Raw genomic sequence first — 288358 nt, 5'->3', positions numbered from 1 at the left:
TCAAGCACATTTGTACATTTGTTGTCATTTCCAAAACATTTTCTTTCTATTTGAGTCCTTGGTATCAGCTCCTCATTTTCCCCTCCCTCCCTCACGAACCTTTGATAACTTATAAATTGTTATTATTTTTTCATTTCTTGTACTGACCAATGTCTCCATCCACCCACTTTTTCTGTTGTCAGTCCTCCTGGAGGGGGTTATATGTAGATTATTGTGATCGGTTCCCCCTTTCTCTCCCCACCTTCCTCTTACCCTCCTGGTATAAGCACTCTCATTATTGGTCCTGAGGGGCTTATCTGTTCTGGATTCCCGGTGTTTCCAGCTCTTATTTGTGCCCATATACATGCTCTGGTCTAGCCGGATTTGCAAGGTAGATTTGGGATCATGGTTGTGGGGGCGAGGAAACATTAAAGAACTAGAGGGAAGTTGCATGTTTCATTTGTGCCATACTGCACCTTGCCTGGCTTGTCTCTTCCTTGGGATCCTTCTTTCAGGGGATGTCCAGTTGTCTACAGATGGACTTTGAGTCTCTACTCTGTCCTCCTCTGGGTCTTTTATATTAGATACCTGATCCTATCAACACCTCATGATCACACAGGTTGGTGTGCTTCTTCCATGTGGACTTGGTTGCTTCTCAGCTACATGGCCACTTATCTTCAAGCCTTTAAGACCTCAGACACTACATTTTTTGATAGCTGGGCACCATCAGCTTTCTTCACCACATTTGCTTATGCACCCATTTTGTCTTCAGCAATCATGTCAGAAAGGTGAGCATCAAATATGTGTGTGTGTGTATATATATATATATATATATATATATATATATATATATATATATATGCCATAGTGAATGAAGGGGGAAGTGCAGAGTGGAGACCCAAGGCCCATTTGTCGGCCACTGGAGGTCCCCACATAGAGGGGTTTAGAAGAGGAGATGGGTCAGTCAGGGTGTGATATAGTACCGATGAAGAACACAGCTTTCCCCCAGATCCTGGATGCTTCCTCCCCCCAACTACCATGATCCGAATTCTACCTTGCAGGGCTGGATAGGGCAGAGGTTGTACACTGGTACATATGGGGGCTGCAGGCACAGGGAATCCAGGGTGGATGATACCTTCAGGCGCAGGGGTGTGAGGGGTGATGCTGGGAGAGTAGAGGGTGAGTGGGTTGGAAAGGGGGAACCGATTATAAGGATCCACATGTGACCTCCTCCCTGGGAGATGGACAGCAGAGAAGGAGGGGAAGGGAGACTCCGGATAGGGCAAGATATGACAAAATAACAATCTATAAAACATCAAGGGCTCGTGAGGGAGGGGTGAGTGGGGAGGGAGGGGAAAAAAAGAAAAAAAAAAGAGGACCGGATGCAAAGGGCTTAAGTGGAGAGCAAATGCTTTGAAAATGATTAGGGCAAAAGAAGGTACGGATATGCTTTATACAATTGATGTATGTATATGTATGGATTGTGGTAAGAGTTGTATGAGCCCCTAATAAAATGTAAAAAAAAAAAAAGAAAGAATCTGGGGCCTGAAGTTCCACTTTGAATCCTTATTCAATTACCTTGCAATCAACAGCACAGGGTCGTTTGTCTACAGACCATGGTTACAAGTCTGTCTTCAACTCTCAGTAGATGCATGACTTGGATTTGAGCTAATTACTTAACTACTCCGACTCTTACTCTTTAATTTGGTTAAAATGATCATATCATTTTAGGGTCTTATGGGAATGACATAAAATATTATAGTTTAAGCACCTGACACACAGTTGATGCTATAAATTATGCATATTATATGCTTATAAACTGAATGCAATTTAACCTGTAGGAAAATGCATATGGTTTAATATTAAAGGGAGAGACTAAATATAAAGTTGATCTAAAGAATATAATGGTATAATCTATGCATATAAATCAAGGCAAGGAGGATGGTTGAGAGATAGGAAAATAGATTTGATGTGATTTTCTATTTCTGTTTTCCTACAAGGTCTTGCAGCACCATGCCGCGGGAGAAGAGTCGGCCAGGATTCCTGTGTGCTCCTGCATTCTTTTTCTTTTCTTCGTCTGTGCTCCGAAGCAGCAGTAAGGTCATATGATCCTTCAAGAGCTAAGGGCAACGGTATCCAGAAATTGGAACTAGAGGAAAGGAGAGGTTCAGGGTGAGGAGAGAAGAGGGGTGGAGGGTTGGTCCAGGAAGTGAAAGCGAGGTGAAGGAAGAAGTCAGATTCAAGTAAATGCCTGGCAATGTGAGATAGGCTACAATAGGAATGGAGCAAATATCCAATGGGGTCCTTCACTGGACGATAAGAATGTTTCAAGTGGCTAGATCCAGTGAGGGTTACTTAGCAGAACTCTCAAGGTTTAGGCCTCTGGCTTGTGTGTCCTTGGCCTTGGCTTTGATAGTTGTCGAGTTATAGCAATTACCTGAAGAGTCTCCATTCCTCACTGTAAAATAAGGGTAATGAATGTTTGCTTTTTTAAGATCACTGGCACTAAAATCACATGAGACTCTAATTAGTTGAGATGATGGCATGAAGTTAAAGAGAATCAGGAAAGAAAAACATAAAGTAAATACAAATGCGGCCACAGATATGTCATATATGTGTAGTATGATCACGATAATATGTGTGTATAAGCATGTTATATCTCATAGACCTGGAGAGCTGTTTCTGTCCGATGCAAACTCTCCAAAGTGCTGTGGACAGTCCTGCTCTGCGCAGGGCATCTCTATGGGTTGGAATCCATTCTAGAATATATATTTTTTTATATAGTCATGGGATATTATTGATGTCTTTAAGGGGAAAGTGTTAAAGTCTTTTTTTGTTTCCATTTATTTATTTTTTCCTTATTTTTTTTATTAGGGGCTCATACAACTCTTAACACAATCCATACTTATACATACATCAATTGTATAAAGCACATCTGTACATTATTTTCCCTAATCATTTTCAAAGCATTTGCTGTCCACTTAAGCCCTTTGCATCAGGTCCTCTTCTTTTCCCTCCCTCCCCACTCCCCCCTCCCTCATGAGCCCTTGATAATTTATAAATTATTATTTTTGTCATATCTTGCCCTATCCGGTGTCTCCCTTCACCCCCTTTTCTGTTGTCTGTCCCCCAGGGAGGAGGTCACATGTAGATCCTTGTAATCGGTTCCCCCTTTCCAACCCACTCACCTTCTACTCTCCCAGTATCGCCCCTCACGCCCCTGCTCCTGAAGGTATCATCCACCCTGGATTCCCTGTGCCTCCTGCTCCTATCTGCACCAGTGTACATCCTCTGCTCTATCCAGACTTGCAAGGTAGAATTTGGATCATGGTAGTTGGGGGTGGGCAGGGGGGAGGGGGAGAGGAAGCATTCAGGATCTGGAGGAAAGCTGTATTCTCCATCAGTGCTACTTCGCACCCTGACTGACTCATCTCCTCCCCTAGAACCCTCTGTGAGGGGATCTCCAGTGACCGACAAATGGGCTTTGGGTCTCCACTTTGCACTTCCCCCTTCATTCACTATGGTATTTTTTTTTGGATGATGCCTTATACCTGATCCCTTTGGCATCTCGTGATCGCACAGGCTGGTGTGATTCTTCCATGTGGGCTTTGTTGCTTCTGAGCTAGATGGCCGCTTGTTCACCTTCAAGCCTTTAAGACCCCAGACACTATCTCTTTTTATATCCGGCCACCATCAGCTTTCTTCGCCACATTTGCTTATGCACCCGTTTGTCCTCAGCGATCGTATCATGGAGGTGTGCAGCCAATGATATGATTTTTTATTCTTTGATGCCTGAATAACTGATCCCTTCAGGACCACGTGATCACACAGGCTGGTGTGTTCTTCCATGTGGGCTTTGTTGCTTCTGAGCTAGATGGCTGCTTGTTTATCTTCAAGCCTTTAAGACCCCAGACACTATCTCTTTTGATAGCCGGGCAGCAACAGCTTTCTTCACCACATTTACTTGTTCACCCGCTTTGGCTTCAGCAGTTGTGTCAGGAGGGTGAGCATCATAGAATGCCAATTTAATAGAAGAAAGTATTCATGCATTGAGGGAGTGCTTGAGTAGAGGCTCAAGGTCCTTCCACCACCTTAATACTAAACCTATAAATGTAGACACATAGATCTATTTCCCCATCCTCATATATATATTTGCATGTACATGTCTTTGTGTAGACCTCTATAAATGCCCTTTGCCTCCTAGCTCTTTGCTCTATTTCCCTTTACTTTCCTCCTGCCCCACTATCATGCTCCGTCCCCACCTGGGTTACAGCTATACCTCTTCTTTACGTAACCTTACCCTTGATCATTCCCTACCAGGCCTGCCACTCCCCCCTCACCACCAATTTGGATCCCATGTTGTTCCCTTGTCCCTAGGTTTGTTAACACCACTTCCTTACCCTCCCCCCGCCTCCCCCTAAGTGTTAAAGTCTTTATAGTGATAATTTCTCTGTGATCATTTTGATACTTTTAGTAGTATAAACCCAGCACCCCACACGTTCAAGCCCAAACCTGCCAGTCTTTCACCCTTCCCACACCATTTAAGTTGTTCTTTAAATAAACTTAACAATGGGGCAATCACACTTTTCTTAAAATAATCCCTCTCTGATTTTTTTTTTTTAAGACTTAGCAGGAATAAGGGAGCTCTGGTGGTGGAGTGGATTAAACCTTGGGTCACTAACAGGGTTAGTCCAAAACCACCAGCAGCCCCAAAGGAAAATAATGGGGCTTTCTACTCCCTTAACGAGCTATATTCTCAGAAATCCACAGAGCCAATTATGCTCTGTCCCACCGGGTAACTCTGAGTTGGTATAGACTCAAAGGTGCTGAGTGACACAGGGGCAGACACTTGGAGGTACACCAGTGAAGCATTCAGCTGGCAGCACAAACCCAGCCAGTGCCTTGGCTAGGGAGAGGGCAGCCAGTAAGGCTTGACGATCTGTGTCTCTGAAGTATAAAATCTAGAAAACACCATGGACAGGTCCACTCGGCCACATGGGGTCGCCATGGGCTGCACTCAATTCCGTGGCACACAGCAACATAAAGGGATGCAGCTAGCTTCTTATGTAAAAACCCAGGTTATTAGTGAAAAATAAAAATATGAAGAAATAGATGATATTGCTTAACACGATGTGTTGCCTTCTAGTTATGGGAGGCTTGTCAAGGTAACTTTTGAAGAATGAAAAAGTTAATATTCTGATTTTTAAAATATAGAACATTAATAGAATAGGTTGCATTCCCATTTGTTTCCCCTAACAGGGAAGAACTCTTAGGAGATTTTTCTTTCCTTAAAGAAAACATCAAAATTTGGATAAAAATAAATTAACAAGAATACAGTCATCTTTGCATACGTTCTATCCAATAGCATGCCTATGTTTTATTTCTTAGAGAGTTATTTGTATTCTCCCCAAGGAAAACAGTAGCAGCACTACCAACAAAAAGGTCACACATTTGAAGTCTATTGTTGAGAGCTTAAATCCCGGTCACTAGGCTTATAGAAGATTATGGATGGCAGTGAGAGGCCAAAGTCCATTTTCGGATTTCAAATGTGGATTACGCCTCCACTGAGTTCCCTCTTACCATTAACTAGGCATATGGACAGTCTGGCCCTCAGGCAGAGGACATTAGCAAGTGGATTATTCCTTCCCAACCATATCGCTGAAGACAAAATGGGTGTATAAGCAAGTGTGGTAAAGAAAGCAGATGGTGCCCAGCTATCAAAAGATGTAATATCTGGGGTCTTAAAGGCTTGAAATTAAACAAGCAGCCATATAGCAGGGAAGCAAATAACCCCACATGGAAGAAGCACACCAGCCTGTGTGATCACGAGGTTCCCACAGGATCAGGTATCAGGTATCAAAAGATCCAAAACAAACAATTATATCGATGTGAAAGAGGGGGTTGAAGTGGAGACCCAAAGCACCTCTGTAGATGATTGGACATTCCCCCACAAGGAAGGGGTGATCCATTCAGGGTACAGTGTAGCACTGAGGAAGCACACATCATCCCTCTAGGCAGGGGTCCTCTAACTTTTTTAACGGAGCCACTGTTCACACTGTCCACAGTTCACTGTCCCTCAGACCCATTGGAGGGCCAGACTATAGTTTTAAAAAAACTATGAACAACTTCCTATGCACACTGCACATATCTTATTTTGAAATAAAAAAAACAGGGCAAAAACACCTGGTGGGCCGGATGAATGTCCTCGGTGGGCTGTAGTTTGAGGACGCCTGCCCTAGTGCCTGAGTGCTTTGTGTGTCCCCACCCCCCACTACCATGGCCCAGTTCTGCCTTACAAATCTGGCTAGACTGGAGTACACACATTGGGACAGATAAGAGCTCTCAACACGCCCAGCTTTCAAAAGGCATAGCATCTATCAAAAGACATGGCCATCTAGCTCAGAAGCAACAAAGCCCACATGGAAGAAGCAAACCAGCCTGCATGATCACGAGGTGCCAAAGGGATCATTATCAGGCATCAAAGAACAAAAAATCATCATTGTGTGCTCACCTCCCTGATGCGATCACTGAAAACAAATGGGTGCATAAGCAAATGTGGCAAAGAAAGCTGATGGTGCCCAGCTATCAAAGATAAGTATGGGGTCTTAAAGGCTTGAAGGCAAACAAGCAGCCATCGAGCTCAGAAGGAACAAAGCTCACATTGAAGAAGTACACCAGCCCGTGTGATCACAAGGTGTTCAAGGGATCAGGTATCAGGCATCATCAGAACAAAAATCATATTGTGAATGAGGGGGAGTGGAGATCCAAAGCCCATCTGTAGGCAATTGGACATTCACTTATGGAAGGGTTGCAGGGACCAGACAAGCCAATCAGGGTGCAATGTAGCAACAATGAACAATACAACTTTCCTCTAGTTCCTAAATGATTCCCCACCCTCTACCCCACTATCATGATCCGAATTCTACCTTGCAAGTCTGGCTAGACCAGAGGATGTACACTGGTACAGATAGGAACTGGAAACACAGGGAATCCAGGGTGGATGATCCTTTCAGGACCAATGGTGCGAGTGGCGATACCGGGAGGGTAGGTTGGAACTGATTACAAGGATCTACATATAACCTCCCTGGGGGATGGACAACAGAAAAGTAGGTGAAGGGAGACATTGGACAGTGCAAGATATGATAAAATAATTTATAAATTATCAAGGCCTTCATGAGGGAGGGGGGAGCAGGGAGGGAGGGGAAAAATGAGCTGATTCCAGGGGCTTACGTGGAGAGCAAATGGTTTGAGAATGATGAGGGCAATGAATGTACAAATGTGTTTTACACAATTGATGTATGTGTGGATTGTGGTAAGAGTTGTATGAGCCACTAGTAAAAGGATTAAAAAAAAAAGAGCTCTTGACGCATGGAATCAGGACAGATAAAACCCTCAGGAACAGTAGTGGGAATAGCAATATCATGAAGATGGGGTGGGGGTGGTGGGAGCGGAGTTAGGAGGGGAGGGGGAGGAAGGGGAAACCCATCACAAGGTTGGATATATAGCACCACCACCCCACCCAGGGGGATGAATAACAGAAATGTGAGTGAACTGAGACAACAGACAGTGTAAGACATGAAGTAACAACAATAATATATAATTGATCAAGGATTCAAAAGGGTGGGATGGTGGGAGATGGAGGGGAGAAAAAGAGCAACTGATACCAAGGGCTCAAGTAGAAAGAAGTTGTTTTGGAAATTTGATGGCAACTTATGTACAAGTGTGCATAATACTACTGAATGATGGACTGTTGTAAGATATGGATACAGCAAGAAGCCAAATCTTCAGAGTCAGAACATCAAGCAGGATTGAAACGAACACTTGGAAGGACTCCATGATAGTCTGTACCGAAGACCTGCCAAAACAGCACCCTGATGTCGAGAGGAACAGAGGACACCTTGAGGATCCACAGCCCCGCTCTTCTATCCACATGGGTTACTACAACATGTGCACTGCACCACCAGACCATGATTACAATTGTAGAAGTCTTGATCAACAGAGTAACCCCAGACAATCCCAAAGCGTATCCTCTGTGAACATGGATGAGAACTACAAGAATTCTTTACCACAGGCCCCAGCTGGACCCAAAAGAGAGAAGGCTGGGAGACAGCGTTTTATGTTCACCCCGAAACAGCAGGCTATGTTTGAACAGAACAGTGCTCCAAATAAAGAGGCCTGGGGGGAAATGGCTTTGTAACTTAATGTGAAGGCTGAAAAAGAAGGTTTGGTTCAGGAACACGTGCTTTAAAATGAAGCAGATGTCATCACAGTCAAGGTCACCACAGCAGCCACAGTTGCTGGTGCCACGGCAGCCACAGTTGCTCCCACTACCACCACCATCACCATGACAGAAACCATTGAGTATTTGCTCCAAGAAGAATGTGCCTACTTCACCAAGGGCATCCCCAAGTCCTTCCTTTCCTGTGACTTCAGCTTTCCAGAACATTTTTCTATCTCAACCATTTCTCTCCCCACTGAGTAATTCGAACTGGGCTCAGGACTCTGACTTTACTTGTAATGGTGCAGGTAATGTGCAAATGCATGATCCACAGTTACTGCTTTGTACTCTATTGACATAGCTCAATTCCTAGAACTGTATAGTTTTTCTGACGAGGATCCACTATCTAGTTCTTCTTTCAACTGTCTGTATCAGTATCTTGGACCAATAAGCCCTGGCAAGGATAAGGTCCTGCTCTCAACATCTTTGCTGGTACAACCCTAGTTTTATCTCTTGGGGATATCTGGTCTTGTACCACAAAGGCTTTGTATCTGACTGTCTAAGAGCCCTCTGGCCTGGTGAATGCTAAATATCTGTGATTTAAGAACTAATCAATACCAGATTGTATTTTTTAAAGTATGTTCCTTTACTTGCACATGCCACTTTGCTTTCTCTGCTTGTTTGCCCAAGTATCAGGGTCAGTTCACTTGTGTTTCCATGGAAATATTATGAAATCCAAAGCGCTTTCCAAGTACAGCTTGGCAGCAAACAAAAAGCCTCCAACAGCTCTTTCTGCAGAGAAGCATTGGAGAAATGTTTCTCTTCCATCAGACGAATCAGTTAAAAATATATGGCACATTAAAAAAAGATATGTAAGAGCCACCCAATAAAATGACTAATTTAATTAAAATTTTTAAAAATGAAAGTGGATTATTACCATCACCCCTAACCAGCCCAGGGAGGGGCAGTCTCCCTTAGGACTTGACTGTGTATGTCCTTGCATAGTCATCAGTCATACCCCAACTGCCTTGGTTAGAAGGCCTTGAACCAATCCTGCAAGCGCTTCTGTCTACCACAAGGTGTGTCTCCCAAACACTTTCCTGATTCCACTTCTGAAGTCACACCTACCACTGTGATGGATTGTTCTGCCAGCAACCGTGCTTTTGTGAGTGATTCCTTTGCTCTCCCACACCCCTTTTAAGTCTTTGAATCTCTGCAAACCTTGGCTGCCATTACGGTCTCCTGCTAGTTGTCTTTCTCCTCCACATGTTATGTCTTTGTCTTTATCTTGTCTTTTGTTGTTTAATGCTTAACAATATGCTCCTTAAATTATACTTGAGATTTTGGGGTCTCTTTTATACCCCGACAAGAGAACCCACCAAATGCTTTGTAAGAAAAAGAATTACTAGAAGTCAAAATCAATATACTCAGCAATAAGAGTAGAAAAGACCATGATGCAAATCCCAAGAATTCTACAGCTAAGTGTATAGAAGAAACTGTCACACAAACATATGACGAAATGCTACGGATCATCTGCCATCAGAGATTTGCAAATCAAACCAACAATGAGACGTCACCTCCCCCAGCATCAATAGCAAAGTTAACAATCTATATAACAGCACAAACATCGAAAGCATAAATGCTAGTGAAGGTGATGGGGAGACTGGAGCCCCATTGCACTGCTGATGGGACTGAAATGGCACAGCCACATAAAATTTTGGAAGTAGAAACGCCATCTGAAACCGCAAGCTCACAGCTGGGCACGTAGCCAAGAGGAGTGCAGTGCCATCTTAACAACCAATTTGCCAAGCTGAACAAAAGCACTAAGCATCAGTTCTTCCAAAGTGGTGTGAACCTACTGAATCCTACCACTGCCCTCAATGGAATGTTATTCAATGTTAAAGAATAAGGTGATAGTTTTAAAAAAAGTTATTCACACTGAAAGAAGCAATATTTGCTGGTTACCGGGGTGGGCAGGGCAGTGAGGACAAATCATTAATGCTAAAGTGGACACAAGTGGACTAGGTGGAAGTCAGCAAAAAATGGTGGATACTGGGGTACAGAGGAAGATACTGGGGGAGGACGAGAGCTGAAAGCACGGAGGCAAATTATAAGATCCCTACGATTCTACAGTATCAATATGCAGTAGACACCGGCAGTGCTGTGCTCGGATCCTCTCGGGCTTCACCATTTCAGTAAACCTCTAACTGCCAGTAGGTGCAACCTTACCAAAGTGGAGACATTTTTCGGGTGCTGAGACCTGCTCTGCTGCCACACACTGCAGGTGGGAAGGGTGGGGAATCAGTGCCCTCTGGCACGGCCCTGTAGCCACTCACACAACAGGAATTGTCAGGTGGGAGAACTCTGAAGTGAATTTTCTCCCTGGCTCCCAGAACTCTCTGCTGTGGGCGGTGTAATTTTTCCACAGCATACCTTTTGTTGCCCGTCGTTCCTTTCCTGGCTCAGGTACCAAGTTCCCTCATGGTATTTGGTGGCTCGCCTCCAACACAAACCACTTGACTCAGAATCCGTATCTCAGGGTGTGCTCCAGAGGAAACAAAATCTATGATTCTACTTGTATATGACCCAAATCATAAGTAGAACGTCAATATATTATTTAAAGTGGATATGTCACCTCAGCATAGGCATGGGGTAGCCATTAGCATGCTCAGAGGGGCGAATTCCCACCAAGAAGGAGCGCCACACCTAGATTGGCCCATCTGGGCCAGGTGAATTCAATTCAGTCAATGGTGTCCACCAGGATCGCTGACCACGCCTCCCAATAGGACCCTGAAAAGCCAGAGGTTTTGCTCTGGGCGTTCCCTCTCTCCCCCCTCCTCTCTCCCCCCTCTCTCCTCCTCTCTCCTCCTCCTCTCTCCCCCCTCTCTCCTCCTCTCTCCTCCTCCTCTCTCCCCCCTCTCTCCTCCTCTCTCCTCCTCTCTCTTCCTCTGTCCTCCTCCTCTCTCCTCCTCTCTCCCTCCTCCTACTCTCTCCTCTCCCTCCTCCTCTCTCCCTCCTCTCACCTCATCTCTCCCCTCTTTCTCTCCTCCTCTGTCCCCTCTCTCCTCCTCTTTCCCTCCTCCTCTCTCTCCTCCTCTCTCCCTCCTCTATCTCCTCCTCTCTCCTCCTCTTTCCCTCCTCTCTCCCTCCTCCTCTCTCTCCTCCTCTCTCCCTCCTCTATCTCCTCCTCTCTCCTCCTCCTCTCTCTCCTCCTCTCTCCCTCCTCTATCTCCTCCTCTCTCCTCCTCTCCTCCTCTCTCCCTCCTCCTCTCTCCCCTTTCTCTCCTCCTTTCTCCCCTCTCTCCCCTCCTCTCTCTCCTCATTTCTCCCCTCTCTCCTCCTCTCTCCCCTCTCTCTCCTCCTCTCTCTTCTCCTCTCTCCCTCCTCCTCTCCTCCTCTCTCCCCTCTCTCCTCCTCTCTCCTTCTCTCTCCCTTCTCTCCTCCTCTCTCCCCTCTCCTCCTCTCTCCCCTCTCTCTTCCTCTGTCCTCCTCCTCTCTCTCCTCCTCCTCTCTCCTCCTACTTTCTCTCTCCTCTCCCTCCTCCTCTCTCCCTCCTCTCACCTCATCTCTCCCCTCTTTCTCTCCTCCTCTGTCCCCTCTCTCTCTTCCTCTCTCCTCCTCCCCCCCAGTGGCTCTGACAGACACAATGTAGCGCAGCAGGTGTGGTCCCCAGTGGTGTCTGGCTTGTGTGCCATTTACTGTAGGACCTGAAACTGCTTCTATTCTCTATAAACACACGTGGATCCCAAGTGAATTCTCCCCGATGAGAGATCTAGCAGCTACATAGCTTAATGGTTAGGGACACAGCAGCTACACAGAGAGGGGCTGCCCGGTTTGAAACCAGGCTCTACAGATTCCTAGCCGCATGACTTTAAGCAAGTTGTTGAATTGAGGCCATCGTAAACTAAGTCAATGTTTAGAACACCGCGGTTCATTGCCCTTCACTTTACTGTGCTTCCCACATACCATGACAGAGCTTACAACAACAACAAAGTGTGGCAATGCTGTGTCAAACAATTGTATTGCTGCTATTTTAACAACCGCACCTGCTCACTCTGTCTCTGTGGCATTTTAGTGACGCCTACAACATTCAAAAAGCTACCACACACTAAATAGTCGACAGGGTACTGTTGGCATAACTTTTTACATGCACTGCAAAACAAATGAAAACCTGTAACCTGCTAAATTGGGATGACTGCCTTGTTGCATCTGCATGGAAGGGAATCCCCAATCCGTCCTCGGTGTGCCTGAGTGTTGGAATCAGACTAGCTGGCTCGGAGAAGGTGAGCTAGGCTAGTGCATACATTTGCAATAAAGTTCTCAAGGAACCACTGTAACCAACATTTTGAAAAAGTGGCTACCTCTGGGGTGAGGGGCGTTTGATAGGCTCAGGGAGATGCAGATGAGAGCCTCCAGTATATTGGTCATATTCGATTCCTCAAGATGAGAACTGGATACAAGTGTGTTTTGGTATCATACTTTTAACTTGCTCTTTTATAGATGTCAAATACTGCTTACTTTTAAAATTTAGATCTTTACTCGCCTGAGCAACAGAAGAAGAAGAGCCAAGCCTGAGAGGAGGATAAGAAATGTTTAATTGCCTTCACGAACAAGTGTCTCCTTTGCTACCAGGTTGGAAGAAGTGTATGCTATTCTGCGACCATTACGAAAAATTTTGATCCAAGCTTCTATCACAGAATCCGAATCAAAGGCATGAAATTGAAGACAGAATTTCAATTGTCCTGGACTCCAGATTTTTCGGAGCCATGGAAGGTGGGTGTATCCCTACAATTACTCCTTGGTCATAATCTTTAAACCTAAAACCAAAAATATCCTCTGAAGTCTTCTTCAAAAGCAAACGATAGTTTTAGCTTAACTAGTACAAGGGTTCTGCCTGACACAATTCCGTTCAAGCGCTCTGATAGGATCAAATTGACAAGAGTGACTTGAAAGATTAGCTAGCTTGAAGCTTCCTTGGGCAGTGGATTTATGGTAATGGAGGAGAAACTAATCAGAAAAGGCAGGTGAGAACAGATGCATAAACTGGAAGAATGAAATCAATGTCACCAAATTAGATATGTAGGAACTATTAAAAATACTTTACGACCAAACATTGCTGTATAACGCAATAACACCAAGTGTTTCAACTTTAAAGGTCTGAGAAGCGGGGAAGTTGGTTTGATGAGTAAGGTGCACCTGATCCACGCTGCAGTCTTTTTGGTCGCCTCACATGCGCGTGAAAGTGGAACACTGAGTAAGGAAGACCAAAGAGGAATCAATGCATTTGAATGATTCACTGAAGAAGAATGTTGAAAGAACCTTGGGTGGCCAAAAGAGTAAGCAAATCTATTTAGGAAGAAGTACAGCCAGAATGTTCCTTGGAGGTAAGAATGACGAGACTTCATCTCATGTACTCGGACATGTTGTCAGGGAGAAACCAGTCCCTGGAGAAGGATATTATGCTTGGTAGAGTAGAGCGGTAGCAAAAAGAAGGGGCCCTCACCAAGATGGATTGACGCATGGCTGCATCAGACAGCCCAAATATAAGAACAATTGTGAGGAAGGCACTGCGAGAAGCGGGCACTCACTCCTCCTGCTGTCCCCAGGGTCGCCATGATCGGAAGTGCCTCTACAGCACCTACCGCCACCAACGCCACCTACTCCCACCCCACCCCCCACCAAGTGATGTATCTTGTACTTAATATACTCAAGACATCTTCAATTCTGTATTTTTTAAATTAGAGTCGTTTTAGGAATAAATAGAAGAGATTTAACTGCCACAAGGTCAAGAAAAGGAAGGAATATTTTTCTATCCACATTAATAAAGATATTCTCCTATACTGGCTTCTAAAGATATTGAAACATTGCTTTCCACTCTTAGACCTTTGGTCCATCCCAATTAAATGTTTGTGCTTGAGGGATCTTCGATGGAAAATAACAATTCATAAACATACATACATAAAATTAATTCAAGATTTTTATATTGCAGAAAACGGTTCCAGAAATATTCATAATAAGCTTTCTATCGAGTCCCAGCACTGCATGTGCTGCCATTTAATACCTTCCACTTTCAGCCTTGATACACACCATCAACATTGATTGAGAAAGGAGAGCTGGACAATGTCATTTCATCTCCCACAAGCTTTAAACCAGTGAACCTTTTCTGAAATTCATTCTTCAACTCCTCAGTTTTATCAATTTCATCTCCAGGAACCAACTTCAGTGTAAGAAAATGGGACACATTATTCTTCACCAGATTAATGGGCCAAATCATATATTCATGCAACTCTTGCCAGTGCCCCTGCAGAGCAGTAGGTTGGATTAACTGGCACTTCAGCCCCAAGTGCCAGTGCTGTGATTCATTATTTACTGGTGAACTGAAGCGAGGGGTTTCTCTGGGATGACATGAACAATCTGCTTCCTTTAATTTCAATCAATGAGACAAACTAATTTGCATTTTATTCTGTTTGGTGTTCCCCCCAAAAAGGTAACGTGTGATGGCTAATTGTGTTGTAAATCATCTTAAAATGGTGTTGACTTCCACATGGGTTGATTTCATTAACAGTTTATGGCTGATAGAATTCCGTTTTTTGCAAATGTTTCCCGCTTCTTTTTAATATATTCAGCTATTGATTCCAGATGGACAAAACTTCAAGCTGCCCAGCAAGTTTATAAACCAGGTGTTTCAATCTATGTAATTTTTCTGTGACTGTCCCTTACTCCCTGCTTCCATGCAGTCTCCAGACACTGTCTGAGAAACAGGCCTTGGTGGCCCAAGGGCTAAGGGTCTGGCTGCCAATGGAGAGGTTGGCAGTGCTACCTTCCCAGACGCTCCACAGAAGAAAGAGCTGGCAACATGCTCCCATGAAGACTGCAGCCTAGAAATCCCCATGGGGTGATGTTACTCTGTCACATGGTTTGCTGTAAGCTGGAAAGCTACTCCATGGTACCTAATGACAACCAACTGTAACTCAGTGTTGTTTAATGCGTGGAGGAAATGTGGTAATGTGATAAACAAGTGAACCAGCTAAATTCAAAATGCTTGTTAGCAACCAGCTCACTATTGATCTCTCCCCCATTCAAGTGAGGAGTGAAGAAAATCAAAGACTCAAGGAAACAATTAGCCCAGAGGACTAACAAAACTTGAAATGATGCCTGCACTCCAAAGAGACCAGAAGAACTAGACGGTGCCCGCGACCGCCACTGACTGCCTGAACAGGAAGGGACACAGAAGGTACTGTGCAGTCATAAAAACCACCAGACTTAGTGGACTGACAGAGAAGAGTGGTATCCTTGATACTGTGGCTGGTAGATATCCCTCAAACCTGGAACTGAATCTACCTGAGGGGGTTATCTTTCAGGCAAACAGTAAAAAGGCCTAAAAATGAAAAATAATATGAGTAACATATCCCACAAACCAATGAGCCACGTAAGACCAAAAGGGCAGCATTTGCCCCAGAACAAAACTCATAGGCAGAGTAGGGGCAGGAAAGAAGAATGAACAGATCCTACAGAGCACCAGAGAGAAAGCAGGAATCACGGCTTTATATTATATTATATTGGGGAAATTGCACCGAATGTAATAAAGCATGTGTCCATTAAAAAAATCTATGTATTTTTAAGTTTTTATTTTGCTCAAATCTTTACCATCAAAACGGCACCACATGATCTTGTTCACTGCTGGGCAGCATATTTGGCAGGCCTAAATAGCAAGCATTCCTGTGAACCTGGACTTGCTGCTGTAGTCCTTGTGACTCTTTATAATGCCTCTTCTAGAAAGGAGAACGTTTTCAAGAACAATGCCAAATGCACTTCTGAAAGCCAACAAAAGTAAATGAAATTTAATCTTATGCTTTTACATAGATTTATTAAAGATGTTTCTGAAACTATCACAAATAAAGTTCACTTTCTCCCTCAGGGTAAACTAAGATGATTGTTTTTCTCTTGCTGTATTGGACTATTTTCTTTACAGTATAGTTTTTCAATAAAATGTGTAGTTTGATTATTGATTCTATATAATGAGGACAGCCAATAAATAATCTGGGTCCATATGAAAACAATATAGATTGCATCAAGCAGTAAAGAGATTAGTTGCCCTTTATATTTGTGATCCCACTTATCTGTGGGATTACCATACTGTGGTGGCTTGCATGCTGCTATGTTGCTGGAAGCCGTCCTACAGGCTTTTCAAATACCAGCAGGATCATCCATGGTGAGCAGGTTTCAGTCTTCCAGACTAAAACAGGCTAGAAAGAAAGACCTGATAGTCTACTTCTGAAAATTAGCTACTGAAAACATCATGGATCACAACAGAATATTGTCCAGTGTAATTCAAGATCACCTCCTCAGTGAGAAGACACTACACACTTGTATTAGGCTAGGTTGACCAAGTCCAGAGGCATTTATATATGTGTCAGAGAGAGCCTTATATCAAGAAGTAATTATATATCAAGGACACATCCCAGCCCAGTCCAAATCAAGTCCATAAGTCTGATATTAGCCCATAAGTCTAATACTAGTCCATAAAGCCCTTTTTAGACTCACACAGCCACATGCAATGATGCAGAATGCAGGAACATCACAGGCTGGTGGTTGTAAAGTCTTGTGGATCCAATGGTGGTGGAAGCATCATAGGTAGGTACAAGTCTCCACCTGGCTGCCATCAGGAAGGTGAAGCAGAGAGAGAAGGAAGGTTCCCGGAGTCCTCCTTATGAGAAGGCCACACCCACAAGGAGACATCATCAGGTTGTGACCCGAATGAGAGGCTAGACTCTACCCTTACATTCATCTCTTCATTTGACAGGACATTATGTAACTATCACAACCATAGCCACAGCAATGTGTTCGAGCTCAATCAGGAAGCTGGTGTAGGAGAGGCAAGGCGTCATGTTGATGTATTTGGCCACAGTTGGAGCTGACTTGACGGGCACCTGCAGCTCACATTTGTCGATTCTAGATATATAAGAGAAGTTAGTCAGTTTAGAGAAACAGACTAAAAATGAAATAAGATTTGGTGCTTAAGTTTGGAGCAAATGAGTGATCATATAATGTGGTCTCCAAGACAATATGGGATGCCTATTTGTCATAATCATAACGGTCCCTCTTGTTATACATTTTTAAACTAGGTCCTCAGAGGGGTCTGGCCTTAGTTGAGTCATCCGCTGTGTGTGTGTGTGTGTGTGTGTGTGTGTGTGTGTGTGTGCGTGCGCGCTCAGGAGATGAAATGGCCCCTGCAGTCTGGCTTTGGTCTACAGTTATCCTAATCCGAAGCACAGCATGGAAGACTCTCTTATGAAGGTAATCATGAAATTGTCGAGTCACATTCATGATTCGAGGAGAGAGAATATTTGAGGTCATCCCAAATAATGTTAATACATTTTAGTTTAACCAAATTGGCTGACACAGGTTTCGCTTGAACTCCATTTTTCTATCTATGAAAAAGTGACTCACAAATTTTGGTGCGTGAACCAGGGAAGGGCATTGTGGTAGTTACATAATTTCATGTCAACTTGAAGGTAGTTAAAAGTTCAGGGATGGTATTCAACCTGTCAAACAGGTTACAGCCTCATGATCCTCATAAGGGGGATCCTGGGAGCCTCCCTCTCTCCCTCTGCCTTCACCTTCCTATTGGCCAGTGGCCGCTCTGAGCTCTGTCAGAGGCCTGGTGGTGCAGCCTCCACCACTCGACCACATGAGTGTGCGCCCACCGGCAGCCTGTGATCTTCCTGCATTCTGCATCATTGCATGTAGCCGTGTGAGTCTAATGAGGGACTGACGGACTAGTACCAGACTTACTGACTCGATATGGAGTGGGCTGGGATGTTTTCTTGACATCCAATTACTCCCTGATAGAAAGCTCTTTCTTACACATATAGGAGTGTCACTGAATGTGTTTCTCTAATCAACCTGGCCTGACACAGGCCACAATCACGACTTTATGAAGAAGGTGCTTTTATTTTCCACGTTTTATAATTAGCAACATGGCCTCGATCCCTTTACACGTTGTATGGTTTCATGCTGACGGTTCCTCTCTTCTGGATGATTTATTTTTGTCTGGCCTTTGTCTTTTTTAAAGATGTAATAAAGAGGTCATTATAAAGTAAAAAATGAATTAAAAAATTAAAAACGATTGGCAACACACAGATGAAAACACATGATTCGAAGCATGACTGCAATCTAATGGGAGTAGATTAGAAAGTTTAACAATAAATTAGCATAGTGTTTTAACCTTGTAGGCCTATTGATACCTATGTCAAGCTGGGTTTATGGGAAAAATGGTTATAACTAACTTCAGAGATGTTTTTATTAAAAATAATACATTTCTGCTGAAAAAATACATTAAAATGTTGTAGACATTTTGGTGTGACCCTCTCTGATGATGTCATGGGTGAGATCCGCACCCCCCAATCCCTACTGCCAACACTGAGACTGCTTAGGAAATCAGAATGCTTCTCAGATTTGAAAATCCTGGTGCCGCATATTGGGCCAGCACATTAAGATTGTTCTATTTCCGTCTGCTACTAAATTGTTTTCCGAATGTCAGAGAAGAGTTTTCATTATAATTGGCACCCCAGGGTTTCATAACTTTATGGACGACTGGTGGTGCCAAGCACTGCACTTTTAGTTTTAGAATTGTTCTAAATTGGTTGGAAATGCACATTTAAGCTGCGAAATGAACTGCACACCCTCCACTGCTTTTGTGTCACAAAACGTGTGAGCAACTCTGGGAAATCAGTGACAATAATAAATATGTGTAGCACATTCAACACCTGATAAATGATCAAAGGAAATGCAGCTATAAAGTATATGGAAAGAGCATTGTTTAACTGTAAATAAAGCCTTAATTCAATTGTGAGTCATTTCTGCAAAACCACCTTACAGGTACAGCCATTCTTCTGGTGATTTATTAAGCCCTGATAGTCTGCTGGAAATCAATTTTCTTATATTACACCATCTGTGCTAAGAAGAATCTTTCCCCTTGTAGATTAATGATCATTCAAATAAAGGGTTAAAATGCTATAAAGCATATAGTTTATACCTCTTTCATCTACCCTAAGCTCCCTCCTGGGCTCTAAGCAGTGCACTGACTTTAGCAAGCTATTTCTTTCTGAAATATGTGCATACTTTTTGATCCTACTGGCTCAGAAGACCCCATTATAAATTTTCAGGCATTCTATGAATTGGTTGCAACATAGCCATTAATAAATATTAAAGTACAAAATTGTTAAAGTAAATTAAAAACAAAGGCAATATGTGCTCAAAGTTTATTACCTCCTAATTATTTTACTAAATTTTATTATTACTTTTGGTCTTGAAGTTGACCTATTGTATCTCTCTGGAGGAAATAACATATAATAGTCTTTTACTGCAAAATCAGAGAGTCCCAATGCCTTATTCTATGATATCAAAATAGATATTTTAAATCAGTCACAGTGACTGTATATATATTGAAAATATCGTGTGTGTGTGTGTGTGTGTGTGTGTGTGTGTGTGTGTGTGTAGAAGACAGGACCAGAGGACATGAGTAAAGAGCAGCTTACCTAACCTACAGAGTAAATACTGAGAAAGTTGACCAGATATATGAGAATTTTGAAAATCTGTACACTCCATTTGAATCCAACTGTAGTCTGACCTAGAAACAGGATTTTGCTGAAAAGATAATTCAATCTTTTTGTCAACTTTTAACTGAAAACAAAGAAGGAAAGAGTCAGAATTTCTGGCTTAAGTGTGAAAAGGATCTGTTCAGAATGTTTCCTTGGCTTGGTTAGAAAGAATGCCTTGTCAGCAGTTTTCTCATGGAGGCTGGGAAGCAGGGTTGGAATGAATAATGGCAAGTTGCAGACTGTAGATATTTCTACATATGTATTTGTATGTGCTGCAAATTTACCCAAGGGTATTGTAGAGCTGACAGGGAATAAGTTGTGAAAACTCCTTAGCCATAAACAACGGCACTCAGGGGACAGTGAGGTTAATTGACCATAGTATCGTCCCCAAGGATAATGTCCTCAATCTTTCTTTGGTGAGTAGCAACTGGGGTCTTCAGTGTTTGATTGCCCATCTGAGGTCTTCATTCTCTGAAGAAAACCCAAGAGTCAAAATACCACAGCCTCCACTACCTGGAGATGAGCACTAGCTGGTACTTGCCGACAACTACTAACCCTCCAGAGGGGCACCACAGCTGACAGTGCCACACAATGAGGGAGAGACATGCATAGAACAAACTGTAAACGCACACAGCAGATTAGCTTCAAGACTACATAAGAATAAAATAATGCATAATGTCGTTGTTTTCAATTTAGCTCATTTTTTAAACTTTATATTTTATTAATGACTGTGTTGCAACTAACTGATAAAATTCCTGATGGTGATTGGTAAGGAACCTGAGATTAAGGCTCTTAGGTAGCCTTCAACCTTGGACACAAATCCATGTCCAGGGATCAACTTTCAGCCAGACAACAGACAGGCCTACAGAGTGCACAATGACACCAGGGAGGAATGCATCCCTCATTAGTCAAACACATAAACCAAAGGGCAACGTCTGCCCCCAAAACAAAGCTCACCAGGCAGGAAGTAGAAAGGAAGACCCAATGGAAATGGGGAGCCCAAGGAAGACGCGAGAAGAGTGCTGTTTAGATGGAGGGGATTGCAAACTAGGCCACAAAACAAATGCATATAAAATTGTTGGAGGGAAAAATAATTTCCTTTGTAAACTTCCACCTGAATCCTAACTTAAAAAAAGAAGAATCTGGTGAAGAAAGCTGATGGTGCCCGGCTATCAAAAGATATAGCATCTGGGGGTCTTAAAGGCTTGAAGGTAAACAAGCAGCCACCTAGCTCAGAAGCAATAGAGCCCGCATGGAAGAAGCACACCAGCCTGTGCGATCACAGGGTGCTAAAAGGATCAGTTATCAGGCATCATCAGAACAAAAAAATCTTAACATAGTGAATGAGTGGGGGGGGGGCTGCAGAGTGGAGGCCCAGAGCCCATTTGTAGGCCACTGGACACCCCCTTACAGAAGGATCTCGGGGAGGAGATGAGCCAGACAGGGTGCGATGTAGCAACGATGAAACATACAACTTTCCTCTAGTTCCTAAATGCTTCCTCTCCCCTGTCCCCCCACTATCATGATCCGAATTCTACCTTGCAAGTCTGGCTAGACCAGAGGATGTACACTGGTACAGATAGGAACTGGAACCACAGGGAATCCAGGGCGGATGATACCTTCAGGACCAGTGGTGAGAGTGGCAATACTGGGAGGGTAGAGGGAGGGTAGGTTAGAAAGGGGGAACCGATTACAAGGATCTGCATGTGACCTCCTCCCTGGGGGATGGACAATGGAAAAATGGGTGAAGGGAGACGTCAGGGAAAGATATGACAAAATACTAATTTATAAATTATCAAGGATTCATGATGGAGGGGGGAGTGGGGAGGGAAGGGAAAAAATGAGGACTGGATGCCAGGGGCTTAAGTGGAGAGCAAATGTTTTGAGAATGATAAGGGCAATGAATATACAAATGTGCTGTACACAGTTGATGTATGTATGGACTGTGATAAGAGTTGTATGAGCCCCTAATTAAAAAATTAAATAAATTTTTAAAATCATGTAAACTATCTCATCATTCCATAACCAAGATAGGAAAATGTCCCTGCTGGTGATGATGTTGGGTTAGCGTTGAACTGTTAACCAAATGTTGGCGCTCCACGGGAGAAAGTTGAAGGTATCTGCTCCCATGACGACTTACAGCATCAGAAAGACTATGTGGTCACTAGGAGTTAGAATTGAACTTTGGGTCAATAGGAGTTGGAATTGACTTGATAGCAGTGAAATTGTTTTTTGGATTATTCCAATAAAATGATTTCTACTGAGATATTTTTCACTGTTTCTGCTAGCTTTTTTTAACTAAGGTAAAGGCTGAGCTTCTGAAGATAAGGAATCAGACTTTTTGTAACAGAACATTAGTCTGTGGTGTAATGTTTTGATAAACTATTCTCAGGATGTAACAATGTAACAGAAGAGCCTATGGATGTTAGGAAAATATTTAAGTTTGTTATTTATCAAACCCTTTGTAACTGCTAATGCTTTCCCTCCGTACATAACCTAAACCACAATTTTTTTGTTTACTCAAAAACCAACCAAACTCACTGTCACTGAGTTGATACCAACTCATAGATAAGGACCCTCAGGGGCAGAGTAGAACTGCCCCTGTGCTTTCAGAGACTGTAACTCTTCACATGAGGAGAAAACCCCACACTGCTCACTCTGCACCTGGGACAACTGCAGTCTCGTGTATGGATGTCTGTTAATATTGCCCCTTTGAGAAATGTTTCATGCGTCTCAGAAAATGCTTTATTTTTTAACTCTAGCAGAGAGTAAGGCTAAAGTTCTGTGATAGCTAGTCTCATATTGTAGACTCAGACTGGCAGAGACAGAGACAAGGGTCCTGAGGCTCTCACACCTATCCATGCCCAGCTCACCCTCCAAACCAACTGCTCCAGCATCATTGACAAGGTACACAGCCATGGTGGAAAGTGATGTGGTGTTACCTCAATCCCCTTGCTGGCAGACACCCTAGAGAAGAAGACCCATAATATCAACAGGCGGGTGTGCGCTACTCCTTCCTCATTGCAGCGCTGTTCCCAAGCAAGAGCTTGCAAGGAGCCCACTTGTCCGCCAGCAGAAGAAATGGATAATACAAGTTTGGTACAGCCATACAATGGGACACTATACATTGCCAAAAAATGATGATGAAACCAGGAAACACCTCATGGATGGACCTGAAGAACATTTTGCTGAGTGAAGTTAGTCCCTCACCACATTACAAGTTACAAACATTTCATGAGACCTTGAGTATAAGTGACAGGGATAGAACAAGGACTTCTGCCTGCCAAGAAGACAATAGATCCTGAGATGGGGTTTTATAAACATTGTGACCTTGAGACCAGGCTCGGAAAACGTCCTGAATCATCCTTACCCAGAGCTGTAGTCTGCCAGAAGTTTGAAAGAAAATATGCAGGAGACCCAAGGACATACTGAGAGGTCTAATCAGAAAGCCCCAGGACCAACTGCAGAGCTGCAGTCTCTGCCCCCGGACTCATGCCTTTGAAAACAAGAGCTGGCCCCCTACGTGCGGGGTTGTCTTCCACTCGGGAGGGGGACTCACTTCTCTTTTTGAAGTGTGTCTGCTCTAGGCTTAAATAAAACTTGTGCTTACGTCTTTGAGAGAGAGAGAGAGTCCCCTCCCCACTCCACCCAGCAGGAAGAGCAGACTCACATACCAAAGGGAGCAAACTTTGGAGGTTCTCCAGGGAGGGGAGGGCAGAAGTGGGAAGAGCACCAACAGACTAGAAGGTTAACAGGCCTTGATTCGGGGGTCGGGAGATGTAGGCTTATACAAGAGAGAAGAGAAATCAGGGGAGGGGTGGTGGGATAGAATAGAGGGGTATGTGTATTAGTGAGTGGCTTCAACTGTTGATTGTACAGTTAATGGTCTGAAATGTAACCCTCCTCACCTAATTCAAAAATTTAAAAACTCATTAAAAAAAGCAACAAAACCCCCTAAAAGCCATTTTTGGCTGTGGAACTCAGGCTTCGGGGTTTGTTTTAAAGCTATTCACGCGGCTCCATTGTGCAGCCAAGGAAAGTTTACTTTTCTTTTTTTAATCATTTTATTAGAGGCTCATACAATTCATCACAATCCATACATACATCAATAGTGTAAAGCACATTTGTACATTCATTGCCCTCAAACATTTGCTCAAAACGTTTGCTCTCCACTTGTAAAGTTTACTTTTCATTAAGACACACATTTTCGTCAGCTGCTGGGCAAGGCGATATCCAGCTCGCTCAGTGGATGTTGAATGACTTGTCAGCCGGAACCTACATTCTGGTCCTCTTGACGCCCGATGCAACGCACTGCCGCTGCCAGTGGGGTTTTGCTTTGTATTATTTTCTGCCTTGCTTAGTTTCCATCTAGAGGCTTATACTATCTTAAACTCGTGAGATATTTTATATCCTCACAATGATCTCTACTGACCCAGTACATTAGTATACTGGGTTTTGTATAATAAGCCCAATGGATTTAAGTCAACACCATTAAAAAGATACACTTTTAATTCCTTCTTTTTCTTTCTAATCTCTAAGGCAGTGGTTCTTCTGCTTTGTTTTTAAAAGACACTAATTCTCCTTTATTTAAAATTCAAAAACAAAAAAAAAACACCCTTCATAACCTGGATGAACTTGGCAGACATTAAAGCAAGAAAACAAACTCACTGCCATCGAGTCAATTCTGGCTTATAAAGGAGTGAAGCAAGATGACCACAAAAAGACAAAAATGGTATGAGGCCACGGTGATAAAAAGCCAAGGAGAGGCTTTCACATCAAAGGAATCCCTCTCTGGTGGTTAGCAGGTGGGAAGGGAAGAGTGGGCAGCGCGTCTTAACTTGGGTGAAGAGAGGCAAGAGAAGGAAGGAAGTCAGTGACTCAAAGTGAGGTTTCAGGGGGGTGTGTGTGTCAAAGTGTTGCCTGAGCCCTAACGCAGGCCTACCAATCAGAACCTCCGGGGGTGGGCCTCTGTATGATAAGGGAGCTTCAAAAGCATGTGGAAAAATGGGGGTCCAAGATAATGGAAGTTCTCCATGAACGGCCTGGTGGATGTTTTAACCAGGCCTCCAGATCTGATGCCCATAACATTCGGGAACCTCTGCTCTAAAGATAGTAACTCACCTCCAAACCCAGTCCACTCCGTCAGGTCCCTGCCGACTCCTGGCAACCCTGTAAAACTGTTCCTTTGGGTTTCTGAGGCTGTGGATCTTTGAAAGAGAAGAAAGCCCCACTGAGTTCTCTGGAGCAACAAAACCAGGACGTTTATGATTATATGTAAGAGGATAGATTTATACAGCACGGAGGGATATCACAGCTAATTAGTCCACACAGCAGTACAGAGGGCTCAGTTAACTCACTTCCATGGAACAGATAATATACTGGAAGTCCTTCAACTCTTGAGAGCTGCTGGGTCCAAGGTCAAGGAAGCAGACAGCTGAGTCTTCCCTCCGTAATGCAGGCAGCCCGCCCACAGGCAGCAAACAGCACGGTGGATCACCAACAGTCAGCAGCTCAGGAGCTTAATGAAGCAGGCCTGGATGGGATATCGAACTCAGGCTATCAAGACAACAGGATCCACCAGCTTCAAGCTCAAGCCATGTGCACAACAGCAGCGTGGCAAAGCAGGTCCAGAAGGAACCTCAAGTGCTAGTGACACGATCCAAGGATTGGTCATCCCACAGGTAGTGTAGTTCACAAGTTGAGGCAAAGAACTCGCCAAAGCAGTCACATGCTGCTCTGATAACCAGAAAGCAAGAGAGCAATGGGCAGGCCTTGCTGAGCTGTTTATCTCGTTGCCCTCCAATCACACTTTGACTTGATTAATCCCACATGTTCTTATTGGCCAGGTTGGCACAAAAAAACCTACTTATCACACTCATCTTTCTCCCTTAAAAATGAATAAAATTAACTACTTATTAAAAGGAAAGATCGAAGTTGTCAAGGATTTTGTTTTTCTTGGATCGACAATGAATGCTAACGGAAGCAGCAGTCAAAAGCTCAAGGGACTTATTGCACTAGGTGAATCTGGGCATGAGCCCTCCCTAGAGGATTGAAGAGAAGGATGTTAATTTGAGGATTAAGGTGCACCTGACCCAAGCCATGCTATTTTCCTTGGCCTCATATGCATGTGAGAGTTGGACATTGGATAAGGAAGAACAAAGACGAATGGATGCATTTGAATCGTGGTGCTGGAGAAGAATATTGAAGGTAACATGGACTGCTAAAAGGGCGAACTGATGTGTGGTGGAAGAAGTAAGGCCAGAGTTCTTCTGAAAGGCAAGAAGGCAAGACTTCATCTCACATACTTTGGACACGTTGTCAGGAGAGATTAGTTCCTGGAGAAGGCCAGCATGCGTGGTAAAGTGTGTCAGAGTAGAACTGTGCTTCCTAGGGCTTTTAAAGCGGGACACCAGCGGGACACCACTGATAAAACCCATATCCTGGTGTAATAGCCACATGGCAGCTGAAAACCGTATATCCTAGCTTGTCGTGCATTCTTTCAAAAAAAATCGGGACTTTTAAAAAATGCCGCGGGACACAGGACAAATTGTTAAATCGGTACTGTCCTGCCAAAAGTGGATGTCTGGTCACCTTAAAAAGCTAACTTTTCAGAATCACCAAACTTTTCTTCTGAGTTGCTTCTGGAAGGACTAGAACCTCCAACTTTAAGTATTTGAATGTTTTATTTGTTTCACTCAGGGACCCAGTGAGGCTAGGAATTCCATTATTCTGTTAAATTGAATTTGAGTTTGTTCATTTTGTTTTGTTTTCTTCCACTACAGGGGGACCCAATACTTGTTTACATTCTTTGATCCTACTCACAATTATGTGTGTGTGGGGGGGGTGGATGTTATTAGGGAAGTAACTTCCAGGCTACCAGGTAACCAGGTCACCACAAGCCAAGATCTGAAACCATTAAGGACATTGTCCTTTGTCCAGAGCAATGTGGCTCCTCAGCATGCAGACAGGTCACTCTGTTCCTCAGTGTCTCAGTCTCATAGTCCCTTGAGAGTTAAGGTTTACTGTGCCAACCTGGCTGATAAACACATAGGATTTATTGAAGGGCAGAGAGATAAATGGCTCGGTGAGCCTCGCCTTTGTAGTTCTCAGGTCTCTTGCTTTGTGATGGTCGGACCAGGGTGCAGCTACCTTGGCCAGTTCATCTGGCAAAGCTCACTTCCTGAGGAGAAGCCACGTGGACCTACCCCGTTACAGCCCTGGGTGCAGGAGCAGCTGCGTGCAGACCCCTGACAGCACTGAGATGCTTACATGCTCACTAATTTGGCTTTCCTCCTGCAGTTGGCATCATTGTGTCGTTTGTGAGATGGAGGAGGACTTATGGTCTTTACACTTATGGTCTTTACACTGTTCCTTGGCTCTGTGTCCCAGCCTCTGGTCCTGTTGTAGCATGCCATCTGCTGCCTCTACCACTTAAGGCAGGGATTTTGAACTTGCTCTGCTGATGGTTCTTCCTTGATGATCCTGGGAATTCTCTCTTGTGACTTCTGGGATGCCACTTTTTTTGTTTTGTTTGCAATGAAAACACTTCAAATCCAATGACAACTTAAAACTATATATATAACAATCATATTCAAATTCACAATTATATATAGATATTTACTTAACCAATGGCTCAAAATTATTATAAAAAGAATATTAGAGCACAAGATAAGAAGTGCTTAGATTAATATTTGACAAATTAACATAACTCAATGTCAGAAAAAGACAAATATACTTATCTTTTTGATGAGCAGAGATGCCTCTTTTTTTTTTTTTACAGACAGGAGAATGGAAAAACTGACCAATCTCCTCTATTAGTGCTTCCCACACCCTTTCTGCATTGTCCAGTGGTTCTCAACCTGTGGGTCCAGAGCCCTTGGGGTCAAACAACCCTATAACAGGGGTCGCCCAATTCCGAATAGTAGAAAAATGACAGTGATGAAGTAGCAACAAAAATAATTGTATGGTTGAGGATCACCACCACCTGAGGAACTGTATGAAAGGGTCGCGGCGTGAAGAGGGTTGAGAACCACCGGCAGAGGCCTAGCCATCATTTGGTGGGAGTTACAGAGACATGAGTACAAGGGCCATCCATCGTAAGACGTTTCACTTGACCACAATGTAGGCGATTATTTCTCAACACAGCCTCCAAGTAGGCCTGTACACTTAAGGCAGCATTTCATCTCTCCAGTCCTCCCCGGAAGAATTCTGCAGTCCTTGCTTTACACCACCTGAAACTGCAATTTCGGCACCTTTCAGGGACTCGCATTGTATTCCTTTTTAATGTTCTTTGAGTTTTGGGAACAGAAAGAAGTCTGAAGAGACATGATTGGAACTGTAGGGTGAATGAAGTAAGGTTTCTTAGAGAAATTCTTGACAAATAAGTAGTTGGTGCATTATCACAATGGGGGGTAAAATCTCAGCACAGCATTTCTGGTCTTTTTCTCACTAATGTAGTTTTCAATGTTCTTAAAACCTCTTCACCATATGCTTCCGTGATCATCCTGTGCCCTTTGAGAGAAGCTATCGACATGGCCCCTCAGGAATCTCAGAAAAGCCGAGTCACCCTAACATTTGAGCAGACTTGCTGCCTTGAATCACTGCATTGATGGGATCTTCAAGACCTCCTTAGTGTTTCCCAGAGTGGGAGATACTGCCCCTAGGGCTTGCCAGAATGGTCCAAAGCCAGACCTAACTCACTGCCACCAAGTCAGTGCTGACTCACAGCTACTAGGGTGGGCTTCCCAGACTGGGGTTCGTTATGGGAGCTGCTGGCAGTTCCTATGTGAACCGAATGCCAAGCGGGCAGAAGCCCAACAACTCATGACCATGATGCCACCACTCCTAGGGAACAACCCATGGGGGCTGCAAAAGCAAATGATTGCTCAAATCTCACTGCCATCAAGTTGATGGTGACACATAGTGACCCTGTAGGACAGTGTAGAACAGCCTGTTAGTTTCCTAGGCTGTACCTCTACCAGAGTAGAAAATTCCATCTTTCTCTTTTGTACTCTGGGATAAAATACAAAAAATTCAATTGCTAGGAGTGAGCTGAGAAATCCCTCCCCACCCCACCCCCTGTGAAGGGCATTGTAGACCAATCAAGTTTAGGAACCTGTGTCCTAAAGAAACTAAGGAAAGCACATGACTGAGAGAACTTGCCTGCAGCCACCCACTGGCCACAGTGACTGGTTTCCTTTCAGATAAACCTTGTGAACATGAACGAGAATGCCAGCAGCATTGCTATTTGACTTACCTTTGCACCTCAATAGGAAGAAAGAGGGGCTTTCTACCCCCTAAATCCTTACAATCCTTACAATCTTGAAAACTCACAAGGGCAGTCCTATCCTGTCCTATAAGGTCTTTTTCTTTTAGATCATTTTATTAGGGACTCATACAACTCTTATCACAATCCATACATACATCAATGGTGTAAAGCACATTTGTACATTCATTGCCCTCATCATTTTCAAAACATTTGCTTGCCACTTAAGCCCCTGGCATCAGCTCATTTTCCCCCTCCCTCCCCACTCCTACTCCCTCATGAACCCTTGATAATTTATAAATTACTATTTTTTCATATCTTACCCTGTCCTACGTCTCCCTTCACCCACTTCCTGTTGTCCATCCCCAGGAAGGAGGTTATATGTAGATACTTGTAATTGGTTCCCCCTTTCCACCCCACCCTCCCACCTATAGGATTTTACAGGACAACCCAATGGCGGTGAGTTTGGTTTAGTTTGTAGTTCAACAAAGTGCTTTTCTTAAAAAACAAAACAACAACTCTTTTGGCACTATAAGTATCAATGACAACTGAGTTATGATATATTTTTTATAGTTGTAGGAGTAAAACCATATATATCCTTAAAGTTACTCTCTCCTGCTGTTTTTAAATTTTACTGATAAGGTTGTCCAGAAAAAAATATAAGCTCATGAAGAATTTAAAATTCTCATGGAATTTAGACTTTCTGGAATCATTAAGGCTGGATAAACACCGAAAATGATTGCCCTGAAATATTCTTTAAACCTTAAACCAAAAATAGCCCCTGAAGTCTTCTTTAAGCCACATGGTTTAGGGTAATCCGACTGTCCACCTGGAGCACTGGCTTCTTCAAGGATGATCTTTGAGATGAAATTAATCATAGCCACTTGAAAGATTAAACAGGCAACTTTGAGGACAGTAAGTTGATGTTGATGTGGGGGAACAATTTGGGCAAGGAAGATGAGACTGGATCCCCAGCATGAAGAGTCACCATGTCACTGAATTGGACACGGACCCAGAACTGATCAGGTGTCTGCTCTGCTGTGTACAGTCCAAACAAATGAACAAGTAAATAAAAAGCAGCTGGGGTTTGGAATTGAAGAGCTTATTCCTGTTGAGACAATTCCAAGTCTTGTGGAACAGAACTGACTCCTAGGGCTTCCCAGGCAATAGACATGCACAGAACCACCGTCCCAGCTCCCCCTGTGAAGCCACTAGGTGGCTCCATCACCAGCCTTTCTCTTGGCAGCCAAGAGCTGGGGCGTCAGGGTTCGTCAGCCGTTGCCAAGTAGATCAAACTGAAGGCTTTAGGATAATTACATGGGAAATTTTCATTATTGATAAACACTTTTTTATTAATATCACCATTTCTCTTTTTAGGTGACAAGTTTCTTTAGCTATTGATACAGGAAGAATTGATGCATCTGAATCCTAGTGTTAGTGAAGGACACTGAGCCAAACACAGACTTCCAGGAGAACCTCAAATCTGTCTCCAAGGAAGTACGGCCGACGGCGCCTAGAAGAGAGGGCTGGTGAGACTTTGTCTCGTGGACTTTGGATATGGCATCAGGAGGGACTGGGACTGCTTTCTGGGAAAGGACCTCATGCTTGGTAATGCGGGAGGTCCGGAAAAAGAGGGAGTCCCTTGCTGGACAAGATGGATTGCCACCATGGTTGCGACGACAGACTCAACATCACAGTCATTTGGAGGAGGATGCAAGGTTGAGCAGGGTTTCCTCCTGTCACACAGAGGGTCATTGAGTTGGACCTAACACAAATAACTCCAACACGACTCTAGAAGTTGAGATCATATATAATTTCAAGTAAGATGATTTAGGAAAACCAGGTTTTATAATACATTTTTCTATCACTAATTTTCTCCAGGTCATTTGGATTCATGCATCATTGGAGCGCAGGTGCAACCATTGTGTTTGAAAACACACGCTTTAAGGCACCCCACTGTCTCAAGATCATGCCACTAAGTTGTAATAGTTTTAGCTGCTGCCAGATCCTGAAGACATTGTTCTAGATAGCTCATCGTTTCTCTGTGAAAGGAGATGAAAACATAGAAAGGTTTTAGCAAAGAGTGAGTGCGTCTTGACTTTTACATGGAAAGAACCACGGACACTGTCTGAGAGGTAGAGTGTGAGAGAAGCAGGAAGGCCATGTTCCTGTCAAGATTCTGGAGTAAATGCTCTGGGATGACATGATGGCACTGGGCCAAGTGCAGCTCGCCACCAGGAAAATTCTAGATCCACCGAGAACTATCTTCTCAGCAGCACATACAACGACCCTAATCACAAACTCACTCCCACTGGGTCAATTCCGACTCATCATGACACCGTAGGACAAAGGAGAACTGCCCCTGTGGGCTTCTGAGGCTGCACGTCTGTACAGCAACAGAAAGTCTCCTCTTTCCCCTATGGAGCAGTGGGTGGGGTGGACGGTTCGCAGCCTAATGCGTAACTCCTGTGCCTCCAGGGAAATCTAAGACCAGAAATCTGTTAAATACGACGCTATGAGGCAAGAGATTGCTCCTTAAAATGTTCTCAGAAGAAAAGTGTGGTCCTGCTTGGACCACACAGACAAACCGCAACACCTGCGGTGGCCATGAGCCGGAATTGGTTTGGTGGTGACTGGCTGCTGGGCTGTATTGTGATCCAGGCACTGGAAAGAACATGGCAAAATATGAAGGGGTACCGACAAAACCTGGAATTTTCTTTCTTCTTCGCCCCCCTTCAAAGCTATTTACTTACCTTTTTTTTTTTAAACAAACAACCTAACACCTTCAAAGTACTCTCCATCACATTTCATACATTTTTTCAAATCTGCTATTCCACTTTCGGAAACATTTTTCAAACTCATCTCTTTGGATGGCTGACAGCACCTCGCCTCCCTTGTTCTTTTCTTCGCCTCTTCTACATCGTCAAATCATTGTCCTTTCACATCTGTCTTCTGCCGCAGTCCAGCTGCAGCGGGTTTGGGTCCCCCGCTAGGTGGGTAAGGCTTCGACGAGTGGGAGACAGAAATCACACAACTCAAAAGTTGCGGTGACTGTTCCAATTTTATTCATGCAAAGCTTCAACTTATATATTCTTTTTCTTGGCTTAAAGCTTGTGGCCTGAGATCATACATTAGGAAATTCTCAGGCCACAAGACCATAACAAGTTACATAATCACATCATGATTCTTGGTTAAAAATTAGTACATCTTGAAACTAAAACATTCTCATACAAGGGTGATAAACATAAACCTTCTAGCAATAACTGAGCACACTTCATCCAACTAGGGTGCATTGTTCTAACTATGAAATCAATAAAGCATTAATACATTTCATTATCAAAAATTACTTGACAGGCTTTGGCTGTTCTTTCTTAGGCTGTTCCGCTAAGGCTTTCATTTCTTGTTCTTCCTTTTCCACTAAGTTCTCATAAATTAAACTCCCAAAAGTCTTTCTGTACTAAGGTATGAGTTGTCTCACAATAGGTAGCGCTTTGCTTCAGTGGACTTCAAACATCACGGAGGCCCTCTTCTTGCTAACCGTTCCATAAAACTTAAACTACTAAAAGGAACTTGCACACCTTTCTTTGTTAACTATTCTTATGCCATTTTCATTGTAAGCCCTTGTATAAGGTAAATCAGGGCCAGGAAATCTATTTCTCTTTGGGTTATTTTCTGGAGGGGGATGCTGTATTCTGCCCCCTATGTGGTAGCCAAGATAAGGAAAGGGAAAAACTGGATGATAAACTTTTTTAGAATCTTGCACAAAAGCACTCCAAATAATTATGGCAAGGCCAATCAAACAAGTCCAAATCCATATCAAAAGCGGGTTTGGGCAGCCAACTCCCACCGTCCAGCTTCTCTGTAGCTGGGCCAGGCGTCATCCGACTCTGTCTTCGACGTCACGCGGCAGGACTGGTCCCCTCAGTCTTCATTCGAGGACACAAACAGAAGCCGCATGGAGCGACCGCAGGTGAGTAAGGCGCGTGGGGCAAGAGAGACGTGCTGTGTTTTGGCAACAGCTGGCACACTGAGAGGCTGTGCGAGCAGGTGCATTGTCGTGATGCCAAACCAGCCCCATCTGCCTCAAATCAGGCCTTTTTTGTTCACACATGGTTACACAATCTTTTCAGAACCTCTCCATAGAAAGCTGATCTGGTGGACATTTTCTTCCATTTGGGAAGTTGACAGACGTCAAGAAGGAGGTTTGTCATCAATCGACATTTCACCTTTATTGAAATGAAAAACCCACGGGTACACTTGAGTTTTTCCCATAACCCTGTCCTTGTGAGCTGTGTTCAACATCACAACCATTTCTGGAAAGAAAATTTCAGAGCCGCCTGCTGTCCTCTTAAATTGGCCATCACAAAAAACAAGGTTTGAGGGAAAGAAACTGCTTTTACAAAAAAATTCACTGTGATCAGAGAGAACCTTCTCAGGTGACACCACTGGTGCACTAACTCAGAGCGAGTTGCATGATGCTTGCCTATCAGGAAGAATGCCTACTATGCCATTTTTTGGGGGGGGGGTACCCCTGAGTTCATCAAAGGGCTACCCGCCCTGTGTATTGAGAAGAGAGCATGTTGAGTTAAACAACTATTTCCCCCATACCATCAGCCCTCCCACCACTCTACGTCGTAGTCCTGGGGCCTGGGTGGTCCCGTGAGGCTGTGATATGCTACTATGCCACTGCTATTTTAAATACCAAGAGAATCACCCACGGGGAACCCCAAGATTTCAGCAGAGTTTCCAGATGAAGGCAAAACCAAAAGCTGGAAGAAGTGGTTCTCTCCAGGAAGATTAGCCACTGAGAACCTTGTGAGGAGCAGCAAGTGTTTTCTGAGCCGGTGCCAGAAGATGCGCCCTCGCATCGGTAGCACTTAAAGTGTGACTGGGCAAGGCTGCCTCCTCAGACTAGATGAACCTTCACGGCAGCGACGGAGCGAAACTTCCGGGCCTTCTCTGCTGCTGCGGCTGACTAAAAAGGCCACACCCACTGATAAAGGGAACCTGGACGGTTCGTGTACGCCACAGCTGCAGTGGCGTGCACAAGGACCGACACTGCAGGCATTCCTAAGGAGAAATGGAACGGCGCTGGGCATTTTAATTTAAAAAAATCATGTGGTTTACTTTTCTGGAAATGACAAACTGAAGAGGAAATCATTAAAAAGAACATTTCAAGATCAGTCCTGCAGTACAACATGATCTGTGATAAGGCAGCATCCATCAGCCCACAAGGAAGACCAGTTACTGTGACTATCATTCAGACTTCTGCAGCTACTCTGTACACAGGGCGGCGATGCGTCAGAGTGAATGCAGTGGGGCGGAGGGGCGGGGGATCATTTACTGGACATCCCTTGATCAAAAAGGAGTCCTGGTTAGTGTAGTGGGTGACTCTTTGGGCTCCTAACGGCAAGGTTAACGGTTTGAAAATATCAGCCACTCTGCAGGAGAAAGATGGGGCTTTTTAATCCTGTAAATAGTCATATTCTTAGAAACTCACAGGGACGGTTCTACCCTGTCTCATAGGGTCACTGTGAGTCGGAACCAACTTGATGGCAGTATTTTGTTTTGTTTATTTATCAAAGGCTAACCACCCATGCACTGCCATCCAGCTAATTTCTACACACAGTCATCAATCTTTTTTTAAAAATCATTTTATTGGAGACTCGTACAGCTCTTATCACCATCCATCCATTGTATCAAGCACATTTGTACATTTGTTGCCATCCTCATTCTCAAAACATTTGCTTTCTGCTTCAGCCCTTGGCATCAGTTCAGCCATCAATCTTTACGGGAGCAGATAGACCCCACTTTCTCTGAGGGGTGACATGTGGGTTTTAACTACTCAGTTTGAGGTTTAACAATTCAATGCTTACTGGATGGCGCTACCAGGACTCCTAACTCCTGACTCGAAGGGTCAGCTAGACTGCAGTACTCACTCTTAGCCAGAAGATGTCTCCCTAACACAGCCGGCACTTACAGGAGTCGTATTCAGAACTGCTCCTCCAAGAAATTATTTTATATTCCACCACCAAAGACTCATTTACTAGGAGCCTTGGTGGATCGCATGGAGCTACGCATTGAGCTGTTAACCTCAAGGTCAGAGGTTCGAACCTATCATAGAGGAGGCTGTCTCCTGTAAAGTTTTAAAGTTTCAGAAACCCAAAAGTGTAGATTTACTCTGCCCCTATAGGGTCTCCAAGGAGCCTAGGTGGCATAGTGGTTAGGTGTTGGGCTGCACACCCACAAGGCACCCACGGGCCAGCAGTTCAAAAACACCATCTGCTCAGCAAGGGAAAGCTGGAGCTTTCTACTCTCACTACGAGTTACAGTCTTGGAAACCCACAGGGGCAGTTCTACTCGGTCCTATGAGGTAGCCTTGAGGCCTAGTCGACTTGATAGCAGCCAGCTCACTTGAATTGTTCCCAGGAGAAGTTTGGTTGGGCTTTTAAGTTACTTTTTCAGTCTAGGGGGGTAGTTTTAAAATTATTTTACAGTTAGGTATTTAAAAATTCTCAGTACAGGTATATTTTGGTGATCTTATGGGTTAGATTCCAGAATCCCAAAATAAAGTAAACAAACCGAGTCAAACAACATTCTTGTTTCCCAGTGCACATGTTATGCTGACACTATATGCACACTTGAGGCATTGTGAGAATTACCAAGACATGAGATATGCCCAACTGGTTGGGGAAATGGTGTCACCAATACTCAGGTTTGCTGAACACAGGATTGCCACCAACCATCAGTTTGTTTAAAAATTGTATGTATGCACATGCACACATAACATACACACACACACAGAAGGAGCCCTGGTAGTGGACTGGCCACGCATCCAGCTGTGATCCGCGTGGCTGGCAGTTTGAAACCACTAACAGCTCCACAGGAGAAAGGCTGCACTTTCTTTTTTTTCTTTAATCACTTTATTGGGGGCTCGCTCATACAGCTCTTATCACAATCCATCCATCCATCCATTGTGTCAAGCACATTTGTACATCTATTGCCATAATCATTCTCAAAATATTTGCTTTCTACTTGAGCCCTTGGTATCAGCTCCTCATTTTCCACCCTCCCTCCCCACTACCCCTCCCTCATGAGCCCTTGATAATTTATAAATTATTATTTTGTCATATCTTACGTGGTCCAACATCTCCCTTCACCCACTTTTCTGTTGTCCGTCCCCCAGGAAGGAAGTTATATGTAGATCCTTGTAATCAATTTCCCCTTTCCACCCCACCCTCCCTCTCCCCTCCAGGTATCGCCACTCACACCCCTGGTCCTGAAGGGATCATCTGCCCTGGATTCCCTGTGTTTCTAGTTCCCAGCTGTACCAGTGTACGTCCTCCTGTCCAGCCGGATTTGTAAGGCTGGGCTTTCTACTCCTGTAAACAGTCCTGGGAATCCACACAGAGATGCTGTTAATTAGCATTTAAAAAACCCAAAACAACAACATCAAACCCTAACTCACTGTCACCTTGTCCATGCGGACTCAGGGTGGGTGCCCCTATAGGGCAGGGTAGAGCTGCTCCCTGTGAGTTTCCGAGATGGTAACTCTTTACAGAAGCATTGAGTCTGTCTTTCTCCAACGAGCCATTTTGAATCATGGTTGTGAAGTGCTAACCTTGTAGTTGGAAGATCAATGTGTAACCAGTACACACACACACACACACACACACACCACCACCACCACCACCACCCCTTGCAGGCTCTGCTAAGCACAATAAAACAAGGTGTGCTTGGAGGTTCTAGGCATGTTCCCAGAGATAGGGAAGTTGTTTGTTTTTTTTTTCCCAGAATAAAGTCCTTGTGTGGCCAGAGTGAATCTGCTGGAATTCTGGGGGTGGGAGGGGAGGGGTGGGGGGGGATCAAAAGCTTGTCTTTTAAAAAAATTAATCATTTTATGGGGGCTCTTACAAACTTTATGACAATCATCATTCAATTGTATTAAGCCCACTTATACATATGTTGCCATCAACATTTCTCCCAAATTTTCTTTCTACTTGAGTCCTTGGTTTCAGCTCATGAATCCTTGATCAATTATATATTGTTATTTTGTATCTTACACTGTCTGTTTTCTCCTTTCACCAAAATGTCTGATATTTGTCCCCCTGGGGGTGGGCTATCTATTCAACCTTGTGATGGGTTCCCCCTTCCTCCCCCTTCCCCTTCCCTGTGCCCACTATCTTCCTACCTTTATGAAATCGCTACTCCCACTACTGTTCCTGAGAGTTTTATCTGTACTGAGTCCCATGTGTCAGGATCTCTTACTTGTATCAGTGTGTGTGCTCTGGTCTAGCTGGATTTGTAAGGTAGAACTAGGTCATGGTAGCGGGGGATGGGAGGAAGCATTCAGGAACTAGAGGAGTGATGTGTGCTTTGTCCATGCTATGCTGCACCCTAGTTGAATTGTCCCTTCTTTGTGACCCTTCTGTCTGTGTGTGTGTGTGTGTGGAGGGGGGACAGTTGTCCAGGCACTTGGGCAGGGGTCGGACCCAACTCAGGGATGCTTTGGCAACCAACAGAAAAAGAGGGGGAAAGAGAAAAACACGAGGGTGATGGGGAACAGGGCACCAGTACACCCACAGCGAAGGTATTGTTTACATCTCCACAGGAAAGGGAGAGAGGGAGCAAGACCCGTTCCGAAGTGGAGGTGCGGAGATCCCACATTCCCTCACTAACCGGTAGCGCTATGGGGACAGTACTGGAGACACTGGGAGGAAAGTGTGCCTGGTCTGCCCCACGCACAGCGGGGTAAAACTCAAAGAGAGTGCAACAGGGCAGCCAGGGAGCACAGTAACCAAGTCCCAGAGGAATCCTGAAAATAGATTTCTGACTTGGGGGCCAGGGGTTAGCAGCTCATTAGACCCAATTTGGAAAACATTCATAAGGGTCAGCAGACGGACCTGGAACTATTCATTGTGGCTTTTTGTTTTCTTTTGCCCTATGTCTTATCTATATAAGAAGGCAGGACAAACAATCCCGAGGAGAAAACAACAGGACTTGCAGTCCAGGGGGACATGGGAGAGGCCCGGGCGGGGATGGGGAGTGGGAGCCAACAAACTCAGGGATGAGGGAACAACAAGAGGTCTGAAAATGATGGTGAGGAGCCCTGGTAGGGTTTGATCAAGTGCAATGTATCCAAGAGGAATTACTCAGAGTCAAGTGGAGAGTGGCATGGTAGTGGGACAGGAGGAAGGTGATAGGAAATAGAAGAAAGCAGTAGGAAGCAAAGCAATTTATAGAGGCATAGCCATAGGCATGTATATATGTAACGATATGAATTTATAATGAAAGGGATAGAGGCGAATGCACATATATGTTAAAGGATTAAGATAGCAGATGGACTTTGGGCCTCTAATCAAGGCCTCCCTAAACACAAGAACACTTTGTTCTAATAACCTGGCACTCTTTGATACCTTGTCAACATGATCACTGAAGATAAAATGTGTGCATAAGCAAATGTGGTGAAGAAAGCGGATGGTGCCTGGGTATCAAAGGATATAGCATCTGGGGTCTTAAAGGCTTGAAGATAAACAAGTGGCCATCTAGCTCAGAAGCAACAAAGCCCACATGGAAGAAGCACACCAGCCTGTGCAATCACAAGGATTCCACGGGATCAGGCATTGACAAACAATTATATCGATGTGAATGAGGGGGGTTGGAGTGGAAACCCAAAGCCCACCTGTAGACAATAAAACTTGCCTTTTAAAGAGAATGTTTCCAAAACTGTAACCATATACCTCGGAAAAGCTTTATCAAGAGGTCTGAGAGGTGAATGCATTAGTGCTTGAGAAAAAAACAACTAGAAAAAGGAAGCTCACTGCCATCAGCCCACTCACTGGGACGCTATAGGACAGTGTAGAACTGCACTGTGAGCCAGGACTGTAACTGTTCAGGAGGATGGAAAGCCTGTCTTTTTCCATCAGAACAGCTGGTGATTTTTAACTTCTGGCCTTGCACTTAGCAGCCCAACAGCATCACCCTACGCCACCAGGGATGGGCAGGAAATATGTTCTAAGTCACATTTGCCTTTGCCTTGATATGTTTCTTGGGGAATTATTTTGTCTTGTATTGTTTTCTTTCCCTGGGGAAAATGGGTTACAGTGAATGGCTTTCATAGACTCTGTATGGGAAGAGAGCACACTTCTGAATTCAGCCATCTCGGTGTGCTTTGGACAAAGAATAATTTATTTTTTATTAAAAAAATTGGGGGGTATTTTTCTTCTTCATTTATTCTATTTTCTTCTTTTTTAAAAATCATTTTATTAGGGGTAAGAATGGTGAGCATTGCCTGGTACATAAATGAGGTCATGTATATGTATGTGTGTGACTGTGTGTGTTTTCAGTTTGCATAGCAAATTAGTTTCCCCTTAACAATTTTTATGCAAATTGTCCCAAGTCATGAATGACCATTTTTCCAGTGTATTGGCATGCTCATTATTCCCACTGTTGGTTCTGTTTCCGTTCAGCTAGCTTCCCTTCCCTGCTTGCCTTCTCTTCTTTTAACCATTTGGTCCCATAGATTTAATTTTTTAAGGGGCACATTACTCACAGGTAGCATTATGTATTTCATAAACTGATGTATTTTTTGGCCGAAAGCTAATCCACAGGAATTGCTTCAATTCTGAATTTGAAGACTATCTTAGGGCAATTGCCCGGGGAATTAATTCCTCCAGTTTTGAGTCAGTCCAGTAGGTCTGGCCTTTTGAAATGGATTTGAGAGCAGTTCTACATTTTTTTTCTCCCATCCTACCTGGGACCTTGTACCATGTCTGAGGTCAGAACAGTCAGCAGTGATGGCAAGGAATCATCTTGTTCTAAACCCGATAGAAGAGGCTGTGATCTGTGGGGTATCTTAGTCTGATGAACTAGGTTGGTTTTTTTCTCCGCCCTTTGAGTCTGATTTTCTCCTCTCTCTCTCTCTCTCTCTCTCTCTCTCTCTCTCTCTCTCTCTCTCTCTCTCTCTCGCTCGCTCTCGCTCTCGCTCTCGCTCTCGCTCTCGCTCTCGCTCTCTTTCCATACAAGTAGAGGTCAATACTTTTATCTTTGATGGCTCCTCAGACTCCTGATTTACTAAATTAGACTTACTACATTAGGATGTGGAACAGCATCTTTGTGAACATGCTATGCCAGTTGGCTAAATTGTCCCCTTTCTCTCATGTCTGCTTCGGTGAAGCCATCCAGCCAGTTGTTTGACTATGTCTAGGAAGTTCCTTCCTCGTGCACTTTTTGTTCCCATCATTGTGCTCTGTTCACAGAGAAGCTTTGAAGTAAAACCCAGAACTTCAGGCACTAAGTTTAACTCTGCTGCTTCCAGCAGCTGAACGTGCCTTGCCAAGAATCTGGATCCTCCCTAGTTTAGGATATAGTCAATGAAGCCAATGCTGTGCTTATGATGAAGTGGCCAAAAGTTAATGGAGAAATTGTTATTATCCTTTAATTCTAGTTTTTTAAAATGAGCTTTTTGAAGCTCCTTCAATGATAGTATAAAAGAAAATCATTCTAATTAAGAGTAGAGAATAATTCTATCTTTAAAAAAATACTACAACTATGACAACAATTCAGCAGTGAGTACAATCATTCCTGTTTCAGAGGAGAACAGCAAAAAATCCTAAGTTGTCTATGATTCTGCCCTGTGTGTTTGTAAGCTTAGTGATAAACATTTTAGAAAGTCAGTTCTCTAACTTTGAAAGGGAATTGATCATCTGACTTCTGAAAACATATCAAGTTTGAGTTGAAATATTGTAGGGAGGATTTTATTATTTTATTGGACAAGAGTTAATATTAAGAAGGCAAAGTAACAGCTTTCACCTGATTGAAATGACACTATCCTTGTAATGACTCCAAAACACCTAAAAATGAACAAAATCTGTAACTTTACTGGGAAAAAAAAATGACGTTTAGCTAGTAGACTAGAGGCATTTTAGAAATTATAGAAAACATGAAGCAGAAGGGTTTGGAATGACTAAACCAGCTGATTAAGATCAAACTACTCATGTTTCAGTGCATATAAGAGAGTTCTAAAATCCTTTGAGTTCTAAATGGCAGGGCCGAGCTCATTCACACAGGGCGGTCAGTAGGGCAGCAACTGGCTGCAGAATTTATCATCAGGGTTCACTCACTGGGAACAATCCCAGTGACTGCCATCGAGTCTATTCTGACTGACAGTGACCCCATAGGACAGGGTAGAACGACCCGCTGTGGATTTCTCAGACTGTAATACTTTGTGGGAGTAGAAAGCCTCATCTTTCTCTGAAGAATGGCTGGTTGGTTTTGAACTGCTGACCTTGAGGTTAGCAGCCCAATGTGCAACCTCTTTGCCATCAGGGTTCCCTACTGGGAACAATACACGGAGTGAAAAAAAGCTTTGCTACCCACATCCAGGCTCACTGGAGGTGCCCTTGTCATCCTACGTAAGACATTCTAGGGGAGACAACAGGTTAACCTTGTCTGCCCAACCACTTCTTTCAGAAAGAACCTCGGCTTGAGAATTATTGAGGCTCCTCCCACCCACAGGAACACAAACACAAGCTCACTGCCATCAGTTAATTCCGACTCATGGCAACCCTATGGGCAGAGCAAACTGGCCCCGTGGCTTTTCAAGGTTGTACATCTTGACGAGAGCAGAAATCCTCCTCTTTCTCCCACAGAACAGCTGACAGAGTCCAACGTCAGACTTCGTGGAGAGCAGCCCAAACGTAGCCCACCACCAGGGCTCCTTGGAATGAGCAAAGACCCACATAACCATGGGATTCTGCCCCACCCCTGGCTGTTATCGCTTATCAGTGTAGATGCTTGATCTGTACACAAATCACCGCATCAGCCCACTAATGCCTAGGATATCTATTTTTTGAGTGTGTTCCATTTTATTTTTGACCACTTCCAATGTTCCTAGATTCATGCTTCTTACATTCCATATCCCAATTATTAATGAATTTGTGCAGTTGTTCCCTCTCCTTTTGGCCATGCCCTATCAGCAAAGGAAGATCCCATACGCTTTCCTTCATCCATGTCATCATGGTCAATGCTGCTTTGAGGAGCCTCTGCTTTGTGAGTGCCTTCCAACGGAGGGGCACATCTTCTGGTACTATATCATCAGACAGTGCTCTGCTGATACGCACTGGATTTTCAGTGGACAACCTATTCTTTTATAATCTGTTCTTAGTTTGGAAGCTCTCCTCAAAATTTCTTCCTGATAGTGTTTGAAATACTGGTGACACAGCTTCCATGACCAGGGCAACACACAAGCTACCACAAAGGACTGACAGGCAATGGTAGAGGGCCCATCTAGATAACATTTTAAAGTATGGATTCTGGTCAACAACATATGAAGATATATTCTCATTCATTATCAATAAGAGAAAAAAAATTAAAACGATGACATACCACCTCACACTGACAGCAGAATTCAATAAAAACAACAGGAAATAATAAATGTGGGAAAATATGAAGAGATCAGAATGCTTCTACATTGTTCGTGGGATTGTAGAATTACACAACCATTATGGAAATCAACACGGCGCTTCCTTTAACGAATGCAAATACAAGTACCTTAAGATCCAGCAGTCTCTCTGCTAGATATAAACCGTTGAGAAATATAGAACCCTACACAAACACATATACACACCTATGTGTATTGCAGCAATTTCCATAACAGGGAAAACATGGAAACAACCTAAAGCTCCAATTATAGAGGAACAGAGAAAGAAGCTGTGGTACATTCATACGATGGAATATTCGGACTCACTAAAAACAATGACAATTCCCTCAAAAACCACAAGGCAGGGAAAAACTAGACAGAATTATGCTCAGCAAACCTAGTTAATCTTACAAAGTTAAATATTTAACAACGCCATTATGAGAAGGAAAAACAAAGAAAAAGAAATGTAGTTTTTATAGCAAATGATAAGACTTTGATGACCACAAGGAAGCCAGGGATTGGTGTGGAAGACAGGGGAAGGGAGATACAGGATGTTGAAGAAGGGAAGGAGTTTGGGAGTGAGAGAATGAGAACCACATTTAAGGGAGATTTAATGGGATATTGTTGCTGATTTCATTTGTTGAGATGGGCTGTTTAACTAGATATAGTATGCTTCCTTAAAGAAAACAAAAAAAAAAGAGGAAAAAATATCCCTCCCAATTCCTTACCCCTCAAACCTAAATATCCGTTTGAGTGGCTAAAAAAAATGACTAGGAGTCTGTGGCAGTTACATAATCTGTCAACTTGCGAAGGGGTGGAATCTAGCCTGTCAATCAGGTCACAGCAAATGAGGCCTCTGCGTGGACATAGCCTTCTCCTGAGGACTCTGGGAACTCCGGTCTTCCTCCCTGAAGGGGAGACACCCACTTGCTGCGAGACATTCCTGATGACAAGCCAGATGGGACTACACTGATGGAGTCAGAGCCCTGGAACTGGAGGAGCCACGTGGAGACCTATCCCGGTGCCGATGTTTCCACCGCCACTGGAGCCACAAGACTTCCCACCCTCTGGCCTGTGATCTTCCAGCATTCGGTGTATTGCATGTGTTACATGAGTCTGAAGAGGAATTTATAGACTGGTATCAGACATATGGGCTAATATTGGACTTATGGACTTGATCTGGACTGGGCTGAGATGTTTTCTTAATATACATTACTCTATTAAAGCTCTTTCTAGACACATTATGATGCCTTGGGAGTGGGATACTAGAGAAACAAATTGAAGAGATGGACAGCGGTGCTTGTTTGACTTCTGCCTCTTGGTAGTTTTTCTTCTTTGGCACAGTTTACTTGATTGTTTTCTGGCAAAAACATGGGAAGTTAAATGTTTTGATTATTTTCCTTGGTTGTTGTCTTTGGTTATTCCTGCTTGAGATTATGAAAATGAATGTTGTTAACGTATATTTTGAGCTCGGGGGTTGAAAACGCCTCTTGAATTTCTCAGAGACCATGTTGTTTAGTGAAAATTGCTGACAGAAGGTCAAAATAGCTGACAAAAAGCCTGGCTTGGGCTTGATTCAGTCAGAGGTTTAAGGTCATATTTTGTATCAATAAAATAGTTTAGATAAAGACTGTGAAAAGATAAAGATTGAACTCGACTGTTTTAAGAATTGAGTTTAGGATCTGGCTGTTTTCTTCTGCTCATTGCTATTGATATAATAATTGATAGAAAAGATTATTGGGGAATATGAAAATAGAGAGCTTGTAGGCCAACTTGTCTTCTGCTATTAATTTGAATATTTAAATGGGTTAGGACACCCCTGAAAAGAAAGCTCTGATAAGCTAAGCACTGGCCAGTGTCTTCAGTGCTCAGGGCATTCGAAGGTGAGGAGACTTGCCTATGGGACTGCTGACAAGACTCTAGAAAGAGGAACTCTTTGGCTTTTTAAATTTTTAAATAGTGGTTTGTGCCCAAAGCTGGACACACATTTTTAAGTAAGCGAATGAATCTAATCACATGGTTCACAACTCATTCTCTAGGTTGGCAGTTAGATGGGCCCTTCCTTGAGTTCTTGGTATAACAGAATCTCTTGTACTTCAAGTCCACCTTGTGTCTTGGTTGCCAAAGAGTTGCAATAGCTGTAGACTTTGGTCAGAAGGAAATTGCTCTTGTTTTATCTCTGAGTAAAAATCCAAACAATAAAACCCTTTTCATTCATGGTGGGCCCCATTAGAGACACTGAGATGATCCCACAGGTCTTTTAGAAACTGATGGGCAGTTTTAGAAATGATTCACCTTTCATTGTGGCACACGCGATGAATTAGAAAAGGAGGAAAGAAAAAGATGCCTCCAGGTAGATGGAGTTTGTCTTTGCTCAAGTAGGGGTTAGTAGCCTAGGAAGAGGCAATCATTTCATCATTCAAATCCATGACCTTCCTTGTGCTTTCCATTGAAGCTGGAGCAGTTGCAACCACTGCCTTGGGGTACAGTTTCGGGATCAGTATCACAGTTAGAGCAGGGCTTTGCATCACAGTTAGAGCAGGACTTTGTATCACAGTTAGAGCAGGGCTTTGCATCACAGTTAGAGCAGGGCTTTGTATCACAGTTAGAGCAGGGCTTTGCATCACAGTTAGAGCAGGGCTTTGTATCACAGTTAGAGCAGGGCTTTGCATCACAGTTAGAGCAGGGCTTTGTATCACAGTTAGAGCAGGGCTTTGTATCACAGTTAGAGCAGGGCTTTGCATCACAGTTAGAGCAGGGCTTTGTATCAAAGTTAGAGCAGGGCTTTGCATCACAGTTAGAGCAGGGCTTTGCATCACAGTTAGAGCAGGGCTTTGCATCACAGTTAGAGCAGGGCTTTGCATCTCAGTTAGAGCAGGGCTTTGTATCACAGTTAGAGCAGGGCTTTGTATCACAGTTAGAGCAGGGATTTGTATCACAGTTAGAGCAGGGCTTTGCATCACAGTTAGAGCAGGGCTTTGCATCACAGTTAGAGCAGGGCTTTGCATCACAGTTAGAGCAGGGCTTTGTATCACAGTTAGAGCAGGGCTTTGTATCACAGTTAGAGCAGGGCTTTGTATCACAGTTAGAGCAGGGCTTTGTATCACAGAGCAGGGCTTTGCATCACAGTTAGAGCAAGGCTTTGTATCACAGTTAGAGCAGGGCTTTGTATCACAGTTAGAGCAGGGCTTTGCATCACAGCTAGAGCAGGGCTTTGCATCACAGCTAGAGCAGGGCTTTGTATCACAGTTAGAGCAGGGCTTTGTATCACAGTTAGAGCAGGGCTTTGTATCACAGTTAGAGCAGGGCTTTGTATCACAGTTAGAGCAGGGATTTGTATCACAGTTAGAGCAGGGCTTTGCATCACAGTTAGAGCAGGGCTTTGCATCACAGTTAGAGCAGGGCTTTGTATCACAGTTAGAGCAGGGCTTTGCATCACAGTTAGAGCAGGGCTTTGCATCACAGTTAGAGCAGGGCGTTGCATCACAGTTAGAGCAGGGCGTTGCATCACAGTTAGAGCAGGGCTTTGCATCACAGTTAGAGCAGGACTTTGTATCACAGTTAGAGCAGGGCTTTGCATCACAGTTAGAGCAGGGCTTTGCATCACAGTTAGAGCAGGGCGTTGCATCACAGTTAGAGCAGGGCTTTGCATCACAGTTAGAGCAGGACTTTGTATCACAGTTAGAGCAGGGCTTTGTATCACAGTTAGAGCAGGGCTTTGTATCACAGTTAGAGCAGGGCTTTGTATCACAGTTAGAGCAGGGCTTTGCATCACAGTTAGAGCAGGGCTTTGTATCACAGTTAGAGCAAGGCTTTGTATCACAGTTAGAGCAGGGCTTTGTATCACAGTTAGAGCAGGGCTTTGTATCACAGTTAGAGCAGGGCTTTGTATCACAGTTAGAGCAGGGCTTTGCATCACAGTTAGAGCAGGGCTTTGCATCACAGTTAGAGCAGGGCTTTGTATCACAGTTAGAGCAGGGCTTTGCATCACAGCTAGAGCAGGGCTTTGTATCACAGTTAGAGCAGGGCTTTGTATCACAGTTTAGAACAGGGTTTTGTATCACAGTTAGAACAGGGCTTTGTATCACAGTTTAGAGCAGGGCTTTGCATCACAGTTAGAGCAGGGTTTTGTATCACAGTTAGAGCAGGGCTTTGCATCACAGTTTAAAGCAGGGCTTTGCATCACAGTTTAGAGCAGGGCTTTGTATCACAGTTAGAGCAGGGCTTTGTATCACAGTTTAGAACAGGGTTTTGTATCACAGTTAGAACAGGGCTTTGTATCACAGAGCAGGGCTTTGTATAACAGTTTAGAGCAGGGCTTTGGGAGTAGACCAAATGCACAGTGATTCTAACTCTGATGGGTGGTTTTAAGCAAGTTCTTCACTTCCCTAAGCTTGTACATTAAGCATCCTCATTTATCCTGTTTAGGACTGTTGAGAGGATTAGCAGTGTAAGGCACAAAGAAGCTGCTATCTCATTGGTGTTACCACTTTCCAGTATTAATCACTAGTAGCTACTTTGTCTTAAGATAACACGGGATGTGCCAGTACCCAGGAGGCAGATAGCTGAGTCATGCAGTCTATCTTTTATCACCTATGTTTTACCTTGTCAGGAACCCTGGGAAGAGGTGAACTGGCAGGTATTGAGATCTAGTGGAGGGAAGGTTAGCTGTAGTGAGGACATGGTCACAGTAGCATGTATGGAGGACTAGAGCCATCTCAGCTATGTCTCTGCAAGTTCCAAAACAAACCCAAGGTCTTTTGTGGAGCTTACAATGACAGTCTCATGTTTGGACTACCCCCCAGACCTTGCTTGATGTATCTCTACTTGCATCCTTTTTTAGTTTTAATAAATGGGTGTGAGTCTAGATAGTTCATGAATTTGTGCTCTGTCCCAAAGAATTAACAGAAGAGGCATGAAAGTCAGCGGTGCGGATATCAGTTGGCCTACCTGACTGTGAACAGGACCGTGCCCCTTTCCTTTTCCCTGTGTTCTGATTTGGCTCAAGGTGGCCAGGGTTTCCATAGAGTATCTTTTGGAGCAGATAAGGAAAGAGATATAAATGTAAGGTGAAGATCAGATACACTTTCAGGTGGGATGTGGATGAATGATTCTTATCACACAATTAGCAATAAAGTTGAAACTGGCCTACTTGGCCCATTTATTAGTGTAATGTGTCATCAAGGAAAGACAGTCACTAAAGATGGGGCATGATGTTTGGTAGAAGATGGTTGAAAGCCAGGGAAACAATCATCAATGAGATGGTCTGACACAATAGCCACACGAACGGACTCAAACAAATCAAACCAATGACTGTGAAGTTGGCACAGCACCCAACATTCCTTAGTTTTAGTAAACATAAGGTCCCTGAGAGTCAGGGGAAACACAACAACAACTAACAACATTTTGTGTGAAGTGGTATGTCATTGTGGTTTCACTTGCATTTCCAAAAAACAAACAAATGAAAAACAACAATTAATGCTGTTGAGCATTTTTTTTCATGTGCTTATTGGCCATATATATGTCTTCCTGGAGAAATACATATTCAATTCCTTTATCTATCTTTAAAAAAATCTTTTTTCTTTATCTATCTTTTATTGAATTGTTCTTTTAATGTCGAATTATAGGAATTCTTTACATTTTATGGAAGTTAAGCCCTTACCAAATACATGATTTGCAAATATTTTCTCCATTCTTTAAGAGTTCGTTTTATTTTCTTGATATGTTCCTTTAATATACCAAAAATTTTAAATTTCAATGATGTCCAATTTATGTATTTAAAATTTTTTTCTCATTTACACTTTTTGGCATCACATCTAAGAATCTATTGGTACCTTTATAATGAAATCTCAAGAAAATCGTCCTTCTCTATCATCTATGCCACTAGTTTAGCAATACAATGAGATTCCCTAGTGCATTGTTAGGTCACCGTAGGCTGTTAAGTGAAAGGTCAGCAATCCCTCTTTCTAGGGAGAGAATTGAGCGGTTTGCACCCATAAAGATTTTTAAAATTGTACATATTATCATTTATTTCACAAAGGTGTACAATACCATCACAATGTGTATATGAAAAACTGTTTTTGGGGTATAGGAAAATCCATTTCAAGAGGAACCCAAGCTGTTTTATTTTCATGCCTGGCTTTTGTTTTAACTTTAATATTGGTGTTGTGAACCATACGAATACTTATTTTTATGGTACCCAAAATGACTTATTCTGGTCTGGTCTTATGCATTGTTCAACATACCATTAATGATGTGTAGCTTTGTTTTATTTATTACCCATTTGTGCCCATAAAGATTTACAGCCTCAGAAACCCAAAGAGGCTGTTCAACCATCTCCTCAATGTCTGGAATAAACTCAATGGCAGTGAGTTTCCTTCTTTTGGAAGAAAGTAGGAGACACTCAGCACTCAGATGGTAACTGTAAGACTAGCAATGTGAACCCACTTCTGTCAAGATGATTCTATGGAAGAACAATGTGACAGTCTTCTGGACCCAATAAGGTCAGTATGTGCTGAAATCAACTTGTTGGCAGTGGGTTTGGTTTGTTTTATGGAGAATTGTAAATCTGAGAAAACTTCAGACAGTGAAATTTTTATTGTATTCCAATTAAATTAGAGATAATCACAATATTAACATTAGAAAGTGCATATTTATTCTTTTGGGGTGTCAATTTCTTTTAAAAACAGTTTTAGAAAGTTACCAAAACTTCCCTTTCATTTAAAATATTTATCCTTTGGGCTTTGGATATTATTGAACTTTGACAGTTTCTAACAAGATCAATGTGAAGTGTTTGAGTTGGAATTAACTCAGTCCAAGTAAGTCACCTTTGATTTTTAAAAATAATTGTTTGAGAGAATAACTCAAATTTAACATATCAACTGCTGCTAATATAATATGTCACAGATGTCTTCAGATATCCTATAGAAACTTACTTGAATACTATGGCCACTTTTAGGGGCAGATGAATAGGTTTACTGGTGAGAGTTGAGTAGTCAAGGAAGACCCTCTACTTCTAAAAGACACTACCTGTTCAAGTACTATCTGAAATTAAAATTAAAATGTAACTTGTCTTACAGATAATATTTTCTAGGAAGCTCCTTTTAACCCAAGTTCCTTTTGAGGGTTACACAACATTGAGTTGCTGCTGTTCTTTACTGTTTTAGTCTTCTTCGCTTTGTTTGTTAGTTATACTATTGATAAACAGCATCCATAACATTAGCTTCCAACAAAAAACAAACCCAGTTGATTCTGACTCATAGTGACCCTATAGAGCCGGAGTAGAGCTGCCCCTGTGAGTTTCTGAGACTGTAACTCATTAAGGGAGTAGAAAGCCTCCTCTTCCTCCCATGGAGCTACTGATGGTTTTGAACTGCTATGAGTCCAAGATAGCAAAAGGGAAGTTAGGACCAGGCAAAACTGTAGAACATAAGCACGATCCCCCCACCTCCACATTCTATTAGGCATCACTAGAACTTAGAGGGAAAAGAAGGAGGGAATATATATATACACACACCTTTTATCTCGCACTGGTTTTTTTCTTTTCTTTCTTTTACTTTCTGTGTTGTCTTTTTGCTCCTCTTTCTTCCCCTTTTTCATTATTGCTAGTACTTCTCTTCTGCCCCTTTTCTATAGGTTTTCCTTCTATCTCTTTTTATCTCCTCCTTCCACTTCTACTATTATCACTTCTTCTCTCTCCTCTTTTATAGCTTCTCTTTCTTCCTCTCTCTCCTTTTTATTTCTGCCCCAAATTTTGTTAAAATTATTTTTTAATTTTTAACCTTTTAAATTCGTTTTTTATTACTAAACAAAAAAAAGGGCTGCTAAGGGTACCCTGACAAACCAGGTCAAAGCAGCCTGAAGGCACTCACTAAGGCTCCAGCCCCCACTCCAATTGCTGAAACATCTCACCACCGTGAGTCACTAAGCTGTCGTGGGAACTCTGCCTACACAGCAATCTGACCCATCATTATAGTAGATCATAGGCAGTCGCCTGAAATAATTCTTAATAGGAACACAGATAAGGTTACCCTGGACTCCCAGAAGCATGGAGCCTATGAAAGGATCAAGGAAAAATCAACAGACCACATCACTCCCAACAAAAAACAAACAGAGATGAAACATAGTAGCAGAGCTAACGTCTCTCATAGAAGAAACAGATACAGATCTGTCACAGAAGGAAATCTCCAGAAGTATGCTCGCAGCTATACAGGAGCTCAGGGAAGCAACCCAGAAAAAGGATGCAATGATAGAGGACATGAAGTCCACAATAGAGGGGATGAATTCCACAATAGAGGGGATGAAATCCACCCAACAAAGGGAACTGCAGGAGCTAACAGAGTAGGTACCAGAAGCCACACACAAGGTCACAGAATTTACTATTAGACTTGAGGAGTCAGAGAACTGTATCAGTGATCTTGAGGACACTCAAACAGACTTAAGCAAGCAAGAAAGACAGTCAGATAGGAAAATTAAAGAAACAGAAGACATCAATGACAGATGCTATGAAGAGGAATAATATTCAAATAATTGGTCTACTGGAGCACAACACAACACACAAGTTGACAGCCAAGATAGCAAAGGAATTTCTGGAAGAAAATTTTCCCATCCTAACAAGGGAGAACCAGACACTCATACAGGAAGCAGAAAGGACGCCAGCTAAACTAAATCCCCAAGAAGAACATGCCAAGACATATAATAGTAAAACTATCCAACTTAGAGGAAAAAGAGAAAATTTTACGAGCAGCAAGAGAAAGGAAGACAGTCACATACAAAGGAGCACAGGTAAGAATATGCTCAACCTATCAGCAGATACCATGAAGAGAAGGAGAGAATTGAGCAACATCTTCCAAAAGTTGAAAGAAAAAAATGCCTCCCCCAGGATTCTGTGCCCTGCCAAGTTATGCATTAAGATAGATGGTGAGATAAGGGTCTTCCAGTACAAGGAAAGACTCAAAGAATATGCTGCAAGTCACCTGACCCTGTGGAACATACTGGCTGACTCACTATGGCAAGAGGATCAACCAAGAACAAACGGGAGACCACCATATAGGCCATCTCCATCTAGAAGGCAACATGCCAGCAACAATTACCAGGCAACAGGATCTCAGATGGAAGAGGACAAGATAGAAACTCTCCACTCAAACACAGCACACTGATATGAAGTGAGATAGGTAAAGACCCAAAACACAAAACAGGGTATGACAACTATGAATACACAGATAGTGATAATAACTCTGAATTTCAATGGACTCAATTCGTACTTTAAAAGAAAGAGGCTTGAGGAGTGGCTCAGAAAACATAATCCATCAAACTGTTCCCTGCAAGATACACATCTTAAGCGCACAGACAAGAATATGCTAAGAATAAAGGGTTGGCAGAAAGTTTACCAATCCAATGGTAACTCCAAAAAGGCAGGGGTGGCTATCTTAACCTCTGATAAAATGGACCTCAAGATCCAAACCATAAAAAGAGACAAAGAGGAACACTACATAATGCTCAAAGGTTCAGTAAACCAGGAAGCACTTAGCATATTGAATATTTACGATCCTTATAATGGTGTGGCGAATTTCGTCAAACAAACTATTAAAAAGATGAAACAAGAAATCACGAAATCAACAATCATAGTAGGTGACTTTAACACGCCACTATCAGAGAAAGATCACTGGGAAAGAAGCTCAGCAAAGAGGCCAGAGAGTTAAACAATATAATTAAGCAACAGGGCCTGATAGACATCTATAGAGCTTTCCATCCAAAAGCAAAAGGTTTCACATTCTTTTCAAATCCACATGGATCTTTTTCAAGAATAGACCACATGCTTGGACACGAGTCCAGCCTGAGTAAATTCAAACACATAGATATTATCCAGACATATTTCTCAGATCACCATGCCATAAAGCTGGAGATTAATAAGAGGATGTCCAGAAAAGCAAGGGCAACCAATCGGAGAATGAACCACGATCTCTTGCGACATGAATGGGTACAGGCCCAGATCATAGAGGATATTAGGAAGTTTCTAGAAACTAACAAGAACAAGCATACAACGTATCAAAACTTATGGGACACTGCAAAGGCAGTTATCAGAGGTAGCTTGTTATCATTAAATGCATACGTGAAAAAAGAAGAAAGGTGTATAACAGATATGTTAACACAAAACCTCAGCAGAACAACCCCTCCAATAGCAAGAGAAAAGAAATAATAAAACTCAGGATGGAGTTAAACCAGTGGGAAGACGAGAACAATGCAAAAGATAAATGCAGCTAAAAGCTGGTTCGATGAAAGAATTAACAAAATTGAGAATCCTCTGGCAAAGCTTACCAAAGATAGAAAGGAGCAAACATCAATAGCCAGGATGAGGGATGAATCAGGGGCAACAACAACAGACCGCAATGGGATTAAAAGGATAATCACAAAGTACTATGAAGATTTGTATTCTAATGAATTCAGAAACCTAGAAGGCGTGGATAAGTATTTGGAAAAGCAGTCTCTCCCTAGATTTTCTCAGACAGAGATCAATAACCTCAACAAACCCATAGCGAAAGAAGAAATAGAGAGGGTCATCAAAAACCTACCAAGAAAAAAAGGCCCCAGGGCCAGATGGTTTCACAGCAGAATTCTACAAAGCATTCAGCAAAGAGTTGACACCAATCCTCCACAAAGTATTCCATAGCATAGAGGAGGATGACAAACTTGCAAACTCATTTTACGAAGCCAGCATTACTTTGACACCCAAACAGTGCAAAGACCCCACAGGTATAGAGAATTACAGACCAGTATCTCTAATGAACATAGATGCAAAAATCCTTAACAAAATATTGGCGAATAGAATACCAAAAGTATATAAAACATATCACCCACCACGACCAGGTAGGATTCATCCCAGGGATGCAGGGATGGTTTAACACCCGAAAATCCATCAATATCATACATCACATCGAGAAGAAAAAGAGTAAAATCCATATGATAATATCCATAGATGCAGAAAAAGCATTTGACAACATCCAACACCCATTCCTATTCAAGACACTCATGAAGATAGGATTGGAAGGTAAATTCCTCAAGCTGATACAAGCTATCTATGAAAGACCAATGGCCAACAACATAGTCAATGGAGACAAGACAAGAAGAATCCCACTGAAAAAGGGTACAAGACAAGGATGCTCCCTGTCCACCCTTCTATTCAATATTGTTTTGGAGGTTCTGACTAACAACATAAGACAGTGGAAGGACATCAAAAGGATCCAAATGGGCAAGGAGGAGGTGAAATTATCGCTATTTGCAGACGACATGATCCTGTACATTGAAAACCCACAGCTGGAGTAATTACAGCAATAGAGGAATATGGAAGAGTAGCAGGATACAATATAAATAAACAGAAGTTGGTAGGTTTTCTATACACATCAGACAGGGCCACGGAAGAGAGGATTAAGAATGAAGTACCCAAAAATAAAAAATATATAAAAAAGAAGGAAGTACCCTTTGCAGTAGCTAAGAACAAACTGAAATACCTAGGAATATCTTTAACAAAAAAATACTAAAGACTTATATAAGGAAAACTATAAAACCCTACTACTGGAAACCAAAAGCCACCTCCACAAATGGAAGAACATCCCCTGTTCATGGACTGGAAGGCTCAACATAGTAAAGATGACAGTCCTACCTGAAGCACTATACTAATTCAAATACCATTAACTTTCTTCAAAGAATTGGAAAAATTGACCACTAATTTCATATAGAGAGGGAAGAAACCCAGAATTAGCAGAGAACTCCTCAAGAAGAAGGACACAGTGGGAGGACTCGCCTTACCTGATTTTAATACCTATTACACAGTTACAATGGCAAAAACAGCATGGTACTGGCACAATGACAGACACTAAGATCAGTGGAAAAGAATAGAAAGCCCAAGAGTAAAATCATCAGCATATAGACAACTGATCTTCGACAAGGGTCCCAAAACCATCACGTGGGAAGCGGATGCCCTTTTTAACAAGTGGTGCTGGAAACAATGGATATCCACATGTAGAAAGATGAAATAAGATGTTTACCTCACCCCATGCACAAGAATAAACTCAGCCATGAGATCACAGACCTAGAAGTTAAAGCCCAAACCATCAGGACCATCAAGGAGGGAATTAGGACTAACCTCAGAGCACTGGCCCAGGGAACTCATAGGCTCACTGCAATAGGGAAGGGTACACACACAGGTGAACTGGAAATCGACAAATGGGATCTAATAAGAATAAAGCACCTGTGCACCTTGAAAGACTTCACCAAGAGGGTGACAAGACAACCCACAGCCTGGGAGAGGATTTTTAGTAATGACACATCGGACAAAGGTCTCATTACTAAAATCTACAACACCATCGTGACCTGCAAAAAGAGGAAAACAGTTAACCTCCTAAGGAAGTGGGCAAAAGAACTGAAAAGAACTTTCACTAGGGAGAAGACCCATATGGCCAATAAGCATATTAGAAAGTGTCCCAGGTCATTAGCCATAAGAGAAATGCAAATCAAAACAACCATGAGATACCACCTAACACCCCTGAGGCTAGCCCAAATCAGCAAATCAGAGAGCAACAAGTGTTGGAGGGGTTCTGGTGAAGTAGGAACCCTCTTCCACTGCTGATGGCCGTGTAGATTTGTACAGCCTCTGTGGAAAGCAATCTGGCGATACTTAGAGAAAATGGAAATTGATCTAACTTATGACCCAGTCATCTCTCTACTGGACATATGCCTGGTGGAAGCAGCAAATAAAACACTACCAGTCATATGCACTCCAATGTTTATTGCAGCACAATTCACAAATGCAAAGACTTAGAAGCAGCCTAAGTTTCCATCGATAGATGAGTGCATTAGTAAACTTTGGCACATACACACAATGGAGTACTATGCAGCACTGAAAAGCACGGACGATCACATGAAACACGTTGTTTCGTGGGAAGAGCTGGAAAGGGTTATGTTAAGCTAGGTAAGCCAAACTCAAAAAGGTAAGCCAAACTAAAAAGGACAGGTATAACATGAGTCCCCTGAGATAAGTACAATCAGCATGCCAGGAATAGAAAAATAAACATCTATCTGGCAATAAATGGGGGGAAGCATAGATCGTTGGAGGGAGGGCAGGCCACACCTAGGGAGGTACATGAGAGTCCAACATAAAGAAGGGGAAGTAGGGCAGGGGGAGGGAGAAGCGGGGTGGGGAGAAACCGAGTAGATGGCATGGGAGGAACAGGGTGCTAACCCACCCGGGGGAGAGTATTGGTTGTGTCCCCACAGAACTGGAAGATGCATACGGACCCCACCATGACATGCCAAACCATGAGAGCAACGTAAAGTGCGGAGGAATACCCAGAGACTGGACCATACGCCAGCCCCAACCAGAATTAGTCCAACCCCCATAATCTAAGGGAGTACCACAGAAAATGAAAATAGAACGTCTGGTATGGGAAAGGAACTGATCTACCACACCACACTCAGAAGGAAGCTGAACCAAAGGAAGGAGGAAGAATGGAGGGGCGCACACCTGGGCCCACCAAGCTCAGAGGACGATAGCCCAGCTCGAAGGGCCCAATATACAGAGAGGATCATATAGCTAGCCCGACGGCGAGATGCGACATCCTGCACTGACCCATGGCCCTACACGGGACAGCACCTGAGACACAGTGGGGGATGTGCCACTGAGCTGACCCCACCACACTGAGCCAAACACTGGGGACGTGCAATGGAGCAGTGGGGGAAGCAGAGCAAGGAGATCCTGAGGGAGTATAAAGGATGGACTTTGGGGCCAGGACGTGGCACCCCACCAGACTCACCCAGAAAACACTCCTAAAGGCCAACAAACAGACCTCGAATTACTAACAGAATATTTTTTTTTGCTGTCTTTTTGTTTTGTTTTGTTTTTCTCTTGTAAATTTTGTATGTCAGTGACTTTTTTGTCTGTAAGCATGTCAGTGTTGCTGCTGTCGATACCATGTTCTAATGTGCCACTTGGGCGCTGCCAAAGCCATCCGCATTTTTATGGACATATTACTGTATCTGCAGGTCCACCTAGATAAGATAGGCTGGACAAACAATGTGAGAAGAAAATAATGGGACCAACGTTCCCGGAGGGACATGAGAGTGTGGGAGGTAGGGAAAGGGAGGAGGTGTTGGCTAATCCAAGGACAAGGGAACAATGAGTAGTTCAAAATAGGGGAAGGGAGGAGGTGTTGGCTAACCCAGGGACAAGGGAACAACGAGTACTTCAAAACCAGAGGAGGGAGGGGAGGGGAGGACTGGTAGGGAGTGACCAAGGGCAAGGTAACTGAGAGGAACTACTGAAACCAGAATGAAGGCTGAACATGGTAGTGGGACAGGAGGAAAGTGTACGGAAACAGAGGAAAGGAATAGGAGGCAAAGGGCATACATAGACACTTAAATACAGACATGTACATATGTAAATATATTTATGATTATGGGGGAAATAGACCTATGTGCATATATTTATAGGTTCAGTAGTAGGGTAGCAGGTGGACATTGGGCCTCCTCCCGTGCACTCCCTCAATACAATAGCACCTTGCTCAGCTAAATGGTCATTCCATGATACCCATCTTCCCGACATGATCGCTGAAGACAGATGTGTGCATAAGCAAACGTAGTGATGAAAGCTGATGGTGCCCGGCTATCAAAAAGATATAGCATCTGGGGTCTTAAGGGCTTGAAGGCAAACAAGCGGTCATCTAGCTTGGAAGCAACAAAGCCCAGAGAGAAGAAGCACACAATCCTAAGTGAACACGAGGTGTTGAAGGGATCAGGTAACAGACACCAAAGAACAAAAATCATCATTGTGTGATCACCTTCCCCACATAAAATGCTGAAGACGAATGTGTGCATAAGAAAGTGTGTTGAAGAAGGCTGATGGTGCCTGGCTATTGAGAGATATAGCTTGTGGGGACTTAAAGGCTTGAAAGTAAACAAGCAGCAATCTAGCCAAGAAGCAACAAAGCCCACATGAAAGCAGCACACCAACATGTGTGATCATGAAGGGCCGAGGAGACCAGATTTCAAGCAACAAAGGCGGGGAAAAAAAATCATATCGTGAATGAGGGGAGTGCATGATGGGGACCCAATGCTCATCTGTAAACAACTGGGCATCCCTTGCAGAGGGGTAGTGGGGAGGAGATGAGTCACTCAGGGTTCAGTATAGCAATAATGAAACTCACAACCTTCCTCTAGTTATTAAACGCTTCCTCCCTTCCATCTATCATGATCCCAATTCTACCTTGCACACCTGGTTAGACCAGAGGATACACAGCAGTACCGTTGGGATCTGGAAACACAGGGAATCTAGGACAGATGAGCCCCTCAGGACCAACGGTGAGAGTAGTGACACCGGGAGGGAAGGGGGCATAGAAAGGAGGAACCGATCTCGGGATCTACATATAACCTCCTCTCTGGGGGATGGGCAACAGGAAAGTGGGTGAAGGAAGATACCGGACAGTGTAAGATAAAATAATAATTTATAAATTATTAAGGGTTCATGAGAGAGGGGGGAGCAGGAAGGCAGGGGGAGGGAAAAAAGGAAAACTAGCTGATTCCAGGAACCTAAGGGGAAGGCGAATTTTGAGAATGATGAGGGCCAATGAATGTATAAGGGTGCTTTACTCAATTAATGTATGTATGGATTGTGATAAGTTGTATGAGCCCCAATAAAATGATTTAAAAAAATCTGAATACACACACATATATTACAATTGTACTGATTTGTTTTTGGGGGGTATTTTATATTTTACAGTTATTTTTTAGTATTTTCCACATTTTTTATAAACGAAACCATTGGCTAGATGAATGTCACTATCAATGGAATTACCTTATGCCCTGAGGAATGATTGATAACATTCTGTAACATAAAATGACAGTGATGGGTCTAAGTGAAGCAGAGTCATATATAGACCAAAGATACATGGATGGATTTGGGACTCACACTTAACTAATCCCAATCTAAGAACAATTAGTTCTTAGGGTACGGCCCTGCTCAGTGCTCAACCTCAAGAAGTGATCACTGAATATATGGGTGCTGTAGCAAAGTGTGGTGCTCAGCTATTAGAAAGAATAGCGTCTGAGTTCTTAAAAGGTTGTCTTCAAATAAGCAGCCATCTAGGTAGGGCACCAACTAAGAAGAACACCAGTCTATGATCCAAAGATCATAAAAAATAAATCTAAATCTGAAGGAGGGAATGCTATCACAGCTTAAATTGTGCACACCTGGTTTGCAAAAGGCAATGGATGACAGTGGAAGCCCAAGATCCATTTGCAGTGTCCACACATGGATTAAGCTTCCAGTGAATTTCCTTTGACAATGTCCAGGGATGTAAACAGCCTGGCTACTGTGCAGAGTAGAGTAGAAGGTGGTTTATTGAAGATTCAATTAAATTAAAAACTAGTAGTTTTTAGTATTTTTTGCTTTCTTGTTGATTAAGGTTTTTCTGGTCTGTTTTGGTGTTGTAGTTGGGTTTTTGTTTTTTTGGGTATGTTTTTCTGTATATGAATTCTGGGACAGGTAACGCTGCAGAGAGAGTGACTGCATTGATGGTTTCTTGGCAAATATGGCAGGGGAGATGGGGGGAAGCAGGTAGGAGAGGACAAAGAGCACAAGAAGGAAGATGTTTTAAGACTGATTGTAGTAGATGATTGTGCAACTCTTTTGGAGGTGATTGAACTATTGAATTGCATGACATGTGAATTATATGCCAATGAAACTTTACAAATATTTTTTAGTTTGCCTTCAACTAAGCTCTAGAAATTAATCTTCCATCTTATGCTCTTTCAAGTAACATAATATAAATATACTTAAATAACAATAAAGCTAAACTTGTAAAGTTTATTTAAGAATTTATGATCTCAATTATATTTGGATTGACTAAAAAATATAAAAATAAAAAATCCCTAAACATTATATACTATATTCTGTTAATGATAGGCTAGGTTGTTCATAAAACACACTTTTAATGAAAAATTTTAAAACTGTTTGCCAAATATAAAAACATTCCCTTAAAAACAAAGAAGTGTCTAGCCAGACAAGGTGAATTTTTTCTAAAGCCTTGCACAGTTGTGAAGGCAAGAAAGCAAAGGCTGTTTCTGCATACAGTAGAACGTCTAGGGTAATCTTTTTCCACATTCGGGGATCCAAAGCTCCTTGCTCGTGGAAAGTTCAAGTGCGGAATTAATTCAACCCTCGGATAGATTTGCAGTCCAGATTTTCACCACTTGACTGCTCCAAGAAATCTGAAGTAGTGAAGTTAAAGAGACACCAAGGCAGCAGAAATCCAAGGCACCCAAGAGAAGAGAAGACACATAAACTTGGGATGGAGGAAGTTATTTTCACATGATTTCATATTTATCTGAGAAATAATTATTAAAAACATTTTTTGAGAATTAGGTGGGAGTTTACATCTCAGTTCATCATTTTTTTGTGGTCAGCAATTTAAAGCATTTATCAAATCTCTCAATAGTTTGTCCTATACTCACCTTTTCTTTCTCTTCTCCTCTTCAGTTCACCTTAGTTAACACCTGTTTACCCTCTAGCCCAGTGGTCCTCAACCTTTCTACAGCCGCCACCCTTTAATATAGTTCCTCATGTGTTGGTGACCCTCCAACCATAACATTATTTTTGTTGCGACTTCATCACTGTAATTTTGCTATTGTGATGAATTGGGCGACCCCTGTGAAAGGGTCGTTCGATTCCCAGAGGCTGAGAAACGCTGCTCTAGCCTAGTGCTTCATTTTCCTGGCTCTGCCCTCCTACCCCTTATGACAATCTGCTTCCTTTTTTGTACACACAACCTTTATCATGATTTTTTCTTACATAACAATGGTCTTGTATAATATTTGCTATTTTCTGATTAACTTCACTCAGGACAATGTCTTTCAAATCTATATCAGAAAGTGTGTTGAAGTTTTTTTTAATTCTTTGTTTTATTGGGATCTCTTACGGACGTCATAACATCCCACAATTCAAATAGTTCAAGCACAGTTGTTCAGTCGCTACTGCAAAGTTTCAGAACATTTTCTTTTTTCTTAAACTCTTTGATATCAGCTCCTCTTTATCCCCTCCCTCCCCATCCTTGCCCCTAGATAGCCTTGTTGTTATTGTTACATATTATTATTAGTATTCTATTATATATTTATATTTTTTATGTACAATTCTGTTATTTATTTTCCTTGAATGGAATTATACAGTCTTCCTTGCTCTCAGTTCCCCCTTCCTCCCTTTCCCCCCTATCTTCCTGTATCCTCAGGGAATCATTACTCCTGTTGTGCTGTTTCTGGAGGGTCATCTATCCTGGCATTCCTGCAATGAATAATCTTATACACCTGAACATAAATAGGTCTATTAATGAGGTAAAACATAAGCCTTAATAGTAAGGGGAGGAAATATTAAAGAACCAGAGGATAGTTATGAGTTTCATTAGTGCTATACTGCAGCCTGAATTCCTCATCAACCCCACACAGTCCCTTGGTGAGGGCCTGTCCAATTGTCTTGTAGGTGGGATTTGGGTCTCCACTTTGTCCATGCTCCTTCACATCCTTTTGCTTACTTGCTTTTGAACTTCTGATACCTGTTCTCGTCGACACCCCTGATCACACACGCTTGTGTGCATCTTCCATGTGGGTTTTATTGCTTCCATGCTCAATGGCTGCTTGTTTGAGTATAAGCCTTTAAGACCTCAGATGCTATACTTTTTAATAGCCGGGCACCATCAGCTTTCTTCACTACATTTGCTTATGTACCCATTTCTTCAGCAATTGTGTTGGGATTGTGAGTTTCATAAAGTGCCACATTATTAGAACAAACCATTCTTGTACTTAGGTAAGATTTTAGTAGACTCAAAGTCCAACTGCTTCCTTATTGAATTTACATATATGTACATGTGTATACAAATACACCTATATTTATATAAATATAAATTTATATTTATACCTATATATACATTTTTGCTTTCCTCTTCCTCCCTCTTTTTCTTTTTTCTTTCCTCCTGCCCCACTATTATGCTTAGCCATTGTTCACTTCTCAGTAATTCCTCTCAGACATTTTTGATTAACCCAATCAGGAACGCTGCACCATTTTCACTGTCAATTTTATAACTCATTATTCCCATGTCCCTGTCATTATTGGCTCACCACTCAACTCCCCCTCCCTCCTCCCCTCCTGTGCCTATTCCCCCTCCCACCATAGGCCCTGCCACTGTCTCCATTGGGTTGCTACACACACACACACACACACACACACACACACACACACACCATATAAATAGTTCTAAGTCTAACTGATGTCCTGACCCAAATTTGATGATGATCTTTTTGCTACATAGTGGGAAGGACCTGCTATAATACCTCAGCCTAATCCCCTTTTCTTTCAGTATTCCATATCCCAGGACCTGCTTACCTAACATCGCTTACACCCTTTCAGTCCTCAGCCTTCGAGCCTGATAGGCACACACCCTGTAAGTCCCTATTGCTTTTCCTGAAGTCAGGGATGGAGTGATCTAGGGTCTCCACCCTCAGCTCATTACACCTTTAGACTTTCAGTGTGACCCCCTAGTGAGTAATCCCCCAAAAGTTCAGGTGAGGTGCCAAGAGATTCCCCCAGAGTTAGAAGACCTCAGACACTTCGAAGCTTTGCTCGTATCGCTGGTATGTTGCATTCTCTTCTTGGTTTGCCTCCATGTGTGTCCCTAAACTGTGTCATCTTCCATAGTGCTAAACGATACCCTCCCCTTGGATACATTAGTTCCCTGTTCCCTCATTGCTATCTTTTTTCTCCTGCACCCCTCTGTATGCCTTAAAGGCATATGAGAGGGGTGGAGAAGATGCCTTTCAGCAAAGATGCTATTTGCATCTATCTATCTATCTATCTATCTATCTATCTATCTATCTATCTATCTATCTATGTTTATTTGTTTGTTTGATGACATATGTATCATTAGGATTGGCCTGGCTCTTCTTGTCCTCAGCCCAGGAATTGTGTGTTGAGTATACTTTCCCTAGGCCTGTTCAGTTGTTCGGAATTACCTCAGTGGGCTCAGGTTATACTTGACCCTTTGGACTTGGATAACTTGACTCCGCATAATATTTTGCAACTCTTTCCATGAGATGAGGTATTTCATCATTTCATGACTGTTTTTTAGGTATTCCAACGGATGTATGTACCAGAGTTTTAATTCATCTGCTGATGGAAATTAGGCTGTTTGCAGTTTTTGTTTGTTTTGCGATGGTGAACTGCACAGTGATGAACATTGGAGCACAGATGGCTGGTCATGGTCTGTTTCTTACTTCTTCTGGGTCTCTGCCCAGTAGTGAAACTGCTGGGTTGTAAGGTATCTCAATTTCTGTTTCAGATCTCACCAAATCACTTTCCACAGTGGCTGTATGTATCTACAAGACCACCAGCAGTGAATGAGGGTTCCTATATTATCACACCCCTACATAATTTCTTGCTGTTTGTTTTTTTTTTAATTGGGTTACATTTGTGGGTGTTAGGTGGTATCTCCTAGTTGTTTTAATTACCTGGATGGCTAATGATAGGGAACATTTTCTCATATGTGTGTTGGCCATTTGGGTTTCCTCCTTTGTGAATCTTCGGTTCAAGTCTTTTGCCCACCTCCTCAGTTGGCTTCATCACTATTATTTAGTGATACTTTGTTCTATTGTATGTATGTGCCAAAGTGTGTTTATCCATTCCCTCACTCATGGGCATTTTGGTTGTTTCCATCTTCTTGCTATTGTGAATAGTGCTGTGATGAACATGAGTGTGCACACAGCTCTCTGTGCTGTGGCTCCTATTTCTCTAGAGTATATACTGAGTAAAGGGATTGCTGGTCTGTGTGGCATTTCGATTCCCGGTTGTCTGAGGGGGCGTTGTATGGCGTTCACAGTAGGTAGACAGCTTTACAGTACTGCCAGAAGTATCTGAGGGTTCTAATCTCTTCGCATCCTTTCCAGCATTTGTTAGCTCTCCTAGAAGTAATTTTAATGATAATAGTGGCCCAAAATGAAAACAAATAAATAATTCAACAAAGAAGTGATTTAGCATGAAGGAAAACAAGAAAATTCATAGACCTCAGATACTGAAATTAGAAACCAATGCTATCTTTCATCAAGAAATTACAGAAGGAATCTAAACATATCTATAAGAAACAGTAAAGTTTAAGAAGTGGTCCAGAAGAACTGAAAATGGAACAAATGATATTTTAAATTTTCAATGATTTCAATTAACAAGCCAATGAATGTGTTTAGCGGTATCTAAAACACTAAGAATATCAGTGAACTGGAAAACAGAGCAGAGGAAATTATGCAGAAGGTGAATTAGAAAGAAATTAAAAACAGAGGACAGAAGAAGAGACATAGGAAATAAAAAAGGAGGTATAGTATAAGTTTAACCGAAGTCTCAGAAAAATGAAAGAGAGAGAGAATGGTACAGAAGTAACCTTGAAAAGATAATGGCCGTTACCTTTCCAGAAGTTGAGAATAAACAGTGATCCTAATTTAAGAATGAATCTCAAGAAAGATGCATAAAAATAAACTTTTAAAACTTTAATTAATAAAAAACCCAAAAAACCCTACAGAACACGCAGGAGACTGTTTTTGCTACTTTTGTAATTCCTTGTGGTTTTTATATTCTAATGATAAACAATCCAATTCCATTTTAATTTACATAAATTGATAGCTTAGTTTATAAAGCAATAACAGAATAAAAATCTCTTATGCTCTGATGTTCTCTAGTGAATACTGGCCAACATTTAAGGCGCAAGTGTTATCTTACTCAAATTCTTCAAGAAAATGGAAAAAGAGTACACACCATCAGCTAGCATAGCCCTGAAACCAAAATCCTATGAGAACATTAGTAGAAATTAAAACTGTAGGATGATTTTAATCATGAATATAAACAGAAAAAGTGAGAAACAAAGCAGACCAATGCTTACAATATATAAAACAGATATCATGACTCATATCCGAGCATCATACTTTATTAACTAGTTTCCATCGTTTTCCTCCCACCTTCACCCCAAAGCTTTGAGAAAGGATCTTTGGCTTTCATCCTGATAACAACTTCTTACACTTGCCACCAATCATGTCTGAGCCAAGGAAGATAGATGTTCAACTGATCACTGCATTGCAGATCACTGTGGTAACGACATAATCTGGTGTCAGTTTGGGACTTGAGAGGATGAAGAGTGAAGGTATGGAGTCCAGTAGTCAATTGGGTCACAGCCAATGAAGCCTCTGTGTGGGCATGGTTTTCTCATGAGAATTCTGGGAACTCCTGGATTTCCTTGTTGGAGGCAGGACACCCATCTCTCTCTCTCTCTCTCTCTCTCTCTCTCTCTGCTCACTCCCTTGGAGGCTCTCAACTTACAAGACTCACTCCCAGAGAGACTCAACAGCTAACAAGACACATGGAGCTATGCTGATGGCAGCGAGAACCATAAACCTGGAAAGTTACCTGGAGACCCCTGTCAGCGTTGAGATACTTACAACACCACTGAACCCACAAGACTTTCCACTGGCTTGTGATCTTCCTATACTTGGGGTCATTTCATGTGTTTCATGAGTCTGAAGAGGACTTTATAGATTGGTATCGGACATATGGGCTAATATCAGACTTATAGACTTGATCTGAACTGGGCTGGGATGTTTTCTCAATGTTCAACCGCTTTTTGTGTTAGTCTGGGTGGACTAGAAAAACAAATTCATAGACACACACATGTAAATAAGGATGAGGTTTATATACGAGAGTAATTGTACATTAAGAAAACATCCCAACCCAGTCCAGTCCAAGGCCATAAGTCTGATATTAGCCCATATGTCCAATATCAATCTATAAAGTCCTCTTCAGACTCATGAAACACATGCAATGAAGCCAAATGCAAGATGATCACAAGCCAGGGGATAGAAAGTCTTTGGGTCCCGTTGTGTTATAAGCATCTCAGCACTGGCCGGGGTCTCTCTGTGGCTTCTCCGGCTTCCGAGGTCTGGTTGAGTCTATGAGGCTTGTCTTCTGCAAATGTCTCCCAGGGAGGAGCAGAGAGAGAGGTGTCTTCGCCTCCAAGGAGGAAGTACCAGATTTCCCAGAATTCTCAGGAGAAGGCCATGCCCACACAGAAGTCTCATTGGCTACCTCCAGATTGACAGCCTAGACTCCACGCCTACACTCCCAATCCTTACACTGACACCAGATTAGGTGACTACCACACTCTTGTATATAAACCTCTTTCTTTTTTAAAAAAACATTTTATTAGGGGCTCATACAACTCTTATCACAATCCATACATATATATACACATCAATTGTATAAATCACAGCTGTACATTCTTTGCCCTAATCATTTTCAAAGCATTTGCTCTCCACTTTGCATCAGGTCCTCGTTTTTTCCCCTCCCTCCCCGCTCCCCCTCCCTCATGAGCCCTTGATAATTTATAGACTATTATTTTGTCATATCTTGCCCTATCTGGCGTCTCCATTCACCCCCTTTTCTGTTGTCCGTCCCCCAGGGAGGAGGTCACATGTAGATCCTTGTAATCGGTTCCCCCTTTCCAGCCCACTCACCCTCTACTCTTCCAGTATCGCCCCTCACACCCCTGGTCCTGAAGGTATCATCCACCCTGGATTCCCTGTGCCTCCAGCTCCTATATGCACAAGTGTACAACCTCTGCTCTATCCAGTCTTGCAAGGTAGAATTCGGATCATGGTAGTTGGGGGGGAGGAAGCATCCAGGATCTGGAGGAAAGCTGTATTCTTCATCTGTGCTACTTCGCACCCTGACTGACTCATCTCCTCCCCTAGAACCCTCTGTGAGGGAATCTCCAGTGACCGACAAATGGGCTTTGGGTCTCCACTCTGCACTTCCCACTTCATTCACTATGGTATTTTTTTGATGATGCCTTATACCTGATCCCTTTGGCATCTTGTGATCACACAGGCTGGTGTGCTTCTTCCATGTGGGCTTTGTTTCTTCTGAGCTAGATGGCCGTTTGTTCACCTTCAAGCCTTTAAGACCCCAGACACTATCTCTTTTGATAGCCGGGCACCATCAGCTTTCTTCACCACATTTGCTTATGCACCCATTTGTCTTCAGCGATCCTATCATGGAGGTGTGCAGCCAATGCTATGATTTTTTGTTCTTTGATGCCTGATAACTGATCCCTTCGGGACCACGTGATCACACAGGCTGGTGTGTTTCTTCCATGTGGGCTTTGTTGCTTCTGAGCTAGATGGCCGCTTGTTTATCTTCATGCCTTTAAGACCCCAGACACTATCTCTTTTGATAGCTGGGCACCATCAGTTTTCTTCACCACATTTACTTGTTCACCTGCTTTGGCTTCAGCAGTTGTGTCAGGAAAACCTCTTTCTTATACACATGAGTGCCCATGAATTTCTTTCTCAAGTCTAACACAATTGAACTAACACAATTACACAAAGCAAACTTGGGAAAATTATGAATTTCAAAATCCTGTAGAAGATGAAGAAATAAGTCAACTGTTGGGATTGATAAGAAGGAGAGGAAGGTTGAAGAAACAATTATGAGAGTTTACACAATGTAAGAAAGAGAGGAAGGTTGAAGAAACAATTATGAGAGTTTACACACAGATTGAAAAGGTAATATTTAATTTTCATCTTATTTGTCTTTCAAGTTTTAGATTTTGTACAACCAATAGTTCACTATTTAATTGTATTTTTATTATATATATATCAATCACAAAATTTGTTATTTGTTATATGTAATTCCGCCAGGATTCTCAGTGGTGTAGCAGTTAAGGTCTAGCAATTCTTCATGATGTTATTGAGTACAGTGTAATCAACTTCATAATGGGATCTGCCATGAGCATCCAACCAGTTAGCAGAAGATTAGGGTAGAATGCAACCCCCTTACTTAGGTCAAAGGCTTAATGTTTCCTCAGGACTCTGTCATGTTTCTAATATAAGTAGATGCTTTGGGAGCTTCTTGCTGGATCAAGCTTCTAAATTTGGCTCACTGACCTCCAGTTCTTTGGACTTTAACCAATGGTCTGCCATATCGCCTACTAACCCTGGGAGCGATCAGCAACCTGCCATCTGACCTGCCAACCTTGGATTCACTGGACTCTGAACCAAAAGTCTGACCTTGAAATAATGTGTCTCTGCATCCACCAGCCTGTAGTTTTCCTGTTTCATTGTTCTGCTTCCTGGTTTATTAGCCCCTACAGCTATAGAAATCAACAGAAATCCCTGGTTTAATATCTGACCACATGGCTCGAACCAGACTGGAGCCATCCACTTCTATAACTCTGTAAGGGCCCATGTGGTGTAGTGGTTACTCATTGGCCTGCTAACCATAAAGTCAGTGTCAGCTGCTCTTTGGGAGAAAGAGGAGGCTTTCTGCTCTCATAAAGAATGACAGTCTCAGAAACCCACAGAAGCACTTCTACCCTGCCCTTTGTTTCTTCTTCTATATACATGAAAAATAAAGCTTGTTTCATCCGCCTGGAACAGTGGATGTGCGGGTAAATATCTGAGCTAATATAATGCAGACTCAATCACTCCGTCACTGTACATTGGAACCCTTATCCTGATTTGAGCTTGCAGTTCTACCTCCTTCGTTATGGAACTTCCTAAAAGTAGTTAGCCCACAGTTTCTTTTTATTAAAATACTTTTATTGGGGGCTCTTAAATCTCTTATCACAATACATATATTTATCCAGTGTGTCAAGCACATTGCACATATCCCACCATCACCATTTTCAAAGCCTTCTCTTCCCACCTGAGCCCCTGATAACTGCTTCCCATTTCTTCCCCCTCCGTCCCCCGCCTCCCTCACGAACCCTTGATAAGGTATAGATTTTTTCCATATTTTACATCGTCCTCCGTCGCTCCTCACCCATTTTTCTGTTACTCATCTCCCTGGGAAGGGGATCTAGTTGATTCTTGTGATTGGTTTCCCCTTTCTCCACCCGCCCTCTCCTAATCCTCCTGGTATTTCTACTCTCCTTGTTGGCCCTGAGGGGTTTATCTTTCCTGGATTCCCTGCGTTGCAGCCTCTTATTTGTAACAGTGTGCATACTCTGGTGTAATCCGATTTGTAAATTGAATTGAGGTCATGGGGTGAAGGAAGCACCAAAGAACTAGAGGAAAGTTGTATGTTTCATTGGTGCTATACTGTACACTGACTGGCTCCACTCTTCCCTGTGACCCCTCTGTGAGGAGATGTCCAATTGTCTACAGATGGGCATTGGGTCTCCACTCCATGCCCCCACTCCATTCACCTTGGGTATGGTTTTATTCTGGGTCTTAGATGCCTGGTATCTGATCCCATTGACACCTCATGATCACCCAGGCTGGTGTGCTTCTTCCATGTGGGCATTGTTGTTTCTGAGCTAGATGGCCGCTTGTTTATCTTCAAGCCTTTTAAGACTCCAGATGCTATATCTTTTGATAGCTAGGCACCTGTTGGAGCCAGCTGACAAGTCCAACAGTCCTGAAAGGGGGAGTGAGGATTAAGGAAAAAAGAGAGACAGAAAGTGTTGGGAGGGCAACAGTGAATACTGAAGCCACAAGTTTATTCTACACACTCCATGCAGAAATAACCCGGGGTTAATTATCTCATTATATCCATGCAGAAATAACCCGGGGTCAATTATCTCATTGTTAAGCAAGCACATTTGATACACATTGCAGCTCTATCTTCTGCCAAGTCAGACAGCCTTGAGAAAATTAAACCACCTGTTTCTCCCAGAACTTTCATACCTCCTGGTTTTTGTTCTTGACAGTCTGTTCAAAATGTTGTCACAGGAGAAATCAGCAAACACTGACACATAGGTCAGGGAGACTTCTCGGCCGTTTCAGGGCTGAGTCTTAATGGCCTTCAACACACTTTTTTCACTACATTTGCTTATGTACCCATTTTGTCTTCAGTGATTGTGTTGGGAAGGTGAGCAACACAAATGCTGGATTGTTAGAACAAAGTATTCATGTGTTAAGGAGTGGAGGCCCAATGTCCATCTGCATATGAATACATTGTTATATTCTCATTATATATGTATTTACATATATACATGCTTGTATTTAGGCCTCAATGAACATCCTTTGCCTCCTGCTTCTTTCCTTTATTTCCTTTTACTTTCCTCATGTCCCATCATCATGTTCTACCTTCATTCGGGTTTAGTAATTCCTCGCTGCTACATTGCCCTTGATTAAGCCCCACTAGGCTTCCTATGACCTTCCTTCCATTGATTATATTTCACTTGCTGTTCCCTTGTCCCTGGATTGATTAACCGCCCCCCTTCCTTTCTCCCACCTCCCCTTCTTCTCCTGTATCCCCCCTGAACCATTGTTCCTGTTTTATCATCTCTGAATGATTTATCCCACCTCTCTGATCTAGACAGACATGCAGATACATTAGTAAGTGCAAAAACCAGGCAAAGCCAAATAAAACAACAAAAGAAGTCAAAACCAACAAAATAACAACCAAAAACAAAAACAAAACAACAGTAGCAAAAAGAAAGCCACTGACAAAAATGGAAAAGCCTATAAATAGTTCAAGGTTTGTTTTTGGCCATTACTAGTGTTTTCTGGTAGAATCTGATGGGGTGCCACACTCTGTCTCCAAAGTCTGTTTTGGTATTCCCCGGGGATTTCATCACTCTGCTCCCCTGCTACTCTGCTGCATGCCCTCAGTGCCTTGCCCAAGCGTAATGGGCCCAAACCGTGCACTATTCCCACACTGTGTCTCTGGTGCTGTCCCCCGCAATGCCATGGTTTAGTGAGGGATGCTGTGTCCCATGGTGGGGGTGGCCCTCCAGTCCTCCTCTTGTGTTGTCTGCTTCGCACAGGACCATCATCCTCAGAGCTTGGTGGGCCAGGATGTCTTCTCTTCTCTCTCCATCCCTTTGTGTTTCTCCCTTGTGCTCTAATCTGTGTCTCCCCAAGCTGTAGCCCCAGTGCTGTCCTCTGAAGTGCATTCTTCTGGGGGGGGGGGCGGTATCCATAGTTGGGGTTGGGGCTGGCCTCGCAGACCTCTCTATTGGTTCACTGGTACATTCCGGTATGTTGTATTCACATCTTGGCACATCGGGTTGAAACCTGGTCTCTCTCTCTCTCCCTCTCCTGTGGAGATGTAAACAATAACCTCCCCTTGGGTGGTTTAGTGCCCTGCTCCCTCACTACCCATGGCTTTTAAAATTTTTCTTCTTTCTTTCCCCCTCTTATCTATATAGATCCCTGTATTGGGTTTGGCCCCTGTCATAGTTGCTGGACCTCACCCCAGGGATGAATGTATATAGTAGCTTATCCCCTATGCCCCATTTGTAGACTCATGTTGTACTTGTCCTTTTGTGCTTGGCTTACTTCACTTAGCATGATTTCCTCCAGGTCTTCCCATGTGGCAATGTGCTTCATGTGCTCATAGCTGCTTTTTAGAGATGCATAATTCTCCATGGTCTGCAATGTACCACAGTTTTTTGATTAATTTGTCTGTTGATGGAAATTTGGGTTGTTTCCAACTCCTCATAATTGCAAACTGTGCTGAGACAAACATTGGAGCACAGATGTCTGGGCATGGTTTGTTTCTTGCCTCTTCTGGGTATATGCCAAGTAGGGGGTTGCTGGGTCTTAGGGCAGCTCAATCTCCATATGTTTTAGATATCGCCAAATTGATTTCCATAAGAGCTCTACATACTTACAGGTCCACCAGCAGTGGATGAGAGTTCCTATCTCACCACAGCCCCTCCACTTGTTACTTCTTGATTTTTTAAATTGGGCTATCTTTGAGGGCGTTAGGTGATATCTCATAGTTGTTTTAATTTGCATTTCTCCTATAGTCAATTATTGAGAACATTTTCTCTTATGTTTATTGGCCATGCGGATTTCTGCCCTTGTGAAACTTCTGTTCTGGTCCACCTCCTCAGTGGGCAGGTAGTTTTTCTTCTTATTGTGCGCTTGCAAAGTATTGTTTTCCCAGTCCATGGGCTCTCTTGGCGAATTCTCTCAAGGTACACAGGTGACTTATCTTCAGCATATCCCACTTGTCTGTTTGTGCCTACTCTGTGTTTGTGTCCTTCCCTATTTCTGATCGCCTGTGCATTCCCTGTGCCAAGGTTCTCAGTTTTGTCCTAATTCCCTCATTGATGGCCCTAATAGTTTGGGGTTTTACCTCAAGGTCTGTGATCCACCGTGAGTTTGTTCTTGTGCATGGAGTGAGGTAAGGGTCTTGCTTCAGTTTTCTGCAGGTAGATATCCATTTTTTTCAGCACCACTTATTGAAGAGGGCATCCGCTTCCCATCTGATATTTTTAGGGCCCTTATCAAAAATCAGCTGTCTCTATGCTGATGTTTTTATTTCTGGGTTTTCAGCTCTTTTCCATTAATCTGGATACCTGTCACGATACTAGTACCACACTGTCTTGACCACTGTGGCTATATAATACATTTCAGTACATTTTAATGCAGTTGTTGTGGTAAAATTAGGTGCCTCAGTTGTTATTTGGGTCGGCTTATACTCGAGTATATACAGTAAAACACCATATAAATAAAACAAAACATAAGAGCTATGTGACCATATCAAGTGATGCTGAAAAGGCATTTGACAAGATCCAATATCTATTCCTAATAAAAACACTGAGCAAAATATTATACAACAAAAAGAAATTAAAGGCATCCAAATTGACAAAGGAGTAAAATGTTCTCTACTTGCCAATTATATAATTCTACACATGGAAAACCCCAACAAGAAGATTATTGGAAATAATTGAAAGATTTGGCAACACAGTGGTGTACAAAATCAACAGAGAAAAGTCAGTTAGATTCCTGTATATGAAAGAAGAGACCTCAGAAAAGGAAATAAAGAAAATAATAAATAATACCATTTACAATAGCACACAAAAGATAGACTACTTAGGAATAAACTTAGGGAAATAAAATATTTATAAAGAGAAACCTACAAAACACTACTATAAGAAATAAAAAGAGATCTACATAAATGGAAGAATTTTCCATCATCATGGATAGGAAGATGTAATATTGTGAAAATGTCAATACTACCAAAGCAATCTATAAATACAATGCAATTCTGATCTAGATCCATCTTTATTCTGTAAAGAAATGGAAAAACTAGTTAGAACTTTACAGGGAGGGGGAAAAAACCCAGGATAAGCAAAGCATGACTTAAGAAAAAGAGCAAAGTAGTAGACTTCTCATTTTCAACCTCAAAATCTACTACGCAGTCATGGTGCACAAGCTTGTTGGTACTGGCATCATGATAGATAGTAGACCTGTGAAATGGGGCAGAGAACCCAGAAATAAATCCATCCACCTATTGACAGTTGATCTTTGACAAAGGGCCCAAATACATCAAATGGGGAAGAGATCAACAAATGGTGCTGGCAAAATTGGATTACCATATAAAAGGGAATGGAGCAATACCCACGCTTCACTCCATATACACCCCCCCGAAAAGGAGCTAAATGTAAATCCTAGAACTATGAAAATCATCAATAAGAAAATTAGAGGAAATCTTAAGGGCCCTAATACAGGGCATAAACATACTATCAAATTGAACAACACACACACACGACACAAGAGATGACTGGTACCTTCTAAAAATAGAACATTAATGTGTATCAAGAATCTTCACCACAAGGATAAAAAGAGGATCCACAGACAGGGTAAAACATATATATTTTTTACCAGCGATACATTAGACATTCACAAAGTAGGACACAGAATATTGTCTTTGTGGATTATGTTATGCCAGTGGACACATGATATTTACCAGGGCAGGTGCAATCCTGTTCCTTGTAAAGCTCATGAGAGTTTTATCCATGCATTGTTAGATACATGCAAAGGGTGTCTAAAAAATACCCGATGTTATATTTTTATTCCATAGCAAACAATAATGTAAGGAGTAACATTAAGTCTAGGAGAACTGTGTAAATAATGTGAAGTTACATAAATATAGCACTTATATTTATACAAGCATAATATCAAATGTAAAATTACACACTTGAGTGGTCTATGACTATTTTTAACAATTTGAATGTGAGGAAATGATATAGGGTCCATGTCTGTCCCTTTCTGGCTTCAGAGGGAGATAGAGAATCCAACTGCACGCTAGTCTGAGGCCAATTGCCCAAGACAGAGTTCAGACATGCCATACCCTCAAAACATTTTCCCCCTATTCTGACAGTAATCATCCTTCCCAGGACACTGCTTCCCTACTGAGTTTGATCATTATAATTGGTTTCAGTGAACACATAGAGCTCACAGACAATATTCATGATTTTGAGGATTTATTTAGGAAAGTAAGAGTTTACAGAATGCTAGGAATACAGTTCTTTCGTCCATAGTGCCTCTTCTCAGCTCTGCTGGCAAGCACAGTTCTCTTAGATGCTCATCCTCTCAGCCATGTGGATCCTCTGGCCTCTGCACACTCTCTTGCATAATTTCAGTATTGTTCCTCTGCTCTGTCTCGTGGTCTCAGCACTGCAGCCTCTGGTGCCATTATCACTTCAGACGGGAGTGTCGCATACGCTCTGCTTTTTCCTGAGATGGCTTCTTTATAGTACTCAGCATAATGGCAAAACTGACCAATCTCTGAGTTAGCATCTTTTACACCTTACTTAAGGAGCACTGGCGTTGTAATGGGTTATGCTTAGGCTGCTAAGTGAAAGGTGAGCAGTTTGAAACCATCAGCTGAAAGTACCATGTGCTTTCAAACAGGTCTTTCCTTAGAAGAAGTACAGCCAGAATTATCCTTAAAAGCAAGGATAGTGAGATTTCATCTCATGTACTTTGGACATGTTGTTAGGGCACCCAAAAAGAGGAAGGCTCTCACCACGGTGGACTGACACAGTGGAAGCAACATGGGCAAAAACAATCGTGAGGGGGGCACAGGACCAGACAGTGCTTTTCCTGTTGTATATAGCTTTGTTATGAATGACAACATCAGAAATTCCTTACTTGCATGCTCCTAACTAGTCTCTAGGAGACCTGCTGGTGGAGTGGTTACACGTCAGGCTGTGATCCAAAAGGTCAGCAATTTGAAACCACTAGCTGCTCTGAGGGGGAAAGACAGGGCTTTCTACTCCCATGAAAGAGTTAGTTTTGGAGGCTCACGGAGCAGTTCTCCTCTGTCCCATGGACTTGCTGTAAGTCAGCATTGACCCAATGGTCAGCTTGGTTTTTGTTGTCATTGTTAGTAAGTAGTCTCTGGATGGAAGTTAAAGAGGCTATGGATAGAAGAGCCATCAAAGGTTTTCTTTAGTATTTCAACACCGTATGCTTCACAATAAAACACAACAAAGATGCCTTCAGACTACCACCTTCTGCCAAACTCACGGAAGCTGAAAACTGGGACATGCAGAATGGGCTCTTTGGTTTCTACCTGCATTTAACATAATGAGGAACATGAGGTTGTCAACTGCTGTCAAGCTGGTCACACTCACAGCAACCCATGCACAACAGAATGCAACCGTGCAGTTCTGCGTCACGCCCAGGATCTGTTGTGGGGCAAGAAGTGTCGTTGCTATTGGCCGATGTTGAGTTGCTCCATCACCTGAAAATATGCCTATTTAGGCCACCTGTAACCTGCTTAGCTCTGTACAATGCCAGTTAGACGGCTTGCCCAATGAACCTACCCTGAAGATATAGGAGATGCTGTCACCAGACATATATGTGGTATATTTCCCATGATGAACCTGCTCTCTCCTTCTTGGTAATCTGTTTTTGCTTTGTTTGTTCGTTTGATTTTAGCCTTTTCCTCTGGGGAAAGTATCTCACCATAGCAAATGAGTATTTATTGGCTTTGACCAAATCTAGCCAGCAAAACGTGCGCTGCAAAAATAGTCACAGGCCACATTTGACCCCAGAACAAAAGAACTTTGGCCAAGGAACAAGGCTCTGTGCAAAAAAATATCATCAGACCAACTCGGGCAACATTCAGATGCCGAGAGTGACAGGTCATTTCCTGATTAAGCCTGCTGCAATGCACATTCAAGCTCATTCCTCAGTAACCTGTTACATATTCACATGTGGTTATGTAGATTGTCATTTTACTTCAAAGTGTGTATGTCTAAAACTGCTAACCCCCCCTGCCCCCCCCCCCTTGTTTTCTCCAGGAGCTTGCCTTGAGGACTCTAGTCCCAGCTTGTTTCTGGCTTGAACCACCAAAGTCAACCTTCCCCCTTTTCCTCACATCCACTTTCTCTGATGTTCAGCTGTGCTGGGCAAGACCCGGGTGGATAGAGCTATAGAACTACTCTATAGGGTTATCTTAGCTGGCGTTTTGACCGAAACAGACCCCTGGGGGCTTTCTTCTACAGAGCTGCTGGGTGGGTTTGAACCACCAACCTTTAGGTTTGCAACCAATTGTAAATGAGTTGTGCTACCTAGGGTCCTGCACAATCCTTAATAAACACTCATTTGTATAGCCCTCCCCTCCTTAAAAAACCCAAACTTGCTGCCATCGAGTTGATTCTGGCTCATAGCAACCCTATAGGACAGGGTAGAACTGTCTCTGTGGGTTATGAAGACTGTAGTAATTCTTTTTTTAAAAAATGTATTTTAATAAATCATTTTATTGGGGCTCTTACAGCTCTTGGAAACAATCCACACAATTGTATCAAACACACTTATACACGTTATGATTATAATTTTCAAAACATTTTCTTTCTACTTGAGCCCTAGGTATCAGCTCCTCTTTTTTCTCTCCCTCCCTCACCCTCCCGACCCCTTGATAAATTATAAGATATTATTATTTTCATATCTTATACCATCTGCTCTTTTTATCCATGTTTCTGTTGTTCATCCCCCAGTGTGTATATATGTGTGTGTGTGTGACAAGGTGACCAGATTTTAACATTGGTAGAGCAGGACACCAGCAGGACAACATTGATAAAACTCATACCGTGGCGAAATAGCCACATGGCAGTCAAAACCATATACCCTAGCTTGTCGTGCATTCTTTCCAAAAATCAGGACTTTTTTAAAACACCATGAGATGCGGGAAAAATTGTTAAAAATCCGACTGTGCCGCCCAAAGCTGGGCGTCTGGTCACCTTTTCTCCCCCTTCTTCCATCACGTTCCCCCTATCCTCATTGCATTTCTCTTCCCACTACTGTTCCTGAGGGGATTATCTGTCCTGAATTCTGTGTGTCAAGAGCTCTTATCTGTACCAGTGGACATGGTTTGGTCTAGCCAGATTTCTAAGGTAGAAGTAGGGTCATGATAGTGGGGGGAAAGAAGCATTAAAGAACTAGAGGAATATTGTGTATTTCATCAGTGCTCTACTGCACCCTGGCTGGCTCATCCCTTCCTTGTGACCCTTCTGTGAGGGGATGTCCAATTGTCTACAGATGGGCTTTGGGTCTCCATTCCAACCCCATTGGTTGCATAGACATACTTGTTTGTTTTGGGTCTTCTAATGCGTGATGCCTAATCCCATTGACATCTTGTGATCACACAGGCTGGTGTGCTTCTTCCATGCGGGCTTTGCTACTTCCTTGCTAGATGGCTGCTTGTTTAACTTCAAGCATTTAAGACCCCATATGTTATATATTTTGATGTCCGGGCACCATCAGTTTTCTTCACCACATTTGTTTATGCACCCATTTTGTCTTCAACGATCATGGTGGGAAGGTGATTATCACAAAATGCCAGGTTATTAGAGGCCAAAAGTCCGGAAGACTGTAACTTTTTAAAGGAGTAGAAAGCCTCATCTCTCTTTTGCAGAGTGACTGGTGGTTTTGAACGGCTGACCTTATGGTTAGCAGCCCAACTGGTCCTTAACTGATTGTGCCACCAGGGTGCAAAGCAACTTCTATGTATACAAAGGAAATAACAAAAGATAACAAACCAACCTTGTGCTCACCAAAGTATGGTACTTAGATTGCTAATCAGAAAGCTCCAGTGTTAGGTACCCAGTGTTCACAAGTATACCAAATTACCCGGTCAACATTAGCATTGTAGGGATTCAAAGTAGATTCACAGCTCAGGCGGAGTCTTAAGGATTGTGAGCAGGCTGGCCAGTGAAAAGGATCTGTGAGGTAAAGGCTGTGCCGCCAGATTGCATTGTCTGGGAAAGATGAGAAGCACAAAGCAGAGTTTCCTGTAGGGGGTTCAGTGTAGGAAAGAGTACAGATAGCAGGACCCACTGGTTTTTAAAGGAATTATACAGGTTTCCTGTGGTAAATTACAAGTCATACACATGCCACAATCGTTTCATTTTTTCATGAGATTTCCGGATGGCAGGAGATATTGCCGTAATGAACTTGCCTTGAGACACTGTAAAACTCATGAGAGTTTTCTATAACAAACTAAGTGGGGATCTTGAACACAGAGAATAACTTTTATTATGCAAAGAACACTGATATCCTAGCACATGAACCATTGGCCCAAAGAGCTGAACTAGATTTCTAACTTTCCTTATCAGAGCCTTCACTAGACCACCAGACCTAATCCCACATTAAACTTCAAGGGTCCTGCTATGGAACCTCGAGACTTTCCACAGCTACTCTTGAGATCTATTAACATAGGTACATTGTTTATTCAAGATTATACTTTCTTTCTGAAAAAATGATAGCCTGAAAATAAAATGTTTTGTTTTGAAATGTTTTGAAAGTAAAAGATAAGTCATAGAACCCAGAAGAAACACAGAAAAAATGTAGGCATTCCCAGTTAGGACCCGATATGAAATACCGTACATACTTGAATATAAGCCAACCCGAGTATAAGCCGAGGTACCTAATTATGACCTGGGGAACCAGAAAAACTGATGGACTAGAGTATAAGCCTAGGGTGGGAACTGCAGGATGTGAATTAATACAGAGACCAGAGGGGAGAGATGGAGCGCAGCCACAGACACATCCTTACCAGTTCAGCTGCCGGCGTAAGTGAATCACTACAGTGCTTCTGTGACATCATAGGACGGCTCTGATTGGTTAGATGTGAGTAAACAAACATTCAAAGCCCTGCAGTGTCAGCGGGGCTTTGAATGAACAGCAGAGGAACGGCAATCACCCCCAAGATGTTGCACCTTGCTGGGGTACCACTGACCCATTTATAAACCGAACCCCAGTTTTTCAGCACACTTTTTGTTTTGCTGAAAAACTCGGCTTATACACAAGCATATACGGTAGTTTTGTATCCATGAAGCAAGAGTATAATAATGAATAAAAACTGATACATTGTTATGTGAACACTAACATGACACATTATCTTGAAGCTCTTTAACAATATTAGTGCTTTAAGACATTTACTATTTTTTAAAGAGAGTAGTAGACGTATGCACTGTTCCTTTAGGGGTACCCAAGTAGTTAAAAAGGAGTTAAAAAGGTATTGTAGTGGTTATGTGTTAGGCTGTGAACCATACAATCAGCAGTTCAACACCACCAGCTGCTCCTCCAGAGCAATATTCAGCTTTCTACTCCCATAAAAAGTTACAGTCTTGGAAACTCACAGGGGACAGTTTTACCCTGTCCTATTGGTGTACTATGAACCAGCATCGGCTTGTTGGCAGTGAGTGTGAACTTGTAGTGACCCAATCAGATCTTCCCTGTAAGGTTTCCAAGACTGCAAATCTTTCCAGAAATAGACTGACACATCTTTCTCCTGCAAAGAATTGCTGAAGGATTCACACCTTCCACTTCTGGTTCACAGCGGAGTGTTTTAACCTTGGACCACCAAGGGTCCCCCAAAAATTATCTGAGTTAGAATTTCCATAGGCAGACAGCTAGAATTTGTGTGTGTGTATATCCTGATTAAATTGAATTAGAATAGATTGTAGGTTTTGTTACGGAGTTGCGCCCAACATAGACCACTGACCCACAAGCAGTTGTAAAGTAACAAAGCAAAACTTTATTACAGAAAGACAAAAAAACAAAAAGCAAACCCGGGTTTGGGCTACAGCATGGCCACGCAGGGTCCAACACTGCAGCCCCGAGTCAAATTTTTGTTTTCTTTTCACAATCGAAGCTAGTGCGGCGGGGAGGGGTTGAGCACGGAACGGGAAAGGGGGTTTTCACAAGATAACAGAATGCGGTTCGGTCAACATGTCCTGCTCAACTTGTCCTGGACCAGATGTTCTTGGCAAAACCCTTTTGCTGACGTTCCAAGCGGTTAGCGGGAGTGGGTCACAGTGATGTTTCTTTAAAATAACATGCTTTCTAAAAATGGCTCTTAGGTTTCTCAAAATGGAGTGCTTTAGGCAATTTATTTAGTCTATTAACCCTTAACAGGTTTGATCAACCACATGAGCATGCCAACCCATTTCATTAGGGAGGAAAGCCAAGCAGTGTGGTTTAACTTCATTCTTCTCTTATTTACTGTAGACAAAGGTTTCTTAACCACATGACTATTAACATTTTGGCTTGGAAAATACTTTTTGGGGAAGGCTGTTTTATACACAACTCCTTAAACATTCCTCATGGCACTGTGGGTTAGGCATTCAACTGCTAACTGTAAGGTCAGTAGTTCAATTCCACTAGTTGCTCCATGGGAGATCAATGATGAGGCTGTCCTCCTAAAGAATGACAGTCTCAGAAACCCTAAGGCGATGACTTTGGGTGGGTCTTATACATTGTAGATATTTAGCAGCATTTGTTTCCTGGGCTCCAACCACTAAATGCCAGCACACTACCCTCATGATAATAAAACTCCCCTCATGGTAATAAAGACGTTTCCTCTTTCCAGTACACTCTGTCTGATAGCAAGGCCATTCACATCTCAGGTCAATGGTCAGAGGAGACTCACTAGAGGCTTAATGCACATGGGGCTGCTACAAATTGATTTTGGTCTTTCACTGTCATCCATAACCTTCTGCAAATTGCATGCTCAGAATTTAAGCCCTAATACTGTTCCTTCCTCTGGTCTTGGATTTTATTATTTACAATGTGTTTCTTCTGTGTGGCTTAGCTGTCACCTCATTTAGGTGGTGGCTTCTTTTTGAGACATGCCTTTAAGACACAAGACCTAATTCTCTCAGATAGCTGGCACCATCTGATTTCTTCACCACACTTATAAACTGAGCACCCATATCTTCAATGATCTCTTCATGAAGGCAGGTATCAAGTTGGGGCATGTTGTAAGAACTAATTACTCTTAGATTAGGGCTACAATTAAGATCGAGCCCAAAATCCATTCATGTATCTATGGTATATATGTCTCTTTAGAGACCTCATTCTCCTTTTATTGGAGAACGTGATAAATCATGCCATTGGGACATGTGGTAATTATATTATATTAACAGTATCATTCATTTAACCAATGTTATGAAATTTCAAATACTGTTAGGCAGATAGGCAGGGATGGGATGTCCACTGGCGCATGCCCAAGAGAGCCAAGCATGAGAACAAAGGGCGGCGCACTGCACATGCTCACAGGCCTAGGTTTTCCCGCGGTGGGCATGGGTGGGCGCTAAACCTGGAACAGCCCACCTGGGCCAGGTGATTGCAATCCAGCCTATGGGGTTGATCTGGGGTCGTCCACCACACCTCCCCCTGGAATCCTTGAAAAGGCAGGAGCCAGGGGGAGAGAGGAGGCACTGGGGAGAGAACTTGAGAAAGAACTTGAGACAGGTTATGACGTGAATTCTTTCTCGTGCAGAGCCAAGGACCGAAGGTGGCGTGAATTCTTTCTCGTGTGGAGCCAAGGACCGAGGTGTAACTCTAGCCCGGAGAGATCTTACAATACTATTTAGAAAAGGAAAGTATGCAAGTATAGGATAACTTCGTAGACCAAAATATATGGATTGTTGAAGTGTACAGATGAAAAGCCTCAAGTGACTGGACGCTACTGATGCGGCCATGAGTGACCTTGTAGCCTGTCAGAGGGTGAGGTTTAACAAACGGAACCAGCCTTGAACGAAAGCTTTGCCTTGGGGTTAGGCTAGGATTGTGGATGGGCATCTACCATGGATTTCTCTTCTAATCTTTAGTACATTTTGTGTTTCATTTTTATCCCCTCCATTACTAACTGTCTTTTTTTGTGTTTTTTGACTCAACAATCCTTTTAAGGAGTTCATTATGAAAGGCTCAAGTAGAAAGAAAATGTTTTGAAAATGATGATGGCAACAAATGTTCAAATGACCTTGACACATGGATATATGTATGGATACTGATAAGAGCTGTATGAGCCCCCAACAAAATGATTTTTTAAAGAAAAAAGAATGAATTATTAATAAAAATATATTCAATTTTGATTCATATAACAAAGCCTGTGTAAAGCAAAATGTTTTTTAAAAAATGCAATGTTTACCTCTGAATGGTATTATAAATTAGATAAAATATACATATTTTTTCTTTTTCAAATAGCTCAGTTTTAATTTTATGATATGTGCTTACCTCTGAATTAAATTATTTTAACATAATGAAGAATGAAATAATCTCTTCTGACAAATTTTTGTATGTGTATATCAACCTTAGAATCTAGACCTTTACAAGTAGCTAGAATTTGATATCACAGAATGTATTTCATTAAAGGACAAAAAAGGGAAAAGGGGGAATTTTAAAGGAAAGATCAGTTTTCCCACTTTGTTTAGCCTGAGCTAGTTCAGATATGCAAGTAACTAGGGTTAATTCTAGTGTTTTGATAACAGGCTAAGGAGAAATAGCTGCTAACCTGTGGGGGAAGCCATCCCCCCACAACTAATTCACTAAACACAATTGTATGGTTAAGATATATAAAGATTATAGTAGAGTTATGGAGAAAGGGAGGGATGGGAGAGAGAGAGTAACAAAGAAGTCAGATACATTTCATAGTAGCATCCTCACCTAAGCTCCTCTTTGTGGTACACCTGGAGGTAGGATGTGGGTGGGGGTCAGATGCTCACAGGCATCCTCCCAGAGGGTGATCAGTTGCCAGCCTGCAGTGGGCCCCAATCCCTGCTGTTAGGACAATGGACAGGTCAGCAATCATTGATTTGGTTCCTGTAGGTGGAGTTCACACCCTACTGATATTGGGTCCTATGGAGATCCAGAGAACAGGTCAAAGTTAAGCTGCCATCCTAAATTTAGGATCCACCCATCTTGTCACATGTATACCCCCAATCCCTCCTCTTCCTATTGAGTGTATGTCCCTAGATCACCCCCTCTCACTGCTGTATAACCTATAGTGCAACACCTTCCTGTGATGTATCTTTACCTGTAATCAGTGGGCTTGCACATACCCCCCCCCCCCCGCAAAGGTATATAGGCCTGGTGAGCTATAAAGGTCCACTACACTCTCTCAGCTCCCCCTCTCCTCTCCTCTCCCTCCCGCGGTTCCCTTTCTCTTTGCCCTCCTTCCCTTCCCCCTCTCCACATGGACCATCAAGTGGGGCTGAGGTGAGCATGCTACCATGAAATGTGTCTGACTCCATTATTGCAATATTTCTTTTATCTCTCATGCTATCGACAACTTTAATATGTATATGTCTCAACTGTACAATTGTGCCTACTGAAACTGTGATTAGTGGTGGGGGCTGGCACCCCCAACTCAAACCACAGTGGGAGACGGGAGGGCAGGAGTGAGCAAGAGATTTGTTACTAACCAAGGTTTATATCCCTTTTGGGGAGTGTGCAAGCCCCCTGATTACAGGTAAAGACATACATCACAGGAAGCAGTTGTACTATAAGCTACACAGCAGTGGGAGGGGGGATGATCTAGGGGTGTACATACTATAGGAAGAGGGATTAGGGGTATACATGGGACAAGGGACCAAGCTTCCAGATGCATGAAGGCAGCCTAACCTGGATCATCCTTGAGTGGATTTGACCTCCCTGGGCTCTCCTTCAGGGAAACAATCTACTAATATCCTGATCAGAAGGGAAGGGGCCCTACTTAGGGTGGTACAGACTATACAGTCTGATTGCTCTAGATGACTGATAACCCTTAGGGAGAATAACCTCTGACCTACTTTCATTGACCTCCAAGTGTATAATCATTTAACATTAGTAGCAAGCATTAGGTTAGGCATATCTTTGGGGGAGACAACTTGGGAGAAATCTTTCTGTTTCCCACACTAACTAAAATGTCAGCAATTTGAGCCAAATGGCCACTCACAGAAGTGTCACCCTGTCCTCTTTGAGTTCTATAGTCTCAGAAGCAGTTTGTACTTTATCCTATAAGGTCATTGTGAGCCAGAATCGACTCAATGATCAAGTCCCTTTAACATCAAAATGTAGACATTTTAACAGAATCTAGGAAAGCTAAACTTAATTAAAAACCAGCAACAAAAAAACACCCTTAAAATGATTAACCTAAATTTCAGCAGTGTTTTTCTTAAGGTATATAAAGAATTTTAATGGGCAGGCCCTGGAGCTGGGTGATTCCCAGGACCCAGCACAAGGGACCAAGCTTCCAGAGCCTCACAGACCAGGGTAAACACCCCTCAATGTTTGGGCTGGGTCCGCCTCCCCCAGCTCTCCTAAAAGATAGCCTGCTGGACTGTGTGCACACTCACCCCCGCCTCTCAAGGCCAGAGCTGGACCTTGCAGTCCCTGCCTCCAGCATTCCAAGGAGCTTATCTCTCGGGCCTGGGTCTGTACAGCCCCTTTCCTCAGTGATCCCGACAATTTACTCACAGACCACACACTGACTCAGACCCTGCCACTGCAGCTCCAGAAGGCCTTCCCTCCTTGTTGGGAGCCGATAGCCATTAAGACCCTGGCCTCAGACACATAGCAGAAACTTGGCCACTTTCTAACAGCAAGGCTTTGTTTCCTGCTCAACTTCGCCCCCACATTCCAAACTACGTGCTCAGTAGCATGGGCAGTTGCGATAACTGACCTTGTTGCCATTAGTCAGAGTACTGAACACCCATTGAACTACAGATATACCATATTAGGAACATAGTGATAAGTTCACCCGGTACGTCACCACGATGTCTTTGAGTACTGTTGTGCACCCTTTGTACCTTATTGGGAACATGTGGCTGATTGGTTGTTGTACAGTGTGCGGTTGTTACGCAGTGTGCTTCATTGGAATATGTGCCTCCCACTTCCTTCTCTGTTGTGAATATATACCCTGAGTTTTGGCAAAATAAACGGGCTTGATCAGCACTTGTCTTGCCCCTCGTCTCTGTGTCTTTCTTCCATCCAGGTTCGTTGCCCCTCCGGTTCACCGTGTGAGGGTCTCACTGGACGAGACCCTAACACTTCCCCTATCAGTACACACATCCTTGGCTCAAGCCCTGTCTGTGTCCCACTGCCTCACTGCCACGTACGATTTCCCTGACCTAACTCGTTGGGTCTCAGAACCTGCCCGGGTGCTCAAGATGCCCCCGTCCTTCTCTGTTCTCCCTTCCCTCCTCAATAAAGCCATTCGCAACCTCACATTCCTGGCTAAACTCTATCTCTGTGCAACGCCTCCTTCTCCAACCTCTCATCTTGGTACCGGAAGACCCGGGACCCACAGGAGGGGCCTCTGTGCCGCAGGCCTGCCTCTGGCCTGTGCCCAGCCCCATCCTTCGTTTTCAACCTCTCACTAAATATGGGCTCATTTTCCACTTCACCGTCCTTGGCCGAGCAGCTATCAAGTTCAAAGGCCGCATATCCCAATACCTGCCAGACAAATACAGAATTGCCCCATGAATTTGTTTCTCTGAGGTGCCCACAAGGTTATTTGGGGGAAAGGTTGGAGAGCAAGTCCAGGAGCGGCTGTCCTTCAGACTGGGAGGTGCCTTGGAAGAATCAGGATGTGGTGCAGGAGGCAATGGCTCAGGCAGAGGAAATTGGAAAAGCAGGAGAAAAACCGCTTCAAAAAGGAAAAGAAACAGCTGGCTGCACTTGCACTCTGATCTTTGAAAACAGCAGGTGTGCTCCTGAGGAGGGTGAGGTCTTTGGGCAGGAGACCAGGGAAAGACCCAGAAAGAAAGTAAAGCAGAGGCCTCAGGAGGCTCCACGGGAAGATGGAATGGAAGACCCATTTAACTTTGTCCTCCCCAAACCCAAGAAAAGAAATCCTTTTCTAAGGAGGAGTCGGTTAGGAACGATCTCCAAGAGATGGCACTCTCCAAGAGGAAGAAATGGAAATCTCTCCCCAAAAGGAACCTGATAGTGATCCCGAAGAGGCAGCAGGAGGGTCCGGACGAAAAAGCAGAAGTCCCCTCGAATGAATGAGCCCATCAGCAGAGGGCCCCAGGGGACTGCTACTGGCAGCAAGTGCAACAGCACCAAGAAAAAGAAAACATAAAGAACCAGCCCAGGAAGGTTAGAATGGACATTCCCTAGAGGGCTGCGCCCCAACTGTTAGGCAGATAGGCAGGGATGGGATGTCCACTGGCGCATGCCCACAGAGCCAAGCAGGAGAACAAAGGGCGGCGCACCGCACATGCTCACAGGCCTAGGTTTTCCCACGGTGGGCATGGGTGGGCGCTAAACCTGGATCGGCCCACCTGGGCCAGGTGAATTCAATCCAGCCAATGGGGTCAATCTGGCATCATCCACCACGCCTCCCCTTGAAATCCTTGAAAAGGCAGGAGCAGAGGAGGAACTGGGGAGAGAACTTGAGAAAGAACTTGAGACAGGACTTTGGAGGAGAACTTGGGAGAGAGATCTTTGCGTGACCCTGAGCAGTCTCTGCCAGGCTGCATGGTCGGGAGGAATCCTATGGGTGCCGCGTAAAATCTGGAACTTCTTCTAACTCTCATTAAACTCACTTGGATCACGAGCCAGGCTTCAGAGTGAATTCTTTGTCCTGTGGAGCCAAGGACTGAGGTGCAACTCTATCATCTTACACAACCTTAATTAAAATATGAAAAGAAAGGATTTTAATATATTTAAGTGATTGGCTGACATTAAAATTGAGTTGACACATGTTGTAATTTGAAGTGCGCATAACGTTTTTTTAAAGGAAATCATATATCTATAGTCAGGTCTGCTAAATAGTGTTCATTTTTTAATGTTATTAAAGCATTTTCCTAAGATATACAACAAAAACAATGCTTTAAAAATCCATTAATGAGGGAGGTGGGGAGGAAGGGGAAAAATGAGCTGATACTAAGGGCTTAAGTAGAAAGCAAATGTTTTGAGAATGATGATGGCAACAAATGTACAAATGTGCTTGACACAATGAATGCATGTATGGATTGTATTAAGAACTGTATAAGCCCCCAATGAAATTATTTTTTTTTAGAAAAATGGTTGATGTTCAGGCATCATTTCTCAGATGATTATAAATTTTTGGCAAGTCAAAACTTCATGAAAAGTCGGGGAGCTTAGACGAGGGCCAGGGAAATTTGCAGCTGGAGAACACAATGCCAGAATTACCTAGTATTCACAAGGCATTTGATTTGAATTAATTTTTGGTCATTTCTCTTTCAGAAACTTTTTATTGTTGCAAATTTTTTGGAACACCTCCCCACCCCCTTCAGTTTAAGCAACTCTGAGTCTTAGACTTACTCTATTTTGTAGTTAGCTAACACTGTGCTACATTTGCTTTTTTTACCTCAGCTGTTGTGAACGGAAAATTTTTTTTTTATGACTTTCCATATTGCTCTAGGGTAGTCTAATGGTGTCTGGGTAATTGGGCCTTGTACATTGTTTGACTATTTGCTGTAGGGTCATTAAAGCATCAAAAGAGATTGTTTAGGCATCATAAATGTTATTCTTATTGTTTTATCTGATTGCCAGGGCAGGCATTTACATCTTGTGATTACCATTTTTGCTTAATAAGTTATAATTTTAACTGTTTAATTGTTACCTTGTTTCTTTTAAATCTGCTTACCTACAGGACTACTTAAAAGTGATTGTCAATAGATCACTCCAACAATTTCTTAATTATACAACTGAGGAATTAAACAAAAGGTTTACAAAATTTAAGGTTTGATGTTATATCTGAAACTTTTAAAATAATAAACTTAATTGTGTTTTAAATGTCCTCTGTGTTTAACAGAGATATTCATCTGCTCTATGTCAGGATCCCTGTTAGTCTTGTAACTATCTGTATTTTGTTTGTTTGTTTTTGGTGTTTATACAAGATAGGCAGGACCTGGTCATGTTTGACCAAACACGTTGCATCTGAGAGGCATTACTGAGAGGTGAATGATGGCTAAACATGATAGTGGGGCAGGAGGAAAAAGAGGAAAGAAGAAAAAAATGTACTTAGGTAAATATGTAAATATATGTGTACTTGAGACCTATAGAGAAGAAGTGCCAAGTAAACAGAGGGGACCCACTGTCATTCGTTTCAGCTTTGTGTTAGACCCCAAATTCCCACCAGATATTATGAGTGCAATTTCTGGATAATTCTGTTTGTTTTAAGGAACAGATATCAAGGAAAAAGAAAATCAGACCAGTGGGTTTGGGTTTAAGTCAAGTCAGTGATGTTTCATCTGACCTCCTAGGCAATGTTATGGTGTGTTTATCTAATGCTAATAATCGGTCACAACTTTATATGTAACTTAAAAACCAGTTCCTGAGCAGAAGTTTCCCCTCACTATGGGGTCAGTTTTTCATTTCTGTGGAATGGGAGCAGACCAAGCAATATAGTAATTGTCCCACAATGACCCTCATTTAATTGAGACTGCCACCACCATACGTTCAGTGAATTTAAAAGAAAATTCATGACCAGAGGAATGAGAATATGCCTGTCTTTCCGAAGGTAACCACTTCTGTGGGGGTAAACTAGGGAAGGACAACCTGCCCTTGGAGGAAACACTTCATATTACTTCCCATAGACACCCATGGAAGAATCCCGTGTGATGTTGCTAGTCCTGAATTTTTGACTGAATTTCTTTTCTGACATTGGTGATCCAGGTTCTTGCTATTATAGATTAACCGGATTGTTGCTTTTGTCTTTGGAGATATACAACATTCTTCACAGGCCCCATCAGAAGGACCTGATTTGTAAACCCCACACTATGTGAACTAGACTTTACACACTCACTACAGTAAAGGAACTGACTTGACCTTGACTTAAAGCTGAAATGTTCATGTGTGGGGAAAAGTAGAGAATGGCTACCCCAAGGTCATGGACTTTGAAGTCATTGGACTTTGTTTAAATATCTATTGCTTTTTAAGCTTGCCCAGTAATTGGCAAATTGAGACTACTATATACTTGCTATTTTCATATTTTTCTTTTGTGTGTAAAATGTCTTAGTTCTGCAAGTCGTTCTGCTTTAGCGAGAATGTTTACTTGTCTCTAACCATTGTTTTCTTAAGTGTTTTGCCACTTGTTTTTAAATATGTATGTGATCCTTCCATGAATTTTAGTCTAAAAAGCTTTCCTATATATGAACATTTCCCTTTTCTCACTAGAATTTTAAATCTGTACCATTGACTAGATTACTGATATTATCGTAGGTCCAATGTTTATTGGAATCACCAAATGTCCCATGAAGGTTACTTATATTATTTCTCAAGAAGTCAGTATATTGCCTCTGAAGTGGACCATATATATAATCTTTAGATATATGAATGATTTTGAACCTCACACTTAATCATAAACCCTAATGTGAGTGCAATTAGCTCTTATGATATGACCAGGCTTGATAGTTGCCCTCATGAAGTGATTACTGAGATATGCATGCAACAGAAAAGTGTGGCAATGATGGTCTTTGGTTACGAGAAAGAATAGTGTCTAAAGTCTTACAGGCTTGTCTTAAACGAAGCAGCCATCTAATGAGGTGTCAGGTAAGTCTGCAAGTAAGATGCTTACCAGCCTATAGAATTAAGGATTGTTAGTAAAATATCCATGACCAGAAGAAGAGATTGTATTAGTACTTAAATTCTGAGTACTAGATTTACAGACGGTTATAGAAAAACAGTGAAAACTCAAAGTCCATTTTCAGAGTCCACATATGGGGTTAGCTTCTACTGAATTCTTTCTGACCAGTAACCAGAGTGTGAACAGTTTTGCCCTCAGGTACAGTGGATTACTACCACCCTCCCAACCAGTCTAGGGAGGCTCAGTCTCTTTTTAAGGCTGACTAAATGAGTCCTTAAGGAACACTTCCATACTGGGGTATCAGAGTTATGAGCCACATCTTGTCCTGGTTAGAAGGCACTGGACCAATCTTGTAGATTCTTCTACTTACCATAATGTAGGTGTCCCAATCATGGTCCCATTCACACCCATATATGACGGTCCTACATGCAACAGTAATATATTGATCCGCCACCAAGCATGTGTAGGGGACGTTCCCTTTGTCCTCTCATTTCTTTTTTTTTAACAATTTATTGGGGCTCATACAATTCTTTTCACAGTTCATACATATACATACATCAATTGTATAAAGCACATCTGTACAGTCTTTGCCCTAATCATTTTTTTCTCTTTTCTTCTTTTACATTTTATTAGGGACTCATACAACTCTTACCACAATCCATACATATACATACATCAATTGTATAAAGCACATCCATACATTCCCTGCCCCAATCATTCTCAAGGCATTTGCTCTCCACTTAAGCCCCTTGCATCAGGTCCTCTTTTTTTTCCCCCTCCCTCCCCATTCCCCCCTCCCTCATATGCCCTTGGTAATTTATACATCGTTATTTTGTCATATCTTGCCCTATCCGGAGTCTCCCTTCCCCCCTTCTCTGCTGTCCCTCTCCCAGGGAAGAGGTCACATGTGGATCCTTGTAATCAGTTCCCCCTTTCCAACCCACTCACCCTCCACTCTCCCAGCATCGTCCCTCACACCCTTGGTCCTGAAGGTATCATCCACCCTGGATTCCCTGTACCTCCAGCCCTCATATGCACCAGTGTACAGCCTCTGTCCTATCCAGGCCTGCAAGGTAGAATTCGGATCATGGTAGTTGGGGGGAGGAAGCATCCAGGATCTGGGGGAAAGCTGTGTTCTTCATCGATACTACCTCACACCCTAATTAACCCATCTCCTCTCCTAAACCCCTCTATGAGGGGCTCTCCATTGGTCGACACTTGGGCCTTGGGTCTCCACTCTGCACTTCCCCCTTCATTTAATATGATATATATATACATATATACACATACATACACACACATATCTTTTTTTTTTTTGCATGATGCCTTATACCTGGTCCCTTGGGCACCTCATGATCGCACTGGCCAGTGTGCTTCTTCCATGTGGGCTTATTTGCTTCTGAGCTAGATGGCCGCTTGTTCACCTTCAAGCCTTTAAGACCCCAGACACTATCTCTTTTAATAGCCGGGCACCATCAGCTTTCTTCACCACATTTGCTTATGCACCCACTTGTCTTCAGCGATCCTATCATGGAGGTGTGCAGTCAATGATATGATTTTTTGTTCTTTGATGCCTGGTAACTGATCCCTTTGGGACCACTCGATCACACAGGCTGGTGTGTTCTTCCATGTGGACTTTGTTGCTTCTGAGCTAGATGGCCGCTTGTTTATCTTCAAGCCTTTAAGACCCCAGTCACTATCTCTTTTGATAGCCGGGCACCATCAGCTTTCTTCACCACATTTACTTGTTCACCCACTTTGGCCCCAGCCGTTGTGTCGGGAGAATGAGCATCATGGAGTTCCAATTTAATAAAAGAAGGTATTCATGCATAGAGGGAGTGTTTGAGTAGAGGCCCAAGGTCCTTCCGCCACCTTAATACTTGACCTATAAATATAGACACATAGATCTATTTCTCCATCCTCCTATATATATTTGCATGTACATGTCTTTGTCTAGACCTCCATGAATGCCCTTTGACTCCTAGTTCTTTCCTCCATCTCCCTTGACTTTCCTCCTGCCCTACTACCATGCTTCATCGCCACCTGGGCTAGAGTATACCTCTTCTCTAAGCAACCTTACCCTTGATCATTTCCCACCAGGCCTGTCACTCCCCCTTCTCTACCATTTGGGGTCCCATGTTTTTCCCTTGTCCCTGGGTAAAAATAAGCAAAAGTGGCATAGGGAAAAAAGCTACTGTATACAAACATTTTAGGGGTGAAGACGGTGTAGTATGGAAGAGACCAGACCAAAACCAGGGATGTACATGGTAGACAATGGTGGAGGAGGTGGGGAAAGGAAAACAAAAGGATGAATACAAGGAAGAAAAGGGTAGTGGGGTCATGGGGCATTAATCCACCCAAGGGGAGGGTATTGTTTATATCTCCACAGGGAAAGTGGGACCAGACTCCAACCCAGTGTCGCAAGGTGTGAATGCAATATCCCGGCATGGAGGAGGGAACCGGTGGAGAGGTCTGGGAGGCTGGCCCCAGCACCATAAATTAAGTGTATTCCTGCCCCTCCCCCGAAAAGAATTTGTTCCAAAGGACGACATTGACTCTGCAGCTCTGGGAGATGGACATATTTGATCAAAGCACACGGGAGCAGATGAAGGGGCAGGAGGAGAGAGTGGAGCACAGCCTGGCCCACCAGGCCGTGATGATGATGTTCCTGAGTAGAGCAGCCAGTCCACAGAGAGAACAACATGGCTGGCCCCACTATGAGACATGATGCCCCTCAGTGACTAAGGGCGATACAGGGGACAGCACCGGAGACAGTGTGGGAACTGCACCTGACCTGATCCCACCACACCGAGGCAAATCACTGGGGGAGTGCAGTGGAACAGCAAGGGAATGGAGTGGCAAGGTCCCCAGGGAATGCTGAAAGTGGACTTTGGGGCCAGGGCGTGGTGCCCCAACACTGGACTGGGAAACGCTCCTAAGGGCCAGCAAAAGATCCCTGAACTAACTACAAGCTTTTCTCTTGTGAACTGTTTTGTTCTGTTCTTTGTCAGTGGTTTGTTTTTGTTGTTTTGTTGTCTGGTTGTACACTGTTGCTTTGTTTTCCTCTGTCTAGTTTTCGTGCATGTTAGTGACTCCACAGGTCTGTCTGAATAGGACAGGCTGGATGAACTATCTGGAGGAAAAACAACGGGACCGACAGTTCTGGGGGGACTTGGGGTGGGGGGGTAGGGGGGATAAGGAAGTGGTGTCCTCTCATTTCTTACCTAACGCTCTGATTCTCTGTAAACTCTCGAGTGCCATCTATGACTTCGTGCTAATGGTTTCTCTCATCCAGATGATGTCTTTGTCTTTTTCCACTTAAGATTTAATATCAGTTCTGAAATTATATCGGAGCGTGGAGCTTTCCTTTGTATACTAAAACACCGGATGTTGTGCAATAGCTTCACCTCTGTGTAATCAAGTACATCAACATTTCTGTAAACAGTCTCACTGTTCCAAGTAAATGCTCAATTATATAAATATTCCAAATTGTTCAGAGGAACAGGTAAGGGACTCAGGTGGTCAGGAAGGAGTTGGAGTGACCGGAAGGCAGTTAGGGTGAGCTCTTTTGAAATAAATCTAATTTGACATCACGTTCTTTATATTGACACCTAGTTCAGAGCCAGTAAACGTCTGTTCATTCCTTCCACAAAAATGGAACTAGGTCCTTGAAATTAGAAATAGAATATGTTATTTCAGGAGGTAAATATTAAAATTAAATCTTGTACTTCTCACAAACGTAGTTTATGAAACCAAGTTGACCACATTATGATGTTCCTCTAGGGCATACACCTACATCGCCTCAGGTTTAAACTTTCATTTCCTGCCATGATCAGTCCCAACTTGCCATCTTAGGGGCTTCAAAGACCGCGCGCCCCAAGAGCACCTGATGGCCGGGAGAGAGACCCAGGAAGACAGTACATCGCACAGGGTCAACGCCAGCCTCAGAAGATAAGGCATCGGGGCGGTCGCCGTTTTCTTGGCAGGGCGTGAGCTGGGCCATAGGACGCGTTGGTTTTAAGACTGTCGTACTTCCCTGTTGCAAAAGCAGGCCCACCTGGTGGGGGCAGGAGCGGCTGGCAGCCGGAGCGAGGGCAAAGGCGCGCTCACCTTGCAAAGGTCAGGCCAGCGGCTCTAGCGTCGGCCGTGGGTTCAGGCATCAGTCCGTCCGCCAGAGGCCCTCCGAGCGCCGGGCCCTGGCACCGCACTCCCCCCGCCGGCCGGGACGCAGCCGCACCGCAGACTCCGGGCCTAATCGCCCCAGCCTTCGGGCGCAGGGCGGGACCTCGCAGCTTTCGTCCAATCGCCTGCGAGTCCACGAGGATGGGCGTGACCCTCGCGACGCCCCGTCCAATCGGCGCTCTCCGGCGGCTGGGCCCCAGCGGCGCGACGACGCTGCCGGGCGGCGGGGACCTGCGGGCCTGGCGGAGGCAGAGCTCCGTCCCTCCCGCCGCCGCCGCTGCAGCGTTCAGCAGAGTCGGCCCGCGAAGGCCCGGGAACCGCGCGGCGCCGGCACTTGGCAGTGGTAGGCTTGGGCCGTCGTCCGCCTTCTCCTTCGCGGGCCTCGGCAAGGGACGCCTCTGGGGCTGCGGGGCCGAGCCGTCGGGGCTCTGGGGTGAAGCGCTCTCCGCGCAGGTGCTCTCCCGCGGTGGCATCTGGAACGTGCTGTGCGGGTGGGTCCCTTGCGTGATGGACGGAGGCTCGTCCCCCACCCTTCCTCTGACTCCGAGCTGCGCCCCGACCCCTGCCCCTGCCCCCGGCTGCTCCCTCCCGCAGGCCTGGGAGGGACCTTGCATCCTGTGGACGGATCTCACGGGGAACCCCAAACCAAACCCATTGCCATCGAGGTGGTAATGAACCCCACGGCCTGACCCGACCTCTCCAGGGTTTCCGCGACTGCCAGGCTTCGGGGGAGCCCTGTAGCCTCATGCTTCTCTGGAGTGACCGGTGGGATTCGTGGGGCGCCGCTAACTCACAGCTCCACAGGGGTTCCCGGTCTCCTGGAATGGGGTGCCCCTCTCGGAAACGTTCTATGATCCCATGGTAATGCGATTCAGCTCTGGACCTGATGAACTTGGCGTTGTGCTTTCAGGGATTTGAAAAAGTTTGAAGCTTGGGGCCTGCTGTCTTAGACTTTTGCCTTTCACATTCGTTCATCTACCCCTCCCACATCAGTTTTTGTTAAGCTTGCTAATTCCTACAGTCACCCACCTACTTCCTACTCCTCTGACCCCCAAACAATTGTTGCACGAGGCTGTTCTAAACACGTATTTTAATGCACGGGTGTGTATGAATGTGTGCCTGTACTGGATCTTGATTCTGCGTCCGCTTTCTGTGACTTCCTATCGGAGTTCCTGTTTTATTGCTTCTAGGGCATTCGCTGAAATTTAACCCAGTACCATGATAATCTCCTTCAGAATGTGTGTGTGTGTTGTTTCATTTAACACTACCCCACCCCTGTCATCAAGTCAATTTTTAAAATACTTTCATTGGGAGCTCTTACAGATACCAGGGCATTTCATAGTTCCATCGCCTCAAGCAGTATTGTACAATTAATTGCTACCACAATCAGTTTCAAACCATTTTCTTTCTTGATCTCCTTGATATCAACTCTTTTTTATCCCCTCCCACCCCACCCCGAAGAACCCTTATTATGTAAATTTTTCCTTATATTACACATCCAATATATCCATTCACATACAATTCTGTTGTTGAATCGCATCCAGTGGGTTTATACAGTCTTCAATGCCATCGGCTCCGTTTCCCATCCCCGCCTTCCCATACCCTTATGGAAGTGTTAATCCTGTTTCTGTTTCTGAAGGGCTATCCATCTTGACTTTCAGGTATCAAATGATCTTAAATATACAAATGAACCTATGCAAATGTAACATGGTTAATGAGATAAATTAAAACCATAGTAGTAAGGGAAGGAACTATTAGAGAACCAGATAATAGTGATGTGGTTCATCAGTGCCTTAGTGCACCCTGCATTTATCACCACTTCCGGGTGGCCCTTCTGAGAGCGACTGTCCAGTTATCTTACAGGTGGTTTTGGGTCTCCACTGCATCCACATCCCTTCACATTAAGTCAGTGTAATTCCATGTGACCTTTAAGTTACTTGTTCTACAGGGAAGTCTGAATGAAGACAATAATAGTCTTACTCTTAGTTTTCCGAAGTCCATTAAGTGGCAGAGAGGTATAGAGAGCAGTTTATCTTCTGCGTATATGTTTATTCAATGTTTCATTGCTGCCATGACAATTATAATAGTTTAAAACAACGCAGATTCATAGTTCAGTTTTTAATAGATCTGAAGCCTAGCTGGGTTTCACTGGCTACTCAGCTTGGGATCTCACAAGACTGAAATCAAAGTTCTGTAGATTGGGCTTTCCTCTGGATCCTTTGGAAGAGAATCCATAGTCATGCTATTCAGCCTTCTTGCATTTGTAGAAACGAGGTCCCCTTTACCTTATTGGCTGTTCACTGGCGTTTTCCTTCAGCATTCGAACCTTAAATCCTCATGCTTTAGCTCAGTGCCGCCCCAAAAGACAGGGAGTAGGGGGCGGGGTGCTGGAATGATGCAGAGGGGCTGCAAAAGCAGTCACCTACACTGTAACCTGGATTTTGGAGCACAGTATTTTTTAATTACCAGAGGGGTGCCAAAATAAAGTTTGGGAACTTTCGTATTATTCTGATTCTCTTCTGCCACCATCCAAAAAAGGTCTCAGCACCTAAGGGTTTGTGTTACGAGATAAGGCCCACCTGGATTATCTCCTTATTTTAGAGTCAAATTCCCTGTTAGATAACATAACCACCAGAGTGGTAATTTACCATGATCACAGGCTCTGGGCATTAAAGGGGGATCTTGGAGAATATTCCTAGAAATTCTTTTTTTTTTTTAACAATTTATTGGGGCTCATACAATTCTTATCACAATTCATACATATACATACATCAATTGTATAAAGCACATCTGTACAGTCTTTGCCCTAATCATTTTTTCTCCTCTTTTCTTTTTTTACATTTTATTAGGGACTCATACAACTCTTATCACCATCCATACATATACATACATCAATTGTATAAAGCACATCCATACATTCCCTGCCCCAATCATGTTTCTAGAAATTCTGCCTGCTATTTTATAGTTGCCTCCAGATCATGATTTCTTAATACATTTGTTTTAGTCATTTGAAAAATACTGACACAGTTGTGATAAGTTTGTCCTCTGTGCAGATGAGGAAATTGCAGTAATGTTGTTTGCCCAGAGGCTCATTGAGTTGGAGTGTGGCTCTAGCTCTGCATTTCCATCTGTCCAAAGCCATGTTTAGGCATGACCAAAGGAGAGTGGAGCCAACAGCAAAGATGCTGAGGAGTGATAAAGTTGTTATGCCTCAGTTTTGGATTATCTCAGGACAGCAGTGCAGTGACCTATGGCATCACCAAGTGTCTCACCCGAATAAAGAAACTTCTAAATACAGTGACAGCACTAGATGGCAGTGAGTTTGGCTTTTCTTATAGAGGAAAGTCGGGAGACTCTGACAAACAGAATACCTGGCTTCCATAAATGGGTTGGCAGTGGGGAGGGGAGAACACATGCAGTCTTCTTTTAGGGGCAACGCCTAGAGATGACACATCTCACACCACACTGATTCAAAGGCCTGGTAGGAAAAACTCTCTGGGTGGCGATTCTGTTCATAAAGATGAGTAAAGACAATTTTGGCAGTAAACACTCTTGGCCCTTTGTGTGTGTGTTCTTTTTTGTACTGAAAGTTGATGTTTACTTATGCTCACAAAATACTTTTCAGAAAATTAATAGAAACTAAACTTTATAGGACTCAAACGTTTCCCACTCAGGAAATTGGCACACATTGTGTAAAGTGCTATGCCCTTTAATATTTTCATTATGGTGAGGAAATATACTCACGTATAAGATAAAAGTAGCTCATGAATCCAGTCTAAACAGTACATGTGTTGTAAGGTGTCACAGAAACAGGTATAGCAGTAACTACTGTTACTGGTTGCCACAGAGCTGAATTGGATTCATGGTGACCCAAGGTGTGTAACAGTAGAGTTCTGCATTGGATTTTCTTTTTGAAATTGCAAAATCAACTTGCTTTATACATAGCTGCATCTCTTCACTGAACGAACTTGAGCACATTCTAGGGATTCACGCTCTCATTTCCCCCTAATGTTTACGGTTCTGGTATCTCCTACATATTCCAAATTTGAGACTGCCCTGTTTTGCTGCATTGGATGTGACTGAATAGACTCAAAGCCAAAGAAAGATCTGGTGTTCCAAGTTCAGATATTATGGCTTTGATTTTAGGCTAATTATTAAGCGTGCATTTGAGTTTCTTCGTAGAATGGCAATGGATGTTACATTTTAGAAGTAGCATGAAAATTTAGAAGATGGCGTTTGCTTTGGATAACATCTAGTGTGGTACATGGCAGAAGGTAGGTACTTCATAATGATAATGGAATTACACTGGTCTCACATTCCACTTCTTCACTGTCAGTCCTTGTCTGTGCCCTTATTTTTTAAGTTTCTGACAAGATTGTAACCACTTTAAGAATTGGGATCAATTGGATACACATTAGTTAGTTTAGTGAATTAGACCTGGCATTATAGGTAACTGTTTATGAAGTTGAAGCTATGAATATGTTTCTTTTCTTACTTTAGATTTTCTATTGTGATTGTTACATCATGGAAAATCAGTTGGCTAAATCAACTGAAGAAAGAACATTTCAGTACCAGGATACTCTTCCATCATTGCCTGTTCCCACACTGGAAGAATCATTGAAGAAATACCTTGAATCAGGTATGTTCATAATCTTTTAGTATACACTAATATTATCAACAGATTAGATAACTAGAAAATTGCTATTTTCTGAAGATCTAATTGTTTCTTCTACGTTCATGATAATTAGAATAGTCTTTAAGTGCCCATTTTTTTTCTTTTTCTCTGATAATTTCCCCTGTAGTACATATGTTGTCATCTCCAGATATGAACTGATATTCTTCTTTTGTGATTTCTTGGTTCTTTTAGTTATTGATATTATAAGTTCATTTCCTCAAAAATATGGCTGTTGCTCTTATCATAAAACCCCTCTCAACCCCATTCAGCTTATATGCTCCCCAATATACCCAGACTTTTCCTCTCAACTGCTCAATGTAGTTGTGCAGTTACCATTTGGGATTAAATCAATATTCAAGATTTGTGGACATTAAATTATCATTCATAAGCAAATCATGCAGTGTACTTCGAATGTAGTACCTTTTTTATTTAGTTTCCTTTGTCTCTAGAAATAATTTATTTCCAAAGCTTTCAACACACTGACAATCACTGGATACATTTAAAATCCCTTCCATCTTCTATCAGTCTCATTCTCGTGGAGAGATCGCACCTGGAGCCCTCTACTTTTTGTTCCAATCATTGCTAGTTTTTCTCGAGCCTGCTATCATCGTCGAATTTTCCTTTGGTCACATTCTGACACTTCTCTCCAACATTCTCTGTTTCTTAGAATCTGTGTCACTTTATTACTCGGTTCCCTCCCTTATTTTAATGCAGCATATTTTTAGTAGCTACTTGGGAGACAGAATGCCTAGGAGGGAAAATGTAAGGCTTAAAAATGTATTTATTTTATCTTCATACTTGATTGTTGGCTAAGGATAGAATCCTAGTTGGAAATGATCTTTTTTAATGATTTTTTTTTCAAGAAAGAAAAGCTTATAGTTAGTTCAAGGATCGTTTGTTGGTTAATGATTTTTAAAAAGAGTTCTGAAGATATTTTTTGTTTCCTTAAGAAGTCTGATGTTCATTTTTTTAAAAACATTTTATTAGGGGCTCATACAACTCTTATCACAATCCATGCATGATGTTAATTTTTTATCTTCTACATGTGGCCTATGAGCTTTGCTCTCAGGATACATTTAGAAACCTCTTCATTTTCATTCCTAATAGTCTTATTTTTTCAGTGACGTGCCTTCCTTCATTATTTGACAACTCAATGGCTTCTTCCTGTTTACAAAAATTTATGTTTTTCATTTTTAGGGAATTCAAAAGATATTTCTCTTATTTCTCTTTATGATAATTTTCTCTTCCCAGTAAATTTTGTTCTTATTCTGAAACTCTTTTACTTGAGTAAAAAACAGTTTCAGAATAATTTTTTTTTCTTTTTTTACATTTTATTAGGGACTCATACAACTCTTATCACAATCCATACATATACATACATCAATTGTATAAAGCACATCCATACATTCCCTGCCCCAATCATTCTCAAGGCATTTGCTCTCCTCAGAATAATTTTTAATTAGTCTCCTGCTCCCTTATGAATGTCTTTACCTTTTTTGTTTATTTACTATTTGATTTCATCATCTCAAATTTTCTTTTGTTCTCTAACTCTCATGTATGAGACTTAGTCTTTGGTCTTCAAAAGTAAATGCTTTATGTCTACTTCACTTTTTTCAGACATTGGAATTATGCTTAATATGTTTAAATAACTTGAAATTGAAAATCAACATAGTATAGGAAGAACAAATAGCTATAAGCTTAGCAAATTATATTGATAAAGTACCAAATATAACTTAAATTATTTACAAATACAATAAAAAATTAATATGAAAGGTTTGGGTCAAACATTTAAGCTGTGGTAATAAAAAAATTAGTAAACCAGAAGATAAAGCTCCCAAAAGCACAATACAGAAGGATAAGAAAAAAAGAGAAAAAAAATGGTTTAGATATATTAACATCTAGAACGAAAAGTAACAAAACACATCTAAACAAATCACTTACATTAAATAACAAATATAATTTTTAAAGTGTCATGTATAAATTCCTAAATTGAAAAAAATCAAACAAAAACTTTGAATCTAGAATTTCATCCAATAAGAAATGAATAAAGAGAAATGTCCACACAGAAATAATAGGCAAATTACCACATCAAAGAAAAGGAAACAAGCAAACAAGCTTAAGAGCACTGAGAAAGAAAAGAGATATAACCTAAATGTAACAGCAAAGTATCGATGGTCTTCGTAGCCAAAACCAAGCCAAACAAACTACTGCCAAGTTGATTCTGACTCATAGTGATCCTGTCTGACAGAAAAAATCTATTGCTTAAGGATTCTGAGAATATAAATCTTTACGGGAACAGACAGCCTTATCTTCACCTCTGGAGTCACAGGTAGGTTTGAAACACAGATCTTGGGGTTCGTAGACTGCTGCTTACCCAGAATGCCATGAGGGCTCCTTACTGTCTGAACAGATGCCAGGGAACAGGAAAATAAGGTTTAACAGTGCTGGCAGAAATGATCACAAAACTAAAATTGTATACATAATTAAAATATCTTTAATCAATAAAGTTAAATATACTTTCAAAAGTAAAATTACTGATTTGATTATCAACAAAAGTGTTGATAGAGTCCATGACAAGAAGAAAGAAGTTTTTCTGTGTGAGGTTCTAAGAACAAAATGAAAGAACAAGAAACTTAAACTTATGGAAACATTAAATCAAACTAAATAACAAACTAAAGGAAATAGCTCATCCTTGACAGTGTAGATGTTAACAGCACGTAGGTATCATAAAAGTCTAATTTCAAGCATTTTAATTGAATTAGAGATCAAAGCATATGTTATTTGAAAATTTTAGTTGATTGTAAGATAATCTGTTTAAAAAATCATTTTGTTGGTGGCTCATACAACTCTTATCACAATCCATACATACATCCATTGTGTCAAGCACATTTGTACATTTGTTGCCCTCATCATTCTCAAAACATTTGCTTTCTACTTGAGCCCTGATACCAGCTCCTCATTTTCCCCCTCTCTCCCCGCTCCCTGCTCCTTGATGAACCCTTGATAATTTATAAATTATTGTTATTTTGTCATGTTTTATACTGTCCGACATCACCTTCACCCACTTTTCTGTTGTCTATCTCCCAGGGAGGAGGTTATATATAGATCCTTGTACTCTGTTCCCGTTTCTACCCCATCTTCTCTCTACCCTCCTGGTATCGCTACTCACCACTGGTCCTAAGAGGTTCATCTGTCCTCTATTCCCTGTGTTTCCAGTTTCTATCTGTACCAGTGTACATCCTCTGGTCTAGCCAGATTTGTAAGATAAAATTGGGATCATGATAATGGGGTGGGGGGGGAGCATTTAAGAGCTAGAAGAAAGTTGTATGTTTCATTGTTGCTACCCTGCACCCTGACTGGCTGGTCTCCTCCCCGCAAGCCTTTAGTAAGGGGATGTCCAGTTGCCTACAGATGGGCTTTGGGTTTCCACTCCGCACTCCCCGTCATTCACAATGATATGATTTTTTTGTTCTTTGATGCCCGATACCTAATCCCTTCGACACCTCATGATCACACAGGCTGATGTGCTTCTTCCATGTGTTGCTTCTCGGTGAGATGGCCTGCTTGTTTATCTTCAAGCCTTTAAGACCCCAGATACTATATCTTTTGATAGCCGGGCACCATCAGCTTTCTTCACCACATTTGCTTATGCACCCATTTGCCTTCAGCGATTGTGTAGGGAAGGTGAGAATCATGGAATGCCAGTTTACTAGAACAAAGTATTCTTGCATTGAGGGAGTACTTGAGTGCCGGCCCAATGTCCATCTCCTACCTTAATACTAAACCTATACATATATGCACATAGATCTATTTCCCCATCATCATGTATAAAGATATTTACATATGTACATGCCTGTATTTAGACCTCTATAAATGTCCTTTGCCTCCTAGTTCTTTCCTCTATTTCCTTTTACTTTCCTCTTGTCCCACTATCATGCTCAGTCTTCATTTGGGTTTCAGTAATTCCTCTCGGTTACGTTGCCCTTGATCAAGCCCTATCAGGCCTCTTATACCCTCCTTGTCACTGATTTTTGGATCCCTTGTTCCCTTGTCCCTAGGTTTGTTAACAGCACTTCCTTTCCTTTACCTCCCCCTCTTCCATGTCCCGCACCTCCCACCCCCCTGCAACCATGCTCCAGTTGTTTTCTCCTCCAGATAGTTCATCCAGCCTATCTTATCTAGATAGACCTGTAGAGATAATAATATGCACTAAAACAAAACAGAGCAAAACAACAAAAGAAAATAAAATAACAAAAAACCAATGACAAAAAAAGCCTGTAAATAGGTCAAGGTCTGTTTGTTGACCTTTAGGATTGTTTTCTGGTCAAGTCTGATGGGGTGCCATGTCCTGACCCCAAAGTCTAGTTTTGGTACTCCCTTGGGACTTCCTTGCTCTGCTCCCCTTGCCGTTCTTTTGCACGCCCTTAGTGTTTTGCCTCAGAGTGGTGGAGTCAGATCAGGTGCAATTCCCACACTGTGTCTCCATTGTTGTCCCCTGTAGGGCTATGGGTCAGTGAGAGATGTCATGTTTCATAGTGGGGTCGGCCATATAGTCCTCACTGTGCATTGGCTGCTCTGAGCGGGAATATCGTCCTCAAGGCTTCGTGGGCCAGAATGTGCTGCACCACTCTCTCTTCCTCCCCTTTCATTTGCTCCCATGTGCTCTGATCAGACATGTCCCTCTCCCTGAGCTGTAGCTTCAGTGCTGTCCTCTGAAGTAAATTCTTCTGGGGGGTCCGGGGTGCAGCTGTCCATATGGTTGGGATTGGGGCAAGCCCCTCAGACCTCTCTACTGGTTCCCTGCTTCATGCCAGTATGTTGCATTCACATCTTTGAGCACCGAGTTGAAGTCTTGTCCCTCTTTCCCTGTGGAGATATAAACAATACCCTCCCCTTGGGTGGGTTAGTGCCCTGTTCCCCAGCTACCCATTTCTTTCTTTTCTCTTTTTTTCCCTTTCCTTTTTAGTTGGCTACCATATGTATTCCTGGATTTGGTCTGGCCCCTGCCATACTACCTGGACCTCACCCCAGAAATGTTTGTATACAGTAGCTTTTTCCTGATGTCCCTTTAGCATTTTTTTAAATATAAGTTTACCTCAACAGACTCATGTGCTTGTCCTTTTGTGCTTGGCTTACTTTGGGTCGCATAATTTTCTCTAGTTTTTCCCATGCAGCCACGTGCTTCATGCATTCATCACTGCTTTTCAGTGACACATTGTATGTATGTACCACAGTTTTTTAATCCATTGGCCTGTTAATGAAACTTTGGGTTGTTTTCAACTCCTTGCAATTATTAACGGTGCCATGATGAACATTGGAGCAAAGATGCCTGGCTGTGGTTTGTTTCTTGCCTATTCTGGGCATATGCCCAATATGGGGATTGCTGGGTCGTATGGCAGCTCAAGTTCCATCTGTTTTAGATATTCCTAAATTGATTTCCATAGTGGCTGTACATATCTACAGGTCCACCAGCAGTGGATGAGAGTTCCTGTCTCACCACAGCCCTCCAACACTTGTTGCTTGCTGATTTATTGAATTGGACTGTCTTTGAGGGTGTTACGTGGTATCTCATTGTTTTAATTTGCATTTCTGTTATGGCTGATGATCAGGAACATTTTCTCATATGTGCGTTGGCCATTCGGATTTCTGCCGCCGTGAAACTTCTGTTCAGGTCCTTTGCCCACCTCCTTAGTGGGCACTTACTATTTTTTTATTGTATGCTTGTAAAATATTGTAGATTTTAGTAATAAGGCCTTTGTCTGATATCATTGCTAAAGATGTTTTCCCAGTCTGGGGACTCTCATTACTCTCGTAGTGAGTTATTTCGATGTGCACAGGTGTTGTATCTTCAGTATATCCCACTTGTCAATTTGTGCCTCCTCTGTGTTTGTGTCCTTCCCTATTTCTGACAGCCTGTGCATTCCCTGTGCCAAGGTTCTCAGGTTCGTCCCAATTCCCTCACTGATGGACCTAATGGTTTGGGGTTTTCCTTGAGGTCTGTGATCCACCTTGAGCTTATTCTTGTGCATTGAGTGAGATAAGGGTCTTGCTTCATTTTTCTGCAGGTAGATATCCATTTTTTCCCAGCACCACTTGTTGAAGAAGGCATCTGCTTCCCATTGTATACTTTTTGGGCCTGATAAAGATCAGTTGTCTGTATGCTGATGATTTTATTTCTGGGTTTTCAGTTCTTTTACATTGGTCTGAGTATCTGTCCTTATCCCAATACCATGCGGTTTTGACCACTGTGGCTGTATAATATGTGCTAAAATCAGGTAAAGCAAGCCCTCCCACTGTGTCCATCTTCTTGAGCTCTCTGCTAATTTGGGGCTTCTTCCCTCTCTATATGATGTTTCTTTGAAGAAAGATGAGGGTAATTGTATCGGGATTGCATTAAACTTATATAGTGCCTTGGGCAGAACTGACATCTTTACTATATTAAGTCTTCGAATCCACGAGCATGGGATATTCTTCCATTTGTTGAGGTCATTCTTGGTTTCTTGCAGTAGTGTTCTGTAGTTTTCCCCATATAGATGTTTTGTTCTTTAAGTCAGGTATATCCCTAGACATTGCAGTTTGTGCTTGGCTGTTGTGACCACTTCACTTTTTTACAGCTTTCCAGATAAGACTTTTTTTTCCAGATAAGATTTTAAAGAGACAAAAATAAAGCAATGAAGATACTAATGTCTCTTATTTTCTTGAATGAATTTCTAATTTATTTTAATTTCTAATTTAATACTCAGAACACTTATTTCCACTGGGATAACTGCCCTGTATACTTCTTTCATTTTTTAACAGAAAACCATCTTTGACTGTGAGATAGCTTAAACTACTCTGGGTAGGCTTTACGGCAGCTTTGTACTGAGTATCAATGGAAATAAACTTTTAATTCCTTCTCTTACTCATGGCTAAACTCCCCCCCAAACAAACAAACAAATAAACAACTCACTGCTTTTGAATTGATTCTGACTTATAGTCATGCAATATAGAGCTTCCAAGGCTAGTAAATCTTTATAGAAGCAGACGACTGCATCTTTGAACCACAAACATGGTGATTAGCAGTCTAATACTTCTACATCACAGTGTCAGCAAGGTGCTGTTGTGGTTAGGTGCTATTAACTCCAGTCAAACAGAATGAAGCGCTGCCTGATCTGAGCCATTCATTATGTTTGAGCCCATTGTTGCAATGACTTTGTTGATTAGTCTCTGATGGTCTTGTTTGCTGACCTTCTGCCAAACATAATTTCTTTTTCCAGGAACTGGTCCCTCCTGATTACACGTTCCAAGAACTTGTGTTCAGGCCATCCTACTTCCAAAACAGACTTGGTAGTTTTTTGGTAGTCCATGGTATTTGCAGTCTTCTTCATATGCATGTCTTTAGTCTTCTTCGTTGTCCACAGTTCACATTCATATGAGGCAATTGAAAATACTGAGAGAAAAAAAAACAGAAAAGAAAACACAAAGCCCTAGGTCAGGCAAACTTCAGTCTTCAAAGGGACAGCTTTTCTTATTGGCACTTTAAAGAAGTCTTTTGCATCAGTCTTTTCCAGTGCAATATCTCACTTGATTTCTTGACTACTGCTTCTATGGTTGTTGATTATGTATCTAAATAAAATGAAATTCTTGAAAATTTTGGTCTTGTATCCATTTATTACAGTGCTGCTTATTGGTTCAGTTTGAGGATTTTTGTTTTCTTATGCTGAGGTGTAACCTGTACTGAAGGCTATAGTCTTTGATCTTCATCATTAAATGCTTCAAGACCTCAACTTTCAACAACAAAAGTTGTTTTATCTACATATTGCAGGTTGTTTATGAGCCTTCGTTTCATCCTAATTCCATACTCTTTCAGAGTCCTGCTTCTTGGATTATTTGCTCAGTATAAAAATCAAATAAGTGTGGTGAGTTAGTCTAGGTACACTAGAGTAACAAAATTTACAGACACTCATTTTGTAAGAGAGTTTTACATAAAGGGTAAGTATACATTAAGAAAGCATCCCAACTCAGTGTTGTCCAGGCCCATAAGTCCAACATTAGCCCATATGTTCAACACTGATCTACAAAGTCCTCAATCTCACAAAGCACACGTAGAGACGCCGAATGCAGGAGAAAAGCCGAATCAGTGAATGTGTAAGTATCTCAGTGCTAGCAGGGGTCTCCACACGGCTTCTCCAGCCCCCAGCACTGCATCAGGGTCGATCCATGTGGCTTGCCCTCGGGGATGTCTTGAAGTGAGCCTTGCCGGCTGAGGCAGAGTACTAGCTAAGGCAGCCGCACCCTGGTCCAAGCATCAGAGAACAAGAGACAAGAAAGGTGAGGCTCTCCAAGCCATTTATCGCTCCACCCTTCAATTAAGCCCACATGTGTTCATTGGCGCAGGTTGGCACAATAAACCTTACCTATCACATATGGTGAAAGGCTTCAACCCTGATACATACCATATATTCTCCAATATAAGCTGATCTGAATATCAGTCGAGGCACATAATTTTATCACCAAGCTGTATAAAAAATGTGCTGGAAAACTCGGCTTATACACATGAGTATATATGGTACCTTTCCTGGTTTTAACCTATGTAGAATTACTTTGTTTTATTTAAATAACCACCCTTTGGTGTATGTACAGGTTTTACATGAGCACAATGTAAGTGGTACTTGTGTGACTCAACAGGAGCCCTGGGCATTCAGTGGTTAAGCTCCCAACAGTTTGCTAAAAGGTTGGTGGTTCAAACCCACCCACCACTCCACAGGGGAAAGATGGCAATCTGCTTCTTTAAAGATAAATAGCCATAGAAACTTTACAGGGCCAGCTCTACACTCTTCTATGAATTGCAGTCAACTCAAAATCTAGCATTGTGTTGCTTGTGTTGTGATTGTCTTATTTGTATGTGTGGATAAACAGGATGTGTTTTCCCATGGAAATAATGGCAAGATGATAGTTCCTTCTCTGTAATTGTAACTGATCTAGAATGATTTTAAAATAATTTTTGAGAAAATGGTTATCAGATTATACAGTATCCACTCTTACTTTTTACAGTATTTTGCATTGTTGTTTTTAAGTCATTTATATTATAAGCTCTGTTATAACTTACTAGATTGCTTTGATATTAGCATATTTTAATTAATTGTCAGTAAACACTGTATACATAATAATTGAAGTGTGCTGGTGGTACTTAATGTCAAAATAACTTAATGTGTATTTTTTTTATAGTGCAACCATTTGCAAATGAAGAAGAATATAGGAAAACTGAAGAAATAGTTAAAAATTTTCAAAATGGGATTGGAGAAAAATTGCAGCAGAAATTACTTGAAAGGGCAAAAGGAAAAAGAAATTGGGTACTTATGTTTTTGAATTTATAATTTAAAAATACATGTCATGCATTTTTAAGTCATTTTATAGAAATCCTTGCAGTCATTGTTATTACCATCCAAAAGAATGAACAAATCGTTTAATTCAAGAGTTCTGCGTGTTGTTGCGTGGCCGCACTAGCTTATCAAAAGGAGAACTTGTTAAAATGCACCTTTTTAGGGTAAGTGAGTCTGATGCAGTAGTATAGAATTGGGGCTCAGAAATCCCCTATCCCTCACACCTCTCTCTCTTTAAAAAAAACCAAAACAACTAATAGTTTTTATTCATCATCTTTCAGTATCTGAACTTCCTTCCTATGTCACCTCATGTTATCAGAGTCCATCTGCTGTTATGTTGGAAGTTGTCTTCCTCCTGCAGCCAAAAAAATCTGTATGTTAATAACACCCCTTTATTCTGTTGCAGGTGATCGCGTGAGAAAAACCTTCTTGTCTAGATTATTATAGCAAATTTTTGTCTAGATTTTTGGTAAATGAAGAAGAGTATAGGAAAACTGGAAAAAAATAGTTTAAATTTTTCAAAATGGAATTGGAGAAAAATTACAGCAGAAATTACTCAAAAGGGCAAGAGCTAAAAGAGATTGGGTACTTACGTTTTTGTGTTTAAAATTGAAAACCTTAAAGTACCCAGCACACTAAAGGAGATAGGCGCCATAGGCGATGCGGTGTAGAGGAGTAAACAGTCCTCAAAATGGGGCAGAGAAGGGGTATCCGTGCTCCTTCCGCAGACAGACCGAGGGAGAGACTGCTGCAGCGTAGGTCTCGGGCTTTTCCACAGGGAGTCTCCATTGGCTTCTTCAGCCCAGCTACTACTTTACTTGTCTAGCGTAAGAAAAACTAACATGAAACGGAAGATGAATTTTTATAATTACAAACATTGCTTTAGTCAGGAAATGGTTGGAACTATGTTTTAGAATTAAAAAGCTGATCTTTTTATGAGTTGATCTGCATGAAGAATAATCCATTTTAAACTTTCCGAGTCCTGTATTTGCAGTACTGAGATTTGGGTGGTTCAATCTAAGAAAGTGAAGGTAAAAAAGTTGTTCAGTCTGTACTCTTGTGACGTATCTTTTTCTGGATGACTAATTTTAGCTCAACATCAATTTCTTTAAAAATAACCTTAAATAATTTCATAAGATCTGCCTATTTCTGCATTACATTCAACAATTGGAGAGCATCGAAGTGGGACTGCCACATACTGCAGGTTATTGAGCACATGGAAACTTGTGTTTGAAAGATCTCTATTAATCCTCATGAATTTTAGAAATATTCCTGATTTAGTATGTCAGGTGTTTTGAAAGGGGAATATAAAGGCCTTGGTCATCGTTACGGTGAGATGAGCGTTTATGGACTATCTGCTTACCTGGGTTCTTTAAGCAAGCACTCGGCACTTTGTTGGGTCCTGTGGCTTCCATATGATACGATACTGAACCAGAAGGTGCCTTTTCAGGGCTTTTTGCCAATACAGTACTTAATAGTGCGGCTAAACAGAATAATAATAACTCAGCCTAAAAGAAGGAGTTAATATAATAGCATTTTTCAAAATCTGTGATGATTTAAAAATAAGGAAATTTACTTTTCAGTGTTGAGGAGTAACGAACAAAGATGACGCTTTGTTTCGGTCAGTAGTTTTGCATTCTGCTCTTCTGAAGAACATTAGCTGATGGTCTTCATTCTTTTAGCTGGAAGAGTGGTGGCTGAATGTTGCTTACCTGGATGTTCGCATACCGTCACAACTGAATGTCAACTTTGCTGGTCCTGCGACCCACAGCGAACATTACTGGCCTCCAAAAAAGGGCACTAATTTAGAAAGAGGAAGTATAAACCTTTGGCATAACTTGAACTACTGGCAACTATTAAGAAAGTAAGGACATTTATGATGATTCATTACTAGATTTACCCCAAATCTCAGATGGCACAATGTTGAACTTACTTATCTGGAGATGAATGTTGCAGTTGTGACTGGTTTTTAAGTTTTGGTGGTTTTTAAAAAAATCATTTTATCGGGGGCTCGTACAACTCTTCACAATCCATACATCCATCTATTATTGTGCCCAGCACATTTGCACATTTATTGCCATCTTCATTCTCAAAACATTTGCTTTCTATTTGAGGGTTTTTAAGTTTTATGATAACTTCTTGATAAAAATATGTTTCTGTTTTAATAGAGAAAAACTGCCTGTTCATAAGGTTGGAAATACTCCCCTAGATATGAGTCAGTTCCGAATGCTGTTTTCCACCTGCAAGGTCCCAGGAATTACTAGAGATTCAATTGTTAATTATTTTAATACTGGTAAGTTTAAATTATGGGTACTTGTATTCATGAAAGCATTGAGATTTATAGTTGTTACTGTGATACTATGAAACATCATTTTGAGGCATGTCTTTCTATCTTTATAACTAGCTTGGCTGGCTTTGGATATAATTTAAGGGCACGGGTTTCCTAACCTGTACCTTACTAACATGGTTGAACACAGACATGATGCTTATTTTATACCTTTGAGACTTTAACATTTTACTGAAAAGTAGAATTATGTGAATCAATATTAATAAAATCCTGATGTAAGGAATCGGTATGCTTTTCCTCCTGTCCTTATTCCTTATGTGAATGCTCATTTTGAATATTTGGTAATAGTGCCTCTTTTATTTTAGTGAATATTCTTTGTGTTTTCCACTTTTTCTTTACATGAGCTGAGACCTTTTCCGTCTTCTTGGGGGTTCTTAATGCAGATTGAGCCATCAGAGTCTGTTTCGTTATTTCAAAATTTTTTATTAAAAAATACAGCTCTGAATGAATATTTTGTTATATAAAATTTTCTCTTAAAGCAAAAGTTTTATACCCAGTTGTGCTTGTAGAATATGGGAAATGAAGAACAAAGATCAACAGACCTGGTTTTGAACTCAGTCTTTGTGTTAGTTACCTAAGAGCTGTGATAGGAGAGATACTGTTAGATCTCTCTGGGGGGGGGGCGGGGAGAGATACCTCGGTCCTGGGCTCCTCGTGAGAAAGAATTCACACCGAAGCTTGGTTTGTGATCCAAGTGAGTTTTATGAGCGTTAGAAGAAGTTTCAGGTTTACACGGCACCCACGGGACTCTTCCTGAATGTGCAGCCTGCCTGGAAACTACTCAACTCCGGTCTCCTGCCTTTTCAGTTATTCTGCGGGGAGGTGTGGTGGACGACCCCTGGTCGATCCCATTGTCTGAATTGAATTCACCTGGCTTAGGTGGCCAATCCAGGTGCAGCACTCACCCACGTTTCTGGCGGGAAATCTGAACCTCTGAGCATGTGCAGTGTGCCACTCCTTTGTTTCAGTAGCTCAGCCCTCTGGGCATGCGTAATGGATGTCCCAGCCTTTCCCTAGACTGCCTAGCAATACCACAAGTTGGTGGCTTTAACAAACAACTATTTTTTTTCATAATTGAAGGAAGTTTTACTTAATGTTCTCTGTTTTACTTCCCTGGGTTTTAGAATATCCATTGCAATGACAAAATACATGATTCAAGGGCTTCTTAAGGATGTTAACAAGTTATAATGCCAGGTAGAAATGCTCTGGGTTGATTTGGTCATCAGGACAGGCTGCAGAGTTCTTTCATGTCTGCTAATAAATGCCCAAGGGCATACCACTCTGCTGGAAGCCAACCCTGAAGGCATTCAGCTCAAGCTTCCTGAAGTAAGTGCCCAGAGGCACCCCACTCCAGTAAGCTAGAACCTGAAAGGATTCAACTCCACCTACACAGGTCAGAAAACCAACTTCCCCAATTAAGTACCAAGAGGCACCGCACTCTGGGCCAGCATCCTGCACAAAAGCCACCACCTTGATGTGCTCTGTGAGCTGGGAAGGCCATCACTTTGTTCCATGCTCAGGTTCTTGGTTCTGTTGCCGCTCCTCTCATGTTATAGCCGTCTGCCGAATCCAGAAAGTTCTTTGTACAGGGATCCTAAGGCCGGAGTAGGTTCTCCACTCCTGGCTCTTGCTGGTATTAAGCTCCCTCCCCCTGCTTTTTACAAGGCTCATTTTCTATACAGTAGGATGGCATTGCAGGGAATCCTACTCACAGTTACTCATAAGTGAATCCTATCAGTATTTTACACACCTTACCAGGTCCATGCAGGAAAAAGTTGTTTGGGGAAGTTACAGACTTTGGCTAGAAGAGCCACGTTAAATAATCCATTCCCCCTGCTGCAGTTTGGGAGCCTGGGAGTTGGAATTTAAGTTGCTGGCTCTAGGACATAGATTCCCAAACTCATTTGGCCTACTGCCCCCTTTTTAGAAAAAAAATTCAGGGGGAAAAATGCCCCCCTGGCACTTAAAAATATCTGTACTCTAGCCCATCATCTAGGACAAAGTGCAGCCGTCCGTCCGCTTGTGCAGCACTCTCTGGGGGCGGGTGCTCAGCATTGCTCACTTTGGGAAACACTCTTCTGGAGGAAGGCTTTCTCCCTCTTTGGTCTCCTCTGCTGGGTTACTTGTTTTCTTGGCAATTTTCCTTTCATTTGGCGTGTACGAGGTTAAGTAAAAACATGTTGCTACTAGGGCTCCAGTTAATAATTTTGCTGGTTTATTTCAAAGTACATGCAAACACGTCTTTGTGGCTGACTAGTAGATGATTGCAGACACCTTCTCTCAGTGATGCATTTGTTTTAGTCCATTAGCTTTCAAAAAAGGTCCATTCAGAATAGCGCCGTTGGGGGATTTTGCTGGGCCAGTTAGAGGCAAGGCAGAAACATTAGTTCAGAAAGTGATGATGGCTCTTGCAATCCCAAAGGCATCATCCTGATAGATTTTCCTGAAAGACACAGGCTGATCGCGAGGTTTATTATGAAGTTGTTTTCAGAAAATTGGAAGTTACATTGGTGAGCAAAGGCCAGGAAACTAAATCTGAGCTATGCATTTGTTTTTCCTTTGAAGATAGCAAAGGCTGCCACATGAGAATTTTACTGAGAAACTGTACCTCATCCGCCCTACAGCTGTGGTTTTGTCCCTTCAGACTTCTTTTTCTTCCACAAACTCAAGGAACATTTAGAAGGAGTACCATGAATCCCACAAGGACACCCAAACCTCCATTTAAATGTGGCATGAATCCAAGAGCATAGAGTTCTTAAGGGGAGGGTTAGAGAGATGGAAACAATGCTTTTAGAAGTATAGAGACCTGGAGAGAGGATATGTTGAGAAACAGCTTCATATTTTGGTATTTTGGTTTACTGAAAGTTTTTATGATTTTGTAGGCATATCTCTTCTTTTCCCCCCGTTCTGCTTGCTTTTCTTCCCCCAATCTGATTATTTTATATTGTAAAGAAGCTTAGTTTAAAATACATACACCCGATCTAACATGGCCTCAGTAACATAATAGAGAACACTGTGTTCAAGTTGAGTTGCATTCTCAAACACATTTTTTTCATGGGGGTTACAGTTCAATCCATGACATTACCACTTAGTTAGGTATGTTATTAGACAAGATACTTTAAGTTGTAATGTGGAAAGTCGAAATTCATTGATGTTTCTCTTGATACTGGTGGTTTAAGCTGTCAGGGTTCTTACATTCTGGAATTTGTGGCTATATGAAGATACAGACAGGGATAAAACAAGTCAAGACAAACCAACGTGGGAATATTGCAGGGTTTAAAATCAGGAAAGGTGTGTGTCAGGTGTTGTACATGAACCGGACAAGAACAACTCAGTTTATGGTAAGAAGCAAAGCAGTTTATTAAAGGGGGGCAGAAAGGAGAAAAAAGAACCCTGTGCAGGGTCCAGCCCACTGAGGAGAGGGAGAGCGGTCCCGATTGCTTACGGACTTGGGTTTTTATAGAGTGGGCTAAACAATGGGGCTTTGCAGCTGTGCAAGCAAGCAAGAACAGAAGCGACCTTGCAGTTAGCCTTGACATTTTAAAACTTTTGTTTTTCTTCCAGATAGATGTGTGGCCTTAACTTGCAGCTGCTATTTTCTGGCCAATGTTTGCTTGACCTTAACCTCAGGGGAATTTCCATAGCTTGATATAAAATGGAGACTGCTACAAGATGGTTCCGCTCAGGCTAACTATCACATTCCTCCCTGTGGTTGTTACATCTGTGAATCTTCCAGGTGTAAGCGTTTTATAGGGCTGTGGCGGGGGCTCACTCTGGGCTAGTTGCTCCTACGATTTACTTCCTACCAACAACTTGACAGACTGTACTCGGTCTTGTACAAACTGCATTAAGTTTTTATGATTAGCGGGCCGCAAGTTAGTCTTATTAAAAGCAAAAGCAGAGGTGAGCCATGGAGACCAGCTAAACATTTGCTGGAACCAACCTTTTTGGCTGTTTCTGTTTTCTTCTCGCGCACTTAATCTTTTTCTGACTAAAAGCTAAGCTATTTTTGATTATCCCTGAATGGCTGGCATAAAAACAGCAACTTTCACCCAGAGCCATACAAAGGCTGCCTTGCTTAAGAAGTAAAAGGTTCAATCCTCACCTGCTTTGTAATACTACTTCAGCAAGGGAATTGAGGGGTTTTTCTAGATAACTGACAGACTGCCCTAAATTCAGTAAATTATTATTAATCAGCTGACTTAAAATTTTATAATTTCCTTGTATTAAGGCCACCGTTCCTACTGATGCTGACCTGGCTACACCTAGTCCCACAAGTAAAGGAACCAAGATGGGGGCTCTTTTGACTCTGGAATAAGTGTTAAAATGCTGCCACACGGCTTACCCAGAATACAGAAATACTGGGGGTAAAATCTGAACTAATATACAAAGTCCAGTGTGGTCAGAGGTGAGTAAGGTTGTAGAGAACAAGCAGGGAGAGAGTCCAGTGGAACAAGCAAACCACCTTCCTGGTGGGGCTGCTAACAGAAAGGCTTCCTTGGAACTGGGTGTCACAGAAACACTGGCACAATACTGACTCTACCGCTGGGTTTTCCAGCTGGTTTGGTAACAGTGTTCTTTCCCTTGTAAGTCTTCCAGGGCTTGGGTAGACCTTTCCCCTCCGCTTCCTTCCACCTGCACACACTACTGTTACTATTATAATCTGATAGTGTGATGTTAGCTACTGAGGAGGAATCGTAGATCCAATTCCCACAAAGTAGGGTGGTGCTGGGTTAAGACATGGCCAACAATCACTGGTGAAGTTTGGGTTAGTAGCATTTATAAAAGCAAAAAGGTTTTTATGGTTTTTACTTCTGCTAACATGGGGGGAGTTTACTTGGGCTGAGTGCAGGGGTCTTGTGCCGCTTGACCCAGGCCCAGTCGCTTGGGGTCAGGTCATGGAAGGGTCCCAATCCAAGCAACTGCTCTGATTCGGGATCTCCTGCGGTATCTGCATGGTGGAGGCAGCGTAACACCTGTATAGACTAAAAGTTCAACATGAGTGAGGTGCACCAACTGCTCCATTCCAACCCTAGGTAGGAAAGGAGGGGTCTACCATACATAATTTCATTAGGTGCAAGGTTTTCAAGGTAAGGAGTGCAACGGACACACATTAAAGCAAAAGGCAAAAGTCTTACCCAGTTCTCACCAGTTTCTGTGCATAATTTAGTTAATACTTTTTTTTTAAGGTTCTCTTCATTTTTTTTTTCACTTGACCAGAACTTTAGGGCCAGTAGGCACAATGGAGCTTCCAGTTAATACATAAAATTTTACTTATAATTTTAGAAATTTGTGCCACGAAGGCAGGGCCATTATCAGGGCCAATGCACCAGGGAATGCCAAATCTAGGGATCTAGTTAACAGCAGTGTGCATGCCACGGTGGCCGTTTCTGCCTCGGTTGGGAAAGCCTCTGTCCAACCAGAGAAGGTCTCTACAAAGACCAGCAAATGTTTATAACCATACAGTCCCGGCTTTACCTCACTAAAATCCACTTCCCAGTATTGAGCGGGCAATGCTTTTACTCTTGTGGCTGGCGTGTTCTGTGGGGGTTGTTTACTTGGGTGCAGGTGAGGCATTTTTTGGCCGTGCCGTATCTACTTTTGGAGATTTGGAAATTTGTATTGTTTACACAGGTACAAGTGCAGTTTGGTTTCTTCCAAATGAGTGGTCTGATGCAACTGATCCATTAATTCCCAGCCAATTGCCTCAGGGACCAACTTGCAGTGATCAGGGAGAATCAGCCACCCGTCAGGGTTTCAACACAAGCGATTTGACCAGCCTTTTTGCTAACTGTTGCGCAAGTTCCCGCTTCTGTTTTGAGTAGCAGGGGCGAGTAGGCAGGTTTGGCTGGAACGAGGTAAGGGACCACTTACCTTCTGCTTGTGCCAGTCCCAATACTGGCCTTGGTGATGCCAATGCTGCCTTCTTGAGTGTCCTCTGATGGGCCTTGCAGTGGATTATATATAGCGAGACGCTGAGGCTCCCACAGGCTCGAAGGAGGTCTTGCATTTCAGCCTTGTGTTTAATTTCCTTTCCTTTGGAGGTTAGCAGTCCCCTTTCTTGATAAAGGGCTCCATGGAATTGAGCAGAAGTAAAAGAATAATGGCGATCTGCCCATATATTGACGGACTTCCTTTTCCCAGCTTGAGTGCCCGTGTCAGGGCTATAAGCTCTGCCTTTTGGGCTGAGGTACCCGGGGGCAGGGAGGTGGACCACAGTACCTCAGTTTCCGTGGTGACCGCAGCTCCTGCTTGCTGGACGCCCTCCTTTACGAAACTGCTGCCATATGAGAGCTGCAGGTCTGCAGCCGTCAGGGCTACATCAGTTAAGTCTGCCCGGACGTTGGAGATGGTTTCCAAGGTCTCCACACAGCTGTGGATTGGCTCCTCCCCAGCCTCGTCCGGCAGCAGGGTTGCGGGGTGGAGGGTAGCTGTTTTGGAGAACTGGACACTGGGCAGATTGAGTAACAGTACCTGGTACTGGAGCACGTGGGCATTTGTCATCCAGCGTTCAGGAGGGCTTTTAGCAGGCTCTCAACTGAGTGCCCTCCTGCAGCACGGTCACTTGGGGATTGTTTATTCTGAATTCCTGGAGGAATTCAGTGCCTCCCCAAAGAGGGCTGGAGAATTTTGAACTTTTGGACCAACCGAGTTTAGGTTAATTTTCCAGTGACACCTTCTTGCGGATCAGCCCATTTAAAAGCAAAAATGGGCTGGCTTAGAGGAGACACAGGAATGGAAAAGAAGCAACCTTTAAATCCAACACTGAATACCAAGTACGCTCAGGGACAAAAGGCTTAGCAAGGTGTAGGGGCTAATGCACCACTGGATGAATAGTGACTGCCGGGCATTGACTTCCCTGCGGTCCTGCACTGCTCTAAAGTCATTGGTTCCTGGTTTTCGAACGGGGAGCAGGGTGTATTCTACTAGCATACCTGCCTCTCCAAGCCGGTTGATGTGGGAGCTCTGCCCTCCCGGGCTTCCTTGGACAGTGGGTATTGCCGCATGCTGATGGGAGTCGCGGTGCTGAGAGGCTGAATGACCACTGGTGTCTGATGTTGGGCCAGTCCCGGGGGACTGCATTTAGACCAGACCTCGGGGATGGTTTTTATTCACTGAATGAACAGTTTTTCGGAGCCTGACACTGGCTCTGGGTCCGAGAACAGAATATATTCTTCAGATAATGGAACAGATACTGTAAGTTGAAGCACCGGTTTTTCAGTTGGGTTTATTTTCACAGGTACCGCTTTGTCCGTGGAGTTAAATGACAAATCCTGCCCACGGGAAGACAGGCATGGCCAGGAAGGAATGGGGGATTGTGCCACGGGCTGTCAGTGGCCTGACTGTAGTCCATGGACAGGCTTTGGGCTCTGTGGTGGCTGCAACAATAGAAGTGTTTGTTGAGGACAGAGTCCCTTGAGCCTCTTTCAATAGGGAGAAGGTTGCATCTGTATCCACTAAGAAGTTTACCGGGTGGCCCCCCTACATTTAAAGTTAGCCTGGCTCCTGAGATTCTTGGGAGCCTCTGGATCAGTTGGGGTGTACAGCCTGTAAGCCTCCTTGAGGCGGTCAAGAAAAACACTGGAGACTCACCCGTAGCTTTCTGCACTGTCTCACTCACCTTAGACAGATTAACGGGCTTTCTAGCAGCCCCCGGAGGCCCTGCAACAGAAATTGGTGATACCTTATGTCGTTGGGGTCCCATGACAGGCGCCAGGTTGGAAACAAAGCTTCTTGTGAATGCAGGGCAGCCACTGGCTGTCCGTCTGCCCCAAGTAGAATCTTATGGGTTTCCCTCTGGATTCTTTCCTGTTCTTCTGCCGCAAAGAGAACCTGTAAGAGTTGCTGACAATCATCACACCTTAACCTTGGGGGAATTTCCATAGCTTGATACAAAGTGGAGGCTGCTACAGGCTGGTTCCACTCAGGCTAACTATCACCATGCTTACTTGATTTGTATGCTGAACAAATAATTCGAGAAACCAGACCATATGAGGAAGAAGATGGCATTAGGATTTGGAGGAAGGCTTATTAACCTGTGATATGCAGATGACACAACCTTGCTTGCTGACAGTGAGAAGGACGTGAAGCACTTGCTGGTGAAGATCAAGGATGGCAGTCTTCAATGTGGATTACTTAATTAAATGAGAACCAAAATCTGCATCATGATAAATGGAGAAAAGATAGAATTTTTCATGGGTTTCATCCTGCTTGGATCCACAGTCAATGCTCTCTGAAGCAGGAGTCAAGAGATCTAACAATTTATTGCATTAGGTCAATCTGTTGCACAAATCTTTAAAATGCTGAAAAGCAAGGCTTTTACCTTGAGACTCAGATGTGCCTGACCCAGGCCATGGTACTTCAGTCACCTCATAGGTATGTGAAAGTTGGACTTTGAGTAAGGAAGACTGCAGAAGAAGACGTGAAGAATGACGGTGCTGGTGAAGCATATTGAAATTACTGTGGGCTGCCGAAAGAGCAAACGAATCTGCCTCCGAAGAAGTGCAGCTAAATGCTCCTTCGAAGTTAGGGTGGTGAGGCTTTATCTTTCGTTGTCCAGGTTCTCAGGGAGGCCACTCCCTAGAAGAAAAGGTCGTCACAGTTGGTAAAGTAAAGGGCAGCGAGAAGGAAGACCCTCGGCAGGCTGGATTGAGACTGGCTGCAACAGTTGGCTCAACATAACAACTGGGAGGCTGACGTAGAACCAGCAGTGTTTGCTTCTGTCATACACAGGGTCGCTGCTTCCTGGAACTGGCTCGACAGCCCCTAACTTCAACAGCATACATGTTGGCAGTAGGAAATGTGTGTTCTCTTGGGCAGCATTTAACAGGTACAGAGGAAGAGGCAATACATTTTTACAAGAACTAAATTATAACGCTAAGCCTTGTAATCCATCTTGGATAAAGAGAAAATTGGAGAACTTAAGAATGAGAGGGCCTAAAAAAGTTCATGGAGAAAGTGAAGCTAAAAGGTATAGAACTTTTCCACAAACTTTTTGAGGCCCACTTGCAGGTTGTAAGGGGAGAGGATAAGATACACACTGCTGAGGCTAAGAGACACTAAAGCAGTTACTATTAGGACTTTTGTTTTTTTACTTATCCCATAAGAAATCATTATGATTAATTCATTTATGCCTTTCATCCCTGTTAACTTAGCCCAAGTTCATCCTGTTACACTCATGGATTTGCACATGCAGTTTACGAGAGTCATGAGCTTTCTTTTTTTTTTTTTTTTTTTGAGTCATGAGCTTTCAATGATTGTTTTGAGCAAAGCACAGACAAGACACTGTTTTAACAGTGTGGTCAGCACGTGTTTATTAATCATAGAACAAAGAGGCCACGATCAGTTGAACAGCTTACAACATTATCAGCCAAGGTTCCTTGAAGTTAGGCCCCCATCCTGGGTTGATGTTAAATCACACCTAAACACATCCCACTTTGTGTGGAAGAAGTCCAGCCTCTCTTTTCTGGGGCTAGTTTACTAGTCTGTGACGATGCCTAGTTACCAAACAGCACGTACAGAAAGCAAATGGAGTAAGTCAAGGATAATAAAGCGGGAGGCCCTTTGCAGTTCTTTTTATATATATATGTGGATAGATTTATATAGCACAAAGGAATACAACAGCTAACTAGTCCACCCAGCAGTACAGAAGGCTCAGTTCAACTCACTTCATGAAAAATGAATATACTGGAAATCCTTCAACTCAAGGACTGCCGGGTTCAAGGTCAAGGAAGCAGATGGTTAAGTCTTCCTTTTGGCAAGGCAGACAGTCAACCCACAGGCAGCAAACAGCAGGGCAGGTCACCAACAGTCAGCATATCAGGAGCTCAGCAAAGCAGTCCCAGATGGGATATCAAACTCAACAACACAAGATGACAGGATCCATCAGCCTCAAGCTCAACCCACCAGCAGCGTGGTAAACCAGGTCTGGAAGGAGCCTCGAGAGCTAAGGTCCACAGGCTAGCCTGGTAGTGTACTTCACAAGTTCAGGCAGAGCACTAACTAAAGCAGCCACGTGCCATTCCGCTCACCAGACAGCAAGAGAGAGAGGGGCAGGCCTTGCCAAGCCTTTTCTCTCTTTGTCCTCCAAACCGCAACCTGATTAATCCCACATGTTCCTATAGGCCAGGAGGGCACAATAAACCTTATCACAGTGGGATGTGACTGATATCTGTGTTTTAACCAGCCCTCCAGGTGGTGTTTATGATTATAGTTTTTTTTAAATTTTAGTGGGTGCTCTTACATGTATTATAACAATCCATCCATCATATCAAGCGGATATTGTTGGCATCACCAATTTCTAAACATTGCCTTTCTTCTTGTGCCCTTTGATACCAGCTCCCCCCCCCCACCTTTCACCCTCACGAACACTTAATGTATTATGATTGTTATTATTTATACATATCTTACATGGCACATTGTCCCCTTCACCTACTATCCTGACATTCATACCCCTAGAGGTGGGACATTCAAGTTTCAGCAGCACCTGCCTCAAGCGATTGCAATGAAGGGTTGTGATAGAATCGAGGGCAAAGTTGAGGGAAGCAGCCAAACTGCACCCACATTGCCACTGAGTTGACTCATGGTGGCCTGCCTACGTGTGCCCAAGGAGGACTGGAGTTCACAGGGTTTTCAGTGGCTGAGTTTTTGGAAACAGATCACCAGACCTTTAGACCTGAACCCTAAATTATTAACCTTTTTGCTAGCAGGCAAGCATTAACTTGTTTGTGTCCCACCAGGGTGCTCAAAGAGAAGCTGCACAGGTAGTAAAACTCCACGAACTACCAGGTGGGAGGCCCACAAAATAACTAGAACTCAACAAAAGTAGGGGTCATGGAAGGAAGGCCACCGAGTGCAATCGAACAATACAGCCATACTAGGATGACGTCGAGGCAGAAAAGTCTGTGGATGAGATATACCCTGTCTTCTTGTTCCTCTGATCTTTTTTAAACTGGTGTTTCCATCCGCAGGAAGGCGAGGTTTTCTACACCTGTAAAGCGTTGCAGTCTGGGAAATCCACAGGAGCAGTTCTACCGTGTCCGGTCAGGTTGCTATGAGTCAGAATCCACTCCATGGCCTTGAGTTTGACTTCTTTGGCTTTGGTGTTTCCATTGGCAAAAAGCAATCAAGAACCAGAGGGCAAAGAAGCCCACAGCAGAGAGTGCCCCCTCCCTTTCTCTTCCACCTCTAGCTATCGCAAATTACGGAACAAGATTACAGCGAATAAAGGGTCCAATCTTGCTTTTTCATTTTAAAAACAGTTTAATTACAGGAATGCTTTCGTTACCGCCATTCTGTGTGTGAGCCCCCTAACCTGGGAGTCATTTGGGCAAGTCCGCGACGACTCTAGATGACTAGATTTCCGCGGGCTGTATGTAGACACGACGGAGTTGTGACTGTGTTACCCCAAGTCCACTCCACGACGTCCCAGCCGTTGAGTCCTGCACTCGTGGTGCTTTGGCATTTTCTTCTCCCTCACTGCTGGGCACTTGGCTCGCTTCTCGTCTGTTTGGGCTTCTGGCTTTGCTAGGACAAAGAATGCTGCGAGAACGTTTCTGTGCAGGTGCTTTGCACTGACCTGCATTTCTGTGCACGAGCATCCCACCCGAGGAAACGCTCAGGGAGTGGATGCGCGGTGTCTGGTCTTCAACCACGCCGGGAACCGAGTGAGTGAGTCGGCGCAGGAGTGTCGTCCAGCTCAGGCGGCAGAACGTCCGCGCGTCGGGCGCTGGGGCTCCAAGGATGCCACGGCCAGTCAGTGTCCCCCGGCCCCCTCGGGGCTCCGGATGCCACTCGGCCTCACGGCCCGTGGAAAAGCGGCCGCATGGAGGCCAGGGGGCGAGGTCGCGGGTCTCCTCCGGCAAGGGCCTGGCAGGCAAGAGGCCGCTCGGCTTGCCCGTCCCGACTTCACACGACTCTCGTCGCGAGACCGCGAGGCCTGGAAGAGCTGCGCGAGCTTCTGGCTTCTTGGAGCGAACCCCCCTTTGCAGTTCTTGCTCCTGTTTTTCGGAGAAGTGACCATTTCCTGCTGGCTGTTCTAGATTTAGAGGTGTGGGATAGTTCTCCCTCCGTTAGCCCACTAAGATGGCTTAACAGAGGGAGGGGTTCTTCAGAAGACGGCCCTCTCCCCTCAAGCACATACTCTGTAGAGGTTGTGTCTATTCATAGCTATGGAGAACCATCTGTTTATCATTAACCAAGAGTGCCTATCACGCCAAGTGACTCATTTTTATTTGATAATGTTTAAAAGGTAATAGAAGTAAATTTAAAAGGATTTTTGGAGGAAGAGAAGGAACCGGCTTGAAAAAGGCCATGTGGCACAAGGGAGTCCACCTCCTAGTTCTTCAGGACATTCACTACAAGAGAAAAAAGTGATAGTGTTTCAGGTGATGCCCAACTTCCAGTGGTGGTGGGAGTTGTATTGGCCATTGAGTTGGTCCTGACCAATGGCCACCCATGTGTGCAAAGTAGAATTGCTCCGTAGGTCTTCCAAGGCTATGTCAGAAACAAACTACCGGACCTGTCTGTAAGGGACCTCTGAGTGAATTCCACACGCCAATCTTTCAGCTGGTAATGGAGCGTTTTCTTATAAGTGGCACACAGAGACCCCTGCCTTGCAGTAGATGAATATGTTTCATGGGAATGATGTGTGTAGGGCACTTACCCTAGTTCCTTGTGTATAATGCAAACCAGTGAAATGTGTGCCAGTTGTCTTAGAAATTCTCTCTCCTTTTTCTGTTGTCCTTTTTTAGAGGGAGGGCTCAGAGGTCATGTAAGAGTGCTTTTGGTAAAGGGACTTACACCTCAAACATAGTAACATATCAGAGTAGTCTGAGGTGCACGGCAAGTGAGCAGTTCTCGGGTAGTTAGGGCGTGCCAAAGGGTTCCCAGGCTGGCTTTTCAGGGCGTCCCAGATGTACTCAGTGCTTCAAGCAAATGACAGACGGGCTCACATCCTTCCCCCTGGTACTAGAACATGCATTGCCCTGATTTTTTAAAAAACATTTTATTAGGGACTCATACAACTCTTATCACAATCCATACATATACATACATCAATTGTATAAAGCACATCTGTACATTCTTTGCCCTCATAATTTTCAAAGCATTTGCTCTCCACTTAGGCCCTTTGCATCAGGTCCTCTTTTTTCCCCCTCCCTCCCCGGTCCCCCCTCCCTCATGAGCCCTTGATAATTTATAAATTATTATTTTGTCATATCTTGCCCTATCCGGCGTCTCCCTTCACCCCCTTTTCTGTTGTCAATCCCCCAGGGAGGAGGTCACATGTAGATCCTTGTAATCGGTTCCCCCCTTCCAACCCACTCACCCTCCACTCTCCGAGCATCGCCCCTCACTCCCCTGGTCCTGAAGGTATCATCCACCCTGGATTCCCTGTGCCTCCAGCTCCCATATGCACCAGTGTACATCCTCTGCTCTATCCAGTCCTGCAAGGTAGAATTCGGATCATGGTAGTTGGGGGAGGGAGCATTGCCCTTATTTTTGTCTCTCTTTATTGAAAGTTATTAGGTGAACCATAGCTAGACATTATTACAACTAAATTATCTGTGAGCAATTAACATTACAATAATTATAGAAAGAGACTTTTTAATTCAAATGACTGTCCTACAGGATTCCTCTGCTACTCTTCTTTCTCTTTGTTCCCCTTCCTAAATAAAGTTAGCAATAGTTTGGAATTTATATGATTCCATGGGGTGCAAGCATTTGAAATGCTTGTGGATTTCTAGATGTTTCACATGAACAAGTTTCACGAGTGTGTGTGTGTGTATCATAATAACAAGCTCCATTAAGTTTTTACTTTTTGTTCATGTAATATATTTCTAATCAGATACATAAAATGTTGGAGAAATGATTGCTTTCTTTTCTCGGATATAAATAATTAACATTGCTCCTTTTTAACGTTTGGAAATTTGGGTCTTGTTTTCTGTTCCTTATTCAGAGAGTGAAGGGTGTTCGCCAAGCCACATAGCAGTGCTGTGTCGAGGCCGAGCTTTTGCCTTTGATGCAATGCATGAAGGATGCTTGCTCACCCCACCAGAGATTCTCAGGTTTGCAAACTACTATGCCCTGAATCTTCTTAGGACAGAGATTCTTGCTTGATTAAAAAAATGAATTTACGGAATTGTCTCTGTAGTAGGTGGCAGTAAGGATTTTTTTTATATGTTGATTTTTAAATTTGTTTTAATTTTATTTCTCATTCAAAATTTGAATTTTATGAGAGGTAGATGAATACATTCTTCTTGGAGAAAAGAAAAAAGTTGAGATATTACCTTCATTTCCTGCCCCACAATCCCTGTTAATAGTTTGGTGTCTTCTATCCTTCCAGACCTCATTCAATGAATTTACATGGACACATAGCTTAACATTTTTTTAAAATGTGTACATGTACACAAACATTTGTTATTTATCTGTGTATATACACTATATATACTTGTGTATAGCTGAGTTTTTCAGCACATTTTGTATGCAGTTTTATGGTAAAATTAGGTGCCTCAGCTGATATTGAGGTTGGCTTATACTCAAGTATATGTGATATGTAGTTTAAACTTTATTATGGATAATTGCAAAATGAAAGATAATCTAATGCAATCCTCATGGATGAGAGTATTTCAAAAAGTGTGTGGAACTGAAAGATAATGGAAATTTTTCATTAACTTATGAAGCCTCCTTGTATTCATCCCTTAGTTCAGTAGCTATTAACTGCTAGTTTCAACAATTAATGTTGTTTCATCTGTACCTCATTGTGCCCCACTCCCTCCTGGATTATTTTTAATGAAAATATCAGTTGTAATATTATTTACCAAATTATTTTAGTTCATATCTCTAAAACATACATACACAGCACCGTCAGTTTCATCTAATGATATACTTCTTTTAAAGAGTTAACGATACTTATCTCTTCATACTGTATTCAAACTTCCTAGATTGTCCTACAAATGTTGAGAAGCGTCGATACACACGTTTTATAAAGTTTTTTGTTCTGTGTAAGTAATATGTACAATATTACACACATAAATGTACAACCAATTACTCAGATAATCCCCATTCAAGTCAGCTAACAGAAAGTTTCCAGTACCCCAGGAGCCCCTTGTCCCCCATCCACTTCCTAAGCTTTTCTCTACTTCCAAGGCAGTCACTTCCACTGTTTACAGTTTCTGCTATTACAAATACCTGTACACATTTCTTTACAAGTGAGTAGTGCACATGTGCATGAGTTGCTCTCCAGTATTCATACCCGAAGAGAAGACTTGCTGAGCCATAGGGACGTGTCCATTAGATTCAGTCAGTTTGCCAGTTTTCTCAAGTGGTTGTTTCAGTGAGCACGTCCACCAGTTTGAGTATTCTAAGAGGTTTTTTTTTAAATAGATTCTGGGTCTGATCTCCTTATCAGTTTTATGTGTTGAACTTCACAGAATTGTAGAACATACTAACTTAATGTTCTCTTCAAGATGTCTCGTCAGTGTAAGAAATGCTGTATACTACCGAGGCTTCGTAACGGTGTTTTCTGTGATGAACAGAAGTTCTTAATTTGAAGTTAGTTCAAAATGTCAATTTTTTACTGTATGGACTAAACTTTTTGTGCCCTGATTTTATTTCCTCATGTGTGTGTGCTTTCTAGGAGGGGCCCTGGTGATGTAGTAATTTTGTGTTGAGCTGCTAACCAAGAGGTCAGCAGTTTGCAACCCTCAGCTGCTCCATGGGAGAAAGACAAAGCTTTCTACTCCTGTAAAGAGTTACAGTCTCAGAAACCCAGAGAGGGAGTCCTGTCCTGCCCTATTGGGTTGCTATGAGTCAGAATTGACTCAATGACAGTGAGGGTGAGGGTTTTTTAGGTGTCATATCAGGACATGCTTTAAAATATGTTATTTTGGTATGTATCTGTAATTTTCTCCTTTTGGTCAATAGTAAAGCAATGATATTTTATATTCATAGTCACTTCTTTTTTTTTAAAATTTTTTTATTTTAACAATTTATTGGGGCTGATACAATTCTTTTCACAGTTCATACATATACATACATCAGTTGTATAAAGCACATCTGTACAGTCTTTGCCCTAATCATTTTTTCTCTTTTCTTCTTTTACATTTTATTAGGGACTCAAACAACTCTTACCACAATCCATACATATACATACATCAATTGTATAAAGCACATCCATACATTCCCTGCCCCAATCATTCTCAAGGCATTTGCTCTCCACTTAAGCCCCTTGCATCAGGTCCTCTTTTTTTCCCCCCCTCCCTCCCCATCATAGTCACTTCTGATTTTTTTTTACTGTTGCATAGCGTCCTGTGAAATGTATATACTGTGTTTACTTGGCCATTTTTCTACCAGTGGCCATTTTCGAGTTTTCATTGTTTGCTGTCATAAACATTGGACATTTTGCTAATATTTTCTATCAGTTAACTTTAAAATTTTTATTATAATTTTAGAGTTATTCCGATGTATGCAAACTTGTTGGTCTTTTTATATCTTGGACAAAGATATTTTATATGTTGTAATTATAATTTTATAATTTTTTGACCTAGTAATTAGATCAGACTTACTAATTGTATTACTCAAAGCCATTTTTAGCCATTCTTCTAGAAATCAAATACTTGTAATCCTCAGGATAAATGAGTAAACTAACAAAGAATTTGAATCACTTTTTAGCAGTCAGTAGAATTCACAGAAACATCTGGATTTCTGATCTTTCTTTAAAAAGAAGGAATGCTGGTGGTGTAGTGGTTAACAGCTGGGTTGTGATCCTCTGCAGTTCAAAGCCAGCCAGCTGCTCACTGGGAGAAAGGAGGACTTCGAGTCCCTTAAAGACGGGTAGTCTTGGGGACCCACAGGGGCCTTCTCCCCAGTCAGAACGGACTTGATGACAGTGAGTTTGAGGTTTGAGTGGATTGTAACTACTAAAGAATCAACTACTGATTTTTTACAGTGTTTCAGACAAATTATGATAGCATAATAAGAAATCTTTTACATGGGATTTTCCTTTTTCAACATGATAAAAATTGTCCTCTTGGATAATTTGAGGGCTTCATCAAATCTGAAAGATTTTCTAAATATTTTACTAATCTGTTTATTACCCTTTAATTTTGGCCAATAACGTTTTCTGATTCAGCAGTTTGTGCAGCTGCAATTAGATGTCCAGTTCAGTGCCACTGATTATGGTCATCACGTTGTGCGCTGTGACCACCATCTGTTTCTCAAGACTGTAGTGCCCTCATTCACAGACACTTACTGACCGCAAGCAATGACGTTCCCCGCCTCACTCCCACCCTGGGAACCACTAATAAGCTTTCATTTCATGCCTATTTCATGTATAAGAAGGATCACCCAATGTGTGTCCATTTGTGACTGACTTATTTCACTCATCAAATGTTTTCAAGGTTCATACATCTAGGTTGTAACATGTAGGAAGACTTCATTTATCTTTTGGGCTGAATAATATTCCATGTGTGTGTGTGTGTGTGTGTGTGTGTGTGATTTTTCTTGTTCTTTTATCTATTGATGGACATTTCACATTTTGGCTAGTGTTAATAGTGCTGCAATGAACATTGATGGGCAGTTTAATGTTTGTAGCCCTGTTTTCAGTTCTCTGGATTTGGTAAAATAGAAAGTCAGAGTAAGAAAGTAAGACCCTCAACAGAATGGATTGACACGGTGGCCGTGACAGTGAGCTTAAACATAAGAATTGTGAAGGTGGCACAGGACTGAGCAGTGTGTCATTCTGTTGTACATCGGGGTGCTGGAATAGACTCAGCGGCACCTATATTTACACAGAAAAATATACAAAAATCCAACAGTCCCGACATGTACAGTTTAGTGATACGGATAACGTTCTTCCGCTGTACGATCATTCTCACCTTTTCAGAGTTGTGTCTCCCTCATTTCACAAACTCACTGCCACCCAAGGTTAACTAGTAATCTTTTGAGCTAATGGTGTCAGATCCTGTAAAGATAGTTCTTAGAAGAGCAAAGTGCCCAAGGCAGGTATTTTCTAATAGTTAAGCCATACTATCATTTGGTTTTAGGAAGACTTGCATTATTTTTGTTTTAAGGGTTAAAGATTGTTAGAGCAACACTTTCAGGGTTCATCCACCCACCAAGGATCCAGAAAGTCTAGGGTCAATGATAATTTGACGCTGTTTTCTATAGTTACCTCCCTTTGCTCAGTATTCTCTGGACTCTTTGATCGGAATGTTTCGTAATTGTAACTGAACATCATTGAGATTTTCTGGTTTTGTGGTAAAGGAGGCACGTAGTTGTTCAGAGATTCAATTAGCTAGACATTCCAGGTGCCATTTCTCCTGTATTGACTCTCCTTCCTCTGTCTTGCCAGGTGAACAAAGACCATTTGGTGTGGTTTAGATGGTCACCGGCAAAGTTTTAAGAACCTGGGCACTATATCATCAACTGGGAAGTAGCAAACATTGAACACTTTTATTAGGCCAATTATCTGGGCTAATCCATGAAACCATGACCCTAAATTTCCAAACCAAAGAAGCAAATGCCATTAGTTATTCGGTTGTATGTAAACAACTATCGCAGCCACTCTCTTTTTTCCTTGTTGTTGATGTAAATATACCTATCTCATTTTTGCCAATTTCACTTTTTACAGGTACATAACCTATTGGCACAATGCTTATAATAGGCTATCATTCAACCCTATCTTTGACGGAATTTTTCCATCACTGTTAACTGACTTTACCTCCCTCCCTACTGCCCACTTTAACCTCTAAGAAATTTGGTCTCTGTACATTTGCCTTTTCTTGTCTTTTGATATAAATGTGATTATACATAAATAAGCCTTTTTATTGGCTTATTTCACTTAGCATAATGTCTTTAAGCTCTATCTACATTGTAATATGCATGAAGACTATATCCATAGACTGAGTAGTATTCCATTGTATGTATGTACTGCCTCAAACTACTTATGCTTTTGTTGACTCTCTCTTTAAATATTCCATAGGCAGTTGACATACATTCAGAAGAGGTGCCATAGCGAACCCGATGGACCTGGGGTATCAGCTTTAACTAGTGAGGAGCGTACTCGTTGGGCTAAGGTTTTAACTTATCTATTTCCTAATGAACTTTTTCCCAAACAAATGCATTCTATTTTCTGGTCGTATCATGTTTCATTTGTAATGTTTAATCATTATCTCCTTGCCTTTTAGGCACGAGAATATCTAATTGGCCTTACTCCAGAAAACTTGACTATATTAGAAAAAATCCAGAGCAGTATATTGGTTTATTGCATGAATGATGGCAGTCCACATGTATCACCAGAAAATTATTCTCAGGTACTTAACTCTCTTGCTTGATTTTTTCTCACATTTTCCCTTTTTTGCGATTCTTGTGCATCTTAAACAAGAGCAGATTTCCCCGCTTATTTTATACATGTATGTTCTTCGCACTCCTCTTTGTACATATCATGCCAACATTATTCAACCTTTATTTTTACATTGATCACACGCATAGAAAACTTGCTCGCAACATTCGCTAAGTGAGCTTCTCGGACCAGAGACAGCATGAGAACGTACCTGTAATCCAAACCTATGTGCCTTGACACCTGAGTGGGAAATGTTTGTCCAATAATTATATAATTCTCACGAATAGTTTACTATATCATATGATTTTATTGAACACACTGACTTTAGTCAATGCAATCTTATTTAATCTTCCTTTCTTGCAGTAATGCTATTTTCTAGAAAATATAAAGTGGTAATCATATTATTAGTTTCTTAAACTTTTGAAAACATTTAAATCATTTCAAAATGAAGTTGTCAGTATAAAATGATAGGAACAAAGTTTTCTGGAATTAAAACACCTTATAGCCAGAAACTGACCTTTTCTTCAGCTGAATGTATATGTGTGTGTTTGTGTGTATGTGTATATATTTAAGTAGGAGAATCACCAAACTTCTTTCTAAGCCAATTTTAAAGTCTATGCTATTAGATGTATGTTCTTTGTACAGGGAACTGAATATGGATCTACTTCAAGATTTACTTCCCTACAATGACTTGCAGTATTTGCTCCATGTTTTAGTTGTGTATGGTCCAAACATTTTTACAGTCCATTGTTGGAGTACATTTAGAAGGAGCCCTGGCGGTGCCGGGGGCTGCTAGTTTGAAGCCGACTAGCCCCTTTGTGGCTGGAAGAGGACGCCTCTAGTCCATAAGGAGTTGCAGTCTTGGGAAGGGAGGGGCTGTTGTACTCTTCCTGTAGGCTGGCTATTAGTTGGAATCGACTCAATGGCAGCGAGTGAGCAGCCTAAATATATACGCACAGACACACATGTGAGGGCGCTTCAGAAATGTTGTGGAACAATACCATTATCCTTTGTTCCCCAAAAAGTTTTATTGGCGTACCATTTATTTTGTTTGTTTGTTTGTTTGTTTATTAATTTTAACAATTTATTGGGGCTGATACAATTCTTTTCACAGTTCATACATATACATACATCAATTGTATAAAGCACATCTGTACAGTCTTTGCCCTAATCATTTTTTTCTCTTTTCTTCTTTTACATTTTATTAGGGAGGGGTACCATTTATATATCATATATTTCAATAGTTCAGTCATATAAAGGAGATTGTACAACCATCAGCATACCATTATCTTTTAATTCTATCTTCTCACAAACTTCTGAAGCCCCTTTGTGGTAACATGTGTAATTGAAGCTTCATATGACAGTGATTATTACCTTAACTGTCTTCATTGTATTCTGATATTTGCTCTTTCTCTTTCCTTGGATTACTTTTTCTAAAGAATACTGAACAGGATGCCCTGAATTGATGGTGTGAATCACAGCTGGTGTGAATCACAGCTGGGCCATGAGCTACAGTCAGAAAAGCACATTTATAGATTCACCAAACTTCTAAATCTATTTTAAAATGTACACTGGATATATGTTCTAGGTTCAGGGAACTGGATATGGATATGCTTCTGTAACTTTCTTAAATTAACAATGAATATTTGCTCCGTATTTCATTGAGTATGGTTAAATAAATTTTCAAACTGTAGTTCGGAAAGTGGGATATGAATATTTGTGGTACTGCTTCAACAAATTTTAACGACTGCACATATTAAGGCCTTGTGTACACCATTCAACTTGTTAAAATCTTGCCTCTTTGATGATATGTGCTTTAAGATCCATCATATTGGGCCTTCTGGAAGATTTTCCTTAAGGTTTAGAGAAATATGTATCTGAAGTTATAGCTAGAATTATTATTAGCACCTTTGGATATAATTCTATTCTTCCCTTGTTTAGTTTACTTGAAGTAGGAAAAGTGAGATGATATAAATGTATGTGTTTAAGATGAAAATACTTAATAAATCAATTTAGAAAATTATATTTATTTTAGATAACTTCAATGACCCTTGCTGGAGATCCAACAGTGCTCTGGGGTGACAAATCCTATAACTTGATTTCCTTTTCTAATGGATTATTTGGCTGTCATGCTGATGTAAGTATACTACTGAATTGGTTTTTCCTTTTAATCTCCTAGGTGAATTCAAGTGGCAATAAACCTTAAGTACTGAGGATGCTTTGTGGTTTATGGCAATATAGGAAAAGTGTAATTATGACTTCTCATTGGAAATACTAGTACAGTACAACTATAGTAATTTGTAAAGAGTCCTGACGGTGTAGTGGTTACACATCGTGCTGCTGTCCGCATGGTTGGCAGATCAAAACCAGCAGCAGCTCCAAGGGAGAAAAAATGGGCCGTCTATTCCCATAAACAGATACCATCTCTCAAAGCCACAGGGGTTCTCCATGGGGTTCACAGCATAGACTCAGTGGCAGTGAGTTGAGTTGTTGATATAGTAAGTTATCTGTAGTTAGGCCAACACTTTGGGGTAGTTTCAAAATGTAAATTGCATGCACTTTAAAATTTAGTACAAGCTCTTTTAAGACCCATCTATTTCTTCAGAATCATAACTGATTTCATTATTAATGGCAGTTTATATAATATTCTATCTATAGTGACATATATGTGGATGTATTTCTAAGTGTATCTATTTCTCTAAAATGACATGCAATCTTTGGTACATGGGATATTTAATTACAATGATTAAAATTTATTTTAATATAAAATATTGACCATCTTTGTAAATTTTTACCTCCTTTCATAATTTTGTTTTTCTTAATTTCATATTGTCTTTCTTATCTTCTTCTCTGAGTTAATCTGGGTAGACTAGAGAAACAAAGTTCATAGACACATATTTTATAAGAAAGAGTTTTATATAAAGGGTATGTGTACATTAAGAAAGCATCCCAACCTAGTGCCATCCAAGTTCATAAATGCATCATTAACCCATATGTGTGACACTGATTTACAAAGTCTTCTTCAATCTCACAAAACACACTCAATGATGCCAAATGCAGGAGGAAAGTCGAATCAGTGAGCGTGTAAGCATCTCCACGTGGCTTCTCCCGCATCCAGGCTGCATCAGGCTAGATGTCAGGGGAGCAAGCCCTTAACAAATCATCACAGACCTGGTAGGCACAGTTGTACAGTGATAATAAGTACAGATTATAAGTAAAGTCATAGAGAATATGAGAGATAGAAGAGCGATTCAAATAATGGAGTCAGACACATTCATGGTAGCAGCTTACCTCAGCTCTGGGTGGTACAGGGCAGGAGAGAGAGACAGATTTATTGCTAACCAAGGCTTATAAATCTTTTGGGGACCTGCAAGCCTCCTAATTACAGGTAAAGACAACGTCACAGGAAAGGGTTGTACTATAGGTAATACAGTAATGGGAGGGGAGGTATATGCATAATAGGAAGAGGAGGGATTAAGGGTACACATCTGACAAGATGGGCAGGTCCTAGATTCATGATGGCCGCCTAACCTTGATTGCCCTAGAGCTGGGGATGTTATTTTGCCTAAGCTTTCAGGGGAAGCAGTCCACTGTCCCTAACAGCAGGGAGTGAGCCCTACCTATTGTGGGAGAAACAATGCTGTCTGCTTGCTCTGGATGGCAGGAGTCTTAAGGGAGATAACTTGACAATCATTTACCATTAGTTGCAAGCATTGTCCCAAGTCTAACATATATTTGGGGAGTCGAGCTGGATAAGACTATTTGTATCCCACAGGTAGGTACATGTGGCTTCTAAGGGATGTGTCACAGGAAGTGAGCCTTGCCATCTGTGGCAGAGAACTAGCGAGGCAGTCACACTGGTCTGACCATCAAAGAACAAGAGAGAAAAAAAGGAGACACTGGCCATTTATCTCTCTGCCCTTCAATTAATCTCACATGTGTTCATTGGCCAGGTTGGCGCAATAAACCAAACAATCACATCCTACTTGTTTTATTACCGACTGATTCTACCTTGTCATTTCCTGGTTGCTAATGGAGAATCTGAGAGGTTTATGAATCAAGAAAATTAGAAAAAAAGAGTTGTAATATTTCTATATTCCTATAATACTTTTTGTGAGTTTATAATTTGAAATAAGGTAGTATGAGATACATTTATCTTTTCAGTAGCTTTCCTCTGAAGTCATTTAGTGACTGTAAAATATAAAAAGGCCTGCTACATTCATCTGGGGCTAGTAGTTTTATTAATCAGTATTTACTCAGTTAAGTGATTGAAATCTAAATAAAAGTGGTATTAGTTCGAGAAGATATTTATTGATATAAGACTAACTGAGCTTGGATAAATTTGACTTCAGGGGTCCAGATACTTCATCAGAAGTCTTCTCCGCCCTCCCATTTTGGCGACAACTTACATGTTTAGGTAAACTGCTCTCCATGGTTGCTGTACCCACAGTCTTGTGTTTGCATATCTCGTTTCATAGCTGGGCCTCAGGGGAAATAACCATCTTTTTTCTCAGTGGCTTTAGCAAAGTCCTAACAATAAAGTGTATTGGTTTTGATTGGTCTGTGTTGATCATGTGCCCATTTTGAGGGCTCAGGTGCTGGGGTCACATGAACCGAGAGGGCAAAATCAGTCTCATTGAAGCTGCCTGGATGGAGCCATGAGGCATGCTGACTGACTGAAGGAAAATAGAATCCCCCCCCCTTTAATAAATTCCAGGAGAAGGTGAAATGATCATCAGCTTGTAAGAAAATCAGATATCTAATATACCGTACACACTCGAGTATAAGCCGATCCGAGTATAAGCCGAGGTACCTAATCATTACCTGGGGAACCAGAAGAACTGATTGACTCGAGTATAAGCCTAGGGTGGGAAATGCAGGATGTGAATTAACACAGAGACCAGAGGGGAGAGACGGAGCGCAGCCACAGACACATCCTTACCAGTTGAGCTGCTGGCTAAGTGAATCACTACGGTGCTTCTGCGACATCATAGGACGGCTCTGATTGGTTAGATGTGAGTAAACAAACATTCAAAGCCCTGCAGTGTCAGTGGGGCTTTGAATGAACAGCAGAGGAACGGCAATCACCCGCGAGCTGTTGCACCTCGCTGGGGTACCACTGATCCGTGTATAAGCCGAACCCCAGTTTTTCAGCACATTTTTTGTTTTGCTGAAAAACTCGGCTTACACACGAGTATATACAGTATATATTAGGGAGCTCTTGTGACACTGGTGGATAGCGGTGGACTGGCAAGATTCATAGTTCAAATCCACCAGCCCCTTCAAGGGAGGAAGGTGGAGCTTTTCTGTTCCCCTAAAGCAGAGGTTCTGAACCTCTGGGACATGACCCTTTTGGGGGTCAATGACCCTTTCACTTGGGTTGCCCGATTCATAGCAGTAGCAAAATTACAGTTATGAAGTAGCAATGAAAGTAATTTTATGGTTGGGAGTCACCACAACATGAGGAACTGTATGAAAGGGTTGTGGCCTTAGGAAGGTTGAGAACCACTGCCCTAAAGTCACACAGCCTTAGAAATTAATAGGGTTGCTACGAGTCAGAATAGATTCAGTGGCAGTGCATTATACATAGTAGCAACTCAACAAACCAGTAGTGAAGGTTGCATGAGCCATTTTCTTTTTTTAAAGCATTTTATTAGGGACTCACACAACTCATCACAATCCATACATATACATACATCAATTGTATAAAGCACATCTGTACATTCTTTGCCCTCATCATTTTCAAAGCATTTGCTCTCCACTTAAGCCCTTTGCATCAAGTCCTCTTTTTTCTCCTCCCTCCCCGCTCCCCCCTCCCTCATGAGCCCTTGATAATTTATAAATTATTATTTTGTCATATCTTGCCCTGTCCCACGTCTCCCTTCACCCCCTTTTCTGTTGTCCGTCCCCCAGGGAGGAGGTCACATGTAGATCCTTGTAATTGGTTCCCTTTCCAGCCCACTCGCCCTCTACCCTCCCTGTGCATGAGCCATTTTCAAGAACTATTTATTTTTCCTTTAAGTCCATTATTGACAGAATATTTTTGTTAATTGCCTCATTTTTCTTCTCTTCAGTTCCTTCTATTTTTCTCCTTGACCTTCTTCAGTCTGGTTCATGCCCTCCTGGTCCCTGAAAACTAGCCTTTGTAAGGTAGCTAACTACCGCAGCTTAGGAGAATCCTAAGACAGCTTCCACCCATTTCTCTTTCAGCTGTCCACCGAGGCGGTTACACTCTTCTTTACCTTGTTCTCCTACTACCTCCTCCTCTTAACGCTCTGTTCCTAGCTATGATTTGATTCTGAGAGGGACTAGAATATGATGTACACTTCCTCACTCTCCACCTGCTGTCTTGCTTGGTTTTATAGTTTCATTTTTATACAGATAATTTGCAAATATTCTCTTCCAGCTTTTATCTTTTATGCTTATTTTGCAAGTTGTGTTTGACTGTATGTTATCTTGCTCAAATCAGATGTTAGATGGTTTCATTAAGGTGACTATTGCAAACAGACCCTGTTGTCTCATCTCCTTTCCTGCCACCTCTCTCCACCAAAATATACCAAACATGGTGCTGTGTGCTTGAATGCAGGATAAAGCTATTTTAATGATAGTTTCTATTTATGCATAGACGTACTGCTCGTACGTACCCTAGCACTCCGCTAGTGCTCTCCTGTAGTGAGTGGATGGATAGGATTGACGTGCATGCATTAACACCCACATGTTTATCTCCATTTGATAATCTGCTTTTAAAATTTCATGTAGCTTCCTTTTGTAACCTAGGATAACTTTAGAAAATGCAATTTACTTAGGTAAAACATCATATTTCAAGTAAAGCTGTTTTTACTCCAAAACCATGCTGCTGTTCTCTTCCATCCATGTAGTAATAATTGAATATTGACTCTGGGTCCTTAACTGTGCACGTTTGTATGATGCCAATCAATCACATTTCCCCCTTTCATTTTCAGTCCTTAGGCCCCAATATTTTGTCTTCTCTGTTTGGTACATGAGGGCACACAAGCAGCATGTCCTCATAGGAACCACCTGATGGTGCTGTCATCAAAATGACATGGATCTTCATATGATTGAACTGTAGAATTGTAAAATAAGTGGATTATGTGCCAATAAAAATGTTTTTGTAAGAACATGGGAAAAATAAAGTAAATTGAGTTTGTCCTCCAAACTACGTGATGAGAAATTAGTTGCAGTGCTTCTCTGGAGATGTAAATGTCAAGCCCACAACACCCCTTTTCCTTCCGTCCCCACTTTTCTTAAGCACTGGGAATTATTTCCACACATCTGGACACTGCTCTGCAGACATATCAATTGGCTCTCTGTTAATACTCACCTAGTGACCTGCTGGCTTCCTTAGCGGAATGGTGCCCATCCTAAGGAAGGTCAGAAGCTTTTCCACACACTATGATAATCTCAGAGCATCTTAGCATTACGTCTGCAAACCGCACAAACCAAAATTATTTTCTTCAGATTGATTGTTTCTTTTGTAGACTCCCCCATTCCCACAAGAGCCCTAATTAGGTACTCCCCGCTCATAACATGTGCTCTTTCTCAAACAATACATAACAGCTTAGCACACTGATGGAATCTCTATCTTTACAATTAGGAAGTGAAGAATTGCAGGATTTGAAGAATAAGCTTACTCTTTGCACTTCAGCGTAAGCTGTTAAGAATAGCAACCCTAGTGCTGCTATTGAGTCATTTTACACCTTACATTGACCATGTAGGGGGTTTTGAAATAATAAATCTTCACAAGAACAGATAGCTTCCTTTTTCTCCTGCAGAATGGGTGGGTTTGAACTGCTGACCTTGTGTTAGCAGACCAAGGCCTAACCCCTGATGTCACCAGGGCACTCTCAAGAGTGCAGGCAGGGAAGGTGAATGTAAGTCTATTGGGTAAAGTTTTTTGTTTTTCTTTAAACAATTTATTAGGGGCTCATACAACTCTTATCACAGTCCATACATATACATACATCAATTGTATAAAGCACATCTGTACATTCTTTGCCCAAATCATTTTTTTTTCTTCCTCTTTTCTTTTTTTATATTTTATTAGGGACTCATACAACTCTTATCACAATCCATACATTTACATACATCAATTGTATAAAGCACATCCATACATTCCCTGCCCCAATCATTCTCAAGGCATTTGCTCTCCACTTAAGCCCCTTGCATCAGGTCCTCTTTTTTTCCCCGCCCCCTCCCTCCCCATTCCCCCCTCCCTCATGTGCCCTTGGTAATTTATACATCGTTGTTTTGTCATATCTTGCCCTATCCGGAGTCTCCCCTCCCCCCTTCTCTGCTGTCCCTCTCCCAGGGAAGAGGTCACATGTGGATCCTTGTAATCAGTTCCCCCTTTCCAACCCTATTGGGTAAAGTTTTAATGACAAAATATTCAACATGTTTGTTTTCATTTCAGCATTCTCCTTATGATGCCATGGTTCTGGTAAACACCAACAATTATGTTGATGTAAAGATTTTTGAGAATGAAGGGAAATGGAAGGTATGTTAAAAGATTTCCTTTTACCATAATATTTTTAGAGACAAATTATCTTTAAGTCTTTTCTGTTTTCAGGGTTCAGAAAACGTACGGGATGTGCCACTTCCAGAGGAACTTGTCTTCACTGTGGATGAGAAAATATTAAATGACATAGAACAAGCTAAGGCCCAATATTTCAAGCAGGTATATTATTTTATCTTGGCTAGTAATTCTTTCTCTTTTAATCATCAATATAAAGTTTGGCTATTATCAAATCTATATATTATGACACATTTTATAGTTAAAACTGTAATGCCTTTAAGTATTTATTTCTGATGATTAATATAAATTGTAATGTTGTTATCTTTGGCGTATTCTCCTGACATGATTTTTTATGTTCCATTTACTAACTCTTTCTGTTAGGCATCTGATCTGGATATTGTGGCTTCTGCTTTTACATCTTTTGGCAAGAAGCTAACAAAGAAGAAGAAGCTTCACCCTGACACGTTTGTTCAGCTTGCACTTCAGTTGGCCTATTACAGACTTACTGGACGGTGAGGAATACTCGTTTTTCATGGTCAGAATCTTGATGTCTAGAGGCTTATCCTTTCCTTAGCCAGTCCCTTCTCCCTCTTCCTTCCCTCACTTTTCTCCAATTGGTACACTGTCCTAATTTGCACTTCCCTCAGTAGTTCTTGGGGGTTTAATCAGTCTTTAATAGATTACAGATTATGAGTTCATGAAAAGTTATGAATCTATAGATTATGTAGCCTTTCTCATTAGGATATTAGGATTGGCCGTTGTGACTATCTCAACTTAAGCATAAGTAGAAACTCCTTCATCTTTTTAACTAATGTGAGAATATCTTTAAATTGATACCTGGGTCCTTCATATTTCATGGAACTACTGATAAGATGAGGTTTGAATCTACGCTCTTGCTGTTTCTCTGTCTCCTGTGTGCTCTTGGTATCGTCTTCTTTTGTAGTTTTTCTTTTGCATTCGTAGTTTGCCTTCTTTGATTTGTCTGTTCTTCCACTTTATCTGCAATACCAACTATACTTCTTTTTGTCCTATTATAATTATTTTTAGTAGAGCTTCCGAAACACATCTTTATCAATCAACCCTTCCCCTCCCCCTCCCCAACAAACAAACAAACAAAGCAAAAGCTCCCTGCTCGCAAGTCAGTCCCTGCTCAGAGTGCCCCTGTGGGGTGCTACAGAACCAGCATCCTCATCTTTCTTCTGAGGAGCTTCTCCTGGGTTTGAGTTGCCCACTCCTTTGAAGTCCTATGTTCCACTTCACATGCAAGAAGTCTTAGTGTTGCGTTTGGATAACTGGCTACTAACTGGAAGTTCAGTGGTTCAAACCCATTAGCAACTCCTCAGGAGCATGATGTGACCTTGAGACTTACATAGTCTCTTCTAGCAAGGCTTGTCACTGGTTGGTTGCTTTGAAGTGAATTCAGCTCAAGGGCAATGAGTCTACCTCTAAATAACATTTTCCACTTCACATGTAACTGAAGAGCCTTAAAGCAATGTGCTTTTATTTTTCCTCTGCCATTTGTTTGTACTGTCATGGCCATATATTATGCATCTATATGTGCTATAAACCCTATAATACATGTTACCATTTCTGACTCAATAATGGTTTGTTTTATTATGGTAAAATATACCAAATCCATACTTCCTAATTTGTAACGAGCATAAGCATGCAGTTCAGTGGCATTAATTACATCCTCAGTGTTGGGGGGGGGGGGGATGAAGGTAGTTGCATACTTCCTATTAAGCAGGATCTTGTCCTTCATTCACACCTAGTCCCGGGAACATCTGAGCTCCCTGTCTCTATGGTATTTGACCTGTTCCAGATACTTCATGAAAGTGGAATCGTGTGCGCTCTGTCCTTCTGGACTTGAGTCTTTGCACGTAGCACGGTACTTTGAAGGGTTGTGTGCATCTGCCACATTTTGTTTACCCACTTATTTGTTGATTAGTACCTTTTGGCTATTGTATGTTTCTATGAACATTTCAGTACAATTATCAGCTGGAGTCCTGCTTCCACTTATTTTTAGAGCACGCCTTCATCGCATGCTCATTCTGTTGCAGACTCTTTGACGACCTGCTACACATTCTCCACAGATTTTTATTCCCACCTGCAGTACACCTGTTCTAATTGTCCATGTCTTTGACAACACTGGCTCTTTTCTATTTGTTTGTTTGCATAGTCATCCCGGTAGATGTGACTATTAAAATAAAATCATCATCCTAATAGGTGTGAAAGGATCTCTGGAGCCACAGTGGGTTCAGTGTTGGGCTGCTAACTGCAAGGTTGGCAGTTCAAACCAACCGGCCACTCTTTGGGAGAAAGAGGAGGGTGTCTGCTTTTGTTAAGATTTTCAGGCTCAGACAGCTACATAGGGTCACTGTGATTAGCAATCAACCTGATAACAGTTGGTTTGGGAATTTTTAGTAGATGTGAAGCTGTATCTCTAGTCATGTTTTTACTTGCATTTCCCTACTGACTTGTCACGTTAAAAATCATAATGATGTTATGCTCATGGGCTGTTTATATATTTCTTTAGAGAAATGCCCCTTCAAATCCTTAACTCATTTTTTATTGTTCAGTTATAAAAGTGCTGTTGATGTTCTGGATACTAGATGCTTACTAGATAGATGATTTGCAAATCTTTTCTTCAACTCTACGTATTATCTTTTCACTCTTGAGAGTCTTTTGTGCAAAATTTTAACAAAATCTAAGATATCTCTCTTTTCTTTAGTCATTGGTACTTTTATTGTCATATTTAAGAAAATTTGCCAAATCTAAGGTCATGAAAATTTGCCCCTGTGTTCTTTTATTTATTTATTTATTTATTTATTTATTTATTTATTTATTTATTTTTTCGACAAGCCCTTGTGTCGAGGGCTGCCTTTCAGTAGATCGCAGGCCTGTGTTCTTTTCTAAGCATTTCATTAAGCATTGATACTTTAATAAAGGAATCAAAGAATAAGGATTTCCTATTGGTTTTCTACTGCTGGGTAATAAAGTACCTCAAAATGTGTGGCTTACAATAATGCATTCATTATTTTCTTGTTTTTGTGGATGAGGAATTCAGGCGTGACTAATCTGGTGCCTCTTGCTCAAAGCTTCTCTTGAAGCTGTGTAGGCTGAGGGCTGTGTTCAAACTCGCTTCCTTAGTTCTTAGCAGAATGTAGTCCTTCAAGGTCTGGGCCAAGTCCTCCTTCAGTTTCTTGCCATTGGAGCCTGTGAGCAAGCTTCCAGCATTGCAGCAGGCTTCTACAGGACAAGGGAGGGAGGGAAGTGAAAGCGCATTGAGAAGTGCACATTGCCTTCACTTTTGCCCTATTCTCGCCGTGAAAAGTGAGTCAAGAGGAATAACGCTTTCCAAGTGAGAGGCTTCTTTGAAAGGCTTCTTTGAAAGGCCTGGGTACTAGGATGTAGTGCACTCTGGAGGCGCAGTACGCATGTGTTGAGCTGCTAGGCACAGACACTGGGAGGAAGCAAGATGAGGCTTTCTGCTTCGCAAAGAGGTACTGTCTCAACCACCCCCAGAGCGAGTTCTACCCTAGTCGCTAGACCCTCAGACCATTGTAGGGCTGAACTATAGTTAAAAAAACACACAACTAGGAACAAATTCCTAATGACACTGCACATATCTTATTTTGAAGTAAAAAAAACAAAACAAGCAAAAACACCCGGCGGGCCTGATAAGTGTCGTCGGCGGGCCGTTGAGGACCCCTGCTCGGGGGTGCCCACGAGTCGGAAATGACCTGATGGCCATGAGTTTGGGTTTGGTTGCGAGGGGGCGAGGGGGCATCTCCAGTCTATGGGAATTGACCGTTGCTAAGCCTTTGAAACGGCTCAGATTTTAGCAGGTCCTGCTACCAAAACATTGTATGCTCTTTGGTTTTGACAGTCGATTTTTTGGTATTGGAAGTCCCATCTCTAATCTCTATTTTAGAGCGTAGGCAGCTTTTTTAGTGAATTCTGTAAAGATAATGAGCATTTATTAGATGTTTTATTTTTATAAAAGAGGTACAACTGCTTGAAAATTTAAGATAGTGCTTTAGTGTTTCTTAGCATATATTCTCATTTTAATTTCTTCTTTTAGCCCAGGTTGCTGTTATGAAACAGCTGCAACAAGATTTTTTTACCATGGTCGTACCGAAACTGTACGATCTTGTACAGTAGAAGCCGTCAAGTGGTGCCAGTCCATGCAAGATCCTTCTGCTCAAGTGAGTATTTGTAAAAGAAATGTTCACTAGGTTTAATTTTTCTAAAGAGTTCTTGACCCTTGAAGAACGAGCTTCTTTGCTTCAGTTTCCCTGGAGCATTACAATACTGTCAGACTGCCCCATTAAGTTTCAAAGCATTTGTTCATTTGTCGGTGAGGTGTGTGCTTGGAAAGAATATGATATGGAATGTCAACGAGGCATACTGGTAGTTCACCCTCCTCACTGTGTGTTGAAGGGCCCATCAGTGAGTCTAGATAGAGAGTATTGACTCATTTAGGATTTAAAAGAAGCCCACTGAGCCATTTTCTAGACAGAGTTTTTCAATTCATTGCTTTACTGATCTACTTTCAGAATGGTACCAGTAAAGTACACATTCTCCCAAAGCCGTCTTGTTCTGACTGATGATTCTGAGCTCCTCCGTCATCTCTTCCCACGGTGTAGTGGATTTGATTTCTGTGTATTTGATACAGTGACATTCACATGAATAGTTTTCATTTATCTTAAAAAATTCTCCAATATCGTTTCTTTTACCAGGGCCATATTTTCCAGCTACCAGTCCTTCTGTGTTCACAGTAATCAGTCACATTGCAGTTACCAGTCATTAGCAGTATTTCTTGATTTCCTGTTTGATAGATTTCAGACTGCAGAAGTGAACAAAAGTCTTAAATTTCTTTATCTAATTTCATAGAACTGTTTTATTATCTCTTTACACAGTCTTGAAAGCACAGTTGCTTTTCTCTCTATACTTTTTAGAGTCCTATTAGTGCAGTTCTCATGTTTCTGTTGTGATTATATGTAGAGCTCGACAGCAGGGCTTACAGGAAAGAAACAGGAGGCCCGGAGGTCTAGTGGTTAAAACACCGGCTGCTCATGAAAGCCTCAGTGGCTTGCACCTGCCAGCTGCTCCAGGGAACAACGACATGGGTTTGTGTCTGTCCAGATTAACAGCTGTTGAAGTGATCTAAGGTCACCCTGCTCTCCCCTGCAGGGTCTCTGAGTTTGAATTGACCTAATAGCAATGGTCTTTGGCTTATAGGCAAGAAGGGAGTCCTTGGGTGATGAAAATGGTCAACATGCTCAGCTGCTACCTGAGTGGTTGAAGATTAGCAGTAGCAGAGGCACCTCTCACGTTAGCCCTGCCACCCTATCTGAAATAGCCGCCATCGAAAGCCGAGGGAGTGCACTTGTACTCTGCTGGGGAGAGTCAGCTCAGTGGCACCCGAGTGTCGCCTTGCAGATAGGAAAGAAAGGCAATAGAATAAGAAAAAGACCTGTACGTGTGTAGCATAGAATATCTTAGAAACATTTTTCTCTTCCTTATGATCTAAATCCTATAATGAGCTCAGGTGCTTTATTTGTCTGGCTTTTTTAATTGAAGCATCTCTTGGTTTTGTTAACGCAGCTGCTTGAGCGGCGGGAGAAGATGCTGCGAGCTTTCACAAGGCATAATAAGATGATGAGAGACTGCTCAACTGGGAAAGGTACTTGCATCGGAAATATTCCTATTTCCCCCGAGTCTCATGCTGAAAAGTGGTGTCTAACTTCAGTTTGGGTTTCACTGCAGGGTTTGACCGTCACCTGTTGGGTCTCTTGCTCATAGCCAAAGAGGAAGGGCTCCCCGTTCCAGAGCTCTACACAGACCCGCTCTTCTCCAAAAGGTAAGAGAGCATTGCGTTTGCAATGCCATCGGCTTTTCATGTGAATGTTAAAGAAAACCTCAGAAGCATTGTAAGCATCTCTAGGTCTTTTAAAATATCCTTTATTTGTGCCATTCAGTGGAGGAGGTGGAAATTTTGTTCTCTCAACAAGTCTCCTTGGTTATTTCCGAGTCCAAGGAGTGGCTGTTCCCATGGTACACAATGGCTTTGGATTTTTCTACCACATCAGAGATGACAGGTGAGGCTGCTCTTTTGAATTCTTGTTGTGCTCTAGTGTAAGAAAGCTATCCCTTTTCTCGTTTGAATATGTTTGTTCTACGTTGTGAGTATGACTGTGTTGTCATCTGTCACTTGTTTAATTTGACTATTGTTTCCACCGCTTAGGCAGCAAGCTCTGTTTGTTTCTCTGTTGTGTTTCCTTCAGCGGACCCTTTTGAAAAAAATCATTTTATTGGGGGCTTATTACAACTCTTATCACAATCCATACATCCATTAGTTGTGTAAAGCACATTTGTACATTCATTGCCCTCATCATTCTCAAAACATTTGCTCTCCACCTATGCCCTTGGCATCAGCTCTTCATTTTCCCCCTCCTTTCCCGCTCCCCCGCCCCATGAACCCTTGATAATTTATAAATTATTATTTTTTCATATCTTGACCTATCCGACGTCTCCCTTCGCTCACTTTTCTGTTGTCCATCCCCCAGGGAAGAGATTATATGTAGATCCTTGTAATTGGTTCCCCCTCTCTATCCTACCCTCCCCAGTGGACACTTTTCAGAACCTGTCTTGTAAGTTCTTTGGTACAGAACACAGTTTAAGACTGACTCAGTGACTTTATTATTTCCCCAAATCAGGGCACATTTGCACATAGTTGGTCTGTGTCAGAGGAAAGCAGGCTTGAAAGCACTTCAGATGCAGTACATATATTTACATTTTGAATATATTATTTTTATACTTTTAGAATCTTTTTACAGTCTATTGCTTTTTTCAGATTTTTATCAGCTTTTTCTTCACGTGTGATTTGTGCTGTCATTTAAACCAGTAGTACATATTGTTGACCTTTCAGTCTTTGAGATATGTCTATTCGTAAATGTTGATATACAAGTTCAAGTTGCATTTTATAGGTTAAAAGTGGGTTAAACTTTTCCACACAAAGAGGTCAGAGATGTAACTCATCCCTGCACTACAGAAAGAAAGCACGCTAACACATGTCCTCATGATCCGTGGATCTGGGGTTGCACGCAGTGAAAAGAGTTCAGGTCAAGTATACCACAGCTCTGGCATATTTCAGACAGTTCCCAATGCCATTAAATAGGCATTGATATGTATTAATAAGCTAAGAACGTCCAATCTTATAGATACCCATAGTGTATATAATTGGTTCCCTATTCCAGTTTTTTCATCATTTCAAATAATGTATGATGTTGTATCCTTCCTTGTATTATCAGAGCTTTACCAATTCTTTTTTTTAAAACCAATTGCATGATTATTATTTTTTTAACCAATTATTAAAACTTCCGATTTGATGGTAGGAATCACAGCATAACTTGAGTTCTCTGTCTGCTTAGGGAGTTAAACACATTTTCATCATTTATTGATATCTGTATTTCTTTCTTGAATTGTCTACATGGAGAAAAGCATGTTATCTCTCTTTTTTCGTGCATGACTGAAGGTTTAAAGATCAAATCAGCTTTCCGGTCAGCAATTCATATGCATTTTGTCCCATAGTGTTGATTGCAGTCCCCACGATGTAACCACCCACATCCTCCCTGGACTTACTGTTTGCAGTCCTCCGCCCTTCCCAGTCCCTCCTGCTTCCTGAAATAGTTTTACAATTTAGGAAGTTAATTGAATTTTGAAAACTCATATTCCTTTATAGAAAAAAACATGTTACTAAACATATGAGAATTACATGCACAGTGTGGCTGAAAAATAACTCGCGATTACATGTCAGGAGGTGCAACAAGGCAGGGCTTCTTGTAGGTTCTTTTGTCAAAGAGAATCCTTCTGAATATTGGTTTTGTCATTCTGTTGTGAACTAGAGCACAGTTTTTGTCTGCTTGGTTCGGAGGACATGCTGAAAGCATGATCTACTGTCCTTTTCGGTGATGTGGGAACTGCCTGACTTTCCGAATTTTTTAAGTGCGTAGCCATCTCGGTAGAGCTGAAATCACGCTGCGCCATGGAGAACTCAGTGGAAAGGCTATTTCCAAGGGGGCTGGGAGCCTGCTTGCTGCTCTGTGCCCAGCAAAAGTCAAGGATCTCATCTATTCCTCCAGCTTTCTGGAGTTACTGCTAACTCCTGTGAGCGTGGGGTTTCTTCATTAGGGCGCTATGGAAAGGGATAGTGGGGGGTTCTCTTTTTGACTTTAGAAACAACCTTTCCCCTATCCTTTATTGTACTTTCTCCGCCTCTTCAAGATTTACATATATATTTTAAAATTTTATTGGGGGCTCTGACAGCTCTTAGCACCATCCATCCGTCCACCCACATACCATTGTGTCAAGCACATCTGGACATAGGTTGTCGTCATCTTTTTCAAAAACTGTTCTTTCTACTTGAGTCCCTGGCACTTTTTTTTTTTTTAAATAAAATAGTTCAAATTTCATTGCAATCAGTGACATGAGTTCAAGTTCCATTTTATTTCATTTTAGGGTTCTTTAGTAGGTTGTCTTTTTATTTTAAAACACAGTAAGACCTTAATCCAGATTATTCCTATGCTCTAATTTTTGTTCTGATTCCAATGCCATAGTAATCAGATATTACCTAGTATCTTGTGTAACTTAACTTATCTCTCTCTCTGGTCAGATTACATTTACTCAGTGTCAGCAAGAAGCGACATTTCTTGTGTGAATGTCAGATAGAGAAAAGGTTGTATTACCATTTGGAGCCTGTGCATGTTGGTTTTGTGTCATACTTATTTATGTATTTGTATTTCACAGGTTTGTGGTGTCCTGTACAGCCTGGAAATCATGTGCAGAGACTGATGCAGAAAAGCTAGTCCAACTGGTTTTTCATGCCTTCCATGATATGATTCAGCTGATGAACACAGCTCAACTGTAGAAATAGTCATCTGTTAGCCCCAATCAAAGCCATTTCTGTTGATTCCACCCCACATAGTCTCGTAGAGTAGAGCTGCCTCTTAGGGTTTCCAAGGTTGTAATCTTTACTAAAGCAGACAGCCACATCATTCTCATCAACCTTTCTATTAGCAGCCAAGCACTTAATCACTGTGCCCGCAGGGCTCCTCAATCATTTATTAAGCATTTACTGATCGCTATCATTTAATAGTCTGCTGGGAGTGAATGGTGATAGGAGGTGGAAAGGAGTGTTGACTGGAAGGAAACTTATTAGATATAGCTACTACAGGACTCATGTTCTCTAAATATCCTCTGCCATAAGAGGTGGAGACTACTTTTAAGCTTCCCCTGATGCAGCAGGTGCAAATCATGATGCGGAGAGTACAGGACTATGCCACGTGGGAGGGCGGCCTCAGCAACGCGCAGAGCCACGAAGTTCAGCACTGTCAGCCCTGCTCTGGTGCTGCTGTGGCCCTGTTGGCGCCCGTGCAGATTATAAATCCCTTTGAGCAGCACTGCAGAGTACACCTTGTAAGCACTTTAACACTCTAGTTGCCAAAGGATATGAACGATATGATTGGATGCTAGTTTTCCTAAATATTTGCTGTCCACATTCACCACAAGGGACACAAGCTAACTATATTTGATGGGAAAGAACACTTCAATTTAGTAATTAATGATCTTAAAACTAGAATTTCTGTTGAGTAGACAGAAAAATTTGGTTGCATTAGGGATGTGTATGCCCCATAACAACAACAACCAAACTCTTAAAGTTCTAATAGCAGATCGATGCTATAATCGGTCTTGTGAGTATAAGGATAAACGCGTGTTAAAAATTGTTTGGCTAGTTATTTTTAAAGATTTAAATGTTCAAGCCTAATCTCAGGACTTGCCAGGGTTTTTCTCCCTGCTTTCCGTTCAATCTGTAGTTTATATTTTCAAAAATTAAGACAACAAATCATAATAGCTTCTTGTTTTTCATTTGAATGATTTGCTTTTGTTTGATCGCATGTCTTTTGACCCAAGTTATCTGTTACTGTGTAATAAAACATTACTAAAGCAGCAAAAGTGTATTTCTTACCATTGTGTCAGTTGACGCTCAGCTGTCTGGCCATGGTTGTTTCAGGGCTGATGTGGCTTCAGTCATCTGTTCACCGGACTGCGCCTGGAAGGCCTACGAGGCTGCACCCACTGGTGTGGGGACTTGCTTTCTGGTCTCCCTCTACATGTGGCCTCTGATCCTCTGATCAGTTCGAGAATGGTGGTCCTTGGTGGGAAGTGTTCTAAGAGGTGGAGGTGGGAGGTGGGAGGTGCAAGGCCCCTTGCGACTTAGGCTCTGCAATCCCATGAAGTCATCGCTGCTGCTTTCTAGTGGCTAAAACAAGCCAAGGCCGTCTCACATTCCAATCCCTGAAGGAATGGCTCATCTAACTGGAGGGGTAGCAAAGTCAGGTGGCAAAAGGGTGTGAGCATAAGAGGACATCATTTCAGCCACTGTACAGCCTATCACACATTGAAACATAAGAAGTATAGTGTAGCTAATACACTGCTTTATATACCACCACCCACCTTTTCATTATACGGTTTGAAATGGATAAATGGTTTATCATCATCATTGTTAATCATCATAATAACCAACACTTGAGCCCTTACAAACTGCATCAAACACTTTCCTAAGAAATAGCAAATACACTTTCTTTGTGGAGAAGACTCAAGAATTGGTGTTTCTACCATTTGGTGTTTGAGTTTATTGTGGCAACCTGGCCCATAAACACATGTGGGGTTAATTGAAGGGCGGAGGGATAAATGGCTCAGTGAGCCTCACTTTTCTAGTTCTAGGGTCTCTTGCTTTCTGATGATCAGACCAGGGTGCAGCTGCCTTAACCAGTTCCCTGCTTCAGCTGACAAGGCTCTCTTCATGCAAAATATCCCCGAGGAGAAGCTGCTTGGACCAATCCCGATGCAGCCCTGGGTGCTGGAACAGCCGTGTGTAGACCCCTGCCAGCCCTGAGATGCTTACACATTCACTGATTCTGCTTTCCTCCTGCAGTCAGCATCATTGTGTGTGTTTTGTGAGATAGATGAGGACTTTGTGTCGGACATATGGGTTAATGTTGCACTGTGGGCTTTTGGCAGCACTGGGTTGAGATGGTTTCTTGATGTGCATTTAACCTTTATATAAAACTCTTATACATGAGTTTTTGTGGATTTGTTTCTCTAAAGTCCCCCAGATAATACTGTTCTTCATAGTTAGGAATTAAGGAAACTGATCTGCGGATCTATTTCTTCACCAGTGCAGTTGTGTAGACTAGATTGTTGTGGCGTTTCAAGTAATTTGATACACTGATTTTAAATGCCCAAAGGGTTGGGTCATTTTGGAAGCGACATTGTTCCCTGCAGAGACCTCACTCGTGCTTGAACATGCATCTAACTTGCTTGAGATTAAAACACAGGCACTACTTTAAAAATAAACTCTTGGGCCTCAGCCTAGAGCTGCTGAAGCACGATTTCCACCTGGATCGAGGCAAGCCCGGGGATAATTACAGGAGTCGGTGAACCCTCACTTTGAGTAGTTTTAGCAATGTGGATACTCCTTACCTCATTTGCTCTTGGTTAATCAGAAATTCAATTCACTCATACACAATCACATTTGAAAAATTACTTGGTTTCAACTGGTTTATTACAGATAAAAGAACTTGGTTTTTGGACAGTTTACTCAGCTAAGCAACCTGTCACATTGGCATTGTTGCCGATAATTATGGGCGGGGGTGGAAAGGTACTGAAAGGACAATTCAGCGTGGTTGGTTTTCAGTAGTTGCTTAGAATATGTATTTCATTTAGTCAATACCTTGTTCTGAGGAAAAGGATCAATTTGGGTGGGGGAATTGGGATGTTTGTGTAAGTAATGTAGTTGGTATAGAGACTCAGTATTGTATCATGACCTGTTTCCAGTTTCAAATTGCACTGGGAGAGAATATGTGAATTTCAAATTAATGACAAGCTGTTCTCCCGAGAAATACTTCTTGAAAAGTTATCTAGCCTAAAGGGTATTTCAGATTCTCTTGAAATTACATGATAAACCAGGGGATACATTCATTTTAACAACAAATTAATTTGGAAATGTATCAAGTGAGAGACGAAGCTATTGAACACTTTATTTTTCATATTTGGAAGAATTGTTCCCAGTGCCACCCTGCCATCTACTTATCCTTTCAGAACCAGGTGAGTTCCCCTCTGTGATCTCTGTTGGCTCTGCAGGTGTATGTGCTTGAACTTCGCTTCTCTTGCTGTGTATGTTGCTGACAGCAACTCAGGGAAAGCGAGGCAGTTTTCAAACTTCACCAAGGCAGGTCTTGCTTCTAACGCTCAGATGTCAAATTAGGGAATATCAAATACCTATTTGGATGCTTTAAATTGACCTGAAATCAGACATACCTATATCTCATCATAACTTAAACTGGACACTTCTGTTACAAGTCAGGTAAGGTTGTGGAAGGATTTAAATTTATTATTAAGACATCTGGTAATAAGAGTTTATGAGTTCTGTGTCCCAGCCTGAACATTGACCATGGAGAAGTAGATGCCTTTCTGCGCCAGCAGCTGCTGGTGCGTGCCGTGCTCCTTGATTTTGCCATTCTGGAACACCACGATCAAGTCTGCGCTCTGGATGGTGGAAAGGCGGTGGGCGATCACAATGCAGGTGCGGCCTTCTCGGGCTTTGTCCAGTGCCTCCTGGACCATCTGTGGACAAAAGACAAGCCTCATCTTAAAAAGTATATGCAAGTCTGGATAGAGCAGAGGATGTACACTGGTGCAGATAGGAGCTGGAAGCACAGGGAATCCAGGGCAGATGATCCCTTCAGGAACAGGGGTGTGAGTGGCGATACTGGGAGGGTAGAGGGAGAGTGGGTTGGAAAGGAGGAACCAATTACAAAGATCTACATGTGACCTCCTCCCTGGGGGATGGATAACAGAAAAGGGGGTGAAGGGAGACGTCGGACAGGGCAAGATATGACAAGATAATAATTTATAAATTATCAAGGGCTCATGAGAGAGGGGGGAACAGGGAGGGAGGGGCAAAATGAGGACCTGATGCCAGGGGTTTAAGTGGAGAGCAAATGTTTTGAGAATGATGAGGGCAATGAGTGTACAGATGTGCTTTACACAATTGATGTCTGTATGGATTGTGGTAAGAGTTGTATGAGCCCCTAATAAAGCGTTTAAATAAATAATTATATAAATAAAGGATATGCCTTAGAACATTAAAAGAAATTGTAAGGCTTTGCCATCTTCTCAGATCAACTATTTTCTCATCTGAGTCTTCAGTGGTATGCCTATTATATTTGATAATTCACATCTTGGTCTATATTTGATTACAGTTTGCTTTTTAATTATAAATGAACTCCATGCTTTAAATACTCCTCACAAGTGAGTTTTTTCAACCACTACATATTTACTTAGTGCCCCTTTGTTGAACATTTTGTTTTCCAATTGTTTGTGCCAGAGCAGTATGCTAAAAATGTGATATCTTGTTTACAGTTTTATTTTGAATGCTACGTGTTTTTTGAGAATTAATATGTAGTTATTTTAGAACATTTGAAAAGCGCCATAGGGAATAAAATGAAAGGGAAGGAAGCCAGTGTTCAAGTTATGTGCACAGCCTCTTTGTTGTGTACTATTTTATAGAATGAAAAAGTAAACACGGGAGGGGCCCAAGGCAAAAAGGGAATAACATATTCTATTAAAATAAATACTAAGTTTTTGTATTTACATTTCCGCCCCCACCCCCTATATTCTATCTATGTATCGTTCTATCTGTTTACCCCACCCCCTTGGCTGAAAGTAAACTTGCTTTACAAATGAAATGGGACGTGAAGCAGGCGGCCACACTACCTTTTCGCTTTCCGTGTCCAGAGCTGATGTCGCTTCGTCCAACAGGAGAATGGGGGGGTGTCTGATGAGAGCTCGGGCTATCGCAATCCTCTGCTTTTGACCTCCCGAGAGCTGAGTCCCCTTGTCTCCCACTCGTGTTTCATATTTCTGCAAGTTAACCATGAACAGTGTTCTCACCCAAAAGCATTACTAACGGTATAGTGCATAAACAAAAAATTGACCTATTTACAAAGGAACACATTTAGAATCAATCGGGTCCTATCACAATAGAGGCCCTTTTCAGAATCTTTTTCAATTAACAGAATAGTTCCAAAACCTGAGCAGAAACCCAGTGACTAGTTGTGCATGGGCTCTCCAGCAGGAGTCTGGTAAATTCTCAGATTCCTGCCATTCACATAGCACCAGCAGATTGGATGCCTCTGGAAGCTTAAGGAAGAGCAATCTTAATGCTTTCATGTTGTAACTTTTTTTTAAACCTTGAAATAAGCCACACAAAGCCTGGTTTACTCTCTTAAAATTCATCCATTCACTTGAATACTTAGTATCTTTTATGGCAAGAATGATTGGAAATAAAACACCGAATTCAGATTTGACCTTGCACTTACAGAAGAACTTATTACCGGGGGTCGAGGCGGGCGGCGAAGCAGTTCTAGTCTGCAAACGCGGTCCAGCCAGGAGCAGGTGGTCTTACTTAGCTTGTGGTGCCAGAGAAGGCACCAAGTCTTGTCAACAAGCGAAGGTGAAGGTGATGAAGAATGTGTTGTCAGAATGGGTTCGGTCATTTCAAATGGAGGGCTAATTTCCATCGTCTTACTTAAGTACGGGTAAGTAGTTACGGCCGGCGTTTTAACCCAAGGACAGCGCTCTAAAGGAGGTCAGGTATGTACAAATGATAGAACACACCACATGCTGTGCGGGCTCACGACGGCAGATAGAATGGTGAGGACAGGTGGGAGGAGAAGGATGGAAGGCAAAAGAAGGGAATTAAAGGTTTCTTAGTTGAAAAGCTGGGAAGTCTGTAGTCATTGGCAGCTTTCCCACTCAGATGAGGTGATTGAAAATAGCATGGCTTGAGTGAGACACGCATCCTTGCTTTTTAGCACCGTCAAGAAATCTTTTGCAGTGGATTTGCCCCGGGCACAAGGTCATCTGATTTCCCGCCTGCTGCTTCATGGGCACTGTGGGGGAGCCAGGTAAAACGAAATCCTTGGCAACTGCAATCCTTGCTTCTTGGTCCCGTTGTGGGCTCGTTCATTTTCTTTGGGTGGAGGCGTAATCCACATGAAAGGCTGTAATCTTCGCTCTTCATCAGAAAACATTTCACTTTCAGTAAGCAAAGGTGTGTCATCTGCATATCACAGGTGGTTAATGAGCTTCCCTCCCATCCCATGCCTCATTATCACACAGTCTAGCTTCTCATACTATTTGCTCAGCATACAGATTAAACAAGTATGGTGAAGGATAACACAATTATTAATGTGGAAACAAGATTTGCTGGATCGGGGTTTAATCCCTAGAGGTTTAAATGGGTGTGGGCTCCTAGGACTAGCTGGGGGTGGGACAGTGGGCGCCATGCTGATGAAGCAAGGAGGCACGGCACTGGGTGGTTGGCTTTGTTGTACATAAGGTGCTGTGGGTTAGCAGCACCTCGATGGGGCCTGACAAAAGTTTTATGTGAACGTACATCATCACATGCTTCTCAGGTTCCAGGACTCACCAGAGGCACCACCAGAGGGCTGGCAGTTCCCTCCCCTAGAGCCCCAGACTGCAGCTCCAGCGCTTGATGGCTTCCACCCTGGAGAAACCTGGTATTCCAAACTGCACAACTGATTAGGCCAGGCTTTGCAGTCAGGAGACCTGCCCTATTCCAAGCCATGAGGAGTGTTTGCTTTCCTTGGAGACAAGAACCCTGTGGGGTTGTTGCCCCCAAGCACATGAGTGATGGAACTGAGGTCTATAAGGAAGTGACCACACCATCCGGTCTGCTCCTCGTGCTGCCTTTTCAGTCAGAAGTCTGCTTGGGCGGAGGGAGGAAGGCAGCCACCCTCCAGTCTGAGGGTCCACAAGGGTTCTGTGAGTGAGGGCCAGGAGAATGCCTGAAGGCTATAAAGGCCCTAGTGTGGTAGCTACATAATCTGGTGTCAGTTTGGGATTTGAGAGGATTAAGAGTGAGGGGTGGAGTCTAGTCTGTCAATCAGGTCATAGCCAATGAGGTCTCTGTGTGGTCATGGCCTTCTCTTGAGAATTCTGGGAAATTTCCTGGATTTCTTCCTTGGAAGCAGGAGAGACTGCCTCTTTGCTCGCTGCCTGAGAGACACTCTACTGACAAGACACATGACACTACAATGATAGACCCCCATACCCTGGGAACTGGAATTGCCACATCGAGACCCTGCCAGCGCTGAGATGCTTACAACGCCACTGGATCCAAAAACTTTCTACCGACTGGCCTGTGATCTTCCTGCACTCGGTGTCACTGCATGTGTTTCGTGAGTCTGAAGAGGACTTTAAAGATTGGTACCGGACATGCAGGCTAATATCGGACTTATGGGCTTGGACTGCACTGGGTTGGGATACTTTCTTAATGTACAATCACCCTTTGTATATAACTCTCTTATACACATATGCGTGTTTATGAATTTGTTTCTCTAGTTTACCCAGACTTACACACCTCGCATCTAGCCTGTTTTTATTTTGTTCTTAAACCTTATATACATCCTAGACAGGGAAGAACAGTGGGAGGGATGGATCAAGGACTTAGGGTTCGGGAGGGAGGGCAGTCTCTCATTCAAAACACATAGGTCCTGATCTAGCTTTAAGATGATTTAAGAACCGTATTTAGTCGTGTATAAGCTGAGTTTTTCAGCACATTCTTAATGTATTTTTTGTGGTAAAAGTAGGTGATATTCGGGTCCGCTTATACTCGAGTATATATGGTTGATTTTATTTTACTGTTGTAAATGTGAGATGTTAGATAAGGTGCAATTCAATCAGTGAGGAGGAGTAGGTGAACACTCACACTCACTAGCAGCCAGTAAAACTGCTGAGATCTGATTAAGATCCATGGGCTGTTTCCCTGTCAGCAGCATAGTTTTGATAATATTCTGAGGATGCGAACAATGTTATCATTAGAGGAAACGAGGCAAAGGGCACAGAGATTTCTGCATGATTCCTTAGAACGCTCTGTGATTCTATGATTATCTCAAAAAGCAAATAAAAATTAACAATATGACTGCAGCCCACACCCACCAGTGATCATCCGAGAGAGGGTGCTTTGGACCACCCCACCCCATGCATACGAAGGAAGCAGTATCGCTACTATTCATATTAGGCAATAAGAAAACTTGGCATTACGAAGTTAAGTGTCCTGCCCAAAGCCACAATCATCAGACATAAACTTCCATTCTCTTGCGAGATATTATTGTTGGTGTCTAATTTGGGTGAAAAAAAGTTGGCAGCAGATTCTCGTTTTAGCCTAAGAAGCTATCAGTGAACGCACCTGGGGCAGCGTCTCGATGAAGGGGTGGATGTTGGCTGCTTTGGCTGCGCTCACAATTTCATCGTGGGCTACAGCGCGGCTGTTGTCTCCGTAGGCGATGTTCTCGGCAATGCTGCAGTCAAAGAGGACGGGCTCCTGGGACACAATGCCCAGTTGCGCTCGCAGCCACTGCACATTGAGTTTCGTTGCTTCTTGACCATCCAGGAGCTGAAAACCAAAGCCCACAATCTATAAACCTGAGAAGAAAACATAGATACCCTGCACAAGAAGTTAACAGGCTAAGCATCCGGAAGACCACTGTCTGCGTACCCACAGCAGTGATGAGAAGGCAAACCTCAGAGGCTCCAAGCATTTACCCTGTTGAGGTCAACAGGATGTTTTTGATGGTGATTAAGCTATCCCCATCTTAATCAAAGCTGCAATATGGTGAAACGATTCCTGCTAAGTTTGACTTGGATTGTTCTCCTGTTGTCATTATCTTCCTCTGAGTCTTCCGTGCCCCGTCGAGATGTCCCAATCAGATTTGCTGTTCCCTGGGTACCCTGGCCCTTCCTCCAGCACACGGAGGCAAACTGATGGGAAGCATGCCCTTCCCCGCTCCACCTGCCCCTTCCAAATGAGTGCTGGGTGAGCCTGTCCTACTTCTCTTCTCCATGAGAATTGCTAGCTAGCCTTAAACCTTTCCCTACTTATGTTTTGTGAAAGACCAGAGTTCAATTCAAAGTGAACAAGCCCAAAGGGCAGTGTCCTGGGGAGGAGAGTTTTACTCTAGGCGGCTGGCTCTGAAGACTTTTTGTTTTCTTTGCTACAAGCAGGAGGCCTGGTGCTTCTAGAATGGCTTTGTGTTTTAGAGACCAAGGAAACAACTTCTTTCACAGTAAGACAGGTTATTGGTGGAGGGATCACCCCACTCCTTGCCATGGAGTCTGTGCTGACTCATCGCAAGCCCCTGTGGGTTTCCAAGACTGCAACTGGTTTTTTTCTTTTCTTTTTTTTACATTTTATTAGGGGCTCATACAACTCTTATCACAATCCACACATATACATACATCAATTGTATAAAGCACATCGTACATTCTTTGCCCTTATCACTCTCAAAGCATTTGCTCTCCACTTAAGCCCTCTGCATTAGGTCCTCTTTTTTTTTTTCCCCTCCCTCCCCTCTCTCCCCTCCCTCATGTGACCTTGGTAATTTATACATCGTTATTTTGTCATATCTTGCCTTATCCGGAGTCTCCCTTCCCCCCCTTCTCTGCTGTCCGTCTCCCAGGGAAGAGGTCACATGTGGATCCTTTTAATCAGTTCCCCCTTTCCAACCCACTCACCCTCCACCCTCCCAGCATCACCCCTCACACCCCTGGTCCTGAAGGTATCGTCCACCCTGGATTCCCTGTGCCTCCAGCTCCCATATGCAGCAGTGTACAACCTCTGCCCTATCCAGTCCTGCAAGGTAGAATTCGGATCATGGTAGTTGGGGGGAGGAAGCATCCAGGATCTGGGGGAAAGCTGTGTTCTTCATCGGTAGACTGCAACTGTTTATGGGAGTAGAAAGCCCAGTCTTTCTCCCAAGGACCTGCTGGTGGTTTTGAACTGCCAACCATGGGGATCACAGCCCAATGCATAACTACTACACTACCAGGGCTAGTGTGGTAATTACATAATCTTGTATCAACTTGATATAGAATGAAGGGGAGGAGTCTAGCCTGTCAAACAGGACACAGCCTGATGATGCTTCCTTGTGGACATGGCCTTCTCATGAGGCTTCTGGGAGCTTCTTCTCTTCCTCCCTAGAAGAGGGGTGCACTCTCTCTCTGCTTCCCCTTCCTGTTGAGGAGCCAGCACTGAGATGCTTCCGCTCACATTAGAGCCACAAGACTGCGCCCACCAACCTGTGATCTTCCTGTATTCAGCATCATTACATGTGCTGCGTGAGTCTGAAGAGGAATGTGTGGGCTAGTATTGGACATTTGAACTCCTAGAAGACTTATGGACTTGATCTGGCTTGGGCTGGGATGTTTTCTTTGACCTCAAGCTCTCTCTTACACACAGATCAGTGTCTCTGGAGTTGTTTCTCTAGTCGAACCGGACTAACACAGCTAGACACCAAGAGCCCAACTAGTCTTATATCTCTCTTGAGAAGGATATAATTTCTATCATAGTATTAATTAGCACACCATACCTGAAAAGTGTTACAAAGCTGGTTGCCTGTATATACACATACAGCAATTGTTACCGTGGAAGCCTAACATTTGCTGGAACGACCGTTAATACTCAGGGGTTTATTAATGGGAGTGGGCTGCCAGGACTGGGCTAGGTCAATGAGTGCATGTTAATGCAGCGGGAAGCGCATGTTACCAGTAAAAGGCAGGTCTTTCCTCCTGGAAGAGATTCTGGATACCAGAAAAGCAATGAGTATACAAAGATGATAGGGCGTGAGGTTCAGGACTAAAGAAACCTGAATTCAGGGTGAGAGAGAGGAGACAGTCAAAGCACATAGGGCAGGAATGGAAGACACCAGTGTCAGAGCTTGCTTTGAATTCTAACAAGAATTTGCCGCTAATCCTTATCATTTAGTCACTGAGTGGGCACTTAGCAGTGGCAGGCTGGTTCAAAAGATCCCCCGACAGGGCTGACATCAGCCTGAGAGCCTGCTTTTCTATCTGAGGCTAACTTCTAGACATTCCGCCCTATTGTCCCCATGTACTTATCTGGCCATGGGTGCTAGCTGGGAGTTGATAGCATGTGCTGATTGTAGGTTTTCATTACTCCAGGCTTTTCCATTACGGCTCTATTGCAAAATATGGCTTAAAGTAGGTTTCTAAGGAAACGCTCACCACGGTCCCGGTCATCGGGTCATAGAACCGCTCCAGGAGCTGGACCACTGTGCTCTTCCCACAGCCGCTGCTGCCCACCAGCGCCAGCGTCTGGCCCTTCTTCACCGAGAGGCTCAGTCCCTGGAGCACGGGGACGTCCGGCCGGGTGGGGTAGCTGAACACGACATCATTGAGCGTCACATTTCCCTCAAATTTACCCTTTAAGAAATGTTAAAGGTTGCTGAGACAATTGGTCTGCTATCACAGGAGTAAGAAGTGCTATTGAAGGGAACTTCACCAACACCAGGGAAGAGAAGCAGGTAATTCATGGACATTGCAGGGTGGTAAGGGTTTATGTTGGCAACACTGTTGCTATACAAAGTATAGATGGGGCATGAAGGCATGTTAGACTAGATTTTTTAAAAGTCACATTACAGAGAGTTGTTATAGAAACTGTTTCTGGTTCATTGAAGACAAACATTTTCCAACTGGTGTCTGAGGCTGGAGCCATGCCAGCAACCAAAGGCCAGCGGCTGCGCAAAGGCCTAGGATTTCGGGGGCAGTGACACCTTTTAATTTCAGGGATTTGTCTCAGAACATGAAATACCTAGACAAGGCCTGTAACCTAATCTCTTTATTCACGCTGTCCCCCCACCATTAAAATAAGCAGCAGCTTGTGTCAGGCAAAAACCATTCAGATCTGAGTTCAAGTTAATTTTGTAGACAACTTCATTGCCGTCAAGTCTGTTACGATTCATAGTCCCTGGTGGACAGAGCCGAACTGCTCTGTAGGGTTTCCAAGACTGTCAATCTTTGCAGGAGCAGATGGCCTCACCTTTCCCCAAAGGAGTAGCTGGTGGGTTTGAACCACTGACCTTGCCGGGAGCAGCCCAATGCTTATCCCAGTGCCACCGGCTTTCCTTTTTTTTTTGTAGGGAGTATAGGATTAATTCCATTGCAAATAAAGTGGCTCTTTTAATAAGCATAACTCCACCATTATAAAATAAAATAATTGCATGTACATGACAGAATTACATGTATACATCTTCATGTAGAAATGACTGGGGAAAAAAAAGAAATGACCATTTTCATGGAAATTTATTTATGTGGTTAGAGTGCATTCCTTTTTAAAATAAAAACAAAAACTTTTATATGCCAAACTTTAGAATCCTTGACTCCACCTATAAAATGATCAGGTATAATATTTAATTCAATTCAAACACTGACCACAAAATATGATTCTCCTTATTTGAGGAAGAGTATAAATGACAGGAAAATGGCCAAAGATTAGCCATGTCAGTAGCACAAAGTAAGCTAATATTTCTCAGTGTCATCACGACAGACTTGGCCTTGGGCCACAATGTAGGTGACAGCACACCTTTGGGGGGGAAATAGAGGCCACACAGCAGACACAGAGCAGAACTCACAAGCCTTAGGCCCTCTTCACTGTAGCTGTCAATCAAAGGTTGTCTTTCAAACAGCATAAACAAGTGGGCTGCAGACAGCTTGGCTTTGGCATAGTCTGGAGCAAATGAACTAGCATGTCCTAGAGCCACTGCCCCAAACACAATTGCTGAAAACACCCTAAAGAGAAGTAGAGAAATATTTTAAATTAGCACATAATCATGATTTACTAGTATGTATCTCCTGAATCCTTTCAATCATCCCCTTTTATATTTTATTATGTCCTTAATCACAAACTCTCCCTCTCCCCTCATACTTGTTTTCTATGAAAATCTGGTAACAAAAGAAATCAGAAAGGCAAGATTTACTCCCCAAGACTGATATTTTCTCTCTCTCTATTTACCATCTGGTTTTATTTAGACACTTCTTCTACCCAATCGTTAATGTAAATCCCCCAATTTTTTTTTGCTTTCAGGAAGTCATTTATAACTGAATCTGATTTGTCATCTCCACTAATTTTCTAGAGCTGGTATAAGTATACCATGTTCATGTGGCTGGATCAGTACCACACTAGGGCTCTACGGGCCAGACTTCCATTTTTGGTTTCTTTTACAATGACATTACTTTCTATTACAATTAAAATAATTACTTGATGGTCCTCTGAAACATAGTTATCCAAAGGCGAACATCTATATCTAGCTCAATATAAAGGGCTAATTAACAGGAAGAGCCCTGGTGGCATAATGGTTAGTGATGGCATAGTTGGGCTACTAACTGCAAGGTCAGCAGTTTGAAATCACTAGCCACTCTTTGGGAGAAAGATGGGGCTTTCTACTACTATAAGAAGTTATAGTTTTGAGACACACAGGGTCAATTCCACCCTATCTTGTAGGGATTCTATGAGTCGGCATCAACTCAGAGTTAGTAAGTTGAATGAGAACTATACCTTGACAAAGTTATTATTTTTTTATGTTACCAGAGCTCCTCCAGAGGAAGGGGGGGGGGAAGGCAGGGAGAAATATCTGCTATTTACTAATATTAAAACTAAAATACATCTTCTTAAACTTCTAAAATTAAGACATCGAAATGCATTTGTTTGCACACAGGAGGGTATGCAGTGAGGCACTCTCTAAGTTTACACTCGATGTTAAGGTTGGCTATCAAATAGTGAATGTTTAAACAGTAGTGAACCACCAGTGTGCGGTCCGTAATCTAGTTTCAGCATGAAAGCTGTCTGGGAGGGGAGGGGAGGGGAGGGGGTTGGCAGGGCCAATTTTCTCAATGGTGTTTTGCTAGATACTAAGTTACATTCTAAATTGTAGCTTCCAGCTGGATATTTCCATTTGCACCTTCAAAATCACTTTCCACTCTCAAGCTATCTTGACCTTGAACCATTCTACACTTAACAGACTCTGCAAGCTGAACTCCATCAAAAGGTTTTCTTGTCCTCTGCCTTCTGATGGGACTTGATCTGAACTGGGCTGGGATGTTTTCTTAATGAACAATTACTCTTTTAGAGAAAGCTCTTTCTTATACACCTATGAGTGTCTATGAATTTGTTTCTCTAGTCGACCCAGACTCACACAACTGGTTATGAGAGAGAGGCAGAGACACACTGACTTTGCCAGATTTCAGTCAAACATTCCTGTTTGGTTGCCAAGGACACCTTTCAGTTGCAGATAAATAGTAAATTATTTATCTCTTTGACATCAGCTCATGGTCACTAACCTTGTAATGATGGTTTATTTTTGCTAACCTTTTGCAATGAGGACACCTACTGGCTTCCAAAGTGGAGTTCTATTTCTCACTAAGATTCTGGTTTATGATTGCCTTTGTGAGTTTGAGTAAATGTAGTCCACTCTGATGAGCGAGTCATTTTCGGAGTGCTGGCGGATTTCTGTGCCTTTGAGGTCAAAGACGGGTCCATTCAGCTTCCTGACCCGCCTTATGACAAATTTCATATAGTCATTTTTTACTCCAAATTTCATATAGACTCATGGTAAACATACTGCGGAATACTTTCAATATTGTTAAAGGTACTCACAGAATAACATCTCTGAAGCGCATGTGTCCATTCACAATGAGATAGGCACCAAATCGAAAACAGCCAGCATAGGAAAAATACATAAATGCTTGTGAAATACTAAAAGTAATGCCATAGATGTGTGCCTTTCGCACCGAATTCCTGAAAAACAAATGACGAATACATTCATAACCCTCTTTTCAGCCTTCCGTACCACTGTATCGTGTACTTAGGCAGATAACATGCACATCCTGCAGCATTGGGAAAACTGCCCTCCCTTATGCAGTAGTTTCCTATGCGCCTTATCTGCATGCACACATTACAGGTGTAGGCCTGCTTTACGTGAAAAACACTGGAGTGGAAAAAAGTTGGATTCTAGGTCTGGGAGACCTGGGTGTAAATTCTACCTCCAGATATGTGTCCTTGGGTAAGTGGGTTCACATCTCTCAGCACTAGTTTCCTGATCTGTACAACGGGGATCATATAAGTACAATGCAGAATTATCGTGAGAATTGAAGAAAGTAACATAAATGCCTAGCAGAGCGCCTGGCTTGTACAAGTCGTCCAAGTGATAGTTGCTATCACGATTACATATTAATATCTGATGATTCAAATATTCAACTCCCATATTGCTAACTACTTGTTCAAAACTCTTTAGGATGTCTAAGTTGTCTTATATGTGATATATGTCTTATATGTGACAACTTATATGTGATTTTGCTGATGCTCAACTTCTCCTATACTAGTGGTTGCCTCCTATAGCAACATAAATATTTCAGATTCACACAGCAGGGTTTCTGAAGTTTATGTCGGCAAATACCAGAAGATTTTCCATTACCTAAATAGGTTGCTCCACTTACTTTTATTTAAACTTGTTTTGCACCATTTCTAATTAGACCTCACATTGTATACGCTTTATTAGACCTCTAAGTCTTCCTAAAGAACTGCACTTTATCTACTCTCAAATTAGAAGGAAGGCATCTGGCAGGAGAGAAAATGCACAGTATTATTAATATGGATGGTTTAACTTATGTGCTCTGAACATGGAGTTATCATACTTTCCAATAATGAACATTCTACAATGCTATTGAATCTTTAATTATAGATAAGTTAATAATTCACTGCAGCTATCTATTCTTGGGTCTTTAAGTTCAAAATAAACCATAAAAATGTCATAGGTCATTATCTATGTTAAATAGTAATCAAATAAATGTACTTGTATTCTTTCAACTTCATAAGAATTATACATACATAATCAAGGAAATGAAATCCACTGATAATTTCAAGAATCTCTCTTCAAATTTGTCTGTTCATAACCATTCTTCCACTCCACAAAACTCTGCTCAAGTTGTATTCAATTTTGTGAGTGTTAAAGTAAATCCACTTATAAAAACAAATGTTTTTTTGAATTGATCGATCGGTGAGACAGGCTGAGTCTTTGTACTCAAAGTGGATTGGACCTGATTCAGGAAACCCAAATGACTTTACAAATAATATGTCTCATCTTTGCATCAGCTCACACAATCCAAAGAAAATATCTGAAGACAGTAATTCTGTAAAAGGAGGTCTATCCGGAAAGACTTAGATGGGCCATTCGTGTTGCTTGCAGTGGTGACCAAGCCTCAGTGCCATTTTCCTCCTGGAGACCCAACCTATGCCATCTTTACAAGAGCTGTAAAAACCCAGTCATGTGGCCCAGTTAATCAAAAATATGCTTTCTATGCAGTGATCTGATTGTTTGGAAAGGGGCAGCACTAATTGCTGTATACACTCGAGTATAAGCTGACTCGAATATCCACTGAGGCACCTAATTTTACCACAAAAGCTGCATTGAAAATGTGCTGAAAAAACGCGGCTTACACTCGAGTATATACGGTATATCATTGTTTGGCACAAGCCCACTTTTATTCCCTTCTGGCGATAATAATTCAGCTTTAAGAAAGAACTAGGTTCTCATTAACAATCATATTGCTCCTTACCTGTAAGGCCCATACAATTTTTCAACATACATTGATTCAAATTTTCTTTCCTGCGTTAAGGACACCACTGTACGGATATTGTCTATTGCCTCCGTTGCAATCTGTAACACAGAATCGGACTTCATTAGAAGTGAAGCTTTGACTTCGGAAGGAAATTGCAAATAGAATATTTAGGATGGAGTCGAAAGACTCCTAAAGGCTATATTGACGGCTTTTAAATGCCTTCAGTTCGGAAAGTAAAAGTACCCAAACTAAACCAGACTTTTTCTTTCAAAGCTATGTATTTAAATTTTTTTTCACAAAGCCACATTATCACCTTCAAATACTCTTCATTACACTTAATACATTTGTCAAATCTGCGATTCTATGCTTGGAAACATTTTTTCAAACTCATCTGTCTGGATGGCTGACAGCAACTCTCTCGTTTTTTTCTCCTCTTCTGTGTCGTCAATCGCTGTCCTTTCGTCTTCCTCTTCATTCGTGGAAACAAAACAAAAAAGTCATACGGATTGAGGTCAGGTGAGTAAGGAGCGTGCAGCACGAGAGGCAGGCTGTTGTTTTGTTTTTGTTTTTTTTTGCCCCCAAATGGCACACTGAGATAGCTGTGTGAACAGGTATCATGGAGGCAAAACCAGTCGCCCATCTGCCACAAATCAGGCCTATTTTTGTTGCACACTGTTACGTTATCGTTCCAGAACCTCTAAATAGAAGGCTCGATTAGCATTCTGGCCTGATGAAGGAACCCCAAATGCACCCCGAGTCAACATGTTCACCTGTTCAGGGAAGTCATGTGAGGCTTGTCATCAGTCAACATTTCACCTTTTTGAAGGGAGAGAACCACTCTTACACTTGAGTTTTCCCCACAGCACCGTCCTTGTAAGCTGTGTTCAACATCACAATAGTTTCTGCAGCATTTTTCCAGAGCAGGAAACAAAATTTCACAGTTGTGTGCTATTCTCTTAAATCAGCCTTCACAAAAAACGCGGTTTGACGGAAACTGCTCTTATGTAAAAATTCACTGTGACCGGAGAGAACCTTCTCAGGCCACTGGGGGCACTAACTCTGGGCAAGTTGCTTGAAGCTCACCTAGCAGGAAAAATGTGCACTACAAAAGCTCCACCCAGCAGAATTTTGGGGGTGGGGGTGGGGGTATTATGTTCTTCAAAACTAGTTCTAGAATAAAGCTGATAATCTTAAAAACATTTCTAATTGTGCCAAGCCTGAAGGACAGTGTTTATTTGCTTAGTCACTCAGGGAGGTGGCAACACCAGGTTCAGCTTGTAGCAAGAACAGGTGACTGGTTCTATTCCCAGCCTGACGAACAATTAAGTCACAATCTTTGGGGGACTTTTCTTTCGTCATTGGGTATTGTAGGAGCCTTGGGAGACAGAACTAGACTAAATGATGTCTCATGGGCTATTGGGAGTCTGTCGGTAACATGAATGGCTAAAGATTTGACTACTAGCCCAAAGACTAGTAGTTTAAACCCAGCCAGAAGCATCTCAGGAGGCAGGCATGGTGATGTGCTTCTGACAGGTCACAGCCGGAAATGCCCATGGAGCAACAGTGCTCTGCACCTGGGCTTCCCAGAGTTGGCGCTGACTCGGTGTTAAATAACAATAGCATATAGGAGATAGAATTAGTGCCTTCCAGGCCCTGCCCTCTCTTGGAGAAACTGTCTATATCAGAACAACATGGCCTTGCTCATCCCGCCCTAACTGACTAACATGGAAGGTGCACCTGACAGATGCTGGACAACCCAGTCGGACTCCTAGACCCGGAGCAGCTGCTTTAGCAGAGGGCTCCCAGGGCTGTTGGGCTTCGGGTCAGCCCTGGGGAGCCGTGGTGGGCGTGGGTGGAGAGCCGGTCTGAATAGGAAGCAGTTGGCACAGAACAGAAGGGCCAGGGAGATGCGAAGCAGAGAAAGCTATGACTCTGAGGGAGGAGCTGGCAGCTAACTTTCCAGTTGACACACAACTGGGTGTATCTCCTCCTCTTCTGCATGGTTTTATGTTAAATCCCTTTTATCCAAACCAGCCAGACCCGTTTTCTTAACACCACACCTCTGCTGACTGATGTTAGCAGGTTGACCTAGCTATTCAGGCGAATTCCTATTTCTGTAATAGATTCAACTCAACAGAGAGCATGCGATTTTAATTAATTTTTTATTACCTTGGAGATAAAACTTTTCCTCCTCCCTCAAGCTGCTGTAACCAAGTGAAACTCAGCATTTCTTTAGGCTAAATAGCTTTCAAACTTTATTACAACTGACAAGCTAATCTGTAGCACTAACAGCCAGAGTAGAGAATACTTACTGAGCTTTTGCCATGTGCCAGATGTTACCTCCTCTCCCGCCATGCTTTCATCTAGCCTCTCAACACTCCTGTGTGATAAATAATATCGTTCCTTTTTTTAAAGCAGATGCAGGAACTGAGAGAATGAGTAATTTGCCTAGCATGCAAGAGTTGGTTTGGACAACAAGGATTTGAGCTTATTTATCGATGACTTCATCGTCAGCCATGGGTTTTTCTGGTCATGGACTAAGTGCTTTGTGGGTTAGAAGAGGTTAGCCCTGGCACAGAAAGCTCCTGCGTCTTTCTCAATGTTAAATGGGGTCTGTGCCCTATTTCATTTTCTCCGAGGATGAAAGGTGCCTGGCGACGCTATTTGATAAAAGTTTGTACAAAGGCACCAGCCACTTTCTCTGCAGGTGAAAGAGGAAGCCGCAAAAACTGTGCACCTGATTGCTCGAAGTCGGAATATACTTAATGACCGTGTGTGTGTGTGTGTGTGTGTGTGTAAAAATGAAGGATCTCTCATATCACTGTGTGCTAGGTATTGAGCTGCTAAACACAAGGTTTTCAGTTCAAACCAACCAGCTGCTCTTTGTTGCTAGAAAGGTTTGTAGTCTTACGTCTAGCTATATAAGATAAGCAGAATAAACAATCCCGAGGGGAAAACAATGGGACTGGAGGCTCTGGGGGGAGATGGGAGAGGAGGGAGTGGGGAGCTGGAGTGGGGAGCCAAAATACTCAGGGGCGAGGGAACAATAAGGGACCTAAATTTGATGGCAAGGAGGGCATAATAGCGGGTGGGGTTCAATCAAGTGTAATGTATCAGAGGGGAATGATTGAGAGCTGACTGGAGGGCGAGCATGATAGTGGGACAGGAGGAAGGTACAAGGAAAGAGAGGTAAAAACAAGGAGGCAAAAGCTACTTATAGACGTATAGGTATAGGCATGCATATATGTAAATACATTAATTTATAATATAGGGATATAGGCCAATGTACATATATGTATATGTTATACTTAAAATAGCAGAGTTCTTGGACCTCTATTCAAGGCCTCCCTAAACATAAGAACACTTTGTGCTGATAACCTGGCACTCTGATACTCGCTTTCCTGACACAATCACTGAAGACAAACTGTGTGCATAAGCAAATGTGAAGAAAGCAGATGATGCCTGGCTATCAAAAGATAGAGCATCTGGGATCTTAAAAGCTTGAAGTCAAACAAGTGGCATCTGGCAGGGGAACAAATAAGACCACATAGAAGAAGCACACAAGCCTGTGTGATCATGAAGTGTCAACAGGATCAGGTATCAGGTATCAAAAAATCCCGGAGGTAGTTAGTTTATTGTGTGGGATTAATTGAAGGGTGGAGAGATAAATGGTTCTGCCAGCCTTGCCTTTCTTGTCTCTTGCTCTTTGATCATCGGACCAGTGTGTGGCTGCCTTGCTTGTTCTGTGCCTCAAATTGCAAGCTACACTACCTGTGGGACACCAAACCTATGGACTGTGTTGCTGTAATTTTTTAATAGTTTTATTAGGGGCTCATACAACTCTTATCACAATGCATACATACATCAATTGTGTAAAGCACATTTGTACATTCACTGCCCTCATCATTCTCAAAATATTTGCTCTTCACTTAAGCCCCTGGCATCAGGTCCTCATTTTTTCACCTCCCTCCCCACTCCCCACTCCCTCATGAACCTTTGATAATTTATAAATTAATATTTTGTCATATCTTGCGCTGTCCAACGTCTCCCTTCACCCACTTTTCTGTTGTCCATCCCCCAGAACGGGTTCCCCCTTTCCAAACCACCCTCCCTTTACCCTCCCAGTATCACCACTCACACCACTGGTCCTGAAGGGATCATCCACCCTGAATTCCCTGTGTTTCCAGTTCCTATCTGTACCAGTGTACATCCTCTGATCTAGCCAGACTTGCAAGGTAGAACTGGGATCATGATAGGTGGTGGGGGGGGAGCATTTAAGAACTAGAAGAAAATTGTATTTTTTCATTGTTGCTACATCGCACCCTGACTGGCTCACCTCCTCCCTGAGATCCCTCTGCAAGGGGTTTTCCAGTGGCCTACAAATGGGCTTTGGGTCTCCACTCCCCTTCTCATTCACTATGGTAAGATTTTTTTGTTCTGATGATGCCTGATATCTCATCCCTTCGACACCTCGTGATCACACAGGCTGGTGTGCTTCTTCCATGTGGGCTTTGTTGCTTCTGAGCTAGATAGCCGCTTGTTTACCTTCAAGCCTATAAGACCCCAGATGCTATATCTTTTCATAGCTGGGCACCATCAGCTTTCTTCGCCACATTTGCTTATGCATCCATTTGTCTTCAGGGATCGTATCATGGAGGTGAGCATGCATATGATTTTTTATTCTTTGATGCCGGATAACTGATCACTTCGGCACCTAGTGATCACACAGGCTGGTGTGCTTCTTCCATGTGGGCTTTGTTGCTTCTGAGCTCCATGGCTGCTTGTTTACCTTCAAGTTTTTAAGACCCCAGACGCTATATCTTTTGATAGCTGGGCACCAACAGTTTTCTTCACCACATTTGCTTATTTACCCGCTTTGTCTTCAGCAGTTGTGTTGAAGGTGAGCATCACAGAATGCCAATTTAAGAGAAGAAATTATTCTTGCATTGAGGGAGTACTTGAGTGTGTGTCACTGTAATTTGGGGTTCCTTCAAGACCTCACCACACAATTGGAATATACATCTTCAAGTCTTGAAGGGCTGCCAGTGTCTCACAGCTGTCTCATGAGAGGGAGTTGCACTGAGCCATTTGTACTGCTTCACAATTTAATCAACTGGTTATTTCTTATGTTATATATCTATCTATATGTGTAAATATATATAATTATTAGCAATCTGCTTTTGTCTCTCTAGAGAACCCTGTCTAACACAGTCCCAAATGAGCAATTATATCGATGTTAACAAGGGGATCAGAGTGGACACTCAAAGCCCATTGTAGACAATTGGACATCCCCTCACAGAAGGGTCACAAGGAAGGGATGATTTAGTCAGGGTGCAGTATAGCACCGAGGAAACATACAACATCCCTCCAGTTCTCGAATGCTTCCCCCTTCAAATTATCATGACTCCAGTTCTGTCTTACAAATCTGGCTAGACCAGATTATGTACATTGATATAGATATGAGCTCTCGACACAAAGAATCTAGGACAAATAAACCCCTTAGGAACATTAGTGGGGGTAGTGATACCAGGAAAGTAGGGGGGGGGGGGGAGAGAACTTATCACAAGGTTGGATGTATAATTCCCCACCCCCCAACCCCCGCCGAGGGAAAAATAATAGAAATGTGGTGAAGGGAGACAATGGATGGGGTAAGATACGAAATAACAATAATATATAATTGATCAAGGATTCACCAGGAAGGAGGGTCGGCGAGGGAGGGGGGAAAGAGGAGCTGATACCAAGGACTCAAGTGGAAAGAACATATTGTGGAAATGATGGCAACATATGTACAAGTGCACTTGATACAAGATCTATAAGAGCCTCCAATAAAATGTTTAAAAAGGGTTTACAGTCTTGGAAATCCAGAGGAGCAGTGCTACTGTGCCCTGCAGAGGGTCGCTGCCAGTCCGAATGAACGAGATGGCAGTGGGTGTGGGTCACGAGGGTTAACACCCCTCTATCACTCCTACACTGCCCGGGAGTCAGCATACTCCTGGGAAACTGGGAATAGAGATATAGCCCATTTTCCAAAATTTTGAAATTCAAAAACCTGACCACCATTGAATCAATTCTGACTCCTTGTGAGCTCACAGAACAGGGTAGAATTGCACCTGCGAGTTTCTGAGATTGTAACTCTTTATGTGAGTACAGAGCAGCTGGTCAGTTTGAGCTGAAGCCCCAGAGGACTGGCTGGTGGTTTTGAACTGCTGACCTCGTAGTCAGCAGCCCAACCCATACCTACTAGGTGACAAGAGTCTTTTAGCCATGGTTCATCTACCACCAGGTAAATGGGAGTTTTGGGGGTTTTTTTCCCCAACAAGTAGTAATTTAGCATATTTTGCAGGACTTTCTTTAAGTGGACCATACGACTGATCCCACTATGAGACACAATGTCCCTCGCTGACCCAGGGCCCTACGGGGAACAACACAGGAGACTCTGTCGGGAGTGGCCTGGACTGACCCCATGACACCAAAGCAAAACACTAAAGACGTGCTGCAGCAGAGCAACTGAGGGAGCAGAGCAGGGAGCTCCCAAGGGAGTGCAAAGGACAGACTCTGGGGCCAGAGCATGGCACCCCATCAGACCTGACTGGAGGACACGCCTAGAGGTCAAAAATCAGACCTTGATCTATTTACAGGATTTTCTTTCTTTAAAAATTTTTAAAATTCTTTCTTTAAAAAAATTAATTTATTCTTTCATGGGCCATTGGTTTTCTTTGTTGTTGTCATCGTTGTGAGCTCTTTGTCGCTCTGTCTTGCTATGCCTTGTTTTTTGGTGCATATTATTATCTCTACAGATCTATCCAGATAAGATAGGCTGGATGAACAGTCTGGAGGAGACAACAATGGGATCAATGGTTCCGAGGGGATCATGGGAGAGAGGGAGGCAGGGGTAAGGAGGTGTTGCTGACCAACCCAGGGACAAGGGAGCAACAAGTGATCTAAAATTAGTGGCAAGGAGAGTATGAGAGACCAGGTAGGGATTCAGCAAGAGCAATGTAATGAAGAAATTACTGAAACCCAAATGAAGGCTGAGCATGATAGTGGGACAAGAGGAAAGTAAAAGGAAATAGAGGAAAGAACTAGGAGACAAAGGGTATTTATAGAGGTCTAAATACAGCCATGTACATATGTTAATATATTTATATTTACATTATCTAGGTGCATATAGGTTTAGTATTAAGGCAGCAGATGGACATTGGACCTCCACTCAAGGACTTACTCAATGCAAGAACACGCTGTTCTATTAAATTGGCATTCTATGATGCGCACCTTTCCGACACGATCGCTGAAGACAAATGAGTACATAAGCAAATGTGGTGAAGAAAGCTGATGGTGCCTGGCTATCAAAAGATATAGCATCTGGGGTCTTAAAGGCTTGAGGATAAACAAGCAGCTACCTAGCTCAGAAGCACCAAAGCCCACATGGAAGAAACACACCAGTCTGTGTGACCATGAGGTGAAGAAGGGACCAGGCATCAGACATCAAAGAACAAAAAATCCCATCATTGTAAATAAGGGTGAGTGCAGAGCAGAAACCCACAGCCCATCTGTAGGCAACTGGACACCCCTTCCTGAAGGGTTGCGGGGAGGAGACCAGTCAGTCAGGGTGCAGGGTAGCAAAAATGAAAATACAAATTTCCTCTAGTTCTTAAATGCTTCCTCCCCCGACTATCATGATCACAATTCTACCCTACAAATCTGGCTAGAACAGAGGATGTACTTTGGTACAGATAGGAACTGGAAACATGGAATCCAGGACAGATGACCCCTTCAGGACCAGTGGTGAGAGTGGCAATACCTGGAGGGTGGAGGGAAGGTGGGGTAGAAAGGGGGAACCAATGACAAGGATCTACATATACCTCCTCCCTGGGGGATGGACAACAGAAAAGTGGGTGAAGGGAGATGTCAGACAGTGTAAGATATGACAAAATAATAATTTATGAATTATGAAGGGTTCATGAGGGGGGAATGAGGAGCTGATATTAAGGGCTCAAGTAGGAAGCAAATGTTTTGAAAATGATGATGGCAACAAATGTACAAATGTGCTTGACACATGGATGTATGCATGGATTGTGATAAGAACTGTATTAGCCCCCAATAAAATGATTTTTTAAAAGCCTTCATTTAAAAAAATCAAGTATTGATTAAGCAAAATTGTGCTATGACCAAATTGTTGATAATTAATATTTAAAATGTCCAATTGCATAGAGTCCTGGTGTTATAGTGGGTTGTGCATTGAACTAGTAATTTCAAGGTCAGTGAATCAAACTCACAAGTAGCTCTGACAGAGAAAGAGATGCTTCCATAAAGTTTTCAAGTCTTGGAGACCCAAAGGGCCGTTCCACTCTGGCCTATAAGGTTGCTATGAGTTAGAATCTACCTGATGGCTGTGGGTTTATATGTATGTGTGTGTGCACATCTATATACGGTCGTCATGAGTTGGGATCGACTCGATGGTAGCGTACATTTTGTTTTGGATTTTATGTAAGATATATCTCATACATATGAGTTATACACACATAGCATCTATTTAGTCAAAGTCTGGCTACGTAAATATGTCTGTGGTGCCATAGGGTTGTTTTTTTTCCTTCTTTCTTCCTTTCTTTCTTTCAAGGGAAAGCAGCTCTCCTTTTGTGTATTAAAAACACAACCAAAGCCTAATGGTTTTAAAGTCTGCAAATTTAGACGCTTGCAGCCCTGGACCATGGTCCCTGGATGGGATGGACACACACACACACACACACACACACAGGCAGCGGAGGCAGAAGATTTGGCTCTGGGGGGTGGGCTTTCAGGTTTTGCCCCATAGCCAGGCAGTGGCAGCAGCAGGGGGGTAAAACCAAAACCCAAGCTCGTTGCCATTGAGTCAATGCTGACTCACAGAGAACCCCGGTGGATTTCTAAGACTGTCACTAGTTATGAGAGTAGAAAGCCCAGCCTTTTGCCCGCGGAGTGGCCGCTGCTTTCGACCTGCCATGTGGATCACAGCCCAACACATAACCCCTACACCATCGGGGGAGGCAGCTGCCTCCGAGACAGTTGCTTCTGATGCTCAGGTAGGAGTTACAGCAGACCAGACAGGGCCTGCTCCACTTTCTCCTTTGTCACTTACCATCTCTCCCCTCCCACAATTGATGTTTCTGCCAGTCCCTCCAGCCTTCACCAAGCGCTCCAGCAGCATCGGCGTGTCGGCAATGGTGACAAGGCCTGCTGGAAGCCAAGTCACCTGCCATCCTACTTCTCAGCACACAGCATAGACGGTAAGCAATCCAAACCTGTGCACATACGGATGCTAGCCACTCCTCACTACAATTTGCGATTTCACATTTCTGCTAACAGGCAAAGACTCCTGTCCGACTATTTTGTACTCTCAATATACTTCAGTCAGTGGATTAGAGCCCTGGCTGGAGAAGACTACTATTTCTATTCTCGTAAACAGTTTTAGTCTCGGCGACCCACAGGGGATCGCTCGGAGTCAGGACAGGCTCGATAGCAGGGGGATTTCTGTCAGTTTGGAGGGCTGAAGTGTGAGGTGCCAGTGATGCATCCTGGTTAAGGTTCTCTATCAACGTGGCTGGGGTGTGATTCTCATTGGCTTGGCAGTTATCCAATGATGTAATTTGGCAGTGATGTAATGACGTAGTAATCCTCCATTTTTTGATTTGATGTCATCCTCCACTTAGAGGTCTGAAGTTGTTCAACTGAAGCTAATCAGTTGAAAAGGGAATTTTCCTTGGGGTGTGGCTCTCTCTGGTTTTCATTTATTTTTGAAATATATAACATTAAGTTTAAGGAATTTAGTATGTCATCAAGAATCATAAGATTATGATTATTTTCATCTGTTCACGTCTCATGCACAGTGCAGGGCAATTAATTATTTAATATGGCTCTTCTAGCTACAGCATCAAATGACTTTTGTTTTCCTGATGGTCCTGAATAAGAAGATGAGGGGAGATACTGATTGGATCATATGTTGCAGCTGTTAGTGTCGCTCACAGGGTTCACTGTGATTACCACCTTGCTGGGTATGAAGCGAGACATCTCTGAATCAAGAAGGGGGAGCTAATACTGGCAGCAAAAGGGAAGAGACAGAAGTGTCTTTTGGGCCTCAAGATCAGTACACATTGAACCTCCCTGATCCAGGAGACAGCCATGAGGATTCAGCAGAGGAGCCGCAGCAGACCCAGGAGCCAAAGCATGAGAAAGAGTAGCTGATTTCTGAACCCGCGGAGCTGAGTGCTCTGGGGCAGAAGGCTGGCTTGTGGAGGTGCCTTTGGCCATTTAACCGGGACATATGAGTTTGCTGACCCACAGAACTGGAGCTAAGTGTCTATAGACCGAGGCTTATGTTTGAGTGCCCTGCCCTTTGAGCATGTAGGTGTAACCCCACAGAGCTGGAGCAGGGCAAAGCCCAGGGGAAATGACTGAGGGCCAGAGAGGCCTGACTGCAGGGCTGCATCCTGAGTATTTCTCCCTGAACAGTAGCCCATTAACTTCCCTTATAAGCCCCTTCATTGTGAAAATCATTCGTGAGTTCTGCATGGGCAGGAGGCTCCCGTTACATAGTGGTTATGAGTTGAGTTGTTAGCTGCAAAATCAGCAGTTCGGAACCACCAGGAACTCGGAGGGAGAAGGATGGGGATTTCTACTCCTGTGAGTAGTTACACCTTCAGAAACCCACTAGGGCAGCCCTTTCTTCCCTGCCCTGTAGCATCACTGTAAGCAGTATACCCAGGTCCTCAAACTATGGCCCGAGGGCCACATGTGGTCCGCTGAGGACATTTATTCAGCCCTTTGGGTGTTTTTGCCCTGTTTTGTCTTTTACTTCAAAATAAGATATGTGTAGTGTGCATAGGAATTTGTTCATAGTTTGTTTTTTAGTCCAGCCCTCCGACGGTCTGAGGGAGGGTGAACTGGCCCCCTGATTAAAAAGTTTGAGGAGAAGGTGAGTTTTAGGGTTTTGGGTTTTTTTTGGTGCGGACATTGTAATGAATTATTGAATCCAGTCACAGAAGTAGAGAGAATAGAACAAAAAGGGATGGAGGGTGGAGAAATGCTTGACCTCGACCTTGTTGCAATCAGCTTTGGGAGCCAGAAGTCTTACATGGATCCCGTATCATCATTCTGTCACATACTGAGCATGACAGGCTCAAATAAGTCCTCAAACACAGTCCTTGTTAGGCCCAGGCTACTATAAAGTTTTGCACAACTCTGGTTGTTGCACAACAAGCAGGCACTTGGAATCTAAACATGCCAGTAAGTGAGAGCAGGTCTATATGAGGGTGTGGCCTCCCCTCCTAACAAAACAAACAAACAAACAAACAGGAAAAGCTCTGCTGGGCGGAGCTTTGGTTGTACACCCCCCCCCCCCAGGCAATCATCAAACTACTCTCTCTGAGCTAGTGCACCCAGTGGCATCGCCGGGAAGGTTCTCTCTGGTCACAGTACATTTTTTCATAAAAGCAGTTTTGCTCAAACCGCGTTTTTTTGTGTGTGATGGCCAATTTAAGAGAACAGCATGTGGCCTTGAAATTTTGTTTCCTGCTCTGGAAAAAAGCCACAGAAACTGTTGTGATGTTGAACACAGCCTTCAAGGACAGCGCTGTGGGAACAACTCAAGTGTACAAGTGGTTTTCTCATTTCAAGAAAGGTGAAATGTCGATTAATGACAAACCTGGTCTGGATGTCCATCAACTTCCTGAAGGGATGAAAATGTTGGCTCATGGTGCATCTGGAGTTCGTTCCACCAGGTCAGACTGTTCATCAAGCTTTCTATCCAGAGGTTCTGGAAAGACTGCATAACAGCGTGCAACAAAAAGGGCCAGATTTGTTTGCCACCAGGACTGCGCACCTGCTCACACAGCCATCTCAGTGCGCCAGTTTTTGGTAAAAAACAGCATGCCTCTCTTGCCCCTCTCACCTTACTCACCTGACCTCCCTCTGTGTGACTTCTTTTTGTTTTCTGAAATGAAGAGGAACATGAAAAGACAGCAATTTGACGACATAGAAGAGGGGAAGGCAAAAACCAAAGGAGGTGCTGTCAGCCATCCAAACAGATGCATTTGAAAAATGTTTCCAAGAGTGGAATTGCAGATTTGACAAGTGTATTAAGTGTAATGGAGAGTACTTTGAAGGTAATAAGGTTGTTTTGTAAAAAAAATTTAATACACGGCTTTGAAAAAAATTCTGTTTGTGGGGGGGATACCCCTTTTGATGCATGTAAATGTATACACGTATTCCTATTAGGTTATAATGAACACTAAAAATAACTCCAAACGGGCCACGCTGCGACATTCTTCCTCGGACCGCCTGGAACAGCAGAGGTTCAGCAGGGAGGGGCTTGGCACATTCTCTAGTATAACGCCTCCTTTCCCAGAAGGAGCAAGGGAGGGCCAGAGAGGTCAGGGCTTCCCGGTCCCACACACGGAGTAGCAAGGCCATGGCTCACGACCCATTGTTTGGGTTTCGTCGGTCACAGTGCTGAATTCTAACTGCTTTACTTGTGCCAAAATTCTGACTATTTTCTGTGCTGCCAGTCATTTTCAATGCTTTCTTTCACGTAACTCGTCCAAGAAAAATTGGTTCTCATTCCACCTACTTAACAATCTTCACTTCTGAACAGTGGGACGAAATGGGATTCAGGGGGGAAGGATACAAAATGCATTTCATTTTTACTTCAGGCGTTTAGTTGTGACAAGTGGAGGCCAGGGATACGATGTCCAAAGGTGCCTACAGCAAGCGAGAGGCCCTTCGTGGACTTTCCAGACCCAGAGATGCTTCACCCCAGGAGTCACCACCATCCCAGGGAGCTCTGTTCAGGAGAGGATGCTGGGAGGACATGAACAGGACACCTTCTAGTCAAAACCTGGGAGTGGTCCTAGCACTGCATTGAGTGGCCGTGCCCGTAAAGAGATGGGAAAGGGGCTTCAGCAGACGTTGCTGACGTACAGAAAACGTCTTCTCTCAGGTCACTCAACTCGCGACTGCTTCCTTCCCTTGTGAGGGGAGGGACGTGCCCTATCACATAGCTGTGGGGAAGGCCCATTGCAGTCACGCTGGGAAAGGCCTCTGTAGAGTGTCGAGGTCTTAAAACAGCATCACCATGTATATTCAGTATCTGCTTTACCTTCCAATGCTCTTTCCATAAAGCACATTTGCACAAATCAGAGTAAAAATATTCATGACTGCAGTCTACGTGTAAATATTTAAATACATTTATATGTAAATCACAGGTTTATCGTTAGACACGTTTAAAGACATTTGAAGAGATCAGATGGTGCAGCTCCTGAGCCACTGCTACCACGTGGGCTCTGGCAAACAGCAACCCTGCCGGCGGAGTGCAAAGGTCCCGCGGAGTTTCCAAGGCTGTGAACCATGTGGGGCAGCCCACTGAGCGGCCAGTGGGTTCAAGTAGCTCATCTGGGGTAGAAGCCAAGCTCTGAATTTGTCACAACTGGATTTGAATTCCAGTCTGACTCTTACTTCTGTTTGAGACTCAGGCATCCTCACTTGTAAAACCAGGTAATGCCAGCTTCAAAGGGCTAGTGGGAGGATCCAATGAGACAGTGCATTGAAATACTTGGCACAGTAATTGGTACACAGTCAGGGGCAGATGGATGGGCACCTCAGTTGGGGGTCACACATAACAATTGTGAGGATGGTGCGGGGTTGAGCGGTGCCCATTCTGTTGTACATGGGTTGCTGTGAGTCGCAGCCAACCTGAAGGCATCCAGCAACAGTAAAGGCGCCAATAAATGGTCATCCTTTTGCCATTGTAAGCAGACCAATCCAAAATCCAAGGCGTTACTGCCACCTGGTGGTCGTACACTTTAAATACAGGAGTCCCATCTCAGAAGGGAAAAAAACCCTCTCAAACATTGGCAAATGTTCTACCCTGCATGATTCACTTAAAGTCCCTCCAGAAAAGATGAAATGTACTTTAAAACCCAGAAGTTCATTCTGAAACTACATATTAAGTGCTTTTTATAGGCTAAAAAGCTATATACATTAATTACATTCAAATGTTAGGCATTATTAATGCACTAAAATAAGTTGTGCAGAGAGTGATAGGGAGCACAAATAGTACATTACTAAAATATGCATGTCATGCTAAGCACTTCAAATGGAAACATGTCCGAAGAGAGTCTTATTCTAACTGAAGGCTTAGGTGACTCACCTTTCCAGCAGCTTCCAGTTCTTTTTTATCCCTCTTGGCATTTCCCGCCAACATTTTCATTTCAACAATTCCCGACACAGCGATAATCGGAACAACCAATAGCAGCAAAAGGGTTAATTGCCAACCGTAGGCAAATGAGATGATAATGCCGGTTCCGAGGTTAGCGGTATTCTGCGCAATGAGCGCCAACCTGGTTCCTGTGGCCTGGGAAGAAGGGAAGAGCAGCTGTGCGCTGGGCTCCAAGGCCCCGGGTCCCCCCGCCTGACGATGATGGTGAGGGGTGCCTGCTGTCCCTTGCTCGAGGTATCGCAGTAAGCCTGCCGCCTGGCCTTGCTGAACTCCTGAGATGCTCTGGCCGACTCACCCTCGTTCTCCTCCACCCCGCACGGTGCCCACACTGTGCAAGCACGCAGTGAGACATACTTTCCCCCGAGGGCACCACTTACAGAGGTCCTGAACCCCAAGGTACCCTGGTAATTTTAAAGACCCTTTGCTTCAAAGGCATAAGCCATGTTTAAACGTACACACCCACCACGAAGCATACACATCAAACCAATGCTCGTTGTCACCTTGTGACACCATAGGACAGAGTAGAACTCCGTGGTCGGGTTTCTGGGGTTATCAGTAGTTACAGAGACAAGTTCCTCATCATTCTTCCTTAGAGCATCTAATGGGCTTGAACTGCCCACCCAGCGCTTAGTGCCCTGTGCCACCAGTATTCCTAAAAGCACGCATGGGGACGAATTGCTGCTTACATCACCCAGAAAATCAGGGCACTTACAGTGGCCATTGCTGTTCCGTCGTCCCCATTGTGAGGAAGGGACAAGTTTCAGAAAACCAGGTCTCACGTGCGAGAGTGGGGACCTAGGCCAGCCAGGGCATGCGTTCTCTGATTCAAAATTAGATTTAAGGGTAGGGTTTTGGTCTGGTGGTTGAAGTAGGAGTGTACACGCTTTCTCACAGGGTTGTGACTTGTAGCATCCCATGACCACAAGGGAAACCAGCCTTGAGGATGGAGCCACTACTGAGGATGGGCACCAACTCAGAGACAGCAGGACACTGGCTCCCTGATGACGCTGAGGCAATTGTTCAATCAATCCTGCAGTCTAACCCTGAACTCTCTCATGGTTTAGGTCAGTTTGGTTGGGTGTTCTGTTATTTCCGGCTGAGAGTATCCTATGTGCTATGTTTCTCTACACTGTGCCAAACAGAAATACAGTGTGCAGTCTACATACTCCTTGGACTTGGGAGGCATCCGTTGCCAGTCTTGTAGAAAGTGCACCAGTACTGTTTTTGTGGTCATCAAACCAGCTCATGTCCTAAGGCACAAAAGATACTTTTATATTAGTTCAAAATTAAAACAAGCCAAGGAAAAGCAAAAGAGACCTCCCACAGTTATGACCTTCAGGAAATATCCACACTGAGCCCGCATTGCAGTTACAGAGCCCTGGCTGCAGCCATGAGGCCGAGAGCATCACTGGTCCAGGAGGGGAATGGATTCAGCCAGACTGTAGTTTGGCTCCCAGACAGCTTCACCTGATCCTATGGGACATGCACACACACACCACAATCTGCATGACACACACTTCTCCCTCATGAGGAAGAAACCAGGGGGCTGGGCATTTGCTAGACACACTCTTTCCAAACCTGCCTTGGGTCTTGGTTTCTCCTTGTGCTCTTTGTGAGAACAAGGATCAAAAGACTATGTCTTCGACACAATTTTAATTATAAGCAACTTATTCGTAGCATCTTTTTTCGTATAAAATACTTTTTCTCTACACAGCAGTCATTAACACAATTCTGAAAAGAAAGATTGTAAACTCAGATTTGCTTCAAATCGGTAAGACTGGCTGGGCTCTTTTGTGAACAGGATTGTAATCACTTCGTGCCAATTGAATGGATTTTGAAAACAGAGAACTCGCGTTTGCCCCTTTCCCTCACATCCCGCACTAGACTGTGAACTTCCCAAAAGGACAGGCAGCGCATCACAGGCTCAGTTACCGACCTCCATAGAAGGGAATGATTAAATGAGTTAATGTGAATACAAAGGTCAAGTAAGACAAACAGAACCCAACTACGAGCATCTGGGGAAATCTACAATTAGTATCCTTCAGTGGTGCACATCAATGCAACATGCCCTTCCCTTGGTTTAAGGGCATCCTGGAATCTCAGTGGATGAGTACGAGGGTCTGTGTAGGCTACAGAGAAGAGCTAGAGGTCCTCTCAGTTCTAGTACCCACACAGAGAGATGACTGCAGAACAAGCCTGAAGAAAAGGCATACATTAAGCTCATTCCCATGAGAACCTTGAGTGGTCTTTGGATACTGAAAAACTTATCCAATGGATCTAAGCATGGGGCATCCTCCGGTGCACATACTCACCTGTCTTAGCATTGCTTTAAAAGCCATCAACCGAAGTCTTGTGGTGAGGATCTCTCCAGCTTTCCCAAACGTGAAACCCTGGTTGAGAAAAAACAAAACCAAAAAACCCACTGGTCCCATTTGGTCATCACCAGTAACCTGATACAAGTGTGTCTATTCATACACACTTAAAATACAGACAAACAAGATTAGTATTTTGTCACACACTTTTTGACAACTAAAGTCTGGGAACAACTACTAATCCAAAATCCCAAATGTACAAATTACTAAGCTACTAATATTTGCTGTTCTGTGTCATGGAGTCGATTCCATTCCATTTCAGCATGACCCTGCCAGACAGAGTAGAACTCTCCCCCTAAGGCAGTGGTTCTCAACCTCCCTAAGGCCATGACCCTTTCATACGGGTCCTCATGTGGTGGTGACCCCCCACCATTAAATTAATTTTGTTGCTACTTCATCACTGTCATTTTGCTGCTATTAGGAACCGTCATGTAAATATCTGATAGGCAGGATGTATTTTCATTGTTACAAATTGAACATCATTAAAGCATAGTGGTTAAACACATAAACGAAATGTCATTACAGATTGTGAAATACTTATTTCTAATGACAAATAAATGAAACTTTGTGCTGAGCACGGGGCAGCATGCACCACAGTCTTCACGCCAGGTACTCCTATGTGGGCGGACCCGCCTGGAGACGGCTAGAGGAGTGGTGTCTCAGTTCCTAAGACCATCGGAAATACCTATGTGTTTTCTGATGGTCTTTGGCGACCCCTCTGAAAGGGTCGTTCGACCCCCAAAGGGGTCACAATCCACAGGTTGAGAGCCGCGGCCTTAGGGCTTCCAAGGCTGTAATCCGACAGGAGCAGATTCACAGGTCTTCTCTGCTCCCGAGCCACTGCTGGGCTTGAACCATCGATCCTTCAGTGGGCAGCTGAGAGCTTAACCACTGCACCACCAGCACTCAGAAACCCATTGGCAGGTGAGGTAATAGAACATGAGCAATAACGGAATCATAAAAACTGAAGAGCACTTCAAAAGTGCTTAGTTCTGGCTTCTAAATCATTCTAAAACAGAGATTTTTCAAAACCTGGAAGGACGAGATTTGAAGGAGAAAGACAAGTATTCAAGCAGAATGATCAGCATGTTCTCAAGACTCGAAGTAAAACTGTTGAACACAGGGAGAACAAAATCCGGGCCGGGAGTGCATTTTGGCACAAGCAGTGCAGAGGGAGGGAAGTTCCCAAAGAATCTGCTGGTTCCCTGACAGTTCCACTTGCTTTCAGACTGGGGAACAATGGGGCCTCTTCTTCCTTTCAAATCTCTTTGCCAGACACGTTCTCTCTTTCTCATTGTGCCATGTCCAAACTGCAGAGGAGCCCAGCGGGGCTTGCTCTTGTACCTCCCCCGGGATGCTCGGAGGAGCCCTCTGCCCACTGCATTAGCGTGGGTGTGTGTGGTGCGCCCTATGGCATACACATCAGACCTCTTCACTGACCCAACAGAACAGGTGATCGCGAGTCTGAGTGTGTGTGTGTGTGTGTGTGTGTGTGTGTGTGTGTGTGTGAACCTAGCCCCAGTTGCCTGTTGTCAACAGTGAATACAGCTTTCATCTCCTTCCTCTCCCAGCAGATGGCTAACATTGACACTGCAGGCTTATATATCAGCCTATTATATTTCCAGTTTCACTCCTTAACCTCCAGGCCTGGAGGCTGGATTCAGTCATCCCACTGCCACCACGCAAGCCAATGGCTTCCTTGTAAAAAGCCCGACTTACTTCTCCCATTGCTTCAGTAGTGACAGGAAAGGAGCATACTGGGCAGGAGTAAGAAACACTGTTTGATGGCTTCGTGGATTGTTGTGTCCACCTGGGACAAAAGGAATTTGGTAGATGTTTATGTAGGGGAAGAAGTGTAATTCGGAGCCAGTCTCACTAATTCATTTTTTGTTTTGGTGAATTCTACAATATATAAAGATAAAGTAATCTATGGATTTTCAAATAGTTGGTTAACTATGCAGAAAAAAAGATCAGAAATGAACTTCAGATTGTATAAACATGAATTCTTTCAGTGTACAATTTGTCCAGTTTGACGGGTTCCGGTCTCTAGTTCAGCGGTTCTCAACCTGTGGGTGGAGACCCCTCTGGGTGTTGTCCGATTCATAACAGTAGCACAATTACAGCTATGAAGTAGCAATGAAAATGATTTTATGGTCGGGGGTGGGGGGGTGGGGGTGGGAGGGTCACCACAACATGAGGAGAACCACAGTTCTAGTTCCTTGCTTCATGTGTGGGCCGGGGGTGGGGGGTGAACTTGGTAACATAATGTAATTGAACGGAGAGGGAAGTCTCAGTTCCTACTACGGAGAAGTTCATTAGTAGTTCATTGACCCTGTCAGGATTTGGAAGCCCCACTAGGCTTTACTCAAGTTCCCTGACTGATTATCGGCTCAACCAGGGGAACGTACGGAGGGCACCTACCTGGAGGAAGAAAGTGAAAAATGAAATGATCCCCAGGCCTAAAAACAGCAAGGAGAACAGGTTGCACTTCTGCTGCTTTACTTCATCATCCCCAGGTCCAAAAATCTAAAAAAATGAAAATCGAAATCATCACTGGGTTTACAAGATCCTTGTGTGTTTCCCCAGTAAATAATGGTTCTGGCATCACATTTGAAAAGCAGGCTGTGCACTCAGGGTTCAGTGTAGCAACAATGAAACTAAAAACCTTCCTCTAGTTCCTGAACGCTTCCTCCCCTCCCAATCATCATGACCCCAATTCTACCTTGCGGACCTGGTTATACCAGAGGATGTACAGCGGTGCAGGAGGGATCTGGAAACACAGGGAATCTAGGACAGACGAACCTGTCAACACCAGCGGTGGGAGTGGCGACACCAAGAGGGAAGGGGGTGTAGTAAGGGAGAACCAATCTTGGAGATCTATGTGTAACCTCCTCTCTGGGAGATGGGCAATGGGGAGGCGGGTAAGGGGAGACGCCGGGGAGTGTAAGATAAGATATAATAATTATTTATAAACTATCAAGGGACCAGGGGTGGGATCGGGGAGGGAGGGGGCTGGGGGGAAAAAGGGAAACCGAGCTGATTCCAGGAACCCAAGCGGAAAGTGAATTTTGAGAGGGCAACGAATGTATAAGTGATTTACACAATTGATGTATGTACAGACTGTGATAAGAGCTTTATGAGCCCCAATAAAAAGATTTTAAAAAAAAGAAAAGCAGGCTGTGAAAATGAGGTTTTTCATCTTTTTTCATGTAATAAAACATTCACCTTTTCCGTGTTTTTCACATGTGCAATGCAGTGGTTCTTTACCATGGGATGGCAGTTCTGTATTTCCCAGGGTTGCAGGTGGTGTCGTCTGTCACATGTGAGAGTTCGTTCCTCTTCCTCTGCACTTGCTGATTCCTCTCCCTGAACTCCTGCTTCCTGCTCTGAATTCCTCGGCACCTCTATCCCGCCTCCCTGCCCCAGAAACTCCATCAGGCCTCTGCCCAGAGAGGTCTTCTCTCATCCTCCAGTGGTGGCCCCTTCTCTAACCCCTTGTTGGCCCTCCTCTCCTGTAGAACACAGATGTCCCTCGACACAGTCTGTGTTTGCTTTGTGTGTAGTGCATCTGCCCCAGGATGAAGTCTGATGTTAGAGCACAAGACTTAGTTTCTTTTATTGACTACTGTTTGTCCAGTGCCTGGAGCATTGCTCAGCATGTGAAAGATCCCTGAGAGTACATATACAGTCCACAAAACTCTTGAATTCCTGGAGCACTGGGTATTGAGTTATTTGGAAGTTTAAAAATACCCCAAGGGTCCCTTCTTTTTCTTCCTTTTCTTTTCCTACTTGTAGTTTTAACTGTAGAATAGACCAGTGTTTAATGCCATAAATAAACTCATAAAAACATGGAGAATAATCTAGCTTTCATTTTTTAAAGTCTCTCTAATAATGCTAGAGGTTGACTAAGGTGGTCATACAAGATAAATCACTAGCTCTTACAAAGTCTAAGATATTTCCCATAATTTCCTGTTAAGTATCCCCCCCCAATGGATTTAATAATTGGCTAACATATATTTCTTTCTTAATCTCAGGCTCCCTAGCCCTCAGAAAGTTTGATGAGATGATGATGTTGAGCCTACCACTTTTTGAATACTTCTTACTCTAATACCACAGAGCTGACCAAAATGCTTTCAATATTAAAAGAACAAACTATTTGCGGCTCAGCTGGTTCCGACTCATGGTGACTTCATGTGCTGTACGGTCGAACAGCATGTCACAGGGTTTTCATGACTGTGAAAGCAGATTGCTAGGCCGGTCAGTCTTCCTAGGCCTCCGTGGTTAGGCTCAAACTGGTATCCTTTCAACTAGTTGTTGATTGCTTAACTCTTTGCACCACTCAGGAACTCTGTTTTCCACATAATCACGTATAAAACCTCATCTAATTCTCAGTAACCCTGTGAGGTAGGGAGCACCCTTATATGAACGAAGAAAGGGCAGAGAGGACAAGCGTCTCGCCTGGGTTTGCACAGCTAGTAGGAGGTGAGGTCAGTGTGCATCTAGAGCCAGGACCTTTAGACAGGGTGGCCTCCAACTCATTTCTACCTGACTTCTGCCTTCCTAAGCTCCTCTCCACACACAGGGTGGAAGTCATCATGTCAAACTCTTCCACCCACTTTCACCCCAAAGAAGAGATCTTCTCATCAGAATGCCCTCTTTGCTGAGTTCTACATGAGATAGTTACACTAGTGTCACAATTTGGAATCGTTGAAAAGGCTACCTTTGCTTGTATTCGCACCAGCAGCCATCTGAGTGATGAGTCAACTAAGTTCACATGGACGAAGCGTACCCCAGCTTGTGTGATCCAAAGATGCCAGCAACAGAATCCAAATATAACAAAGGGGAAAGTGTCAGAGCTTAAATTGTGAACACCCAATTTGTAGAAGGCTGTGGAGGGCCACTGGGAGCCCAAAATCCATCTGCAGAGCATCCTGTTAGATTAAGCCTCTGGCAGATCTCTTCTAGCCACAGTCCAGGGTCTCAAACAACTTTGCCGTCAGAGATTACTGTGAACTGATTATGGTGGATCAAACATGGTAAAACTTGACACTTTGTCAAATAACCTTCATCTTGACCCAACTTGGGCTTTTTAAATATCGATGGCGGTCTTTTCTTTCTTACTCTTTATTTGTAGTTTCTTTTTATATTATTATTATTTTATTCTTGCCATTCTATCTTGGTTTTGTTTTTTATTGTTACTGCTCAGTTTCCTAGTTTGAGAAGCACAAAAGGAGATAATGGTGTATCAGGCGTGAGTGTGTGTGTGCGTGTGTGTGCGTGTGTGCGTGTGTGTGTGTGTTGGAGGGGCAGCAAGGGAGGGTGAGGGGGCTTGGGGAGCAAACAAGCAATCTGGGAGAGGGTAGCGAGCACTGGAACTGGTTGTGATTATGTATATAAAACTCATTTTTAAGTGATTTAACCATGGAGGTGTATGCTTTGTGAACACTATATCAAGAAAACCACTTAAAAAAAAGGACGTTGACATAATGTGAAAAATGTAGCCAATGTCACTGAACAATATGGGATCCTAATTAGCTATGTAAACTCTCAATCAAACACAATAAAATGTATGTTTAAAATAAATAAGGAAATGGCCCCTTTTCTTTTCCCCAGAAGGAAATTAGGGGCCCTGACTTTGTTATTGTTGAGGGTGCTTCGTCCCATGAGGGAGTCCGGCGCGGCATGAACCCACTGGGTGAGGTTAAGGTGGGAAGGATTTGATGAGCTGGCTCACATGAAGCAGCTCCATGATGTTCTAGACTTACCTCTATCATCTCTGAGAAGATGAGGGAAAACGCTGGCTGGAGAGCCCCATTGGCAATGGCACATACAGTTCCTACCACAAAGTAGGGCCATTCTGTTTTATTGAGTTTCAGAACCTTCAGAAAAGACACTGGTGGCACATTTACATCCTAGAACATATAAATATCAGGACAGAGTGGTGTAACACAAAAAATCACCAGCACTCATACGTATGGAAAAGGCAGTGACCACTGCCCTCAGGAACTTACGAACTAGGCACAGAGAACGATCATTGCATAATAAGAGACCCCAGGACAGTATGTGCTACAAGTGATAGCAACGCTGGCTGATCACACAGCCTGAGCTCAGGGAGAATTATCACCCAAGAAGCCATCTTCGTGCCACGCCCAGCCAGCCCATCTCTGTCAGTTTGAGCAGACTGAGACAGAGCAGAGTCTGGGCACAAAACGCTCTAGAATCCAAGTACAACGACCTGGAACTGTGTTGCTTTCTCTGTGCCCACACAGCTGGGTGTCAGTTAGACTTGGGTCTCCTGAGCTGAGCTACATTTTCTCACATCTAAGATCTTGTCCTGTTTCTCCCAGGGCTCATGTTGGGATCGCATGAGGGCAGGCACATAAATAACGGGATCGGTGCCCGTAGAAACGTAGGAGACCACTACTAAGCAGAGAATAGTGGCCTGGGCTTTCATCCTTACGACTTGCCTCAGAACCACAAGTCTGTGACATGCTGAAACTCTCCAAACCGAATGAATTCTCTCCCTTTTGCCCCTGTGCAGCTTGTTTTGTGACTTGTTGCTGTTGGAGCTGCTTCCGTTTCTTTTTCTGGAGCGTGGCCTTTTTAAAGGCGAGGCCTGTGTATATTCCTAGAAATAAGTCCAGTGCCTGGCCTGTCGCAGTGTCTCAGCAAATGTTGAATTAAATGTCCGGAAACTTAGGTGATGACGATGCAATCCTTTTGCTTGAGCTCACTGAAAAATCTATTTGTGTCTCCATGAAACAGAGGAAGAAGGGGTAGTAGGCTTTATTCAGTGCCCTTCTCTCAGGCCACCTGTTTCTCTGTATTTTACTGCCCCCGGCCTCCATTCTTTAGGGAACATTATCTTTAAGTTTTGATCTCCAGCCTGATAAAGTAGCCTTTTCCTCCACTGGCCGCTCTTCAGCACACATGAGCACACTGTCCAGCTCTTCTAAAACCCAAAGCCCAACCACTGCCGTGGACTTGACGCAGGCTCCCAGTGGCCCTGTGGCACTGAGCAGAACAGCCCCACAGTTTCTTGAGGCGGTGGTATTTTCGGGACTGGATGGCCACGTCTTTCTTCCTTGGGGCATCTGGTGGGTTTGAACTACTAATTTTTCTGTTAATGCCCAAGTGTTTAACCACTGTGCCACCAGGGTCCTTGCCAAGCCCCCTAGTCAGACTTAAGTTCTCCTCTGTTCAGCACACTGCTAATCCCTCCGGGACCGACAGGGCTTATGACCATCTTGTTGATTGTGGCACCTCCTGACTCCTTGATTTTTCTCCTCTGAAATAGGGGATCCTAAAATATAGCAGTCTGTCAAAATAGATGAGGAAATGAAAAGTAGACAATGATCTAGCCAAAAAAGGAGGACAATGTTTATTTCACTTGTGATGATGCAGCTCTGGGTAGCATTTCTTTCATTCTTCCCAGAAATATCGCAAGATTGAACAGATTGTGAATAATTCTAAGACAGCCCTTTGTTACAGCCTTTGCTATAAAGTAATTTTAATATTCTGGACAAAGAAAAATCGATGCAATGAACTCTTAGTAGTAATCATATTCTTCAGCTCAACCAAATCAAAACCGAACTCACTGCCATCAAGTCAATTCCGACTCGGAGCAGCCCTGCAGGATGCGGTAGAATGGTCCTGTTGGGTTCCTGAGACTGCAACCTGGCAGCAGAGTGGAAAGACGGAAGCTTCGGGCCATGACTGTGAAGATAAAACTCAGGGAGCACATCACTCACTCACCATTCATGGCCATCCAGCTGAAACCGACTCAAAGAGACCCTACAGGACAGGGTAGAATTGCCCCTGTGAGTTTCCGAGACTGTAACTCTTTACTGGAGTGGAAAGCCCTGTCCTGAGGTTCAAACTGCTGACCTTGCCGTGTGGAGTCTAATGTGTAAGGAGCATCTTAATCGTGGAAGCAACATTGTAGTTCTAGATTTATAACCTCTAAGGATCTTTTATGTAAGAGAAATAAAACTATTAATTTTCTAAGACGAATGTTATTCTAAGTCTCTTAAAACAGGTAAATAAAAGTAATCCTACCTATGAGTCAGGCGCCCTGGTGGTATAATGGGTTGCACCACTGGGGAGCTGACCACAAGATCATAGTTCAAAACCACCAGCTGCTCTAAAAGAGAAACACGAGACGTTCTAGTCCCTTAACATTACAGTCTAAGAAACCCACAGGGCAGTTCTACTCTGCCCCATGTACAGAGTCACTCTGAGTCTGAAGTGACTCAGTGACAGTGCGAAGGGAGTAAGTGGATATCAAGGTTTTCTCTTTTCAGTGGACTTTATTTCTCTCTGAACCTCAAAGATGACTGCGCTATTTTATCTTACACACTTTGGGGGGAATATTTTATTTTAATATTAAATACCTAACACGTAATATCCATCACATATTTTGATCTATCTATTTCCCATTAGAATGAATTTTAATTTCACTGTGAAAGCATTTAAAATGTGAAATTTCCTGTTTTTAAAGAAGAGTATGGATCATGGTCAAATGTGCACCCTAGTCTTCAAAATGGCATATTTGCTTTTAAAACATTTTAAAGAGGTGTTTTCCAGTGTCTCGCCGAATGCAATGCATTGTTTGATTTCTTGGCTGCTGCTTCCATTGGCATCGATTGAGGCTCTATTCGTGACAACCTCAACCTTTTTTCTGTTTACAATGATGCTGCTTCCTGGTTCAGTCATGAGAAGTTTTGTTTTATATTGAATAATCCATATTGAAGACTGTAGTCTTTTATTCATCAGTAAGTGCTTCAAGTCCTTTTTACTTTCAGTAAGAAAAAGTGTGTTACCAAGCAAAGACTAAGGCGCACCAAAAGCTGGACAATGACTGACGAGGGTCAAAGAACAACTTGCTGTGGAATTATGATGCTGGCAAATACGGTAGCCGCACCATGGACGGCCAGAAAACCCAAGCAAACTTACTGCCATCGAGTTGATTCTGACTCCTGGTGCCCTTATAGGACAGGATGGAACTGCTCCTGTGAGTTTTGTAATTCTTGATAGGAATGGAAAGCCTCGTCTTTCTCTCTCGGAGAGGCTGATGGGTTTGAACTACTGGCATATGATTAGCAGCCAATCTGTAACCCACTATACTAACGGGGTACCTTTTGAACTGCCAGAAAACTAACGCATCTGTCTTAGGAAAAACATAGTCAGAATGGTCCTTAGAAGTGAGGATGGCGAACCCGTGGGCAGGCGCTGTGGGCGTGTTACCAAGAGGCAGCAGTGTCTAGAGAAGGACATCATGCTCGGAACAGTGAGGTCAGTGAACAAGACAATCCTCAATGAGATGCACTGACCTGGTGGCTGCAATAATGAAAGCATGCCTCGCAAGGACTCCGAGGGAGGTCGAGACCTGGCGAGGTTTAGTTCTGCTGCACACAGGCTGTTCCAATCCACAACCAACTCAGATCATTTAACAACATGGAAGATCGTAGGAATGATCCGTAGATGCAAACGGCTAAGAATTTCAACAGCAAATCTACAAAGTAAGATACCGAATTTAAGTGAAACACACTTACAAGTTCATCAGTTTCCGCATCCAGGCTACCGTGATGCATCCGTGAACTTCTAAGGCTTTTATGAGTAGAATTCCTGTATATGCGCGGCTTCCAGCCATTCGGGGCCATTCCAGCGGCAGCACTTTCATCATCCAGCTCGCCCTCCAAGTCTTCGGACTGGATGTCATGTCCTGAGGACTGAAAGAACCCACTGTTACGTAGTGTTTATATGCAGATCGGTGCAACCTCCCACCGGAGAATCCCAGTTACTCTGACTACTTTCACTGCATGTGCCAATCACGGTCGGCTGTAAAACCGTACACGTGGAAATAGAACTGGTGAAATTCCATTTGAACAATACAAAAATAAGAGGTTATCTACTTAAAAAATTAAGTATTTCAAACCAGGCAGCTATGTAGGAATTTCTTCAATATGCAAGAATCCGGGGGACAAGTCACAAAGGCCATGAAAGGGAAAAAGAAACAAACATCACCAGCGCTAAAATTTTTTTTAGTTAATTAATTAGTTAATTTTTTAAATAAATCATTTTGGGGGGCTCTTACAGCTCTTATAACAACCCGTGCGTCCACTGTATCAAGCACGTTTGTACATATGTGTCCATCATCATTTTCAAAACATACTTTTTTTTCATGCCTTACACAGTCCACATCTCCTTCACCCATGTTTCTGTTGTTCGTCAGGTGTTTAAATGGCAATCACTGCGATTGGTCCCCTCCTCCCCCCACCTCTCCCTGCCCTCATGGTATCACATCTCCCCTTACTGCTCCACTGAGGGGTTCTCTGTCCTGAGTTCCATGGTCTAAAGTTCTCATCTGGAGCAGTGTACGTGCTCTGGTCTGGGTGGATTTACAAGACAGACCTGGGGTCATGATAGATGGAGGGAGGAAGCATTACAGAACTAGAGGAAGGTTGTCTGTTTTGTTGGGCCTATACTGCACCCTAGCTGGCTCGTCCCTTCCTTGTGACCCTTCTGTGAGGGGATTGCCAATTGTCTATAGGGGATGTCCAATTGTCTACAGATGGACTTTGGGTCTCCACTCTGCTCCCCCCTCATTTTCATTGATATGATTGTTTTGGGTCTTGTGATCAGGATTAAAATTTTAAAGCTACAAACAAGAACTCTGAGTCAAAGCACCTGGTTACCACCCAGCATTTGAACATATTCTCCAAACAGTTAAGACTGTTGTCATAAGATATTAATTTGGATGTTTTGAGCATTTCCCACTACCCATCATCTCTTACCCCGACATCCCTCATTCCTCTTTCACAGATTCGTCCATGTATTCTGAATGAAAGTTTCGGATGTATACTTTCACTCACCTTCCTACGTTCCTTAGCTGCGCCGTATTTTGATGACGGGAAGAGTACTATATTGAGAAGCAAGGAGCCCTGGGGCCCAAATTTGACTAATTGGGTTTGAACCACCAGCTGCTCCATGGCAAAAAGATGAAGCCATCTGCTTTCGTGAAAATGTACTGGGTCAGCAACTCTATGGAGCAGTTCTACTTTGTCATATAGTGTCACTGTAAGTCAGAATCAACTCAGTGGCAGTGGGTTCGGTGTACTATGATGCAAACAGCAGAAAAATACTAGGAAAGAAATACCTGCATGTTAACAAGTTTGAAATACACCCCTTCCTTCTTCATCAGTTCACTGTGACTTCCTTGCTCCACTGCAACTCCATCCTCAAGCCCAGCAATGACATCTGCATTCCGAATTGTGGATAATCGGTGTGCTATCACGATGGTGGTCCGGCCTTCCCTGGCCTACGGGGGGGAAAAAGACAAACGTGTTATAGCAGTCCTACCATATGAACATGCTGTAAATTAACATGCACGCGTGTAGCAGTTACATAATCTTCTGTCATCTTGTGAAGGGGTGGGGCCTAGCCTGTCAATCAGGCCATAGCCAATAAGGCCTCTGTGTGGGCCTGGTCTTCTCCTGAGGATTCTGGGAACTCCTGTATTCTTCCATGGAGGCAGGAGAGAATCTCTGCTTCATCTTCCTGTTGACAAGCTACATTGAGCTACACTGTTGCAGCCAGAGCCCTGGAACTGGAGGAGCCAGGTGGAGACTAAGACAGCACTGAGATGCTTCCACCGCCACTGGATCCACAAGACTTCCCACCCACTAGCCTGTGATCTTCCTGCATTCCACATCATTGCATGCGTTGTGTGAGTCTGAGAGGAATTTATAGAGTGGTATCGGACAGATGGGCTAATATCAGACTTATGGACCTGAACTGGACTGAGCTTGGAATGTTTTCTTAGTATACAATTACTCTTTGATATAAAGTTCTCTCTTACACATGCGGATGTCTCTAGATTTGTTTCTCTAGTCTGCCCAGACTAACACAACATGTAAGCATTTGGGAAATGTGTTTGCTGTCGATGGGAGGGTAGCATATCCACGAGTTCTCAGTGTGTCTCGGGCAAAACCATCCTGTTAGGCAGCTTAGCCTAGGGAATTGGGAAGTCCATTTACGCAGGCCCAGGAGAGCCAGCATAGGAAAGCTGGATTTTCCCTTCTGGTGGGCTCAGATGGACGCTACACCTGGAGCAGCCCACCTGGGCCAGCTGATTGCAATTCAGCCAATGGGATCGCCCTGGGGTCGTTCACCACGCCTCCCCCGGGAACCCTTGAAAAGGCAGGGACCTGAAGGGAGAGGGGCTGGTCTGGTCGTCTTCGTGGGAGGAGAGAGATCCTTGCGTGACCTGGGGCAGTCTCTGCCAGGCCGCATGGTCAGAGGAATCCTATGGGTGCCGCGTAAAACCTGAAGCTTCTTTTAACTCTCATTAAATTCACTTGGATCACGAGCCCGGCCCCGGCGTGAAATCTTTCTCGCGCGGAGCCAAGGACCGAGGCTGAAATCTAGCCCAGAGAGAGAGACCACTACTTCCACCGCGGTGAAGCAAAAGGAGCTTGTATTGGTCTGATTTACCGGGCAGCTTCTCCGCTGAACTTTAAAGCTGGGTGTGGCGGGAGGAGGAGAGTAGGCTGAGAGGAAAGCACACTGCTAGTTTAGGGTTTGTTTAAAAATGGAGCGTTTTCACAGAGTACATCCACCTGGCTAAGATCTTGTCCTGTTTCTCCCACAAGGCTCATGTTGGGATCACATGAGGGCAGGCACATAAATAACTGGATCCGTGACCTTTCATATGCCTCCCCTCCAGGTTTTGGGACCAGCCTTTTGTAGAAGAGGGATTGTAAGGTCCCTTCAGCACGAGAACAGATAACACTGCAAGCTTACAGTAGTCAGATGTTTTCCTCCAGAAAAGGTAAGGTTGATCCTTTTAGCTGCTTCCATAAAGAGTTACAGCCTCCACCACTTGGTGGCTGGCTTCCTACATAACAAGGAAGCCTCCATTTCTGGGGCACATCCTCACATGTATAGAGAATGGAATATTCTGCAAACATTTCTACATCCTTGCCTCCTCCTCACCCCCACTCCTTCCAAAAAAAAGAAATATAAATAAAGGGCCCAGAAAGAGAATGGCACACATGCCTCACAGCTTGGCTCCAGATGTGCCAGCCAAGGGGAGTGAGGCTAGGAGGGGCTGTTGCAGGGCCTGCTAGGTCTGCTGGCTCTTATCATAGGCAGAACTACTGGGAGCCCCTCGAGGGGCTTGGAGAGTATTTTCCTTGGCAGATGTGTGGGCTGAATGATTCAGTAGCTGGTTCCCCAGAGGGAAAAGCAGCAGGCCCAGTTTTGCTGGGAAGCAACTCTTGAATTTCCTGTTGAAGAAGGAGTACATTTTTTAGCACAAACCCCAAAGCAGCAAGGTTAGCTGTAAGGGGTGGGGGTGAAGCATGCAGATCGACAATCAGGAACAAGAGATGAAGGAGGGGATGGGGGGAGGGGATAACCCACCAGACCCTGCTTGGGGTGGGGGTGTTTCTTTCTATTGCACCATGATGGACATGTATAGTTGATTCTGTGCAGGATGTAGCTCAAATCATTTTCGGTTTGCTTTATTTTATATTTACACATATATTGTTATCCTATACATTGAAATGGGTGTAAAGATCATGTTTTAATATCTGTACAGGTTTAAGTGTAATTTTTCTACGTATACAAATACAATTCTACATAATAACAAAGAGTTCTGATGGGAAAAATTCCCAGCCTCAAAATCTTACTTAGGGTCACGATGAGTTGAAATCCACTCGATGGCGGTGGGATAGGCTGGCCTTGGAAGTTTCCTCACCAGTACGTGCCTGAGGCCCTCTAGTTTTACCCTAATTGGTATCCAAGGCATGTTAGCAAAATGATTTTAGGGAAGTAGTTGCCTAGAGATCGCCTTCTCAAGAGAGCTTCTATAGGATTCCTGGTGAATGGAGCTGATTTTAACTGTAATTTGAAGGGCCAAAGTAGCCCTGCAGGATTATTCAAATTATGATCCAAAGATCACCTGAAGCACAATCTCTGCAGAGATGCCATTAATCTTGAGTTTTACCAAGACACCAGCTATTAAGAAATTTGGGCCTTCAGTAAGTTTGAATGTGTAGGAATAGAATATGTCATGCAAGCCAACCCTGAACAAAGAAGTACTAATCCCTTAACCGTCTTGAAATGATTTTTATGCACACTAATGGCTACAGAGTTCAGTCAACTGACATATTGGCTTGGTGAATTTACTAGCAGGTATATAGACCCTAGATAAATGCTCAATACTAATGCCTTATTACAACAATGGTTATTTTGTAATCATTAGCCTTATTAAGCTGACAGGTTCTTATGACCAAACTACTCTCAGGCAAGAAAACCTGGTCATGAAGTAGAGTCATTAGCATATGGACTATTTCAATCAAAGAGTTAATATAGAAATTAAAAACAAGACAATACCAGTGATATGAGTGGCGATACTGGGAGAGTGGGTTGGAAAGAGGGAACTGATTACAAGGATCTACATGTGACCTCCTCCCTGGGGGACGGACAACAGAGGGGTGGGTGAAAGGAGACGTTGAACAGTGCAAGAGATGACAAAATAATAATTTGTAAATGATCAAGGGTTCATGAGGGAGAGGGGAGTGGGGAGGGAGAGGAAAAAAGGAGGAGCTGATGCCAGGGGCTTGGGTAAGAGCGGATGTTTTGAGAATGATGAGGGCAATGAATGTACAAATGTGTTTTACACAATTGATGTATGTATGGACTGTGATAAGAGTTGTATGAGTCCCCAATAAAAAGATTTTTAAAAAAAAGAAAATGTGGTGAGAAAAAAAAACAAGACCGCTAGATGAATAAAAGCAAAAAGTAGAGAAAATCCAAATAGTCATTAGTCAATGACTGAGGAAACAAAATATGATATATCTACATAATGAGATATTATTTCGCCATAAAAAGAATATCATACTGATACATACTATAATATGCATGAACCTTTAAAATACTTTTCTAAGAGAAAGACTAAGATAAAGTAGGCCACATTTTGTAAGATTCCATTCATATGTAATGTCCAGAGTAAGCAAATCTGTAGAGAAAGAAAACACATTAGTGTTTGCCAAGGGCTAGAAGGGGGAGTGGCTGCTAGAAGGTATGGGTTTCTTTCTCTCTCTTAAAAAAAAATCATTTTACTGGGGGCTCGTACAACTTTTATCACAATTCATACATCCATCCATTGTGTCAAGCACATTTGTACATGTGTTGTCATCATCACTCTCAAAACATTTACTTTATACGTCATCCCTTGGTATCAGCTCATTTTCCCCTCCCTCCCTGTTCCCCCCTCATGAACCCTTGATAATTCATAAATTATTATTATTTTGTCATATCTTACACTGTCTAACCTCTGCCTTCACCCACTTTTCTGTTGTCCATCCCACAGGGAGGAGGTTATATATAGATCTGTGTAATCGGTTCCCCCTTTCCACCCAACCCTCCCAGTATTGCCACTCTCACCACTGGTCCTGAAGGGATCATCTGTCCTGGATTCCCTGTTTCCAGTTCCTATCTGTATCAATGTACATCCTCTGGTCTAGCTGGATTTGTAAGGTAGAATTGGCATCATGATAGTGCAGAGAGGAAGCATTTAAGAACTAGAGGAAAGTTGTATGTTTCATCATTACTATACTGCACCCAGACTGGCTCTTTTCCTCCCCGCGACCTTCTGTAAGGAGATGTCCAATTGCCTACAGATGAGTCTTGGGTCCCCAATCTGCACTCCCCCTCATTCACTATGGTATGATTTTTTGTTCTTTAATGTCTGATACCTGATCCCTTTGACACCTCGTGATCACACAGGCTGGTGTGCTTCTTTCATGTGGGCTTTGTTGCTTCTGAGCTAAATGGCCGCTTGTTTATTTTCAAGCATTCTTTCTCTTTTTTTAAAGCATGTTTTTTACATGTACAATTGTAATTGTAATTGTTTCCAAATTTTCCCATACACTTTAACAAGAACTCAGCATTCACCTGGATTTCTTTTTTTAAAAATAACTGTAAATCTTTATTAATTGTGTAAATGCAATTTAAATATTATTCTGGGTACATTTTTTAAGACAGAAGAACATGAAGTCTGTAGAATCACCTGAAACAATCTGTAATATATGGAATTATGAGCCATACAAGCACATTAATATTCGTATTATTAATATTATATTGTTACTGTATAAATATTATTACTTTTTGGTAAAAATCTGCTTGAATAAAAAGTATGTAGCTTAAGCAAATCCAATATCAAAATATTGCAATTAAAACTAAAGGCATTTAAAAATTATACTGTCTTGAAACCAATAGTTTTTACTTGCAGACAGTTGTTCAAAACATAGTAAATAACAAAGACCAATAAGAGTAATAGTTAACTGAAATTAGAAAATACTAATAAGAACTATATAAAATCCTCTGAATTTCTTTTGGTGAGTAATTAAAATATTCTGTCATTAGATAGTCATGGCTATTATAAAATCTCATCAATATGCTAAAAGTGACTAAATTATACATTATTAAAGGTCAAATTTTATGACATATGAATTATATTTCAGTTATAAAAAAGAAATAGCCATAAATGGTCAGTCTAAAAGGGAAGGCTAATAGAAGGGGATACTTCTACCTGATATGCAAAAAATTTAAATACAGTAATTAAAACATAAAAACCAAAGGGACTAGGGCATGAATAGGCAACTAGATCAAGAAACAAAGTAGAAACTCTAGAAACAGATCTAAAACATTCAAGAATTTAGTACAGAATAAAAATTATACAGCCCAATAGTAGCAAAACTGTGAATTGCATAATCAATGATATTGAGACGAATGTGTATGGAAGAACATAGTGTGTTATCTCTAATTGAGTTCATACACTGAAATAAATCCAATGAATTCATTATGCTTAAACAAATAGAGAAGAACAAACTATTAAGGTAGTGCAGGAAAATGAAATTAGGTGTGACTGAGGGACAACTATGAAATAAAAAAATGTATCTGAGCATCCAAAAGTTGGTAACTGTGTTTGGCCAAGAGCATTTGACCAAAATAGAGCTTTGACATAGAGATTTTTTACAGCGTAATTAGACACTAATGATGAAAACCTCTCCTCTGCCATCAAGTCGATTCCAACTCGAGACCCTTAGATGACACAACACTGGCAACTGTGGGGGGATAGAATGTAGAATGCGAGCCAGCCCTAGACAAAGGAAGCACTCATCCTTAACCAGGCTGAAACCTGTGTAAAAACGCACTGAAATGAAACCACTTGGAGTCGTTTCCTGAAAATCACCTTGAAGACTATCTTTTTGTGTTGTTGCTTTCTTGACCCTCCAGTGTTATAACTCTATGAATAGGCATGCATGTGAAAGCACAAAACTTTGTAACTATTGAACTTAAGAAAAATCAAAATATGTGGGACATACTAAAAAAACCCACACTTGTTTACATCCAAAGATTTCATCAAGAGAGCCCACAGACTAGGAAAAAAATATCTAGTAATGCTATATCAGACAACGGGCTGATTATTAAAATCTACAAAATCCTGAAAGTTTACAACTAGAAAAACATAAAGAACAACATAAAGAAGAGCCCACTGAGGTGGTGGGCAAAAGACTTGAACAGATGCACAAAGGAGGAAACTTGAATGGCCAATAAATGTATGAGAAAATGTTCACAATCATTAGCCACCCAGGAAATGCAAATGAAGACCACTGAGATACACCTAACACCCACAAAGATAGCCCAATTTGGAAAAAAAAACAACAGAAAGCCACAAATGCTGGAGTGGGGTGTGGTGAGATAGGAACTCTCATTCACTGCTGGTGGTCTTGTAGATACGTCCAGCCACTGTGGAAAGTGAACTAGCAATGCATAAAACAGATGGAAATCAAGTTACCTTATGACCAAGCAATCCCACTACAAGGTATATACCCAGAAAAAAAAAAAAAAGAAACAAACCACGACCACACATCTACCCCCCAATGTTCATTGCTGTCTAGTTCACAATCACAAAAAATTGGAAACAGCTTAAATTTCCATCAATAGATGAATGGATTTTAAAATTCTGGTATATAGACACAATGGAATACTACAAATCCCTAAAAAATAGTGATGAAAAGATAAAATATTCCATGGTGTAATGGTAAGCACTCTGGATTCTGAAAAGATAAAACACCTCATCTCATGGAAAGAGTAAGAGGATATTATGCTGAGTGAAGTTAGTCAAGTGCAAAAGGTCAAGTACAACATGAGTCTACTGAGGTTAGTTCAAACATCAGAACGGGCATAAGGGAAAATATGCACAACACACAATCCCCGGGCTGAGGACCAGATACTCTGGCATGAGCCAGACCGGATCCAATGATTCATACATCATCAGGAAGAGATGCAGATAGCACCTGCGCTGAAAGGCATCCCCCTCCTCCCCTTTCATATGCCTTTAAGGCCAACAGAGGGATGAGGGAATAAAAATGACAGCAATGGGGGGTCAGGACAATAACCTACCCAAGGGGAGGGTATTGTTCATATTTCCGCAGGAAAAGGAAAGCAAGAGTAGACCTCATTCTGGATTGCCAATCCTTGAGGGTGATGTTCCTGCTCGGAGCAGCTCCTTCTCCAAGATGACTACAGGGCCTGCCTTAGCTCGAGATAGAACATCCTCTCCCTAGATGCCAACACTACAGAGGCTGGCCTTGAAGATACAGTGTGGAGAGTGGGGGCAAACAAAGAGGGGAATGCAGCAGACCAGTGAAGGGAGGGAAGCTACGAAGTCCCTGAGGAAGCCTGATTGTAGACTTCTGACTGGGTTGGCGGGGCAGGGGAGGAGGGAAAGGTCAAGCACTTGGCACCTCATCTTAACTGGTTGGGGGTTACTCACCAGGGCCACACTAAAAGTCTAAAGATCAGATGGAGTGGGGAGAACTATACTGCTCCATCCCTGACTAGAGGAACAGCAACGGGGAATTTTAGGAATGGAGCCTTTCAGACACAAATGCTGAAGACTCAAAGGGTGTTTGTGTTATTAGGTAAATGGGTCCCAGGATATCGAACCTGGGGACTGGACTGATGGGTTATAACATGTCCTTTTCGCTATTTATCAGAGACACATTCATCTGCTCTGTGTCAGGATAGTTGTTAGACCTGGGATATTTGTATGGTCTCTCTTTCTCCTTTTTTTGGGGGGGGGGGTTGGTGTTTGTTTTTCAATTAATTATTTCATTGGGGACCTCTTACAAATCCTGTAACAATCCATCATTCAATAGCATTAAGCACACCTGTATATATGTTGCCATCAACATTTCCAAAACAATATTTTTTTACTTGAGCCCTTGGTATCAGCTCCACTTTTTTGCCCCCTCCCTGCCTCGCCCTCCTATTGTGGAGATAGAAATAGGTTCTATTTCTATTAGGAGAGAGAAGGAGTGCACATAATTAATTAACCACAATAAATTGGTGCCACACAGAGGGATTAACCACTCATGTGACTAAAGGATATATGAAATGAAAATATGATTCTTTAGGGCAAGAATAATGGTATATATGATAGTAATATGTTCTTATTATCCTCACAGATAAAACAATACATTGATAAACCCCAAAGCATTAATTAATTACAGCTTACAGCACACAGATAGTGTATTTACATAGGATTCAGGTATAAATTCTCCGGAGGAAAATTCAGTTCATAGGGTTACTCCCTAAAACTGTAAGAGGTATTTTAGATAGAACTTACTAAGGAAACTGTTTATTTTACTATTAAACTTTCTTAAATCAAACATATTTTTAAGTAGTCAAAACTCATTTATGGGGCCGGCCCCAATCCCAACTACGTGGACACCTGCCCTTCCCCCCAGAAGAATTTATTTCAGAGGACAGCACTGAATCTCTAATTCTGGGAGAGGGACATGTCTGATCAGAGCACACAGGAGCAAATGAAGAGGGAGGAAGAGAAAGTGGAGCACATCCTGGCCCACCAAGCCTTGAGAATGATATTCCTGCTCAGAGCAGGCAGTCCACAGAGAAGACCATATGGCCGGCCCCACTAAGAGACATGACATCCCTCACTGACCCATAGCCCTACAGGGGACAACACTGGGGACACAATGTGGGAATTGTGCCCGATCTGATCCCACCACACCAAGACAAAACACTAAGGGCAAGCAACAGAACAGCAAGGGGAACAGAGTAACAAAGTCCCGACGGAATACCAAAAATAGACTTTGGGGCCAGGGCATGGCACCCCATCAGACTCAACCAGATAAAACTCCTAAAGGCCAACAAACTGTCCTTGAACTAACTACAGGCTTTTCTTTTTGTTGCTGTTATTGTTTTGTCATTAGCTTTTTATTGTTGTTGTTTTGTTTTCTTTTATTGCTTGGTTTTGCTTTGTCTTGTTTTTGTGCATGCTATTATCTCTGCAAGTCTGTCTAAATAAGATAGGCTGGATGAACAATCTGGAGGAGAAAACAACAGGACCGACAGTCCTGCGGGGACAAGGGAGAGGTGGGGGGAAAGGAAGTGGTGTTAACAAACCCAGGGGCAACAAGTGATCCAAATCGGTGGTGAGGAGTGTGTAGGAGGCCTGGTAGGGTGTGACCAAGGGTAATGTAACCAAGAGGAATTACTGAAACCCAAATGAAGGCTGAGCATGACAGTGGAAAGTCAAAGGACAAGAGGAAAGTCAAAGGAAATAGAGGAAAGAGCTAGGAGGCAAAGGGCATTTATAGAGGTCTAAATAAAGGCATGTATATATGTAAATATATATATGGATGGGGAAATAGATCTATGTGCATATATTTAATAGATTTAGTATTAAGGTATCAGAAGGACATTGGGCCTCGACTCAAGTACTCCCTCAATGCAAGAATACTTTGTTCTATTAAACTGGCATTCCATGATGTTCACCTTCCCAACACGATCACTGAAGACAAATGTGTGCATGAGCAAATGTGGTGAAGAAAGCGGATGGAGCCCGGCTATCAAAGGATATAGCATCTGGGGTCTTAAAGGCTTGAAGGTAGTAAACAAGTGGCCATCTAGTTCAGAAGCAACAAAACCCGCATGGAAGAAGCACACCAGCCTGTGTGATAACGAGGTGTCAAAGGGATCAGCTATCAGGCATCAAAGAACAAAAAATCATATCATTGTGAATGAGGGGGAGTGCAGAGTGGGGACCCAAGACCCATCTGTAGGCAACTGGACATCCCCTTAGAAGGGTCATGGGGAGGAGATGAGCCAGGCAGGGTGCGATGTAGCAATGATAAAACATACAACTTTTCTCTAGTTCCTAAATGCTTTCTCCCCACCCCACCCCACTATAATGATCCCAACTCTACCTTACAAATCTGGCTAGACCAGAAGATGTACACTGGTACAGATAGAAACTGGAACCACAGGGAATCCAGGATGGATTCCGGCAGGGTAGAGGGAGGGTGGGGTGGAAAGGGGGAACTAATTACAAGGATCTACATATAATCCCCTCCCTGGGGGACGGACAACACAATAGTGGGTGAAGGGAGACATTGGACAGTGTAAGATATAACAAAATAATAATAATTTGTAAATTATCAAGTGTTCATGAGGGAGGGGGCAGCTAGGAGGGAGGAGGAAAATGAGGAGCTGACACCAAGGGCTCAAGTAGAAAGCCAATGTTTTGAGAAAGATGAGGGCAACAAATGTACAAATGTGCTTGACATACAATGGGTGTATGTGATAAGAGTTATATGAGTCCCCAATAAAATGATAAAAACTCATTTATATGGCATCACCTGATTCCATTTTTATTATGTGTTATTATAAATGTTATAGAACAGGCATTAAGAAATAGGCGTAATAAGATTCTTTCTCTAAAACTTCAACTTAAGTGAAGATGCTAGTGACTAACTTCTAACATCTGAGACAAATATAGGAGCTAAGTTCCTTTAAAATACATTGGTTATCTATATGTTTAGACAACTTCATAAACACACAAATTGAACTTTTTCCCCCTGAAAAGCATCCATTCAATTTCCTGAATAAAGATATTACTTCCTACACAATAGGGTGAGCATTTTGAGCTATTTTCCAGGCAGATAAGTGCATAGGTAACCAGGTTTTTCTTGGTATATTTTAACAAAATTAGTTTTGAGTAAAGCAACAGCCTATTTCCACGAAGGTAAAGCTAAATGTCTCATCAAACAGATCTAGTGCTATGGATTGAATGCTGTCTCACAAAAATGTGTCGTAAGTCCCATTTGAAGTGTCTCCTTTGCTATGTGAATGAGACCATTTTAGTGGAGGTTGTGTGTTAAGCCATTTTCTTTTGAGACATAAAATCCAGATAAACCGCAGAGAAGAAAGCACAGAAGGGGGAGATGGGAGCCACGCCGCATGAAGCTCTCAAAGAAAACGAGGAACAGAAGCTACGACACGACAAGGACCTTCACCTAGAGCTCCCGAGGACTAGTGCCCTGAATTCAGAGACCCAGCCTCCTAAACCAAGAAACTCCTAACTGCTAAACCCCAGACTAAGAACGGACAATGAAGACGCACTCAGCTCCCCGCTTCGCAGGAAGGAGCCACTGAGCGCCTTGTGCGTATTCTGATACAGTGTCATATTCCGAATGGAAGCAGACAGTGCCAAAGGATGGGCTGGAGGGCACTCAAAATGTGCTTGGGAAAGTGGAAGGTCCTCAAGGACACGGACTGGCACAGTGGCCGCCCCAATGTCAGGCGCAGGAACAATTGTGAGGCCGGCGCGGGGCTGGGCGGCGTTTCACTGTTGTGCGCGGGGTCGCTTTGGGCAGAAAGATTCAATGGCACCTAACAGCAACCACAAACTAAGAAACTACAATGTCTGTCCATTAAAGCTACACACTTGTGGTATTTCTGTTACAGCAGCACGAAGAATCCAAGACGCCAAATCAAGCCGGGAGAGACCATCCACCTCTCTCCACCGTATGACATATCAGGAAGGAGAAATACACAAAGCTTCACGAAGTAGCTTTATCTGCCCCCAATTTCACGTTTTCCAAATCAAGACTCAGAAAAGCAACAGACAGAATCTTCGCTCACATTTCAATTTGCTGGCCCGTCATGTGTTTGTGGTCCACTGACCTTGTCCAGGGCAGCCTGTACCTCAGCCTCACTCTCCGTGTCCAAGGCGGAGGTGGCCTCGTCCAGCAGGAGGATCTTGGGATTGCGGACCAGGGCTCTCGCGATGGCGATTCTCTGTTTCTGCCCGCCACTCAGCTGGGCCCCTCTGTCCCCCACCAGCGTGTCAAACTTCTACAAGAACAAATAAACAAACCCACAAAGAAGATCTTGTAATAGTTTACATGGAAAAGGCCTGTATTGTTTCAGGAAGATAACATGTAGTTCAGTTTGATGGCTATAATGAATCATAAATTAGAATAAATCCATGCTGAATTGTGAAAGCTAATGGTATGCTTTGAATACAATTGTATATGAGTCACATACCAAGTCATACACCTTACATGTCAGGCTGAATAATTACAGGAACTTCCTCAGCAACGTTGGACAACTCCTCAAACATTAGCCTGATCTTTCAGGAAAGAACCGGACCCTCTGAGGTGACATTCCAGCTTCGAGGATCTAAGTACGTGATCAGAGGCTTACCTGTGGCAGCTTCATGATAAATTCATAAGCATTGGCTTCTTTGACAGCTTTCTTGATCTCATCCATGGTGACATTTCCACGGCCATAGCGGATATTGTCAGCAATTGTGGTGGAAAACAACACTGGCTCCTGGCTCACCACTCCAATGATTTCCCTTAAGTATCTTACATTAAACGTCCTAATATCTTGCCCATCGATGCTAATCTAGAAGAAAGAAGTATTTTTTTATTAAATATTCTAAACCCCCAGAGAGCTAAAGCATGAGGACTCTTTCAATTTATCAAAACCCAACAAAAATGCTAGCTAATATTTAACTTATTTAAAATTAAAATGACTAATTGGGAATAAGCAGGAAGCTTCAAAACTAAAATTAAAATACTGTGCATTTTCAGATCTTAATTATGTCACCTATGTAGCTTTTTTTCTTAAATGAATTACTATCCATACTCTATAAGGCCTGGCTTAGTGGTTATGCATTGGGCTGCTAATTGACATGTCAGCTGTGTGCAGCCACCAGCTGCTCTTGTGGAGAAAGATGGAGCTTTCTACTCCTGTAACACTTACAGATGACGCCTCTGGTGAGTCCCCTCGGGATATAGACCAGGGATGTGAATAACTTTGCTATTGTACAGAATGCCTTGGAAAGTGGGATATGACAGCTATCACCAGGTTAAAATCCAGCGCCTTCTCATTGGAGTTCCCCTTGGACACATTTTAAAGTTGTCAAGTTTTTAATGTCTTTCTAATTAGGGTTTTGCTCTATTTTATTTTGTTATTGTTGTTGGCTTTGTTTTGTATTTCTGTATGGCTTTTGGTATATGAAGTCCAGGAGGGGTGAGAGAGACCCTAATGGGATTAATGGTTCCTGGGGGATGGTAGGGAAGGTGGCGGGAAAATGAGGAGTGAATAACAAGGAATATAAGAAAAAGAAAATGTTCTAAAACAGGTTGTGGTAATGACGATTGTACACGTCCTTATACGATTGAACTATTGAATTACATGGTATATGGATTAAGTACAATAAAGTTGTTTATTAAAAAAAGGCATAGTGGCTTATATTTGTTTTAATTTGCTTATCTTTATAAGTAGATCTGCACAATCTTGAAGTGCAAATTTATATTATTCTAAAAAGATGTGGACGTTTATGTTCTGCAATGAGTACAGAGGATTGCTTCCATAGAGTTAATTATTTCCTCAAATATTTATTATGATACCCTTCATATTTATCAAAATGTTCTAATTCATTGATTTATTTCATTTTAGCTTTATTAATTTTCATTAGAGAAAGATTTAAGGTAATAATTGAATAATCAACTGTGTCTCTGGGTTTTTTAAACATCCAAATAAAACAGTGGGTTCATAAACAAAAGTGGCGAAGAAAGCTGATGGTGCCCAGCTGTCAAAAGATATAGAATCTGGGGTCCTATAGGCTGGAAGATAAATAAGGGGCCATCTAATTGAGAAACAACAAAGTCCACATGGAAAATGCACAACAGCCTGCGAGATCACAAGGCATGAAGGGATCAGGTATGGGGCATCAAAGACCAAAAAAAAAAAAAAATCATAGCATTGTGAATGAGGGGCAGTGCAGAGTGGGGACCCAAGGCCCATCTGTGGGAAATGGGACATCCCCTTGAAGAAGGGCTACGGGGAGGAGATGAGCCAATCAGGGTACAGTGTAGCAATGATGAAATATACAAATTTCCTCTAGCTTTTGAATGCTTCCTCCCCTCCACTATCATGATCCCAATTCTACCTTACATATCTGCCTGGACTGGAGGATGTACACTGGCACAGACAGGAACTGGAAATACAGGGAAACCAGGACAAATGAACCCCACAGGACCAGTGGTGAGAGTAGCAATATTGGAAGGGTGGAGGGAAGGTGAGGGAAAAAGGGGGAACAGATTAAAAGGTCTACATATAACCTCCTCCCTGGGGGGCAGACAGCAGAGAAGTGGGTGAGGGGAGACATTGGATGGTGTAATATATGACAAAATAATAATAATTTATGAATTATCAAGGGTTCAGGAGGAAGAGGGGGAAAGTGGGGAGTGGGGAGGGAGGGGGAAAAATGATGAGCTGATACCAAGGGCTCAAGCAGAAAACAGAGCTCAAGCAGAAAACAGGTGTTTTGAGAATGATGATGGCAACATATGTACAAATGTGCTTTCCACAATTGATGTATGTATGGATTGTGATGAGTTGTATGAGCCCCTAATAAAATGAAAAAAATCCAAATGAATCAAACAATTTGACCTCATAGATATTTATAAAACTTTCTATCAAATAGCAAAAAAAATACATTCTTCTCCAATGCGCATGGCTCATATTCCAGAGTAGACCACATGCTGGGACATAAAGCAAGCTTGAGAACATTCAAACACATAGAGATCATTCAATCCATCTTCTCTAACCACAGTGCCATTAAGCTGGAAATCAACAATAGAAAGAACAAGTAAAGAAAATAACTTGAAGACTAAACAATTCACTTCATAAAAAGGAATGGGTAATAGTCCAAATAAGAGAGGAAACCTAGGAAACCCCTAGATACTAATGAGAATGATAACACAACATATCGAAACCTAAGGTGCACAATAAAAGTGGTTATCAAGGGACAGTTTATTGCAATAAATGCACACATGAAAAATAGAGGAGAGAACCATGGTCCCCCTCCTCGACACAGTACCTCCAACAATCAGAACAGCATAATCCCTCCAAGAGCAAAATAAAACAAATCATGAAAATAAGAGCAGAAATAAATGAACTGAGAAACAGAAGAACAATGGGGAAAGGTAACTAAGCAAGAAGCTGGTTCTCTGAGAGGATTAACAAAATAGACAAACCGCTAGAAAAAGAAGAAGCAGATGTCATTGTCAAGAATTAGGAATGAAATGGGAAGCCACACAGACCCTACTGAAATAAAAAAGATTAACAACACAGCAATATGAAAGACTTTATGAAAATAAATTCAATAACTTGGAGGACATGGACAAATACCTAGAAAAACACTCACTCCCTAAATTATCGCATATAGGCATTAAGACCCCTAGCAAAAGAAGAAAGAGACAAGGTCATCAAGAAACTCCCAACTGAAGAACGCCCTGGCTTCACAAGAGAATCCTGCCAATCCTACTGAGAAGAGCTGACAGCAATCCTGCACAAGCTCTCCCAGAACATAGAAAGGAACAGCAACTCCCCAACTCATTCTATGAGGCCAGCATCATCCTGATACCAAAACCAGGCAAAGACCCCACAAGACAGACAACTACAGACGTGTATCTCTCAGAACATAGACACAAAAATCCTCAACAAAATCCTGGCCAATAGAATACAACAACATATAAAAAAATTAACACAGCATGACCAAGTGGGACTCATACCAGGGATGCAGGGATGGTTCAGCATTTGCAAAACAATGAACATAATCTACCATATTAAATGACAAGAACCATATGATCATATCAATTGATGAAGAAAAAGCATTTTATAATATTCAATACCCATTCCTAATAAAAACTCTCAAAAAGATAGGATTGGAAGGGGAAATTCTCAATATAATAAAGGCCATCTATGAAAAGCCAACAGCCAATATTCACTCAATGGAGAAAAGCTGAAAACATTTCCACTGAATAAAGGAATGCAACAAGAATATCCCTTATCCCCACTTTTATTCAACATTGTGCTGGAAGTCCTAACCAGTACCATAAGACAATGGCAAGAGATCAAAGGAATACAATTGGGTAAAAAAGAAGTGAAACTTTTGCTATTTGTAGATGATATGTTTTTATATATTCAGAATCCCAAGGTATCCACAGTAAGATGACTGGAAACAATACAGGAATTTGGTAGTGTAGCAGGACACAAAATTAACAAGCAGAAATCAATTGTTATCCTATATACCAGTGATGGGATCATCTAAAAAGGTATCAAGAAAAAAATACCATTGACAGTAGTCACAATACTTAAGAATAAGTACTCTTAAGCAGAAATACTTAAGAATAAACCTAACCAATATGGTAAGCAAGCAGCCATCTAATTGAGAAGCAACAAAGCCCACATGGAAGAAGCACATCAGCCTGTGTGATCACGAGGTGCCAAAGGGATCAGTTATCAGGCATCAAAGAACAAAAAAATCATATCATTGTGTGCTCACCTTTCCAATACGCTTGCTGAAGACAAATGGGTGCATAAGCAAATGTGAAGAAAGCTGATGGTGCCAAGCTATCAAAAGATATAGCATCTGGGGTCTTAAAGGCCTGAAGGTGAACAAGTGGCCATCTACCCAGTTTCCTCGAAAATAAGAGAGTGTCTTATATTAATTTTTGTTCCCAAAGATACGCTAGGCCTTATTTTCAGAAGATGTCTTATTTTTTCATGAAGAAGAATACGGTACACATTTACTGTTTATTGTTTTATTAAAAGAGACCTCGTACTTCCCGTCTGCTTGACTGCGCTGCGGCCAATAGTGAGCTGTGTGGCAGCGCCCGCTGCTAAGGTCCAGAGTCCGGAGTTACGGTAGCTTCGGGGGGCCTTATTTTCTGGGGGATGCCTTATATTTCAGTGAGAGGAAAAACTGTAAGTAAGTCTTATTTTCAGGGGATGTCTTACTTTCGGGGAAACGGGTAGCTCAGAAGCAACAAAACTCACATGGAAGAAGCACACCAGCCCAATTAAAAAAACTGAGAACAACAAATGTTGGAGGAGGTGTGATGAGATAGGAACTCATATCCACTGCAGGTGGGCTTGTAAATATGAGCAGCCACTACGGAAGGCAATATGGTGATACCTAAAATAGATGGAAATTCAACCACCATTTGACTGAGCAATCCCATTACTGGGATTATACCCCCAAAACGTAAGAAACAGATCACGAGCAGACGTTTGCTCCCCATGTTCATCACAGCACAGTTCACAATAGAAAGAAACCGGAAACAGCCTAAATTCCCATCAGTAGAAGAGTGGATAAGAAAACTCTGGTACATACACACAATGGAATACTACGCATCCCTAATAAACAATGATGAAACCATGAAACACCTTGGTGCATGGACAGTGCTGGAAGACATTATGCTGAGTGATGCCAGTCAAGCCCAGAAGGACAATACTGTGTGAGTGCACTGTGGTAGGACAAGCAGCAGAACGGGCACAAGCTCAAGGTCTTCTGGCCAGGAACCAGACAGCCTGGTAAAGAGCTGGACCAGTGCCAATGATCCACACATCATTCGCTCCAGGTAAGTGTGTATAGGTCACTTGGCTAGAGGGCACCTCGTGACAGCTGGGATCAAACAGGCAAGGGAAGTGGGAGGATGCGGTCGCTGAGTGGTAGCCACATGGATCTGGGGTAAGGTCCTCGGGAGAGGACGGAAGCCCTGTCAGAAGGATGAGGCTTACTGATGGGAAGGGCTGCAGGAAGTAGGGAATGGTCAAGTTTAGGGGGAACATAGGTGCATGTCTGTTGTGTGTGGGGGTGACTTCCAGGTGGGGGGGAGAGACTGAGGATTCTCTTAGGAACACCAGGTGGGGAGGGTGTTTAGTGGCATGCAGAGGGTGAGAGAAATGACCTAGGGCATCTGGGGGTCTTCTGGGAACCCAGGCTGGCTGTAGTAGAGCACAAGGACACTGAATTGTGCATGGCATGTTCCAGAAGCTGCACCAGTGAGACCCCATATGGGAACCCCACTGGGTGAACTGGACGCTACTTCAGATGCATTTGTACTCTGAGGACTTAAGTCAGAAAACATATCACGTCTGAGGACGCAGAAGACAGCAGTACCAAGAGCGATGCACTGTTGGTTGGCAAACAAAATCTTGCTCCATCAATGCCCTGTATGCTGTATTATGAGACACATTATTCTGGCAATCCTGTGATGGCCATTCTGTTACATTTGCTTATGCTTGTGTATATTAGGTGTCTCTCAGAGGCGCGCCGCCAATGGGGTCACCCTCTTGAGGCTGTTATTTATTTCACTGTTTCTCGGTAAATGAATCCCAGGGATGTTGAGACTATAGGGAAAGAAAGCATAACAAGGGCTTGGGAGCAGGGGTGGGAGAGATAAGATGATGTCAAGAAGCCCAGGAAGGAGAAGCCCAGAAAATGTTTGGAGACTAAGGATGGAAGCAATTGTACAATTACGTTTGATGTGATTGAATGATAGAATGATATGACAAATGTTTAATTTCCAAGTCACAGAAAATTTAAAAAAACAGCATAGATCTAGGTATGAGTTCTGGGCTCACACTAAATCCTAGCTCCATTTTAAGAACAATTAGTTCTTATATCATGGCCCTGCTCAATACTCACCTTCATGAAATGATCACTGAAGATAAGGGTGCTACAGCAAAGTGTGGTGAAGAAAGTAGATGGTGCCCAACTAACAATCAGAAGTGTCTGGGATCTTAAAGGCTTGTATTTAAAGAAGCAGTCATCTAAGTGAGGAGTCTACTAAGTCCACACACAGGAGAAGCCCACCAGCTTGTGTGATGCAAAGATGAAAATTACAAAATTCAAATATGGTGAAGAAAAAAGTACCAGAGCTAGAATTATTAATACCCAATTTGTGGAAGGCTGTGGAGGACAGTGGAGGCCAAAAACCCATCTGCAGAGTAACCAGTTAGACCGAGCTGCTGGAAGATACGCTCTAGCCAAGGGGCAAGAGTCCTGGACAGACTTACTCTAAGGCAGAGACCATTGTAATCTTGATTTTACTGTATCGAACATGGTACTTGGCCAGTCAACCTCCCTACAGACATGATCTGCAATTGTGCTGGGTGCAAGTATCTCTTAGTTGGCCCGTGAGAGAAGTTTCTTCCCTGGTTTTTTGTTGATGGGGGTCTTCTCCCTCACACGCATTGTTTCTATTTTTTCTTGAGACTAATTTATCTTTACCAGTTTAGTGCGATTTCTTTTCATTGTTTCTGTTGGGTTTCCCAGTGGTGACGCACAGGAGCAGCGGCTGCATGCTGAGAATAACTGATGCAAGGTGTTATGGGGAATACAGGGTTGGGGAATGGGCAATAGGGAGGGAAAGGGGATTTCAGGCGTGGAGAATGAGGGCAGGAGGGAGAGGGAGCACTAGAACTGATCGTGATGGCATAGCTCATATTGAAGACGATTAACCATGGGCTGGGGGTCGGGAGGTAAGACAGATGTGGTGGTGACTGTACAACCTCCTTGATATGATTGAGCGAATGAACGATTCAATTGCATGATATGCAACTTATGTGCAAATAGAACTGTTGGAAATTTTTAAATTAAATTAAATTTTAAAAATCCAGATGTTTTGAAAATATCACTGTCAACAGTTAAATCGCAATGTAAAAAGCAATTTTTTTCTGAATTTGGAATTTCTGAAAACTTTTTCTTTGTGATAATGTGAAAATATAAGTTATCCCACTACTAATAAAATAACAGTAAGAGGTTTTAATACATTCAATAGTATTTTGGTGGGTTCTTTGTAAAAAATACACATTTTACCCAATCCAGACTTGCTTTAAGGAGCTCTAGTCACTTCGTGGATCACACAGTGGGCTTCGGATCACAAGGTTCGCAGTTCTAAACCACCAGCCTCTCGGTGGGAGAAGGATGAGGCATTTTGATCCCACAAAGATGTATAGCTTTGGAGACCCAGAGGCGCTTCTACCCTCTCCCACAGGGTTGCTATGAGTCAGAATTCACTCGATAGCCATGAGTTGAGTGAAATCTTGCTTTAGTAAATGAGAATGGACCTATGTTTCTCGATAGCACTATCATATTTTTCACTAATAAATATTAGTGAATGAACTTTATTAAAATAAATAATTTACTCCTGTATCCTAGAAACATTTGTTTCTGTAATCTCTGTTCTATAGCATTGCCTTTCTATATTTTTGTGTTGCTTTTGACCTTGCAAGCTTATGTTTTCACTAGTGTTGAATTATAATGTATTTTTAATCAGGTAAGGACAATTTCCTACAACTGGGACAATGGAGGAAATCTGAGTATAGACTACGACTCTCAATTCATTGAACTGCCCCCATGGGTTTCTGAGATTAGAACTCTGGTCTAACTTCGGTGGCATTTTATCACCTTGAACACATTGGATACGCCAGCTCAAGGGTGTGAACGCATTTTCCAGATCCGTTGCAATTCCACAGCCCCTTTATCTGAATTCTCTTGTGAATGTATTGCTCAAAAGGCTAGTCTTAAAGGACAAGCTTGTCCTTAGCTTCCCACTCTGGAGTGCTTGAGTCTTCCCACTTACCGTACCCTCATCAGGGTCATACAGCCTCTGGATCAGCTGGACCACAGTGCTTTTGCCACAGCCACTGCTCCCAACCAGGGCCACCGTCTGTCCGTGCCGCACCTTCAGGTTGAGGCCCTTCAAGATCTTTGAGGGCCAAGCGGGGAAAAGGAACAAATGTCACAACCAAGTCCTAAAATGGAGTACTTCAATTCAATGTCAAATTTGAAAAAGTATCAAATATTGGAACATAACTCCAAAAGGAAAAAGCACATAAATATCAAAATAATAAAGACACTTCTCCAAGGGCTCAAGTAGAAAGAAAATGTTATGAAAATGATGGTGGCAACATATGTACAAATGTGCTTGACACAATGAGTGTATGTATGGATTGTGATAAGAGCTGTAAGAGCCCCAATAAAACAATTAAATAAAAAAAGACATTTTCTCATTTTAGATGACTAAGCAATCAATCATAGTTAGGAATTCCTATCAATATTACTTACAGTACCTTGACATTAGCTCGAGATGGGTAAGAAAAATGAACATCATTGAACTCCAAATTCACTTTGATGTTGTCTGGTTTGTGTCCTCTCTCTGAAAAACTGTCAATTTTAGGATTCTAAATAAAACAAAATTCAATGACTATTCCATCATAGGACAAACAATTATATTTTTAAGGAATATAGTTCAGCAAATCTCCCTTCTATAACACAGAACCTGAGGTGAAGACTGAAAATGCATGCGTGTGTTTTGTTTGAGAAAATATTATTTTTTTGGAAGTAGGCTTTTCATTTAAGTTTTACAAGGCACCTGTTAGTTCCATTTCATATAATAGTTCACTTTGAGTGTGTTCTCAGAAATCTTCTAAAGGTCAAAAATGCATTTTTAATTTACTGAAAAAGCAAAAACCTTCTGTAATTGACATAGCCAAGATTCAGCACTTAATGAAAACCAGCTTCGTCCTAGAGAATGAATTGAGAGGGAAAGGTTGAACAATTAATTGTATGCAAATTATTGAAGTAGAGGTAAACTTTCAATAGATTCAGGAGCTGAACAATTTTCTCAAGACTTGGGTCAATAAAACGGGAAGTTTTCTTGGATCAAATCATCACATATTAATAACCCATCTTGCATTTTATCCGTATAAATTCAGAATCAGATATTAAAACCTGTTTAATTTATTAAATATTGTCAAATCAAAATCATATTAAGTATGTGGACGCATACATGGATGGGGAGGCAACACACAGAAAATATACTATCAATTTTGTTCCCATCCATCATTTACCTCTCCACATCCCTAAGTATTGTGGTTTGGTGTCATTGAGTTGGTGCAGACCCACAGCTACCCTGTGCACAGCAGAATGAAACACCAACCAGCTCTGTACCCTCCTCACAACTGTTATGTTTGAGCACCTTGTTGCAGCCACTGTATCAATCCATCTTGTCAAGGGTCTTCCTCGTTTTCTTTGCCCTCTGCTTTCCCGGGCATGATGTCCTTCTCCAGGAACTGGTCTCTACTGATAACATGTCCAAAATACATGGGACAAAGTCTTGTCATCCTTGCCTCTTGGAGCATTTTGACTGTGCTTCTTCCAAGACAACTTTGTTTGTTCTTTTGGCAATCCATTGTACTTTCAATATTCACCAGCATCATCCTTCAAATGCACCGATTCTTCTTTGGTCTTCCTTATTCAATATTCAACTTTCACATGCATATAGGGCGATTGGAAATACCATGGCTTGAGTCAGGTGTATCTTACTCCTCAAAGTAACCATCTTGCTCTTCCACACTTTAAAGAGAGCTGGTGCGGCAGTTACTCAAGGCAATGCGCTGTTTGGTCTCTCAACTGCTACGTCCGCCCACACTGATTGTGGGTCCAAGCAAGATGAAATCCTTGACCAACTCAATCTTTTCTCATGAGATTATTCATTAGTTAACTTGTGAAGATTTTTGTTTTCATTACATTAAGTTGCAGTCCACATTGAAGGCTGCAATCCTTGATCTTCATCAGCAAGTGCTTCAAGTCCTCCTCACTTTCAGCAAGCATATTCAGGTTGTTAAGAAGCCTGCCTCCAATCCTGATGTGTTCTTTTGCATATAATCCAGTCCATTTCAGTTCACGAACACCGAGTGTTCCATTGATGTCTTCCATTTCATTTTTCACAACTTCCAATTTTCCTGGATTCATACTTCATACAAATTCCAATAATTAATAGATGTTTTTTGAAGCTGTTTTTTTTTTACTTGAGTTGTGCCCCATTAGCAGATGAAGATCCCAAAGACTCCATTACCACGGACTTTACTCCATTCATGTCACCATGGTTAATGCTACTTTAAGAAAGCAGGTCCTCCTCAGTCACATTTCTAGTGCCTTCTGAATCCAGAAGCCCCTCATCCAGCACTGTCTTTGACAATGCTGTATTTCCATTCATTAGGCCTTCGGCATCTGACAATATTTCCAGTGGGCAGCATATTGCTTCTTAATAATAGTAATGTTTAAGAACCAGAACAACCAAAACCCAGAAAACAACCAATGCTGTAGGGAATATGGAGAGGTTGGAACTCTCATGCATGGTTGGTGGGATTATAAAATGCTCTATCATGGAAAATAGTATGGGGGGTCCCTTAAGAATTAGAAATAGAGGTGCCATATAATATAGAAATCCCACTACTAGGAATATATCCTACAGAAATAAGAGCCATGACACAAATAGACATATCCACACCCATGTCTATTGCTATATTGTTTTCAGTCACAAAGAGATGGAAACCACCAAAGTGGCCATCAAAGGGTGAAGCGATAAACAAACTATGTTTTATACACATAATGGACTACTACACAGTATTAAAGAATAACCATGAGTCCATACAACCTAACATAGAGGAACCTGGAGGATGTTAAACTAAATGAAGGATGTCAATCACAAAAATACAAATATTGTATTAAGCCATTGTTGTAAAAGGTCATGAAAAGGTGTATGCATGAAAAGAAATATTCTATGGTGATTAACCAGGGATGGGGGAGCAAAGAAGAGAAAGCACTAACTAGAGAGTACACATGTATAACTTGGGTGAAGAGAAAGGAAATAGACAATAAGGGAGGCTCAACATAAGATGACCAAGGCAGAGGAGGACACTGGTAGGTATACAAGAGTAAAAGGCAATAATGACAAATAATATTGAATACAAAATCCTGAAATAACAGTAATAAGAAGCAATAATTTAAGATATGCAAACTGAACAACGTGGGATGGCATACAGGCAAACACCCACAATCATACATAGTATTGGCAAAGTGCGTTTTGTACATACATATTTGTATGTGCTATAAAAATATCCACTAGCATAGAGAGCACACAGGGACATTATGGCCACTTATGAGTCACTGGCCTCAGGAACTTAGGACCATGGTCTCTAGGATATCTACTAGGTCAATTGGCATAACAATCCAAAAAAACAATGCTTGACATCCTCCTTTCAGGAGTAGCTACTGAGGTCTTAAAAGCTTTGAGGGGCCTCTAAGATACAGCTATTTTTCTCTTCTGCAAGGAGTAAATAACAGCGGGGAGAACTAAGGAACCAGTGAAACAGTCCAGAGGATGAATGGACCACAGTGTCCACATCTTCCCCTCGCCTGAAGAACTAGATTGTGCCTGCTGCCATTATCAAATGCTCTGAGACCACCACAGCAGGCCCGGGACAGAGTGGGAGAAAAACACAGAACAAAATGCAAAACTCATAAGCAAGACCCAACTCAGTGCTCTGGCTGGAGGGACCCCCAAGTCTATTGACAGTTAGACACCCTTCCAACCTGAAGCCGAGCGAGTCCGCAAGTCTGCTCCAAACCCCAACAAAGAACGTGCTTCCGAGCACAGCCAAACGTGCAAGACGGATCGTGAGCCTCTGCCCCAAAGTACAGTTCAGAGGGCTGCCGAGGACAGAAGAGACGGGCAAACGGAGACAGGAGCCCAGAGAAGACATGAGAAGGGTGCTGTTTCATGGGAGGAATTGCAAGCAATGCCCTGAAATAAAATGTGTGTGCATTTTTTCATGGGAAACTAATTTGCCCTTAAAATTTTCACACAGCAAAAAGTTCAAAATCAATAGCAACAAATAGCACCTCTTTCAGTAGCTACTCATTACCCAATTCCAAATCTTCCCACATTTAGGTATCTGTTAGAGTAGGCTCTTGGCAACAAATTATGTCTTCGTTATCTAGCGTTGCTTCAGCAGAAATAACACAAGTCGATGGCCTTAACAAATGGAAATTGAATTGCTGACAGTTTGTCGTTGTGGGTAAGTGCCACCTAGTAAGCTCCCAGTCACAGTGACCCCATAAACGACGGAACAAAACACTGCCAGGCCTGTACCATCCTCACAGGTGTTACGTTTGGGCCATTGTTGCACTCCTGTGTCAGCCCATTTCATCGAGAGTCTTCCTGTACGTCACCAAGAAGGATGTCACACTGAAGTGGCCTTTTCCAGGAACTGGTCCTCGTGGTGCTGGGTCACAACTTCGGCTGCCATCTGCAAAGTCAGCCATTGAGAAACACCAGCCGTGTTTTTCAACGGCTGAAAAGATGGCGCCTCCTGCTCCTGCAGAGTGACAGTCACGATCAGCCAGGACAGACTCCATGGCAGTGAGTTTGGCTTTTTTGTTCTTTTTTTTTTTTTTTTTGGTTTGGTCACTCCCGATAACATGCCCTAAGGACGTAAGGTGAAGTCTCACATCCTGGTAAGGGTCATTCTGGCTGTATTTATCCAAGATATATGTCTGTTCTTCTGGCAGCCCACGGTACTTTCAATATTCTTTGCCCAAACCACAATTCAGATGGATCGATTTTTCTCCAATCTTTCCTTGTTCACTGTCCAGCATTCACATGCCTGTGCAGTGACTGGAAACACCCAGATTGGGTCAGGTGCACCTTAATCCTCCAAGTGACCCCACTCTTCTTTAAAATCTTTAAAAGGTCCCGTGAAGCAGGCTTGTCCGACGCATATGTAGTTCCCTTTCTTCACTGCTGCGTCCACTGGCATTGCTTGTGGACCAGCAAATAGAACCCTTACCAGCTTCGGTATCTTCTCCTTTTATCATCATGTTGCCCACTGGTCCAGTTGTGAAGATTTGTTTCCTGACCCTCGAGTTGTAAGCTGCAACGAAAGCTGTCGTCTTTTCTCTTCCTCAGTAAGTGCTGCCAGTCTTCCTCACGGCCAGCAGAGCCTTCCACAATGCCTATTGCCACATTCTTCTCTGTATAGTCCAATATGGTGGACTACGTTCTCAGAATACAGACGGAGTCGTTATGATAAAAGGCTACGACCCTCACACACACCCTTCTTGACTTTACACCACGCAGTATTGCCTATTCATGTGCGGTTCCCGTGTGAGCACAATTCCGTTTTCTCATCGCTACCCACACTGATGGAGTGTTATCACCCACAGAATCAAATGCCTCTGTGTAGTCGATCTTTAAAAGGCAGACATATTTATGATGTCCTATGCTTGTAGCCAAGCTCTACCTGACATCATTAATGATGCCTCTCATTCAATGTCCCCTTCTGAATCAAGCTTCAACTTCTGGCAGCTCTCTGTGGATGTACTGCTGCAATCACGTTTGAATTATGTTTAGCAAAGTTTTACTTGTATGTGATATGAATCGTATTGTTGGAGAAATCCCCCATTCGTTTGGGTCACCTTTCTTTGGAATATGCACAAATATAGATCTCTTTCAGTTGGTTGGCCAGGTAGCTGTGTTCCAAATTGGTATTTCATCAAGTCCTGGAGTCAGTGTAGCTTGGACTTCCCTCAGTACCATTTCTTCTTCATCGTGTGCTCTCGCTTCAACTGGTTGAATGTCGATCTGTTCTTTTGGTTACAAGGACACTGTGTCTTCTATCTTTTTCGGATACTTCCTGCATCATTCAACAGTTGGCCTAGAGAACCTTTCGATATTATAACTTGATGCCTGAATTTTTTCTTCTGTTATTTCCACTTGAGATATGCTGAGCACATTCTTCCCTTTGGTGCTGTGACTCCAGGCATTTGAACATTTCATCATGACAGGTGACTGTGTCTTCTGGAGGTGCCTTTTGAAATTTTCCGTTCAGGTCTTTTACTTTATCATTTCTTCCATTTGCTTTAGCCACTCTACATTCTAGACAAAATTTAAGAATCTCTTCTGATATCCTCTGTGGTCCTTTATTTCTTGTCCTTTTAAATGGCCTTTTGCTTTTTTCTTGTATGGTGCTCTTTGGTCATTAGTGTGCAATGCATCAAATCTGTTCTTGACACAGTCTCTTAAGTCAGGGGGGATAAATGTGAAATTGTATTTTGTTTTTTTGCACGCTTGTTTGCATTTTCTTCACTTTCAACCCGTTCCTGAGTATAAGCAATTTAAGAGACTGTAAGTGAAAGAAGGGGTAAGTGCAGGAAGCAATGCATCTGACGTCAGCGTGGCATTTCTAGTGGAAGGCCCTCTCCTGTCCACTCTGGGGAAAATTCCTGTCTCCGTTTAACATCTGTGGTTAAGATTAATTTCTTAATCTCCATGTGTCTGGGCATCAATTTCCCCCAAAGTCGAGGAGGCTGACAGACATATAGGGATCCTAGGCCCAAAGGATAAGCTTCATTCTTAGCTCGTCTTTCTTGGTGGTAGCAGAGCCTTCCCTCTCTGCTGGTTTCTCTCCCCATTTATCTCTTGTTGGATAAGAAGTGACACAGGCCACACCCCAGGGAAAATTCCCCTTCCATCAGGTCAGGGCTGTGACCTGAGTTCAGGTGTTGCATCCCACCCTCAGCCAGTTATAACTGATTTGCTGATCACAACACTTGATGTCATGTTTGTATCACTACATAACTGCTAAATCACTTCATTAAAAGATTGCCAGTCCTCTAAGAATCGTGGCCCAACCAACTTGGCACATATTTTGGGGGGACATAGTTCAATCTATGAGAAGGCATTTTGTCTCATCCACTACTAAGGAAGTCATTTGTTTAATTTTGAAAAATTACATTGCATGTGATATGTAATCTAAAGGTAGATTTAATTATCCATGCATCAAAGACTTTTGGCGTTGAAATAATAAGTGACTTACGTGATCAATTACATCAAAGATCACATATGCTGCTCCTCTCGCATTGGCAAAAGCATCGATACAAGGAGCAGCCTGGCCAACACTGAAAGCTCCGATGAGAATTGAAAAAAAGACCTGAGGGAAAGAACAAGGGGAAGAACAGTCAGACACATTCTGGTGCCTCTGTGACATAAATATGGGGGGTACTCCCCCCAAAATAGAGGTTTTTTTCAAAGCTATGTTTTCATTTTTTTTTACAAAACAACCATATCACCATTATACTTGACACATTTGTCAAATATGCGATTCCATTCTTGTCAACATTTTTCAAACTTATCTGTTTGGATGGCTGACAGCACCTCCCTCATTTTTTTCTTCACCTCTTTTACATCGTCAAATTGCTGTCCTTTCACGCCCCTCTCCATTTGCAGAAACAAAAGGAAGTTGCATGGAACGAGGTCAGGTGAGTAAGGTGTGTGGGACAAGAAAGGCATGTGGGGTTTTTTTGGCCAAAACTGGCTCACTAAGATGGCTGAGTGAGCAGGTGCATTGTCATGGTGGCAAAACCAGCCCCCCATCTGCCACAAAGCAGGCCTTTTTTTATTGCACACTGTTACACAATCTTTTCAGAACCTCTATACAGAAAGTTTGATGAACAGTCTGACCTGGTGGAATAAACTCCCAATGCACTAAGAGTCGACATTTTCATCTGTTTGGGAAGTTGACAGACGTCCAGAATGAGGCTTATCAATTGACTGACATTTCCCCCTTTTTTAAATGAAAAAACCATTCATACACTTGAGTGTTTCCCATAGCGCTGTCCTTGTAAGCTGTTTCTGCAGCTTTTTACATGAGCAGGAAACAAAATTTCACAGCCACATGCTGTTCTCTTAAATCAGCCATCACAAAATAAGAGGTTTGAGTGAAACTGTTTTTATGAAAAAATTCACTGTGACCAGAGAGAACCTTCCCAGACCACACCACTGGATGCACGGACTCAGAGAGAGTTGCTTGATGCTCGCCCAGCAGGGAAAATGTGTGCGCTGAAAGCTCCATCCAGAAGAACTTTTTTCCATTTTGGGTGGGGGGACTCCCTCATATGATTTGCTTAGAACCAAGGATTGAGTTTACACTTTTTCTTTTAAACAACGGTTGCAAAAGAGTAAAATGTATGAGCCTAAAGTAGCACTTAATTACACAAATGGGTTTTGCCAACCTCAAAAATATTTCCCATTTCTCGCTTGCCAAACTATTTGTTGCTCTTCCCTTGAACTTAGACAGGTTAAGAAAGATCTTTTTCACACATATTTTGTTAACTCTGAAAATAATGCCAACAGAGGGAAACTTTTTCCAACCATACTATTATTTCACCTGGTATGATTGTTTTTTTTTTCTCTAACAGTACAAGGAATTAAAGAGAATATTCAAGATGAAACAAGGTGGGAATCTGGATTCTAGATTCTAACCCACTGCCATCAAGCCAAATCCAACTCACAATGACGCTGTGTAGGGTATCTGAAATTGTAAATCTTCATGGGAATAGTCTCATTTTTCTCCCACACAGTAGCTAGTAGGTTTGACCCACTGACCTTGAAGTCGGTTATGGGTTGTTCTGATTTTTACTGACATGAGAAGATGGTCACAAACTATTGTTAGTTTCTTAGAGCTTTAACAGGTAGACATAATATGATACCAGTTTTGAAACAACTTCAACAACAATAGCAAAAGCCTATATTTGCATACATAGAAAATTGTTGCATATTGATGCATGTGGAGGATGTGCACCAATTAGCACTAGGTATATATGAATGATTAGATTATAAATAATTCTAGTTTTAAAAATTTTGTATTCTAATCCCATGTTTAATGAATATATGTCATTGTTACCATTACAAAATGAATATATTCTCTTTGAAATAGTAAACAAATTAACATCCACCATTCAAAATAACTTCTCATCTTATACTTCAGATACCAAATAGTTTATATGAGGAGTCTTAATGGCATAGTGTGCTACCTGTTGGGCAGCTAACTGCAAGGTCAGTAGTTTGAAACCACTTGCTGTTACACGGGAGAAAGATGAGGCTTTCTATTCCTGTCGGGATTTACAGTCTCTGAAACTCACAGGGGCAATTCTGCCCTGTCCTACAGGATCACTATAAGTCTGAATTGACTCAATGACAGTTAGTTTGGCTTGGGAATGTTTTATTTTATGTGAATTTGACATTCATGCATACAATGATTTATCTAAAACACTAATGTCTCTTTTATGTAACTCAACAACAATAGAATGAAGATGCTGGTAATTCATATTCATTCTTCATAAATTCACTCCATTTTAATTTCCATCTGTATTATATATATCAACTGGTCTACTAACATGATATTTTCTTTTCCTTACTCATAATTTTGACTTGTATAGTCAATGCCAGTTTTGCCTATGAGATGAAAACAGTCACCAAAATACAAAAGCCTATAAAAATAACTCACTTTTTTTTGGCAAAGGAGGGACACAAAGGAAAGAAAGGGTAGATGAAGAAATAGCATTTTCTAGTTTTTTCATAAATACTGAGAACACTACTTACTGTCATTGCATTTCCAATAGTATACTCTCTTGATATAACCAGAGTGGATCCATACCAGAAGGCCAATGCATATGATGCATATATTAACAGGAAGGCAATGCCCATGGAAATATTTGCTGAAATCGCTTTCTTAATTCCGATCTTTTTAGCATTTTCTAAATGTTTCTGATATCTACCAGAAAGCGAAAGGAGAAACATTATAATATGAATAATAATCCACAGTCTGTGCCATACTCACCTCCCATGTAGTTGGAGGTTTAAGGAACAAAACCATGAGACCCAGCCTCTTGGGAATTAAACCAATTCAGGATCAGCAAGGACCAGAGCGTTCTGAGCCTTCTCTTTACCGGCCTGGACCCACTCCATCCAACCAAGGTCTCCCTGCCATTCCAGACCTGCATCCTCATCCTGGGGGCATGGAATGGCATTGCCTCATCTTAACAGACAGCATCACAAATCATGGATAATAAAGTGAATGGAGAGAAATAAAGGCAACCAAGAATGGTACTGAAATGCAAACATGTTCTGGGCTTTTCTAACACTTATCTCATTTTCTCTCTTCTAGAAGAAAAAGCAAGTCCTCCCTCTACTGCCCCTGCAGTTGAGAAACAGGGATTTTGCAAGTTCTTGTGCATGACCTTTGACTTATCTATTTTTAATTGGGCTGATCTTCAATGGTAAAGCCAGAGAATAACGTTATACAATGGTCCCTGCTTATGGTTTCTTACTCAGTTTTTCAAGAGTTTAACTTCACATCTGTAAAATGGAGCTAATGATGCCTATCTTGCAAAATGATTACAAGGTTGGTAGATACAGAAAGTAGTTAATATAGCATTTGATACATAATTGGCAAAACTGATCATTTCTATTTCTATTATTATTATTACTGTTATTGTGTTAAATTTCATCTCTCCCTGAGATATTTTTCTCATTGTAGTATCATTTTTTTAGTAGTAATTCAAATTCATATTACTGGTTCTTTGGATTTGATGTAATAATACAACAATGTCTAGAATGTTTCCATTAAATTACAATAGTTTTTAACATCAAATCTCATCTTTCTTGTTAGACTTTGAGAGTATAAAGCTTAATTTTGGCTTCCTGAGATTAAAAATAACAACAACAATGAATAAACAATGAGACTTTTGAGAAAATATCACACAATTAGGGTGCTTCTGTTTCTAACTAAATAAACCAACAACATGACTTTAAAAAAAAGTTTTAACCAAATGAAGCATGAGAATGTAGTTTGAAAGAAAAGAATGTTGCCACCAAACAAGCCTAATTTTTAATCACATACAGCACCCAACTCTTTAGTAAACGTTCCTCAAATGTGGGTGCTTCCCCTGCTCAGCAGAGCTGAGTCTCCGGAGAAAGCCAGCATGCCACGTCTAGAACTGTGCTTCCGCCTGTGTGGCTGCGCCCACGGCCCTCACAGGAAGCTGCACCTGCCCCACGGTGACCCAAGGCTCCAGTGACAGCGGTGGGCATGCTGTAATTACCTTCACTTAGGCGGCTGGCTCACCGCGGCTAATGGAGCAGCACTGATTACACTGACATCCTGAGGTCCACCTGAGGGTTAGTGTGGTCTCTACGGACTATTGTGTGCAGGAAGCAGCGGTGAGAGAGAGAAAAGGAAGAGGTTAGAGCACGGTGAACATGCTGTTTTTGAAGAGGTCTGAGGGAACAGAAAAAAGAAAAATAGAAAACAAGATGGAAGGGACTAGGGAAACTGTTTTTACTGCTGCAGAATGTCTAGAGAAAACTTTGTTTCAAAGAGTTGTGGGAATCAGGGGTCTCAAGGAACTGCGAAAGAACACACTCTACATGGAGTCAAACTTCAAGTTCATTAGGGGATGCTATTCTTTAAAGAAAGCAGTTGGGGACATTTAAGTAGAGTGGCCTTAAACACGGGAATTTGTTCTGGCATTTAGGGTTCTGAATATCAAGGTTCTTTCAAGCAAGCACATTTGATCTGGAATCCACGATTAAGGGGTGAACTTGAATGAGAAAAATTTGCATACACACTTATTTTCACTACCCCTATCTAAAGTTGTGCACCCCTTTAATTATCATTCACTACTTCAAATGCAGTATTAGTAACAACTGTGATGTTGCTGGTAATTGAAATCTAAGATTTTTTAAAAATCAAAATTTTTATAGCTATCTTGAGGTGCCTTTTACCTACACCCCTAGTTTGAAATTAATATTGTTATTAGACTGAGAGCTAGATATTATTCTTGAGTAGGTTAATAGCAGAGGTGTGTGTCTGTTGTATCACCTATCTCTTCTAGCTACCATTTTAAAATAGTTTGATAGCCATACGTCAATATAATTGGTTTTCTTTTTAATATTATGTATTTGGTTTGATGCATTTAAAAGCATTTTTCTAAGAAGTGAGTCCATAGGCTTCATGAGACTGTCAAAGGAGTCCATGGAACAAGAAAAGTTAAGAACTTTTAGTTTAGGACCAGATTTCCTTCCATTAAAACCCAGCCATCAGCAAAGGGTGTTAATGCTTTACAGGGTAGAAATAAAGACCAACAAAAATGTAAAAGTAAGTTCTTTGAATTAGTGAGAGAAGAGTCATCCTGACCTTTCTAGTTCCTTTTTCTGTCCCCCAAAAGCTATCACAGTCCTGACGGCGCCCAGAGCCTCTTCAGCCACAGCTCCGGCTTTTGCATAGGCAGCCAGCTCTTTGTCAGTGAAGGCAGAGAGGATCTGGAAAGAAGAACCAGGCATGACTGTTATGCGTGGAAAAACGGCAAACTTTCCTCTTAGATCTATGCTTTCTCCCCAAACTGTATCCTTATCCAAATATTGATGTCCTGGGGCCAATGGCACTCAGGAGACCCGATTCCATGGCCACTCAGAGTCAGACAGAGGTCAGGCCCCATCCGTTTGGTGATACACTTCTCAAAGAGCAGCCGGGAACAAAAGAACCAAACATATGACTCCAAGTTACATTTCTGAGAAGAGTCAGGTTCCACATCTACTATTTTTTTCCTCTGTTGCTTGTTGCTTTCCGTACTGCTTTGAAAGGCGATTTATTCACCATTCTTTCTTTACTGTGTGATGATTTTTAACTACTATGAACACAATACTTCCAGATCTACTCATGAGTAATGAGAAGGCTGAAGGACGTGTCACAACAGATAGTAATGGAAAAATCAAAACAAAGGAGATACAAATATTTCCCTCAGTAAATGATCAACCCCACAATGAACCAAAACATGCTGGTGAAATCTCTCAACTCTGCAGCATGGGCTAACGTAAAGCAGATTCGGTGTATTTTACTGCAGAACAAAACTGACAGAGTGCCATCTATCTGTCAAAGTAACTGTGAAGAATCAATATAAAAATAGTCTTTAAAAAATTAATATTTTGAGAACGATAATGGCAACAAATGTACACACGTGCTTGACATAATGGATGGATGGATGGATTGTGATAAGAGTTGCATGAGCCCCCAATAAAATGATATTAAAAAATTAATATTGACTCATGGAATAGTGTGGACAAATGATGTATTTAAGAAGCACATTTCCTTGAAGAAGGACATAACCACATAGGCAACTTAAACAATTTCACCAGAAATTTTACTCACAGAAATAAAAGCAGTGCAAAAATATAAAAACAAAAAACCCTGTAATTGAGATGAGAACTGTGATATTTTGAATCATATTAGAAATCAATTTATTAAGGCATCATCATGTTAACAACCTGCTTTCAAGTGATGAACCCAGAGACCTAGAGGAGTACAAATAGCAGAATATTGCATATTAAAAAGAAGTCTATAGGCACAAACGGCCCAGGTTAAGACACATGAAAAGGTCTAGGCTTCACATACCTTTGCCCAAACTGCTGCAGAGAGTCCCAGGATAGGGCTGATGGCCATTATCACAAGGGTGAGCTTCCATCCTCTGATGAACCCCACTATGAATCCTGCAAAAAACGTGGCTACTGCTTGAAAGAACATTCCAACCTTGTCACCAATTCCTTCACTGATTTTGGAGATGTCACTAAAAAAGATCACACCTAGGTGGTTACAGGCAGGAGGTGTTCAGTTAGGCAGGTGAAGTAGACATCTAACAAACAGACACCTAACAAACAGATAGGCAACACTTGTTGGCACTCATGTAAGCCTCTCTCAGTTTAGCCTTTTGAAGGATATTTCCTCGTCTAAATACTGCACAAAGGAAGAAATTCAGGATTAATCCATGTTTCTAAGAAATGAATATCATTGACGTGGATCCTACTAAGTTAGCTAACCCTATTAGGAAAGCACTAACGTTTTCTGTATACAAGTGCATTTGTTTAAAGGCAAGAGGTGAGATAGGTATGGCACCAGTAAGAGGAAAGCACATCTTGCTTCTACCCTTGCCTCTGTTCTCAACACAGTCCTGTCTCGATACAAAAGCCTAGAGAATCTTTGAAAACAGAGGTTTGAACAAATTTTTCCCAGGCTCAGGAACTTCTAATAGCTGCTCAACAGCACCTAACTCCCAAGAGCTTCTCATTTCATTCAGAGTTAAAGCTGAAGCTCCTTGTTGGCTGTTAGGTGGCCTTGAGTTAGTTCAGACTCACACTGATCATATGTACATCAGAAAGAGACACTGCCTGGTTCGCCAATGTCCTCTCGAGTTCTAATAGTTGAGTGCATTGTTGCAGCCACGGTCTCAATCCATCTTGTCTATTTTCCTCTTCTTTTTTTTTTTTTGCCACTCCTATTTTACCAAGCATGATGTCCTTTTCCAGGGACTGGTGTGTCTGGATACCATGCCCAAGGTACTTGAGAGGAAGTCTGACCGTACCCACTTCTAAGGAGCATTTTAGCTGGATTTCTTCCAAGATAAATTTGCTTGTTCTTCTGAGGTGCTTTCAAAATTCTTTGGCAACACCATAATTCAAATGCATCAATTATTCTTCAGTCAACTTATTCATTGTCTAACTTTCAGGTGCATATGAGATCATTATAAGCACCATGGCTTTGGACAGATGTACCAGGTGACACTCTGACTCTTCAACACTTGAAAGAGGTCTTGAGCAGCAGATTCGCCCAGTGTTTGATTTCTTGGCTGCTACTTCTGTGACCACTGATCGTGGACCCAAGTAAAATGAAATCCTTAATAACTTCAGTCTTTTACTATGATGTTCTCTATGGTCCAGTTGGGAAGACTACCAGCTGAAAGCCGATGGTTTAAACCTTCCACTTGCTCCGTGGGAGAGAAAGGAGGCCATCTGGTCCTGTAAACATTTACAGCCCGGGAACCATGCACAGGGTCACTATGAGTAGGACTCAACTCGATAGCAAGGTGTTTGACTTATCAATGCCTCTAAAGCCCAATGCAATCTGGCCTTCTCTGCTGTTTTTACTTTGTCTTCTCACTATGGTCTTACTCCCTACACCAGCGGTTCTCAACTGTGGGTTGCGACCCCTTTGGGGGGGGGGGGTTGAACAGCACTTTTACAGAGGTCACCCGATTCATAGCAGTAGCAAAATTACAGTTATGAACTAGCAACGAAAATAATTTTATGGTTGGGTGTCACCACACCATGAGGAACTTTAGTAAAGGGGTTGCAGCACTAGGAAGGCTGAGAACCACTGTCCTAGACACACCCAGCCCGCCTTTGGGGCCTTTGCACAGGCTGATGGCCTGCCCACCATGTTTTGCCCATAGGTTGCTTTTACTGCCTTCAAAATATTCTTCAATGTATTCAATTGTCGTCTTCACAACAATCTCCTAACTTTAATCTGCAACCCTCTGATCATTCACAATATCTCCTACCTGTCCCACTTGCTATTTTGCCCATGAATTTATTGTTTAGCCTGTACTATAACAGGGGTCCTCAAACTACGGCCTGCGGGCCACATGTGGCCCACTGAGGACATTTATCCAGCCCTCCAGGTGTTTCTCCCTCTTTTGTTTTTACTAGAAACTAAGATATGTCAGTGTGCATAGGACTTTGCTCATAGCTTTTTTTAGAACTATAGTCCTGCCCTCTAACGGGTCAGAGGGGCAGTGAACTGGCCCCTGTTTACAAAGGTTGAGGACGCCTGTTCTATAAAGTCCATATTTGTTCCACTTACTGTTTGTCATCTATCGCCCTCTGCTGGAATGCAAACACTAAACATGTAGAGATCCTTAACTTATCCCCTCACATATCACAAACAAGGAGAGCAGTCTGTGGCACAGAGTAGGCCCTATAGGCCCTATCGAATAAGCAAAGATTCAAGGATTACTAAGGCAAGTCCCTTTGCAAATCCATGCCATCATTTTCCCATCCATGCAGACATGTTTATTGGGCATCGAGCACATGTCAGGGTCGGGATAAGAGCCTTGGAGAGAAACATGCATGAGTCCTCAAATCTACTACATAACTGGGAAGAGAAACGAAGAAATATGGAAAATACCCTAGGCCTTAAATGCTTCTAGCAATGGCCATTAGATGATCTAGTCCATACACATGTCAAATGCTTACACGATCTTTTCTTTAAAAAAAAATCTTCCCTTGATAAATTTTCATAGAGTGGTTGATTTTTTTTCATGGAAGTGTGAATTAGCAAAACACTTACTCTGTCAGCCGTGTGTTGAGCTCTGTGGTGTCTTTGATATCAAACCAGCCTATTTCCTGTTGTAGAATAGCATGAAAAAATTTGTGCCTGATTTTCTTAATTTGTCGGCCAGCTGCCAAGGTCCAAAATGAAACTTGAATGTAGGCAGCCACGAGAACTCCAGCACCTAAGCCTGAGTAGTAATATGCATATCTGGGGGGGGAAATGGAAAGACTCTATCAATTATTATCCTTTATTCATTTCTCTCAGGAGGACTGGTCAGTCTTCTGAACTGATCACACAGACTACGTAGAATATTATGTCAAATAAACATTTCAATAATATTGTTTTCTTAAGTTATAAGAAAATGAATTCCATGATGCCAGATCTATGTGAACTAGCAGCCAATGTAAGCAGATCAATTTTTGTGGTAACTGAAAAGGTTATTAGTAATTCATTTTTTTACAATCAATATATAATTTAAACCACTATTAATAATTTGCTACACTAGCACATCTTATACTACTGAAAAAATGCATTACTCTTTACATACTGCACATGTGGAAGTAAACAAATCCAGTATGAAATATAATTAATTGCTATAACTCTTTCCACATTGCTTACACAAATAACAACAACAACAATACACCTCTTCCTAATTGACAGAATTTGAAAAAAAATAAATTATTACACTAAAATAATAGGAATTCAAACGAGTTTGGGGTTAAGGCTTATCCAAATTAGCAGTAAATTAGAATCCTTAAAAATAATAAACACAAATAAAAACAAGCAAACAAAAAAATAATAAACACACTTTTCGATACTTTCAAATAAATTTTCACATAATTTTACAAACTGCAGATGAAGACTTTCAGGCCTCCTTTCACATAAAGATAGCATGTATACTCATCTCAATTCACCATCACTAATTGGTATGTAAACATTATGTAACAGGCTTTTGAGGTCTACATAAAGAAGGCTGAAGAAAAGGCGGAAATGTCTTTTTTAAATGCCTTAAACTGTAGGATCAATTGACAAAATTGAAGTCTACATGCAGATTAGAAGAACAGTATTGTATCAATACTCAATTTTTTCGTGTTGATTACAATATCATAAAGATAGATAGATAGACAGACAGATAGATTTTAGCCAATTACCTAGTCATTTCTTCTTCCAGAATTATGCCTGGATTTAACAGCGACAATGAGAAATTCACTAGATAGACACAAAATAAAACAAGCATAAAATTTTAAAGCTGAACAATTAATAGGCATCACAAGATCTTACAAATCTGTTAAGAAATTAAACATATGAAAGCTAGAAGTGACATAAAGCTTAAGAAAACCTCCTCTTCTCTTTCTTTTCTTTTTTTTTGACATTTTATTAGGGATTCAAACAACTCTTATCACAATCCATACGTATACATACATCAATTGTGTAAAGCACATCTGTACATTCTTTGCCCTCATCATTTTCAAAACATTTGCTCTCCACTCAAGCCCTTTTATCAGGTCCTCTTTTTTTCCTCCTCCCTCCCCGCTCCCCCCTCCCTCATGAGCCCTTGACAATTTATAAATTATTATTTTGTCATATCTTGCCCGGTCTGACATCTCCCTTCACCCTCTTTTCTGTTATCTGTCCCCCAGGAAGGAAGTCACATGTAGATCCTTGTAATTGTTTCCCTTTCCAACACACTCACCCTCTATCCTCCCAGTATCGCCCCTCACACCCCTGGTCCTGAAGGTATCATCCACCCTGGATTCCCTGTGCCTCCCGCTCCTATCTGCACCAGTGTACATCCTCTGCTCTATCCAGACTTGCAAGGTAGAATTCAGATCATGATAGTTGCGGGGGGTGGGGGTGGCGGAAGGAAGCATTTAGGAACTGGAGGAATGCTGTATTCTTCATTGGTGCTACTTCGCACACTGACTGACTCATCTCCTCCCCTAGACCCCTCTGCCAGGGGATCTCCAGTGGCCCACAAATGGACTTTGGGTCTCTACTCTGCACTTCCTCCTTCATTCACTATGGTAAGATTTTTTTTTCTGATGATGCCTTATACCTGATCCCTTCGACACCTTGTGATCGCACAGGCTGGTATGCTTCTTCCATGTGGGCTTTGTTGCTTCTGAGCTAGATTGCTGCTTGTTCACCTTCAAGCCTTTAAGACCCCAGACACTATCTCGTTTGATAGCCAGGCACCATAAGCTTTCTTCGCCACATTTGCTTATGCACCCCTTTATCCTCAGCGATCGTATCATGGAGGTGTGCAGCCAATGATATGATTTTTTTGTTCTTTGATGCCTGATAACTGATTCCTTCGGAACCATGTGATCACACAGGCTGGTGTGCTTCTTCCATGTGGGCTTTGTTGCTTCTGAGCTAGATGGCTGCTTGTTCATCTTGAAGCCTTTAAGATCCCAGATGCTATATCTTTTGATAGCCGGGCACCATCAGCTTTCTTCATCACATATGCTTGTTCACCCTCTTTGTCTTCAGCGGTTGTGTCAGGAGGGTGAGCATCATAGAATGCCAATTTAATAGAAGAAAGTATTCATGCATTGAGGGAGTGCTTGAGTAGAGGCCTAAGGTCTTTCTGCCACCTTAATACTAAACCTATAGATATAGGCACATAGATCTATTTCCCCATCCTCATATATATTTGTATATGTACATGTCTTTGTCTAGACCTCTATAAATGCCCTTTGCCTCCTAGCTCTTTCCTCTATTCCCCTTGACTTTCCTCCTGTCCCAGTTCTCTTCTCTTTCATAAGTATTTGTACCCTCTCGGTTGCAGAAGGAGGAGCAAAGAGTCAAAAAGCTTATAAAAGGCAGCAGGAGAAAGAAAATAGAGCACACTGCGTAAGTGTCATCTCAGCCAGCAGGCAGTTCTGACTCACAGCAACCTTCAGGGCAGCATAAACCCACCCTCCGGGTTTCCTAGGCTATCAGTCTCACCAGAACAGAAGGGCTCCTCTCACTCCCAAAGAGCGGCTAATGAGTTCTGAGTGCTGGCCTGTGGCTACCAGCCCAACACAAAACATCCTTCGCAACCAGTGCTTCACCATGTTCTGGTATGTTAAAAACTCAAAACTAAACTCACTGTCGCCAAGCCAATTTCAACTCATGGAGACTCTATAGGACAGAGTAGAAATGCCCCTGTGGGTTTCTGAGACTGCCAAACATGCAGAAGTAGAAAACTTCATCTGTCTCCTTGGTATTTTAGAAGGAGTGGTAATGGGAAGGAAAAATATTGTCTATTAATTTGAGCTAATTTAATTAAAATGTCAATGTGCATTTGCTGTGTCTTATGTTGATTTTAAACTGATAATATTTATCAGTTTAAACTTATATACATTAAAATATTTGCCAATTCAAAATTTTTAAATGTACAATTTTTTATATCAACTACATTAATCATATGCAACCATTGCCCATAATCACGGTCAAATTTCCCACCGCCATAAACTTTGCTGCTTCCAAAACAATGGGTTTTAATAATCATCAACATTATCAAGCATTTTTTATATGCCGGGCACTATTCTGAGTACTTTCTTCATATTAACTCATTTAAGGTTCACAACAACTCTCTGAGGTTGGACTATTACATACATTTCCATTTTATAGAGGAGGAAATGGGCGCAGATGGGCAAGATAATTTACCAAAGTCCATCATCAGTCAAGTAGTATACTGTTGGCCAAAATAGTTTGGCCTGTGTCTTCTGCCCACTATACTCTACCATCCAATTTATATAGTAATGGTTTGTTTTCATGTTTTTGAAAGCATAAACTGAGACAAATCAGGATAAAATAGTAGGCAGCTACTGCACTCAGAGAGCAATATGATAAAATTTTATCACAGCATTGTTGAGAAAGCGTACAGGACAGACATTTCCTATTTACCATGATTCCAGAAGAGAAATCGAGTTATCTTTGTGCCTTTGCCAGGTGTAAATAACCCAAGGGACTCAAGGATACTGTGTACTTTCTCAAAGAAAAATAAGATTGAAACTTATTTAAAACTTCAACTACAGTCAGGATCAACTACCTGGCATACTGCCTCGGTTACATCTTCTACTGATGTTCTATCAGATCCTTGTGAAATCATCTGTGTTTTACTTTTTGTTCTTATCTGTTTAGTCCCGTGTGCTCATTCCCCACCCGAGGTCCTAAATATGGCACCTTCAATATGTCGAATTGGGACTCTGTTTGGAACTAGAGGCTCAAAAGCTGTCTTCCAGTGGTGGCATCTGTAAACGTCATTGCTCTACACTTAGGAGAATCTAGATGTACATGCACGGGGTCTCCTCTCCACCCTGCTCTCAAGTCACTCCCCCAGTTCCTGAATACAGAAGTTAGATGAAACATTAAATGCCTACCCAGACTTCCTAACTCTCTCAATAAGAATATCATAACCCAGATGAAACCTGTCGCCTAGAAAATAAGAATCGATGGACATTCTGAATTTAACCTACTGCTTTCCGTGTCCCAACTCAAGAATGGAAATGGAGTTTAAGGTCAGCATCTCGGAGCGCCAGAGCATCTCAGGAAACCAAGTGCTTTTGCTGCCTGGGACCAATTTCAATCTGTGCAGTCCCAAAGAGACAGGGAATCCTAGAGCTGGAAAGAGCGCCGACTTCTTCTTCAAAGATACTGTCTACTACTCTTTAATCTCATAAATAGCTTCCAAGCAAACATCTAACCCTGGCTGGCTGTTAGTATCACAAGGGGAACCAAAATAAACCAAGAGACCCAAGATCTAGCTGCTCCGGACCAATTAGATAAAAATCTCTGAACTGGAGCTAGACTGGTTTCATTTCTACCATCTCACAGCGACCTTCTCTATGTTCACTGGTCACTACTGCATTCTAGCACTTTATACAAATCATTCCACTTAACGCAATCAGGAAAATATAATTCCTTTTCAAAGAACAGCGAGGCTTGCAGGGGTTAAGTAACTTGCCCAGGGTGAGTGTAGGATCAGGAGGTGTATAAACAGGGAAACATATTCTTGATTGTCAATTTTGAGCCTCAGAGTAAATCAATGCTTCTTGATTCTGCTTTGGCTTCTTCTATCATGCTATCCAGCATGAAACAAAGCGCTGGTGTTTGTCCGGTCTGCCTAGACAGCACGGGCTGTTGACTAAGATAGCCTAGGGCTCTAAAGAGCCATTGCCTTCAACCACGAAGCAATACAAGGGCATCCAAGGTCCAGGGAGTTTGCCACAGAATTTTCTAGATTTTTATTTTTTAGATTTTTATAATCACACAGATTGAGCATAAATGATATCCTAAAACTTCAGAAAAAGAGCTGATTTCTGTTAACGCTGTTTTTAAATCGAGATGCAGGATGTTTTGTGCATAGTTTCTGTCCAGCTGAGTCACCGTGGGGGAACAATCTTGTCACCATCCAGCTTTAGTTTGTTGACAAGGACAGGTTCTGTGTACAGTGACACGCCATTGACAGACATCTTGTAATTTAAATATTCCCTTCTTTCAAAATTCTCTTCTCATTCAGTTCCCATTAAATCTAAAACCAAACCCGCAGTTCTAAAGAATGAACTCTAAAACACATCGTCTCTATGAAATGCACCAGTGAGCTGAGCTAAGTGCTCTATCTGCTCCCAGCACCCATGATGGTTTATGTTGTTGTTTGTTTTTGTCTTTCAACACTCTAAATGATTCCGTGGGTTCTCAGGATTTAGAGGGACTATTCCAGACTCATAACAACCTGACAGGACAGAACTCAATTGCCCCACAGGATTTTTTTAGACTGTGCAAATCACCAATTTATTCCAAGGAGCATCTGGTGGGTTCCGAGTGCCCACTTTTATAGCAGCTGAATGCTTAGCCATGGTGTCACCAGTCCAGGGCGCACAACAACAATGGCGTTCTGAAAATATCTAATTTGCTCTAAACATATAAGGGAATATTATTGTTATAAGCTACCACAGAGTAGAAACTGAAATTCATAACATTTAAGGAACGTCACATTGTAGTCTTCCAAACCAGCCAATAGATCAAATGCGGCTTTCAGGACTAGAATTCTTTAATAAGAGTGTTTATAACTTGGGGATTTCTGAAACAAACTCAAATGGTCATTTTGCTGAGCCTCTCACTCCAGGAATTGTAGGTCTGTGAGTGACCTGCTTGTACCTTTCCCTGAGGGACCTTGAATTTGGCCTTGGACACGGCACATGGCACCTGTCTGCCATATCCAGCTTCAAAGCCATTTGGTTGCATAATTAAAAATAAGTTAAAAACAAGTACACTCTTCCAAAGAAGAAGGTTGTGGAATTATTCTGGTACTAGTAATAACAAAAACAGTAACAGTACTGATGAAATTGGGCCAAAGTAAAATCGAATGTGTTAAGTGAATGTTGGCAATCTGACTGATTGTAGCCCTAAATTAATCCACGTTCCACTGATATACATACTAATATGGGCACGACCCTACTTTAGATAGTCTCACATTTTAACATGGATTTGATCTGCATTTCTTTTGAGACATCAAGGATGTTACGTAGAAGATCATCTCACATGTCCTTCTCCTCCCGTCCCCCCCAAAAGAAACTACACGTCTTCATCCAATTTTACATTGAAAACTTTTGCGTTAAAGCTTTGGTTGCTAGCCAAATATAAGCAACTTATTTGAAACATTTTACAACTCACATGAACATTTTTTAAAGGCAAAAATAAATAAAACTTGTTTTCTGGACCAAGCAAATTTTTCCATTGGCAAGGTAATGTAAATACTGTAGTTATAATTATGGGTTCAATGGTAGAATGACCTGGGTTGGAATTCCTCCCTAAAATTAACTAGCTGTGTGACTTTGAATAAGTCGATTATTCCTCAGTTTCTTCATATACTAAAATAGTGTATACAAAATGCTTAGCATAGGACCAGCACATGGTAAACATGAAAACTAATCTTATTATTGCTATTATTTTTATTATAAAGAGAATCTTTTCAGAGACAATAGTACCTTATAAACAATAAAAACACACTGTTTTCATAGGCACTTGTTTTATCCAAAGAATATTTACACTGGATTTCTACAATACATTAGTATTTATTAATATTTAGGCAGATTCCATTGTACAAACCAGGCAGGCACATTCTCCTAATTACATTTAAGCCCTAAGATGCTGACTAATAGGAGGTTCTCCATTAGTAAACACTGAAATAGTTACTAAGCATTCTGAATGAATGCAAACAAAGTGGTAGTGTACACTTGTTTTCAGGTGTCTTAGTCATGAATGTCATCTTTCCTTTGCCGTTTTATGCCCCTTTCTTATACTAATCGTTGCACCAATAACATTTCACTCCATTTTATCCAGCCCAATCCTGTAGGAGAAGCTGACCATTCAGGCTTGGAAGAAAATGGACAGAACTTACTTTTTCAGCTGAAATTGGCCAATGTGAAGATAATTCTCTCTACTAAAGCATCGGAGGAGCCCTGGTGGTGTACTGGTTATGTATGGGGCTGCTTACCATAAGGTCAGCAGTTTGAAACCACAAAATGAGGCTTTCTATTCCCATAAAGAGTTATCATCTTGGAAATCCACAGAGGCAGTTCCACCCTGTCCCATAGTCATGGTGAGTTGGCAGGACTCATGGCAGCGAGTGAGACTGAAACATCAATCAATACGATCGCCAGAGTCCATCTGATAGGTGGAACTAACTTATGAGATTCTTTGAGTCGTAAGTAGTTTAATTGAAGTTTAAATGACACTATGTTTGAGTTTTCTGAGAATTCTGCAACACCCCTAATGGCTTATTGGTTACAGGTTAGGCTGCTAGCCATTAAGTCAGCAGTTTGAAACCAACAGCCGCTCTCTGGGAGAAAGACAAGGCTTCTACTCTCATAAAGAGTCATAGTCCCAGAAAACCACCAGGGCAGTTCTACCCTGTCCTATAGGGCTGCCACGAGTCGGAACTGATTTGACAGCAGTGAGTATTTGAGTTTTTTGATATCTCTTCCGTCACCCATCCAACTCACTGCCAGCAAGTATTCTGAGTCATAGCTACCCTACAGGACAAGGTAGAACTGCCCTGGGGGCTTCTGAGACTAACTCCTTCTGCAGAGCCATCTTTTTCCCACAGAGACACGAATAGTTTCAAACTGCTGATCCTGTGGTTCACATAGCCACTACGCCACCAGGGATCCTCTGCTCCTTGGTCCAATTGAGTTTGAAAGAATTCTCTCTTGGATCTGGCACATCCATTCAATTTTTATCAAACTGTTATATCAGGTTCTAGTTAACCTGCTTGATCCAAAGAGGAGACGTAATAAAAGAGAAAGAACAGGGGAACCTAGAAAGATCTGCAAGCTGAACACAGCTAAGAAGTTCCACCATGCTCACTGAGTGGTCCTGAAATCCATCAGAAATCATTAACAGGAAAGGCACTATGTAGCTATAGCACAGTGAGGTTCCAAGAAGAGTGAGTTCTCTATTTAGATGCAACACTTTTAATAATTTTCCTTAAGGATAAAGAAAAAAAATTAAACAGTAGAAATTTCTTAAAATTGAAATGAGTTATCTTTGAGGAGTTTTCTAAGGTCTGTTCACCTTCTATATGCCATCTGTAGCCATCTACATACCTACATCATCAAACAACTATGTAATAGATGCCGAAATAAATTTCCGATATTTCACCCAGTTAAAACTATATTATAATTTGTTTTTTTAAGGCTTACCTGGGAAGGAGAAGTTTCCTGCAGTGTGAACAAAGCTATCAGTCATTTGTCCAAATACTATCATCATGAGTGGAAGACCTGATCCATGAGCTATGGCCATGAGGGTGCCCAGGGACATGAATAATTTATCCTGCCAATCAGAGTATCGAAACTAAAAAAAAAACAAGGAAATAAAATAATACTTAGCTTGTGGAAAGCATTTCTCTTTTTCTATGATCACATGCTCTTTAAAAAATTATTGAAAGTCAGCACACTTTTTTATTTTTTGTGTTTTTAATATTTTTTTAATTGGGCTGAACGCAATCTATCTATCTCACTTAATCTCAACAGTGGAATGAGACCCAGAAGTTTAATAGCTCAGCATTTATCTTCCCCCCCAAAAATGTTTTATTGGCATATAATTCACATATCGAACAATTCAATAATTCAATTCCATCAAGAAGAGTTGTACAATAATCACCATAATCAGTTTTAGAACCTTTTAATCTTTCTTGTACTCATTATGATTAGCTCCTTGACCAGCCTCCCCTGCCATACCCTTAAAAGACCATTTTTCAGTTACTGTGTCTATAGATTTCTCTACACTTGATTGCAAATTCAGAAAACATTTTAAAAAACACTAAAAAGAATAAAGTAAAAGATTTAACAAGCTAAATTGAAAGTAAGCAGAAAATATTAAAAATTAGAATAAATTTAAATGAATTAAAAGGGATATCGAATGATAGGGTGCTCACTTTAGCCAAACTTCATTTTAAAACATAAAATTTTTATTGACGTATCTTACTCATTCCAATCTATCCCTTCCCTTCCCATACAGTTCTGTTGTTCTGTCCCATTGGGTGGGGCTGTACCATCATCAGTGCTGTCAACTCCCCTCCCCCACGCCCTCACTTCCCACGCCCTCAGGGAACCGTGAGTGGTCATCTCCCTTGACTACCTGTAAGAGCCATCTGAAGTGTACAAATGCAGCACGCTGTTGAATGAGAGTTACAGGTGAATGTATTTGGATAGAAGACTCCCAATCCAAACAATTGACAGGTTAATTTCATGACTCTATTTTGCATTCTGTGAAGAAAACAGCTTAATTCTGTTTGATCGGTGGATTGTTTAGGTGAATTTTACAATACGACCCTAGAGATAAAGAACTGTCATTGACAACCCCGTGGAGCACAAGTCTGCCGTTACACAGACAGGGTGACTATGAATCAGAGGTGAGCAGACAAACAAAACTGAAACAAATTCCCTGCCCCTGAGTCTCGTCCAACTTATAGGACAGAGTATACCACCAGGACTCCAGTTGGTGATCTATGCACTTTAAGAAAGTCTTAGGAAAATGATGCTCATGCCGAATCTTGTATGATGAACAGGGGTCAATAGGGTACTCAGGTTAGAAAGGAGGTTAGGAGTGAGAACAGCAAGGATTCCAGAAACTCTGTGGACTGTTGGAGTAACTCCATGCAGTTGGTATTCTGGAGTGCACACCTCAAGGCGTGGAAGATGATCTTAGGAAGAGGTATAGAGGGGCTAGTGAGCCACACTGTGGTTCTTGGATTTGATCCTACCAGCAGAAGGGGGGAGGTGATACTGTCCATCAGAGGGAGTACTTTAAACACTTTCTCACCTGCTATTTTTTTTATTCCTTTTTAATGCCTCATGTTTTCTATTTCTGATTGACCTATTCGTCTATATCTGAATGCCAGACTACTTCTTACATCTCTTATTTTTCAATTTCTTTAGTTTCCCCCTCTTTCTTGTGCCGTGCTCCTCTTTTTAAACTTTGCTCTACTCCCACTTCCTTCTCCCCACCCCCTTTTGGGAACAGAGAACAGTCATCAGGAGAGTGGGTGATGAGTCAGGCTTTGGCAGAGTGGTGTCCCAGAAGGCTGACTTTGAGTCAGACTGGGTCAATACCCCAGGACACCACACAGGTTGGAAGCATGTGGGACAGTGGGGCGGGGGATGATGTGCAAACTGTTCTCAAAGCGTTCCAGAAGTTCAGTCTGAGGATAGGAACTTCCATGATCAAATGCACAGGGCTAGCAAGGGTACGCAAGGAGACGAAGTTCAGAAGCTAGATAGAGCTTGGAACACTATAAAATAGTGGGTAAATCAAGAAGAGTTCCTAAAACTGTTACAAGGTCTATTGTCCCCATGGTTTATCTTTACTGGCTCCTGAGAAAAGTAGAAGGTTCCCTGGTGGCTCGGGGTTCAAGGCACTGCCTGTTAATGAGAAGGTCAGCTATTCAAAGTCACCAGCCACAGCATAGGTGACAGATGTGGCAGCCTGCTTCCATAAAAGAGTCACAACCTCGGAAGCCCTATGGGACAGCTGCACTCTGCCAAATAGGGTAATTATGAATAGAAATTGGCTGGATGGCCATGAGTTTGGGGCTGTCCGTCACAGATAAAGGCTCAGAGTCAGGTGGACATGCAATATTATCTGTAGTAAGCATGGAATTAAGTAGAGAAACATTTTTAAAACTTTTCACATTAATTGGAAAAATTATAGTCCATAAGCTTACATTCCAGGGAGAAAGACAGGGTTTTCTACTCCCGTTAACAGTTACAGTCTGAAAGGTAGTTCTACCCTGTCCTATAGGGTAGCAATGAGTCGGCATCTATTTGCCGGCAGTGAGTTTGGATTTGCAAGCTTGCATTTAAGAGTAGTTAAGCACTCAGGTTCTAAAAGGTCAGCAGTTCAAATCCACCAGGCGCTCCTCAGGGAAAAGATGAGACCATCTAGGATTCCTTAAAGATTTACAGCTTTGGAAATCCTATGAGGTAATTCTACTCTGTCCTGTAGTGTCACTTTAAGTCATCATCAATTTGTTCTAAGTAGGCTGAGGTTTTTGTTTTGCTTCATTTTGGTAAGCGTACATTTAAAATTAGGCGAATTCCACAGAAAAATCTTAAATAAACCTTTTCTTTTGGGGGGGGGGGAAATGCCAATTCAAAGTCTAAATAATACTTTTTATTTGTTTATTTTTAAAAATAATGCTTTTTAAAAATTCAAAAGCAATTTTTTGTTTCTACTTATAATTCATTGATTCTTTTATACAAAAACACAAAAACAACTCACTGACATTAAGTCGATGCTAATTCCTAGTGACCCTATAGGACAGGGTGGAACTGCCCCCATGAGTTTCTGATTGCAACTGTTTACAGAACAGGAAGCTCCTCTTTCTCCTGCAGAGCAGCTGGTGGTCTCACACTGTGGACTTTTCAGATCACAGCCCAATGCATAACCACTATATCACCAGAGCTACTTGATTTTTGTGGGAAGTAAGAATCTCAAAACAGTTTTTAATTTAGTGCTTTAGAAAATATGTTGTAAAGCTAAATCTGGTTTTAATGCACAAGTTTTATATATTTTTGTGTGTGGGGGGGAGTATATTTAAAACCTGTGCATATAAAACCAGATTTGATTTTATAATTTATACTATAAAATATTAAATTAAACACATAACCCTCTTACTATGGTTTTTAATCATATAAAGATCATAAGGATAAAAGAGGAGAATAAAAGTGGGGTTTTGGTGGCGTGAGAAGTACACAGTCATGTGTGAGTGTAGGTATTTTTGTGTCTTTCATCCATCTACTTGCTAAGGGTAGCCATTACTTAATCTTCTGTCAACTTGAGTGAAGGGGTGGAGTCTAGCCTGTCAATCAGGTCATAGCTAACGAGGCCTCTGTGTGAGCCTGGCCTTCTCCAGAGGTTTCTGGAAACTCCTGTCTTCCTTCCTGGAGGCAGGACACACACTCTTTCTGAGAGGCATTCCTGTTGACAAACCACATGGAGCTATGCTGATGGAGCCAAAGCCCTGGAGTTGGAGGAGTCACATGGAGACCTGTGCCAGCATTGAGATGCTTCCACTGTCACTGGATCCACAAGACTTTCTGGGATGTTTTCTTACTATACAATTACTCGTTGATATAAACTCTCTCTTACACATATATGAGTGTCTAAGAATGTGCTTCTCTCATCAACCCGGACTAACACATAGTTACAGATTTCAGCTGGCATGTCACCTAATACCTAAGCATTTACTCTCCAATAACGGGAGTCATAATTTGAAACACATCTTGTTTACCAAAACCAGTACAACAATTTCATAGGATGCCTCTGTGACATATATATAATAGATTCAAAGCAGGCAGTTTAGAGTTCTCCCAAAAGTATGCTGATTTGACTTGGACCAGCAGACAAATACTAAAAATGATCTTAAATATAATTTGAGTCCCTAAAAATTATGCTGCATTTAGTCAATGTTCCTGGAGGCTAAATGTGACCATTTATTCCCAAGTGTTCTAGGTTTTCTACAATTAACAATCACTTTTTAAAATATGAAAGATAAAGTTAAATTTTGGTTTTAATTCATTTTGAATCATATGTGGATATGAATTTCTCTGAAAGTGGTTGGTTTTAGTGGTGTTAATCACTCAAGTTTGTTTTTAATTTCCCCGTATGCCATCTAGTTCTGTCCTCTTCCACACCAGCCTGTCCTTGCCTGTTTTGTCATCCATCTTGAGACTATGGGTTGTTGACTATAATTAGCCAAAGACAGTGCAGTGAAGAAAGGAAAATAAATTTCTGTTCACTTACAACTTACAGTAGTACTTGCTCTGTAGCTCTTGGCTCAAAATACCGAACTTGAGTGAAGGTACTATTAGTCACAGTTTATATTTCATAGCTTACCAATGTTAATGGTCCAATCAAATTTACTTTCTTCATCTTTTTCTTGCCTTGGTTGCTGTAAAAATATAATTTCTTTCATTAAAACCTTTTACAAATTTTTTTTCAGCCAGAACAACACAGAAAACTCATGGTCACCGAGTCGATTGGGACCCACAGAAAACCCACAGGGCAGAGTAGAAACTGTCCTTGTGGGTTTCTGAGAACGGAAATCTCTACAGGAGTAGATAGCCTCGTCTTTCTCGCACAGAGGAGCAGGTAGCTTCAAACTGCTGGCCGTGCAGTTAGTCCCCTACATTAACAGTTGGAGATCAATTTAAACAGTTATGAAATTAAACTATGATAGTATTTTCAAATATTAAAAGTTATGTTCACAAATTATTGAAATTCTCCAATTTAACAAGCACGGCAAGGCAGCCGACGTGGTGTGATTCCATGTCGGGCTGCTAACCGCCAGTTCAGCAGTCGCTGTCCACTCTGCGAGACAAAGGTGAGGCTTTCTACTCCCCAAATGGTGACCATCTCTGAAGCTCACAGGGGCAGTTCTACTCCGTGTTAAGAGTCACTATGAGTCGGCATGGGCTCTGGAACAGTGAGTTGGACCAAGGCAACCACCAGGTGCAGAAGTAACTGTCCAAGGTACCACAAAGGCTTATAGAGAAATGCAAATGGCCAACGTGCCTTCTAGAGCTAGAACACAATAGAAAGACTAAAACACACACGCACGCACACAAATAAAACTTTCTGCCATAGAGACAATGCTGGCCCACATCAACCCTATAGGTCAGGGTAGAATTGCCTCTGTGTGTTTCCAAGACTGTATTCTTCATGGAGTAGAAAGCCTTGTCTTTCTCGCGGTATGTTAACAATGCCTACCAGTTCAATTAAATTCTTCTTTTGTTGATAATGATAATAATACCTATAGGTCTAAGATTGGCAGAGACTAGTCTTCTGAAGGACTGCGGGGAATGGTGTCAGAAAATACACTCAAAATGCATCCAGAATGTTACCACTTCTCACCACTTTCTTGGCTATCGCCAGGTCCTTTCTTGCCTGGATTTTTCAAACAGCCTCCTGCCTACTTTCGGCACTTCCACCGGTATCCTCTTCAGACTATCTTCAACACAACAACACGAGAGACCACTTGAAAACACCAGTCACAGCAAGTCATTCCTCAGCTCCTGTTTTTCTCAGAGTAAAAGTCAAAGACTTTGCATTGGCCTCTGTAACCCTGCTACCTCTCCAAAAACATCTCCCACTCTTACTTCTGCCTCCTCTGCTCCAGCCACCCTGGCTGCTCTGCTAGTCTGTGAAACATACCAAGAAACATGTTCCCATCTCAGGAGGTGGCATTGTCAGTTCTCTGTGCCAGGAGCGCCCTCCTCCCAGACACCCACACAGTAATCTCCTCTCCTGGCTTTCCAGTGTTTGTCTTCTTCGTAAACCCCACCCCAACTACTTTATTTAAAATGGTTAACTGCCTCCCACACACGCCTCATTTTCTGAACCTTGATTTGCCTGTTTTCCTTATAGCATCCATCACCTTTTACCATCCTCTATAGGCTGCAGGTTTACTACATGTGTTAATAACATCTTGTCCTTTGTAACTCCACAAGGGCAGTGATTTTGAATTAAGGTGAATTTATCTAGCTTAAACATCAGAAAAGGTCCTATAAGTTTATTCATCAGGCTTGATTCCAAATTATTTATAGTGTTTCTTAAAATTCAAAAGTCAAACACTGACAAGTATCTCACCCTTTCCATAAATGTGCCATGGACAATCACAGCATTATTGATCCAAATTCTAAATTTAGCTCTAAATTTGTCATAGACACGGACATGTGCTTAACCCTCTTTGAATTTATAAGCAAATCATTGGTCTGCTTTTATTGTGAAAATTATCTAACATTGTATTTATTTTCCCAAGCTAAAGGTTTAACATATTCTGAACTTTCTGTCCTCATTTGGACTCCCCTTCTTTTCAATACAGGACTGTGGGCTAGGCTCTTCAGAACTCCTCTGGGTTCTGGACCTTGATTACAACTTTTGCAGGGCAGCTCCTTTGTACACTGATCCTATGATCTGCCAGTCCGATACATAAATAGCCTTCTTCGCGAAAATGCCATCTATTTATAGCTTCCCAGTCGATCCCAGCCTAATTGCAGCTGGTGAAAACCACATTTTAAAAATTAAAAATAACACCATCCATTCTTTTTGCCAGGTCAACAAAATTAAATTTGCCTGTTTAAATACCGCAGTTGTGAGAAGGAGGAGAGCAATGCCACTGAACGAAGAGCTTAACAGACTAAAACAATGCTTGCATGGAGATAGACATATTTTCAGTTAGCTAATCAGACTCCTTGCAGCTTGAGAACAAGCTACACAGCTTGATAAATTTGTCCCTCTGGGTGATCCCTCGATGACACAGGTCAATTAGTTCTGGGTGGCCTGACATGAACTCGGAGACCATAATAGCCTCATAAACTCTTTGAGACTAAAGGCGAACATGATTCACCATTCCCACAGTGAAAGAGGAAGCAGAGACACGCGCGCGCGCGCGCGCGCACACACACACACACACACACACACACACACACACACACCATTGATGGACTGACTCTTCCCCTCAGAAGGCTGGTGGTGCTTAAGAAGCCCCACCCCCATCCCGGCCCCCACACCAGCCGAAAGAAAGAAACGGGAAGAGCTGGCGCTGCGAGAAAGACGCGCAGGCAAAGAAACTGCTGAGTGCCCCTTGCATTTGAACAAAACCGATTTGGGAGCGCAGGTTGGAGAAGAATGAGGCTGCGCAGAAGCCTCCCCTCGCCCCACCATCTCCTCACCCAGAGAGGAGAATCAAAAAGGGTCCAGGAGGGGTACGGGCTGAGGCCAAGAAGCCCTGTCAGATTACCCCTTCAGCAAGGCACACAGGGCCGTATGTGTGCTTATTTACTGATCTGCAGCGCACACTTTCACAGTTTTAGAAACCTGCACCAAAGATGCCGCTTCCAGGTCTGGCTGGCACCAGCCTCTCTCCCAAGCGCACAACAGCGCCCCTCAGAATCAGCTTCTTTGCACATTTAAACACTGGAGGCGCTGAGACCCTGGGCACCGGTCCCTGCAGAGGCTTAAGGAGCAAGAGGGAACCCGTGTTCACCTAGTAGGCTGCCCAGGACCGTGCATTGGAAACGGGGCTTTGATTCCGCAAGGCGGTTGCTATAGGCCTGGGAGCGCCCGCGCCCGCGCCCGCGCCCGCCGCCCGCCAGGCCTGGCAGCGGAATCTTTGGTGTGGAATGGTGAAGTTGCTCGCTGCAGCTTAGGAAGTAAGCGCAAGTCCCCAGTGCTTCCCTGGCTTCACGGGTGCTCGGCCACGGCCGGGGGAAAGAGAAATCACCGGGGTCGCGGGGTCGGGGGTCTGTTACCAGCCCAGACATGGGCCAGGACCGTGGACACTAGTCGGTGCACGTGGAAGCTCCGTGCAAAGCCCGGTCTGGAGTTGCCTGAGGCAAGGCAGGCATCTGGTGCCACAACCCAGAGGGAGGCCAGCACTTTACAGACCCCGGCTTCCCAGCCCGCTCCCAGCGGGGCCTCGCTGGCATTCCCCGCGGCGACGGGAAACTTCTCTCCGCTCCGAACTTCAGACCCTCCGCTCCCGGCAAGCCCGGGCTCTCTCCGCGTCTGCCCGGGCCCAGCGTGGCCCTGGCGAGTCCCGCGTGCCGGGCAAGCCGGGTGGCTGCCGCGACCTACCTGCTGCGGCTGCCCAGTTCCAAGTCGCCCTCCGCTCCCCTGGGGCGCCGGGCCGTCCCGTTCCTGCCCGCCTCCAGAGCCATCGCAGCCTGGGGAGAAAGCACAGCCTCAGCCCCGAGCGCGCCCGCGGCCGCGTGCACGGGGGGCCAGGCCCCGCGCCCCCCGCCCCCGCTCCCGGGCCCGGCCCGGCCCGGCCCGGGCTTCCCCGCCGCGGCCCGGCCGCGGGCCTGGCTCACCTCGGACTCGCGCTTCTGTGGCCGAGCGGCTGCGCGCCCGCCGCTGCGCTCCGGGGCCTGGACTTTGCTCGCCGAGCGGCGCCCCCGCCCCCCGCGCGGGTCCGGCCCCCGCGACGCCGCCGGCCCGGGCCCCCCGCCGCACGAGCCGCCGCCGCCGCCGCTGCCCGCCGGGCTCGCTCCCGGCCAGGCGCGGGCCGGGGGCCCAGCGCGCAGCTCCCGCCGCCCGGGGCGCCCCGCCGCCGCCGCCCACCCGGGCGAGCCGCCAGCCCCGGCCGGGCGAAGCTGGCTGCGGCGGCCCGATAAGCCCCGGAGCCCCCCGGGGCCCGAGGGCCTCGCCTGGCGACTCACCCGAGTCCCGCAAGTCGCTTCTCTGGGCGCCACCTGTTCCCCTCTCACTGGGCGCTCATTAGTATTCTTTGCAACCCCCCGCGGAGGTCAGTTTCAGGACTTCGCCAAGGACGGCCAGGGACCTCGCGAGGGCTCTAGTCGCCTCCCACTCCTGTGCCCCCACGACCAGCTCGGGGGGCACCAGACCCAACCATCTCACGGCACGGAGAGTCGGAATGCTGACCAGCGCCGACCCCGAAACTTAAATCTGTCCAAAGGGTCCCCAATGCTCTGCGCCTTGCAGAAGAGGAACTCTGGCTGTGGCTTTGTTTTCGGTCACAGAACTTGAGGACTGCAAGGGACTTCCCAAAAACAACATCCCAAAAACCCCAAGCCCTTTTAGTTGCCGTCTCGATACAGGAACCCCACGTTTTAGACGAGAACTGGCTCCACAGAAATGTAATCTTAAAAGAAGACATGTGATCTTCACGGAAGAAGCAGCAGTGGAACCGTGGCTACTTTCCAAGCTGCTAAAAAAAAAAGGGTAAGCTGATGGAGCCCCCCCCCCCCCCAGTTCTTACTGGGGGAAAAGATGTGTCCCTTGGCTTGGTGTTGTGGTCGTTATTGTTAAGTGCTGTCAAGTCGGTCCTTAATGCACAGCAGAAAGAAACGACGCCTGGTCCTGCACGCCCTCACAATTGTTCTCATGCCTGAGTCCATTGTTGGCAATCACAAGCCCCTCTTGATAAGGGTCTTTGTCTTTTTCACTGCCCTTCTACTTTACCAAGCATGACATTCTTTTCCAGGGACTAATGTCTCCTGATAAGATGTCCGAAGTACTCTGGCTGTACTTCTTCCAAGACAGATCTGATTGTTCTTTTGGCAGTCCACGGTACTTTCATGTTCTTCACCAGCACCTTAGTTCAAATGCATCCGTTTTTCTTCAGTCTTCCTAATTCACATGCAGATGAAGAATCTGAAAATACCACGGTGTATTAGTCTGGATTGACTAGAGAAACAAATCCAGGGCACTTATGTGTATAAGAAAGAGCTTTATATAAAAGAGCAATTGTATAGTGAGAAAACATCCCAGCCCAGTCCAGATCAAGCCTGTAAATCCAATATTAGACCATATGTCCAATACCGGTCTGTAAATTCCACTTCAGACTCATGCAACACATTGCAATAACACCGAATGCAGGAAGATCACAGGCCAGTGGGTGGAAAATCTTGCGGATCCAGTGGCGATGGAAGGATCTCAGCTCTGGCGTGGGTCTCCACATGGCTCCTCCAGCTCCAGGGCCCTGGGTCCATCAGTGTACCTCCATGTGGCTTGTCAGGAAGGGTCTGTAGTTGGAAAATATGGTCTTGGGGATAAAAATGAAGCTGGGGATCAAATAATAGAATTTTACAAGATCAATGACTTCTTTGCATATACCCTTTTTTCTGAAACGTAAATGGTGACCTCACTAGGTGGAATACACAGGAATCAAATAGACAATATCTGTGGGAAGAAATAAACGCTACATAGCATCAACCAACCTGAAGCCAATTGTGAACTAGACCATCAATTGCTCATATGTGTGTTTAAAATTGACAAAATGAAAACAAGTCGATGAGAGTCAAAATAGAAAATTGAGTAGATCCTATCTGAATTTAGAAAGTATCTCAAGAATAGATTTGATGCATTGCACACGAGTGACGGAAGGCCAGAGTATCATACCTGAAGAAAGCAAAAGGTCATTAATAAGAAAGAAGAGACTGAAGTGAATGGCAGAATAGACTCGGAAACTTGCTCTGGAACACAGAGGAACTAAAGGAAAGGGAAGAAATAATGACATTCAAGAGGTGTACAGAAATTTTCAAAAGGTAGTTGGAGAGGGTAAAGGTAAGCAGTGTAGTGAAATACACAATGACCCGGAGTTAGAAATGAAATGGTGAGAACACACTCAGTATATCTTAAGAATGTGTAAAATAGTGCTACTGTTATTAAAGATAACTTGTATAAAGTGTCTGGCACATAGAATCCACCCATTACCATTGAGGAGATTCTGTCTCAGCAAACCTATAGGACCGAGTAGAATTACTCCTTAGGGTTTCCATTGTAGATCTTTAGGGCGACTTGTGGGTTTAAACCACTGACCATTGGTCAAAAAAAGGGGGGCAAATGTATTAAGTGCAATGGAGATACTTTGAAGGTGATAAGGTTGTTTTGTAAAAAAAAATTAAATACATAAGTTTGAAAAATAAAAAGGCACCTAATAAGCAGTAACTATTATAATAGAAGTGCTATATTCTGAATCAGCTTGATGGCCAACTGTTTCATTATCGTAATGAAAACACCAAAGGATGGATGCTGCTGAGGAAGTCCTGAAAGAGGAGTCAGCCGTTTCTAGAATACACTCTTCACTACACCATGCATCTTCATTCTGGTCTAGCTTGCTACCTTGAACCTGACCAGAATTTGACTTACAAGAGTGTGATAGGAGTTGATCAAAGCTATTACAATTTTGGAATTTTTGATAGAAATTAATGCAGTTGAATATTTTCCCTCAAAGGGTGTTTTCTCCTTTTTCAAGAAAATCCCCATCAGAATTCATTTCCGTCATGAGCCCTGTTAATTTAATATAAGAGGATGGTAACTTCTTCAGTCTTTATTAAAGAAAACTTGGAGGCATACAAAGGCAAATATTTGAAGGGCTAAGAAAGTCCTTAACCAAGATCAACAGCCAAAACCACCCCCTGGAAATGAGGTGGGCTTGCCTATCGATCTGAGTCATCTCACAAGGTCAGAAGCTCCTGGTGTGTGTTTTTGGTTCTAAAGCAAAGGTGAGAACCTAGGTCTGTGGGCCAGAGAGGGGCCAATGGCTCCTACATGGCTGTCTTAAGAAAACACAAAACCATTTTCCTGGGTCTACCATGGAGATGATGTTGTTAGTCGTCATTGAGTCATGTTGCCTTACGGTACTCCATGTGGCTTAGAGTAGCCAGACTGACTTTTCAGAAGCAGATTATAAGGCTCACTGCCCCGGCAGCTCTGGGTGGGCTTGAGCCATCAATCTTTCAGTTAGTAGTCCAGTCAATAAACATTTGTGCTATGCAGGGACTTCATTTTGAACCTAAACGACCCTATAATGCTTACTTAGTGTAATAATCATGTTTATTGCTAAGTATCTACCCTGTGAGATGCAAGGTCCATGAGGCAAAACCTTGGTGCTTTACACCCAGATGTAGGCCAGCATTTAAGGCCCAACAACCACAGGATGTTGTCTGAGCTCATTCGGTGTCACGCTTTGCTAGACAATTACCTCATGCCTTCCCTTTTCTCAAACGCTTATCATTCTTTCCCCATCTGCAACTGCTGAATTGCTGTTTCTTAGCTCTAATTCCCGCTTATCTTCCTAAGGAATCGCATCAACTTTCTTCTCTGCTATAATTTTTATCTTTACTGTATCATCCCCGTTAGAATATATTCATGTTATTTCTTCCATCTGAAAACAAAAGGTGCTGACGCTACTTCTCCTGTCAGCTACTACTTCATTTCTCTACTCCCCTTTACAGCTAGGTTTCTTCCTTTCTATCTTTCTTTCTTGTCAATATCCAGGCAGTCAGCCTATTATTTTTATTGAATTGTTTCCTCAAATTACACAGTTGTTTGTGGAGTGGTGTTGGTTGTTTTTCCTAACCAGTACTTCTTTTTTCTTAAATCATTTTATTAAGGGCACATACAACTCTTATCACAATCCATACACACATCAATTGTATAAAGCACATTTGTACATTCATTGCCCTTATCATTCTCAAAATATTTACTCTCCATATAAGCCCCTGGCATCAGCTCCTCAATTTCCCCCTCCCTCCCTTCCTACTCCCTACTCCCTCATGAGACCTTGATAATTTATAAATTATTATTTTGTCAAATCTTGCCCTGTCTGACATCTACCTTCACCCACTTTTCTTTTGTTTATCCCCTAGGGAAGAGGTCACATGTAGATCCATGTAATCGGTTCCCCCTTTCCAACCCACCCTTCCTCTACCTTCCCAGTATCTCCACTCACAACACTGGTCCTGAAGGGATCATCCTCCCTGGATTCCCTGTGTTTCCAGTTCCTATCTGTACCAGTGTACATCCTCTGGTCTAGCCAGATTTGTAAGGTAGAGTTGGGATCATGAGAGTGGGGGAGTAGGAAGTATTTAGGAACTAGAGGAAAGTTGTGTGTTTCATCCTTGCTACATCGCACCCTGACTGGCTCGTCTCCTCCCCAAGACCCTTCTATAAGGGGATGTCCAGTGGCCTACAAATGGGCTTCGGGTTTCCACTCTGCACTCCCCCCCTCATTCACTATGGTAAGATTTTTTGTTCTGATGATGCCTGATACCTGATCCCCTTGACACCTCGTGATCTCACAGGTTGGTGTGCTTCTTCCATGTGGGCTTTTTACTTCTGAGCTAGATGACTGCTTATTTACTTTCACGTCTTTAAGACCCCAGACGCTATATCTTTTGATAGCCGGCCACCATCAGCTTTCTTCACCACATTTGCTTATTCACCTGCTTTGTCTTCAGCGGTTGTGTTGGGAAGGTGAGCATTACAGAATGCCAATTTAATAGAAGAAAGTATTCTTGCATTGAGAGAGTACTTGAGTGGAGGCCCAATGTCCATCTGCTACCTTAACACTAACCCATACATATATGCACATAAATCTATTTCTCCATCTTCATATATAAATATATTTGTGTATGTACATGCCTTTATTTAGACCTCTACAAATGCCCTTTGCCTCTTAGCTCTTTCCTCTATTTTCTTTGACTTTCCCCTTGTCCCACTATCATGCTCAGTCTTCATTTGGGTTTCAGTAATTCCTCTTGGTTACATTACCCTTGATCATGCCCTACCAGGCCTCCTACACCCTCCTCACCACTGATTTGGATCACTTGTTGTTCCGTTGTCCCTGGGTTTGTTAACACCACTACCTTTTTCCCCCACCGCCCCCTCTCCCTTGTCCCACCAGAACTGTTGGTCCCGTTGTTTTCTCCTCCAGAATGTTCATCCTGTCTATCTTATTTAGACACACCTGTGGAGATAATAACATGCATAAAAACAAGACAGAGCAAAACCAAGCAACAATATACAACAAAACAACAAACAAATGACAAAAACAGAACAAGAAAGAAAAGCTTGCAGTTAGTTCAAGGACTATTTGTTGGCCTTTAGGAGTGTTTTCCAGTCCAGTCTGTTGGGGCACTGCCCTGGCCCTGAAGTCCACCACCTTCAGCATTCCCTGGGGACCTCGCCACTCTGTTCCCTTGCTGTTCTGCTGCACCTCCTTAGTGTTTTGCCTCGGTGTGGCAGGATCAGATTGGGCGCAATTCCTACACTGCATCTCCGGTGTTGTCCCCTGTAGGGCTATGACTCATGAGGGACGTCATGTCTCATAGTGGGGCCAGCCATGTGGTCCTCTCTGTGGACTGGCTGCTCTAATTGGACCATTGTCCTCAAGTCTTGGTGGGCCAGGATGTGCTCCACTCTCCTCCTCCCCTTTCATCTGCTCCCAAGTGTGTTCTGATCAGATATCTCCCTCTCCCAGAGCTGCAGATTCAATACCGTCCTTTGAAATAAATTCTTTTGGAGGGAGTACTTATTTTTTTCTTTTCTTTTCTGGAATCCCATCAATGGAAACCAGGTTGCGATAGCTCTCCAACATCACGTCCTGATATAGGGTCTTCTGAGCAGGATTCAGGAGCTGCCCCTCCTCCTAGGTAAACTTCACAGCCACATCATTGAATGTCAGTGATTCCTGGGCCTTGGTCATTTTCTTTGGTCCTGAGGGCAATGCCAGCAACTGGAATGCTCTATGTTTTTCCCATCTGGATCAGCTCTAATGATGTTCACAAATTTCAAACTCTTATGAGAACATCCCAGAAATAATAATACCCAAACCAAGCACTTCTTCCTGTATGCTGCTTGTGATGGAAAACCTGCAGGTTACCCTTGTGGGAAGCTCACTCGCACAACTAAATTTCTTAAGAGTTGTTTATATCACTTTCTCCATCCCCTGTCTTCTTGCCCTCTCTTAAATGTACTTTAAGTTTCACACTTTTACTTTGTCAAAATTTCTCTTATAAGGGTCACCTATATGAGTGTAAATCCAATAGTCAATTCTTTTTCTTACCTTACTTAGAATACATTCATGAATTTTTAAAATCTACCCCTCTCTCCTTTAATACAATTTCTTCGCTTGACTTCCAAGACACCACACATTTCTTGGATTTTAATTTCACTGGTTACTTGTTTCCAGAATCCTTTGGTTCTCGTCCTCTTCTTTCGGTTTTTCAACTAAGACTGGCGCATACAAAGGCACTTACTTGGACTTCTTCTCTGTCCAGTTTCACTGCTTCTTAAAACTTAGTCAGTCTCATGCCTAAATACACATTTTCAACAATTAATACATTTTTATTCCTAGTCTACACTTTGATCCTGAATTTCTGATTCATGTTTGATTTCTCATACTTAACATAACCAACCTGTACTCTGATCTCTTTTCCATGTTGACCCTTCTATGAAGATTATTTCTGTTCTTGGGTAGCTCTAGATTATTTCTGTTCTTTGGTAGCTCCACTCAACAAAAATTCTGGACTCATCCTGAATTTCTCTTTCTCAAAATCCCCATAATCAGTCTCTTGGGAACCCCCATTGACTCTACCTTCAAAATGTGAGTACATTCAGAATTATACTACTTATTTCCACTTTGAAATTCATCATTGTTCTCCAAATTGCTATCATCAGGCATCTGAAATCGATGTATATCTTGTTTCTGTTTTACCACCACGTTTGCTTTTACCCATTCTGAAAATTGTAAACAGGAGAATTTAACTGATTGAACACAAAATTAGGGAGCCTCAAGACAAAACTTTTCTATAATAATATGCTAGAAGAACAATCCGAAGAAATAAAAACTAACAAACAAAAAAATGAAGAAAGCTTAAGAAGTAGGTGGGACTTCATCAAGAGAAATAAATCACATGTAGTCAGAACAACAAAAAAGCACAGAGAAAAGTATCAAGGAGTTGTTGGAAACCTCCCCAACATCACGAAAGATGAAAATATACGCATTTAGGAAGCTGAATGAACCCACACAGTATAGACCTCAAAAGAAAACACCAAGACGTAGCATCATCAAACTCTCCAAAACCAAAGACAAGGAAAGAATCCGGAGAACAGCTTTGAAAAAACAAATTACCTTCAAAGAAGAACTAATAAGACTAAACTCTGATTTCTCAGCAGAAACCATTCAAACAAGAAGCCAATGGATAACATATATCAAACTCTCAAGAAACAAAATGCCAACTAAAAATTATACACCCCCCAAATTGTCCATTGACTACGACAGTAAGATCAGGACATTTCTAAATAAATAAAAATGAAAGGGTCTTGACTATCCTGGCAAGAAATCCTAATGGGAACTCTTCAGGCAGAGAACCTACAACAGGAGGTGACAGTTTGAGACCAGCTCTTATCTTACAAACTGAACAGTTTGAGAGGATATGATCTGCAATGAGAAAATGTGCATACAAAAGACATAGACAAACACTGGAGCACGGGGGACCCTGCAGTATAGACTCTCCAGGGACTCGATCTTTGTTAGGGGCAGGCTTAAATACATTCCTTGCAAGTAGCCTGCAACACAGGACAACTTTTATACAATGGGACAGGTCACAATTCTTTGAGAGTATACAAAGGAACATTAACACTTCAAGCATGTTGTTCCCAGACAGCAGGGAAGGATAAGGCTGAGAACATGAACTAGCTGAAAAGTTTGCAGACTGCTGCCTTCTGCAGCTGTAGTCAGGGAACAGGAGCAAGTGTCTAATTATCTCAGGTGGAGAGGCAGGCCAGCCATTGCTTCATCAGCAACCGTAGCTGAGCCATCAGCATTCTCCCATGGTCCATGAGCAGTGGAAGGTGATGGTCCTGTCCCATTTGCCTAAGGAGCAAACAACTTTTGCCCACATACATAATAACACCCCCAGAAATCAACCCAGATGTAGAAGTATCCCATATAAAACAAATATACACGACTAAAAACAAGGAACTCTATTTGTAGTTAAGACAATTACCAAGTAAAATGAGAAAGTCATGTAATTACAGAATTTCCAAATGGAAAGGAAGTCAAGGAAGTGGTTGATGTGGAGATACATGATAACTTGACTGAAGGGGAAGGCAATGTAAAACAAGAGGGAGTTTGGCAAAAAAAAAAAAAGTGTAGGAAGACAGTTGGAGGAACACGAGATTAAGAAGCATTAGAAGTCTACATGTCATACACACAATCCTGATCTATGGTGAATGGACATATTAGCTAGATGAGTATCAGATGGAGAGTGGGAATATACCCATAAATAGATAGATTTGACAGAGATGTCTATACTTGGTATTTGCCTTTGCTGAAATATACCCACAAATACGGTGGAACATGGAGAGGGCAAAATTATGAAAACTCCTTGTCATAAGCAAACATCTTGAGGAAATGAGTTGATAGGCCTCAGAGTCCATGATCATTGCCCCGAGGGACACCTAGACCAATTGGCATAACCTGATCCACAAGGATACCCTACTTTGGTGAGCAGCAAATGGATTCTTAAAAGCTCATGAGCGATCACTTAAGGTGCAACTGGTTTCTCCCTGGCTAGAGGAAGGATACTGATGAAAATCAAAGACACGTGCAAATAGTGAGTGCAATAGGACCAACAGACCACAAGAACTCTGAGGACTCTGAGAACAGAAGAACTAGGTGGTGCCTGACCGTCACAACCAACTGCTCTGAAAGTAGCACATTAAAGGTCCCGGACAGAAAATGTGGAACAATACTCAGAACCATTAAAAAATATATATCAGTCTTACTGTTGAACAGAGACTGGTAGAACTCCTGAGACGAGGGTCCTTAGTCACCCTTCAGGTGTGGAACTGAACTCACCCCCACAGCTCAATGATCATTCAAATAGTAAGCAGTTCTATGATGGGGAACAAGAACATCAATGAGGAAGGCTCACCTTAGAGTAATCAACCAGTGGACATCAAGAGGGCAGCACTTACCCAAGGACAGAGTTCTGAAGGGTCAAGAAAGAAGGAGGAGGAGACACAGAGAGGCAGTGGAACAAATGGTGTTACCCCGGGGGAACTGCAATCAGTGGGTCTTGCCATCCTCAATTCTTGACAGCATTCAGGCTTTACTTCCTTCATGACATTTGCTTCTCTTTTGGTATTTTCCATGGTATTTTCCAGGTTCTTCACCAATGCTATAGTCAAAATACATCCATTATTCTCTGGTCTTCCTTACACATTTCTCAGAATTCACAAGCATAAAATCTTGGGCCAGTCACCTGTTAGTTCTCACAGTGCTATCTTTGTTCTTTAACACTTTAAAAAGCTCTTGCCCCGCCGTTTTACTCGCTGCAATACATCATTTGATATCTTGACTGCAATCTCCATGAGCATTGATTGTGGATTGAAGTAAAATGCAATCTGACAAATTCAGTCTTGTCTCCATTTATCATACTATTGTCTGTTAGTCCAGTCGTGAGGATGTTTGTTGGAATTCATAATGAAAGTTGTAGTCTTTGATCTTCATCAGTAAGTAATTTCAAGTCCTCTTCACTCTGAGCAACCAAGGTTGTGTTGTCTCTGTATTCAGATGACACCACTTTGCTTGCTGAAATTAAGGAGCACTTGAAGCACTTGCTGATGATAACAGTTCAGTAAGAATTACAGCTCAATGTAAAGAAGACCCAAATCCTGACAACTTCACCAATAGGTAACATCATGACAAATGGAGAAAAGATTGAAGTTGCCAAAGATTTCATCTCGTTTGCATCCACAATCAATGCTCATAGAATCAGCAGTCAAGATTATTTTTAAATGGAATAAAATATATTTACAAATAATTTCCTACAGATACAGGTCAAAAGGGAAAACAATCTCCTTCAAACAAAATATTTTAAAACATATTTAAATGCAAATTAGCTAGCAACACTTTTCCCACCACCCACGCACCCACCTCTCCTCCCTTCCACATTAACCCCTTTGCCCCCGACTTCCCAAGGAAAGTGTGATAGATTTGGTTCTCTCTGGAGCGACTTCTACTTGGATGAGAATATGTTTGTGATCTTTTCCCTTGATATTTTATTTGCTGCAGTCTAACTCTCTGCCGCTCATCTCTGAAGGCTTGGTGCAAGTACTGCTGTGTCTGCATTTTGCAACTCGGCCGTTAGACTCGCACTTAGATGCGAATGGTTTCCAAACTCGCTGCCACTGGTACCTTTAAACTTCTGCCCAGATCCTCTTCCCCTTCTTAGAGTTTATAGATCTTAATTTCTCGTGCCCTCATTTCCATACTATATCACATCTTATGCTTCTCTCACAACATTTTTTTAAAAACCTCTCTCTTTAAAAATTAAAGTCAAAATATCTTTCTGTTTTTAGTCTCTTTTATTCTAAGAATGATTGTTTTGCTCATTATACGATGTATAGCTAATTTGACCCAGCACACAGGCAGGTATTCATGAGATGTTAAAGGTGAGGACAGTACAAAAAAGCAAAAACGAAACTCACCATCATATAAGACAAAGTAGAGCCACCCCTGCGGATTTCTGAGGCCGTACGTCTTTAACCCCAAACTCACTGCTATTGAGTCAGTTTCAACACATTTGTGGCCCTATAGGGCAGGGTAAAACTGCCACCTGTGGTTCTCAACCTTCCTAATGCCACGACCCTTTAATACAGTTCCTCATTTTGTGGTGACCCGCCCCAACCATAAACTTATTTTCATTGCTACCTCATAACTGTAATTTTGCTACTGTTATGAATTGGGTGGCCCCTGTGAAAGGGTCATTTGACCCCCAAAGGGGTCGTGACCCACAGGTTGAGGACCACGGCTGTAAGTGTTTATTGGAGTAGAAAACTTCGTCTTCCTCCTGAGGAGTGGCTAATGGTTTTGAACGGCTGAGCTTGCTATGAGCAGCCCAACACACCACCACGCCACTAGGGCTCTGTAAGCGTGTGCATAGTTGAGTGTTCTGACTTCCGTAATCAAACATATTTGCTCTGGCAGGCTCTAACTTTGTGGCTTTAAAACAATTGATAATGGAGATTGAACTAAATTTAGCTTCTGAACTTTAATATCTAAGAGTAGGTTAGCACTCAAAAAAGCTGTTAAGTGTTATTAGAATTCAACCTTGCTTTTGTGATATGGATATGCCTGGGTGGCTGCCAGGTCAGGGTTCAGGCTCAGGAGAGAAGCGGGCGACCGGGCCACCGTCTTGAAGACCCTGCGGAGCAGCTCTGTTCTACAGCTATCGCGTCCCTGGGAGCTGAAATCGCCTCAACGGCAATTGTTTTGCTGCAACCATCATCTAATCAACTCTCAGTTCTTTATGTATAAGAAAGCTTTGATATGAAGATACTCTGGTTAATGCAGTTTTCTCTGTGTAGTTTGGTAGTAAAATGTAAACTTTCTTGCTAGAGGTATTGTAAAATTAGGAAAAAGAAAAGTCATTTTATTGAGCTTCTGCGAGACATGGTGTGAGAAACTTGCACTATGTAACAGTAAACCTTATGGAACCTGGAACCTGTGTGAGGTGGAAACCTGCTAGAAATGGAAAAATTGAACACTGAAGGAGGAAGAAAACTTGCAGCCTCTTCCAAGAATGACTTCTCTATTATTTTTCTCCTTGTGTTGTTACATAATTTGATGTCAACATGGACATATATAAAAATGTAGGGGTGGTATACAAGCGGTTAATCAGGTCATAGCCTGAAGGTGCCTCCTTGGGGATGTGGCCTTCTCATAAGGAGGGCCCTGGAGAAGAAAGCTGATGGTGCCCGGCTATTGAAAGAGATAGTGTCTGGGGTCTTAAAGGCTTGAAGGTGAACAAGCGGCCATCGAGCTCAGAAGCAACAAAGCCCACATGGAAGAAGCACACCAGCCTGTGCGATCACGAGGAGCCAAAGGGACCAGGTAAAAGGCATCATGCAAATATATATATATATACCATAGTGAATGAAGGGGGAAGTGCAGAGCGGAGACCCAAGGCCCATGTGTCAGCCATTGGAGATCCACTCATAGAGGGGTTTAGGAGAGGAGATGGGTCAGTCAGGGTGTGATGTAGTACCGATGAAGACACAGGTTTCCCCCAGATCCTGGATGCTTCCTCCCCCCAACTACCATGATCCGAATTCTACCTTGCAGGACTGAATAGGGCAGAGGTTGTACACTGGTGCATATGGGAGCTGGAGGCACAGGGAATCCAGGGTGGACGATACCTTCCGGACCAGGGGTGTGAGGGGGGGATGCTGGGAGAGTGGAGAGTGAGTGGGTTGGAAAGAGGGAAATGATTACAAGGATCCACATGTGACCTCCTCCCTGGGAGATGGACGGCAGAGAAGGCGGGAGGAAGGGAGGCTCCGGATAGGGCAAGATATGACAAAATAACAATCTATAAATTATCAAGGGCTCATGAGGGAGGGGGGAGTGGGGAGGGAGGGGAAAAAAGAGGACCTTATGCAAAGGGCTTAAGTGGAGAGCAAATGCTTTGAAAATGATTAGGGCAAAGAATGTACAGATGTGCTTTATACAATTGATGTATGTATATGTATGGATTGTGATAACAGTTGTATGAGCCCCTAATAAAATGCAAAAAAAAAAAAAAGGAGGGCCCTGGAAACCTCCCATCTCTCTGCTTTTTCTTCTCTGTGGCCGACCCACCAGCTGCCAGAACTTTGCCATGTTTCTACTGACCTTGGGTCCACGTGACTTTGCATCCATTGGCCTATCATCTTCCTGAATTCTGCATCATTGCATGTGGCTGCATGAGTCTGAAGGAGGACTTATGGAACTGTATTGGTCTTATGGACTTGAGTAGGCCTGGGCTGGGAATATTATACATATATACTTCTTGATATAAGGCTCTTTCCTGCACATAATGGGCGTCTCTGGATTTGTTTCCCTAGTTAGCCCAGCCTAACACATTCATTAAAAACTTTACTTAACTACTTTGGTTTGGCACTCTAGCAAGCATTCATGAGATGTTGAAGGCCAGGGAAGTACCGATTCAGTCTAAACTACCATGAAGAACTTAAAGGAGCGGTTGGATTTTGCTATTAATCACAATGGCACATCATTTCTGCCAGCACAGTATAATGGCTCATCAAGAGTTCCAAGGTCGCATTGTTGAATGCATTCTTGGACGGTGTGAGAGTTCTGGGCACTGTTTCAGGCAATAGGGAAGAGCTGCGTTTTATTTCTGCCAAGACCAGAGATAAATGGATAAGTAGGGGTTAGGATCGCTGTGCTTAAGGTCGTTAGTGTTGACGTACTCTGATGGGTGTTCCACAACCATATCTATTATACTTTGCTTTGCCACAGATTAAAACCCCAAACTGCTGATACCTTGTCCTAATATTTGTATACAATATAACAAGCAAGAGCAAAAACATCAGCTTTGTATTTTATACTAGTTTTCAATTATTCACAGCACTATTTTCTAGCGCTAAAATTGGGAAGATTTAAGGGGTCCTCAAGGAGTCTGGGTGGTCAAATGGGTTGCTAACTGCAAGGGTGGTGGTTCAAGCCCACTAGCTACTCTGCTGGAGAAAAAGGAGGCCATCCGCTCTGCTAAAGAGCTACAGTCTTTGAAACTTAAAAGGAGCAGTTCAGCCCTGTCTTACAGGGTTTTTATGAATCAGAATCAATTTGATGGCAGTGGTTACGTTTTAGGGAGTCATCTGCAACTTTAAAGAACATTGTGAAGTGCTCAGAAATCTACCACGCCATCATAGCGCTAGATGACAATCACCACAGCACCAATTTTGGAACTCTGTATCAGGCGGAATGCTTATCCTCCCTCTTTGTTATCTTAGTTTTTAAATTAAAATTTTTGTTTTTAGGTAATTATATACTCACATGCCGTTATAAAAATAATATAGATGTCGAGACCCTCAGCACCCTGTGCTGTTTCCTGAGTGGCACAAGCTACAGTGTGACTACTGCTGCTAGGTCATTGAAACATTAAGGGTCCAGCTAAGGGTCAATTCTGAGACCACAGCGATCTCTCTTGTTGCCCTTTTATAGCCGCAACGACTTCTCTCCCATCCTCATGCCTCCTTAAACCAAACCAAACTCACTGCCATCGGATCGATCCCAACTCATAGTAACCCTATAGGGCAGAGCGGAACTGTCCCAGGGGGTTTCTGAGACTAAGTCGTTACGGGAGTAGAAGGCTTTATCTTTCTCCAGTGGAGTGGCTGGCAGTTCCTAACAGCTGACCTGGCAATTAGCAGTCCAAGGTATAACCACTATGCCACCCGGGCGCCTCTCCTTACCCCAGGCAGCTACTAAGCAGGTCTCTATTTGTACAATTTTGTCATTTCATGAATGATATAGGAAAGGAATCTTGAGTTTTTAGGTGTTTTTTTTCTTTTACCCATCATAATTCCTTGGAGATTTGTCCAAGTGGTTGCATGGAGCAATAGTTCGTTCTTCTAGATTGCTGAGTAGACTTCTATGGTATGGACGTACTTTCATTGCTTGTCCGGCCGTTTACTTGTTGAAGTACATCCATAGTGTGTGCTCACTTCTTCGGTACGCGATTGTGTGAACATAAGCATTCATTTCTCTGGGACGAATGCTCAAGAGTATAATTTCTGGAGAGTGTTATAGTTGCACATTTAGTTTTGGAGAAAAGGTCACACTGCTTTCCATTCCGGGGTGGCTGTGCCATTTTCCGTTTCCACCAACAATGTCTGAGTAGTCTTCTTTGACTTTTCACTGGCTTTTGCTGTGGTCACTTTCCCCCTTTTTCCCATATCCATTGTGATGGTAGTCTGATGATATCTCATTGTATGTGCAATCTGCATTTTCTCTAATGGATAATGCTCTCAAAGAGCTCTCCCTGTGTTTACTTGTTGTCTGTACAGGTAGTCCCTGAGTTACAAGTGGTTCGGATGTATGTTGAATACCTTTTCCTTTGTTTCCCTGTTACTGATTTTCAGGAGCCCTGATGGTGCTTTCAGGTAAACATTGGAATCACCTAAAGCACACCGGACAGCTGCTCTGCAGGAGGAGGCCTGGGCTTCTGCTCCCACAGACAGCTACGGGCTCGGAAACCCGCAGGGGCTGGCGATTGAGTCAGCATTGACTTGCCGACAGTGAGAACAAGGGAGAAACAAAGTTAGCATTCTGTCCATTGCAGTAATTATTCCCTTTATGAAAAGTCTGGATTGTCTGGATTATCTTTGGGAATGGGGATGGATTTCTAGTGAGAAAATTAGTGAGAACAGTTGTCTGTATACTTTTCCTTCCTCTCTCTCTCTCTCTCTCTCTCTCTCTCTCTCTCTCTCTCTCTCTCTCTCTCTCTCTCTCTCTCTCTCTTTCTTCATATCTTTCTTGGTAACATCTCATTGTCTCCCCAGGCTGACGATTGCTTTAGCCAGGCGATCAGCATCTGGACCCATGTTTTCAAGCACCTGAAGCACCTGGTTTAGTTTAGAAAAAACTCCAGCTAATCCCTTCATTGTAAAATTTTTTTTGATACTTTCCCCCTTTCTCTTCCTCATTATTTCTACCTTTTCCAGAATTTCTCTTATTCAAAATTTGTTAAAAACCCGATCTGTCAATTTCCCTTGTTTGTCATCTATGCGCTGTTCAGCACCTGCAATAAGAAGTTCTGAATTCAGCGTTCTTATCACACGGACAGCATTTCCATCGATCTCTTCCATCATATTGCCACAATCAAATGCTTGGAGTGTGGTCATCCAACTCAGCAATTGTTTTCACCACATGCCCTTGTGATAGGTTTTATGTCAACTTGAGTAAGTCAGGATTCTCTTATGATATGATCTAACATCACATCACAACACAACACAACATCACACTTCATGATAGAATTTTCTGTGAGTGCACTTCTACTCTGGATTCAGATGCTGCCTCTGGTTTGTGGACTTTATTTCCAGGAAGATACAATGCCCCAGTTACACTTCAAAATCCCTTTTGAAAATCATGAGTGAGGTTCATCATACTGGAACATGCCTTAAGTCAAGGACTTCTCTTTGGTGAAATACCGGTATATGTCTGTCTTTTTTCCTTCTTTCTAAGTGAAGTCTTAGCTTCTTTATTATTAACTTTTAAGATGCCTGTATACATTCTACTTAATATATTCTAGTACTGTGTTTGTGCAGAGCAAATGTTTTCAATATTGGTGAAGTTTGATTTATTAAGTTTTCTTTTTAAGGGTCATGCTTTGGACATTCAGTGTAAGAACTTTTGTCTAAGCTCTTGATCCTGGAGAGTTTTGCCCATTTTTTCTTAATTTAAAAAATATTTTCATTTTATATTTAATCCCATGTGCAGGAAAGAGTTGATCTGTTTCTATCTCTCCACCCATTACTGCAATTACATAGCAAGTCTTAGAATTGGGTTAATTATTGCGTCCACTATATTCTTTTTCAAAATTACCTTAGCAATTTTAGTTCCTTTGCTTTTACAATTAGGATCACTGGTGGGCCAGTGGGTTAAACATGGTGCTAACCAAAAGATTGCTGGTTTAAATCCACTCTGGGCGAAAATTGAGACAAGTCTGTGTTTGTAGAAACGTACTGCCTTGTAAACCTCTTGGACACGTCTACTCAGTTTTGTACTGCTTCTGTGAGTCAGAATTGACTCAGCAGCGGGCATTCATAAATTGTTTTTACATATAAAATTGAATGGTCTTGCCTATGTCTACAAAAAACAGTCTGTCTGGGCTTTTGATATGAACTCTGTTAAACCTATAGATCAGTTCGGGGCAATTTGACACTTTACACTCTTGTGCCTTCCAAGCCTTGAAGACAATTATATCTCTTGATCTGTTTCCATCTTTGATTTCCTTCATTAGCATGGTGTAGTTTTCAACATAGAAGTTTGTACATGTCTCGTTAGATTTATACTAAGTGTTTTATGTATTTTGAATGATTTCAAATGGTGATGTACTTTTAAATCTCTCTATCCAAGTGCTCATTGCTAGTATGTAAAATACAATTGGTGTTGGGATGTTTATAATATATCCTGAAATATTGATGAACATGCTTAAAAGTTCTAGGAATTTTGTAGATTAATAAGGCTTTTATGTGTATCTAATTATGTCATCTACAAATAGGGAGAATTTAAAAAACACTTTTCGATGTAAATGAGGTGAAGGTTTACAGAACACAGCATACATTTTACATTCAAGCATTTGCACACACTTTGCTTCCACTCCTCCATTGCAAACCCCTCCAGGTATCATCACTTACCCTGCGTTCTCTGTGTTACCCTGTGTTTTCGATTTCCATCCCACCTTCTCTCCTGACCCTTTGGACTTCATCTTTGGGTAAATGTTGCCCTTGAGATATTAAATGACTAACTGTTGTACTACAGGGCCATCATCTCAGTCCTACTTGTTCCTATCTGACCAGTAAACTGAGTCTGTTTTATGATTTGAGTCTTGTCTCACATTTTTCTCTTTCTCTATCCAGAACCTCCTAATGTAAGCCTCTCCGGAGCGATAGGTAACGGTAGCTGGTATCACCTAGTTCTTCCAGGCTCAGGGTTGTGGAGACTGATGTTCACTTGGTCCATTCATCCACTTGTTGCTATATATGTTTTGATTTTCCTTTCTCCAAATGGGGAGAGACCAATGGTTTTAGAGTAAATGGCTGCTTACAAGCGTTTAAGACCCCAGTCACTACTCACCAAAGTAGGATGTAAAACATTGTCTTTATTGAGCGATGTCATTGCCAGCAGACCCTGGGGTCCTCTGAGACTGGTCCTTGTACTCATTCCCTCACGGAGTGTGGGTATGTCTAAGAAGTATTCATAACTTGCCTCCTGTCTGGTGTATCACATTCATGGTACGTTTAAGTCTTTGATCCATCTTAAATTCATTTTTGTTCATGGAGTAAGACGGGGGTCCTGTGTGTTCTTATGTGAATGAAAATTCAATTTTCCCAGCACCCCTGCAAAGGGGACTATCTCTTCCCCCATTTAGCGTGATTGGAGGTTCTCCTGTTATTTTTATGTGGACATCAAGTTTGATGATCGTAGTTGGAAGGTATATTCCTTGTGATTTCACATCTTAAACTTATTGAGGGTTGTCTGTGGACCATATTACAGTCTATATTAGCATATTATGTGGGCACATGAAATGAATGTGTATTCTTCTGGGTAGAATGTTACATCGCTATTTTATTTGGTGGTATTATTCGGTCCTTTTATATCTTTGCTGATTTCCTCCATAGTTGTTCTACCAATTGTTAAGGATGGGATGTTAAAATCTTCAATTGAAATTTTTCGCATTTCAATAGTGTTGTAATCTTGGCAATATGAAACAAAATGCACATATCATTCCAAGCTGACCACAGAGAAAAGGAATGTGATCTCCATGAAATGGCATCCCAGAGTAGACCTGACATAACTGCCCAAGATGCTCATACATTTTCATAAATTCCAAGTTTAAAGTGTTAATGTTTTTACTCATCATTTTACTGGGAGCTCTTATAGATGACATAACATTCCATAATTCAGAGTAGATCAAGCATGCTTGTACAATTGCTACTGCAATCAGTTTCAAAACATTTTCTTTCTTCTTGAACTATTTGATGTCAGCCCCCCTTTATCCCCTCCCTTCCTCCCAGGAACCCTGTTATTCCTATTCATATATATGTATGTATATATACTCACACACATATATGTTAGCTATATCTTACCCCATCCATATGTCCATTCACCTAAAATCCTGTTATTCGCTCCCCTCGAGTGGGGTTAAAGAGTCATCATTGCTTTCAGCTACCCCCTGCCACCCTGCCCTCCCCCTTGCCTTCCCATATCCTCAGGGAATCATTACTCCCATTACTATTTCTGAAGGGTCCTCCATCTTGGCATTCCTGCATCAAATGATCTTAGGTCTCACACATGTAGGTGCAACAGTATTAATGAGGTGAAACATAGCCTTAATTGTAAAGGGGAAAATATTAAAGAACCAGAGGATAGTTAGGTGTTTCATCAGTGCTCTACTGCACCCTGAATTCCTCATCCCCTCTGCGCAGCACCTCTCTGTGGGACTGTCCAATTGTCTTGCAGGTAGGTTTAGGTCTCTACTTTGTCCACACTCCTTCAGATAAATTTAATTGTTTGTTTTTGAACTTCTGATACCTAATCCTATTAACACCTCCTGGTCACACAAGCTGGTGTGCTTCTTCCATGTGGGCTTTGTTGCTTCCATACTAGATAGCTGCTTGTTTGACTACAAGCTTTAAAGTCCCCACATGCTATATTTTTTAATCGCTGAGCACCATCTTCACCACATTTGCTTCTGCACCCATTTTGTCTTTAGCAGGTACCGGGAAGGTGAGTATCATATAGTGCCACATTTTAACAAACCATTCTTGTACTCATGTGAGATTTCAGTAGAGGCCCCAAATCCATCTGCTTCCTTGTTGTATTTACATATATGTACAGGTATAGACAAATACACCTACTTTTATGTAAATATATTTACATATTTATATAGCTATATTTATACCTATGTATGTAAATTTTTTGTTTCTTCTTTCCTCTTTTTTCCCCCCTTTCCTCCTGCCCCACTATCATGCTCACCCATTGTTCACCTCTCAGCAATTCTTCTCAGGCACTTTCAACTGATCAAACACACCCAGGAATGCTACACCTTCCTCACTGTCCGTTTTATAACCTTTGCTCTTCCCCTGTCCCTGTCATTACTGGATCACCACTCACTTCTTCCCACCTTTTCCCTTCACCTGTCCCCCAACCCACAATCATGAGTTCCATCACTGTCTTCATGGAATTGCTTATCCTACTTTTCTTATGATAGGTAGACACACACCAAAAAAAAAATGGAGAAAGGACATAAAACTAGCTCCAAATCTAATTGTTATCCTTGCCCTGAGTAGATGAATATCTCTATGTTAAATAGCAAGCAGGACCTGTGAGGAGCCCTCCGGCCAATCCCTGTTTATTTCTGAGTTCCACATCCCAGGGCCAAATTGCCTAACAGCACTCCTTCCCTTTTAGTCCTCAGCCTTGGTCCAAAAGGCATGCATCCTACAGGTGCCTTTTGCGCTTCCTGCAGTCTGGGATGGAGGCGTCTAGTACCCCCCCCTCCCCACCCCCAGCCCATTACACCTTTAGACTTTCAATGTGGCCCCCTTGTTAGTAAACCCCAACCAGATTGAGTGAGGTGCCAAGTGCTGCCTCCAAAGTCAGAAGTCTGCCATCAGGATACCTCAGGGACGCCAAGGCTTCGCTCCCATCGCTGGTCGATTCCACTCTTCTCTTGGTTTGCCCCCATGTGTGCGTGTCAGGCCACCTGTTCTCCCCAACTGTGTCTTAGGGCCATCCTCTATAGTGCTGTCATCAAGGGAGAGGACATCATGTCTCGAGTTTAGACCAACCCTGCAGTCATCTCTGGGAACAAGCTGCTTCAAGCAGGAACACCTCCCTCAAAGATTGGCACACCAGAATGAGGTCTACTATCTGACCCCATTGCCTCTCTCTTTTTTTCTCCCCCCACCCGTCTGGGGCCTTAATGACTTAGGGGTGCTATCTGCATCTCTATTTTATTTTAATTACGGTTGTTTATTTTATTTGTTTGATGGTGTATGTATTATTAGCATTGGCCTGGCTCATGCCAGAGTTATCTGGTCCTCAGCCCAGGAATTGTGTTGTGTACATTACCCCATTCTGCTGTTTGGACTTACCCCAGAGAACTCATGTTGCATTTAACCGTTTGTGCTTAGCTAACTTCACTCAGCATAATATACTCCATGAGGATATCTTCAGCATAATATCCTCAACTCTTTCCATGAGATGAGGTTTTCATCCCTATTTTTTAAGGATGTGTAGTATTCCATTGTGTATATATACCAGAATTTTTTAACCTTGTAATGCCTGAATTTTTAATTTCAGGGGAAAATTTTTTTTATTCTTTACTTTCAGAGTTATCTATCTATCTATATATATTAATATATACATTTTAATTAAATGTTATGAAAACGTCACGCTCAGCATTATAGGGCTAATCCATTCGTCTATTGTTGGAAATTTAGAGTGTTTCCAGTTTTTTACGATAGTGAACTGTGTAGTGATAACCATTGGAGAGTAGATGTCTGGCCATGGTCTATTTCTTACTTATCCTGGGTATGCCCAGTAGTAGAATTGTTGGGTTGTAGGGTATCTCAATTTTCATCTGTTTTAGGTATCGCCAAATCACTTTCCCCAGTGGCTGTACATATTTACAAGATCACCAGCAGTGAACGAGAGTTTCTTTCTCATCACAGCCTCAGTCTACAACATTTAATGTTTTCTGTTTTTTGGAATTGGGCTATCTTTGTGGGTGTTAGGTGGTATCTCATAGTTGTTTTAATTTGCATTTCCTAGATGACTAATGATCAGGAACATTTTCTCATATGTTTACTGACCATTCAGGTTTCCGCACTTATGAAATTTTTGTTCAAGTCTTTAGCCCACTTCCTGAGTGAGCTATTCTTTTTTTTTTCTTTTTCTGTTGTGGACTTGGAGGATTCTGTAGATTTTAGTAATAAGCCCTTTATCTGATTTGTCATTACTAAATATCTTTTCCCGGTCTGTGGGCTCTCTTATTACTCTCTTGCTGAAATCTTTTGATGTACACAAGTGTTTTATCTTTAGTATGTCCTACTTGTCTGTTTTATCATTCCTGAATTCTGATAGCTCATATCATATATTCGCTGTGCTAAGGTTCTTACCACTGATGATCCTGATAGTTTGGGGTTTTACCTTGAGAACTGTGATTCACCTTGAATTTGTTCTCGTGGATGCAGTGAGGTAAGGCTCTTGCTTCATTCTCTGCTGGTTGATAAAGTTTTCCCAGCACCATTTGTTAAACAGGGCATTGGCTTCCCATTTTATACATTTTGGGGGCCCTGATCAAAGATCAATTGTCTATATGCTGCTACTATCTTTTCTGGATTTTCTGTTCTTATCCATTGGTCTATCTCTCATTATACCTGTACCGTGCTGTTTTGACAAGAGTAGCTATATATTAAGTTTTAAAGTTCAATAATTCAAGCCTTCCCACTTTATTCTTCCTCTTGAGGAGTTCTTTGCCAATTGTGGGTTTCTTCCCTTTCCATATGAAATTGGTAATCAGTTTTTCCATTAAAAAAAAAGAAAGATGCTGGTATTTATATCAGGATTGCATTGAACTTATACAGTGTCTTAGGTAGGATTGACATCTTTACAATATTGAGACTTCTGATCCATGAGCATAGTTTCTTACAATAATGCTCTGTAGTTTTCCTCATACAGGTCTCTCTCTCTCTCTCTCTCTCTCTCTCTTTATTTATTTAGGTTAAGCATATCCCTAGATATTTCACTTCATGCTTGGCTATTGTGAAGGGTACTACCTTCTTGATTTCTTTTTCTGTAATCTCATCAGTTGTATGTAGTAATCCAATTGAGTTCTGTTTGTTGATCTTGTATCCTGCCACTCTACCAAATTCCTCTATCACTTCTAGTACACCTTCTATGGAACATTTAGTATTCTTAGTATATAAATTCGTGTCATCTTCAAATAATGATAATTCCACTTCTTTCCCCAGATGTATACTTTGATATCGTTCCATTGCCTGATATTATTAGCTAGGACCTCCAGGATGATGTTGAATAAAAGTGGGGACAAGGGCCATCCTTGTCTGGTCCCCTTTTTCAGTAGGAATGTTTTGTCTTTTCTCCATTGATTGTAACTCTGGCTATTGGTTCTTCATATGTAGCTTGAATTATATTGAGGTAATTGCTTTCCACTCTTATCTTCTTGAGTGTCTTAATTAGGAATGGGTGTTGAATGTGGTCAAATGCTTTTTCTGCATCCATTGCTATCATCATATGGTTCTTAACCTTTTTCTTCTCAATGTGGTAGATGATGTTAATGGATTTTCTAATGTTAAGCCATCCCTGCATCCCTGGAATGAATCCCACTTGGTCATGATGGATTATTCCTTTTATATACTTTTGTATTCTATTGACCAAGATTTTGTTAAGGATTTTTGCATCTATGTTCATTAGAGATATGGGCCTGTAGTTCTCGATTCTTGTGGGATCCTTGCCTGGTTATGGTATCAGTGTTAAACTAGTTTCAAAAAAGTGTTTGGGAGTTTTCTATCTTTTCTATGTTCTCAAAGAGCTTGTGTAGAATTGGTGTCAGCTCTTCCACTAGTGCTTGGTAGAATTCCCCTGTCAGGACTTTTTTAGTTGGTAGCTCTTTAATAACCTTATCCCTTTCTTCTTTTGCTATGGATCTGGTCAAGTTCTTGACATCTACATGAGATAATCTGGGGAGGGTTGGTTTTTCCAGGTATTTGTCCATGTCTTCCAAGTATTTATATTTGTTGGGGTGCAATCCTTTGTAATACTGTGTAATTAGTCTTTTAATTTCTTTAGGGTCTGTTGTAAATTCCCGTTTCATCCCTCATCCTGGATATTGATGTATGCTCCGTCCTATCTTTCATTAGGTTTGTCAAAGGTTTGGCAATTCTGTTAATCCTTTCAAAGAACCAGCTTTTTATTATGTTGATTTTCCCCATCTTTCTTTTTTTCCCCACTCATTAATCTCCACCTTGATTTTTATAATGTCTTTTGTTTTGCTATTAGAAGGATTGTTCTATTGACTCTGTTCCAATTGCTGGGTGTTTTGTGATAGGGCATCAACCATAGGCCTCTCTTCCTTCCTCACATGTGCATTCATTGCTATCAAGCATCCTCTGATAACTGTCTTTGCTGTGTCCTATAGGGTTGGGTAGGTTGTATTCTCGTTCTCGTTAGTTTCTAGAAGAGTTCTAATTTCATTTGCAATTTGGGCCACTACCCACTCGTTTTGTAGAAGTATGTTATTCATCCTCCAACTGTTTACCCTTTTTAAATTGTTGTTGATTCGCAGCTCTATGACATAGTGGTCAGAGAAGGAAGTCTGAGTGACCTTTAAATGTTTGAATTTATTCAAACTTAACTTGTGTCCCAGCATGTGGTCTATTTTACAATACATATTGTGTGCACTTGAGAAGAATATATACATTTTTTCTAGTTGGGTAGAGAGCTATGAATTTGTCTGTCAGGTAGAGTTGCCTAATTGTGTAGAGTTTAGTTCTTTAGCTTTTTTGTTGAACTTCTCTCCCATTGATCTGCCTTTCATAGTGTGTGGTGTATTGAAATCTCCTACTATGATTGTCAATTCTGTGATTTCTTTTTTCATCTTTTGAAGAATATAATTTATGAATTTTACAGGTTTTTCTTTGGACACATATATGTTTATTATGCTCACTGGCTCTTGGTCTACTGACCCCTTGAGCATTATATAGTGCCCATACTTATCTCTAGTTATGTCCTGCACCTTGAGATCTATTTTGTCAGAGATCAGAATCACAACTCTTGCTTGTTTTAGACTGCTGTTAACTTAGTAAAATTTTCACCATCCTTTGATCCTCAGCCTGTTTTTGTCTGTGATTTTGAGATGTGTCTTGTACAGACAACAGTTTGATGGGTTTAGTGTCCTAATGCAGTCTGCCAGTCTTTGTTTTTAATAAGTGAATCCAGACCATTAACATTCAGCGTGATTACATCCATCTTTGAACTCTTTGCTAACAGTTTGTGCCTTGTGTATTAGATATTTTCCTACCTCACTTCTTAGCTGTGTGTTGTGTATGCATGGAAGAATTCATTCTTGCCTTCTTTTCACTATTGGGTCAAAGATGTCTTGGGTATTATTTTCAGTGCACTGACTTCTGGCTCGTGTTACACTATGTGGCGGTCTCCTGTTTGTGCTCTGTGAATATTGGTCTTCTGTCCAAAGCAAGTTGGAAAGTAATTTTTGTAGTGGTTTTTTATGACATATTCTCTAAAATTTTCCTGATCTGGGAACAATCTTACCTCATACCTTATTACCCTTATAGGTGACTGTATTTCTTTCTCTCCAGCTGCTCTTAGGATGTTCTCCTTTCCCTCAATGTTAGATAATTTGACTTCTGTATGCCTTGGTGTGTTCTTCCTGGTGTTCAGTCTAGTTGGTGTCCTCCATGCTTCCTGCCTGACTGTATGATTCTCCATTGTGTTGGGGAAGTTTTCCTCCAGGAATGCCCTTGCTATTTTGGCTGTTGATTTCTTCATTATGTCTTGCTCCATTATCCCAATTATTATTTAAATATTTTTCCTCCTCATCACATCACACATTGTTCTCAGGTTTTCTTCAGGTTCTTTGATTATCTTGTTTGATTGTCTTTCATGTTTGTTGCATTCTGCTCAACTATCTTTGAGGTTGCTGATATGGTTTTCAACCTCTTCCAAACTGTCGGTAAGGTCTTTTACTGTTCTCTTCACCTCTGTTGCCTCACACCTTAAATCTTGTATTTCTCTTTGGAAAGTGGACTCTATCCTCTCTGTTTTTTTCATCCTTCTTCGGTATCGATTCCCTCATATCACAAATGACTCAAATCAGTATTCTGAAGATTTCTTCCTGTTGGGTTCAAAGTGTGCTTCTTCTATATACGTTGCTAAGTTCAGATCCTCTTCAAATATTGTATTTTTTTCTCCTACTTTCTTGAAATGATTGCAGATATGGGTAGTAGTTTGCATGGCATGTTGGTGTCACGGTAGGTAGAACATTAAGGTCTGGCAAGGTCTGCATGTGGCTCACGAGGTGCTGCCATGTTGATTTGGGTGGCCAGGGCTGCAAGCAGCAGATGTTGGGGAGTGGGGGGAACCCATGACCACAGGTCTCTGGCTACACTGGCTGCATAGTCAACTCAGGCTCACAAGCCTCGGGCTGGCTAGCAGAGGGGTGGGGCTGTCCATGGTTCCATGCGCTCTGGGGTACAATTGGTCTGGGACCAGTAAGCTGTGCTGGCCAGATCCATGAGCCACTCAGATTCTTTCTGCAATACAAGTGTGAGGGGGGATGGGAGGGAGCAGGGAACACTGCAGCCATGGACCTCTGGCAAGCTGCAGTGACCTGGCAGCAATTGCTGGGAAGCAGCACAGAGAAAGCCCCTCTGTTGTATGCTTCTGTACAACTCAAAAATATCTGTGACGACCCTGAGATGAATTAGGTTACTGTAGTCGATGCCCAAGTAAGGGGGGCTTCCAAGCACACTCTGAGGATGGAAATCTCAGAGGGGTCTTCAAACTCGCTGTGTGCCTGCCTGCAGGAGGCAGGGGTGCCGGCATGAGCTCTTACATGGTCGCAGGATAGTGACCAGAAAGGGTTATCCACAAACCTGCTGGGTGCTGGGCAGGAGGAGGCAGAGGTACCTGCTACAAATTCTGCTGCATGCTCTGAGGGCAGAAACCAGAGAGGGGGATCTGCTAGCTCACTCTGTAGATTAGGGGGAAATGCCACTGTGAACTCTACTTCACTCTCTGTGGGTTGAAGTCTATGAGGGAGGCCTGAAAACAATTTCAGGGTGCCAAACGGTCAGATCCTGAATCTACATTCCCAGTATTGGCTGCCTCATCTGTTGATTACTGTACCTCACTCTTAGAACTCTAGGGAGTGTATTCTACATCATTGCCATTTTCCTGGAGATCAATTTTAATTATTGATATGTCTATTTCCTCTTTACTTTCTATCATGTATTTTTCAGTTCTGTTGTTTGAATCACAAGCATTTAGGATTACTGTTAACTCTTGGTAGCCTGGCTATTTTATTATTATATAATGTCTTTCTCCAGCTATCATAATTTTGCTAACTTTGAAGTTTACTTTATCTTTATTAATACAGCTACATCTTTCTTCTGAAGAATGTTTGAATGATATGTCTTTTTCCACAAAAATTTTTACTTGAAGCAAATTTTTGAATATAATTATATTTTAATTGCATTTTTGTGGACAGCATATAGCTACATACTTCATATATATTTATATACCTCATATGTAGAAAATATGAAGATATGTGAATATTGTTTCTATCTTACTTTAAGTTATTCAAAAATACAAAGTCAAATGCCAATAATTACAGACATTCCCTTAGAAGCATAATGAGAGAACATTAAATAAACCAGGGTATAGGGTCTTAGTACAAATGGCCATCATGTTGTTACATTATTATATTGCATTTTTAATTACATTGCTTTAAATTTGTTATGTTGCATTGCATTGTATTTATTTTTGCGTCTTTTCTCACCCAATAAACTGTAGACTTTTAGTGATGGAGAAGAACCAAATATGCAGACATTACTTGGTACCTTGTAAGCACTTACTAAATGTTACTATTTCCTTCTTATCTATACTCATATCCACCCCCAGCTGGTGGATAGGTTTAAAAGACCTGGATAGGAACTTCAGGTTTCCACCAAATTCAGGCTTAAAAGCTTTAAAGAGACCTCTGAATTACTATCTAAGTATGTCTGCTCAACATCTCAAGCTGGACCTTACAGGAATTGCAGGTCACCTCCTATAAGTTTTTTGGTTAATTTGTTTGGGCCCAGATTCTCAGTAGTTTGGCATAACAAGATACAACATAATATAATCACCTCAATTGAGAGTAATTTTCCTCCAAGCTTCCAATATAAATAGACGTAAATGGACACCATGGAACAGCTTGGCTTGTCTGCTTTTTACAGGTGTTGGGTCTTGCTTCTGCCCCTTTATCTTGACTTGAGCATGTGGTTTGCTTGATTGCCTTTGAAAGAGTCGTCAGCAGCTTGACATCTTGCGTAGTGACTCTTTTCCTCTGTCTCCAGAAGCCCGCTGTCTGGTCTTCTTATCTTGGGTTCATCAGCTCCTCATTAGGAACCCATTTCTTTGGAGAGAGATTGTTTTGTTTTTCTTGCAGTCAAGGATGCTTTCAATAGTTTCCACTAACATCATGGTTCACATGTTTTGGTCTTCCTTATTCATTGCCCAACTTCCACATGCACATGAGGCCACTGAAGATGTCATGCCTTGGGTCGCACATGTTCATTCTCAAAGTGACGTCCTTGCTCTTGAACACTTTACAGGGGACTTGAGCTGCAGATTTGCTCCCTGCAGGTCATCAGTTGATTTCTTCACTGCTGCTTCTGTAAGCATTGATTGTAGATGGGAACAAAATGAAGTCAGTGACAATTTGTACCTTTTCTCCATTATCATAATGCTGACTATTGATCCTGCTGTGGGGATTTTGGTTTTCTTTATGTCGAATTGCAATCCACAGTCTTTGCTTTTCATCAGCAACAGCTTCACGTCCTCACTTTCAGCAAGCAAGGTTTTGTTACCTGCATATTGAAAGTGGTTAATACACTGTGTTAGGCAGGGTTCTCTGGAGAAACAAAACCAGGACACTCATGATTTTATATTTATAAAAGGAGAGGTTCATATAGTGAGAAGGAATACAACAGCTAATTAGTCCACACAGTAGTACAGATGGCTCAGTGCTGCTCACTTTCGTGAGACAGCTAATACACTGAAAGTCCTTCAACTCACGCTGGCTGCTGGTCCAAGGCCAAGGAAGCAAAATCTGCCCACAAGCAAGATGAGCAGACAAGGTGGGGTGGCAAGAGCAGGAAGATGAGATGTCAAGGAGTAGCAGATGCCAGTAGCACAGCAGTGTTGAGAAGCAGGTCGTAATGGAGCCTTAGGACGCAGCAATTCACAGCATGATGACATGATTCACCACAATCCACAGGTTGGCTTGGCCCACAGATAGCAGAGAGCAGCAAACTCAGGCAGCAGCCCACTTGTCTGATAACCAGGGAGAAGGAGGAAGAGGCCAACCTTGAAGAGCCGTGTAACTCAGTAACCCTCCAATCAAACTGTGACCTGATTGACAGCTTAAACTCCGCCCACATGCTCCTAAGGGAGCTATGTTGGCACGAAAAACATAACTTCCAAGTACACCTTCCTCCAATCCTGATGCCATCTTCTTCTTCATATAATCCAGTTTTTCAGATTATTTGTTAAGCATACAGATTGAATAAGTATGGTGAAAATATAAAATCCTGACGATATTAAATCACACAGTATTCTCTTGTTCTGTTTGAATGACTGACTATTGATCTATATACAGTTTTTCAATAAGCAGAGTGAAGTGTTTTGAAGTTCTCATTTTCAACGCTATTAATAGTTTGTTATGATCCACATAGTTGAGTACTTCTCATGTTGATAAATATAAATATTAATATTAATAAGTAAATATTTTGCTTTCAGCCGTGATCCATCTCATGTCAGCAATGATATCCCCTATTCCACACATCCTCTTCTGAATCACTTTCAATGTACTGCTGCAGCCATTTAACAATGATCTTCAACAAATTTTACTTGCATGTGATATTAATGACATTGTTTGATAATTTCTCCATTCCATTGGGTCACCTTTCTTTGGATAGTATCCTTCAATATTTCTACTTGAGTTTTTTCTTCAATTATTTCAGCTTTAGATATGCTGAGCATATTCTTCTAACTAGCTAACTCCAGGTCTTTGCACATTTCATTATAATACTCTGCTTTGTCTTTTTTTACCTTTACAATTTGATATTTTTATTTAGTAAAGGCTTTATTATTTTATTGCAATATCCTTTGATACAGTCATCAAGATGGGAAATAAGGCTGCCAGCCATACAATTTCTCTAAAATTCCAGCACATTTACAGTCTGTTTACCCATAAATAGGATCCCTACTGGCACCGTGATTAAAGTTCTTGAACATAAAGTGAAAGGTCAGATGTTTGACAAACCACTCACTCCATGGAAGAAAGTGTCAGTCTGTTTCCAAAATGATGTACAGCCTTTGAAACCCCAAGAAGAAGTGTTTCTCTGTTGTATAGGATCACTATGAGGCATGATCAATTCAATGCCAATGTGTGTTTTACCTATAAATAGTTTTGTTCAGGAAGCTCCCACTTTATGCCTATTATTCTTCGATAGTTTTTTTCAAACCATTTTATTAAGAACTAACCCAGGCATCATACCATTCCATCGTTCAGTCACATCAAGCAGTATTGTACAATTGCTACCAAAAGCCATTTCAAAATGTTTTCTTCCTTCTTGAACTCTTTGATATCATCTCCCTCTTACTTCCCTTAACATAACCCCCTGAACCCTTTTTCTAGTTGTTGTCTCTATAGGTTCATCAATCCTGGGTTTTATATGCCCCCAAACATAGAGAAACTCATAACAAATATTCAAGAAGTACCCCCAATGACAAAATACATCAGAGATAAAGCTCAATATGAAAAACAAAAACACAGAAAATCAGACCAAAATCAAAGTGTATCGAGGGGAGATCAAGTAACAAGGTTTTAATCATACAAGTCAGGGTTATAATTTTAGTATACTATTTGCACACTTAATCCTAACTCCAATCTAGGAATTTGTTCTAATGACATGGTCCTGCTCGAAACTCACCCTCATGAAGGTGCTATAGCACAGTGTGGGGAAGAAATTAGATAGTGCCAGGCTATCAGAACAGTGTCTGGGGTCCTGAAGACTTGTTTACATACAAGCAGCCATTTACATGAGACATCTAATAAGTTCACATGGAAGATGCACACCAGCATCTGTGATACACAGACTGTAATTATGTAATTATATAATCTGAATCTCAAGGGGGGAATAGTATCAGAGTGTAAATTGTGAGATTCTGGTTTTCAGAAGGCTGTGGATGCCAGCGGAAGCCAAAATACATTTGTGGGATCTATACAGGAAATAAGACTATGGTGGTTTCCCTCTGACCATAATTGAGGGATGGGAATTAATTGGTTACTTTGTGTTTTTTTTAGCTGCATTTTGAAATTTTCTGTTTCAGACCTTTTACTTTATAATATCTTCCACTTACTTTAGCTGCTCCATGTTCAAGAGCAAGCTCAGGGGCTTCTGACAATCATTTTGATCTTTTTTTGTAGTTTTTTACTTTTTCATGTATTATGTCCTTTAATTCACCGGTTCTTCTATCCTTTGTATTCAGTGCATCAAATGGTTTCTGGAAGCAGGATATGCTCAAGTTTGTACTTTGACTTTTGTAGATCCGTTTTAACTTTCTTCAGCTTCAGCCTAAACTGGAAGATGAACCATAAACAGTCTGTTCCACAGTTGGCCTTTGACCTCATTTTGGCTGCTAATACTGAACTTCCCCATCATCCCTTCCCTAAAGTGTAGTCAAATTGATTCTTGTCTATTTCATCTAGAAAAGTGCATATGTATAGTTGCTGATTATGTTGCTGAAAATTGGTATTTGCAATGAGGAAGCTATTGGTCTTGCAAAATTCTTTCTTTTTTTATGATCTCACTTTTTAAAAATGAATCATTTTATTGGGGCTCATACAACTCTTATCACAATCCATACATACATCAATTGAGTAAAGTACCCTTATACATTCGTTGCCCTCATCATTCTCAAAATTTGCCTTTCATTTGGGTTCCTGGAATCAGCTCATTTCCCTTTTTTCCCTTCCCCCTCCCTCCCCGCTCCCCCTCCCACATGAACCCTTAATAGTTTATAAATTATTATTTTATCTTATCTTACACTGCCCGGCGTCTCCCCTCACCCACCTTCCCGTTGCCCATCCCCCAGAGAGGAGGTTACACGTAGATCTCTGAGTTTGATTCTCCCTTTCTACACCCCTTCCCTCCTGGTGTCGCTACTCTCACTGCTGGTCCCGAGGGGTTCATCTGTCCTAGATTCCCTGTGTTTCCAGATCCCTACTGCACCGCTGTGCATCCTCTGGTCTAACCAGCTCTGCAAGGCAGAATTGGGTTCATTATAATTGGGGGGGGGGGGAGGAAGCATTCAAGAACTAGAGGAAGGTTTTGAGTTTTATTGTTGCTACAATGAGCTCTGAGTGACTCATCTCCTCCCCACTACCCCTCTGCAAGGGAGGTCCAGCTGTCTACAGATGGGTATTGGGTCCCCATCACGCACTCCCCTCATTCACATGATGTTTTCACACACACACACCGCCTTTGTTGTTTGAAACCTGGTCCCCTTGGCCCTTCGTGATCACACATGTTGGTGTTCTGGGCTAGATGGCCGCTTGTTTGCTTTCAAGCCTTTAAGTCCCCAGACGCTATATCTCTCAATAGCTGGGCACCATCAGCCTTCTTCACCACACATACTTATGCACACATTCATCTTCAGCATTTATGTGAGGAAGGTGATTACACAATGATTGTTTTTGTTCCTTGGTGTCTGCTACCTGGTCCGTTCAACACCTTGTATTCACTTAGGTTCTGTGCTTCTTCCATGGGGGCTTTGTTGCTTCTGAGCTAGATGGCTGCTTGTTTGCCTTCAAGCCTTTAAGACCCCAGATGCTATATCTTTTTGATAGCCGGGCACCATCAGCTCTCTTCACCACGTTTGCTTATGCACACGTCTGTCTTCAATGATCATGCCGGGAAGGTGGGTATCACGGAATGACTGTTTAGCTGGGCCACATGGCGAGATGCAACATCCTGCACCGACCCATGGCCCTACACGGGACTGCACTTGAGACACAGTGGGGGATGTGCGACTGAGGCAAGCACTGGGATGTGCAATGGAGCAGCCGGGGAAGCAGAACAATGAGATCCCGAGGGAGTATAAAGGATGGACTTTGGGGCCACGACGTGGCACCCCACCAGACTCATCCAGAAAACACTCCTAAAGGCCAACAAACAGACCTCGAACTACTAACAGAATTTTTTTTTTTGCTGTCTTTTTGTTTTGTTTTTTCTTTTTTTTCTCTTGTAAATTTTGTATGTCAGTGGCTTTTTTGTCTGTCAGCGTGTCGGTGTTGCTGCTGTCGAAGCCATGTTTTTATGTGCCACTTTGGTGCTTTCAAAGCCATCTGCATTTGTATGCACATATTACTGTATCTGCAGGTCCACCTAGATAAAATAGGCTGGTCAAACAATGTGAGAAGAAAATAACCGGACCAACAGTCCCGGAGGGACATGAGAGTGTGGGAGGTAGGGGAAGGGAAAGGGTGTTGGCCAACACAGGGACAAGGGAAAAGCAAGTGGTTCAAAACCAGTGCCAGGGAGGGGAATGGCGGACTGGTAGGGAGTGACCAAGGGCGAGGCAACTGAGAGGAATTACTGAAACCAGAATGAAGGCTGAACATGGTAGTGGGACAGGAGGAAAGTGTAAGGAAATAGAGGAAAGGAGTAGGAAGCAAAGGCATACACAGAAACCTAAATACAGACATATGTAAATATATTTATGATGATGGGGGAAATAGACCTATGTGCATAGGGTAGCAGGTGGACATTGGGCCTCCTCGTGCACACTCCTCAGTACAAGAGCAAAATTCTTTCATATGCTCTTCATCTTCATCACTATCAACAATGCCATCTTTTCCAACTACTGCTCCTCCCTCTTTGTTTCTAAGTTTCACATTCCAATCTCTAGTCATTATCATAGAAACTTGACTGTATATTTAATTTCAGACTGAAGATGTCCGTAAGACTCTTCGGTTTTTTCATCACTGGCTTCAGTAGTTTGTGTGTGAATTTGAATAAACTGTTGTATAACAGGTTGGTCTTCTTTAGAGGCATTGATAGCATCTCATCAATGTTATCTTATTCAACATCGTACTTCAAAATAGATCTTGAAATGTTCTTTTCAATGATATATGAAATGTCATTCTCCTTGGATTGCTAATTTCTGGTATAGTAAGCCATAGATTATCTAATTCCAAATGGCCACTACCAGTCCATTTCAGTTCACTAATGCTTAGGATAAGAACCAATCTTTATGTTTTCCATTTCGTTTGTTGATGCTTTCCAATATAGTATATATGACAAAGTTCCCCTGCTAGATAAGGTTTCCAGTTGCTGATTCCTCCAAAGTGTACAGTTTCTTCCTTCATCTTAATTTGTTCCTTTTCTGGAATCTCCAGTGAACCCTGTTCACCACAAATGACCCCGTCTGTACTTGAAATACTGGTGGCTTAGCTTCCAACATCACAGCAACATGCAAGCCACCAAATAGGACAAACGGATAGACAGATGGTGGAAGTATTGCCTCTAGAGGAGCATTTTCTAAACTGTGGTCTAAGGACTGTCAATAGGTGCTTAGTGGAAATGAGGGATCCATGGGAGAGTAAGTGTGAGTAGTGTTGTTTACCACACTGCTCTCTTAGAAAGTCACCATGCACACTAAAGGTTTTTTAAAGTTCTGTAGTGAAAAACTATTTAATTTTAGCTTTTTTTCCCGATCCCTCCTCCCTCCTCCTGTCCTTCATATCCTCTTGAACCTTACACGTGAAACTGCTTGTACGAGAAGTAATTCTGAAAGTCCCATGATCATGGAACCAATATTCAATACAGGATAGTAGAACGTCGGAATGTTTGATCTTAACTTGACTAAGGTAAAGAGCAGATAAGGCTGAAGTGGGGTATGTATGGGATTTTACACTTTAAGAGATTAAAAAGAAGAAAGAAATGATAAATTTACAGAGGTTATTGGTAGGAGAGATTGGGTCTTTGTCCCTGTCAACATTTACAGTCTTGATAGGGTCACTATGAGTTGGAGTTGAATAAATGGCAACAGATGTTTTTTTGCAATAATTTGAATTGTCTTTTATCCCAGCAGAAAATAAATGACACATTTGAATTAGGATATTTGAAGAGAGTTTCATGAAAGAACTATTTATAATACTATGGGCAGAGTATGGATTAACGATAATGGATATAGCTATGAGGAGGTACAACAACAACAACAACAACAACAACAACGGAAAAAGCTCCGCTGGGTGGAGATTTCAAAGTACACATTTTTTCCATGCTAGGCAAGCATCCAGCAACTCACTCTGAGTTAGTGCACATAGTGGCATCATCTGGGAAGGTTCTTTCTGGTCAGAGTGATTTTTTTCATTAAAGCAGTTTCACAAGAACCCCGTTTTATGTGATGGCCAATTGAAGAGAACAACGTGTGGCTGTGAAATTTTGTTTCCGGCTTGTGAAAAATGCTGCAGAAATTGTTGTGATGATGAACATAGCTTACAAGGGCAGTGCTATGGGAAAAAGTCAAGTGTATGACTGGTTTTCTCGTTTCAAAAAAGGGTGAAATGTCCATTGATGACAAACCTTGTTCTGGAAAGCTGTCAACTTCCCGAAGAGCCGAAAATGTGAACTCAGTGCATTTGGAGTTTATTCCACCAGGTCAGACTGTTTATCAAGCTTTCTATTTAGAGGTCCTGAAAAGATAGCATAGCAGTGTGACAAAAAAGGCCTGACTTTTGGCAGATGGGGGACTGGTTTTGCCACCACAACAATGCACCTGCTCATGCAGCCATCTCAATGTGCCAGTTTTTAGCAAAAAGCCTCATGCCTCTCTTTTCCCCTATGCACCTTAATCACCTGACCTCATTCCATGTGATTTCTTTTTGTTTCTGCAAATGAAGATGGGCATAAAAGGATAGTGATTTGAAGATGTAGTAGAGGTGGAAAAAAAATAAGGGAGGTCAAGGTGCTGTCAGCCATTCAAACAGAGTTTGAAAATGTTTCCAAGAATGGAATTGCAGATTTGACAAATGTATTAAATGCAATGGAGAATATTTTGAAGGTGATAAGGTTGTTTTGTAAAAAAATTTAAATACATAGCTTTTGGGGAAAAGAATTCTGTTTTGGAGGGGTACATCCGCATATATCTTAGAGCTACACAAACAGGGAAGGAGGCACTGCCAGCCCGAGACCAGCAGGTGTGAAAAGAAGGAGAAGTTGCCAGAGCCCAGACTGAAGGTCATATACAAAAAGTTGCATTGAGAGGGTCAATGGCCTTATGAACACAGTCAGCCCTGGGAGACCAGAAGTGAAGGAAGCGGTCAGTCTGTACCAGATCTTACTCTTTTTTCTGCGTGCTTCCCAGACTCCTCTTGCCTGATCTCACAAAAGTCAACCTTCTAGGGCAGATAGAAGTATGGAGCAATGTAGATATGGAAAGGAAAAAAAAAGACACATGTGGCACATGCTTCAAGGTTGATGGAACTGGAAAATGGTAAAAGAAATTTTAACACTATCATTTTCTCTTTAGCTCCTGGGCTCATAATTCAGCTAACACTTTGAGGAGCAGCATATCCTATGCAAAGGTGTTGAGGCATGATGGAGACAGAGTAAGACAGAGCTACAGCTCTCAGGAAATGTACTGTCTTTTAAAAAATGTATGCAAGACATACATGCAAAGTAGTGATAAACAGTGAAAAATTAGCAAATAATTAAAACAGAGTGATGCAGGAAGAGGTGCTGAGAGAATGTGCAAACTCAGTGCTAAGAATTTTTAGAGACTTAGACTTGATCTGCAATGCTGGTATATAAAATGTAGGCTAATTAAACCTGTCTGGTATGAATTCAAATTTTAAGAATTTAAAATATTCCTGAAATGGGATTTTATTAATTAATCACCAATAACAGCCAGTAATTAAAATTTTAGTTACTAATTTGTAACACTTGAGAATTGCAGTATATGTACATTAACCCATGAATGCAATTTTTGTGAAAAATTATCCAATGTTTGGTATTTAATTTCTGACATTCTTAAATATTCTTCAAGTATTTGTTTTGCTAGAGAAAATCTGGAAAAAAACACCTCACTTTAACCTAACCATATTCACCCAGATTTTGTATTCATGTTCCAGACCTAGGCTCCCTGCCCCCAAAGAACTGTATACCATTTGGGCCTGGGGGGTAGAATGTTGTGGCCATATTTTGTGGTTTACAAATATAATTCAGAGGACCTTGGTGGCATAGTGGATTATACTTTGGGTTGATAGCGACAGGGTCAGCAATTTAAACCCCTCAACCAACCTAGAGGAGAAAGATGAAGCTTTCTCCTCTCATAAGCAATTATGGTCTTGAAAACCCACAGGGACAGTTCTACTCTGTGTTAGAAGGTCACGAGGAGTTGAATCAACTCGATGGCAGTGAGTAAGTCTCAGTCATCTCTTGGCAGGAATTGGATCTTTCTGAAAACAACATGGAAAATCCATGGATGAATCCTGCCTGAGTCATCTACTTAAACTTCAGAGTGGGAGTAATGGGGTCATTGTCCACACTGACCGAGATGTTTGGCATCAGAGTGAATTGAAGGGGGGCAATGAACTCTAGAAATTAAAAAAAGAGAATTGTCACCAATTCTAATAGAATAAGGAAGCTTCAACTGCAAATTAGCTTGAAAATAGAAGTAAGTCATTATTTAGAGTTATTGTTCCGTTTTCTATGTCCCTTGACTAAAAGGTAGGTGCGGGGAGTGGGGGAGCGGCATGGGGATCCTTCTTTCCTCCCGTTCTTGTTGTCCTCCCTTTTCAAGTGGAATGGGGTAAAATACAGGGTAAAATCCCTCTTTCAGGCCCTCTAGATGCAAGTCTGTACGCTAAGCAAATAATCAGAGAATCTGGATTGTATGAGGAAGGTTGTGGCATCAGGACTGAGGAAGGCTTATATCTGCACTGTGCAGATGACACAACCCCGCTTACTGAACGCGAAGAGAACTTGAAGCACTTGCTGATGAAGATCAAAGATTGCAGCCTTCATTATGGGTTACAAATCCATGTAAACAAAACCCCAAACCCCACAAGTGGACCCCTAAGCAACATCATGGTAAATGGAGACAAGATTGAAGTTCACGGATTTCATCTTGCTTGCATCCACATGATATGCTCATGAAAACAGCAGTCAATAGGCAAACAAAGCATTGCATCTGGTGAATCTGCCGCACAAGACCTCTTTAAAGTGTGGAAAAGACAGGATGTTACTTTGAGGACTAAGTTGAGTCTGCCTCAAGCCATGATATCTTCAATCTCCTCATATGCATGGGAAAGTTGGACATTGAATTAGGCAGACCAAAGAAGCGTTGACGCAGTCCAAGTATGGTGGTTGTGAGGAATGTTGAAAGCACCAGGCCTGCCAAACAAACAAACAAACAAACAAATCCCCTTTGGAAGAAGTGCAGTGAGAAAGCTCCTTTGAGGCAAGGACGGAGAGACTTTGTCTCATGTATTTTGGCCATGGAGTAGCATGCTTGGTAAAGTAAAGGGCCAGTGGAAAAGAGGAAGGCCCTTGAGATGGACTGACCTCATAGCTGAAACAATGAGTTCAATTCGGATACAGGATCACTGGTGAGGACGACGCAGGCCTGGGCAGTGTTTCATCCCGTTGTACATCAAGTTGCTGTGAGTGGAAACCCACTCAGTGGCACTGAACAACAACAGCGACTGATGCACCCGGAAGAGCCCTGGGGGCAAGGCATGTAAGGGTGCCACTCCGAAGGGAAGGGATGGCCTTAGAAACCCCTGTCACCTTGCAGGAGAAAGACGCAAGAATGTGCTTCTGTAACGATCACAAAGGTCAACCCCCCTGCTGGCCCATAGCAACCCTCTCTAGAGGTTTAGGACAGTGCACCCCGACAGGAGTAGACAGCCTCATCGTTTCCCTTAGGTGGCTGGTGGGTTTTCCTGTTAGCAGCCTTGACAACAAGTCCCTATGAGTCAGAACCTATTTGACACTAGTTGGTTTGGCTTGACTTATGTAACTTATCAAAGGATTACGTTTTAATCTTGATCGTGGAAAATTTTAAAGTGAAATGTGATTCATATGATACAGTGTCATTGCACAGCTACACTGGTGGGCATGTGGCCGCGCCAAAGTGAGAGGTGTATTATTGTTTCAGAGGCATCGCGGCAAAGGAGAAATCCTTGAAATAAGCCCATGCTGGCAGAGTAGGTCCTGCTGGACTCGCCACTCCATCCCTCTTCTAGCTGCTTCCTGCCTTTCCCTTCTCCAACACCTGAAACTGTGACCACCCGGAACCATTTCTGACCACTCGGAACCGTTGCAAGACTCCACAAAAGTGTTCGCGCACACCCACGCTCTTGACCGCTTCTCGGTCCCCTCTTTCACCCCATAGGGACTTGCTTCGTGGCGCCGGTGCATACTGAGACACTGATTTCCGAAACTGTGAGCTCCATGGCTTCTCATTGTGCTCCCAGAATCTCCTTGGTGGGCACTTAACAGACTGGTTAAACAAATAAATACACACTATCCTTTTCATGCAGGACAATTGATAACCTTGACAAGCAGGAAATACATAAGTGAAGGAAACTAATACATATGTGCGCGTAAACATATATCATAGTCACTGTATGGGTTTGCTAGAAATAATTTTGATAAACAATTTATGATATTGTCATAAATACTTGATCACATTTTGTGTTCGTTTAAGAAATCTGATCCAAGTTCCAAATTTAGAACTTGGAGAAACAAAGACTTCGGGAAAATGAGAAACTTGCCCAAGCAGCCACCCATGTGAACAAACCAGCCGCCAAAGCAGGGACCCGGGATTTTTTTCTGACTGGAGAGCCTGGGTGTCTCATTACATATCAAGCTACAAACAGTATGAGGGCAAAGAGGGATAGTTAGTTGCCTGGTGGAGAAAGTGAAAATGTTCTCTTTCAATTCAAAGGTCTATCTCTCAAATAATCAAAACTGGCTCTTTTGAACCCATCCAGGTGAAAACATTTCATAATTCATCTTGGCCTTTTGCACGTTTCTGCCAGCATTGCTGCTTTCCACGTTGCTGTGCGGCTATCTCTGGACTCCAAGGGCAGAGGTCTTTGACCTTGGTGTTAAAAGTTCCAACTGGGATAAAGGACATCAGTTGCAGAAAGTACTCCCTGAAATTTTTTTCTTAGTTTTTTAAAGAAGCCCACTGCTCTGAAATCTAGGCTGACTCACAGCAGCCCTGGGGGCTAGAGGGAGCTGCCCCCGAAGTTTGCCAAGGCTGCCAGCCGCTCCAGAACCATACGGTGAGCAGCCAAGTGCGCAACTGCTGTCTACCGCCATATACTTTCACAAGGAAGACAGGGAGGAGACCCTGTGATTACTGTTAAGGCCTGTGTCCAGCTTTACCCATTACATAGAAAAAAAGAGGAAAATCTTATCTGAATTGTGTCCACCAGAGACCTTCTTTTAAAAAAAGCAAAACTTTAAAGTTTAACCATTTTCACCTAATTAAAACCTTTTGACGTAATGATAGACAGTAACTTGCAGAGTGGTAGAATCTAGTGTACTCTTCCAGCTTCCCCCAGGGTGGAATCCACGGGGGCAGGTCTGCTCTGTCCTATAGTTGGCATTGACTCAATGACACTCATTGACTCAATGACTCATTGACTCAATGACACTCAATGGCATTGACTCAATGAATTCCTTTTGTTCTTTTCTAATTTTTTATTTTTTCCCCTAACCCTAACCCTTTCGTTCTTTATAGATGGGTAATCTGAGGGTGGAACTAAGAAAAAAATGTTTAAATCTTAGGTTAGGTTCCTCTCTATCATGTCACTGGATGTCTTTTAGCAGCTCAATTTGACTTGTGACGGCATCATTCCAATCTCTGTCTCTGGGGTCACACCATCTCCACTTCTGTGGCAAATCTGCATGTGTCTCTTTCTTATAAGGGAACCCAGCATGATATCAATTTTAAGATTCTTAGTTTGGTTTTGTACTATAGGAACCCCACTGGTAGAATACTGTTAACTAGACTAGTCCAGTTTATTTTCTTCAAAAGAATTGTGGACTGGCCCCACTATGAGAAATGATGCCCTTCAGTGACTAAGGGCGATACAGGGGACAGCACCGGAGACACAGTGTGGGAACTGCACCTGACCTGATCCCACCACATCGAGGCAAATCACTGGGGGAGTGCAGCGGAACAGCAATGGAATGGAGTGGCAAGGTCCCCAGGGAATGCTGAAAGTGGACTTTGGGGCCAGGGCGTGGTGCCCCAACAGACTGGACTGGGAAACGCTCCTAAGGTCCAGCAAACAATCCTTGAACGAACTACAAGCTTTTCTTGTGTGAAGTGTTTTGTTTTGTTCTTTGTCAGTGGTTTGTTTTTGTTGTTTTGTTGTCTGGTTGTATAGTGTTGCTTTGTTTTCCTCTGTCTTGTTTTCATACATGTTAGTGTCTCCACAGGTCTGTCTGAATAGGACAGGCTGGATGAACTATCTGGAGGAAAAACAACGGGACCGACAGTTCCGGGGGGACTTGGGGTGGGGGAGGGGGGTAAGGAAGTGGTGTTAACAAAAACAGGGACAAGGGAACAACATGGGACCCAAAATGGTAGAGAGGGAGGAGTGGCAGGCCTGGTGGGGAATGATCAAGGGTAAGGTTGCGTAGAGAAGAGGTAAAGCTGTAGCCCAGGTGGGGACGGAGCATGGTAGTGGGGCAGGAGGAAAGTCAAGGGCGATGGAGGAAGGAGCTGGGAGTCAAGAGGCATTTATGGAGGTCTAGATAAAGACATGTACATGCAAATATATATATATGAGGATGGGGAAATATATCTATGTGTCTATATTTATAGGTTTAGTATTAAGGTGGCGGAAGGACCTTGGGCCTCTACTCAAGCACTCCCTCAATGCATGAATACTTTCTTTTATTAAATTTGCACTCTATGATGCTCACTCTCCCGACACAATTGCTGAAGCCAAAGCGGGTGAACAAGTAAATGTGGTGAAGAAAGGTGACGGTGCCCAGCTATCAAAAGAGATAATGACTGGGGTCTTAAAGGCTTGAAGATAAACAAGCGGCCATCTATTTCAGAAGCAACAAAGCCCACATGGAAGAACACACCAGCCTGTGTGATCGCGTGGTCCTGAAGGGATCAGTTATCAGGCATCAAAGAACAAAAAATCATATCATTGGTTGCACACCTCCATGATAGGATCGCTGAAGACAAACGGGTGCATAAGCAAATGTGGCGAAGAAAGCTGATGGTGGCCGGCTATCGAAAGAGATAGTGTCTGGGGTCTTAAAGGCTTGAAGGTGAACAAGCGGCCATCTAGCTCAGAAGCAAAAAAGCCCACATGGAAGAAGCACACCAGCCAGTGCGATCACGAGGTGCCAAAGGGACCAGGTATAAGGCATCATGCAAAAAAAAAAAGAATATATATGTGTGTGTGTGTGTGTGTATATATATATATATATATATATATATATATATACCATAGTGAATGAAGGGGGAAGAGCAGAGTGGAGACCCAAGGCTCAAGTGTCGGCCACTGGAGATCCCCTCATAGAGGGGTTTAGGAGAGGAGATGGGTCAGTCAGGGTGCGAGGTAGTTCCGATGAAGAACACAGCTTTCCCCCAGATCCTGGATGCTTCCTCCCCCCAACTACCATGATCCAAAATCTACCTTGCAGGACTGAATAGGGCAGAGATTGTACACTGGTGCATATGGGAGCTGGAGGCACAGGGAATCCATGGTGGATGATACCTTCAGGACCAGGGGTGTGAGGGGCGATGCTGGGAGAGTAGAGGGTGAGTGGGTTGGAAAGGGGGAACTGATTACAAGGATCCACATGTGACCTCCTCCCTGGGAGATGGACGGCAGAGAAGGGGGGGAAAGGAGACTCCGGATAAGGCAAGATATGACAAAATAACAATCTGTGGATTATCAAGGGCTCATGAGGGAGGGGGGAGCGGGGAGGGAGGGGGAAAAAAAGAGGACCTGATGCAGAGGGCTTAAGTGGAGAGCAAATGCTTTGAGAGTGATTAGGGCAAAGAATGTAGGATGTGCTTTATACAATTGATGTATGTATATGTGTGGAAAGTGATAAGAGTTGTATGAGCCCCTAATAAAATGTAAAAAAAGAAAGAAAAAAAAAGAATTGTGGACACAGTTCAGATAAGACTTTCCCTTTCAATTCTATGTAATGGGTAAAGCTGGGCACAGGTCTTAGTAGTAATAATGGGTTTTCCCTCCCTATTTTTCTTCTAAAATTGTATGACTTTAGATAAGAATTCTCTTAAGGTGTAGCATAAGGAGCCCTGATAACACAAAGGGCTAAGCCTTGGACTATCCTCAAGGTCATCACTTCA

The 288358-nt window shown here is 42.3% G+C and overlaps 2 protein-coding genes across 3 annotated transcripts; one reads left to right on the top strand and one right to left on the bottom strand.

The window, feature by feature from the left end:
• Positions 1-93502: 93502 nt before the first annotated feature.
• Positions 93503-147571, top strand: CROT (carnitine O-octanoyltransferase). 2 transcript variants are annotated; one of them, XM_075558463.1, is made up of 17 exons: positions 93503-93652; positions 97810-97948; positions 107192-107316; positions 109029-109210; positions 109515-109639; positions 123651-123759; positions 128676-128769; positions 128881-129006; positions 131071-131172; positions 137467-137550; positions 137623-137730; positions 137950-138080; positions 141653-141776; positions 143179-143257; positions 143341-143434; positions 143553-143672; positions 146380-147571. In XM_075558463.1, the coding sequence occupies exons 2-17, from the start codon at positions 97834-97836 to the stop codon at positions 146498-146500; spliced, it is 1839 nt and encodes a 612-aa protein (XP_075414578.1). In that variant the 5' UTR covers positions 93503-93652; positions 97810-97833; the 3' UTR covers positions 146501-147571. The 2 variants fall into 2 exon arrangements, with proteins under 2 accessions (XP_075414578.1, XP_075414577.1); XM_075558462.1 differs by lacking the exon at positions 93503-93652 and adding an exon at positions 93659-93800.
• Positions 147572-149202: 1631 nt separating this feature from the next.
• Positions 149203-245223, bottom strand: ABCB4 (ATP binding cassette subfamily B member 4). The gene is made up of 28 exons (XM_075558461.1): positions 245160-245223; positions 244924-245012; positions 241183-241237; positions 236487-236637; positions 228942-228999; positions 227806-227997; positions 225079-225250; positions 223825-223949; positions 221229-221400; positions 218665-218778; positions 212074-212184; positions 211584-211709; positions 203341-203544; positions 202819-202989; positions 190910-191071; positions 189306-189482; positions 185517-185663; positions 182173-182277; positions 179692-179769; positions 178546-178629; positions 177311-177514; positions 163129-163229; positions 161171-161311; positions 159150-159306; positions 157744-157941; positions 154910-155116; positions 151411-151557; positions 149203-150258 (listed from the first exon to the last, which is right to left on the bottom strand). The coding sequence occupies exons 2-28, from the start codon at positions 245004-245006 to the stop codon at positions 150052-150054; spliced, it is 3849 nt and encodes a 1282-aa protein (XP_075414576.1). The 5' UTR covers positions 245007-245012; positions 245160-245223; the 3' UTR covers positions 149203-150051.
• Between the last annotated feature and the right edge of the window lie 43135 nt (positions 245224-288358).

Source organism: Tenrec ecaudatus, chromosome 9 (genome assembly GCF_050624435.1).
Source record: "Tenrec ecaudatus isolate mTenEca1 chromosome 9, mTenEca1.hap1, whole genome shotgun sequence".
NCBI classification, from domain to species: Eukaryota; Metazoa; Chordata; class Mammalia; order Afrosoricida; family Tenrecidae; genus Tenrec; species Tenrec ecaudatus.
The sequence above is the reverse complement of the archived record's forward strand: the minus strand, read 5'-3'. Positions and strand labels throughout refer to the sequence as shown.

Coding starts and splice junctions, on each gene's coding strand:
- ABCB4 (XM_075558461.1), bottom strand. CDS start 245,006: ATGGCTCTGGAGGCGGGCAGGAACGGGACGGCCCGGCGCCCCAGGGGA. Junction 227,998..228,941: donor CTGGAAGAAGAAATGACTAG/GTAATTGGCTAA, acceptor TTCCCCCCCCAG/ATATGCATATTACTACTCAG. Junction 159,307..161,170: donor CGCTTCAGAGATGTTATTCT/GTGAGTACCTTT, acceptor ACTTCTCTTTAG/GGTGTTTTCAGCAATTGTGT.
- CROT (XM_075558463.1), top strand. CDS start 97,834: ATGGAAAATCAGTTGGCTAAATCAACTGAAGAAAGAACATTTCAGTAC. Junction 138,081..141,652: donor TATTACAGACTTACTGGACG/GTGAGGAATACT, acceptor TTCTTCTTTTAG/CCCAGGTTGCTGTTATGAAA. Junction 143,673..146,379: donor TACCACATCAGAGATGACAG/GTGAGGCTGCTC, acceptor TGTATTTCACAG/GTTTGTGGTGTCCTGTACAG.